Source organism: Equus caballus, chromosome 16 (assembly GCF_041296265.1).
Source record: "Equus caballus isolate H_3958 breed thoroughbred chromosome 16, TB-T2T, whole genome shotgun sequence".
NCBI lineage: Eukaryota > Metazoa > Chordata > Mammalia > Perissodactyla > Equidae > Equus > Equus caballus.
The window spans coordinates 31,375,604-31,663,961 of record NC_091699.1 but is presented as its reverse complement, the minus strand read 5'-3'; the positions used below and the strand labels follow the sequence as shown (position 1 = coordinate 31,663,961).

Below are 288,358 nucleotides of genomic sequence, written 5' to 3'. Positions count from 1 at the left end.
TTCCCATCCCCTATTTAATCTAGGAAAAACACAGTTTAATAAAAGGAATTCAGCCCCCGCTGAATTAATCAGGTTTTACTTGATGGCCGGTATTGTCCAAAGTTCTATTTCATTACTCCAGGAAAGCAAGTGTGATAGAGTGAAAAAGGCATTGACTTGGGAATCTGAAAGACTTGATTTTAAACTTCACTTCTTGGAGAGGGTCTTGGGGTAGCATCTTGGGGAATTAACAAACTCCCTAGGACTCCAATTCCTCGTCTATAACGTGGGAATTTCTAAAATTAATCTTTGGATTCTATTTTAAAAAGAAATTAATTTAATAGAAATAGCATTAGTCTTCTTCCACTTTTCTCTATACTATTTTGATAAAGATTAGAGCAAAGTGTAATTGCTGACAACTTACCTTGAAATTCTAAGTGTTTTTTCCAGAATAAAGTGTAGTAGGTAGCACTTTTAGAATATTTCAGAATAGCAAAGGTTAAATAGTATTGAGAGGATTTCTCATAAAATGGGGATTTTAACCCCTGAGTTATGAGGAGTCATTGAAAGAACCAATGCACACGGGAGTCATTCAGTAGGTGGTGACTCGATATGTGAAGTCAGAAAACGTCCCTGCCCTCCCAGCACTTACATTCCTGTGGGAGGAGATGCAGGTGTATAAATACCTGCCAGAATGTCCACCTGAAGGATAGGGAGCATTTATCACCTGGCTCTGGATTCCAGGAATGTTACCCCCTCACACTTTGGGTCTGTGCTTGGACGCTGGCTGAGGGGCCTCCCAGAGAGTCAGAGGTGGCCCCGAAGCAGAAAGAGGAAGGAGAAACTGGGAGCTCGGAGCCGATGCTGCAAGCACAAGGTGAATCTGAACTCATGGAAGTGTCCACTGAAGCTGAGGCCAAAGGCAGAGGGGGGGCCGAGAGGACAGGAAGAAGAGATGGTAGGTTTCTGCTACACTGGGGTGGCGGTATTTTATAGAGAGTGGTCAGAGATCATGTCCTGAAGGAGGCGATATTTAAAGATGATGAGGAAGGAGCACTTATGTGAGATCTTGGGGAAAGAGTTCCATGAGAAGGGAACATCAAAACGTCACGGGGCAGAAACAAATTTTGTGTTTCGGGTGCAGTGGGAAAGGAGGGGAGGGGTGGAAGACCCAGCACTTTGCACCTGCTCTTCCCTTGCCTAGAAAGCAATTCCCCTGGATCTCCGTAGCTGCTGCTGGTGTTCACTGAAGTCTTGTCCTGACCACCTTGTCTAAGACTGCCCACCTTGTGCTGGACCCCATCACTCTCTACTCCCTTCGACTGTGTAGTGAGTTGAATGGTGGCCCACAAAATTATGTCCACATCTTAATCCCTGAAATCTTTGAATGTGACTTATTTTGGAAAAAGGGATTTTGCAGATGTAATTAAGGTAAGGATCTCAAGAGGAGATCATCCTGGATTATCAAGGTGGGCCCTAAGTCCAATGACAAGTATTCTTACAAGAGACACACAGAGAGAAGGCTGTGTGAAGATGGAGGCAGAAATTGGAGTTATGTGACCACAAACCCAGGAATGCCTGGAGCCACCGGAAGCTAGAAGAGACAAGGAATGATACTCCCCTAGAGCCTTTGCAGGGAGCATGGCCTTGCCCACACCTTGATTTTGGACTACCAGCCTCCAGAACTATGAGGGAATACATTTCTGTTGTTGAAAGCCACCTGGCTTGTGGTACTTTGTTACAACGGTCCTAGGAAACTAATACTGTACGCCCTGCCAACCTTGTGACTTATTCATTACTGTCTAGCTCCTCCTACTAGATCATGAGCTCCATGGGGGCAGGGACTTTGTCTTGTTCACTGCTCTGTCCTCAGACTTGTGCTGCTACTTTCCACTGATTCTGTCTTCTTTTTTCTTTTCTTTTCTTTTTTTTTTTGAGGAAGATTAGCCCTGAGCTAACATCTGCTGCCAATCCTCCTCTTTTTGCTGAGGAAGACTGGTCCTGAGCTAACATCCATGCCCATCTTCCTCTACTTTATATGTGGAATTCCTATCACAGCATGGCTTGCTGAGCGGTGTCATGTCCGCACCCGGGATCCAAACTGGCGAACCCCAGGCCACTGAAGCGGAACATGCCAACTTAACTGGTGCGCCACTGGGCCAGCTGCATGATTCTGTCTTTAAGTCACCCTTCAAAATAGGGAAGACTCAAAGCCATTGTCTTCCCCTGCCTTGGTTGACAGGAAGAATACCTGTGCTTCTGCTTTGTGGATGAAGTTTGATTCAGAATGAAATCCTACGTCAGGCAGGGTTCAGTTAGGAAAACAGAAAACACACCAGGTATTTTAACAGAGGAGATTTAGTATAGGGTATTAGTACATTAGATGTTGGAGGGCTTAAAGAGCAAAAAAAAAGAGCATGCACTGAGAGATAATCCAGTTTTTACCCCTAGAACTGGAGAATTAAAGGGAAAGAGTTTGAGGTTATCAGAATTTGAAGAGCTCGGAGGTGGAGCCTTGGAGAGCTCTGAGAAGCACAACCTGGCTACTGTTGGCTTCTCTGGAGAACATGAGGCTGATCCTGGGAATGTGAGAAGGAACTGGAGGCTGGAACCAGGTGCTACTCTGGGCTGAAGAGCCACTGCTGGGGTGACTTTGACAAGAACAGTAACGAAATAGGGAGAAGGAAGTCCCTTCTTCAGAACCTCCTGCTTTCTTCTCACTTCCTCCTGTCTTCCAAGCTCCCTCTATACTTCTTGTTAACAGAATTTAAAGAAAGCCACCTGGCAAAGGCATCTGGGAAATGTAGTTTGTGCATAACCAGAGGCCAGAATATACAGAGAGATGGATTTGGAGCTCAGAGATATTAGCTTGATAACCAGCGTAAATGTGATGATGTGCTCTTTGGCCTGGCATCAAGAAAACATAACAAGGATTACTCCTTTGCAGCCCTATGCATATATGTAATTATTTAACTAATCATGCCTGTAATCTTTTGCCTAATGTCTGTCTTCCTTGCTAGACTTCAAACTCCCTGAAGATGTCTATTGTCTATTTTCTCCCTGCAATATCCCTGGAGTCAAGAACAATGACCGTCATGGAGCTGGCATTTCTAAAAAGTTGTTAACTGCCTGACTGTTTTCCTGGATTTTTATCTCACTTGATTTAATTTTTATGAAGGACTATGCTATCCTTTATGTCATAATGAAAAGTCTTCTTTCCTTGTATAAACATGACACCGCCCTTACTCTTCAGTGCTATTATCCCAGAGGCAGGGTGGTGAGTGAAGGGGAAAGTTGGCAGGAGGCCACTCTGGAGTCTAAATTACCTCATTGAGCTGTCTGCACCAGACCAATTATTGTCAAATCTCCAGTATCTGCTTCTATTTGTTTCATGTCGACATAATCATGGACTCTTTCAAGATGGCTTTGTTTGGGAAATTACAATTGGTCTTTATGAAAACTCAAAACTGATCATTTTCCCTCTGAATAATATGAATATGATTTAGTACATGGTTCTTAACCAGGGATGATTTTGCCCCGCAGGGGACTCTGGCACTGTCTGTAAACATCTGTGCTTACCGGAACTGGGGAATGACACCAGCATCTAGTAGGTGGAGGCCAGGGAAGCTGCGGAACATCTTACGATGCACAGGACAGCCCCCACAACAGCAAATTGTCTGGTCCAACAGGTCAATAACGTCAATCAAGAAATTCTGATCTTGTTTGAAATGTATGTTTTATTCATTACTCCATGAAAGAAAGTATAATATGGTGGGGAAAGATCAGCTTGAGAATCCCAAAGATTTGACTTTAAATCTCGTTGTTTCCTCGACTCAGCTGTGTGGTCTTAGGGAGTTAGCACGTTGCTCATCGATGAAGTGGAGGCGTCAAATATCGGTTTGTGGCTTTATTTTGAGGGCTGCTTGAGTTCACCGATGTGCAGTGTCGGCACGCAGGAATCCCTCAGTAAATAACTGCTGGAAATATGGAGAAAGCAGACGCATTCGAACACGTTTATGCTGAGACAGGCTACCCAAAAAGTACTTCTTTAACTTCTTAATTGCTTTTTCCCCCTCAAGGAATAGAAATCTGAGGAACCATGTAAAGCACACATTTCTCAGAGCAAATTTTTCGTTAATGGTATTTACTTTAACAAGACCTTGGTCTACACAGTGTACTTGTTCTAAGGGTTTTAATTGGAGTAACTGGAGTAACCACATTCTTCAAAGCGATAATCTCCTAAGAATCAGAGTTAGAAGAAGTCAAATATGAATATATGAGGACAATAAAAACAAATGTTTGAAATTGAGACCTATCAACGCCATAGCTAGGAAACACTTTCAAGGAGTTATAAATGTTAAAAAGAAAAACAAACAGCCATTAGATTTAGGCTGCACAAAACAAAACAAAAAACACTTAAAACGTTCACCCTTACTTATGAAAAATCATCTTAATATTAAAAAAAGTCCATTGGGCTATACCACAAATTAATTGGATTTTTGCTCTCTCTAGAGCTTGCCTAAGAGAATACATTTATAAAAGTTAACTTTTCTAACTATTAAAGCAATGCAAGCTCATTCGAGAAAACCTAGAAAATATAAGAGAATAAAAAGAAAGGAATGATAAAAATCACCCATAATCCAATAACCTAGAAAGAGATACTCTTAACATTTCAGCATATTTCCCTTCTTCAAGTCATTAAATGAATATTCTTGAGAGCTGGGGCTTCTGCTCCGATTTGTATTAGACTGGGTAGCTCATCTGTTTCTGTATTCTTAGCACTTTGCACCATACCTACCACATTTGGGGGGCACATCTTCCCCAAAACATTTGTTGATTGGTTGAATGGGTCCTTAATTAAATATATGTGTTTACACTGTAAAAGTACATGAAAATAGCACACCCACTAAAGACTTAAAATCGCAAGTTACCTTTTATATCTGCTTGCGGATTAAGTTGTACCATATGAAATTGCCTATATATATATATATATACCAAATTTTGACCTAAAAGGTGGCAATTTAATTACAAGCCTCTATTATATCACAAGTTTTTGAGGCCTGAAAGTGATTATTATTCCTCTTTTATACCACCTGCAAAGCTTGGGTGAGAGCTTCAAGGAAGGAAGATGTTCAAACATTAAACACTGTCCGTGCATACATGTGTATGCTCTGAGGCCCCCCCCCGAAGCCTCCACGCGAAGCCAAAATTCCACAAAGTCTTTTGTGAAATTGTGTGTTTTATTAATCTTTCCTTATATTTAAATAATAACCATGTTTCTACATTGCCGGTAGGAATGTAAAATGGTGCAGTCACTGTGGAAACAGTTTGACGGTTCTTCAGGAAGTTAAACATAGAATTGCGCTATAACACAAAAATCCCACTCCAGGGTGGATACCCAAAAGACCTGAAAACAGGTGTTCAAACAAATACGTGTACATAAATGTTCAGAGCACTATTTGCAATCGCCAAAAGGTAGAAAGAACCCAAATGTCCTTCGACTGATGACTGGTTAAACAAACTGTGGTATGTCCATACAATGGAATATTGTTCAGACATAAAAAGGAATGATTTTTTTTATCCAGAATAGCCAAATCCATAGAGACATAAAGCAAATGAGTGGTTGCCAGGGGCTGAGGGGAGGGAGGAATGGGGATTTATTTTCTAACAGATGTAGATTCCTTTTGAGCTGATGAAAATATTCTGGAACTAAATAGTGTGATGGTTGCACAATATTGTGAGGCTTCTAAATGTCACTATTATGTGTTGTGTTATGTGTATTTTTTCACAACAGAAAACAAAACTAATCTCATATTTGTTACCTGAATTCGTCAGGATTGTTTTGTTTGTAAGGGAGTGAATCTAATCAAATTGGTTTAAAAATGGGGGAGTTGTAGGGGATAGAATTAATTATATCACCAAACTCAAAAGCCCAATGGTAGAGAACTCAGACAGTCATCAGGATACGTTCTCTCTCTGTCTGTCTCTCTGTCTCTCGCTCTTTTCCTCCCTCTCTCCCCTCCGTCTTTCTCTCAGCTTTGCTCTCCTCGGAAAGCTTGCCTCACTCTCTCCTATACAGGTGGTCCTCCACTGTGTGGCAGAAGAAGGCAGCACACAGCCTCACATCGACCCAGGCTTCCACCCCAGAAGGTTTTGAAACTGGCCAGGCAGTATTGGGTACAGTAAGAAGAAAGACCTCCCAGCCCTCTGACTTTACCAGCTGGGTGATCCTGAGCAAGCCACTTAACCCCTTTGAACTTCAGTTTCCTCATCTGTACGATAGGAATAATCGTAGTATCTACCTTCTTGGCTTGTCATGAGGGTTAAATGAGTTCATATCCATAAAGTGCTTACAACTGGGCCTGGCACATAGTAAGCGCTTGTTATAAGGGTTAGCTACCAAATCCTCACTGTCATCATCTTCATCATCATCATAGCATCTATTTGTAAAATCCAAAGGAAGGACTTGATTGGCCAGGCTTGGGCTGATGACTTCCCCTGTGCCCAGGGTGCTGGGGTGGGCTGGCCAAAGGCAGTTCTCGCAAAGGATGAAGTCATTCCAAGAAAAAGGGAGTAAAGGAGCTGGGCAACATAAACACCCAGTGGTTACCTGGTAACCTACCACTGCTACAGAGTTTCAAAATCCCCACTCCCTGTGGTGTAAATATGTATGCGTTTGTTCACTATGTGCCGAGATGTGTTTTCAGTCATTTATGTTTGTTTCGTCATTTGTTCCTCCAAAGACCCTGTAAGATAAAATATCACTATCAGTACAGAGGAGGCGACCACAGGGGTGAAAGAACGTGCCCAGTGGTTGCCAGGCCAAGGCAGGATTTCAGACAGTCTGTCTCCGAAGCCTGAATGCTCAGCCATCAGGCTCTATTGCCTTCTGCTGAACAGCAGTTAGAAACAAGTTAATGAAGAGGTAAGAAAAAAGTTGGGCAATTTGCACAGGTGGCTGTTGTGTTGGCCAAAAAGAAAAGGACTTTTTTTCTTAGGAGTACAAGTATGTAACAGATTCTGCCTTAAAGACAACATCAAGAAAGCTCTGTTTGCAGTCCCGATGTGAAGAATAAATGTTTGTCAGCTTGAATAAATAGCGGTGCTTTCCTAAGTTTAGAGGCTTGGAGATGGCAATCTTTGAGGAAAGCCCAGACCATCAATTCTCTCGTATTTGTGATCCTCAAGGAGCCGTCTCTTTCTGACAGGCTTAACCCAGCGACCTCCGGTTAAGCCAACAGGTCATTTTCTCGGACGCCGGAAGGATAGACTGCAGCCTGTGGCACGAATGAGTTAATTCTGAGTCTTCCACTGCGAGTCTGGCTGAAAGCACCTCTGGGTGAGAAACAGGTCTTAGGACAAAGAAAGTGCCACAGCTGGCAGTTAAATAAAGTGAAATTTGCTTCTTTTGGCCAAACATCTCATACTATTGGATAAAGAAGGAAACGAACAATGTTTAAATAAGCAAATAAGGAGAATGTGGAGGACTGGATCCATTCCTGCATGTGACAAAAGAGAGCTCTGCTTTATATTTTGAGAACTGAGATAGATTGAAGTCAAACATATTTATTTAATAACAGAGTAAAAAAGAACAGCTGTGGAAAATATTTAGAAGATGATGATACATAGAGAATCACATACACAGATACAATTAACGTTCAGACAAAAGACTGGTGCCAGGATATCAGAGTGTTTCTTTTTAAATCTCATTTCCCCGAAACTTAAAAAAAAAACCCAAAACTTGTGATTTAAATGATGCAATTAATAAATGTAATCTATAAAAGATTCAAATAGCACAGAAATGTGGTAACTCCTATCACTTTTGGGTACCTGCTATGTCCCAAGTAATATTCTAAGCATATTAATCTATTCAGTTCTTTGAATTCTATGAAGGTGGTTATTGTCATTAATCCAGTTTTAGCAAAAGGAGTAACTGATACCCAGAGTCAGGAAATGCCTTGCGTAAGATTTCTCAGCATCTAAGCTGGACCCAGGCAGTTGGATTCAAAGCTACGTGCACGACAGCTACTGGAACTTTCTGAAGCCTATGGAGGTTGTTTAAGGAAAAAAGCAGAAGGCCACAGTTCTGCCCCCATCATCCCTCACCCACCCCACCTCCAATCCCGTCACTGCCCAGAGGCAAGTGACCAACTGGTCCCTTTTTGCCTGAGTCTTTCCCAATTTTAAGAACCAAAGTCTTATTTCCCAGGAACCAGAAAACTGGGATGGCTTTTCACCCCACCCAGCGGGCACATCCCAGAGAGCAGTCTGTTTAGTATCTTTTCTATGACTATATAAATGTACTTTCATAGCTTTGTTCACACACGCGCTCCTCTTTCGTCACGTCTCAATGTAGCAAGCAGTCCTTCCCCTTCCACTCTTTTTAACGACTGTATATGCTTTCATTGTCAAGTTGTTCAGTCGCTCATAAAGACACCCCCTCCGGATGCTCTGTTAGAGTGAGAAAAAAAGTATTATAAAAGAAGAGGAATAATGGTGATATTTGAGGAAGAAGCCAACACTTTAAGGACAAAAAAATAAAGGAGAGATAGAATAAGAAGAAACAAATCTCCAAGGAGCAGAAACAAAGAAGAAAAGTTGCATCGGAAGAGCAATGAGAATAATTTTATTTTCAGAGGAAGGAAAGTCTCAGTAGGTGAATGTCAGGAAGTCAGAAATCCAGCTCTGGCTCCACCTCTGGACAGCTGTGTGACCGTGGATGAAACTCTCTACCTCAGTTCCCACATCTGTAAAATGGGAACAGTAAGTTCTGCACAGCCAGCTGGAGAGGATGCCTGTGAGGACTGAGTATAGAGCACTTTGATGAATTGTACAAATATAAAGCATCATTGTTAGTATCCTAGGTAAAGACCTAACTGACAGGCTTTACTGTGATCCCTGAAGAATGGCTCAAAGGAAGAGATCACAGGCTGATGAAGGAGTTTAAGGTGGTGATTCTCCCACATGCAAGATTCACGCAGGGAGGTTGTTAAAAAATGAAAGTCAGGGGCCGGCCCTGTGGCCGAGTGGTTAGTTCATGCACTGCGCTTCAGCAGCCCAGGGTTTCACGGGTTCGGATCCTGGGGCGGACATGGCACCACTCGTCAGGTCATGCTAAGGCAGCATCCCACACAGCACAACCAGGGGCACTCACAACTAGAACATACAACTATACACTGGGGGGCTTTGGGGAGAAGTGGGGAAAAACGGGAAGATTGGCAAGAGGTGTTAGCACACTTGCCAATCTTTAAAAAAAAAAAGGAAAATGAAAATCAGGAGCCCTACTCCAGAATTATTGAATTAGAGTCTCCAGGAGTGGACTTGTGCATTTGTCATTTTAATGAGTTCACCCAGAGAATTCTGATGCAAACCATCCAAATTCGTGAGCTGAGGGCCAGGGTGCCACACAGAACAGGGGGTGCCATTCACTTGTCCGGCAATGTGCATGGCAGCAGCTGGAGCCATGCGGTGCCCAGCCTGGGAAGGCAAATCTGGCCTTGGGACAATCAGGTCCCATTAAAAACTATCAGAAATGGCCCTTGACCCTTTGCTAATGACAGAGAAAGGGGCATGAATTTCTGCTGAGCACCTGCTTTGCATTAGAACTTTGCATAGACATTCTTTTTTTTAATCAATTTTTTGAGTGAATTGACATAACGTAAAATCAACCATTTTAAAGTCTGCAACTCAGTGGCCTTTAGCACATCGACAGTGTTGTGCAACCAGAGCCTCTATCTAGTTCCACAAATATGTTATCTCATTTAATCCTCACAGCATTCCGAAAAGTCAAGTATTTGTTATCTGCATTTTCAAGTGGCAGAAGGAAGGCCAGAAGAACTTTAGTAATTTGTCCAAGACTGGACAATTAGTAAGGGATGAAGCTGGGGTCCAAATCCATGTCAACCATCCAAAGTCCTTTCAAAACATGAGTGGAGGCAGGGACCCCAGGATTCCCTATTTTCACAGAAAATATGGAAATTGAACTTAGGACATTGCATCTTTAATTTCATAACATTAGTCTTAAATAAATAAATAGATACAATGCTGTATCTCTCTCTACCTTTTCCCATTTCCCACCTCCAACCAGTTACCTTCCTTTCCTAAAGACATCTTCTACATGGATGTCCAATCGCAAATTTAAATTTAACCACAGGGTAAATCAACAACTTTACTCTGATATATAACCTCAGGAAAAGAAAGGCAACCTTCCCAGATTGTAGGAAACCAATGGAGAATAACATAAGATAGGATGTGTCTTCTGTCCCAGGACCCATGGGATCTGAGTATATTTGACTCAAGTCTGCTGACTAAAGTGGAGCAAACACACTTTCAGATAGGATGACCGTGTAATTTATCACCCAACCAAAACATTTTCAAAAGGATACTTGGACTGGACACCAGAACAACAGGCCAAACTGAAGCTATCCAAGACAAACGAGGACTGATAGTCACCCCACTTGCAGAACCTCTTACCAAGAGGCTGAAAAACTGTCAGTCCTCAGCAATGTCCAAAAGCAAGAGAGGAGCAAACCAAGTATAATGAGAAATAAACACTTAGAAAACAGTCAAACTCGACGAGGAAAAACCAAGCCCAGTGAAATATCCATGAAGATTTAAAGTTAGTTGATTGCAAAACAATAGGGAGGGAAAGGAGGGAAAAATAAAAAAAGTACACAGGAAAATATAGAGCTGGCCAAGGCAGATGAATGTCAAAAATTGAGCACCTATAAAACAAGCAGGAACATAAAACTTCAGTGAGAGCCTGGACCAGACCAATTAAGTCCAACTATAATGGCTGTAAAAGAAAATGCATCTTGAAGCTGGAGCAGAAGCTAAATGGAAATCAGATGACTGAGAAGAAAGCCAGCAAATGACTCATAAAAATAGCCCTTGAAAAGGAAAAGTTAACAGAAAAACAGAGCAACATCCAAATAAAATGAATTCTACTAGTTCAGGGTCTGGTCCAGCAGAAGTTTTCTTGTGGCCTCTCAAGTCACAGCCACAGGAGAAAAGGGCCAATCCTGCTTCTAGCACAGCTCACTCCATTGGGTTGGAAAGGTTAGGAGATGGCTGCTGTGTGTGTGTGTGTGTGTGCAGAGCTGAGCAAGAGAAACGAGGAGCTGCCCAAGGCTTAGCAAATGAGTTACCCAACTCCCAGCCTACCTGCCTCCCAGTTCTCAGTCATTCTGCCTGCCGGGCCCTTCCTGGGCTCCCACAGCGTAGAGGGCTTCAGGCCTGTGTGGGCCCAGAGTAAACACCACCTGCTTCTTGGCTGCAGGTGTTGCAAGTAGCAAAGGCAGACTGAGGCGCTGAGCAGGGAATTTCATAAGGAAGGAAGAAAAGGAGGGGAGGGTGGAAGTTACTGAGCACAGCCACAAGCCTTTCACTATTTTGAGGGGACTTTTTCTTGCCCTGCGCTGCAGTGTTCTGCAAATGTTGCCCTTCATGACCAGATTCTGATTATTTTCCTCATTTCATCTTGGGGGATGGAGGAGCAAGGCTTTGGCAAAGCTGAATGTTTTCATGAGTAGCTGAGTGACCTTCAGCATATCCCTTTTGCTCTCCTGGTCTTAATCTTCCTGTCTGTAGACAGAGAAAAATATCACTTCTCCTGATACTTGTGAAGATCGAGACGATCCTGGGGAACTCCCAGGGCATTTGTCTAGTGCACAGCGTATGCTCACAATGGGTCCTCCTTTCCCCTTTCCCAGAACAGAAAAGAAATGGTTAAAGGCAAGGAAGACTTAAGCTCTTACTCAAACAATATTTAGTAGCCATGTCGGGACTAGGATTCAGTGCTTTTGCTTCCCTTCAGCATAGACGCTGCTCTCAGCCGGCTCACCGCCCTGTGGCCCACCTGTGTGTGCGCCCGCAGCTGGGGTAGAGGGTCTCCAGGGTGCGCCAGCTCCCAATTCAAGTGCTGGAATGGCTCTGCTCTCTGCCTCATGACTTTCTCCAACACCACAGAAGTGACTCCACCTCCATCAAGACGAACCTGGAAGCGCAGGGTGCGAAGGGGGTTAAGATGTCCCGGAGGCAGACCTCAACCAATGAAGGTCGGGAGTCAGTGGACAAATAGCCCCCAATCTCCCCGTCCTGGTCCCCCAGTATGATTGCATCCCATTTGCCTAGAGTGGTAACCTGCTTATTCTACGCCCTTTATCTGTTTTTCTCCCTTGCCCTGTCTCGCTCTCCCCACTCCCTCCCACTGCTTCCTGGCTCCCGAATAAGCCGCTTGCACCCAAGTCTTTGTCTCAGGGCCTGCACTGAGGAAACCCAACCAAGACATCATCCATTTTCTCTGTCGTAGGTGGGGACCCAACATGGCTCTGCTTTTCGCCTTCTGCTCTGAGAACTGCAAATATCTCACCCCCAGAAGAGCATCATAATATGGCCTCCTGTTTACTGAGTATGTACTGTGTGCCTGGGAATGGGCAGAGGGGGAAAACGTTAGTATAACAAGTCAAATATAACAACAACAAAGAACCTTTCTTCTAATGACGGTAGCACGTGTTCTGTCAGTGTGGGGACAAATATTTCTACCTCCTCCTTCCTCACACAGAGAGCAAAGGGAATAATGAGCCAGACCTGAGATTTTTTAAAATTATGTTAAAGAATGGATGCATGTCATAGGTTCTGTGCTGCTTTGCCATGCCGGAGGGTGAAGGTCCTTTGTGAGGTGGCTTCTTCTAGAGCAGAGCCCCTTAATGGGCTTTCAGAGTTGCAGAGCTCGGCACAGTGTTAATTTGAGGTGGGGCTGAAGAGCTAAACACACAAAAATTTAGGAAGCAGTTATAGGCGACTATGAGAAAGAAAAAGTAGGTGAGGCCTGGGCGTGTGGCAAGGGGGAGGTCCCCAGCAGTGACACATCCACGGACAGATTTCCACAGGGGGATGTTTAAGATAAATGTTTAAGAACAGGTAAGTTTATTTGACTGCTACATTGTGCTGGGAGATAAGTCTTCTCTGCTGCCCCCAACTTTTGTTTTTTTTTGCTGAGGAAGATTCACCCTGAACTAACAGCCATTGCCAAATTTCCTCTTCTTTTGCTTGAGGGAGATTAGCCCTGAGCTAACGTCTGTGTCAGTCTTCCTCTATTTTGTATGTGGGATGCATCCACTGCATGGCTGATGAGTGGTGTAGGTCCGCGCCTGGGATCCGAACCCATGAACCTGGGCTGCCAAAGTTGAGAGCATGGAACTTTAACCACTTGGCCATGGGGCCCATCCCCTGCTGCCTCCAACTTTTATTCAGCATGGGCCACACAATTGCCTTGTGCTAAGTGACTTTTGTTGGGGACGGGTAACTATTCCACATTTCCTTCAACGTGGGGTAGAGAAAGGAAAGCGGCAAGCAAAGGTAAGTTACAATTCAGAGGGAAAAGGAAATCAGAGTAAGAGGCTACTAGGAGAAAAGTAACCAACCCCCCAAACTGAAGACTACCCAGGTACCCCTGGATTTCACAGTGCAGATGGGAAGATGGACTTGAGCCAGCATTTTTTATAAGGGAAAGTGACCCCAAGAGCTGACTATTAGGGTTTTGGAAACACCAAATGTTTGACGTATAAATTCATTTTCTCGCTTAATTCTCAGTAATTAAATGGTGATATCCACTTGATGGTGAAGACATTGAGGTTCAGGGGGGTTAAAGTGACCTGTCTGAGGTCTCAAAGGTGGGTTTGAACCCAGCTCTGACTTTGAAGCCTTACATACATACATCCTAGACTCGACTTACATTAGACCAGAAAGGGACTCAGCGCTCACTCAGAGCTGTACATTTTGGACTATGCTTTTTAAAACCCTGGTTTAAAGTGTTTTCATGTTGGCTAAAAGTATAAGATCAAGGCCTTGAAAATTCATCCAATTCTTTCTTCTCTCTTTTCACCCTCTAATCATCAGAGAAGAGATTAGTTCTTCCTTTCACCTTTTATTCATCTTCAAAATCCTGTGTGGATCACACAGGTACGCGCACACACGCTCACCACAGCCTACTTGGGATGGTGCAAATCGAAGTTGCATATGTGTCCCTGCATGTCTTTTGCTGATCAAGTACTACAGATGTCTGCTTGGGTCCTCTGTTCAGGACCCAGAGATCAAGTTGCTGAAATGATTCCTATTACAGAGTTTGAATTGTATGGAGAAGGAGCAACATCTGGCACCAAGGACTGTGGCTTTCCATGCATATATTCAGTGCAACCAAAACACCCAATATCTTCAAGGTCCCCAAGCACTTCATGTCACGTTATAGGAGAAAGCATTCATTCATTCATTCATTCAGGAAATACTTATGAGTTTCTTCTATGTGTCAGGCACTGTTTATAGGCACTTGGAATCAAATTAGACCCAAAAAAAGTAACAGAAAAAACAGAAAATAAATAATAAGTGTAAGAACAAATAAGTTATGTAGTACATTAGAAGGTGATAAATGCAGTGAAAAAGAAGAATACTGGAGCAGCATGAAAGGCATTGGGAGCAAGTGCGGTGTCAGTTGCCCTTTTAAATAGAGTAGGACTCTTTGAGAAGGAGAAAATTGTGTAAAGACTTCAATATTAATAATCCATGATTAAAATTGTTAGGGAGCTTTCTGAGAATGGCTCGGCAATGAAATTCTGGCCTGGAAGTCTCATGACCGTGTCTCTGCAATTCCACAGGGAGGCAGCAGATCCTAGTGATGACTGCAGCCCTGGGGAATTTGGACGGTGAAGGCTTTATGCTTTAATTGCAGAGGAGGGTCTCAAGGGACCAGTCCTTGGCCTGAGAGCTTATCAAGGCATTTCTTCCTTTCATTATTCAAGATGTTAGCTGGGTGCGGTGCACGGCTGTTTGTAACAATAACAGAAACAATAGCTTTCACATATTGAGACTTTACTATGTGCCATGCTCTAGATGCAGTATGGCATTTACGATCTCTGAGCTAGATCTTCTTATTGTCCCCGTGTCTCACATGAGGATGCTGAGGCTCAGAATCTCATCACAAGTGAAGGTGGGAACCAGGATTTACCAAGAAGTCTTCGGAAAATCTTCAGACCATGAGTTGATAGAGGGAAGGAACTTTTTTTCAGATTGGTTCATAAAATCCACTTGTTTCAGATGGGATGTGATTCATTTTAGAAGCTAGAAGCTTAAAGACCAGCGATATCAAGGTGATAGTAATAACGAGTGTTTACTGAGCAGCACCAAGTGCCGTGCTAAATGCTTTACATACGTTGTGACATTTAATCCTTAACCACTGTGCTGAACTGCTACGATGGTAAGAAGTCACCAGTCTGGATCACTCCACGCTAGGCACTGTGTATATTGTTAGGTCTATTTCCCTCCCCAAATAACTTTATTCATAAATGTCATACATAATCAGTGTAAATATTCAAACAAACCAAAGGCATACGAGGTGACACAGAAACAAGACAAAACTTCTTCCCCCCATATCAACCATCGTGGGAGTCTACATGTTTGCTTCCCTAATTAAAAAAGGATCTGTATCTGCAGCTATAGAAACATAACAACTGAACACTGTACATTTTTATTAAACAGGGTAGAATAATATAATATGAAAATTATGTCTTCTCTAGTCTCACTACCTAGGAAGAATTGTCTATAGCATATTTGGTTTTTTTCCCAGCAGTTACTGTTATAGCTTTATATACTTACGCCATTAGTTCTTGCTTTGGCAACTTCAGAGCATAGCTGTTTTCTCCTTGCCAGCTGGATATTACCCAACAAACTCCCAGTTTGTTGTTTTGTTTTGTTTTTGGTAAGGAAGGTTTGCCCTGAGCTAACATCCATTGCCAATGTTCCTCTTTTTGCTTGAGGAAGATTATCGCTGAGTTAACATCCATGCAAATCTTCCTCTATTTTGTATGTGGGATGCCATTAGAGCATGGCTTGATGAGCAGTGCATAGGTCTACACCTGGGATCTGAACCTGTGAACTCTGGGCCGCCAAAGCAGAGAGCGTGAACTTAACCACTATGCAACTGTGCTTGCCCCCAAACTCCCAGTTTTTGTTAACTCTATTTTTTCAGTTTTTTCGACTGATTAATTTTGTGGCTTTGAATAATATATGTAAGTTTCTACTTTAAATATATAAAGTTTAGAACATGTCTGTTAACTTTTTCATACTCAAGAGAAAATTAATGCATTGATATTTATTGTATCTCCTATGGTCCAACTTCCTCCTGTCTCTTATCACTCACCGGTCAAGGTTTGCCCACGGAAATTAATTCACCCCCAATGCTAGTTATGTCATCCATCCCTTCTAGGGGAAGCCAGAAGCCACACCACTTCCAGAAGTGGTGGGAAGAGCCAGAAACTGTGAAGTGTAACTGGTTGGCCTCAGCTGCTGCCACAGTGGGCAAGCTGAGGCTCAGCATGCTGTGTGTGTCTGTGAAACTGGTGAAGCACAGAGAATCTGAGCTGTACACTAGCTGTGTTAGTTGTATCTAATACCATCTTATTGTCCTTTTTTATGTCTTAATTTCTTGTTTCGTATATACAGTATTTTCTTGAATATTATTAAGGCTGTTTATTAAAATTCGTTAATCTCTTCTATTCCCTGACTGATTCTCTAAATGTTTCCTGGATATTCAGTTGTTCCGTTTGTTTAATGTGGGCTTTTCATTTATTGGTTTTCCTCAGATGGCTGAGGTTTAGGTACTTGTTTATTTTAATAATTGTAGAATGTTTGTGACGGCAGCAGCAATAACAACAAACACTGAATAAATGCTTACCAAGTGCTGAGAACTGTTGTGAGACTTTTTAGAATCAACTCCTGAAATCATCACATCACATAAGGAACTGGAGCTGTTCAGTGGACGATACAGGATTCAAACCCCAGCCCTCTGACTGAAAGCTTGAGCTCTACACCGCCACATAACACAAGGTGTTGTATTTGATCTGCGTTTAGATTTTACTTTGATTAAAGTGTCAGAACTTTAAAGTAGTCTGAAAGTCAAATAGTGCTTGTGGGAATGACTGCTAGTTGATCCCATATCGACTCTCCTGTTCTTCCATGGTAGGAAATCTGTTTGCTGGGCGTATGTCTGTCCCAAATCAACACTATGCTTCCAAGCTTCCTTAAAGCTAAACATGGGCATGTGATAAATTCTGGCCAATGGGATGCAAGTAGGAGCGTTGAATGGCTGTTTCAAGGAGTCTTCCTAAAGAGACCACTAGCCCCAGCCTGATAAGCTTTCTTCTTAGTCCCTTCCCATCTTCTTGCGAGGACAGTGGCTTTGGACTGTGAAGATGGCTGCTTCCTGGGGGTGGTGAGCTGGGAGGAGCTTTATTCTTCAGAGTTTTGTTCATGGAATGGCGCTGCCATCCAGAACTGGGCTACACCCTATGGACTTTCACCTGAGCAAGGAATAAAGTTTCTCATATTTAAGTGATTGTTATTTGCGTACATTTTGTTGCTGTTGTTGTTACTTGCAGCCCAATACAATCCTAACTAATACACTGCTGAAAAGCAGGTAATGAAAAAATAGCAGTTGCTTGGCCCATGGCCAGCTCCCCAGTCACATGCAACACTTCTTGCTCTTTCTCCCAATATTTGCATCTACACTTTTAAAGATATGCTTTTCCCATTTTTTCTTGATCAATTTTGGCAATATTTATTGACTGTCTTTGATGATAGATGTAAATTTTACTCTCTTAAATCTTTCCTTCTTCTTCCCCCTCACTTCCTAATAAAGATCTATTACAATATACTTAGTTAAATTTATATTCTCTAATTACATTGATATGATTAAGTGAATATTAGTCACTGATGAGGCAAATTGGTAATTTTGCTTACATCTCTTTTTTTTCTCCTTCTTCTTCTCCCCAAAGCCCCCAAGTACATAGTTGTATATTCTAGTTGTAGGTCCTTATGGTTCTGCTATGTAGGATGCCACTTCAGCATGGTTTGATGAGCGGTGCTAGGTCCGTACCCAGGAACTGAACTGGCGAAACCCTGGGCCACAGAAGTGGAGCACATTAACTTTACCACTGGGTCACAGGACCAGCCTCTGCTTACATTTCTTCTTCTTTTTTGGTATAATTTTCCTTTTGTAAGTGTAGGTTTTCTCCACAATTGTGAAGTTTTCCTTTAGTCCTCCTTTGGACAGGTTTTTAATTTCCATTTTATAGTTGAAGATTTTGAGGCCCTTTTTGTTCACTGTAGTGATAACAGCAAACATTTATTGGGCGTATACATTATACCAAATACTGAGCTCGATGCTCATTTAATGCTCCAGAGTGTCTACTATTGTTCCCCCTTTACAGAGCATGAAGTTAAGACAAAAGGACTTAAGTAACTTGCTCAACATCACAGAGCTGGGGGGACAGAGTTAGGACTCAGACCCAGGTCGTTCTGACCTCAGAGCTCACACACACCTTAACCTTCTTAATTACGGATGGGGAGGAGGAGGAGAAGGACGTTGCCAAAATATTTAAAATTCAGTCCTGTGTGAGAATGAGCAGACAGAATAGACGCTAGCTTGACCAGAAAGGAAGACAGCTATTATTAACCAGTGCATACCAGATAAATATCAGTCCTGTCGTAACTAAGAACTCCTGACTCAGAACCAAGTTGGAAGCACAGCGTTTTGTTTTTGATTTTCACTGCAGGTCTATAGATGAACCTGGAGATTTTGCTTTAAAGTAGAAGGGCAAATGACCGGGGCCCACAGACCTTCATTTTCCAAATACAAAGCTTGAATTAAGCAACTTGCCTGTGGTCCCACAGCTAGACGATAAGGGGAGGATCACCCTGGCTCCTCAGCGTCCAGAGCCCAGACTCTCCTCACACTGTGACATCGTTCACGGTTGTGCCGTCCAATTTACTGCCTCGACTCTCTGTGGGGTTTGGTGAGGACATTTTCCAAATTGGAATTCACGCACTCACGATGGAAAGATGATCTGGCCGCTTGTGCGCGCCAGCGGCGCTCTGGGAGACGATTTGGGAAGCTCTAATATTGGCACGTCCTTGAGAGAGATTTTGATGATTTCAGGGAGAACACAATAGGATCTTCAAAATTGGAGCTGTCCCAGAAAATCTGGGGACCTGTCACCAGAACAGAGATATTGGAGGTAATGAGATTCATAACGAGACATTAATGAAGTAATGGCCTAACTCCTGCCCTTTGAGTCAGCACCTTCCTGCGTGTAAATAAATAATGAATGACAGGACTAACATTACCTGAGATTCACAGAACATCTCCCAGCTGTTGGAAAAGCTGTCGCTCCGGGAGGATTAGTCATAGGAAGAGTTTTTTTTTAATTATCTTGAATTACTAAGATTATCATTTAGTAGTGAATAATCATTTCCTACTGGACTCTCAAAAGTGCTTAATTATACGTAGAGAATAATTTGCTCCAGTTTTAAAAATAAACCTGGATATTGCCTAAAAGTCCCTTTTTTAAAATCATTAGGGGAAGATGCTACTAATATAAATGAAATCAGTGTCTACACAATTCTCAGAGTAGTGTGGATCCTTACCCCAGTCTGTAAAGTTAGTATTACATTGCTTACCTCTCAGAGTTGTGGTGAAGGCTGAGTGATGATAATCAGCAACTGGCTACACACCAGCCTGTTCCAAGTGCTTACATATGTTGACTCATTATCTTCACAATAACCCTATGAGGTGGGTACCAGTGTTACCTTTATAGGTGGTGATACTGAGGCACAGAGAGGTTGAGTAACTTGCCTAAGTCACACAGCCAGTAAAGAATACATCTGGGGTTTTAACTCAGAATGTCTGACTGCAGAGCTTATGCTCCAGGAAACAAGAAGGAGGTTTGACTGAGACAGATGTAGTGATGAAATCTCATGGGAGGAAAAAACAGCCAGCTAGAGCAGGAGAGAATAGTTGGGCCACGGCTAATTGTCGATGCTAGGTGCTAGGAGTCTTTAGAAGGTGGAAAGTGAGAAGCAGCAGCGTTCTCGGCATTAGGAAAGGACTAGAGGTCTGTGCCCCACCTGTATCTTGAGGACCCACGCCCACTGGCTGACCATGCCCTAGGTGGGGAGTGTGGGGCTGGCAAGACTAGAAGGGAACGGCTTTAGTGGGCACCAAGGAGGCAGTGCCCAGATGCTTGACCATGGAGCTCTGGCCACAGCAGTGACTCCTCTGCCCTACAGCATGGCAGGGAAGCAGAAAGCCTTTGACTTCAACAGTCAATTTTTATCAATGGGAAGCTCTGTAGTAACCAGCGTGGAACAAACACTGAAGGTATCACCTCAAATATTTCACCCTGTACAAGACCCCAGGACCTTTGAACCACCAAAGGAGAGGAACTCAATTTCTGTCAGTCTCACCTGATGGGGTTAGCAGTTGGATTTCACTAATTTTTTAAAGGAAGAAATGTACTATTTCAGATGAGAGTAGAAATGAAACATGATTGGCTATTAGGTGATAATTTTTGAAGCTAGGTGAGAAGTGCAGTGAGGTTCGTTATACCATTTCATCTGCTTTTGCTTCAGTTTTAAATTCTCCATAAGAAGATTTAAAAGAATAAGTATGTTATTTCTTGCACACCTGAGATCATCATGGCTGCACATTCTTACCTGCTACTCACGGATACACCAAAACCACAAGGAACCTGTAAGCTGAGAGTCTTGTGTGTTTGATTTAAAGAGATAGAGACGCTCGGTTCACCTATAAACACACTGAGGCTAAAAATTTCTCTGCAAAGTGAAGATTTCCTCCTTTGCTCTCCTTCAATAGCTAACATTTGTGTTAGCACTTCTTAGAGCTCTAACATAACCTCATGCTATCTGATTTTCACAACTCACCTGTGACATGGGAAAAACAGATGTTATTATCCCCATTTTTCGAGATAAAAAATCCAGATTGAGAGAGATTGTGATTTTTTCCAAACCCTTATGGAAAGCAAAGGAGAACCAGGAATCAAGTCTCTAAAAGCTAAGCCACAGAGTTGCTTTCATTAGCATCTCCCAGGGCAAAATTGGGCGATATTGGGGCCATGATTGGCCCGTAAGTCTTTATTGATTAGCTGGCCCCAGTTGCCATGGAGAATTTATTTAGAAATAGGTGAGTGATAGTAGTTTCTAATAAGGATTCCATTTCATTTCTTTTTTTTCAAAATTATTTCATTTCACTTAAGGACACACCCTTCAAAGCTAAGTCCTGGTTGCAGAGGTTACAGAGAAAGGGAAAAAAACAAAAGAATTTGTTAAAAAAAAAAAAACAAAAAACAAACACCACTAGTGCTAGGTCACTGGCCTGGAAGTCACTGGGGATCTGACAGCCAGTTCCATTCATGACACGAAATTTACTGCAATGGTTTCTTCATGCTTTCAAGTGTGATGATGGAGTGAGAAAGGCCATGGCCACTCTCAGAGTCCCTTGGATGATCAGAGCAAACAGGATCTAGTGTTTAAATTTGAAATCTCATTCTTAGCTCTGCCTAATGTAAGAAGAGGAGGTTTCTGTGTGTGTGTATTTGAAAAGAGGCATAGTAGATGGTTTCCATCTTTTTAATGTTATTTTCTTTTGTCTGGGAATCTTAGGAAGTTTTCTCCTTAAACAGAGCTTTTGAAAAACAGAAGTATAGAATGTTTCTCCCCACTTCACTCTTCCATTCTTCTCCTCTTCCCCAGAAACACAGTGCCCATCAAACATCCATCTTTGCCGTATAGATGGAGGGATGAAGGGACATATTGCTTCCCGAGACCTTTCATGGGGGTTCTTTTCACAAAAGAGAAGCCCCTGGAGGCCCGGGCTTAGGATGTTCGATAACTTCTCTGTGCTCGTGGAGGAGCATTTGCATTTGGTCCGTGGTGTACCCTTTATGTGCTGCAAACTTCTGTGATGCAAAGAATGTTCCTGGGACTTTGGGCTGAAGTGGTTACCTGAGCTATGTGGTCTGGTGATGGATTGAGTTAATTTCCCTCCTCCCTCTCTTTCTCCTCCCCCTTCCTCTCTTCCTCCTCCTCCCCCTTTGTCTTCTCCTCCTTTCCCTCCTCTTCTGCCATCTTTTCCTTTATTTTTAAATAAATCCACGCAATTTTCAGAAAGAACATGGAGTTTGCTATGATCAAGTTTCTCTTTAACTTGCTCAACAGCTGGGAATTGAGTAATTACATCTACAACAGTGAATTAAAAGTGAATTGGAGTTGGTTGTCCTAAATTGTGGAGTTGACTTGACTTTTATTGGTGTCCGAAAGAGACCAATGAATAGCACTACTTACCCCCTCCCCGATTCATAACCAAATGAAAGACAGACCTACATGAGACAGAAGTAGACCAAAATACAGATTTTTTGTTGGTAAAAGTTAATGGAAGAGAGTAGCCTGATCTGCAGCTCCTTCTGCACCTCGTAAGTATTTTGCCCAAGTTTGGACCTTGGTGCATCACCCCTGAGCAGGCATTCGTATTAATGGCATCACTGCCTTCCCTCTGCCTGGAACAGAGAAAGAAAGATGAACTCCTGAACCTGATTCTTGAAGGAAGTCCTGGGTTCAACTCTTATATCCTTACTATCCTACTTCTGTAGGAACAGAGCATAAAACACTCATTTCATGTCAAGTGCAGAAAGATCCAGAACCAGAAGGACAAACAGCGTTGAGCAACATGCTGCTGCGTTCCTTCTCCCAATATTTATTGAGTGCTTTCTGAGCGCCATCAACTTTCCAAATGCTTACATAAATTAATTCGTCTAATCCTGTAATGGCTGAACGAGACAGGTATAACTGTTACTCTCTCTATTCTTGCAGCTGAGGAGACTAAGGCACAGAGAAATTACATACTTTGCTGGCAATTGAAATTTGAACCCACTCTGGCTCCGGGGCCCTCACACTTAACCGCTCCCCAAAACTGCTTCCAAAATGTTACCTGCTTCTTCGGGAGGAGGCAAGAAGGGCTGGATGCGTCACTTCAATACTGTTGCTAATAAATATGAGGAGGGAAGATTAATGTTCACATTATCAACATTGATTAATTGTGGGGCCAAGAAAGAGCTAGTCACTTCTCTCCCATTCTCAGTTTCCTCATTAGTGAAGCAAAGAATGTGGGTTGTAACAGGGTGCTGTAATTATGACACACATGCAGCCACTCTCTCCCCTCTTGTCATGAAACAACATTGATGATCAATCACAACCAAGGTTTGTGGGGCCTGAAGAGCATACAGTTTAGGGGGCTCCTTTAAGAAAAAGAATACAAAATCACAAATACAAAAATTCTGTGTGGAAGTGAATATACACATAGAATGAGAAGAGAGGGGCTGGGGACTCACATTATAATGTTTCTTTTAGGGTATGCTAGGCTTCTCTGGATGTATCTCTCCAAGCTTGTTTGATTCTTCTCCTGCAGATATGTTAGCCCTTCTAGACAATCACCATCTGGTCAGTTAGCGTCTATCTTTTACCTACTTATTAGACAAGGTGAGTGACTTCTGAGCCTCCACCTGTCATGCAACCAGGATTTAAGACAAACTCCATGGTTTAAGGAATAGCCTTTGTTGGAGAAAGGGGAAACTTACATAGGCCAAAATCAACAAGAGAAGAGAAAGCTTGAGTCCCCCATCCTCTCATTCTTCCACAAAAGTCCATACCAGATGAGGGCATTCTGGGCATTCTTTCCTGTGGATGAAATTTTAGGCTTCTTGGTACCAAGAAATCTGGATTTGGGGATCAGCTATTCAGAGAGAGCTTTCTGGCAATACCAGCTGCCCAGCACCTGGAGACCTTGGGACTGTGGGATTTTGCAACCACTCCAATAAGGGAAGGGGAGTCCCTGGTCCCGTGGGAAGCTGAGCTTGAGTTCTTCTTGTAGGGGGCACCTCTGATCTGATCCCAGCTAGCCTATTGTCCACTTAATCTGGAGACACGATCACCTCCAGACATTTTGGCTCATTGTACCACACGTCTAGGTTCACATTAACTGATGCTTTAAGGTGATTCAGTAATAGTCTATCATTTATTCAGTACTTGCTATATGCTCATCAGAAAGACTCTGTCTTATATAATCCTACTAACTCTGTGGGATGGGTACTATTATTATCTCCCTTTCCTAAGAAAGAAACAGAGGCCTAGAGAAGTTGTGCAAATCACAATTGTCATACCTAGCACATGGCGGATGTGGGAATCTGATTCTGATACCAGAGCCAATGTCCTGAAACCTTTTGCCATAATACTTCCCAGCGTGGCAGGGAGGGAAATCCCAGGGTTTAGAAAATTGAGCTCTCAGTTCTGGGACTTGCTTTGCCAGTCTTCAGTGTGCATTTGTGGGCAAGTCACCTCCAGCCTTGGAGCTGGCCTTAGAGCTAGGGGGAATGGATTAAAGAAGATAATTTTCTAAATGATAGCACTATAAAAATGTTAATAAAACAGAGTCTGTGTCTTCTTCATTTTTGGCTCTTTCGTGTTTGCTGGGTACTCAATGACAGACGTTAAATGAATTAATGAAAAGAGAAGTTTTATTGGGTCAAGACCTAGAATTTTGGCAGGAGTTGGAAAACAAATGGCATAAAGAAACAGATAAAGTGAACTCAATAATATCCTATTTTAGTTCACATGTCTTTGATAATAAGCCATCAAGGAGAACACACACAATACACACACGCCACACACACACACACACACACACACAAAGACGTCACACCACACACACCATACCTTGCAAATGATTCCAGAAGCTAAATGTGACTAGATTATCTGGCAAAGCTTTCAATGAGACTCAATGGCTTTCTTTCAAATTGCCATTGACATCACACTATCATGTTAATTGTTTAATTGATCTGTCTTGGGTGTATCTTAGAGGTAAAAATGAAGAACTATACTTCTTTCTTTCTCACCTTTCTAGTGTAACTTTCAGGTACAAATATAGATTGAAGTGTTGCTGTTGTTAAAATGACACACTTTTTCACTTAGGCTAAGATTAGAGAATTTCAGAAGAGAAATTCACAAGCCTGCGGTCTAGCCCAGGAGCCTCTCATTGTTGATTTTCCAAAGCAGTAAGAAATCACTCACCTCACCTGAGTGTACTGAACACCACTGTGGGCTGTGGATGAGTCAAAGGAATGTTGTAAAGATGTTCTTGCCTTAATGTTTTTGCAATGTGGTTGAAGAGGCAGGACATAAATATAGGCAATTTTACCCATAGTAAGTTAGTGCATAAGAATTAGGACTCATAACTAATAGAGGCTTAAATAGTAAAATAATTTAATTAAGTACATACCAAGATGTCTAGGGGTTAGCAGTCTTAGAGTTGCTTGAGTGGTTTAACCATTTCAGGGCTCTGGGTAGATGTCGTTGAGATAGTCCAGACACTTCTCTCATGGTCTCAAGACAGCTGCTATACATTTAGGTAAGACATCCTCACATGGCCGTGTCCAAAGGCAAGGGACTATCTAGTGAGAAAGAGCTCCTTGTATACTTCTCTCTTTTATCATGTAAAAGAACTTTTGCCCAGAAACCCTCCCAACAAGCCTACTCTTATATTGCATTGGCTGAGTCTGGGCCCAAAGGACAAGCCTACCTGCAAGGGAGTCTGGAAACAGAAGCATCTGGGATTCTCAGACTCTGTAGTAGGAGGCAACAAAGAAGTAAGAAACTAAGGACTTGGTTATTGAAAAGCCAACCCAAAGTGGGAAACAATGATTAACTGCCAAGTAAGTGGCGTAGACAACTTTCAATAGAATTTTCTGCAACAATGGAAATGCTCTATATCTGTGCTGTGCAATATGGCAGCCACTAGTCACTGAGGCTGCTGAGCACTAGAAATGCAGCTAGTGGGACTGAGAAACTGAATTTTAGTTTTATTTAAATTTAAATAGCCACATGAGGCTAGTAACTACCATATTGGGCAGTGTAGAATTATAAACATTATCTTCTTGAGGGTCAGAGGCAAAACAGAGACATCGCTATGAGTCAGAAAAATCTGGTAGTCTTCATGGAGGATGAGGAACTCCAAATGGATATGAGGGATATGTGGGGTTTGAAAGATTTCTAAGAGGGTGGGCTTGCCCTAAGTCAGGGAGGCAGAAAATAATAAAGCATTCTTAGAAAATGCTAAGCAGATCAGTTTGGCAGAAGTATGTTTTTGTGGAGAAGTGGGTAACCAGCTGAAAAGTAGGTTCAAGTCAGATGGCAGAAATTTGGGGATGCCATCTTGGACTGTGTGCAATAGGAAACTAATGTGGAGAGAAGAGTGAAATATGAAGTGGTTTCCAAAATGGGAAACCATTAACCTAGTGATGGTAAGAAAGATGGATAGGAGGCAGGAGATTCAGTTACAACAGTATTTTCCAAATTTTTCGTATTATGGCACATATGAAAAATGATGTATGTATCGCTCACTGAAACAAATGGACAAGACAGCTCCTGGCCAGGAGTGACCAGCCCAGAGACTCCCACAGGCATTCACCTGAAGCTTTTCAAATGATGATTACCATTTCCTCATACCTAAAACCTTTTTACAGCATGGTAGTGAGCACCAGCACACTCTGGGATCCTCTAAGTTAGCAAACTGTCCTGAACTGAACAGGTACTAGTGTACATGAAAAGGGAAGAACATGAGATCTTACAGAATGCATTGAAAAAATCAGGAACTAATTAGACGTAGTTAGAATAGATTTCAGAGTCAACAATACCTCCTAAATTTTGGGAATGATGACACCAGAAATAAAAGTACCAATGTGAGATTGTTTTGAAGACATCTGGTGATTTCAGTTTAAGATATAGTGGTGAAAACTGGGCCCTATGGTGGACTGTTCGTTGCTAGCCCCTAGTGATCCATGGCTCTATTGGTCACACTCTTGTATAGTCCCCTTCTATATTGACTCTGTATTTGGCCATGTGACTTATTTGGCCAATGAGACATTAACATGATCCAGGCTGAGACTTGATGAGTGTTTGTGCATTGAGTCTTGTCCTCTTGGAAACAGCCACCATGCCATAAGGAAGCTCAGGCTGGACTACTGAATGATGAGAGGTCATGGGCAGACAGATGCAGGACTATCAGAGTCCATCTTGCATGTTCCAGTCCCAGCCAAATTCCTATCTGATTGCAGGCATGGGAGTGACTTAAGCAGAAGAACAACTCAGCTGAGCTCAGCCAATCCAAAAATTGATAAGAAACAATAAATCATTGTTGTTTGAAGCCACTAAGCTTTGGGTATTTTGTTAGGCAGCAATAGATAATGGAAATAATATCCAAATGAAAATGTCCTCTAGGTCATTGGTGATATGGGCCTGGAGCTCAGACAAGAGATCTGGACCTTAGATGTAATTTTGCAATATATTCATGCTTCTGTCATAGCAATTATATAATAATTAAATTGACTGCTTGTCTCCCTCATTAGACAGTGAGCTCTTCAAAGACAGTGACTGGGTCTTTTGTGATTTCTCATAAACTATGCCTGTTTCAAAGTAAGTGTTCAAGAGAGCTGTGCTGAATAATACAAGAAAAGAATGAATATAGTGAAGTGTAATAGAAAGGGAATTGACCTTGGAATCAGATAGACCAGGCTTGAACTCCAACCTCTCAATTACTAGATGTGTGACCTTTAGTAAGTCACCACTCCTGACTATAAGATATAGGTAATGTCAATTACTTCTCAGAGTCATTGAGAGGAGCCAATATAGGGTAGATACTCAATAAATGGTAGCTTTTATTATAGAGAATGAATAAAGTGATCATTGGAACATGAGAATGAGTGAAATCAATAAAGGGGTAAGTGTAGAAAGAAAAGAGCTGGGAGCCTGGGGAAGACAAGAGGAGAGTAGAAGAAAGAAAATGATTCAAAGAGAGCTAGAAAGCAAGCATGAGAGCATGAGGAAGGAAGAATGGACCAAATGGAAGGACTGGAAAAGAACCAAGATAGGGTGCATTTTACTGGCCGAAAAAGGACAGAGATTTTTAAGACTCAAGTCCACATAGCTACAATGAATGGTTATAGATTATGGGGTATACTTTTGTATGTTTATTAAATCTCAGGCATTGATCCAGGCCTGTTTTTGAAAAAGAAGGTTAGGCTGTCTTGAATGATCCAACTGTATCCTAACTAAAGACAGTTGATAAAACAGCGTGCTGATGACTCTTCTACTCTTTATTATGCCAACACAGTGCCTGGTGGTTGATCAGAAAGTTTAAACTTTATGTGTTTGGGCTGTCAGCATCTAGTGGATTCATTGCAAGGAAGGAATTTGTGGAGAACAAAGAAATGATACACAAAAGGAGAGCACTATTTGCATTAGGCCTCTTGGGAGAGATTAAACCTCAGAGATCTAATTCTTGGAAGTCATTTCTCTCTGGAGAGACAAACAACATAAAGCCTGAAAAGACACAATTCTCTGAAACATTGCAAAACACCCAATAAAACCAACAGCTACAAAAACAGACTCATCGGTTATGCAAGTATCTCTCATTCCATTGCCCTGAAGTTGTAAAGAAATTGGGCCAGACTCTTAATGATATAAGATTTTGTGGGTCAGAACTCTGAAGTTTACATTTATGAGTTTTGCTGCCCACTGTCCATTCTTTCTTTATCAGATAATAGCATCCTGATTTTGTTTTGGGAGACCACCTTTTCCCACTCTTAGTTCATATCTTTGGATGGAGTTAATTTCACCTTCCCTCCATTCTCTGCTCTAAGAGTAGATGTGTAACAAAGACCTAGTCAGCAGAATATCACATCCATGCAAGCATGGTGATGGGTTCAGAGGCAAATATTTACCCTAAGCCAAGCCAATCTGGTGCAATCAGAGCTAATTCTGACATTTTGCTTGAGCACCTGAAAAAGAGATATGCCCCTTTTCTATTTAACACAAACTTGAGGTGGTGTAAGCCTGGAGCTACCGGGTGCCATCACTGGAAGAGAAGTTATCTGAGAAACTAGTCAACAAGGTGGAGGACAGCATGGAGGGATGGACAGGGATCTCTTCCAAACGATATTGCCTAAACCTCTGGATGCAGTTATGCCTGAGCTTTTTGGCTGTATAAGCTAACAAATATTCTTTATTGTTGGAGACAGTGTGAATTGTTTTTTTTTATTACTTACAACTGAGAGAATCTTAAGTAATAAAACTCTAACAAAATGTAAACATATTAGTGTACCAGGCATTTATCTTTCAATGTAATTCTCAAACAGCTCTGTTTTATGGGGTCCGGTAACCACTCCATTTTAAAGATGAGACCTCTAAAACTAAGAAAGATGAATAACTTCCTCCAATTCAAAGGGGGAGGGGGGAAAGTGTCGTTTAAACTAGATGGCAGAGGAGCAGTTGACAAATCACAGCAGGATGGCCTAATCCAGCCCACCACTTGGTTTCGTATGTCACACAAGTTAAAAATGATGTTTTACATTTTTAAACGGTAGAAAAGAAATGAAAAGATGAATATGATTTCATGATACATGAAAATTACATGAAATTGCCACTTTGAAAGACAGTTGGGTGGTTTCTTACAGAACTAAACGCGCTCTTGCCAGACGATCCAGCAATCACATTCCTTGGTATTTACCCAAAGGAGGTGAAAACTCCTGTTCACACAAAAACCTGCACACAGATGTTTATAGCAGCTTTATTCATAATTGCCAAACCTTGGAAGGAACCGAGATGTCCTTCCACAGGCGAATGGGTAAATAAACTGCGGTACATCCAGACGGTAGAATAGTATTCAACACTAAAAACAAATGAGCTTTCAAGCCATGAAAAGACATAAAGGAAACTTAAATGCATATTACTGAGTGAAAGAAGTCAATCTGAAAATGCTACATACTGTATGATTCCAACTCTATGGTATTCTGGAAAACGCAAAATTATGGAGACAGTAAAAGGATAGTGGTTGCCGGGGGTGAGGTGTGGTAAGATGAACAGCTAGATCACAGGGAATGTTTTAGGCAGAAAATACTCTGTATGAGATTGTAATGATGCATATATGTCATTATACATGTTATGCATTTGTCCAAATCCATAGAATGTACAAAACCAAGAGTGAACCCTAAGGTGAACTACAGAGTATGGGTAATTATGATGTCAATGCAGATTCATCCTTGGTAAATGTGTACCATTCCGGTGAATGATGTTGATAACGAGGGAGGTGATACATGTGTGGGGTCAGGGGGCATGTGAGAAATCTCTGTACCCTCCTCTCAATGTTGCTGTAAACCTAAAACTGCTCTAAAAAGGAAAGTCTTTTAAAAAAATGACATGACCTTCAAATTTTAGTGTCCATAAGTAAAGTTTTATAGCCATGTCCATTTATTTACATATTGTTTATAAGTGTTTTCACACCACAATGGCAAAGTTCAGTAGATGAGGCAGAGACTGTATGATCGGCAAAGCTTAACTTATTTACTCTCTTGCCCTTTATGGAAAAATTTTACTCTCTTTTGTGGTGGAGGCTATATACATGAAGAAATCTCCGTTCCTATAGCAGGATGTCTACATGTGTATATATCATCTGGTTGTATATGTGTACATATATTTATGCGTACTTATATTTGGAAGAATAAGGGTAGAAAGAAAAAATTGGCTCTTTGTCCACTATCACTTGGAAGAGATGCTATAGAAATGTTTTCCTTCAAATGGAAAAATAATTTTCAAATATTTTTATCAGCAGAATCCTCTTATCAAAAGAAATTTCCAGTAATCTCCCCAAATGTATAATAGCTGAAAGCAGGACTTTTTTGTGTGTCTCCAGCCTTGTCTTCTAATTGCTGCCCTTGGCCCTGTGTCCAATTTCCCCCAGCCACTGCCACCTCTATCAATTCCAACCATTGCTGGGCCCTAGACACCGCTGTGATACCTTAAGATATTTTGAATAGCTTAGTTTGGAAAACGCTGAGAGATTTTTGCCCTGGGCCAGTGGTTTCCAAATCTGCCTGCACATCAGAATGCAAGGATGTTACTTTTAAATGTGAATTCCTCATCTGCTCACCTTCTGCAACACACCTCCATTCCTTATCAGCAGTTGTGGGACAGGATTCCAGAATCTGTATGTATAACAAGCTCTCCAGGTGGTTCTGATAAGTGGCTAGAATTGAAGTTCCCGTTAGAGGTAATCTTAAATTTCTTGCCAACTCTGAAATTCCTCAACTCTAGGGTCTCATAGAACTTTCAGAAAGCTTCCTGAGGAGAGAGACAGAAATTCTACAAATTATCTCAGTACTCTTTTTCTCTTTTAAATAAAATATGCATGTACTTGTAAAAATTTGAACTCTACAAAAAGAAGTTTCCCTTTGGCTCGTGACTCGGAGTCCTTTGATGGCCTCCTCAGAGGTGTTCAGAGTTGCCAATTTTTGGTACATCCTTCCAGAGATAGCGTCTACAAGTATTCATGTCCATCTAGCCTTTTCTTTTTTATACTAAAACTAGAAAACCATATATACATGCTATTTTTCACTTAATATTATCTTTGAGATTATATCATATGACATCTGAATTTGCAGAATTACCTAATTAGTTTTACTGTATGCACAGTTTTATTCCTGCACAGTATTCCTTCATAGTATTATTCATATTGAAGGCTGGCTAGGTTACTAATCTATTATGTGATATGTATGTATGTGTGTGCATCACACACACACACTGGGACTTAAATATTTGCTCACATATGGAAATGTATCTGAGGGATGCCTTTCAGGGAGCTTTAAATTAATTTTTTATGATAGTGATGGGAACGTGAATTAAGCAATCACTTCAGATATTTTGTTTTCTTCAAGTTTACTTGTGTGGGTTTGGAGTAGTAACAAGGCATAGGAAAAAGAAGTGCCTGAAAATTTTATTTTTAAAAATCTATCTAAAAAAAATCTAATAAGGAGAGTTCTACTTTTTTAGTTAAAAAAATGACCAACTCCCTACTATCAGCAGCTGATGTGCCCATATGGTTTTATCTAATTTACTTGATTTAAACCTTTGTGAAGCAGATGTTCTTTTCTTTGTTTTACAGATGAGGAAACTGAGTCTCTGAGTAGGGACAGAAGCCACTCACATTCCGTGTATTCTAAGTACCACGATTGTATTTGAAACTTTGTCTTCCACTTTGAAAACCCAAATTCATTTCATAAAACATGGCCCTTGAGCCTTAAAAACTAATCTAGTGAGATTTTATCTACATGATTTCAGGTTTAGATTTTTAAAACCCTCCAGTGAGGAGTAGAAATAATATTCCACAAACTTCTCTTCTCACCAACGCACCATTGAATTAGAAGGGGGAAGGACAAAACCCCCTTTCTTCCAACATGTGAACAGAGAGATGGAAGATTTGTTATGTAAGAAGGCTATGAACAGAAACAATAGAAAATAGTCATCCTAACTGAATTCAATATCTCCTTATTATCTAGGTCTTTCTAAATTTCTCTCCTTGACAGTACCAATTAGCTACATCTCTCAAAGAGATTTATAATCTGACAAGCCTGAAACTCTGGTAATTAGGAAACTCCTCATTATCACTCATCTTTTGAATGGTGCAGACTGGCAGGCAATTGTCAGCTTTAAATTGGTCAAGCTTTAAATTGGCCAAGGATTCCTGAAGCTTCTCTCTTCTGTCAGGTGGAGAAGAGAAAAAAACTGCAGAATTTGGGGCCCCTTTCTTGAACTCCTGGAAACGGTGGATTCAAGCAAAATAATCTTACTAGCTGGGCCTAAAAATCCACTCTGACCTCTGACATCCATGGTTTTTTGATTGGTACTCTCCTTATAACAGCCCGAATTTTCCAGTTTACATCACTTGTGTCTCGTCTTAATATACCACAAATTACTCACCATATTGTAACCGTGAAGCAGAGAAGGCAGCCACACTCCTAATTAATAATAATGGCAATTAATATTTATCACACATTTATTTTTTTATTAAGCACTCTCTGAAGATTTTTTACATGGATTTCTTCACACAACGTTAGCAATGACTCTCTGAGGTAGGTTCTCTTAACTGTTCCCACTTCACAGATGGGAAGGCTGAATCACAGGAAAACTAAGTAGCTGTTCCAGGGGTACACTGTTAGGAAGTGACAGAGCTGGAATTTGAACCTATTACTAACTGACTTCACAGTCATTGGCTGTAAATGTTAAACTCTAGTGCACAGAAAAACAAATCCTGTAATGACAAATCTCCCGAATGGAGCAATTTTCTGTTTGCAGGGGATGAACACTTGATGTTGCTTTTGGGCTAAATGTCCCTTGCTTAGGGGACGACATTGATGACACAAATGTGACTGAAGACCCTTTTCTGGTGGAACTGTGGTTTGAGGAGTTTATGCTGCAGGAGAACACATAAGACTATTTTATTCAGTGAAAACCTTCATCTCTGCAGGCTACGATTCCTGTGATTTCTATATATCATTGCTTGGTTTTGGAGGGAAGGATGTGTACATGCACGTGTGTGTGTGTGTGTGTGTGTGTGTGTGTTATTATTTAAACAGTTGCCTGCTGAAGAAGAGCCAGGAACTGTCAGGATGGATGTGCAGACCTGATTGTCAAAATGGACCAGAGGAATCCCTGGGTCATCTGTGCTTTCCCCGCACTGAACTCTTGATGTCTGACAGCGGTTCATTGGAAGACTTCCTGAGATCAACCTTGGAAAAAACATGGCCCTCTTGAAGGCGACTGAGCTGTGGAGAGAATGGAAATTCGTACCACCCGTCATCCTGGAAAGAGGTCAGTCTTGGGTTAAAAAGAAGGGTTTCACTGGAAAGCCTAAGACTTTAGGGATAAAAGGAGACCTTCATTTCCTTGGTTTTTGTAGATCCAAGCAGAAGAGGTGTACTCAAGGGCCCCCAGTTGAGGAGATGTGAGCTGTTCCCTTAAATATGGGGCAAGGTTTGGATTAACTAAACACCCAACTGATGCCTCTTGAAATGAATTAGACTTGTAGACTCTGAGAAGAGTCAAATTTGACACCTAATTTAAATTTTTTCTGTGTGGTAATGCATTTCCGTTACTCTGAGGTCTTTTGTAAAGTCTTTAGTCTGGCCTCAGCTTTCACTCTGTGTGGAGTCAATTCTCTTTGATTACACTTGGAGTGGAGTGATTCAAAGAGGAACAGCTACAGCCTAAAGATAGTCTCTAACTGAGTTTCCTGGTTCAAAATGTCAAATAGACAACACGTGTTCATATATTATTCCTCCCAAAATTCCACAAAATGACACCAAAGGAGTAAGTAAGTTATTAATCCATATAGCATTTGCTGTTGGTGCCCCACTCACATCTCTTGGACTCACCACATTATTAGATGATCACAGCAAGCATACTGGAAAAGAAAGTTGAACAAACATCTCAGAATATAAATTGAAAAGATGAACAGATGGTCAGTAGAAGAATGCTAAGATTGGAAGGTCAACCCTGTGAGAACAAAATAAGATTCATAGAAAAAAGAAGAAGAAAGGAGGGAAAAGGCAGAGAGGAAATTATCAAAGAACAAACACAAGAAAATTTCCCAAAATTGGGAGGACGTAACTGTTCAGACTGAATAAGTTCGGCAAGAGCTCAGCACAATGATTAAAATGAGACCCATATGATAGTGGATTCTGTTGTGTGCCACCCAGATTTCCCTAGTGGACTGAGATACTCATTCCCCCATGTCCCAGGCATGTTGGTGGCTGATGATTCTCTGATGATTCCCTCTTGGCAATTAACATTGACTTGAGGGCACTGCCTCACGCAAGGTCATTCCCTTCTTGGGAATGGCCCACATCCATGACTGGTCAACAGAGGAAGAGAGCCACCTGGCTAAGGTCGGACAACTCTGGAGTGGTGTTCCAGTTCCAGGACTTCCCATAGGTTGGGCTGAAGTCTCTGTTGCAACTGCCTCACAGTTCAACTTCTCCTTCTGCCCACTCCTGCTTTCCTTATCTTTTACACGTGTTGTTTTCAAGAGCAGTCCCCAATAAGCTTTCTGTACAACTCTCTCTATCTCTGAACCCAAACTGAGACCATATCAAGGCATATTGTGGTGACATTTCAGAGCTCAGAGGATAAAATATAAGATTCTAAAAGTTTCCAGGGAGGAAAAACAAAAGGACAACTGAAAACAAAATGGCATTAGATTCTCAGCAGCAACGTTGGAATCTAGAAAAGTGCCTTTTAAATATGAGGGGAAAATATTTTCATCTTAGATTTTGATTTAATCCTAGACTATATATTTCATCCTAGAAATATATAACCATCTAAATAAATGCAAGGATGGCATAAAGACATTTTCATATGGACAAGTACTCAATAAATTGACATCTTTCTCTAGAAAATACTGGAGTAAAATAATACAGGGAAAAACAGCAGCAGACTGAGTATAGACAAAAGGGTAAACGAAGTTAGAGGGAGATGCGAGGTGTAGGAAAATATGGGTTGTTATCCAGAAGATTGGCAAATAGACAGCCCCAGGAATGCAGCCTTGCAGCCAGCTAAGAGAAGACTCAGCCCAGATAGGATCAGGACAGAGGACTCAGCAGGGAAGGCTCTAGGCACCAAGAAAATGAATAACAACAATAAAGAAAGGAACTACTAACTCCAGCAGAAATATATGTTTGAACACAAAAAGAGGCATAATTCTAGTGAGTTGAATAATATTTGCACAATCATAACAACGTAACATTGACTATTGATTTAGTAAAACGTAGGACTATGGCGAAGTGTTGAGAAAAAGGAAAATGCTGGGTGATGGCAATGAACTAAGTCCTTATGTAGCGAAGTCAGTGGATACCTTCTCAAACTGATGATGAAATAGCAATACATGCAAAATTTTAGAAATGTAGAAGTAAATACTAGGGGATGTAGCTAGAAGAGTTAACAGGGAAGGTTTCTTCTGGGGAGCAGACACGAAGAATAGTATAAGGAATAACTATTTTTCACTATAAACCTTTAAGTACTATGATAGACTTATTTTTTATTATTTTTTAATTTTAGCTTTTGAGTAATTGCTATTTTATTTAACCCAATACATCTAAAGTATTAACATTTTAATATGTAATCAACTTAAAAAATTACTGGGATTGTTTACATTTTTCATACTAAATCTTTTAAATCCAGTGCGTATTTTACACTTTTAAGCACTTCTCAATTCAGACTAGCCACATTTTAAGCGCTCATCAGTAATAACACGTGGTTATTAGTCACCATATTGGACAAGACAGCGCTAGCACTTTGTTACTCCAGCCGTGGTCTGCAGACCGGCAGTATCAACACCATCTGGGAGCTTGTTAGAAATGCAGAATTCTTACACCCGACCCCTGACCTACTGCATCATAGTCTGAATGTTAATAAGATTCCGCACGTGATTTGTGTGCCTGTTAATGTTTGCGAATCACTGTCTTCTAGAACAATAGTTCTCAATGTGTGACCTTTGGACCAGTACCAGTAGCACCAGCATCACTTGGGAAGTTCCTGCGACCCAACACAGACCTATGTGAATTGGAAACTCTGTGGCTAGAAATCTGAGTTCCAACAAGCTCTCCAGGGATCCTGATGCACATTCACATTTGAGAACCACTATACTAGAACATCTTTCTCTAGCAAAGATAGCATTATAGTTTTTCCCATGAGCCTTATTTTTTTTTAAAAATTATTTTATTGGGATCATATTAGCTTATAACATTGTATAAATTTCAGGTATACATTATTCATTATTATATTTCAGTTTCTGTATAGACTGCATTGTGTTCACCACCAATAGCCTAGTTTTTATCCATCATCGTACATACGTATCTCCTTACTCCTTTGCCTTGCCTCCAGATCCTTCCCCTCTACTAACCAAGAATCTGTTCTCCTTATCTATGTGCTTGTTTATCTTCCACATATTTGTCTTTCTCTGTTTGGCTTATTTCACTTAGCATAATACGCTCAAGGTCCATCCATGTTGTTGCAAATGGCATGATTTTGCCTTTTTTATGGCTGAGTAGTATTCCATTGTGTGTGTGTGTGTATGTGTGTGTGTGTGTGTGTGAATACACACATCTTCTTTATCCATCCATTTGGTGTTGGGCACTTGTGTTGCTTCCACAGTTTGGCTGTTGTGAATAATGCTGGAATGAACGTAGGGGTGCATGAATTAATGTTTTTTTGAATTATTGATTTCATGTTCTTTGGATAAACACTCAGTGGTGGAATAGCTGGATCATACGGTATTTGTATTTTTAATTTTTTGAGAAATCTCCACACTATTTTCCATAGTGGCTGTACCAGTTTGCATCCCCATCAGCAGCGTATGAGGGTTCCCTTTTCTTCACATTGTCTCCAACACTTGTTATTTCTTGTCTTGTTAATTATGTTAGACTTTTAAACTCATGTGCACGCATTTCTTTGATTAAATTCTTTTCAACTTATTTAATTAAAAAATTCAGAAATGGTAGAAAATGGACTGCAGTGTAGTGATAGTGGCAAGTGGAAGGTGGAAAGATACAAAGCTGAATGACTGGTGGGGATGGCATGCATCACCCAGCAAAGATTCACAGAACATGCAAGCATTCCCTGGGAGCTGCTAGGAAAACTTGACAGAGGAATCCCGGTAAAGGACTGAGCTTCCTAAAATCAAAGTATCATAATATACCACTTTCACATTTAGATTCTGCTGACGGGTTTGAAACATAAAGGCAAGTGCCTGGCATCCATTCTATTATAACCACTTGTACCCATGGCAGATGTGCTAACTCAGCACTGCCCTGTTTCATACATAGGTATGATCAATTAGCAATATCTATCATGGGCATAGAAAAGAGGAATGGCAACACATTTACTAAAACCCTGTGACTTCAGAATTCTTCTCAACACAAGGACCATACCATCTAAGAACCATACCATTTGGACAGTGGGACAACTCTGAGGGCTCTTGCAGTTCCAGAACACCTCATAGGATTGGCATCCCCATATACATCTTGCCCTCCTTAGTATAGAAGGCCACTTTCCATATGCTAGCTTGAGTCCTTTCAGAAACAGATGACAAGACAGGACTAAATGTTAAGAGTTTATTAGGGGAAGTGGCCATGAGAGACAATGGAGGGGCTGGGAGAGCTTTCAGACCTCATTGCAAATCTGTCCCCAGTGAAGGAGGGAGGGAACTTGTATGTGCAGTTGTAAGAAAACTTTGGCAAGGCCAACAGGGAGTCGTCAAGCCAAAGTCACCCGTCAGAGGAGTTCTGTGCCTCCCAGTCTCCCTGCCATGCTCAGCCATTGGCCAGGGGAAGTGTGGCCTCAGCCCAAGCACGGTGATGTACTTCAGAGCACAGCAGTTGGGGATTCATCAATAATTCTCCTGCAGTTGGAGCTCTCTGGTTCGCATTCCCACGACCACCACATCCCACCTTGGCAAACGAAGAGAGCTAAGCAGGTTTCATGCTGGCCTTTGGAACTAGATACTTGAAATCACAGGTGTGACCATAGAGTCACCAGGGAAGGTTGAAGAATTGGAGTGTGAGCCAGACCCGACTTGAGGAAGTAGCAGACAGACGAGGTTGTTGGTATCTGCTTCTCAACAGGCTCGTGATGGCCAGATCCGCATAGGGAGAGTAGGATAGGAATATTCTTAGCCTGAATTTGGGCAATGAGATGAGGGAAGGAATCAGAATCAAAAGCTAGGAAGACTCTGATAGGAATCCTTCTATGTATTTGTCAAGGACTGCAGAGCACTGACCCGACATATTTCTGTTCTCTTCGATGGCGCAGACAAAGCTGTTCTAATCAGTAATTACATTAGAAGTTATGATTAATTACTGTACTAACAACAAAAACCATTAATAAGTCCCACTAAGTACTTATTCCTGTGCAGTGGGAACACATTTCTTGACCTCCAGGTGCTTATGGTGGAGTTGTAGCATAAGCAAATTCAGCCAGTGTACGCTGCAAACACACACACACAGACACGCAAAAAACAAAAAAATGAGCAACACTCTTCACTTTAAAAAGAGACATTTGTTCAAAATAGCCCCTAAAAGTCTGTTACTTCATCTGCTATGCCATCAAAGTAACAGAGATTTGTTTCCAATGTTAGATAATATATTTTTAGAGTCTAGTTACTGTTTCCCCCCAAACTCATGACATAAAAAGCTTCCTATTTGGAACTCATTTGTGTCATCATGTCTACAGAACTACACAAGGCTAATCACTTAGATTATCGAAAAGTATCATTTGTTCCATTTAGGACAAAGATTGGTCATTTAGACATATCTGTTATAGTTGATTCCCACTAATGGCTAATGTCATTGACGTAATTGTCAAACACATAAGACTATAAACAGCCATCTTGGTTTGAGGTACTTAAAAAATGCTGAAGATTCTCTGTCCTCTAACTCAGTATGTGATGAGTTGTGTCTTTCCCTGCTTCCAAATCTGAATATCTGAGCAATAAACAACACCAGGATGATACCAAATTTGGTTTATGTATACTAACGAAGCTTCAATACTCTGTGAAGTATGAATTTGTTACCCATTGAACAGATAAGAAAGCCGTGTTAGAGAAGTTATTTGAGGTCGCACCATGAGTCATGAGGCCATATCAGAACATGAACACTTGGCTTGATCTGTTCTTTTGTGTCCCATCATATGCTTTATCTAGTCCAACCGCATGTTGCCAGCAGCGGTCTCCACCAAATCTAGATTCCAGTGATTAATCAAAGTACTTGGCAGAAGAGTCATCTTTGTCATCAAATTTCTAGAGCAAAGTCCAAACGACTCTGCCATTGGTTACTTAATGACACCACACGTTTTTTTCAAAATCCACCTTCTGAATCTGAAAGGAATACCGAAAGGACTTGATGACCTTTTGGATCTTTCCGCTAGCTAGCCGGGTAATTATAGTAAAATAATCTACCATTTTATCCATCTGTAGAGACACATTCTGCTTTCAAAAAGGTGGTGTGAAGACCAACTAAAAATGACAGGAAGACAGTCTCTGAAAAAGAAGTGGTCTCCAAATGATAAATACTGAAAGTGTTGATCACTCAGACGCTAATTGGCCTCCTCGAACATTCTAACACTTCAAAAGCTGCACATGTATGACGTGCTTTAGCCACCTCCCTCCCATTAGCGCTAATGAACATCTCAGGGACCTGCTTGGCCACATTCCCACCGTATATACTGAGCTAAGGGCATACACCTAATGGAAATGCAAAGTCTTTCTCTCCCCTGGGAGATGTTTCATCACGTTTCCTTTGGAATGTATTCCTAACTCTATTGTAGTAGAAAAACAATTGAGGTAATAACATTCTGCATTTAAGAAGATGATTCAAGATTTGTCTGAGAAGTGGTAATCCTTTGGAGCTTTTTGTTTAAATACTAAAAATAAGAAGGAACATTGGGCAGAAACTCAGCTCCTGAAGATATTGTATCATTCTAACCATTACATATAAGGAAGTTCAGTATATGCTTCTTAATTATTATTTTTGTCAAAGGTGTAACTCCTGAAATGTCCCCCCGTTAGCCTTAACTAATACTAATTTTAATTTTACCACAGCTGCAAAAGCAGAAAGAAAATCATGCTACAAATCCTAGTTTCCCCAAGCAGTTGTTCTTTAGTTCATCTTTAGAGTTAAGAAAAAAATATATTAAAAATTTAAAGTATTCATCTAAAGAATGTAATTTTCTTGAGGAGATAAATCAAATAATATTTTACCTTGGAGACTCTTACGAGGGAAAAGCTAGCATATTTCAGTTTTGCTTTAAAAAAATTCTATTGACAGTTTCCAGCCTGCACATACACCATCACAGGCAGCCCAGACACCCTCACGCCTGCACACCCTCACCCATACACACCCACACGTGCTCTCAGACACCACCCATACCCCCACATACATACGTTCCCTCACCGACACACCCTCACCATGTTATCTAGATTCTGCTGTATATCTTGATATAAAAATAGTGATTTGCTTTTGGATTGGTCTTAAAAAAGGGATTTTTAAACAAATGTTTTCACGAGGACTAACTCTGTGGGATTTAAACAGGTGTTCCAAAATCAGTGTGTATGTGTGTTTGTGTGTGTGCGTGCTCCCTGGTCAAACAGGTTTGAGGAATTCTGAGGTAAAGATAGTTAAGCAGATCTTCTTAGGATAGAATTTCTGAGAGCCTTTAGTGCGCTAATCTGTTTTGTGCAGCCCTAAGAGAGAGATTTTCTATATAGAGCTGTGCTGAACAATTGGTAGCCATTTATCACACGGCTTTTGAGCCCTTGGCACATGGCTGGTCTGAATTGAAATATGCTGAAAGTGTAAAATAGTGTGGTACAGAAAAAAAAGTAAAACATCTCATTAATCAGTGTTTTATATTGATTACATCTTGATACGATTTGAGATATATTGGTCTAAATGAATATATTATTAAAATTAATTTCACCTATTTCTTTTTACCTTTTCTAATGTGACTACCAGAAAACTTAAAATTACATACATGGCTTGCATTCTATTTCTATTGGACTGTGCTGGTGCAGAGCATTTTTCAAACTAATTTGACCATAAGAATGAATTTTTATATAGTATCTTATTGATGTAGTGTAGTAGACTCTGAATTCTGGGATTATATTGTTTATCATTAAAATGGAGGGGATTAACCTTTGTATCAAAAGTGAAGGTTGCTTTGCATTTGCCTGGGAGCTCTGGTGGGACTGAGGATGAACGTCATGTCTAAAAGTGTTTTCCTGAGATCCTATATGTGCCAGGCTCTGTACTAGGCACAGAGGCTAGGTCAGTGAATCATATATCTCGTGCTCAAAGCATAATAATCAAGACCAGCAAATGACTACATTGTGCTTTTCGATGCTTGCAAGGCAGATTCCTGGGCACCACCTCAGACCTACCGAACGAACTCTATGGGAGTGGGGCATCTACAGCAAGCGCTCCCAGTGATTCTGAGACACATTACCGTTTGAGAACAACTGTGCTTGCTGGATGGATAAACATGAATAAAAGATCTTCATCTGTCAGCTTCTTGGTTGCAAGCAACAAACATGGACATGAGCTATCTTAAGTACAAAGGGAAGCAATTGGAAGGATATCAAGGGCTTAGAGAGTTGAATGCAGGTTAGGAAAGCGGGCTTGAAAAAGAGAAAGCAAGGATATCTCAAAGCTTGGCAGCACGAACTGTAGCTTTGGTCTGGTTAAGACGCCACCAAATTTTCAACCTTCAAAGCTTTCTGCCATCTTTGCATCATGCATGTGAGATTCAAACCGTGAAACAGGCCTCACGGTCAAGTGTATGTTGGGGTGAGGGCAAGATCTGACCTCCTCCTCTGTTTCTGTGATAGGAAACAGAAGCGAGAGGCAGCTTCTGGGAAGCACCATCCTTTCCATCAGCCCCACGATTACAAATAATGGAGAATTCCTCCAAAAGGGAGGTCAAAATACTACTCGGAAAATGTCAACTTATTTTGTTTGGAATTCTTCTATAATGCAGATGCGTTTCTTCTCCCCCACTGATTTATCTATTCTATAATTTATTTATAAGGTATGGTCACATAAATATTTTTGGGGGAGGGGGTTATAATCCAATGCTGTCGCTACTTGTTTTCTCGCTCACATTGTTCCGCTTTAGCCACTGGGAGCTCTTTCAGATGGGCTCCTGCGTCCCCTTTCCAAACTAGTCACTCGACTACACTAGGCCTCTGGAAGGCAAGGACTGTGTGTTATTTTATTTTGCAAAATAGAAAATACTTGATCCATAGATGACACTGGACTGGAAGTTAGAAATCCAAGTTATTCTTCTGACGTAGCAAATACTCTTGAGTGTGAGGTTGCACAACAAGCAGCTTTTCTCTAGGACAGTACTTAGCATGTGTGGAGTGAATAACGATTTCTAAAGCACATCCTGTTGCATGAGGCTAATTCATCTCTGTAAAGGTGATGTTCGAAATACTTAATAACCAGTATTGGCGTGAGCGCCTGACCAGTCAGCCCACCCTGGCCTTGGCCGTGGAGCAGGGTCTCAGGGGCCCTCTGCAGGGTCACGTTTTAACTGCTTAGCTGGTAGAGAGGCTTAGGTCCAGGCCAGGGGTTTCTGAGAAATGAGCCAGGCTGGCTAGGACAGCAGTTAGAGGATAGTTATCAGGCACGAGGTCAAAGGATACAGCTCTGTACCAACCACTGCATAAATATCTAAATATTTTAACGTTTGGTACAGCCATATTGATGCATACCAGCACACACTGACTGAAAATTTAATCCTGTAAGTCAAGGATTAATATGCCCATTTTATTTATAAACCGAGATCAAATAATGTGCCCAAAGTTGCAGAGTTGGAGATAAGCCTAGATTTTTCCAAGAGTATTCTGTTCATAACACCATGAATTTTGGAAATTAAGGAAATGAATTTGAATTTTAAACTAAATCAGATTCAGATGGACTTTTGACCTTTTCTCAGAATTCCTCTTCATGGTATGAAATGGCATATTATTGCATTCAAATTCTACACAAGGGATGCTCAAATTGACCCCTGACACTTTGACAAGACTTGCTGTTTATGGGGGAAGGAGAGACACATTTTCTCATGTTTTTTGATACGCATCAAATATGAAAGCATGCTTTTCTATTTTCCAACCTTGGACCCCATCCTTCTGCAGGAATGCTCTGCTAAAGGCGCTGCCAGGACTCCGAAGGGTTAATGTCAGCAGTGGCTGCGTGGCTTCCTCCTCCTTTATCTGCTTCACTGTGCTGCCCGTAGTTCTGCACAGCTGGGGTTGACAAGAGGCTGCTGGTCTCACCGGGCTGTACTCTTTAAATTCTTCATTTCATCTTTCATTCTCCAGATCAGATCCCCATCCCTGGGTAGATGTGCAAGTTTGCATTTTCTGCCTTCCAACACGAGTCAAGTCGAGGCATATACCTGTGTAAGTGGATGAGGGGGTGGGGGGAGGGAGAGATTGTGGACTGCGGACTCAATTTTGCTTTTTGCTGACTCTTTCAAAACCCCAGAGGTCTTTACTCTGAACAGGTGCAATTAAAAAAAAACAAAAACCTTAGCAGGTATCTGCACAGGAAGACAATCTTATTCATCACTCTGTGTGAGAATTAGGTGTTTACTCTTTTTCTGCATAATATGCATTGGGCTGTGGTTAGGGCATGCAGTAAAAACTCAAATTGTTTTTCTACACATTTTATGTGGACGTGGATAGTAATGACGTTTACTTTGGGTGGGTGTGATTATTCAGTTTCAAAATCTAGCAACTCTGTTTTTTTTAAAATGACAGGAATTATAAATAGGCTTCAAATAATAGTGGTTTGGGGACTGTGAACACAATATTGATACTGTGTTCATTTTAAACAAGAGAAGGTCTTTGGATCCCCCTAGAAGCAGGCCAAGACTTTTCTTATAAAAAATTCAAACTGAATCAATTGCCACTAACTACAAAGGTTATGCTTTATATTAATATCATTCCCTTAATGGAGAATCTAATGGGTGTTTAATGGTACCTCCTGGCCCTGATTCACGAGACCTTCCATAGCCTGGCTCCCTCCTATGGCTCCTCCATTCTTCTCAATATCTACTGGAACCTTCAATCCCCAGGTATTCTAGGAGGAACAAGGCCACTGAAGATGCAATCCTCATGGAAGGTGTAGTAGTAGACAACATGTTCAGAGAGAGAATATTTAATTCCTAGGCCTTCAATCCCCCATCTTAAAAATGGAGATAATAATGGCACCTACCTTATGAAGTTGTTTTGTAAAATAAATGAGGTAACTGAGTAAAGGTTCCTTACCACAAGATTAACGTTCAGTTAACGTCAGCTATCATTGTTGGTGTGTTCAGTCCTTTCGGGGCCAAGGCTGACTGGACCATAAGCGAGGGAAACCAGTGAATAGACTAACCAGCATCCTATGTCAAAAATGGCATAGCTTAATAAGTCCTCAGAAATTTGAAGGGCCAGCCCAGTGGTGCAGCGGTTAAGTTCGCACGTTCCGCTTTGGCGGCCCGGGGTTCACCGGTTCGGATCCCGGGTGCAGACATGGCACCACTTGGCACACCATGCTGTGGTAGGTGTCCTACATAGAAAGTAGAGGAAGATGGGCATGGATGTTAGCTCAGGGCCAGCCTTCCTCAGCAAAAAAGAGGAGGATTGGAAGCAGTTAGCTCAGGTCTAATCTTCCTCAAAAAAAAAAGAAAGAGCTTTGACTGGATATCACTAAGAGGAAAAGACAATTACTTAGAGAAACTGAAGCTAAAAGGTCAAGATGTAGAAGAAAGGTCAAACTGGGAACCATGATAAACTATAGGAAAGCTCAATTTCTAGGCTTCTCTGACTTCTGCCTTCTGTAAACACTTCTTGCACTATCCAATTTACTCACTTAATCATATAATTTTGTTACTTTTGACTTCTGAATGTGCGTGTGTTGGTTTTGTATCCCTGTATCATTCAGGGTCTAGATGAGAAAACTGCAATTATTCTAGGTATCTCAAACAGAGAGGATTTAATATAGGGAATTGGTTACACAGGTGATGAAAGAGCTGAAAGTGAAACAGAGGACATGAGATTAGCAATAGAGGGAAGCTAGTACCAGCCCTAGGACTGGAGAGAGAAAGGGTGTAAGTTACCAAAGCCCAGGATTTGGGGCCATCCGCTGGAATCTGGAATCATAATAGGCTGTAGGTGGGAACTGGGATCAGGAAGAGAGAGGTTATCCTTCAGAAAGGGAGCGACAAAGGAGATAAGCCACATCAGAGGTACCCTGTGAAGCAGAGAATGGAGAAGTACTCCAGCTTCTGCCCTCCTCTTGTCCTTCAGTCTTGCACTAATGCCTCCCACTGGCTGAACCACCCGAAAGCCAGGGGGCAACAGAGCCTGAGGAAAGTAGTTCCCTGAGGAATGGAGCTGAGAGCAAAATGGCACATGAGGAGCCAAGGCCCAAGCATATAAGCTGCTCAGTGTCATCTATGGCATGCCCTGGGTGTTTACTCTCTGTAGATGGTAAAGGAGTATTCCGGTGATAGAGATGTATTATTGCCCCTGTTTGGGGTGTGATTCTCTCTCTAAAGAAAAGAGCTATGAGAAGGGGAGCACTGAAATTCCATAGTCAAATTCAAGAGAACATGCTTGAAAGTAAAAAGGATATTTTTAAACTCATAGAACTCTGAAGCTCTCGTCTAATGTTTTCCAGCTACAACCTGATGACTCAGAAGATTTTCTTTTTTGATTTTGTTTTAGCAAATCTTGATTATCAATGTGATCAGCCCTCTCTCCCGGATCTGGAGGGAATGATTAGCAGGAGGCTAGCCGTGAACTGAACCAGATAACTTTGCACTTGAAAGGGATTCTTTTTGCATTCTTAATCTCAAGGATATTTTAAATAGCATTGAAATAAATGTTTGCACATGACCTATCTTGGTGATGGATTCTGAATTTTGGAAAATATTTTATGTGTTGTTTTACTACCTTCCCATTCACTCTGATATATGATACTGCATGTGTGTGTTTTAATTGCATCTTGATTAAAATATCAAAGCTATTGAAAATCCAAAGTTGTTCTTACATTGTAAAAGCTAATTTTAGTTCATCTGTGCAGTGTCAGAAATTGTATCAACTTGTAGAATGTTACGGTGTGACACAGGTTTTGCCATTCGATTCCTCATGGCAGAGAGGTAGATCTCAACAAGACTGGCCATTAACATCCTGCTATTGCTGGACACCAATTAGTAAAGTGAGCCAGACTTCTTCAACATCTGGAAGCCCTAAGGGAACTCCTCCTGAGCCTACTATTAACTCATCCTGACACTTGTTCCTTTGTTCATGCTTTGCCTCAAGTTCACTCACGGTGTATTTATTTTTAAACCAATCCTGGCAAGAGCTATCACCTTACCGACAAACAAATAAAGGACCTACTGGATCTTAGGCTGAAAATATCCCTCAATCTCTGCGGAGACTGGAATTACATAGCCGTGAACTGTATTGTTTGTAACATAACTTGCTGCATTTCACACATTTGTCTCTGAGGTCACCCCTTGTTTGTAAAAATATTATCCTTCCTGCCATTTATAGGTGGAGTCATTACAGCCATATGGATGTAGGTGTAGCCTGTTTTGGAAGATCCTGGTGAGAGCCCCCAACTCTCCACACTTCCCATCTCACCATCAGTTCCTGAATATGGAGTCCAGTGGGAAACTCATGCCTCATCTTTTTCTCCTTTGAGTATGTCAGGTATGTAGAGTTGGATACTGGTAGGGTGTCTACCTGGCCCATGTTAACCCTCTACCTCTAAGAATTGCCCCTCTCCATACACAGAGAGGATTGGCTCTTAGGCAGCTATGTTTATACAGCTTGACTTCATCCACATTAATTGGACCAGAGTGGTCAGTTACATGACCCATTCAAGGCCATTAATTTTCTCTCTCCTTAGAATTTACAACTGAGAGACTGCTACTCAGGGTGGTCTGGTGCCTTGAACCAAGGAGATGTTACCTGGGAGGACATAAGTAGCAATTTCAGCCAAGGGCACAAAATTCAAAAGGAATTACATGTGAAGAGAGGAAAGAACAAAGCAGATTTGGAGAGAAAAGCCAAAGAAAAAGAGGTGAAATTATTGCCTAGTGAATTCATTACCTATTGCTGTACAACAAATTATCCAAAAGATATCAGCTTAAAATGTCCAACATTTATTAGCTCACACAGTTTCTGATAATCAGGAATCTGGGACCAGGTCAGCTGGGTATTTGTGGCTCAGGGTCTCTCATGAGTGTGCAGTCAAGATGTCGGCTGGGGCTGGAGAATGCGCTTCCAAACTCACTATGTGGCTGTTGGCAGGAGGTTTCTGTTCATTGCCATATCACCCTCTCCACTGGGTTGCTTACATGACATGGCAGCTGACTCCCCCCAGAGCTGAGACAGAGAGAGAGAGAGAGAGAACACCCAAGAGGATGAAGGAGCTTAGTTCTCCTCCTCTTGAATGTGTGCCAGACTTAGTGACTCTTTCAAAGAAAAAACATTGAAAGGGAAAACTAGTGACTATATAGTAGAGAAATACGGCAGATACCAGGTAACCAACAATCAAGGTTTAACATCACCGGTGATCAGTCATACTGATATTATATACTCCTGATATGATGTGATGAGAAGGGTATCTCGCCTTGTGGTATTCTTCTCCCAAACTCATGATCCCAGATTAGTTCTGAGACAAAGGCAGACAAAACCCAAACTTAGTGACATTCTACAAAATAACTGACAAAGACTCTTCAAAAGTTTTAAGGTCATTAAAAAAAAAAAAGACTTTGAAACTGTCACAGAGCATAAGAGATTAAAGATACTTGATGAATAAGTGCAATGGGGCATCCTAGATTAGATCCTGGAACAAAAAAAGGAGAAAACTGGTGAAATCTGAATGAAGTCTACGGTTTAATTAATTGTATTGTACCTATGTTGATTTCTTAGTTTTGACAAATGTACCACGGCTATGTTAACACAGGGGAAGCTGGGTGAGTGGGGTATGGAAGTTCTCTGTACTATCCTTGCAACTTTTCTGTAAATCTATAATTATCCCAAAATTAAAATAAAATTTAAACTGAAAATAAAAAACCACCCCCAAATCAACCAACCAAACAAAACCAAAAACAATATGCAAAGTGACAAGCCTTGAGTGGGACTAGACCCCTTAGGAAGGAGGTCTAGATTAGACTTGTATGTGGGTGATTGAGATAGTCCAAGAAGGCTTCTTGGAGAAAATAAGGGTCACTTGCATAGAAAAGAGAGTGAAAAATGTAGCTGTAGTATCATTAGCATCATGAAATAGTCAAGTAACTTCTAATAGAATTGTATGGGCTCAACATAATGGGGCAGAGGTGGTCGCGGTGCATGGGGTGAAAGAAAGAGTAGCACGAACAATGCTGGAGAAATTGTCCTGAGCTCTTCAGATAACATTGACACAGCTTAACTTTCTGTAGGAGATTGTATTAGTCTGCTCAGGCTGCCATAAAAAAATAGCATGGACTTGGTGGCTTAAACAACAAAAATTTATTTCTCCTAGTTCTGGAGGCTGCGAAGTCCAAGATCTGGGTGCCAGCATGGTTGGATTCTGATGAGGATTCTCTTTGTAGCTTGCAGATGGCCACCTTCTCACTGTGTCCTCACTTGGTGGAGAGAGATGAAGAGAGAGCTCTCTGGTATCTTCTCATAAGGGGACCAATTCCATCATGAGGCCCACACACTCATAACTTCATCTAAACTTAATTACCTCCCAAAAGCCCCATCTGCAAACATACAACCCATGGGGTTAGGGCATCTACATACGAAACGGGGGGGGGGGCATACAAACATCAGTTCATAACAGAGATCTTATGAGACAATGCTGTATCCTCCAGCCCTGGGGTAGATATACCCTACGGTAGAGTTGGTATGCTGAGATTACAAAAATGCACACTGTATCCCTAACTCTCAGTGGCTTACATAAAGGTTTATTTCTCACTTATGCTCCATGTCCATCACGGGTTGAAGGGTGGCTATGTTCCTGCCATCCTCACTCAGGGACCAGGTCATAAGGAAGTCTCCACTCAGTGATTGCTGTAGACAAGGGAAGAGAATGTGAGAAATCACATACTGACTCTTAAAGGCTTCTGCCTGAATGTGGCATGCATTGCTTCCATTCACGTTTCGTTGGCCAAAGCAAGACACAAAGTGAGGTCTAACTTCAAGAGTGTGGGAAATTCAATCTTACCATGTGCTTGGAAGGAGGAAAATGGAATACTGGTGAATAGTCCTACTAATTACTGTAATAAGGAGTCCACGGCACAGTATCACCAGGGGTGTCATTGCCCTTCTGACTCCTCATCCCTTTCCATTTCCTTCTTTTTACTCCCTTCCTTCTTATCTTTATACCTTTTTCATCCTTTGTTCTCTCTTTCTTTCCCTCCTTCCCATTCCTGAATTTAAATAATTACTTTCTAATCACAAAAATGATCTAAGTTGCAAAAAATTCAAATAACACTGAAACATACAAAAAATTTGTCCATTTCTTCTCCTGCCAGAGATAACTACTCTTAACAGGTAGGGTGGGGAAGATAATTCCAGATCATTTTCTAGATAGTGCAATTATGAATATCACAGTACATTTCAAAATTGCCAAAGCAGGATCACACAATACACAGTATTTTGCAACCTGCTTTTTTATTTAACAGCATATCTTGGACACCTCTGCTTGTCTTTAAGTCAGGAAACAACCACCACAACGACAAAACGTTAACAACAATCATTTATTGAACACTTCTGCTGTGGCCCTCACTGTGGACTCACCATGAAACATGACAGCGTTTCTGCCCTTAAGATTATGTTTTATTGAGGAGAGATCTTTGTCTGATTCTGCTTCTGTCGCTAATAGTTGTGAGTCCTTAGCCAGATATCTTAGCATTCTTGGGCCTGTGTGTGCTTTTGCTTTTGTTTCAACTACAAAAATCAAGAGGTGGGCTGTATGTTCTCACTGTACCAGTGGGTCTAATTCTAACTGTATTAAGATTTATTTTGTTACTGTTGCAAAAAACAGACACTGGCTCTCACTAACTGAAGCAAGAAGAAGGAATTAATTGGAAGAATATTGTGTAGCCAGGCATCAGAAGGAAAACGGGAATAATCAGGTCTGGGGGAGGGCAGGAACCAGGGGTCCTCGGTGGATCTCTGTAGCAGGAACTCCTGGGTTGATTTTGCAGGGGGCTGCTGTTGGATGACTCAGCTCCAACAGCCTTCCCTCCTAGGGTTTCTCTGTAGGAGACTTCGCTTTCTGGGAGAGAGAAGGTTATTGGTCTAGCTTGGGTCAGCAGTTGACTCCTCTGACCAGAGGGAGTTGGGTACTGTTGCTGGATAGCTGTACCAATACCACCTGCGATGGAGGTGAGGCAGTTCCCCAAAGGCAAAGGGAGGTGCCCTGAGGAGAAGGAGGAAAGAAGGAAGGAAGGCTGACTCAATCAAAACCAGATGTTCACTGCCCTAATTTCTTCCTTTTTCCTCATTCTGTCCTCTCTCTCTCTTACTTTCTATTATGAATTTTCTCAATTTTCTACCTTTCTTTTGCCTATCAGTGTCTTAGGTTTGGCAGCCAATGACAGGCTTTGTTTAATTGAGCTGGTGGGATTTCAGTGTCCACGGGCTTCTGATCTCTTCTTTGATGCCTCTAAGAGAACGCCTTTGGGACAGATGGTTGAACTGCTGCACATTCATCCATTTTTTCAACATTTGGAGACTCAATGAGATCACAGTACTTCGTGCCTTTCACGTTTTTCTTAACAGCTAAATTGAAAACTCCGTATTGAAATCTCCTAAATTTACTTGTGGCACCGTTTATAACAGTGAGAATTGGAAACAAACAAGATGTTCAAGAAGGGATGGGTTACATAATAGTTAGGTAAGCCACGCCATCTCTTCCACAGCCATATCATCCAGCGACTCAACTCTTTTTTCCTTCTTTAATTATTACTTAATCCTCAGAGAATCTGAGGAGAGATATGGGCTCCCTCTCTAGAAAAATGTACATACATTTTGCATACAATTTCTCATAAATGTTTTGTAAAAGCTTACCTATAAATCCAGGAGTGGTTCATACTCACTTTATATACTCTTGATGTGGAATACTCTGTAGACTTAATCATGATGATGAGTATATTTTTAACATGAAAAGCTATTCAAAATATATTATGTAAAGAAAAATTGGTTACAGAAGAAGAGAACATTGTGTGTGTGTGTGTTTGTGTGTGTGTGTGTGTGTATGTGTAGTAACATTAGGAATAAATTTGGGTGGTTGTCCAGGAAAATACTGAAAGCATTTCTCTCTGGTGGGTCAATTAGAGACAATTTTTTTCTTTTTGTTTATTGTAGTATTTCCAATTCTTCTAAAATTAACATATATTACTCATGAAATTTTTTAAGAGAAGAATAAACAGTGATGAAGGAAATATATGCTTTAGTCACTTACTGTTCAGTTTTTTTATGCTGTCTGGTTTTCACAGCTCTTTGATTAATGGTAGAAACAAGTGCGGAGAGTGGATAAAAGAAGGTCATATATCAAGCACTACAAAGAATTTTAAGGATTACATCTATAATTTATCATTTTTTTCTCATCATACTCATTGCCATTCTTATCATTGATCCAAATGGCAAATTAAAAAATCCCCATTTTTCCCCTTGCTTTCAAAAACTATATGTATATGTTGTAACAAAATAGAACATTGCAAAACTGTGTGATCTTTCAAAGTGAAATTTCTTTATAATTCCTCCTTCAGTCTCAATAATAGCTGTTAATGGTTTAATCTATATACACCACTACACACATATACACACACACACAGTTTGTTTCCTAAATGAAAACAGAATTCACTTACATTGTTTGCAATGTAATATTTTTTCTTTTTTTATCTTTTTTTTTTTTTTTTTGGTGAGGAAGATTGGCCCTGAGCTAACATCTGTTGCCAATCTTCCTCTTTTTTTTTCTCCCCAAAGCCCCAGTACATAGTTGTATATCCTAGTTGTAGGTCCTTCCAGTCCTTCTATGTGGGACGCTGCCTCAGCACAGCTTGATGAGCGGTGTGTAGGTCTGTGCCCAGGATCCAAACAGCGAACCCCAGGCCGCTGAAGCAGAGTGTGTGAACTGCGTCAGCCTCTGCATTTTTTTCATGTAAAATTTATTTTGGACATTTTTCTATGTCTGCTTATAGTGCTCAGAATTGTTGTTTTTAACACTTGCATAGAATTCTGCTGTAAGGATGTATCATAATTTATCTATAGCCCCCTGCCACGGACCCAGTTTTCCAAAATAATAAAAAATAATGGCAATGAAAATTCTTGTATATGCATCTTCACACCTTTGTGAGACTGTTTCTGTAGTAAAGATGCCTAGAACTGGAATCCTTATTCTTAATTTTTCACCAGGTAACTGATTTGCAGTCCGGTTTCTTAGTGAACCTGTATGTCCTCCTGAAGCAGTGGCAGCGTGCAAGTTGCTGAGCTGTCCAGCTGGCTGTGGACTGAAGGTGCTCAGGATTCCTGCTTGACTGAACAGCTTTAATGCTAAGAAAGCAGGACTTCTGGGCAGCCAGCATGTTTGCTTTGGTTTCATCGTCAGTAGGGGAAACATATCCCCGGAGAGAGTGTATGTCTCCACCCAATCTTCTCTTCTAGTCTCTATTTGAGGGGCAGAGAAGTCCAGTGACTATTTGAGGCAACAGGAAGGACTAGGAAGGTTGTCACTTAGGGTGACTAGGTTGACAGTGAAAAGAGGCAAGTGTCATTCCAGAAACTTATTTTTTATTATTCAAGATGTTTGGATTATTAAAATACTAATGGTAAATATGGCCTCAAAGCTGTCAAATGCTGTTTATCCTCCCCTCCCACATTTGCAGAGGCCTGCTCCCAAATCAACAAGCACCCCTTCTCAAGCCCCATAGGGGAATAATTTTCCCTACAGACAGAAATGTTTATAAAAATCAAGCCAAAATGTATCTGTACAATGGGATGCTAGACAGTACTAAAAATAAATAAACTAAAGCTGCACACAGGAACATAGATGAATTTTTCAAACCTGTTGAGTAATAGAGTCAAGATACAAAAGAATTCATACAATATAATTCCTGATTACTTATCTATTGTTGCATAAAAAATTACTCCAAGGTTTCTTGGTAAATGCAACAGAAATCATTTATTATTGCTCAGGGTTTCTGTGGGAGTGGCTTGGAACAATTCTGGCTCAGAGTTGCTTATGAGGTTGCCATCAAATGCCTTATTGTGGACAGTTATCTGAAAGCTTGACTTGGGCTGGGGGATCCACTTCTGAGATGGCTCAGTCCCAAGACAGGCAAGTTGGTGCTGGCTGTTGGTGGGAGGCCTCAGTTCCTGTCACCTGGGCCTCTTCACAGGACTGCTTGAGTTTCCTCAGGCTCCCCTCAGAGTGAACAATCTGAGAGAATGAGGCAGAAACGACAATAAACTTTCATGACAGCCTTACAAGTTGGTCACACAGACCAGCCCTGATTCAGTGTAGGAAGAGACCGCCAGGAGAACAGGATCATTGGGGGCCATCTTGGAGCTGGCTACCATAATATCATTTATCTAAAGTCCGAAAATAGGCAAAAATAAACTATATTGCTTAGGGAGGCATACATACGTGTTAAAATTATAGAAAAAGGAAATGATTACCACAAAAGTGGTTACCTCTTGGAAGGAAGAAAGTGTGAGTGGACAAGGATCATTATTTGTAAGAGAATACATTTATGTTGTGCACTTTTCTGCAGTGTATTATATATCATAATTGCAAGAAAAGGTTCTTTTAAAAAAAATTAAACCAAAAGAGAATTAATAAGAGAAACAGAAAGTGTCCTTTTCTCTTTTATGCCTCAAACATAGATCAATGGATTCCTACAGGCTAATTTAAAGTACGGTCAAAAGAGGAACAACAATAAAGGCGACATTAATACTAATAATAATATGACATTAGCCAACAGTCCTTCTGAGTTCCAGACGATATAAAGCAAAGTGCTTTACACTGTTTCCTTACTTGATCCTCACAACAACCAATGTGGGTCTATTACCCCATTTTTATAAAGAAGGAAATTGAATTAGAGGGATTTAGAATTTTTGCCGAAGGTCACACAGACAATAAGTGGTGGAGCCAGAGTTTGAAGCCCAGCCAGTGTGCTCTTCTGACGCAGAAAGGGAGGTCAGGCTATTGGTATACATTTTTTTTTTTTTTGAGGAAAATTAGCCCTAATCTAACTACTGCCAATCCTCCTCTTTTTGCTGAGGAAGACTGGCCCTGAGCTAACATCCATGCCCATCTTCCTCTATTTTATACGTGGGAGGCCTACCACAGCATGGCTTTTGCCAAGCAGTGCCGTGTCCATACCTGGAATCGGAACAGGCGAACCCCGGGCCCCCGAGAAGCCGAACGTGCGAACCTAACTGCTGCGCCACCAGGCCGGTCCCCATTGGTGTACATTTTAACTCTCTTTATTTTTGCCTACATTGAACAAATTTTTAAATCCCTAAGCTGGATCAGTTAATCTTTCTCAGTATGGAATTGGCACAAAGTAAGTACTAAACCGATATTTTTTAAATCAATAAAAAAAAATAAAGATAACTATTTTACAAAAATCTTGTATGGAGCATATCTTGTGTCAAGCACTGGTTTATGGTCTATGTGCTTTGCAGTATTAATTCCTTTACGGTTCTCTGACCATTCGCTGATGTCCACTCTAATTCATCTCCAAGAGGTAAGTCCCTGGAGACCTCCCCTTCTTCACTTCTCTGAGGTGGCCAGAAGTTTCCTCTTTTTCTAGCTGAACTTTGACCCTTAAGGCTTGATATTTTAGCATATCACTTTGGCAAATCAATTCAACAGTCGTACATTGAGTCCCTACTCCTACTGGGTTCTAGGGGGGAACAAAGATGAATATATTTCCATCTGTAATCTGACAAACACGTCCTTGTCTTTTAAAATTTTCTGACAACTTTTTGTGTTAACATGGATGGGAACATCAAACCCCTTGAGGTTTACCCCCGTAACCTTCACGACAGGAAATGTGTGTGCATCTTGGTTTATTTCGGTGCCTGATTTTAGTTCCTTTAATAAGTGCTAAATATAATTCATTCAGTTATTTTCCAGCATGATTTTTCTCCAAATCACCCACTAGCAAGTCTGAACATGTTAGCTCGTTGTTCTAATGAAGAGATCTCAGCCTCCTTATCAGCGATGCCACTGGGACACAGGCTAAATTCTGTTCTGATAAAACAATTCAGACTAGGACAGAGCCCTATCCTATAGATAGATGGAGAAGGTATTTTTTCAATCAATATTTGCCTAATGTACAAATGGACACTGCAGAAAACCTAGCAAAAATCTCATTTTCATTTTCATTATCATTACAGAAAGGAAGAACGTGAATTTGCTAGAAAACATATTTTCGTTTACTTGATGGCTAATTCATTCATTCATTCAACAGACAGTTATTAAATATCTATTGTAGGCATGGTCCCAGCCCTCAAGGAGCTCACAGTCTGGGCAAAGATAGAGGTGTGTTGGGGGTGTGTGTGTGGTGGTGATGGTAGTGGGGGTAGGGGTGGTGGGGATGGTGGTAGATGTGTATACAAAGGCAAGCAGATAATTACAATACAGTATATTACAGATAGTCTGTTTGGGGAACTCAGGTGTGGGGACACTAAACCAATCTGGGGACCTGGTGAAGGTTGGAAGGGTCAAGTAAGGCTTCCTGGAGAAGGTAACACTTGAGCTAAGTCTTTAAGGGTACAGAAGTGTGTTGGGCAAAAGAGGAAGAGAAAAGCACTTCAGGCAGGGAGAAACAGCCTGACATATTCCAGGAGCCTCAAGCAATTTGGAGGTTACTGGACCAACTTAACATGGAAGTCAGGGAGCGATCTGAGAGGAGGTGGAAAGAGATATGAGGATGCAGAATGTGGAGAGCTGGGTATCCACCGTTAAAGATCCTGGTCTTTACTCCGTAGCAATGGGGATCCCAAAAGGGTTCAACATAGGGAAAAGACAAGATGAAGTTTGTGTCCTAGAAAGATCCCAATTGGCAAAATTTCAAAAACATGCATGCTATTTGGCCTGGCAATTTAATTTCTAGGCAATTATTGTGGATGGGGCAAAAACTTAGCTAGCAGGATAGTAGTGAAATTATCTTTACCTACAATACTGAAAAACTGAAAACAATCTAAAGGTCCAACAGCGCAGAGATGAAAAAAATAAATTTTAGTAAATTTATATAATGGAAAGTATATTTTGAAACATTAAAATGGTGTTGTAGACAAGGAAAGCTACTCATAATACATGAACGGGAAAAGCAGATGACAAAGCAGTATATTCAGTATGATCTCTTTTTGAATATTTCTTGAGATATATATATATATGCAGAGAGAGAGAACGACATATTTAGGTGTGAATATATTATGAGTATTCAAAAATTTTTTTCCTTTTACTTATCTACATTTTCTAATTTTTAAATAACAAATGTTATTACTGCTCTAAGAAGAAGATACATCTATTTTAAATATTTTACATAAAAGCCAGTAATCTCACTTTGGTAGCTGTTTAGAAGAAGACAGAGAAGCTGGAATGCCCACTTTGGAGTGTATATTCCTTCTTTTTGCTATACTATCTCACGGAATGGTTTGTGTTTTCTTTCTTACTCCAATTCCTCTGACCTCAGATACCGTGGAACAAGAATGAAAACCATCACCTTCGCCGATAGCTCTGCATTGGGTTTGGAGTCACAAAGTCCACACAGGGTCAAACCACTCGTCCTTCATTGCCTTGGTAGCTGTGGAATGACAGCCACCTGCTGCCACTGCCCTGCCTTTGGGGTTCATGTGCTACAAAAGGTACTTCTTTGCTTTGAGTCTCTCCTTGACCAAACTTTAGTCAATCTCCTCTGAATCCTCTTCCCAACTAGGCCTTGACTTTTGCACTTCTATCTGCAATGCCCAGTTTTAGCAAAAAGCCTGTCAAGTCGGTTTAGCCAGCATCCCCCACCCTCCATATCTGACCACCTTCCTCATCCTCCACCATCCCCTAGGTAATATCTGATTACCCTAGCCTACCTTCGGCAAGAATCCTGTTAGGTCAGGGTGGCAAAGAATTACAGTACTCCTTCAGTAATTTTTTACCCACTGACCACCTTCCATCCCTTCCTGCTCCCTACCCATATTCTGCTTCTTGGCTATAAATCTTCAACTTTTCCTTGTTATATTCAGAGTTCAGCCCAATTTCTCTCCTCTATTGTAAGACCCCATTGCAGTAGTTCCTATACCTATCGCAATGGTCCCCCTGAATAAAGTTGGCCTTACCATTCTTTAACATGTCAGAATAGGTTTTTCTTTAATAGCTTTGAACAATGTAAGACCATCCTCAAACCCCCTGCTCAACTCTTAACCCTGCTGATTCTTCAATTGCTCCCCTGCAATCAACTTTTCTTGAGACTCATCAGATTTTTATTCCTAAAGTTATTTATTTATTTGTTTATTTTTTACTAGATTTTTTTTTATTGAGGTGATATTGGCTTATATCATTGTGCAAATTTCAGGTGTACATTATTATATTTCAGTTTCTGTATAGACTGCGTCGTGTTCACCACCAACAGACTGGCTTTTATCCATCACCATGCATATGTGCCCTTTTACCTCTTTCACCCTTCCCACACCCCCTTCCCCTCTGGTAACCACCAATCTGTTCTCTTTATCTATGTGTTTGTTTATCTTCCACAGATGAGTGAAATAATAAGGTATTTGTCTTTCTCTGTCTGGCTTATTTCACTTAGCATAATACCCTCAAGGTCCATCCATGTTATCGCAAATGGCATGATTTTGTCTTTTTTATGGCTGAGTAGTATTCTGTTATATATATATATACACACAACATCTTCTTTATCCATTCGTCTGCTAATGGGCACTTGGGTTGCTTCCACGTCTTGCCTATTGTGAATAATGCTGCAATGAACATGGGGATGCATAAATCTTTGAATTGTTGATTTCATGTTCTTTGGTCATTTAAATCACCCTCCAGATCACAGCCAGCTCCTTCCTAATCCCTTTACGTTGTCTCTTTTTTTTTTTTTTTAAAGATTTTATTATTTTTTTCCTTTTTCTCCCCAAAGCACCCCGGTACATAGTTGCATATTTTTTTTAGTTGTGGGTCATTTCAGTTGTGGCATGTGGGATGCCACCTCAGCATGGCTTGATGAGCAGTGCCATGTCTCTGCCCAGGATCCAAACTGGTGAAACCCTGGGCTATCGAAGCAAAGCGAGCAAACTTAACCACTTGGCTATGGGGCCAGCCCCCTATGTTGTCTCTTATATTCAGATCCAAGCTTCATAAATTTTGCATCGGATTATTTATTAATTATTTCGGTACCCTTCTTTTTGTGTGCTTCCTCTCAGCCTGGCTTGATATTGTCCCTTAAAGTAGTGGTTCTAAAATTTCCACATGCATAAGAACTAGCTGGGGAGCTTGCTAAAAATGCAGATTCTCATTCCCCACGCCGTGGATATTCTGATTTAGAAGTTCTGGTTCTGAGCTTGGAAATCTGCATTTTTGTTGGCACCCCACGTAATTCTGATGAACATGGTTCATGAACAACACACCGAGAAGAGCACACCACTTTCCTCTCCTGGTCTACACAACATAGCATTTTCCCCCCTCCCTTTACCCCTCTCCAGTGCTCTAGAAAATTGCATTATACAGCACTTGTAAGAACAATATATTTAGAAGACCAAGATCCATTGACTCCTGGAGGAGCAAGAGATGATCACAGGGTGGTCCGTGACACCTCTGAAGATGCAAATGGCATTCTGAGTATGCCCGTTTTTCTGATAAAAAGCTCTACAACTTTCATCAGATTCTCAAAGAAATCTACTACCCAAAAAGTTAAAGAACGCTACACAGCCACTAAGCAGATGCATGGCTTGAAAATTAATAACCTTCCCACTTGATATGTTTCATGTCTGAACTTTGTCTGGGTTGCTTACATTGTTTTCTTGAGGCAGGCCCATGCCTGGGAATATATTCCACTGTCTTGGTACATATAGGAAGAACATATGCTGGCAAGATGGTGCAGAGAACTTTCCTGTTGACCGGCTGCTTCTCCCACCCCATCATCCTTTTCCCTTATTATTTTTCTGTTATTTACATTGTTCTTCATCTGAGCCTGTCTCACCTTCATTTTTTTTTTAAAGTTTGGCATCTGAGCTAACATCTGTTGCCAATCTTCTTTTCTCCTTCTCCTTCTTCTTCCCTATGCCCCCCAGTACATAGTTGTATATTCTAGTTGTAGGTCCTTCTGGTTGTGCTACGTGGGACGCCGCCTCAGCATGGCCTGATGAGCCGTGCCATGTCTGTGCCCAGGATCTGAACTGGCGAAACCCTGGGCCACTGAAGCAGAGCGCATGAACCTAACCACTTGGCCATGGGGCCGGCCCTTCACCTTCTTTTTAGGTAACTGAATACCCTCATTGTTGTTCAATCCTGTGCTTATTAGAATAATTTCAAATAAGAGAAACAAAAATTAAATTAGATTATGTTTAAAAAAAGGAGCACGGGAAGCTTTGTGGGTTTCTGTAAACATAATTGAATTTATTGCTGCCAGGGAGACTACAAAATAGTTTTTATTGTAAGTCTCCACAATAGTGAGAGAAAGAGGGTACTGAATGGCTTTGGGTAGCTAGAGTTCCTTGCTGTTAGAGTTTGGGCACAAAACCTCGATCATCTATGCACCCAATAGATGGCCCCTGGGATCCCCTCTTCATTAATGAATTGTGCCCTAGGAGTAGATACCGCTTCTAAAAAAAGGTGATACAAGTCAATAGCTCCATGCATTTCAACCAAGGACAGCATCCAGTGTCCAGTGTCAGGGATGCAAGCTGTGATGTTTAGTGACACAGAGGGGGTGCTGGTGGTGCCTTCACTAGTCCAGTTCTATTGCATAGATTTTGGAGTTGTTCCTACTTGTGTAGCTTCTGTGCCAAGTTCTGCTGCCCTTCCTGAGGGTCTGTAGCTACTCAGTACACTGTCAATAAGTTCTTTTCTGTTTGAATCAATTGCAGTCAGTTTCTGTTGAGTCTTTCCTCCAAACGTCCTGTGTGCAACACTGCTTCCATATCTTCCTCACGTCCATTTTCTCTCTTGAATAACATGCCTTTTAATCTAGTTTTATCAAAACTTGTACCCCATTTAAAACAAAGCATTATGATAGTATCTCTTTTTCTCTCTCACTTTTTTTTGTTTTATTTTTCATCACGGAAATTTTCAAATATACACAAAAGCAGAGAGAGTAGTACAGTAAACTTCTATAACACATTAGCCAGTTTCAACATTTTATCATTCATGCTTCATCCTTCCTTTCCCAGACTTTTCTGAGGACAGAGACAGGAGATGGAGTATTTTATGGCAACTCCCAGACATCATATCATCTCACCCGTAAATACTTTATAGGTATGTCTAACTAACACATAGGAACTCAAAACAGGATAAGCAGAATACCACTACCACACCCAATAAAATAATTCTTTAATATCACCCAATTCTAGCCCATGTTCAAACTCTCCCAGTTTTCTCCAAAATGAATTTTCACAAGGTTTGTTTGAATTAGGTTCCAGATAGTCTACACAAGAGTGAGAGGTCTTTTTCAATTCATTTTTTAATTGAGATGTAATTAACATATCTAACGTCTCTTAAATCTTTAAAAATCTAAGCAGTTCCTCCTTCCCCTTTATTTCATGCTCTTTAGTTTTTGAAGAATTTCTCAATATCTCGTAGAATTTCTCAATTTCTGGGTTTGTCTGATTGCATCTTTGTGGTATTATTAACTTGTTCCTCTCTCGTTTTTTTTTTCTGTCAATTAGTAGTTAGATCTAGGGGCTTGGTTAGATTCAGTTTTCACATTTTACACCCTAGATTTTTCCTTTCTTTTTTAAAATTTTTTTGAAGATTAGCTTAGTCACATCTCCCCCAAGAATCCTTCATCCCTGTCCCTGGCCTCAGTCGTTGCTCCTTTCTCAGACATTTGTACCGTGTACCTCTCTGTCACTCTATTTATCCATTAAATCATTTTCATTCCTATTCCTAAAAAGGCAGGGACCATGTCCTGAGTGCAGGGAATATACATGGCTCATCACTGCTATTTCCCCCATATCTAGCACACAATGTGGCTGGCACAGACTAGTTGCTCCATAAATAGTCGCTGAGCTAAATGGATATGAAAGTACACGCATACATCAATTATCTGCTGCTTAGCATTTGCTGACTTATGTGTGGTTTCTCACTGTGTTACAAGCCTTGACTCAACTCCTGGACTGCGAGCCTCTTGAGGGCAGGAAGGAAGTCAGATACGTTCTTGTAGTCTGGGTACCTAATACAACGCCATGTTCATAACTAGACCATGTTCAATGCATATTAAAATGGGACCATTGTCCATCTATCCTTGATGGATTTTTATGAGCTCAAAAAGAGGTGCATGTGACAAGCATGTGTAAAAAAGTAAACTATTACCTAAATATAGGTCATATTATTAATGATAATAATTACAATTTTTAGCAATTGCTTTTGTGCTTTTAATAGGCATAGTCCTGGGTTGAAATGTGTGGAGCTCTTGACTTTTATTACTTTTATTTAGAAGAGGTATCTGCTCCTATGGTTCAATTCAGTAATGAAGAGGGATTACAGAGTCCATCTATCAGGGGGCCAACTTTTTGTTACGTGGATTAACAGTATGGCAGTCCATAGAAAATTGCCTGTTTAAAGGAGTGGAAGGTTCTTAGGATGATTACTCAAATCACTTTTGGTTGCAAGCGACAAAAGCCTAAACCAAAGAGTTCCAGCAAAAACCAAAAATTTTCTTTTTGGAAAGTCCAAGGATATCTGCCTTCAGGTATGGTTGGAACAGGGAACGGGAACAATGTTATGGTAGTTTTCTACTTCTCAGTTTTGCTTGTTGCTGCTTCTCTTTGACTGCTGATCTTATCTCAGTCTGTCTTGTTTTTGATCAGCTTGGTTATATGGCCACACATAGTTAGTTTTAGGTTTCCTTCCTTCTGACACTTTGCTTCCAAAAACCAGACAGTCTTCCCTAGTAGCCCTTGCAGAAAAGTCCCTAGGAAGACTTCTAGTCATGTTAGGGACCTGCATTCATCCGTAAAGGAATCACTGTGGCTAAGGAAATGGGCCCAGTGATTGGTCAGGATTAGGTCACATATCCACTCCCACTGGGTAGCTGATGGCACTGTAGTTGATAACCTTGCCATATGTAATGTAAGTTTTCCTGAGGCAAGAGTAGGATGAGACCAGAAGAAAAAATGCAGGGGAAAAAAATAGGAGCTATCTGTGTGTACTTCAGGGCATCCTCATGGCAGAGCTCTGCACCCTAGGGATACCTCTGGAAGGTGCCCTTAGTTGGAGATAAGTTCAGAGGTCGTAGCTTTCTTGATGGTTTTTTCCCCTTCAAGTTTGGTCCTTTAGGTCTAACAGGTCACTGTTTGATATAATGAATGATGAAATAGACTGTTTCATTACACTTCTAAAGAGGTTACCAACTGCAGTTCTAACATGAAGTACTTGATAGCCTTTAAAGATCAACACGCGAAAATTTTGCACAGAATCTTGTTTATATCTATGTTTTCTGGGAGAAGGTCCATCGCTTTGCTCAGATTAAAAAGCTCCTGGTAAACCAAAAGATTATGCAGATTCTAGAGTTCATAGAGATGGGGGTACCACTGATATTTGAACGAGTCTGTCCTTGCATAGCATCTCTGGCCCGTACCCCTTAAATGCCTGTAATACCCCCGAGTTATGATGATGATCAACCCCTCCTCCCATATTCCAAGCACCTACAATTGAGAACTAAGATGAGACTAGGAGTCTAGACTGAATGTTCCTGTCATGTCTTACCTTTCCTCTTCCTTCTGGCAGAAGGTAACACTTCTTTCCTTTAACGTCTGATTTCCAGCAGTCCTTTGATTGAGGAATGTGGGATCCCACATTCGTGAGCACAAATCCCTGTTTGCCTCAGGAGTGTTCAGGTTCCATCATAGTTTCATGGTATGGACCTAATGTGAAACGAAAATGTTTCATTGTGAGGAAAAAAGTGCTAACGGCCATGTCTGAGTGATGCTCAATCATTAGCCCAACCTCCTTAGAGTTTTCTCCCAGGATGATCATTTAATTGATGACTTCTGAAGGGACAAACTCATAGATGAAAAGTTGTCGGCAAGGAATATCTTCAAGATCTAATAAATAAAAGACTGACCATTGAGCAGCCTTTTTATAGATTACAAATCACTTTCTCTTGCATTTGACCTTGCAACATCTTCTAAAACAGGTTTGCCAATCTCTTCTTTTAGAGATGAGGAAATCGAGGCTTCTAGGAATCAAGTGACATGCTCACGATTACACAGCGCTTTAGAGAAGGACTCGGGATTTCAACTCTGGGTCTTGTAACTTTAAACACCACCCTCTAACTCTCTACTGCCTCCCTAATGCCTCAAGTCTCTTTTAAAAGAAGGAACACATCCTACTGGAACTAATCAGAGGGAAAGACTGGAAGTACAAATGAGCCATACCAGAGCCTGTTATTTTGGTACCTAAGTGAGTGCCGAGAAGCTCAGGCAAAGGTTGACACTTGTACAGTTTATGTACCGCACAACTCCACTCCTGAAATGTTAGGACAATCTCGTTTGAACTCCCGGCCAACTGAGAAATTAAAAGCAGACAGTGACGACGCTGTTTCGTAACTTTGTGCCTTTTTAAATTCATCAAACCTTTCATGCGCTGCTTTAGATTAGAAGTGGCTAATTGGATAAAGGGGAAAGAGCCACTCAGCTGGGTGAATAACATATTACAAGTCCAGTCTGAGTTAGTTATAGAAAAGAAACGCACAAGAACATTCTACGATAATATTCTAATGACAAAGTGAAGGAAAGTTCCTCCACTGTGTTCCAATCCGAGGACAAGCTGATATGTCGCAGCAGCGCTGGGAAGCATGCAGGCTGATAGGAAGTCCTTTTATTTTAAGGGAGCCTTGAAGGCTAAAACTTTCTAGTGCCAAAACCCTGCACTATGTTTTTTTTTTTTTTTTAAATAACGACTTGGCGCGCCCTCGCAAATGTCTGAGGTGGGAGGAGGGGTGACGATAGGAGAGCAGGGCTGAGTCCTTCTTATTAATATTAAATAGCCAAGTCCATACCCTTGAAGCAAGCGGGGAGAGAGGAGCGAGAGGAGCTGCTGACATTGACAATGAATCCGAACAGGAGTTGCACTAGCGGTGTCCACCACGTTGCTTCAACCCCCGCCTGGCCTTCTGGGAGCTGTAGTTTTCGCAGGAGCTGCTCCCCCGGCGAGCCGGGAATGCCCCGCCCGGATCGAACTACAGATCCCAGGCAGCGCGCGGCCGCCGGCCCCTCCCGCCCGGGTGCGAGTGTAAACTCACCGCGCTGGGGCTGGCGGCCGCGCGCGGGCGAGGGGCTGAGCTCGGCACTGCGCGGGGGCGCACCGCTCGGGGGACCCAGGCCTGACCACCTTCCCTCCGCCCCCGGGCTCTGTTCGCACTTTCCAGCAGTAGAAGGCCGGGAAGCGGGAGCCATGCAGTCGGAATCGGGGATCGTGCCGGATTTCGAAGTCGGGGAGGAGTTTCACGAAGAGCCCAAAACCTATTACGAACTCAAAAGTCAACCCCTGAAGAGCAGGTGAGTGGTGACAGCTGGAGGGAGGCGCGGCGGACGGCCGGGGGACCCCGCGCCTCGCACCTTGGGGCGTGGAAAGCCGGTTGGCCGGGCTCTGGGACAAGGACCCCGTGCCCTTGCCCCGGGGCAGAGGGCGAACTGCCCCCCGCAGCTGGGGGCCGCGCCCGCCCGGCTGGTGCGCCTCTGGAGGGCTCCGCCCAAGCGCGCTTCGGGGGCGCAGCGGGCAGCCCGGGACGGCCCGCCCAGGCGAGGGGACCCTCGGTTTGGGATACCAGCTGCTGAGACCGGGTGGGGGCTGGGGAGCGACCCGGCGCGGAGGTGGGGAGGAGCAGCGCCGAGCCGGGACGCTGCCCCGGTGGAAAGCAGGAAAAGAAGAGTTTCTAGTGAACCCCTTTTCTGAAGATCCCAGCGGGCTGATCACTTGGAGAGGGAGAGCTTGGGGTGGATTGAGGCGCAACGTTCAAGGGAAGCGATTAGCTTGTCTGTTGTCGCCTCTTAGGAGTCCGATCCCTCTGGGAAAACCCGCCCCTGGCCGCCTCCAGGTGAGGTTTCCCGGCGCCCCGCCTCTCACCTTCGCGAGGGCTGCACCCGGGCGCGGGCGGGGCCGGGGGCGGCGAGTGGGCGTGCCTCCTGGTGCAGGTTAAACTCCCCGGGCGATGGCGTCCCATTCAAATCCAGGCCTTCCCGGGAGGGGAAAAAGCTTTGGGACTGGAGGGTTTCGGGCGTGTCTCCTGTTTGGCAGCGACACGTGTTTAGTTCGCTGGGGACTTCAAAAACTTTTTGGGGAAGGAGTGAAGACACTCGCGGGTCTGGCGCCCCACCACCTCTAGTGCCCACTTCCTATGTTACCTTCACTCCCACTTATCTTTCGGAGTGGGTTGGGGATCTTCCTTTGTGTTCTGTGGCCACTCCGGACATTCCCAATGTTTACTAAGAGGGAGATGGTCATTTGAGGCTGTAGTAGTAGAGAAGGATGTATTTCCACCCCTCTCAGTTGTGAGATAAGATAAGGCTGTCAGTGGAAGGCTCAGCAGTGCTTCTGCACCCATCTCCAACCTTCCTGCCTGCCCCTGGCCGTGGGTAGGGCCTGGGTGAATGGGCCTGGCCGGCAGAGGGGCAGTGGGTCCAGAAATCAGGGCGAATGAAGAGGGGCAGCTGAATCAGGAGTCAGGCGGTGTGATCTTTGCTTCTGGGGGCCAGGGGCTGGTACTTGCTTCAACTGAAAGCGTGTTTCCTTCAGGCCTGTGTCAAGACTGAATCCAAGTTGGGGAAGAAAATCTGGGAACAGCACACCCACCTTTGGGGTTGCTGAAGCAGCCACTTGGCTGATGCTTCACCCAGATTGGAAGGAAACCTCCTATGCAGTTAGATGCATAAAACTCGCCTTTAGTTGGTGATTTCTCTTCATAATGGCTGTTTTGTGTGTGAGCATAGCTTGTGTGTGTTGGGGGTTGGGGGTTTTGAGTAATATTGTGTAAAGGGTATTGTTGGTTATGCTCATTGGGGCTTTATCTGCCTTCGCCTGAAGGGACCAGTGTTTTACCGAGCAGTCTCTGCTTTTGCTTCTATAAGCAAATGCTTACATGACCAGAATGAGGGAGTGAGTGTGCGTGTGTGTGTCGTCCTGAAAGAAATGAATTAACCGGACTGTTTGGAACATTTTTGATGGTAGCTGATACATAAATTAAATGACTTTAAGAGAGTGAGGAAAATACCATCTGGAAAAACCTAAACGAGTGCCATGAAACTCATGTTGAAGGATTTGGGCCTGCTCTTTTTCAGAGTCGGCACAAAATTGCTTGCAAGGGTGAACGTCCCCCGTAGCTAGCTAGCAATGTGTAAGGAAAAATGTAGGTACGTGGGAAGCAGTGGCTTCACACCTTGAAGCTGAGACAGGTGCAGGACAGAACCGGTATGGAGAGAAAGGCTAAATTAAAAAAGTTGTTGTCAAACTTGTCTGTGGAGCAGACACATGCTTTTTGAAATAAACCAGTTAAATAAAATCTGTGAATAAGTGTATGGGGTTGGCAAAATTCCCCTATACTGTTTTCCACAGTTGTCTCACGTATTGTCATCGACATCTGTTGTGTGACTTTAAAAGGGCCACCATTGTTCAGGGCCTCCTCATGGCTTTTTGTCATAAGTCTTGGCTGGGGCACCTCCCTTCTTGTAAGTTTTGGATGGAAAAAGTTGAAATTGAAAGCTTACAGCTGCTGTAGCCATTTCATCTATCAGTTGTGTTCTTGGATTGTATCTTCGAGTTGACAGTATGTCCAGAGTCTTCCTACTTCTCACCAACTCGTCTTTGGTCCAGGCCACCACCAGCCTCGCCTGGGTTATTGCAGTAGTCTCTTAACTGGTCTCCTGCCTTCCACCCTAACCATTTTTTAATGGATTTTTAATGCAGCAGCCACAATGTTCCTGTTAAAATTGGTTCTCAATCAGGGAGCAATTTTGCCCCCGAGGGGTCATTTGGCAATGTCTGGAGACATTTTTGGTTGTCACAACCGAAGGGCGTTGCTCCTGGCCTTTGCTAAACATTCTGTAATGCACAGGACAGCCCCCACAGCAAAGAATTATCTGGCCCCAAATTGTCACTGCTGAGGTTGAGAAACCCTGGGTTAAAACGTGTCACATCATGTCCTTCTCTACTGAAAACCCTCCAGTGGCTCCTAGTTTCAGTAAAACTCAAGATCCTTCAGATGGCACAAGGCAGCCTCTCTGGTCAAGCTCTCTGTCAGCTCTGATTTTCTCTCTTGCTGCCACTCTCCTAGCTCCCTCTGCTCCAGCCAGGTTGATCTCCTTGCTGTTCCTGGAACACTCCAGAACCCTCCACCTCAGGGCCTTTGTATGTTGTACTTGCTGGTCCCTCTGCCTGGATGGTCCTTTGCCCAGAGAGCCACAGTGCTCACTCCCCCTCCAACTTCAGGTCTTCCTTAAATGTGACTTCCATCAAGCCCACCCTGACCATGCTATTTACAATTGTTGTCCCTTCAAACTCTCATCTTCCTTGCCCTGCTCTGTCTTTTCTGTAGTGCTTAGATTATATAACCTACTCTATAATTTTCTAATATGTTAGGTTTATTATATCTTTCTCCACACAAGACTGCAAGCTCCAAGGGAGCAAGGATTTCTGCCTGGTCCTTGTTTATTGTGTCCTCAGAGCCTAGGACAGTTTCTCAACCTCGTGCTCTTGACTTTTTGGGCTGGATAATTCTTTGCTGTGGGCACTGACCTGGGCATTGCAGGATGTTTAGCAGCATCCCTGGCCTTTACCTACTAGAGGCCAGCAGCCCCCTTTCCCCAGTTGTGCAACCAGAAATGTCTCCAGACATGTTCAAATGTCCATGGGGGGCAGAATCACCCCTGTTTCAGAGTGACTGACCTAGAACAATGCCTGGCACAATAGTGATTTGTTATGTAAATATGTGTTGCTTTCTCCCTTCATACCCCCCTCAGCTTGAGGTTTTTGGTTTTGGTTTTTGCATTCAACATTGCCTTTCTTTAAAAATAGGTATCCGCCAGGGTCTTGCCAAAGAGGAGTTGTATATTCTTCCTTTGGGCTAAGCTCACATCTGCAAGTGTTTCATGAGGAAAGACATATTTTATTCCTAACCCAGATTCCCTTGCCTTTAGGAATGTGAAGCTGCTCAATTTAGATTATGCGAGCCCCTTTTGGTTATATTGACTGGCACAACTGTGTTGTAGGAAGACACACACTACCAGAAAAGGTTCTGTGAAGCATTGTTTGCAGATTGATTCTCCCAATAACGTTTTTGAAACCTTGGTGTGTTTTCCTGGGAGTGAGCTCTGAATGGTGGGTGCAGGGGAAAAGTGCCAAATATCAAGGGTGAACCCAGAGTTCACACGTCGGCACAGTCACGTCAGGGAAACAGATGTGGAGCTGTTGAATGAGCTCCCAGCAGTGAAGGAACTCTCTCTAGGTCTTTGGGACCGGAAAAAAACCATTTTAAAACATGGCAGCATCGTTTAGAGCCCTCGTCCTTTTGTTTAGTTTACTCTGTGCTAAATTCTGTGGCTTTGTAGTTGCTGGTGCCCTTTTCCTGGACAGACTTCAAAATTGGCTTAATCTAATTCCAGTTTCTTCTCTGCTCGAATTTTTAGTAATGTTTTACATGACTGTTATTTAACTTCCTGCAAATTAGAAATGGGAACGAAAATGAGTATTAGGTTTGTAATGGCAGGACAGGATACAGCAGTGGTTCCCAAAAGCTGATTCATAGAGAGATGTGTGAAGTTTTCACAGGTTTGTGGTGAACTGAGAAAGACAAAGATTGTCATGTCACATGCACACTCTCACGCACACTCACACACACGTATTTCGGTATAAAGCCACTGCCATTTCTTGGATTTATGCTGAGATTTTCCCTCCTGTATTCCTATTAAAAATACCATTTGTTTTATGAAATGATAATCCATTCTTGGCAAATCAAAACTCTCAATCTTTTATTGGTTTCTGCAAGTTTTCTTGATTTTTCTGTCTGTTCACTCTGCAGGGAACCACTAGTGTGGAGATGAAGAGCATTGTTCTGGCATCACTGTCTGTCCCTAACTAGCTGGGTGACCTTGGGCAGGCTGAGTGACCTCCAACTTCAGTTTCCTCTTCTGGCAAATGGGGGCCCACCTCCTACAGGTCTTAAGAACATTGACTGTGACAGTGACTTTGGAAAAGTATTAGCGTGGTGCTTGCAATATAATACGTGCTCAGTAAAAGTTAGCAGCTGTTGTTCTTGTTATTTTCTTTCTTAGCCTTTATTAGCCTGATGAGTTCAGACATTCTGGAAGGTGTTTGCATTTGGTTGACTCTGGCTTTCTTCTCTAAGGCTAGTGTTGTTATGCAATAAAATCACCCCAATTTTAGTAAATTCTTTTTTCTTTCCTCCTAATGAAGTGTTCAGATAAATTTCTTGATTTTATATTTTTGATCCAACCCATAACAGTTTCTTTATGCTTGGTGAAAAAAACCAGTTGTGGCATCAGCGTATACATAAAAATTCATTTTCAACTTGTACCTATCAAATCCTAGTATGTGCAAATTGATACCAGTAATGACAATTACCATTTATGGAGCATGGACCAGCCCCAGTTCTGAGTGTTTTCATATTTGTTAACTTAATCTTGAAAAACCTGCATGAGGTAATGATCATAAACAAAAATAGTAAGGAACCTTGGGTATTAGGGTATTTTTATCATTCTCATTTTACAGAGAAGGAAACTGAGGCAGAGTGAGCAGATGGGCCTGGATTTAAATGGAGGCCGTCTGGCTCTAGCCCCAGGCTCTTATTCACTAGTCTGTACCACCGTGTAGAAGGCACTGTGAATGGCTGGGAAATGCCAAGGTGCGTTGTGCTGTTCCTTCTTCGAAACGCACCTCAGTGGGTGAGTGAAAGGGAACACGTGGATCCAGCGAAACATACCAGACAGAGTGTGCTCCCCGTGGGGAGGTGGACATCAGCAAGGGGAATATAATAGAGGAAGGGAATTTGGGGGGCAGTTTTGTGAACAAATAGGGGTATTTGAGTTTGGCCTTGAAGTTCAAGCAATACTCAAACGTATTTCTCTACAACATTAAATAAAACGTTAGGTGACTTGGAGGTCATAATCTTAAAATAGACTTTTAGGGTTTTTGGTTGCCCTTTAAACTTCTAACCAGAGTCCCAGCTCTTCCTTGTGGTGTGCGGGCACCTGGTAGTGGCAAAGAGACTGAATGCACGTGACAGGTTCAGAGGGAGCCGTGCTTATGTGCTGTGCATAAGTGTGTGGCTTTGCCACTTAACCACTATGTCTGTGTTCAAGACACTTGGCCCCTAGGAGCCTCAGTTTCTTTATCTGTAAAATGGGATCAGTAGAACTGTCCTCTTAGGATTGGTAGAAGTGTTAAAACAGATAAAGTGTGTAAAAATGCTTTGCAGAGTGCCTAGCACGTGTTAGTAAGTAATACCGATTCTTTCTTTTCCGTTTTACCATGATTGCAGTTTTTTCCCTTCTCATAACAATAACTAAAGCCTGTATAGAATTATGTTTCTGAAGCCAAATAGACAAGATCGAGGTGCCTTAACCTGGCAGATGTTCAAATCTTATTATGCAAATTAGTGGTGTGGTATGATTAGATGGAAAACTTGATTAAAGTGGGATTCTAAGTGTTGGTTTTGTGTGTTATTGGAGATTTCCTTTTCCTGAGTACTGCTATTTATAGAATTTATTTAAGTGTATGTATGTGTATGTTTTTAATTCCCTTTGAGTTCTGCCGTGCAGTTTGCACAGGCTGATGTTTATATCTGCTCCAGTTGTGCAAGAAGTGGAAAATATCCTTTTTTTAGAACAGGTCACATGTGCTTACTGTCAGGAATAGGACCTCAGTGTAAAAAAATGTATCTTGGGACAAATCAAAGTTACTAAATTTCTCCCTCCAACTGCTTTGTTTCAGAACTGGCAGTATTAGGATAAATAATAGGAAAAAAAAATCCCTGGCTAAATTTTTTTTGTCATTTTTGAAGGACAGTAAGCAAGAGTTTCATTTGTTTTTGTGTGTGTGTTTGTGCGTGTGTTTTTAAGTATAAAATGTACTTTGCTGTTAGGTTTGTCTCATCGAAGTAAATTATAAAAATATGTTTGACTCAACTCCAAATATGCATTATTTGGAGACAGTAATCAAGAAGACGGGTCAGAGATATTACATGCAGTTGCCACAGGCTTTTGATATGGTAAAGACAAGTTTGCAGTTTGTAAGAAGGTTTTTGTGAGTCTAGTGAGCATTGTGTACTCTACAGGGCGAGGAATCGCACAAAGTCTTGAAGTCTGCCTCTTTATTGAGGCAGATGAAGACTGAGGGCAAGAAGACCCTCAAGCAAGTCTAGGATCTCTGCTGAAATTCCCACACCCTCTTTCTGTTCCTAAGGATTTGGAGAGGAAGACTAGGCTCTTCATTTCTCTAGGTTGGTTCTTAAACATGGCTTCCTTAATTCTTTGCTCCATCTTTCCCCACTGTGGCTTTCATGCATGCCATGAAGAATAAAGAAGTACACCTGTGGAGTGTTCAAGGAGACGTCTGTCCTGAGATTCAGAATGATGAAGCTCTTCTCTTCAACATCCTACATTTCTGGAGGCTTCTCAAAGTGCTGAACACTGTGCTGGGTGGGTTCCAGATGGTAACTCATTGGCTGTTTTCCTTCTGTGCTGGAAGCTGAACCAGGGCGGGTGGGAAGGGATTCGGTGCTTTGGTGGAGTGATGGGGTGATGGTGAGAGGAAGACCCACAGGGAAGTCAGTGTTACCTCAAAATCACGAGGACCCTATTGTCCTCCCCAAGGTGCATCTAAAACGTCCCTGAATCACTTTAAGCAGAGGCAGTATTACTTTGGGATCAGAAGGACCTGGATTTATTCATTTTTCTTCATTTCCTTCCCTTTTTCTTTTCTCTACCCCATTACAACAGTTGTTTATTAAGCTCCTATAGTGTGTCAGGCTCTGTGCTGGCCACAGGGAGTCAGATGTAGAACCAGACAGGCAAGGTTCTTGCTAGCATGGTGCTTCCATCTTGGAGATGGGGATGCAGTGAAATGAACAAGATCATTTTTGGTGCTATGAAAACTAAATAGGGTGTTATTGATAGAATGTGACTGGGAAAGAAGAGGGCTTTATTAGATTGGGTCATCAGGAGTGACCTCAGGCAGGAGATGATTTTGAGGCAAGACCTGAATGTCTGAAATAAATGTGCAAATCTTGGTGCTTCCCCTCACTAGCTGTGTGACTTTGGACAAGCTACCCGATCTCTCTGAACTTGAGTTCCATCTTCTGTAACATGGGGCAATGGCTACCTTGCAAGACTGCTGTGAAGATAGAAGGTAATGCAGGCAAAGCAGCTAACATTAGGCTTGACCTTATAGGTGCCCGGAAGACGCATAGGATTGGTTTAAGGTGGTAAAGGAATAGTGGAGAAAAATACAGACATTAATCTTCCCTGGAAGTGTTTATTACTTGGTCTTAAGTGTTTTCCTAATGTTGAGTGAGTCAGAGAATTATGCTTATCTTTATGAACCTAACCCTGGACTAGATGTGGAGATGGGTGTTGTTACTTTTATTACCCTTTCTTCCCTCTAGGATCATCTTACTTGAGTTGTTCCCTTGCTCTTCTCCCTGCTGTTGCACTGAGGTCATTCATTTCCGACCATCCTTCCCTTATGCTTAGCCTAGGAGTGGTTTTTGGCTGGATTTTGAATTACTTTTTGGTGTAAAGGAGAGGTCCAAGTAAGCTAGGATTCAAACCTCTAGCCTAAGATTGATTTAACAAAATATACACACACCACAAATAACCCAGCAGAACTCCTGACTCCCAGTCCTGTGTTTCAGCCCCTAGATCACACTTCCTGTCTACACTGATGTGAAAATGTCAGTGTTGATGCAGAAATGAAAAAGAAGAAGCCTCTCCTCCCACACACCACCCTGAGCTTTCATCAATGCTGACATATGCAGGCGATGGCTTGTTTTTAATTCAACTACTTAAAAAAAGCAACTTCAAAGCATTTGAATTTCAGTAGCTGTGTTCTTTGATTCAAGTACCCATGGAGTGGAACTTTCAAAAGGAAAAATCCTAGTCCTGTGAGAGAAAACATTTTAAATCCAAATGTAGGGAGTTATAGGTCTATGGAGTATACTGGTAGAATCCTGTTCTTCTAGAAGAAAATTGTGGGTTATTGAGCAATTTCAGGAAGGCATCTGTGGCCTTCACCCTCCCCACCCCTGCCCCTTCCCCAAAGTGGGATAACCTGCTGAATCATTCACACACAGTCATCTGTTTTCCTGTGTGATCAAGGGCAACGCGGGAAAAGTGCTTGTCCCCGCTGTTGGGAGTCTGTATACCTTGTATTTGTGGAGCAGGTGTTCCTTCTGGGAATCTTAACTTGCTTCAGTGGGAAGAAGATTTGACACAAAGAAGATTCATTTAGTCTCATGGCGGAGGTTATATATGAAATTATGAAATGACAGATAGATAAGAATGCTATATTTACTTTGGTGCCTTTATTGTAAAATGTTCCCAAATACTAACTGGTTCTAAGAAGGATGTTTTTCAGCATACACATTTTATTTTATTTTTATATATATATATATATATTTTTTAAGATTTTATTTTTTCCTTTTTTTCCCCAAAGTCCCCAGTACATAGTTGTTTATTCTTAGTTGTGGGTCCTTCTAGTTGTGGCATGTGGGACGCCGCCTCAGCGTGGCCTGATGAGCAGTACCATGTCTGCGCCCAGGATTCGAACCAACGAAACACTGGGCCGCCTGCAGCGGAGCGCGCAAACTTAACCACTCGGCCACGGGGCCGGCCCACATTTTATTTTTATAACTGGAGATTTGAAACTTGAAAGGAAAAGCACATAGAAATCCTAAAGATGATTTTCCTGTTTAACTTGGAACCTAGTGCGAGATCCTGGTAGAGTCTATCAGAGGACCTCAATGAGATGTGGCCATGCTGTTCCTCTTGTATGCATCTGTCCCAAGCAGCTGGAGATAGTACTCTAAAATTCGGTCCATGAACAGGCATACAGATATTGTAACAAATCCCTTCTACATCCATTTTTGCTTTATTTTTATTTCAAGTTTTTCAGCAAAATATGGAAAGGTATTATTTCAGGGTCAGCTTTGCTCTGTTGTATTACTGAGCCTGCATAACCACACCATCTAAATTTAGAACATTGGCACCTCAGCCAATAGAACCCTTTGCAATGAATTTATAATGCTTCTGGCAGAGAATGGCTGTGAATAAACATAAAATAGTATTGGCCAGTTAGGGTCATTTACTTTCAGGGGAAGAAGAAGATACCAATTATTCATTCTTGAAAATTCTATTTATTTATTTTTAAAAGAAGAGTTTACAGTAGCTTATGTAAAACAGTCCCTAAAAATATATGCAACTGGCATGATTCCTGGTGACATTCCAAATAAAAGTTTCCCCAGTTGCTGCAAGGAAGTATGCTTGGAGAGTGACTTGTGAGAGATTGGCCACTGCCTGTGGTATATTGGACAATTGGTGTGTAGACTTTTTGGAACCACACATTACTTCATCTTAGTATGGTCATTTATCTACTGGTCTTAGGTAGATAAACACTGCTAATGTTTTATCTAGATAAATACTAGATGAGTAAATGCTAAATGATGGGATCTTGGAATGCAATGCTTTAAATCTTTGCTGATTCAGAAATGAACAAGAGTTTGATGGCCCTTGCTTGGTCATAGTATCACAGTCACTAAAATGTGTGATTTAACCGTGGAGGCTGAATGGCAGGGACAATTAATTGGGGTTTGTTTTTGGAGTCAGTGATACTGCATGTCACTCTGCTGGCCTAGTGTACCCGCCTTTCTCACTCTTGGGTTCATATATCTGATATCTTCCTAATCAGTTCTCACTGGCAGCCAGCTTCCCTTTCCTTACATATTTACTCTGGTGGACACTCTTATTTTGCTGTTCCTCGTCTCTTTTCCAAATTCTTGTAACAACCCCTTCCCACACGCTCAGCCCACATGCTTCAGTTTCATGGCTCCAGGAGTGGAGAATTTGACATAGGCCCGGCCTTATTTCTTCAACACAGAGATTGCTTTCAGGGAGGTGCATGTTCATTAGTGAAAATGAATCCTAGGATTTTGCTTGGGTGCTAACAGAAAGAGATTCTCTCTTTGTTTCCATTGATCTTGAACTTGGGGGGATATTGAGCTTTAGAATAAAGCCAACCCTTGGAGGCAGAGAAAAACCATCCTTATATTAGGTTAATGTTAGTTGCTATAACAAAGTGGCATTCAATAGTCATAGACGTCATAGTTCCCGTTGGCAGGGAACTTTCCTCCATATAGCAAATCAAGAACCTAGGCTGTTTCCCTCTTCTGATTCTGCCGTTGCCTAGGACCCTGGAGTCCTTTGTGTCCAGTAGTGGAAAGGCAAAGAGAGGGGAAGGCATAACTAAGGTCCAAAAGTGACAGTCATCACTTTTGCTCAAATTTTCTTGGCAAGGATCAGTCTCGTGTCTGTATCTGGATGCAGGGGTGGGAGCTAGGAAATAGAGACTCCAGCTGGACAGTGACGCCTCTGTCCTGGAAAAGAGAATACGTTTTTGGTGGCTAGCTAGCCATCATTGCCATGGTCTTAGTAGTAGTGTTTTCACCTGTGGATCAAGTCATGCCTATCCCTGGTAGGCCTGGTTAGACCTATCCTTGAACTTTTCTGTTATTTAACCAATACATTTCTTTTCTGAGTAAACATGCTCAATTGGGATTTCCTGCCACCTGAATGAGGACTGCCTGAATTTATACATTGTCTGAATCCGGCCTCTATGCAATGCTTCTTATCCCAAGTTCATTGAGCAAAATCACCACCTGCCTTCCCAATGACAACACATCCGCCACCACCTTAGTTCAGTGGCTTTCAAAATGTGGCCCCCAGACCAGCAGCTTCAGTGTCACTTAGAAACTTGTTAGAAAGGCACATTCTCAGACCCTACCCCAGACCTGCTGAATCAGAAACTGTAGTGACGGATCCTCGTAGTCTGTGTTTTAACAAGCCCCTCAGGGGACCCTGATGCACACTCGAGTTTGAGCACCACCGCCCTAATGCTTTTACCGTAAATCCTGTATCTCTGTATTGAATTGTTCCTGTATTGCTGAACGAAAAACTCCTTGGATTAGAATATGTTTAGCAAAAAATGGAGTGCTGCTTTTTATGTTCAGGCCAGAGATGATCATTGATAATAATCACTCACTGATTAAAAAAAAAGAGTGTATCCCTTCTAGAAAGTTAGCTATCAGATCTATGTTAGTGAAACCAGGTAGGATTCTTGGTTGTCTAAATGTGATCTCTGAGTGACTTGGAGTTAACCTAGCTTTCCTACCTTAAGGAGCCCTGGCCCAAATCACAAAAGAGGGTTGTAATCTAGACTCAGAAAGTGTGAAACTTGAAGCATACTGCAGTCACTTGACTGAAAGATTTGGTTGAGAAACAGGGTGAGGGTGGTTTTGAGCGTGCCCACATGACCAAATTGTTTTTCACAAAACTTCTACTGCATAAAATTTGAAATACGACTGTCAGCCTGTTTTTCCGTCTTAATGAATTCCAGACAGTTTGTAGAGTGTGGGAGCTTCCAAAACAGAGGGGCGGAATGACTACGACCAGCCAGCATGTGTTTTGTCACATGGAAGGGTGTCCTGACATAACAGAGTTGTTCCCCTCTTCTGAATCTGCCCAGGCCGTTCACTTCTCTGAGGGAGAGGAATAGACTGCGAGAGGGAAGGGCAGGGCCAATGTCGTGTCAGACAAATAGAGCCTATGGAAAAGTTCTGGACGACTTCTCTACCGGGAAATTCAACCTACCCCTGTGTTTAATCCATTTAGACCCAAGCATTTGGATTGTTTTTTGCTTCCTGCTGACCTTCTCCGGAGGAAAAGGCCCTGATCTGCTCTTGTTGTAATCTGGTGAAGATCTAACCAGTCTAATAAGTCTAAAGTTCTGGGTTTAACCTTCAGTGTAAGAAGGATTTTTAACTTAAATTCCCATTTGACCACCTGCTAGCTTTTTTATCTTTGCACAAGTTGTTCTTGAGACCTCAGTTTCAACAGAGGGCTAAGTGGGGCTAGTGGACAATAATATGATCTAAGTTATAGGACAATTGTGTGGATTAAAAGAAATATGTGGGTAAAGTGCTCAGCCCAAAGCCTGGCTCTTAGTCAGTACTCAATAGCTGGTTCCTTCATTCTGGTTCCCTCTGTATCTACAACATCAACGAGATTTTTGACTTGAAGTAAACTTTTAGTTTTAGACGCTTTAACGCAGAGAAAACAACCCAAAGGCAATCCGTAGGAAAAGAAGAGGGTCCATTGAAGAGAAAGAGGGGGCCTAAGTAATCCCTAAGTTGGATAATCAGCATAGGATCTTAGGGAGTTGATGCAGGTCAAATAGTGGTGAACTGTGGGATGCCTGACACGGAGGTATTTAAAGACGGCACGTGCTATTTACAGGTAAGGCGTTACTTTTGTTGCCAAAACAATCTTTGTCTTTATCAGCATGTTTCCTTTAATCATAATTACAGATGATAGCTAGGTGGAGGGATAAATAATAAGATGCACTAATTGGCATTTCACAACACTGTGCAGTGTAGCAGCTGAGCTCCATTTCTGTATCCATACACACAGCTATCCTTCCTAACTGTCGTGTTTCGACTTTGCCCATAGCGAGTTCCTGCTTTATCTTTTCCCATTTAACATGATAGCCTCTGTATAGTTATCTTTATCCAATATAAACCATAATGCCCTGTATTCTTGAACCTCAAAATCTTTATATCTTTCACTCTTCTAGGATTTTTCCCTTCTAATAGCACTGTATAGCTATTTTAGAGACTAGAACCTAAGTTTTAAATGTTTTTCTTCACACCAATACAATAACTTGCTTGTCTTTTTTCCAGCTTAATTGAGGTATAATTGACAAATAAGAATTGTGTGTATTTAAGGTGTACACTTGATGTTTTGGTGTGAAATACATTGTGAACTGATCAGCACAATCACAGCTTGTTTTTCTTGCTCCTCACAAAGTTTCTCCCCCAAACCTGTGGCTTCACTGGTCACTAGAAGGCAGAAAGGGGGATTCACCTGAGTAGTAACCATCTCTCTCAGGAGAGAAGTTCCCATTATACTGCACACATAAGTGGGTGCCTTTATCAGTTACAGCTTAGGTGTGTTACCTAGATAAGGAGGCTGCCTGCCTCATCCGATTACTGCGAAGATTCAGTGAGGTAATGAGAGAACTACCTGTGGTAGGGGTGCGTAGATGCTGGCTGCTGCTGCTGTGCCCTGATTTCTGCTATGCCTGCTGCAAAACTGGCATTACTGCCCCTCTTGGCCTGCTGCTGCGTCCATGTGCCAATACCGGGGTCATTGCTATTAGAGTTTAGGGGGTTACATAAGAATTGAAGAAGTAGTTAAACTGTGCAGGTGCTATTGACTTTCCCATTGCTTTGTCGCTTAAGTAAACAGCAGTTTGATTCTCCATAGTTTAAAAAACCCCAACCATATAGTCAGTTCTCAAATGCTTCGAATATACGCAGCAAGTTTGCAAACCTGTACGTATTAGTACTCAGTTGTAGCCTGGAGGTCTGCTAGACCACTTCCCCCAACTCTCAGCTATTGTGTGTAGAGGAATGGGAACTCATTTGATTACCAGTTAATAGGAGACATCTTCCATCAGAATCCATACGTACATTCATACACACTTGTATAGGATTCTCAAGGTGGTGCTTTTCAGAGTGTTTGCAGCCTTTCTCTGGTATTGTCATGACTAATCGAAACGAGGCTCTTGGTTAAATAGTTCTGGCTGAGTTTTATAAAGAAACAGGGAAAATGAAACTATTCTTCTTTCCGTGGGATTAAAACAAACAAACAAACAAATAGACACACACGGAAGCAAAAGACATGAAGAGTTTGGTTCCTTAGGGTGCGAGCCACTATACTTAGAGAAGTAATGAGCCCAGGAGAGAATGAAGGCTGAGAAGGAAGGTCACAAATGGACCAGTTTGATGGGCTTCTGAGCTCTGCACTTTACTGAGAGAGCAGCATGAATCAGCTGTGTAGGCTAGAGTTGAGAGTTAGGACACCCATCACGAGGGGGAAGAGCCATCCATCGGAGATAGAAAAGGCAGTTTTGGAAGTTTCCAGAGTAGATTCATTTCTTGGGCATCTAAATAGTTGGCAGACGTTAACAGATCTGACTTTTATTTTCTCAGAATCATGGTTTGGGAATTATTTGCAAGATCCTTGGGCAAAGTTTCCTTGCCCTGTGAGGTAAAACAATATTCGGTGAATATTTCTTGAGCCTCCTGTGGAGTCAGAAGGTTATGGTGGGCAGTAAGGGTCAGCCCTAAACCACCGTGGCATTTGGCAAGTGAGTGGCTTCCCAGGGGCCGAGGGGTGATGTGGAACCCAGATCAGATCATCAAGGGCCAGAGATGTTCTTTCTGGGGGAGGAAAAGAGCATTCTTGGTGGTCACATCAGTTACCCTGCGAAAGAAATATATTTCATTTTATTTTTTTTTCTATTGAAGTATAGTTGACCTACAATATTGTATTATTTCAGGTGTACAACATAGTGATTTGGCATTTATTTATATAACAAAGTGATCACCCTAAGACTAGTAACTATCTGTCATCATGCAAAGTTATTACAGTATTGTTGACTACATTCCCTATGCGGTACATTGCATCCCAATGGCTTATTTATTTTATGACTCAAGAAACATATTTTGGACTGATATTCACTGAAGACAGCCTTCAGCTGTCACTATGTTTGAAGCCCTTATTTAAAAAATAATTTACATTTTAAGAAATCAAGCATCTTCTGCCTATAAATAGGCCCATAGGTAATACTTGTTTTTTTGTCTGTCAGTCTCCACTTGCAAGAGGCCCCGTGGGAACAGGGAGTTTGTTAGTTCAATGGGCATCTCCAAGATCCAGGATAGCTCATGTCCAATAAATGTTGAGTATAGAATGACCAAAATGGATGAAGTGTTTCTTGTGTGCTAGAAGGGATCAGTAACTTAGTTTAACAGAGTTCAGGCTCTTTCAGGAAAATGTGTAAGAAATTATCTTGACTCTTTCTCTTATTAGCTATGGGCCCTTGTTGAGTTTTTCTGAGTCTCAGTTTTCTCACCTAAAATATGGGGGTAATAGTATTTCCTTCTTGGAATACCTGTGAAGATTATAGAAGATAATGTTTAAAATGCCTTGTGTATGTAAATGCTCAAAACATTGAGTTAGTAGGGGCGATGATTGTTGTTACTACTATTGGTGCTAAGAGATGAAACAAAGTACAGTCAATTCTCCTTCTTTGTGGTAGGGATGTTGTAAAGTCACCATAAACATTTAATTAATGCATACTGATCCCTTGCTCCTAGGGAAATCCAGGGTTAGGTTTCTGCGACACTCTAGTTCATTACATTTTGTCAACTGATCAATACATTACCTTGTTTTATGTGTATTTCTTTTAAAGATTCTTTATTTAATGTATATTATTGATTCATTAACATTGAACTCATTGCCATCAGCGTTGTAAGTCATCCCTGAATGAAGCTTATCTAAACCGTATTTTCTCCGTATGGCCCATCACAGCCTTCTTTCTCTTAGCAACATTAGACAGCACTTCGGCTCTAGGCTTGGGGCCGTCTTAAACAGTGAGGTCAACCAAGAAAAAACACCAAAATGCAAAAAGTGTGGCACTAAATAGACCTTGTAAAGGACACTTGTTTACAGCATGAAAACTGAAACAAGAAGGCTGAGAGTCACCTTGTTTGACCTCAGTTGGGAATGTATGCGTTGGGTGACTCAAATCTTTCGACTCTCTGTATATGTTTGCAAGTGACTGCAAAAACTCTGTGAATATTGATTTTGGGGTTACAAATAAATTTTAGCGAATAGGTGAGTTCGCAGGTAGAGAATCCACAAATAGTGAGAGTTGACTGTATTAAAAATTGTTTTCTTGCATCTGTCTTTCTCTAGCAATTCTTTCTCTGAGCTGAAAAACTTACTCACTGGGGAAAACGTTTTAAAACTCTGTCTGCTCCAATGTTGTTGAGGCTTATACTTGAAGCCACATTAATAAAGCTTTTCCAGGAACGTGATCTTCCCATTTTTCCCAGTTTATTTGCCAAAAAAATGGCCCATCACTTCCAGATCTTTAAGTTGAGTGAGACTTTGCTTTTTATATTTGTTACTCTTTATTTCGATGTAATTTCTATTGTGGAGTGTGAGAGTGGGGACCCGGGAAGAGAGCACAGAGAAATTACGGGGCCATTACTGAAGAACCCAGCAGATTCTGGCATACGCAGTTTTTGAAATAATCAGGCTCAGCTTACTCAGGGCATACAGGATAAAGGTGATGATTTTGACTTCTTAGTGTATTAAAAATTAGCATATTATAATTATTGGCATAGTTATTATTGTAAACATTAATCGAGTACTTGTTGGGAGTGCTTGGGATTCTTTTAGGAAGGAGCAAAGAAAAGAATTGTTTTCAGTAGACCCAGTAGTTTCAAGTTGCATAGCAGATGGATCACACAATTTAATAACAACCAAGAAACACCAACAGCAATAATAATAACAGAAGCACCTCACAGTTTTAAAGCCCTTACTACAGGCTGTGCCTTGTGTTAGTGCTTTCATTTCTTCTACATTTAGGAAACTGAAACTTACTGGGGTTCAAGTAATGAAAATTATGTTGTTCTGCCTTGCATCTGTAGCCTGCTTTTTGTATTTTTGTACTATATCTATGTGTATTATAAAAAGAGTAGCTCGTTTGGTTTGTATGTGTGTATACAAGTGTGTATACATGTGTGAGAATGTGTCTACCTGTCTGTCTTAATCCTGAGATAAGGAAGGGACCTATGTAATTTTTGTTTCAGATTTTTCCTGTGTTAGAAAAGTCAGGAAACTGAAACAGAAATGAAGAATTTAGATCTAGTCAAATTATACATATAGTAAGGCACCTACTGTGCTAAACATTTCAAATGCTTTATGCAATTTAATGCTAATATGAGGTAGGTAGGATCCCATTTTATAGATGAAGAAACCGAGGCTTGGCCATCTTAACTCACTTGCCTAAAGTCATTCAAATAAGGGTGGAACCAAGACTTAAACTAAGGACGGTCTGACTTCAAAGCCCACCCTCTTATCCACCGTGCTGTGGTGGTGACTTTGTATATTGGGGTATAAAGGGGGAGACGGGATAGGAAGTGATCAGGAGCGACAACTCATGTTGATTTTGGAATAGAAAGAGGACTAGGTTTCTGATGAAATAAAGACAAGAGACTCTGGGTGTGGTTGAACATCTAAATCCAAGATAAATAAATCTATCTATTAAAGGTGCTCACAGCATGCTTGGCTGTATAGTCCTTTGTTTTCAAAGCTGTGTCTGAAGAAAGAAAAGAATTAGCCTGTTAGGGCTCCAAGAAAGGTGGCAAAAGATGGGATGGTGGATACTTAATCATTTATAAGGGTGTGGTGTGTAAATTGTAAATTTTCCTCATTCCTCATTAAAGATCTTTGAATCTTCCTACTTGATGACATCAAGAAGTCTGGTGTACATAACCATTCTGTGGTCTACCACTGAACATGTCGCTCCTAACATCTTGATGTTTTTCACTCATCTCTCTCTCTCTTTTCTCTCTCTAACCTGAGTTGTTAATTGCTTTTCCTGTGTGTCTTCATAAAGTTGTAGCCAGACTATTCCATTCTGGACTGTTTATCTTTGAATGCCAAAGGTCTTGAAACATCATAATGTTGTGTAATGAACATAACTTCTGCCTTGACATGTGGGTGTTAAAAGCATTAGTCATTGCAAAGTATTGAGTTAAATATTTTCAATAAAATGATATAATGATCTAATAGGAAGAAGTTATAAAAAAATAGTTGATGGCTTTAATGATGAGCATATTCTTAGTGGGTTCTATCAGTGATGGATTAGAGATTCACAAAATGAACATAAAAGCATTCTTACTCTTTATTGGTAGGAGAGGAGAAAGCCCAACAACAAAGAAACCCCACTTAGGGGCTGGTCTGGTGATGTGGTGGTTAGGTTGACACGCTCTGCTTCGGAGGCCCGGGGTTCACGGTTTTGAATCCTGGGCTTGGACCTACACACTGCTCATCAAGCCATGCTGTCGCGGCATCCTACATACAAAATAGAGGAAGATTGGCACAGATGTTAGCACACTGACACTCTTCCTCAAGCAAAACGAGGAAGATTGGCAACAGATGTTAGCTCAGGGCCAATCTTTCTCACCAAAAAAAAAAAAAAAAGCCGCTTAATTCTCATAAGTACAGAAAAGTGTAAGCCACCAGTTTCCAATGCTTCTGCTCCTGGTTAACTATGTAGCAGGTATCTATAACTGCTGTAAGAAATGTTGGAGATTTCCATGAGACATTATCAATAGGGACTCCTGGGCTGCATCTTGTCAGAAAGCCCTTAGCCTTGTAATGACCTATTTTTCGGTAAGCCATCCGCACATCCTTTGCAACACCATCAGAGAGCCAGGGATTTCCTGAGTGAATGAGATGGGTCTTTACCTGTGGAGTTGATTTTATGAAGAGTTTTGGTCAGCGTTAGTCATTGTGAAACCATGTGCCTGCTGCTCTGGTTTATCTCTGTAGACATCTCCCCGTGCCAGATGATTGAGTCCTCATCTCTGCATGTCTCTGGGCATCCAAAGATGTTAGAGGTACGTTGGTTTGCTTCTTGCCGGAGAGTGTGTAGTAGGTACTGGTCTTCTCTGATGGAATACTGTCTAGATAAGTGTTTGGTAATCAATTTAACAGGTTGATGTGTTGTCTTATTTACTGGGGTTGGAGGTTTAAACTGGAGACACTGTGTGTAACTCTCCTTTATTTTGCTGGCAATCTTCAGTTGTTCTGAGCTAAATACCTTTTCCTTCCTAGAGAGGTTGCCAACAAGGGATTGCTTTAATTTCAGAATAGAGTATAAACTGTGTCCATGCACTCTGTTAAACATTTCTCCACAGACTTTTTCAAAGGATATTTTCAAAAGATATCCAAGTCAAAATAGATCAGTTAGGAGAAAAATGTTCTTTTGCGATATGTATGACGTCTTGTGCAAATTGATAATTATTTTCATGATCAAGTTAGGAATTTATGACATTTTGGGGATTGGAGGGTGTGTCAATGGGAGATCTATTTTCACCAGATTTCCTTGCATCTGTGGCGATATTTCTGGAAGGATTAATGATCTCTAGTTCTCTTATGTATGGTTTTGAACGTATTTGTTATCGTTGTTAACTGAATCTGTAGATAAAGACATAGTTTTGAATGGGAGCCAAGTAACCTGTTGATGTAAAGTCTGTTTTACCTTTTATGATTCCCATCATTAGCACCTCCCTCCTTCCTGGCTGAATTCCCCGTCATTTTAAATAGGCAGCAATTACTGGTTTGTTAAAGCAGCTGGCTCCTGCTGCCAAGGTTCCTATTAATTATCACTCTATCTCTAATTTAGCCTTCCTAGTGTTGAGAGAAGGTGCATGTAAGCGTGTGGCAAAGCGGCTGCAATCGCTTCTTCCTAATAATCTCCTTTCTGAGACGGTTCAGTGGACTCAATGTTCAGCCAAAGGGCCGAGGCGGCCCTGGTGAGTGTTTTCAACTCTTCTGTGGGTTGTTTGGTCAGTCAAGGTTGGTGTGGTTTCCTTCTCCCTTTGACTCTGACCTGAGTAACGCTAATGGTTAGCATTTATGTTGGGAATTCAGACCTATTCCTGGTCCGTCTCTGAACTCAAATGGGACACGTTGAAAATACTTCGGTGGTGTTCCCACGAGCTATTTTCTCTACCTGGGAAAAGGAGACCATGGAATTGACTCTGTGCCTGTCTTTGAGAAGGTAATGCAAATGCTGACCAACGTAACTCAGTTTACGGGTTCTTGTATACCAGATGTGTTTTCAAGAGTGATAAATTGTCATTCAGTATAATACTGAGTCTTTGGTTCTTGTCATTCACAAATGGCTAGATTGCTTTCTGTTTGTTTTCAGACACGTTCAGCTCACTTGTTTTAGTGAACATTTTTTCAGAAGTTCCACTGGATCATTTGATTAGGTTTGGAGTGCTTATGCTTCCTTTTCCACTTTCTATGTTATTTTTGGCAATATTGGCGATTGAAGCTGTTGAAGTGATTCACTGCAAAGTGAATTAATTTTCCACGTTTTCAAATGTGTTTTCCAGTCGCCCTCAAGATCCCCCCACCATATGATTCTGCAGTGGTAGTTGTCATGCTTGCTGGATCAAATATAAATGCTGATGTCACTGAATTTCTTAAATTACAGCTGGTGGGGATTAACAGAAATTGTAAGAGAATACCACTTCCTCATTTTGCTATTTTCTTGACTAATTATTGTCCTTTCAAGTCCTGTAGGAGGATGGGGATGTGGAAGTTCTCTGTCTTGAAGTTAAAACAGCAATTTTCATTTTCCTTTTTCTGTTAATGCTATTCTTCAAAAATAATTTAGTGTTTAGGATGCTGCTCTGCTGTGACCTGTAGTAACTTCAGACAGACTTTCCCCGCCCATGGTTTTGCCCGTCGGTTGTCTTCTATCCTGGGTGAAGGGTTTTGAATGCTTCCCTTAAGTGAGTTTCCTTATATAGAATATTTTTACTCAACAGTCTTTCGCCAACTCCAGGCTGTTAGTGCTACTAGGTGAAGGGTTGTGATTCCTTTATTATTTTTTTCCGGAGCCTTTTGTTCTTTAAGGAATGCCTGGCTCTGTCCCCCATTGTTTTCTTGTTTAGAATCTGAGTGTGCTTTGTGGCAGTTCTGATGGCTCAACATCCTCAAACATTTATTCTTCTGGCTTTCCAGCCCTTGTTCTAGCAGTTGGGGTCTGGGGGTGAGGCCTTCTTGTCACTCTCTGTGCGATGGCTTTCTGAACCTTGTCTTGGGAGTTCTCTGGGCGGGACGTTGGAGGCCACCTGAAGTGTGCGTAAATGGTGGCCGAGCACTGCACGGTGGCAGTATTGATCGAACTGCAGCCCCATGGAAGCAGAAATAGAAAGGGTTCAGCATTTGCACTTTCCTCTGGTGGTGTTTTTGCTTATTTCGTGTATTTGGAAAAGGCAGCCGTATGCAAACTGCTGACTTATTATTTTCCCTGGAATGGAAACCATTTGGATTATTTCAATGAGTTTTAGCTAAGATTTGTTTGTTCACAGTATTAGTTTTGTTTTCTGGTGTCCTGTTTAGAATAAGACCAGAATGTGTCTTTTTACTTTATGGAAATAAGTGCTACTTGGTGCCTTGGGATTTTGCAAACCATGAATTTGAAAAATCATGGGTTTACTCCGGAGTCAAAATGGAAACTCTTTAGTGAAAATTATAGATACATAAATATTTCCATTTTTGGTGAATTAGTTTCTTTGAAAAAAAATGTTTTTTGGCTAAATTATTTTAAGACTTCAGAACAGTTTGTTTTCCTGGTTAATTTCCCCACTAATTAATTCTTGTAATTTTTGAAGAGAATAAGAGATTAAACAGAAGAATTGCAGACCAAAATCTACACTACACTATTTGTTGTGAGACGGTGACTGGTTCTTTTCTATTACCTTTTATGGTAGAGTGGATTTAGCTTAAATTTTAGTAGTAAAATTTGGACTAGCAATAAAAGCAGAATTTCCTTACTATAAGAACTATTAAACACTGGTTTGAGTTTCTGAGTGTAAGTTATGGTTGTTCAACCTCTGGAAAATGTGCACTATAGGATCTGTATCCACAGCCAACATTTCCTTCTACCATTGTGATGCTAAGTACTTTGAATTGAGATTTGGGAATGGGCATAGCTATCTGAAAATATTTCAAATATCACTATGGAATGTACTAGAATGAAGTGGGCGAAGATAATAGTTAGAAATTGGTTGAATTGTTTGGAATGAGATATTTTTTAAAGAAAGACTTTTTATATGTATCTAGGGAATGTCACTAAAATAAGAAAATGAGATTTCAGTAGCTGAGGGGAGGTGGAAATTGGAAACATCCTGTGAGGTGGTAAGAGGAGCTATGGATTAGGCATCGAGTAAATTGTAAATTTCACTAGGTTGACGAACATGAATGTTTTCATTTATCATTTTATCCCAACAAATGGAACCCTGTAGCACCGAATAGTTAATAAGTGTTGAATGAATATGTGTATTGGGAAGCCTGGTTCCAGGCCCAGCTTTGCTGCTAACTAATCGTGTGACCCTGAGCTAACTATTTATGAGAACTCTGTTTCGTCTTATGTACGATGGAGGGTAAGGCCTAGCTCAGGGTGACTATGTGGTACTCTGCTGCTCCCTCTCTCAGTGATACAATGGTAGATTTTGGCAACGTTTCCCTTGCTCTGTCCTGTGAACCCGGGAGGAGCCTTGGGCCATTCTGAGTTCAGTGCACCAGGCTTTCACAACTCACCATGGATACTAGAGACAAAACTTATTTGCTGTCTCAGAAGGACCTTCTCTCTGAGGTCCCTTACTGTGGTTCCTTGATTTTGGGTCATTTTATTTTTGATATCTCAAGTCCAATTACAAGTAGGCAATATTCTATGACGTTTCTTGGTTAGCAGGTGTTCACTTAAACAATAGTAATGACAACAGCACACACCATTGTCTGTCAATATATTTTTTTTTTAAAGATTTTATTTTTTTCCTTTTTCTCCCCAAAGCCCCCAGTATATAGTTGTATATTCTTTGTTGTGGGTCCTTCTAGTTGTGGCATGTGGGGCGCTGCCTCAGCGTGGTTTGATGAGCAGTGCCATGTCCGCGCCCAGGATTTGAACGAACGAAACACTGGGCCGCCTGCGGCGGGGCACGCGAACTTAGCCACTCAGCCACAGGGCCAGCCCCTCAATATTTTTTCTGGTAGATTTAGCAGATATAGATAGAACAATGAATGGGTCCAGACAATATTCCCCCAGTGGCGTAAGAGATCAAGAAATGATTATATTAGCAAAGTTTTTCACTTTTACTCTCCCAAGTCTATTTATCCATCTAGGAAGTGATTGTTCAACACCTACTACATGCCACACACTATGCTAGTGATAAAATGGCCAACCCATTATACATGAGCTCTGCCTGCTTGTAATACTCAGTGATGTAAATATGGTGCTAGGTCTGTAATTGTACCTTTGGGGACAAAATATCGAGGGGTCAGTTCTTCTGAAGGTAGAGGGGAAGAGTAAAATCTTAGGGAAGAATTCAATGAAGTTTGAGTTCATTATTGAAAGGCAACTGCTAAGCAAATGAGAGGAGGGCATTCTGGGTAGATGGCAACATGGAAGTATAGCCCAGTATGTTGTCTTTGGGAGAGTGTAAGCTTTTGAGCATGGCTGGAGCGCCAGGGAGCATGGCCGGATTTAAGCAGAGGAGTAGCACTCTGACTGCCAAATGAAGAACAGGTTGGAGGGTGGCCAGGTCTAATGTCACAGAGGCCTGTTAGGATGGTTCCAGCTGAACAGTCTTTGTGAGAAATGATGATGCACACGCACTGTTCAGCCCTGAAGAGAGGTTGTGATGCAAAAGGATACAAACCTTGGTCACAGATTTCAAGGGCAAGGAGGGTAAAAGTAAGACTGTGTGCACACTCCTTACTGGTGACAAGAATGATTGTTCATTCATTAATTCATCACACAGTTGAGTGTCTATTCTGTACCACACATCTTGGAAAGACAATGGTGAATAAAATAAACATGGTCCTTGCCCTCAGGAAGCCTGTGTTCTAGTGGGAGGCACAGTCAAGTAAATAAGCAGTTATAGATTACTGTGTATTCTTTGTAAGTTACATGAGCAAAATTCTAAGTGTCCATTCTATCTACAGACCACCCCCTGCATCACCTCTTATCCTGCAGCTAACTCATACTCTACCAACATGCTTTCTGCTTTCTATAGTAAGTTTTGAGGGTAAAGTTAGGCCATTGTATTGTATATGTGTTGTATTGCTCCTGCTTACACGCACACACACACACGCGCGCGCATGCTGATTAAAGACATCTGTCTTCATTCTAGAGGTAGACAAGCACCTAGAATTTGAGGGTTTCCATAGGTAAATCTGCTTCAGGTAAAGTTCCAGATATCTTCCGATATTTTTCTGAACTCTGATGTTTTACGTGAAATAATCCTGGCTCTTTAGTTCCAGATCCAAGGAGAAAAATCTTGGCTTTTGTGGTCCTTCCATGCGTAATTGGATCTTGAATCTGGCTTTGGTGGCTGCTTCAAATTGGCCCTCATGTCTGTGTTCCAGGTTACTGCCAGTGTTTGGAATTCATGTGCAGGAACAAGAATTTGCCTTAGGGCAGCAAGACTGGTAGACATTAGATAAGTGGCTTATTTTAAAAGAGATGTTTTGGTACAGAAATGGCAAGCAAGTTCTTCCCCTAAATAGAAATCTTCTCCATATTCTCCATCCAACCTTTGGATTTTAAGGAGTTAAAATTTAGCTGGATGGATCTGATAAAAATTCCTAGGAAGCCGTTCTGGGTTCAAGCACTGTTCTTTGAAGATGATTCATTCTAACGTGTTACAATGGTAATCGCAGCTGGCTTAGGTGGGAGGTACACTTTTCCCATTTTTGCATGACTCGGAGAGGTGGTGTATTGTTGGGGCTAAAACTCTAGAGTTGGACTGTCCTGAGTTTGAATCCCAGCCACATTGATTAGCAGCTGTGTGAGTTGGGGTAAATTACTAAGATTCTCTTTTTCCCCACCTGTAAGAGGAGGTAGTGGTTAAGCATGTAAGCCCTTTGTTAAACCAGCCTGGGTTTGACCCTCAGCTCTGCTACTCCATGACATTGGCATTGGTTCTCTTTGTATCTTGTTTTCCTTATCTGTAAAGTAATACTACTGCTACTACTAGTTCCCACCTCATAAGGATGTGGTAAGAATTAAATGAGATAATGCACATAGAGGCTTAACCCTTTACCTCTCATCCATTTTTTTACTCAGATAGATGTATATGGGTGCTTATACAAATACAGTGAATGACACCCTTGGAACATGAGTGTAGAAATAGTTACATAAATTTGATGGAATATTGTCTCCTAATTTGTTATACCTATATGTAAGCAATGGGACCATCAAATTGAGATTATGTTGACACCTGAGTAAATAATGCAAAGTTTCTTGAAAATTCTGAAATGTTCTAGTGTGGCTTCTCCCCAGAGGGAACTATTAATAATGACACATTAATGGGGAGGTATGCATTCCAGAGAATCCTGAAAAGCTCATCATCTTTGGAGGAAATTACCTCATTCCTCTTAGAGTCACCTCTCCAGGGAAGGTCGTTCCCTATGGCTGGCCTGGTTTTCCAAATAGGAAAATAAACACATCAAGTGGTTAGCTTAATAACTTAGACTGATTTCATTGTACTTACCATTTAGGTTAATTTTTAAGTAGGTTTGGTCCTTAAGCTATTAGACTAGTTGGAGACTTTGAGAGAATTAAATCCAAGACTGAGATCCTTTCAATTGAGCCCGTATTCACTGAGTATGTGCTGGGCATAAAGCAGCTGCATAGGGGTAGATAGGAATTTAAAGTATGGTTCCAGTGCTCAAAACCTCCAGTGTTAACTGGAGCAGTAAGCTAAGAAACGATTATGACAAAAGACAGAATAAATACGGTCAGAGTCGAAGGCAGGTAAAGCCAGGTCCCAGATGGTTGAATGTAGGAAGTGATTAAATCTGAAGAAGTGGAGGAGGAATGGATTATATTAGGAATGGCTTCCTGGAGGGTCATATTGGAGAGAACTCTACAAAGATGAGAATGATTTCATTTGGGAAATGACATGTTCTAGGTGTAGGCTTAGCATTAACAAAGACTTGGAGGTGGCCACAGTTTGAAATGAATATGACATTTAGACATGACAAAAATATATACAGCATGGTAACTGGTCACACTCTTTACTTTTGTGTGTGACTGTTTGTGATCTAGAATTTCCAGATCAGAAACTTGACTTTATGTAGGTGGAGCTGGATTCATTCCATGTTGGTTTCCTAAATAAGTGTCGCGCACCTGCTGTTGTTACGTATGAGGCAACCCAGAGAGACTTGGACACTGTGTAGGGACTCTTACAGTTGGTCAGTTAAAAACAACTGAAAGTCACTATTTAAATATGTTTTTCTTTTCTTCCCTGAAATGAACATTTCCAGTGATGTCTGATTTAAATTGGGCGAAATCAACAACGGAAGGATTTCATGAGAAGCTTCTTGTGAGGCACTCTTGAGTCTTTAAGAGACTTGGAAGGCCAGCTTAACTCATTTCCTGTTGGGGTGACACTTGTTTGTTAGACTTGGCCCAAATCAGGGTTAATAGCCTTAATGGTTTTGAATGATTCCAAATGATTCTCCAGCAAGTGTGCCATTAGCAAATGGGGAGGTTTTTACAGATGACAACACGCACGTACCTGCTTTAGCCATCATAGATTTAAGAGAAGAGCTGTAGATTCAGTTATGAAAATTTGTGATCTTGGAAAGTAAGAGTTACTATTGCAGTAAATACTAAAATATTTTTCAACAGCTCTTTACTAGTAGTTTTTTTTTTTTGGAAATGATTGCATGTGAAATTAATACCATTTAAATATGGCACCAGCATTCGGAACTTGTTGAGATCACCCCAACTTCTCCGGCAAATGAATTAAAATGGGACAGGGTGTTCACATTGGTGAGGAGATAATAAGGCATGTCGTGAAGAGCATTGGATTGGGTGGCATGCCCAGTAGCATGCGAGAGACTGCTAAGACTGGGAATGAAAGCTTCTTCATTTTTCAGTTTGTATGTTGGGCCATAAAGCTCTAAATTGGACTGGAAATTAGCAAGGCATTTCATGACTCTTGGTATTTCATTTTCGTAAATTAGGATTAGCATGTGTCTTTCAAGTTGGGACAGATAGTTCTTTGTGGATGTTTTTGCTATTTCAGGTGCTGGTGGGGTGAGAGAGAGCCTGGATGCAAACCTTTATTGGCTTCTTGAACATGAAAGAGCATAAACTGTTTATGTTAGTTTGGATCTGTCTAAATGTTACTTTTTTCCTTGATGGCTGGGCCAAATATTATGTAGTTTTAATATCTGCCCTTGGTTCCTGCTGCCTTGTTTTTGGCCACTCTTAATATCTTCCTTTATATATCTGTCATTAAGTTATAATTGAAGCTTCGTGTTTTATATTTAGAATGATGCATGGAGGCTCAGCCGTGCCAGCCATTCAGGCTTAGTGGCAAATATTGGTTTATGCCAGAAAGTTTTTGAAATCTGGTCTTTTTTGGGGATGTCCAATCTAAGCAAACCATCCCCTTCTACTCTTAAGCCGAAGGGCACGGGGAAGCCATTCAGAAGTGATTTCTGCATCTGTACGTGTAAGAGCGTCTTGTTTCTGATAAAAAAGATTGGCTTGCTAGTTCACTCTTCAATCCAAAGTCACATAGCCTCAAAGGGGATTGCTTTGACAAGTCTTTATGTCACTTCATTCCTTCATTTACTGACTTTCTCACAGGGTATCAGTGAATGCCAGTTCTAGAGTGGGCACATAGTGATGGTAGATGACACCCAGGCCACAAACTGCTTCGCAGGGGCTGCCAGGGACTATCAGACATTTCACAGCTCTTGAATTCTCTGGATTTGGGCCACTTTTGAACTCCATCCATCAAGCCATATAGCCAGTTATTCAACTAATATCTGCTGAGGTTTTACTGGGTGCCAGGTGCTCATCTAGGATCAAGGAATAGAGCAATGAACCAAACTATTGAAAATCCTTGTGCTCATGGAGCTTACATGAGGGAGAGGAGGGAATTGTAGAAATAAATACATAAAAATAAGTGAAATATATAATATGTTAAATGGAGGTAAGTGCTATAGAGAAGATAAAGCATGGATGGATTTGGGGTGACTTGTCACTTAAAATTGAGTGGACAAGGGAAGCCTCACTGAGAAAATGACCTTGGAGGAAAGATCTGAAGGAATTGAGAGTGTGGGTCATGCTAGTATTTGGCGGGAAAGCTCAGCAGGCAGAGGGAAGGTTAAGTCCATAGGCCCTGGACAGGAGTGTGCCCTATTCACGAACAGCACGATGGCTACAGTGGCTGGGACAGGTTGAGCTAAGGGAGGGGTTGTGGGTATGGCAGGAGAAGAAATGGGATCCCAGTGGAGGCAGACCCTGCAGGGTTTGTAAAAACTGTGCCTTTTATTCACTAAAAATGGGAAACCGTTGTGGATTCCCAGCCAGAGGAGTCACGTGATCTGATTAATTCAGGTGGCAGCCCAGTGTGGTGGGGAAAACAATGATCTAAGAATCTGGAGATCATTTAGGTCATGGTTTCATCACCAGGTAGGGGCAGATTCATTCAGCATTCTGAGCTTCCATTTTTTTCCTCCTTATAAAACAAAGCTGGTGCACTAGATACTTTTAAGTGACCTTCCAGGTTTTGATATTGCCTCTCTGCATTCATTGATTTCTTGCCCCATCTGAATGTGTTTGAGTATTTCAGATCTGTGGCTGATTACATTTCTCTTTGAGTATGCAGAGCAGGACTTAAGACGTGCAAATGATCTTACTGCCCTTCATTTAATTTCTTGAAATTTTTCATAAACATCTCATGTTGAAAAACTTGCAAAATAGGAAATAATGTTATATAAATTTTATACAAACGTTATTGCTCACAGACTAAATGGTGTGGGTAAGCACAGATTATAAACTTTATTGTGTAGCCTTAATAGTGTTTTTTTTTGTTACAGAAAATAGAGCAAATTGATCAAGTGTTATTGTGAGCTATCAGTTGGGATAGGGTGATAAATAAGAAGAGCTTCTGCCCTCAAGGAGTTGAGTAGGAGGAGACAGGCCTAGAGAGCACCCCACAAAGCAGTGTTCATGGCTGGAAAGAGAGTAGGAAGCCATGGCCAACCCGAGGCTTTTGGAAATCCCTGGTGGACTAATATTCAGGTGCACCTTCGCACCAATATTCTTTAAGGATGTTTTCACCATCCAGTTAGCCCTAGTGCCACACAGGGTGGGAGGTGCCAGAGGCCCTGCTACCTCTCTTCTACAGCCTTGAGCAATTTGGCTCTGCCCCAAACTTGCATCACACTGTTTAGCACTTCAAGGTCCTGCAGTTAACCAACTTACAAAGACAGTTTAGGGACCATCTTTTATTACCCAAGCATGTCCTTTGGGCATCTCAACCTTCTTCCTACCATCAGAGTATTTCTTCCACTCCTGTGATGTTTTACTGCTCCTTATAGACTGGTGCCCCAGGCAGGCACATGGCTGGTCAGTTTCTGTATCTCGCCTCTGGAGAAGTATTGCCCTACCCTCACCTCATCTTCAGGCCTCCAGCATGAACTGTCAGGCATCAGGTGGAGCCCCAGTCATTTTACCCACTGACATAATGTATTCCTTGTGTTCTGTTAACTGGCCTCATCTTGGGCGGCCTTGAAACGTCATAAGTTTCTAGGTTGAGGATTCTAGAAATAACTTCCCAGGAGGTGGGGGGGCTGCCGCTCACCCAGACTGGCCCTTCTGCTGAGTCTCCTGGAATGTGTTGGGGTGCTGGAGGCCTTGCTGCCCAGGGGAATTACCATGGTTACCAGCGCCATGACTCTCAGAAAGAGGAGGCCAGCCTGTTAGCACCTAAGCTGTCCCTGTGGTAATGCTTAGGAGGCAAATGACTATGCCAATGAACACTGTTAGAGCTGGAGGGGAAACTGAGGCCCAGAGAGGTGAAGGGACTTGCCAGGGCTAGTGGTAGAGCTGGAAACGGAGCCAAGAGCTCTTGATTCCCATGCCACACTTTGCCTCCTTTTAGTTCTTTTCTACCTCAGGCCTTTGCGTACATTTTTCCACCATCTTGAATACTTTTCTGCCACTCTTCTACTGTCTACTCCATCTTTCAGTCACAATTTAAAGGTTGTGTCCTGACCCACCTCCTTGCCCCCTCGTCTGAGTTAGCTTGCCGTGCCATTCCTTTACGGTTTCCTGATCTTTTCCTTCATACTACTTGCTTACATACTGAATTACTTACATAATTATCCTGTGTTCATCTGTGTGTTCAGCATCTGTCTCCCAACTCCAGGAGCCCAGGGAGCAAAGCTATTTTGTTCACTGTTGTATTCTCAGAGGTCAGCCCAGGGTCTGACACAGATAGACACTACAAATATTTGTTGATTAAATGAGTCCATAAGTGAAAGAATAAATGATTAAAAGGCAGACTCTGTGTTTTCTCTTGTCTATTTATATTAAATGTCTGTGCCTATCCCGGCTCAGGGTCACAACTGTTAGTGACTTTATATATTATGGAGGATGCTGAAGATGTGATTTTTTTTGTCTCCAGCATAACTCTGTGGCCTTCTGGAATTTTATTAAAGTTATCTCTGCAAAAACCAAAATTCAGTGACACACAAATCAGCATTCTTTAATTGGCGTGGCTTGACGTGTTGGGCTGTGACTTATCAATTTATTTTGCTGTAGTTGCATTTTATTTTTTAATTCTGTTTCCAGAAAGGAGCTTGAATTCTATTCAAGTTGTCTTCCATTCTGTTTATTAAAAATGAATAGAGAAACGATTGCTTTTTCTTAATAGGATTCATAATGCTTTTTTGGAGGGAATTGTTTTGGCTTACATGATGGAACTGTTAAATGGGGTGGAATAGAAAACTGAGAGGTGCTTTCTCTAGAAGAAAGAGCAAAGTTTCCTGCTGTGTGTAAAAAAAAAAGCAAAACAGCAGCAACAGTGGACTTGATTTCTAAAACTGAATTGTGCTAAGTGCTCATATTGGAAAGATGGGCTTTTCCCAGGCTGGGTTGACATGTTTAATTTATAGAGAAAGCGTCCATTGTTCTGCAGTGCACCTTGTGGTTGCACTGGCTCCCAGAAGATTAGCTCACAGGTATCTATGAATAGTCACACCCTAAATTACACGAACTGAACAGTTTTAAGAGATGGAAAATCTGATGTGTACTGTTTCCCAGCCACTCAGGCCTCAGGAAAACAATTGGGGAGGTGGGGAGTGAAACACAAACGTTGCTACTTTATATTCTCCAGTGTATCACTTGTTGGCTGTGTGATCCTGAGCAACTAAATTAACTTCTCTGAGCCCCAGAACTTCCTTCTGTAAAGTGGGGATAAGAATACCACCGACCTCAGAGTTACTGTGAGGATTTCATGAGATAAGGTATGGAAAGTGTCACAAGGCCCAGCACGTTATAAATGCTCTAGGGATATTATTACTTGGGCAATAGTACAGTGGATAAGGTGCTAGTTAAGGGCATAGACTCTGGAGGCCCTGGCCTGGGTTCGAATTCTGGATCTGCAGCTTAATGTCTGGGCCATCTTGACCTTGGAAGTTGACTTTTCCGTGTTTGAGTTTCCTCGTATGTAAAGTGAGAATAGTAATAATGCTTGCTACATAGGACTGTTGTGAAGATTTGTTGAGTACTTGTCAACTCCTGGGACGTGGTAAATGCTATGTAAATGTTTGCAGTTGTGATTAAGAAGCCTGGGTCCTGCAGATGGATAGTCTGGGGTCATAAGTCGGGTTCCATCATGTACCAAATGTACGATCATGAAGAAGTTACTAACTTCTTTGAGCCTCAGTTTTTTCTTTTTGTAATATGGGGATGATTCTCGTTGTAGGGCCAAGTTTTATGAGAAATCAATCAGTTAATGCATAAGTAAAGTGCGTAGCAGAGGGCCTGGAACATGGAAAATACTCAGTAAGTCATTGTTCCTGCATCACTAATATCGTTTCCATTATTTTTAATTCTACTGCTAATATGTCTCTGGCTTATACAGAACTTATATTTTAAGATGGATTCCACAAGCCATCTGTAAAAATCAACATGATTAATATGTGGAAATAATGTCCAGGTGTATCATTACTATTGGGATATTTATATAAGTGGAGCTATTTCAGCAAATTGCAAATATTCATTAAAAGTCTTATCATCATGCACTTACAGTTTTATAGGTCACAAAAGATCAAAGTTAGTCAGGGTCTGTGTTAGTTGGACAGTTTTATGTTCATGGAAAATGACTCGTAGGAAACATCAGGAACTAAAATTTCCAAAATAAAAAACAAAAAACCATCACATAAACTATGTTTAAGTCAAGTCTGTATCTACTTCATATCTTAGAGTGGAGTTTGACATTGTTTAAATTTCCGATGTTAAATCTCATTTATGACTGATAACCATGCATCATAACCCCGCATCACCAGGAATGGATGAGCACTGATTCCAGTGTTGGTAACATTTTCCACTTTAGTCATTTGGGTCACTGTTTCTACAATATCCATATTTAAACCTTTGTGTTGTTTTGCAATATATCTTTAAGGTCAACTTCCCTTTTTTTTTTAAAAAAAAAAAAGAGAGAAGATAGGGAAGAAAAAACAGCAGTTATAGTACAGAGCTATAAATGGCATTTGAGAGCAGTAGGCCTTTGACTAACATTTGACCTGGAAGTCCCCTGTGTTTTAGTGGAAGGTGGGAGCTGGCACTGAGCAGTCAGGTGTGCAGAATAGTGCAAATGGTTGGACCAGGTCTAGGCTGTCAGATACTCTCAAGTCAAGATATAGAAGTGCTGGTGAGATTCCTAGACTATATGTTCTGAAAGGATGAGTAAAGTTATTTAATAAAAAATGTATGGGAAGACTTCCTCCAGGTGTGTGCAGGTATCTGCTGAGAGTATGGAATGGTTCGAAGGCTGGAACCTGGAAAGTTAATTCAGGTTCAGTGTCACTGGAGCCATCGAATGGAGGACCTTGTAAGCCATGATTTGGAGGGTGGCTTTATTCAAAGGCTGATAGGGAGGCATGGAAAAGTTTTAAGTAGGAGTGATAGGATCCTGTTTGTGTTCCTGTAAGAACTCTGTGGCAGTGTCACCGAGAATGGATTGCAGAGGGTGGTGACAAAGAAGACCAGTGAGCAACAGTGTAGGCAGGAGATGATGCCATCCTGGACTTGCATGGTTGGTTGTGGAGATGGAGAGAAGGGGTTGGAACTGAGAGATATGGGGGATGAAGAAGACAGGCCTGGGTGGTTGGTTGGACTTAAGTGGCCAGAGAGAGTAAGGAAGGAAGAATGGCTTTTAGACTTCTCATCTGGGCAGGTGGGTAGAACAATGCTGGTATTTACAGGGATGGTGCTCTAGGGAAAGAAACAGGTTGGGGTGGATGACTGTTAGTTCTTCCTTGTACGTGGGGTGTAAGAGATGGAACAGCTGTCACTTGAGAGAACTTTACAGCAGGCGCTATTCTGGGGGCAGAGTTTGTGTTTCAGTCAGGTTTATGTTTTCATGCATGAAACTCAATAGCCAGTTAACAGTGACCTAAACAAAGAGGGATTCATTTATCTCCCATACAAGAAGCCCAGAGGTCCGTGACCACTGCCATTCTTTAAGTGGCGCCATGATGTCAGAACCATCTTCACAGTGATTTGTCATTTTTTTCCTAATGTTTTTCACCGTGTGGTTATAAGATGCCTGCTGATCCTCCAGGCATCGCCTCTGCTTTAAGAAGAGAGGAAAGGAAAAAGGGGTAACACTGTGAGCAGGAAAACACAGGTTTTCCCAGAAACCCCCTGTAGATGTCTCATTGCATCTCATTGGCCAGAACTGTGTCAACAGCAGCTCCTTGCTGGGCACGTTGCTGCCATGAACAAATTATCGTTCTGATAGTAGGAGACAAAAGAGGTGGAAGTTTTATATGTAAATAGTTGCCGTGTTTGCCTCAGCCAAGTTTCTGGTAAGGGCTGGAGGAATATAAAGTGTTTGAGGACACAGAGAAGTTTAATCACGTGGATGAGAAATTTCAACGAGCACGTTTTCTCTTAAATCTGCGATCAGCCACAAGCTATAATTTCTCATTAACATGTAAATGGTGAAGTGTGTTTAAAGTTCATCTGCATTTTTGTTAGTTACCTTCAAACACAACTCTGAATTGTCTTTAAAATATATTAAGCACATCTTTTTTCCTATCTGATTAAAATTCTCAACCTGCAAAAGACATTTTTCTCAAATTTATTCCAAATCTTCCTTATCACTAAGTTCTCAGTGGACCTCTTTGGGTTTAGAGCAAATGTGGAAAATTCCATTTGGTGTTCGCTTACTGATGTGCGAGTAAAAGCAGGGGATGCATGATGGCAAATGTCATACGCTTTGCTATGACTTTTGTCTCTGTGAAGGAAAGAATTATTCTGTGTTTAAAACTAGTGAGGGGAAATGTTTGTTCACTCTTTTAGAAGGTAACATTATTCGAGGGTGTCATAAGATGCAGATATTTGTCCTCTACTCTGGTTTAATTCAAGAGGGTCTCAGCACCTGATATATCCAGAATGCTGTTATTGACTCTGTTAGCTAACAGTGATTCTGAAGATAAATAGTTTTCCAGTCCCTGAGGGATAGCAGAAGGAGCAGAGATTTTGGAAAGAGGCATCTCAAGCCTACCATTGTGTTGTGTGATCTTGGGAATATTGTTTAACCTCTCTGAACTAGTTTATTTTATGAAATTGGGCTGAGAACAGGAGATAGTTCCAGCCACATACTTATACAAAAATACCTGTGAAACACGGGTGGCTGGGGCACACTGAAGGTGCATGTAAAATACAGTGGGATGTAAGGTAAGGAGAGATTAATTTCTGCTGGGGGACTTTAAACAGGCTTTGTGGGGGCTGGCCTGGTGGGGTAGTGGTTAAGTTCACACTCTCCGTTTCAGTGGCCTGGGGTTTGCGGGTTCAGATCCCAGGTGTGGGCATACACAGTGCTCATCAAGCCATGCTATGGTGGCGTCCCACATACAAAATAGAGGAAGATTGGCACAGATGTTAGCTCAGTGACAATCTTACTCAAGCAAAAAGAGGAAGATTGGCACAGATGTTAGCTCAAAGACAATCTTACTCAAGCAAAAAGAGGAAGATTGGCAACAGATGTTAGCTCAGGACCAATCTTCCTCACCAAAAAAAAAAAAAAGGCTTTGTGGAAGAGGAAGTTTGAACTCCATGTTTGAGAAGGCAGAGGGTTTACAGGAGGATGGAGGATGGCCTCAGGCTGAGCGAATGCACGGTGTGAGGGTGTGGTTGAGGATTTCAAGGATTTATTGTTCTCAATAAAGGACAGAATGAGGAGAGTCTTGAAAGTCTGGCTCAGTGAGTGTGGATTTTGTTCTGTAGTTGACAGGGAGCAACCAAAGACATTTAAAAAATCCATACAAATTTAATTTTGATCCAAGTGGAATTTGTGGGTCAAAGAATATGTACATTTAAATTTTTCATGGATTTTAAAAATTAAACTTTTTATTTTGAGATAATTATGGATTCCTAAAACACATGGTTTTAAGAAATAGTACCAAGAGATCCCATGTACTTGCCCAGTTTTCTCCAGTGGTAACATTTAGTACAATATCACAACCAGGAAATCAACTGAAGACTTTTGAGGAGAGTCTGTGATATGCCTGACTCTGTGTTTTAAGTGGGTGATCCTAGTAGGATTGGACTGGGGGTGCAGTATGGAGGTACGAAGACCCTTAGGAGGTTCTTGCAATGATCTAAGAGAGGATATGAAGGCAGTGGTGATAGGATTGGAAGCAAAGGGTTACCCGAGGTGTTAACAGCATCCGAGGTGGTAACAACAGGATTTGGCGATCATGTGGGAGTGACAAGAGCAGTTGATGCTGTGTGCAATTACTCGACAAGTAGATATTGAGGACCAATTGTGTGCCAATCACTCTGCTAAGCACTGTAGGAGTTAAAGGTGATTTAACAGAGATCAGGCAATGTGACTGAGGAGGGCCAGGTGGAATCTGTGTTAGACTGGACAAGACAGTGAGCCCTTTGTAGAGGGGGTAACTCTGTGTTCTTCTGCTGCTGGTTATGATCATGTGGGAATGTAGGTACAATGTGGCTGGTTGTCTGATTTCTCAGAAGCCAGAAATATATTTTATGAGAGATCTCCCAATTTTTAAATGTTTCCTAAAACTACTTAAAAAAAAAATGATGCACACCAGTTAGCTCTCGTCTGTGGGCTAGATCCACCTCATGGATTACCAGTGCCTAGTCTCTGTTTTCTCGGTGGAATGTTAAGAGCTTATTTCAGAAATGTTTAGAATTTCAGGTATCCACTGCCATGTAACAAATTACCCCAAATTTAGTGGCTTAAAACAATTACTGTTTTATTATCTCTTACTCTTTATTATCTCAGGCTTAACTGGGCTCAACTGGGAAGTTCTTCTGCTGTTCTTGCTTGGGGTCCCTCATGTAATTGTAGGTAGATGATGGCCAGTGCTGGAGAAATCTGAAGGTCCATCTTGGGCCCTGAGACAATTGGAACTTTCTCTACCCCTGTATAGTGTCAGGGCCTCTCCATGTGGTCTCTCTAGCAGGGTAACTGGATTTTTTACATGGTGCTTCAGAGCTCCCCAAAGTGAATTTTCCAAGAGGGAACAAGTGGAAGCTACCAGTCCTTAAGGCAAGATCCAGAAATGCCAAAGCGTCACTCTTGCCACCTTCCATTAGTTAACTCAAGACAGAAGCCAGCCCAGTTTCATTTGGGAGGCTACCCAAGGGTATAAATACTGGGAGACCTGGTTCTGTTCATTGATGGCCATCTTTGGAGACTGCCTACCACTGAAGTCAAGATGTCCAGCTATTGGTGACACTGTTTTTCAAGATGAGTTGGGAAGGCAGGGCAAATTCTCCTGCTTACCCACCCATGTTACTCTGAAGTTTTTGAGAAGTGCATTATACTAAGTTTTTTATGGTAATTGATTCTGGAGAAGATTTGGTTTTTAATACAATGGCTTCCTTTGGAAATAGAACTCATTTGTAGTTATTTGCTTTCTAGTCCTCTTAAAAAATAATACTATTAAGTGATAAGATAGATGACTGGTGGTTTTGGTGAATGTGTGTTTTTCAGATATGTGACCAGATGGTGAATTAATGTTGGGTTCCTAATCATGTATCCTTCTAGAAAAGAGGCCCTCAAATAAAATCTGTTGAATCAGACTGGCCCCAAGTAAGTGCAGTTGTTCATTATCATGGGACTTTTGTATTCCTAAGACCTCGAACCAGCTACGTATTTGTAGGGTCCAGTATGAAATGAAAATGTGGGATCTCTTGATTAAAAATTAAGAATTTTAAGGTGGTGACAGCAGAGCATTAAACCAAGCCTGGGCCCTGTGTAACTACATAAGTCTCATGTCCATCAAGCTGTCCCTGCTTAGACCCTTGACAATGTTTGCAAATGTTGAGGTAAAGTATATTTTTCCAGCAGAGGGCCATTGGCTCTAATCGAATTCTCATTTGATTTTGAAACCCAACAAAGTTTTAGAAGCAGTGCTTGGACAAGTCAGAAAAGGTGGAAACCTTGTGTTTGAAAAGTCCTCTGCTCCCAAACAGGCAGTATAGCTTTTGGCCACAGCAACTGGTCTTGGCGGGCATTAGGCTGAGCTTTCGGCCATTCAGCCTTCCTGAATTCCAGTGGCACAGACACAGGAGGGACAACATATGCTGTTGAGTGTTTGACAGGTCATCTCCTAAATGTATGTTGTTCTTTTTTCCTGAGCTCTGTTTCAAGCATACAGAATAGATTGCCTGTCTAATTGCTGGGCGTTTAAGTTCATTTGGAGTAGACACTAGCACAGTGCATTATGTTAGGGATTTTGGGGTCAGCCTCTCTGGTAGGTAGTCAGTGGACTCTAGACAGGGCTATCACTTCACACACCTTCACGTGGGTATTAGTTTACTAGGGCTGCTGAAACAGAGTATAACCAACTCAGTGACTTTAACAACAGGAATTGATTGTCTCACGGTTCTGGAGGCCGCAGGTCTGGGACCAAGGTGTTAGCAGGGCTGTGCTCCCTCTGAAGCCTCCAGGGGAGGTCTGTTTTAGGCTTCTCTCCTATCTTCCGTCATTCCTTAGCTTGTGGCAGTGTAACTCCAGACTTCACATGGCTTCTCCCTGTGTGTGTGTCTGTGTCCAAATTTTCCCTTTTTATAAGGACACCAGTCGTATTGGACTAGGGGTCTGTTCTGCTCCAGTATGACTTCATCTTAACTAATTATATCTGCAATGACCCTATTTCCAAATAAGGACGCATTCTGAGATACTAGGGGTTGAGACTTCAACATATGAATTTTGGGGGCACACAGTTCAGCCCATATAGGAGGCATGTTCAGATCATAATCTAGGAGTGGCAGCCCCTGGCATTATGCAGTGCACAACCCAGTTGGTTGTACACGGAGGCCCTGCCCTGTAAGAATCTCAGTCTACTGTAATAATTTAGAGAGGTGTTTGTGGAGCTGATTTTTTTTATAATACATGAGCCACTTTGAGTTACTTGTTTGGGCCCTTGATTTGTAGCGTCATAAACTCTTCAATTTTCTTTTTATCATCCCTGTCAGTCAGTGGATGCCAAGGTCAAATTACCCTCACACCCACACGCCTGACTCTTATAATAGAATAATAATAAGCTAACATTTATTGAAGGCTTATTATGTGCTTCGAACTCAACATGCATTATCTAATTTTATCTTCACAACAACTCTACTAGATAGTTACTGTTATTCTTCCATTTAACAGATGAGGACACTGAGATTAAGTGTGGTTGTGTGACTTGCCCATAGTCACATAGCAAATTAAATGACAAGCTGTGATCCGAACCCGGTTCTGTCTGATTTCCAAACCCCAGAACATTAGAGAGGGTGTGCACTATATTTTTGGAGGAATGCTTACCTATAACAATTCACCATTCAAAGCCTGTTTTGTCATGGGCCTTTTCTTTTTTCTAGATCATTCCCTGATTAAATATTTTCCATCTACATTTATGTCTCTCCAGATTCTTAACTCTTTTCGAAGTAACCACCAGGCCTTCCGTACGTTTTTTTGCTATCTACTTCAGGAAATCTAGGAATATTCCATCTGAATTAATTGAATTTACAAATGGTAAATGGTGAGTCGGATTATAGTGGAGCTGTGTGTTTTACAGATCCTTAAGAGAACATAAAAATTAACTCATTTCCTTGACACAAGAATAGAGCCCTAAACACCACCAGAGAATTTCCTACTAGTGATAAGGAAAATGACTCTCGTCTAATTTATACCGCTTTCAGTATAATGTGCTATATGATGAGAGAGGGGGGACCATTTGCCTTGATAAACACCTTTTTGCTTTGTTCCTTCTTTCCCAGGTAGCAACTAGAGTTCTCTTTCTCCATCAGAGTGATAGTCCAATTAAAATCATGCATATATATATAGGTAAGTTCTTTTCCAGGTGTCAGAACAATGCTGGTTTGGAGGCAGAGACCTGGGTATCCTCTGATGGGTTATGGGGAAGTTGAGATACCAGAAACGACATTTTGCTTGGATCCTTCTTGTCTCACTTACCCATCTGTTCAGTATTAAATTGCAAACAATATGATAGAGTCATCTTTCTAAAAATTCTGATTAGTCTTGACTATTAGTTTATGTTGGGCAAATAGAAAATAAAGGTAGGGTGGTTTATTTGACTACAGTATACTTAGTAAAATATATACACACACATACATATGTATACATGCCTACATATATATACATACATACATATATATATATCCGTATATGTGTGTGTGTGTGTGTAGCCATAGGTAAGGTGCCAAGGCAGGTTATGTTGCTTTCAGCACCACAAATATTCCCTCCTTTAATTGAAGTATTTGCCAGGGGTTATGGAATACTTTATTATACTTATTTGCATACTTCTCATAAAGGATGTTTTAAATTATCCAGAATATGTTATTTTTTTCTGTGTGTCTAAAAGCAGTATTTCAGAAAGTGTAGTTTGAGGGTCATCTATGTCAAAATCATCTGGGAACACATTAAAAATGAGTTCCTGGGTCCCAGGGCTCCAGCCCTGCTGACTCCAGGGTTCCAGGAAACTGCATTTACTCGGCTTCTCTGTGATTCTTTGCCACACCAGCGTTTGAAAACCATGGACTGAAATGTATCAACGTGAGGATAAGGATTTAATTTAATTTTCTCTTTTTTGATTCACTTTCCTCTTGCTTGTCTCTGCTCCTCCTCTCTTTTCCTCAAATATATTAAAGAGAACTATTTCAAGGGTTATTCCAATGGCTTATGTGTTTTTAGTGTTCATGAAAGGCTTTTGTTAATTTTAGCAATATCACAATTCTGTCTTTTCTTTTGTGGTGTGTATAAAAGGAGCCATTGGGGAAGAGGTGTTTTTTTTTTTTTTTATATACCCACTATTCTTTATAGCAAGTCTCTAGAAAGGAACAGCATGCTGTTTGTTCTTTTCTCAGGATGAACCATGGCTTTCTTTGCTAGTGGGTGTTGTAATCAATGCTTTTAGCAATTTATGACTCCTCCTTTTTATAAATCCAAGAATTTGGTGCAGACATTTCTAAAGTTTATAGAGGCTACTTTTTAGGGTGAAAGAAGGGAATCAGAATTTTCTGAGAAATCGTTTTGAGGGTTTTCTGGGATCTCAGAATAGGTAGTAATGACTCCCTTAGTGTTTAGTGTCAAAGATTTTGAGATCTCTAAGTATGTATAGGAAACAGTCACAAAATTAGGGATTTTAATGGATTTTTAAAAATGTGAAGTTTTTAACCAAAAGCATCCATGAGAGGTGCCTTCCGTACCCCTCCCCTGTGTTAAAGAAGTTCGTTCCTTTATGAGAAGCTGAGCCAGCAAACTAGTTTCTGCTCTCGTCCATGATAAATAGCTAATTGGATTACTAGAGATTTGGACATTTTCAGGTGACTTGGATGGATACTCCTAAAGGCATGTTGATCCAGACAAGGATTTTAGAGGCAGATTCTTCTCTATAAAAGCACTTCTTAACATAGGAAAATCATAATGTAAGTGTTGTAGAGTTAAGAAACTGTTGTGGTGATTTCTTCTGAAGTGTCAGATCCAAGGTATGTTTTCCATTGGCCCCCGACCCGGGTAAATCTCAAGGGTCCTGTATCCCAGTGGAAAGATTGGCCTGGATTGTGGGCTCGAGCACCTAGCTGTTTGCCTTTTGTTTGTGTGAGCTGGTTAACAGAAGTGAGAACCTGTTATCTTTGTCAACGTGCTGCGGTTGGAATTTTTTTTTTAATGGTACAAATACGTTATCTTCTTGCTTTGTCTTTTCCATGAAAGCTTTGTACTGGCAGAGAACCCTTGGCTGCAGCGCTGGGCTGCTGGACGTGGTGCTGAGTATAATTCAGGTTGTCCTGTGAGGGGCTTGAACATTCCTCCTGAGGGCTGAGGCAGGGCGAGCTGAGTGGAGCAGTGAGTCATGGCGTGCTGGGGCAGTCGTGTCCTGAAATAACAGCAGCAGCAGCAACAACAACAATTTAATGGCAGTAGCTAGCCTAGCATTTATTGATGCTTCCAACATGCCAGGCAAAGTGCCTGATGTGCATTATCTCATTTAAATTGGCCACAGTCCCATGAGCTAAGTACCATCTTTCATCTCCATTTTACAGATAATCATCTCAAAGTCATGTGATTAGTAAGAAGTAGAAGTGGGACTTGAATTCTGATCTCTTGGACGCCCGAATTCACACATGTAACAACAGCACTCTACTCTCTTTGACCGAAGTACACATTGTTACTGGCTTTTTTTCCGCCTTAAATTATATCATAATCAGTTTTTACTTAGTAATTTTTACTTAGTAATCCAGGGACCTGAAGACTTCTTATTTTTCATGAGTTTAGGTTTTGAGTGAGAGGGAAATACGACATGAGAAAGTTCAGCCTTGGGAATGACCTTCACCCTGAGACCATGTCCCTCTACTGAGTGGTCAAGGGAAAAAAGGAATCTTGGGGACGAAATGTTGGGAGGGTTGGGTAAGAGAGAAGGAGAGAGACAGGTGGACACATCCAGGGTGATTTCTACCTTCTTAGAGGAGAAGGAGGGATATTAAATGTAATTTGATAACTGGAGTTCAGGGATCAGCTAGGTGATAATTAATGCCATAGAAAGCTTTATTAAAAAAGGTTCTATGATCAAATACATTCTAACATCCATTTGTAGAACAACAGCAACAAAAGGACCCGTAGCACCTAATACTTACTGAGTACTTCCTTCATGCACTTTATATGTACCAGCACTGTTAGGATTTTAATCCCAGTTTCACAGATGAAGAAAGGTCATCCTGCCATTGTGTGGTAGAGCCGAGATCCTAACCAAGGCGGTCTGGTTCCGGACACTGGATCCTGTCTACTCTTGCCTCTTCTGGTGCTATCTGCTGAGCACCTGTACATGCGCCAGGCCCTATTCTAAGTTCTTACATGTATTTATGTTCATTCATTTAACCTTCTCAAGTATCACATTGTGCATCAGCATATTAAAGGCTCTGCTGATAATCTCCGTCCAGTGTTTCTCAAATTTACTTGACTACAGAATTCTCCTGCCTTTTTTGCAGGGGAAGGAGAGTTGAAGGGAAAATATCTGCCGATGTGCACTTTGGGAAATTGCAAACAAGAGAATCATTTTATTCTGACTTTGCTGCTTCTCAAACACTGGTTTGAGACATGATTTATTTTCAAAACAGAGCAGGGAGTTCCTGAGAGTCTGGCTTCATTCTGCAACTGCCCAGTACCTAGAGATCTTCATTGGGTCTCCATCTTGCTCCCCCCAGGGGCGTGAGTACCTGCTCCTGTCTACTTTATGGGAATGTTGACAGTAAATGAGTATAAAGCTCTTTGGGCTCTTTAGACAAAAGAAGTATTGAAGTCCAAGGTCTTCCTAAAGTCATATCAAATGTCCAGAGTTCTTCCATTTTGGTTAACATTGAAAAATGAATGTATATGCTAGCACGACAGATTAAATAGCCTTAGCTTACTCAGGGGAGGAAAGGAAATATATCTGGAAAATGGTTACTGCTCCCAGGAGTCAAATCTTTGAATTCTTGTAGGTGGAATTGAGATGATTGGTGACAATCACTTGAGTAATATTAATACTGAGTTTCTCATAAGACTCTGGGAGCCATATGTTTGTTTATATGGTATTACCCTTTGAATGTCCAAATGTTTGAGGCCAGCGACCCAAATATATACATCTGGGGCATACATCCTTGGAGGTGTGTGTTATTTTAAAAGTTTTGTTTTAGCATTAGAGTTTGGTCAGTGTATCAGGTAAAAATCCATTCAGTTGTAAATGACATAAAATTCAAGTCAAGTGAAAAAAGGAGATTTATTGGTTCATTTGGGTGAAGAGTCCAGGTCTTTTCTGAGTTGGTTTGAACTTCAGGGTTGGTTTGACTCGGAAGCTTAGGGTTACTACCGTAGGTCTGGTTTCTGATCTAATCCACTCTGCCTTCATGGTTTATATCACCTTTAGTCTATTGTTGATCCTACTTCCTGTCAAGATGTCTACCAAATGCTCCTGGGGCTGCTTATTCCTTCTGCCACATCCAGGGGGAGAGAGAGAAAGAGAGGGAGAAAAGGGAGAGAGAGCATGATTGAGAGAGAGAGACATATTTCTGGAAGCTCTTTCAGAATAGCAAGAAAGAAAATCAAACCTTTCTTATTTACCAGTCTTAAGTCATGTTGTCATTCAGGAGCCAGTTCTTCTGATGAGGGAATGAGGCTGATTGCTATAGACAATGGTGCCATGTTCCATTCATAGATTCTGAGATGGCATGAGGTTTGCCAAGAGAGGTAGGGATCCTAGAGGAAGATCAAGATAGTTTCCAAAGTAAGTGAGAATGCTTGCAGATTTAAACAGTTGAGACTCATGACACAATTTACCTGATAATTTTCTCTCATACACTCGTGTTAGCAGTTACACGTACAACTGGCCAGTTTATAAATAAAAGACCTAGATCAAGATTTAACTTCTAAAGGATTTTGTTTCAAGCTCCTCTCTTAGTTGTATAGACTACACCAGAGCAAATTGAGGGATTTTCTTCCTTTTAGCTTGTTGAAAAGTCTTGATGTTTTGGTTTTGAATTTGTAAAGCATCAGATTGAGTCTGTGTCTGGCCAGTGGTTTTCTATACCAAATGCCTTTTGGATGAGTACATCTGAGGTTTCATTAAGGCGGTATAAATTACCCTAACTTTATTTCTTTTTCCTTCATATGGATCTCAGCATGACTGCTCCTCCCTTCTGACATTGAACTTCATGCTTTAATAAAGAAAAGATACCTGATTCCACGTGGGTCTTCTAGGTGCCTGACATTACATTATGTTTTACAAAGATTATGCCACTGATAAAGATAAAATAGTTACTATTGAGAGGCATAAATACCAAGAATGATGGTAGTAGCGGGGCGGCGGGGGGGTGGGGTGGATCGAGTGCTGCTTGTGTGCCAGGAAAGCACTGTGCTGGGTGCTTTATCTGTATTGTTCTGTTTGTTCATCACAACAGCGCTGGCAAGGAGGTGCTGCCGTTACCTCCATTTTACAGATGGGGAAACTGAGGTTAAATAATATGCTCAAGATTGCATAGACAGGAAATGCAGGTCTCTTTGACTCTGGGCCCTGTGCTGTTACCTCTGTTCCCTCCACCTGCAAAACCAGGATACTTCAAGTCTGCTCCGTCTGTCGTAAGTTTGCTATTCCTGGGAGTTGCATTATGTCTTTAAGTCCTTCTGAAGTTCTAGTCTTTAAGTCCTTCTTTAGTCTTTGAATCCTTCTGAAGTTCTAGTATGTGCTTCTACATACTAGTATGTAGTATACTAGTATGTGCTTCTATACTAGGAGTGGTAGAGGATTGAAAGAGAGAATTTACCAGCTTGGGCCTTGGAAAAACCCGACCCAAGAGTCTTTCACAAAAAAATCTGTATTTGCCCCAATAGCCGAAAACAATTTTGAGTAAGAACAAAGTTGGAGGACTCGCACTTCCTGATTTCAAAGCATAATCCAAAGCTACAGTAATCAGAACAGTGTGGCACTGACATAAAGACACACATAGACCAAAGGAATAGAATAGAGAGCTCAGAAATAAACCCTCTCGTATATGGTTAAATGGTCTTTGACATGGGCGCCAAGATCACAAGATAGGAGGGTAAGCACAGTCTCTTCAACCAGTAATGTTGAGAAAAGTGGCTATCCACATACAAAAGAATGAAGTTGGACCCTTATCTTATGCCATATACAAAAATTAACTCAAATGGATTAAAGATCTAAACATAAGACCCAAAACTATAAAAATCTTAAAGGAAAACATGGAAAAGCTTCATGACATTGGACTTGGCGGTGGTTTATTGGATATGGCAACAAAAGGACAGGCAATAAAAGGAAAACTAGATAAGTGGGACTACATCAAACTTAAAGACTTTCATGCATCAAAGGACATAATTAACAGAGTGAAAAGGCAACCTATGGAATGATAGAAAATATTTGCAAGTCATATATCTGATAAGGGGTTAATATTCAGGATATATAAAGAACTCTTACCACTCAACAACAAGACAGCAATTAGCCCAATTAAAAAAATGGGCAAAGGACTTTAATAGACAGTTCTCCAAAGATGACATGTAAATGGCCAACAAGGATATGAACAGATGCTCAACATCACTAGTCAAAGGAGAAATGCAAATGAAAACCACAATGAGATATCACCTCACATCTATTAGGAAGGTTATTTAAAAAAACCCCAGGAAATGGCAAGTGTTGGTGAGAAGGTAGAGAAGTTGGAAACCTTGTACACTGTTAGAGGGGTTGTAAAATGGTAAAAATGCTATGGAAAACAGTATAGAGGTTCCTCAAAAAATTAAGAATAGAACTACCATATGATCCAGCAATCCTACTTCTGGGTATATCTCCAAAAGAATTGAAAGCAGGATCTTGAACACATGTTCTCACACCTATGTACATAGCAGCACTATTTACAATAGCTAAGAGGTGGAAGCAACCCAAGTGTTTATTAATGAATGAATAGATTTTAAAAAAATGTGCTAAATGCATACAATGGAATATTATTCAGCCTTAAAAAGGAGAGAAATCTGTTCCATGCTACAACATGGGTGAACCTTGAGGACACTGTAGCATGTGAAATAACCCGGTCACAAAAAAACAAATACTGTATGATTCCACTTATACGAGGTATCTAGAGTCATCAAATTCATAGAAACAGAAAGTAGAGTGGTGGCTGCCAGTGGCTACGGGGAGGGGGAAAGGGGAGTTTTTAAAATGGGTATAGAGTGCCAGTTTTGCAAGATGAAAAAGTTCTGGAGACCGGTTGCACAGCACGGTGAATGTATTTAATACCATTGAATTGTACACTTAAATGATGGTAAATTTTATGATGTGTGTTTTTTTGTCAGAATTTTTTAAAAATTGCATTTATCTCCTGGTACTAATTTAACCATTTAATGGAGTTCTTTGAACAGCTTACTTGAAGTTGCAAACCCTGAGCCTGCAGGCTGAATGTGGCCCACAGACACATTTAGATGGACCCACAATCTATTTTTGACAAAATATGAAGTAACGGTTGACATTTTAAAAAACTAGGGAATTTCACATAAAAATACTTATTTCTAGCTTCTATGGAAAACTGGGAAATCTGGAAACTGGGCCCATGTTCTGTGTAATCAGTAAATGGCTGGAGTAGAGGCGTAGCCAACCTCCTTTTAGACTGGGCATAAATTCAGACTACATTTCTCACATCCCCTAATTTCTTATACCAGGCCCAAGACCTCATATATATGTGTACTCACTTTCCTGGTCACCATATTTGTAGGTTTAACCTATTAAACTCTTCATTCCAAATGCCTCTCAAGGTAATACACTGGGTGCTCTGCTGTTCCTACACCAGCTAGTTAGCGTCCACTAATCTCTAAGTAGCCTGTTCTGTTTTAGGTCCGAGCTCTTTCTATAGGAACAAATATAGCCTCTGCTTTTTTTTTTTTCTTTTCCTGTTCTGCTTGCAGCAAATGTTGTCCTACAAGTCATGTTCTAAATATAGATGTGTTAAATTTCCAATGTGAAAGTTTTTGATGGGTCTAAAGCCAGTTTACTAATCAGGGGAAATGCTGTGATCGGCGCCAGTCTTTACAGACCCTGGGGAGATTATGAAATCCAGCCTTGCAACTGTGATTCAACTCTGGGCTTGAAAGAAAGCTCAGCCACTGCTCAAGAGTTCTCCAAGTTGTTTTTCTCCTTAACAGCGTGGTGGTTCTTAGGAGTGTCATAACTTAGAAGAGATAAATACATGTTCCTTAGTTCATTTTACTAGCACTGGATTAATAGTACGGTGATAAATCATTTTTGCAAGCAAAAACAAATCATGTTTTCTGTGCAATCTTTGAGTAAGTGTCTGTGTAGAGAAAAGAATTCAGAGACCCAGGGGCCTGCTTCCTCTTGGGAAGTTAAGAAGAATAGTGACTTGTGCTAAATATGAAAATCTTGGCTATTTGAAAGTTCAAATTGGCCCAATTTTTTTATCTTTTGAATATTATTATTATTATTATGTAGTCTTTCAAGATAGGGCTAGTGATGTTTGTTGTAAGTAGGGGCAAAATACTGGAAAAGCAGAACCGTACATTTTTTATAGTGACATTCATGTGTGCGTGTAAGTGTGTATCTACGAGGCGTTGTTAGAAATGCCTGTATGTTTCATGCGGGGTCTGTTTCATTTGTGCAGTAGAACTTGGAAAATGCAGTTTCATGCTTTGAATAATAGTGACCAGTAGTTAGAGGAGGGCTTAGTTTCCAGTACTGGTGGAGTGGAGGTATTCAGAGAACTTTCTGGTAATGAGACTCGGGTAATGAAGTTCCTGTGCCCTGAGAGTTACTCCTCAAAGGGGAGGCTGATGTGCTGAGTCCTTATCTACACTTGCCAGAATTGCGCCTGTCATCTAGCACAGTTGATGTCTCTGTTTTTGAAAAGAGATATGACAGTAGTTGATCCCATCGCTATCTGGTGCAGAGGTTTTGAAGATGAGCAGTGGGGCAGAGTAACAAAACCAAACAAGCCAGTTGAACAAAACTGTGCGTTGGAAGCTGAAGGGGCCTGATAGTGAACACAGTGGCAGATGTTTGGTGTTGCTTTCCCCAATTTTACTTCCCTGCTTTTATCCATTAAATTGGTCAACAGCAGCACTCACTGGTAAAAACAGGAACAACAGACTCCAGTTTTCCTGTTGGCTCTTACAGCGATGTTCTCTCTTCTTTCTTTGCCCTCTCTCCTCCTCCTCCTTCCTTTGTTTGCTCTTTCCCTCCCTTCCTAAGCTCAATTGACTTTATACGATTTTTCTTTAATTCCAAAAGAATAACATATAAGGAAAAATTTCTTAATTTTCCTCTTCATCGTCCCCAATCCTGCCCTTCTAAAGAAATCCATATTAACAGTTTGGTTTGTATCAACAGTCCTTCCCCTGCCCATGCAAATGATATATGTATATAGACAAATTTATTTGTTTCAACTTTTATAAAAGTGGACTCATGCTATATACAATGTCCTGAACTTTATTAACCTGACACTATTTCATGGGTGTCTCTCCAAATCAGTGCATTTAGCTAAAAATCATTATTTTTTAATGGCTGCTGAATATTTTATAATATGATTTTATTGTAATCGATCCACATAATCCTCTATTGATTGATTCGGATTGTTTATAGACCCCTCCCCTACTACCACAAATAGAGCTTATTTTAACTGCATATTTTTTTGAAAAGCCTTTTCCCTGCATGATATTTGAAGAGGAAAGTTAAAGGGCTTCTCATTTTTCATTTTGCTTTTATTTATTACTTTATGATTTTTGTCGGATTTTATGAGCTGAAGTCTTTAGCTTTTCTAATTTGCTAATTTGCTCTTGGAATCTTTGCATGTTGGCTGTCTATGCTATAATGCAGGATTTCACCACCTCGGCACTATTGTCATTTTGGGCCAGATAGTTCTTTGTTGCAGGGGCTGCCCCGTGCTCTGTGGAATATTTAACAGCATCCCTGGCCTCTACCCACTAGATTCCAGTAGCATGCCAACCCCTTCCTCAAGGTATGACCACCAAAATGTCTCCAGGCACTGCCACATGTTCCCTGGGGGGTAAAATCATCCTGATTGAGACACTGCTATAATGTAAATGTATATATATAGCATACATTTAAAAACCTGGTTGTGGCAGAAAATTATTTTTCTTTTATGTTCATCTGTACTTGACAACACGAGTCTAATGTCGTATAGTATTCGGAGTGAATCTCAACATTAGGTTCCAAATAATGAACCTCAATTAACTCAAGTTTACGAGACGGCATTGAGATCTTCTTTAGATTATGCCATTTTGGTGTCATACTGGTGCGTCGACACAGAGTCCTCATTTATAAGCCGAGCCGTCTTAATCGTAGCTTTTCTTGACTGTGGTTGGGGCAGCACCTGCTCAAATTAGAGAAGCATGAGCCTGAGATGGGAGTGCGATTTGAGTCTCAGATCATTTTATTTGAGTGGGATTCAGGCACTTCACCTGGCGAACATAGTCCTCCCTATGACGTTCCAGATAGTTCAAGTGTGTAGGAGGCAGTGGCACCCAGGTAGCCAACCACCTGCTGCCCCTCCTTGTCTCTCTTTTACAGGGTCTCCCCAACCTTTGACCTCAGGCAGAATAGCCCCACTTGGGAGGATTATTGGGGGCCTTCCCACTTTCCACATGTTCTTTATTTTTTTCTTGCAAAAGATGCATGATTTAAGTAGCTTCACATTTTACAAATGACTGTGGTTGATTTGTTTAATTAATAGGGTATGTATTATCATATCGGAGCACAGTTGGGCATCAGCTCCTTAATCAGAAATGTGGCCCCTTATCAAAGCATTGTTTTTTGTACTTTTTAAAATTTTTTTATTTTATTATTATTATTTTTTTTCTTTTTTCTCCCCAAAGCCCCCCGGTACATAGTTGTATATTCTTCGTTGTGGGTCCTTCTAGTTGTGGCATGTGGGATGCTGCCTCAGCGTGGTTTGATGAGCGGTGCCATGTCCGCGCCCAGGATTCGAACTGACGAAACACTGGGCCGCCTGCAGCGGAGCGCGCGAACTTAACCACTCGGCCACGGGGCCAGCCCCTGTTTTTTGTACTTTTACAGAAAGTCAGACGGCTTTGTGTTGGTTGGACTTCGTGCCTGTTTCAAGTAGGTGACTATAAAGATTACTGATGTTACCATGGGCTGGAGAATAAGCCCATGTGCATCTCTCTTCTTTTGCCTTAATAGTGAGCTAAGATGACTGAGACTCAGTTGACATTTTAATGATAGGTTTGTTGTCAAAATAATAGGCAAACATTAAAATTTATATACATTTAAAAAATTAGTAATGTCATTTAGGCTCCTTTACATTTGTGATTTATTGATTTATACACACACCCCCATGTAGCTACTGCCCAGACCCAGAAGTAGAACCATTGTGTCCCTCTCAGCCAGTAACCACCCCCAAAAAGAAGCCATTAATCTGACCTCTGTCACTCTGACTTAGTTTTACCTGTTCTTGAACTTTATGTAAATGGAACCATTTGTATTTGTTCCTTTGCCGCTTTTTAAGAAAGCCTGATGTAGAACACTTCCAATTAAAAAAAAAATACAGAAAACTATGTAATTACTCTTCATATTACAAAAAGCTCACGTTAGGTTTTAAAAAAATAATGAATTTTCTTACCTCATTTAAAAATCAATCTGTTCATAAAATTTAAATACATGGCTCGTATTTTAAATCAATCTTACATATTTCAAATGCATATAAAATTATAAAAATACAATACACATTTTTAGATTATCTGTGATTTCTCATTATTTTTGCTCATGTGCATACCATACCAAGTTACATAGAGCAGAGGTCCCCTCCATCATAAATCGTATAAACTCTGTTGTTAGGAAACAAGATTTTAATTTGCTGTTGTTATTTTTGAAGATTGAGTTTAGTTGTTATTCCTTTGAAGAGTATGGCAATTATTCTTTTTGGTGGAAAAAGGGGATATGATCTGACGGGATCTTTTCTTTCAGTGCCCGTGAGGAATCTTCCGCAATAGTTTTCCAGGTAGTAAAACTTTAGTGCTGTTTGGATGCCCTGTTGTTTGTGAAGCTGACAAGCAACATCTCTTTGGGATAGTTGTGAAACAAAACCTGGGACAAACTGACTTGTTACTTAGGCCTCATCTGTTGCCTTGACAACAAACTAAACATTTCAAAATACTTGGGCAAATGCCCCAACAAGTGATGCCTAGGGCTTAAGTCGTTAAAGCAGAAGCACCAAGACCACGTTTAGATGATAGAGGTTGCAGAAACCATACTCATTGACTAGGAGATTTTTCTTGTAGATTTTCTGACTCTAATATGAGCTGAATGCATTAGCAAAGAGAAAATTTTCAGCTCTAAGTGTACAAATTATTTTTAATAGCAATATACAGCAATTTGCACTGTATTTTAGTCCAAAGGATATACCTCTAATGATTTGGCTTTCGTCAAACCAATTTAATACCACATGTGAATGGAAAAGTGGATTATACCTATTGCACTAGCTGAAGGTTAGGGTGATACAGAGAAACAAATTATCAATCTTTGTGCCTAAGTATTTTTTTTAACCTGTGTTCTCACATTGTAGATATTTACAGAAGTATTTTTGTTGCCACGGTGGCAATATTGACAAATCATATAAATGAAACATTTATTATAGCATCTACTCTATCATGCTAAAGATCATTCATTAAATAATTTTTGAGAGTGAATAGATTATAGGAAAAAAAGGATTCTTTTGGCCAAACAGGAAGGATTTTCTATTTTGTTGGACTCAATGGGAGCAAAAAAAAAGATCTTTTTGCAGCATTAGCTATTTGAAGAGGGGGACAGGTTACGATAGTTGAGGAATTAGGAATCCAAGGAGCCTCTTTCACTCTTTTTTCTTGAATTCTCATGTTCTGATTTCATCCTCTTTGGTTTTAAGTGACATTTATTTTCAGTCATGATTTTGCAATGCTGATACTTTCACTATACATTTAGTGAAGCATACTATGAATCCCCACAGACGACTGGATTGTCAAAGTCATTTCTTCTGCCCATTTTGGTGGAAATCCTCGATACTTTTTATCTCTAACCTAGGTTATCTCTATGAGCTGTCAGGGGTGTGGTGACACAAGAAGTGATAGAAATCTGGAACTCCCAGTGCTGTGGGTCAGAGATTACAATAAAAATATGAATGTTGGTTTCAGGAACAGCATGCGTTTTAGATTTTACAGACGGCTTTACAGATTACAGATAAAGTGGTGACTCATAGTTTTAATTTTTTTGATTAATCAGCATCCTAGTGGAAAAGGAATAACCCTTCAGAAGTGTGTCTTCAGTGGGTCCAAATCCCAGTTCTGTGACTTTCTGAGCTGCTAACATTCGTGTACTCATTTTATGCCTGCAACTGACCTGGCCCTGCCTCAGTTTCTCCATCTGTAAAAGTCGGGCTGCTGCTGCCCAGATGACACAGTTGTTGGAAAGATTAAAAGCCCAACTGATTTTAAACATTTGGAGCACAGTTCCTGACTTGACATTCATTGATATTTTTATTATTTTTATGGTAAGGAAACTATGTTGTATTAGTGAAAGCCAGGCAGATAGACTATGAAATTCCTGTTGTATCACATGCCAGCTGCCCGGGGTCTTGGCCAGGTGATTTAAGTCACCTGATTGCTTCTGAGTCTTAGTTTCCTTGATGGCAAAAATGGGAATCCCAATGTTTACCATTCAGATTGTGAGGAAGAATATTATATTTAAAGTTCATAGAATGGGTCTTGACATGTAATATGCATTCAGCAAATGATAGCTGCTGTTGTTATTATGGTTGCTGTTATTCTTATCATTTTTATTATTATTTGGCTATATCTACATTGCAAAAGTTTTGCTGCCATTTCCATAGCCTAGCCACTGTCATTTCTCCCTGGATTATTGTGATAGCATTTTAACCCTACTCCCCGTGTTGGTATGAAGACCCTACATGATCTGGCCTTTGCCTACTTCCCCTGCCTGCCCCATTCTCCCACATTGTTTCCCCGCAGTTCTTTTTGTGCTTAAGCCACATGGACTTCATTTACTTCTTCAAATGCGTTATGCTTCTTCCCTGCACAGGACCTTTGCATATGCTGTTTTTTCTACTTGGAATAGTCCTGACCTCTTTTCATCTCCCCTTCTACCTCTTCCCTTCCCTACTCATCACCGTATTAAACATCCATTGTACTTCACCTCAACTTTGCCTCGTACTTAACTAAGTCACCTGTCATTTTACATTTTTTGTGTGCTCATTTAATGAATTCTGTATCCCATCCTAGATTGTAGGTTCTGACAGAGCAGAGATAATGTCAGATTTAGATTACCATTCTATCTTCGTTTAGTTACCTGCCACACTCATTTGTTGTGGAGGGAGTGAATAAATGGATGAATGACTGAGATGGTGATAGAAACTATCTGGGCAACATTTGAGGAAATAGAGGGGTTTGTGGGGTGTGAAGTTCATCCCTGGGAGAATCAGAGAAAGAAGGCAGGATTGGCTAATGGTCTGGCACTCCACGGAGGAAGAGTGGTGTGTTGATGCGGGAGGAAAAACTGCAAATGGAGAAATGCAGGGAGGAAGGAAGGAGCTTAGCAGGAAATAGTTTTGGAGTGTTGGAAAGAGGAAATAGCTGAGAAGTGACTTCATAGAAAATTGTGCATTTATTTCCTCTGCCATAGTTCTTATTTTGCTGGTTTACACATTTCTCACCTTTGTTCTTTTCTTTTTGAGTGTGATTTACAGTATTGCCCTTTTTCCCCTAGGATGCTGTGCCCACCTATTTACACAGACAAACATATACCAAAAATGAGCAAAGAAACAATGGCAGTTTAGCTTTTATTTGTCCTCCCTTCCTAGGACAAACGCTCACTCCCCTTTTCCAATTTCTTTCTCTGTCTTATTATTTCTTCTGTCAAAAATGCACTTTTATTTTCTTGTCGTTCTCTACTCTGAAACAGATTTAAATCCCTTTACCATGTTCCCTTTACCATTTCTAATGGTTCAAAGCTTCAGCATTGGCTTCTCTTTTCAGTTATTCCTATCAGTTAAATGAACAGGGAAATTTTTCAGGGAAGAAACCTCTGCTGAGGCCATTGTCAGGTGTGATGTGGTTCCAGGGGGTGGGGGACCGACTGTACATCTGTAAGTTTAGTATTTTTCCTTTTTAGTCTCCAGCCTTTTCTTTTAGCATTAAACTAAGATGTGATTCATATAACTTAGAATTCACTGTGTTAAAGTGTACACTCAGTGTTTTCCAGTATATTCACTATCTTATGTAACCATCACCACCATCTAATTCCAGAACATTTCCATCACCCCAAAAAGAAGCCTATTAGTAATTAGTCCCAACTTCCCTTTCCCCCATCTCCTGCAATCATTAATCTACTTTTCGTCTGTGTGGATTTACTTACTATTTCATATAAAAGGCGTTGTGCAACATGTGGCCTTTTATGTTTGGCTTCTTTCACTCAGCATAATGTGTTCAAGGTTCAGTTGTAGCATGTATCAGTACTTATTCCTTTTTATGGCCAAGTAATATTCCATTGTAGGGATATACGACATTTTGTTTATTCATTTATTCCTCAGTTGATGGACATCTTAATTATTTCCCTTTTTGGCTGTTATAAATAATGCTGCTACAGATATTGTTGCACAAATTTTTGTGTGAATATCTTTTCAGTTCTCTTGGGTCTATCCCTAGGAGCAGAATTGCTGGATCGTATGGTAACTCTATGTTCAATCTTTTGAGGAACTTTTAGACTACTTTCTGTAGCTGTTGTACCATTTTACATCCCCACTGGCAGCGTACTGGGGTTCCAGTTCCCAGTTTCCCCATATTCTTGCCAACACTTCTTCTTTTCTTTTTCTTTTTTTTTTATTATAGTCATTCTAGTGTGTGTGAGGTAGTCATTGTGTCTGACTTTTTGCTTGAGGAAGATTGTCCTTGAGTTAACATCTGTACCAGTCTTCCTCTATCTTTTGTATGTGGGATGCCGCCACAGCATGGTTTGATGAGCAGTGTGTGGGTCCGTGCCTAGGATCTGAACCCGCACACCCTCAGCTGCTAAAGTGGAGCACACGCACTTAACCACTGCACCAGTGGGCTGGCCCCACGTCTGACTATTTTAGTGATTTCTGATGGCGCTTGATTAGTTCCTTCTCTACTCCCTGCCACCTCTTTCGTTTAAAAAATGGACATCGTTCCTGTCATTTTTATTAGAACTAGATTTTGAAAAGGGCCTCTTCTTGGATTGAGGAAATCTTGAATAGTATTTGAAACATTACTTTATGATTGAGAAACAACATGCTTAGAGAAGTAACTGAACCAAAAAATAGCAGTTATGGCCTACAAATTAGGATTTATTCTACCAAACTAAGCCTCAAGTAAATGTTCTCATGTATAAATTATAGAAACCTATCATTACAGGAAAAAAAGTCAAAAAAGAAATTTGGGTAATAAAAATTTGTCTCTTTGGTTTGGTTTTTTTCCTTGTGCAGCTTTTTTTTTTTTTTTAACTTTACATGCTTGTTCTTCATATGCTGTTACCATGATAACTATTCACTTGTATACTAATCTTGTAAGATCTTTTAAATCCCTGTAGAAAAAGCTCTGTGAATATTAGCCAACCCTGTTTTGTATTCCATTATTTCAAGTGGATAAATCATCATGGCTAAGGGCCCAGCATTAAGAAGCTTAAACAATTATAGATTCTTTTTCCTCCCATTCGTTAAATGTAATTTAGTATTAAAAAAGTAAAATTACTCAACTTCAGTTGAAGTTCAGCTGTCTTAACCCCTTCTAAAATTCTGTATATGGCTTTTTCATTGTAAACCTTGACAATGTCAAATCAATAACAATATGTTTTTGTTCCTCTCTAATGTAAGATTACCACCATCACTCGTGAACATGTAACTAAGACTTCAATTATGTGAGGAAACTGGTCTTTGATCTTTTGGAACTTAGAGTTGGATACAGAGAGCATTGACGCCAGTAGATATCGTGGATGCAAAACATTGGCAGCATCTACCAGGCAGGAGGAATTCAGTAATTACAGGGATGGAAGAGGCAACAGGCAACCATGATATATTTGACATGGAGATTCTAAGACATCATATTTATTTTTCATGCAGGAGGGAAACATACCAAATTCAGATTATTCTGGGAAAAGAAAATTAGGAAAAATATTGGAAAGAGATAAATATTTGTGGAGTGCCCTCTGGGTGACAAGCTATGTTTGGAGATTGATTGTAGGGAATGGTGGGTGAGAGCTAGGAGTCTTGGAGTCAGATGACTTCAGTATGAATCTTGGCTATGACAACTCTTATTTGTGTGGTTATGGTGAAAATGAGAGTACCCACAAGCCATATGGTTGTTGTGAGGATTGGAAGGAATCAGTTTAAGTAACTCTTCCATTCGATGCCTGACATGTAACAGGCATTTGATGAATATTAGCCTTGTTGTCAGAATTGTTTGTAATTATGGTTATTTCATAATTTAATTATTACAACCATTACTTGTGGAAAGTAGCATTACACACATTTTTCATATGAGAAAATGAGGCTTAAATAATCAAGGGATTTGCCTACAGCAATGGTTCTCACCTGGACACGATTTTGACCCCCAGGAAGCATTTGGCAATGTTTGGAGAAACATTTTTGGTTGTCACGACTGGGAGTACAAGATGATTCTGACCTAGTGAGTAGAGGACAGGTGTGCTGCTGAAATTCCACAACACACAGGACAGCCTCCACAACAAAGAATCATCCAGCCCAAAAGGTCAGTCATGCCATGGTTGAGAAACCCTGGCCAAAGTCATGGACCTTGTAGTAGAGGAGTAGGATTTGAACCAACTTTTCTCAATCATACGTTATACATTCCCCATGAAACCATTTCATTCCTTCATGAGAATCCAAGAAGTGAAATAAAATAAGTTTTTGACAAGTCCCTTTAAGATAGCCTCATGGCTTGAGACTCAAATATGGCTTCGTGGGGAGGGTGACAAGCCAAGTCCAGAGAAACCAAGGTGACGTGGGAGGGCACCACTATCCATTTATTCTTTCACGATTCATTCATGTATTGGTTTTATATTCATGTGTTGATTCATGTATTGATCAGTAATTCTTCCAACACTTAGTGAGCACCAACTCTGTGCCAGTTGATGGTCCATATTCCCATAGAACTTCTATTCTGCTAGCCAAGCATCACCCAGAAATGGAAGAGCACGTTTCTGAAATGTAACACAAGAAGTGAAAAAAATGATTCAATATACAAAAATCCATTGCGTGATGTTGGAACCCTCACATTAATCTTTGTTCTTTTATTCATTGACTGCTCAAGTCCATTTATGCACTGGCATCGTCTTGCTGGGAGCTGTGTTGGATCCTGGCACTGTATACTCAAGGAAATCTGACTTCTGTTTGTCTTTCCATAAACCCTTCTACAGCCCTCAGGAAGAATTTGCAGTTCTATCATTCTCATTACCAGTAAAAACGTTTTCAGAAACAGGAGATGAATTGGTCTGTGTCTCAGACAATTTTTGGAATTGTGGTTAATGCTTGGGGAAGGAGGAATCTTCCTTGTATATTTAGTGAGCTCTGTGGTTGGCTTTTAATAATTATTTTAGTATGAGATAGTTTGCTGGGTTTTGTGGGAAGTATCATAAAATACCCAATTTCCCTCAAAAAAGATTAATGCTTGGCTTACAAAAAAGATTGGAATAAAGCACTTCTGGTTTTCTTTTTAAATGCTTCTGTTCCGATGGAAATTCTCTTAATGACAGAAAGCAAGTGTGTGGACACACACACTTCAAGAAGATCAATCGAAGGCCTTGATTCTCAGCAGTTTGTACTTTTATCCCACGAAAAAGCAAGAATTGCCACTGTTATTATTATGAACTTCATTGACCCAATAACTCCGGTTTTTTTTTATTAACCGCAAATTTTCCCATAGTGAGGAAGAGGTGAACAGTTTCCTTGGTGCTGGGAAGTCCCTGTCTTAGAAGCGTATATTCATTGTGGAGAGCTAGGCTAATTTTTTCTTGCTTGCTTGTTTCTGTTCTTATCTACACAGCAGACAGACGCCGTGAGGCAGAGGTGCTGTGCTTTACATAAGGAGGAACTGAGTCAGCAGCACAAAGCACGGTTTCACTGGTCACCCCTGTGTCGTCTGAACCGTTTAAACAGTTCAACCGTGCATGCGCGGAGCCGTTCAATTCCTTCACTGTGGAACAGCCAACTCAATGATCTTTCTGAAGTTCTAAAAATACATAACCATTTGTTATGACACATAGTATGATAATTTTTTCTTGATCATTTTTTGCCACTTTGCTTTGTCTCCCCCCCACCCCCCTGCCTCCCGTCAACGATTAATCTCTTTGAGCCCTCTGCACACTTTTGGGGTTCAGGCCTCCTTTTTATTCTGGCTTCTCCCCTCCTTTCCCCATTCTCTACCACGTACCTTTTTTTTCTGTGGTTCTTCCAACATTTAACAAATTTTTATGGTTAAATCTCTTTTGAAAATACATGCTAGCGCTTGATACTATTCTTGTGTTTATTCTTTTAACTTGAATTTTGGAAAGTATGTACACAAGTGCAGTTAAGAGTTGATAGTTTCAAAATGTGATTTTCTCTTGTGATATATGAGGGCAAGATTTTTTATTTAGCCCTAATGCATATCCTTTCAACTTCTTTTTGTTCTGCTTTTCAAGATCCTCTGAAGGCTCTCTGCCCGAAGGGCAGAGACCATCCTCAGCGAGGGAGTTCTGAGTGCAAGGAAGATGTGGGGTGTTGGCTGTGTCGTGGAAGGCCAGCATGATGCAGTCCTAAGACTTTGCCATCCAGAATCGTGGCCCTTGAGTTTGAAAAGCTGTGAAACAACTTTGTTCTGCTTATTAGAACAATGCAGCCACATTAGGGTTTACGTGGAGGTCACATCTCTAGAACACAACATCTCTAGTACACGTGTACTGCTAGTGATTCTAAATCTGCTTTTTGAATAAAGCTTGTCATTTTCTGGATATGTTGTAGAGACATTTGTTAGAGGAATCAGTCTTTGACTTTTCATGCTTGTTCTATTTAACCTAACAAGAAACTGAGTCTATAATATGACATAATTTTCCCTGGTAATTTCTTATGACCTTATGATTTTCTTTTGCCTTCTTAGCTAACCAGTTCATAGAAAAATAATTTGTCTGTTGCCGCATGTTTCTTAACCTCCTGTCCATTTCTTCCCCATTTGTAAGTTTTGGTTGTTCACTGGATAGAAACTAGAATTTTAAAGTAACTAATAATTTAACATCCATTGACTATTTTAGCTAAAATTTAATAGTAACTCCATATTTTAAAGGTATTCTCAGCTAAAAATAAGAAGCTGTATAGAGTCCACTCTGGCTTTGATTAATTAATTTCTTCTCTTTTTCTTGGGTGGAGGGAAAAAGAGTGAGACCTTCCCTGACCACCTGATGTTATATTAAATTACAGCTACCTGTTGATTTCTTTCATAGTGGTTAAGACCATCTTTGATCATGTGTTTTAATTGTTTACTTATTTGCTGGTTTATTGTCCTGTTTGCTATACCTCAATACATAAAACAGTCATGATATATAATAGATAATCCATAAACATTTGATGAGTGAATAAATGGATTTTTAGAAGAATGGCATATAGAGTTATTATAATTTAGTCCATTTAATGTAAACTAGTTGCGTGAAAATCTACCTTGCAAAGCAAATTTTGGGTGCAGGGTATCTGTTTGCAATACTAAAATTAATTTTTTTAAAGATTTTACTTTTTTCCTTTTTCTCCCTAAAGCCCCCTGGTACATAGTTGTATATTCTTTGTTGTAGGTCCTTCTAGTTGTGGCATGTGGGACGCTTCCTCAGCGTGGTTTGATGAGCAGTGCCATGTCTGCGCCCAGCGTTCAAACCAACGAAACACTGGGCCGCCTGCAGCGGAGTGCGCGAACTTAACCACTCAGCCACGAGGCCAGCCCCAATACTAAAATTAATTATTTTAAACTGAGGGATTTATTTTACTATTCCTTTAACTGAAAGATTTTTTTCTTTTAAGTGAGGAATTCATTTGATAATAAGATTCTTAACTTTGAGGATCAAGAGCCAATTTATGCTTTGAATCTAAAGTTCCTTTCCCCAGAAAAATATGTTTAGTCCATTATAAACTTGTACATATAACAATAAGATTTATAGACCTTTGTGGATGAGTCCTTGAACCCATATGCTAAGAACTCAGACTCTTTTCTCTGAGGCTTTGTATAAAGAACAAAACTCATATAGTTTAAAGATGAGGCTCTTGTACTTAAAACTCTTGAGCCTATGGACTTGTAATCAAAACCGCAATTATTGTTAGATTGGTGCCATGTGTAATTAAGACAGGAAAAAATACAAGCCAGTAAAATGAGTAATGCAAGGAAATTGTGATGCACAGCTTCCTTTTGAAGAGGATTCTACACGTTCATCTCTGTCTTGTTCTCTGTTGAAGATTGTCTTGACTGCCTAGATTGTTCTGCATCTCCAACTTAAAGGAAAACAAAGGGGTCTGCCTTTTCTTGGGGAAGCCCCCCAGGAAAGCATTTCTGGCTGGGCTAGATTCGCTCTTAATTTATGTGATGTCCCCCAGCATGTTGGTTGGTGATCTTATTGCCTGACTTCTTTTATTTAAAATTCCTGTGGTACGTTATAGCTCTCTGGAGCTGTATTAGGGATGACATAGCACACCTCAGACCTGAGGACGCTTGCATGTTATTTTATTGCCTTGGGCAGTCTTTGGATCTCTTACTTCTTCATTCTGATTAATGGGGAATGCAGTACTATAGTGAGGAGATAGTTCACCTGAACTATTATTGCTTTGATGGACTAATGATCAAATATTGGCTAGTGCCCAAAGAAGATACATGATCTCTCCTTAATTTTACACTTTCCTTTCAAAGGCAGTTGTTCAACAAAGGCCTTTTATATTGACTAAAGCCAATTAATAAATGGAAATGTAATTTAATTTCTTCTACATCTATGGCTGAATTTAATGAGCCTTGCTTGTCTACAGTGACATATAAACAGGCAACACCTTCGTTTACTAAGTGTGATAATTAAGGCAGGCCACTTTTTCTGCACTTCTGTGCTGGATAAACCACTTTGATACCTTTATTTGGGTCAAAGTATTCTTTATACAGCCTTTGAGGTAGTGACCTCATCGAAGCAGTTAATCTTCCAGTGACCCATTTTGGAATAATATGGCCACACTGGTCCTTCTCTAGAGTTCATCTAAAGTATTGTGTATTTAATAACTAAGCTTAGCTATTCTAAATGTGAGAGACTGTTAAGAGTTGGCTATATATTTGTTGGTTCTCTCTGTTTAGTGGTTTGGTACTTTCGAAAGCTACTTGGTAGATTTTTTTTTCTTGATATGAATATATAATATAAAATGTGTTTATATATTATATATAAAATTAGATTTTGTATTTGTTAATGGTTCAATCAATGTTTACTGACTACTTTCTATAGTTGTTATAGCAGTAGTTACTAGGGATTCAATGATGAACTAAAAATAGGATAACCATATAAGTTTTAATCCAGTTAGGTACCTTTGAGAGTCAAAGGTGGCACTCTTAATAATTATTCTAGGACAACAGGTATAAACTGGTCTGTTCCAGGAAAACTCGGACGCATGGTCACCATAGTTAAAGCAGGTGTGGTCTCTGTCCTCCTGGAGCTTGCAGTCAATGGAGCAGACAGAGATTAATCCAATAATCAGATAATAAATGCCAATTTACCGCTGTAAAAAAATTAGGAAAGATCATATAATAAGGGAATTTGACCTGGTCATGGGGTTAGGGAAGGCCTCCCTAAGGAGGTAAATGTTATGCTGAGATCTGGAAGAGTAGGAGTAGATTAGGGGGAGAATATTTCAGAAGGAAAAAAGAATGTACAAAAGGTGTTAGGGTGGGAAGGGAGAATGATGTGCCAGGCGACTGCGAGAAGGTCAGAGGGAGTCAAGCAGAGCGGGATGAGGCTAGGAAGCTGGGTGGACTCCACACCACACAGGGCTTTGACTGCCCTGGAAAGGATTTAGACCTTTATCCTAACTGAAATGGGAAGCCATTGTAGAAGTTAGGTGGCGGAGGGGAATAAGTAGGTGGGTAGGTCACATGATCAGATTTGCTTTTTGCAAAGATCATTTGGGCTGCCATCTGGAGAAGAGATTGAGCAGGGATGGGTCGCATGAAGCAGGGTTGGGGACAAGAGTAAATCTGGGGACAGTGGTTAGGTAGCTCTTGTGTTACTCCAACCAAGAGACTATGGTGACTTTAACTAGGGTGGTAACTAACAGTGGAGTTGGAGCAAGTGGATGGGTTTGAGAGGTATTTAGGAGCAAAACTCAAAAGGACTTGAAACACAGTGTTGTGGGGAATGAAGGGTGTTTAAAATTCTTTTGTGCCTGCTTGCAATAATAAACAGTTTATTGTGCAATGAGCAGAAGCCGCAGAACAGATAGAGCTAGCTTCACTGACTTCTGAGATAGTCCCTAAGTGGCTGGCGATAGTTTCTGAGAAATCAGAAACTCAGAAAATATCTTAACTATTTGGTATCACCAAGGTACTATGTAGTGTGTAGGGGAGGAATAGCATAAGGAATGAGTTGGGTGTTGGGGAGAGTACAGCTTTTAAATTCTTGTGCAAGAGTTGAACTGTGGTACGATCCCAACCAGTATTGCTGTGTCATTGATGTCTTACCCTGATGTCTTCTCAGCCTGTAGGGCAGCATGACTAAGGTGTCATTTAGGATGCCAGAACAATAATTTTCTAAATAATACCCTGGTGCATTGAAGGGGTTAAAGTACCGATTCCCAGTTGCTTTGTCTATGATGAGGGTGCATCTTAGACATTGGGCTCACTTGGTTTCTCACATGGTTCTTTTATAAGGCTGTTGCTCATATTAAAGCGTGATGTAATGGAGCTTACGAATTAAAAGAAAAACCCACAGGTCACGTGAGTGTGTATAAACACAGTGAACTAAGTGTATCTGTCTTTGTAGAAGATAATGTTGTGGGTAGAAAGCTTTTGCTTTTGTACATGGCATAACATCAGGCTCACATTGGTATTTAAATATTTGCCAAATGATGAAATATTATAGTTTACTTCTTTCCTAGACTCTGGATTCTTGTTTCCTTCATTCTGCCTTTATTGCTATATCAGCATGTATATATCAGCTATATCAGCTAGATCAGCAATGGTGTGCACACATTTTAGCAACAGTTGAGCCAGCCTATCTCTGGGGCTGTCTTGCAATCTTAGTTCAGATACTGTACTAAGAACATCAAAATTTATATTAACATACACAAAATTCTGTTTACCCTTGATATTAAATATCAATTTTATGGCGTTCTAAACTTCTTAAGGTGGTATCTTGAATGTTCTGCCAAAAATCTTGTTTCAATTAAATAAGAAGCAGAGGTTCTTTCACATGTTTCTCTTCACTTCTTTTGCTTAGTTCTTTAATCTTGGAAAGTTATGAGATTTCTACCCCAGTTTATACATCAAGATTCAGTTTCCATTAGCGGTCTTTTTTGCTTGACTGGAGGCGAGGAAGGCTATTGTTAGAAATTTTCATTTTCACCCGCTGTCTCTTCCCTTTTCGATTTTCTTTTATTTGTTCTAAGCTGAGTATTTTGAGCAGGCTCATCTACCTTTGGTCTTTCATCCTGAACCTGCACCTGGCATTGGCTGGCCAGAAGAATTGCATGTTATTTTTCAAAAGCTTAGTACAGATTTTGCTATCTTGTTGCAGGATTTGATCCTGAGAATAACCGAGGCCAGTGTTCAGTGATAATTCCGATGGCTTTGACTACTGCTTGCCGACTCATTCCTTTACTAAGCATTGAATCATATTTTAGATTAAATGTGGTTAATTTTTTCCATTCACTTCTTAAAACCTTGCACACTGAGTTAGCTATGTGGTTTAGGTTTAAACTGTGTTTGCCGTAAGTGGGCTTCCTAGATTATTGTCCAATATGAACTTGGACGGTCTGCAGATTATCTGACAGCAATATGCTCAGCTTTTGAAATTAAATAATAGAGCTAGTATTCATGATAACTTTTTAAAAACATACCAGTTTTGATGTTTGATCAGTTAATCAGTTTTGATTAACTCCCTGAAAAAACATGTAATTTCAACATTATTTGTATGGGAAGTGAAGCACCTTTGTTGCCTTAAGTCTGTTAGAGTCTTTCTTAGCTTAAAAATCCTCATTAGTGACAAGGAAATAAGAATGCATACCTTCAAGGGCCACAATGAGCGATAAATAAGACCATTCATTCATTTGTCCATTCAACAAGTATTTATTAAGCATCTGTAGTGTACAAGGCACTGTACTAGACATTGGAGATGTGACAGAGAACAAAACCAAGTCCTATCCTGCACAGTATATGTCTCAATAAATGGTAGCTCTAATCTTTGCTGTGCAAAATTTGTCTAAAACTTGTGATCTAAAATATGTTGTCACATTATTTGGGAACTTTCTGTATTTTGAATTCGAATTAAAGTAGAGGTGAGGAAGAATTTCTGTAGATATATTTGCACATTAATTTTAAGGTACTAGAGCAGTGATTCTCAACTCTGCTTGTACATTAGTACGACCTGGGGAGCTTTTAAAAAACTGAAATACCAGTGTCAGGAGGCTGCCCTCAGAGATTCTCATATAATTGGTCTAGGGCAGGACATGGGCACTGGCATTTTTTAAAAAGCTCTTAAGGGGATTCTAATGGGCAGCTGTGGTTGAGACTGCTTTAAACGCAGGAATGTTTTATGAGTATTTGCACATTATGGTTAATGATGGATTTACTATTATATATCAAGATACATAGCTCCATGTGAGAGAAGAACTATACCGTTAGCTATGGATTGAACAATATCGACGATGGGTTTCAGAAAAAAATATGTAGCTTCAGAGAACTAGGATATGTGGAGTGTAGGCATGACTGCCGCAGTACATCTGTGTCCCCTTAGCTAAGTCACTTTACCATGCAGACCTCAGGATTCTCATCTTTAAAGTGAGGGGTTTGGTTAAATGCAGTGAGGGTGTCTGCCAGTACTAGCTTTTTGCTGTGCTGTAATAGATTGATTTAACGCCCTACTATATGAATTACCTGTTACCAAATTGTTTCCTGGCCTGCTGTCTTATTCCTTCTCTTCCTCATAACTAATCAAACCAGTGGTAGACATCCAACCAAAGCCTGCCAAGCCATCAGCTGGCCAACAAACAGACAGCTAACTCACTCTTGAGAGAGCTGGAGTAAAGTTACAAACGTTATTGTAGTGCGCGAAGCATAGAAAGATGAGGAAGGGGTGGGGGAGCTTGATGATCACCTTGGACCATGTCTGAGCTGAGGCTGACTGGACAAAGAGAGACTAACTAGAGTAAGTGTGCAAGGCGAGGCACAGATTTCCTGGGAATGCAACTAGATGACCCATGAGATGACAAGGAGAGCTTTGTCTTTGACCTTGTCCCAGTTCCAGTCCCCAGGGCCCCAGTGTATTTGATTCCTGCCCTGCGCATCTGTGATAGTGCCTCTTGTTTCCTTATCATTTCTCCTTCCTGTACTCCCTTCAGAGGGTTTCTCTCCTTTGCAACCCCAAATGCTTTGAGTAGAACATTAGGTTAGTAGAAACTTTTGAGTAGCAAATGGGGCAATAATCAAAATAGAAATGGGGTAAGGGGAATAAGCAAAATAGTGCGATGTTGCGGAAAGAATGAGGATAGTAAGTTACAGTCTTAGCCGTGTCCCAGAATAGCTCAGTGACCTTATCCAGGGTGCTTGACACTACCAGGTTTGTCTAAAATGGGAATAGTGCAACCTCATAGGGATGGCGTAGTGAAAAATTAGATTACACTGGTAGAAGGGCTTTGAAAAGGTAAATGGGCCTGTTAGTGAGGGGATTGTCTTATGAACAGATGTTTGCAGAATGCGAGTTTTAAGAGGTTTGCTCTCAGAGACAGAGATAGTAGAGAAGAGAGGCTGAGTTATAAAATATACCTGCAGGACTGTGTTTTTAAGTGTTGATTTAACTCTAAACAGAATATTTCTTTACTTGATTTTTTTCCTAATGGTTATTATTTCATTCTCAGAATTTCTAATTATCTGATGTCTAAATTGTCAATAGAGTTCTTCCAATATATGTTTTTAGATATAGATCAATTTTTTTAATGAAAATATGAGTAACAGAGTTCTGTGTGTTGTGAATTAATGATAAAATTATTGTTTTTCTTTCTATGGGTTCAATGAAGAGCAAGCATTGGGTCGTACATTCAAACGATTTGGTTGGTTTCCTTCTTGTCCTCAGTTGGCACATCGTAAAGTCATTTTGTTGTCTCCCAGTCAGTGGGTTGAACAGACAATGGCAAAAGTTCGTGATTGGAATAGTAATGTCGAGAGTTCAGGACGGAGGGAAATTGGCCCTGCACTGAACAGGCTTAGCGTTTGGATACCAGTAAGCCTGACTCAGTCAAAATTTTCTCATCATTCTTCATTACTCTTGAAGGTAACTTTTCATTGACACGGTCGAGTAACTAAGAAAGATAAGGTAAAATAAAAGGAAGATCAAATCAGTCAGTAGGTAGAATGTACAAAATCTTTCCTATCATTTGTGCATCATTTTCACCAAGTGGAATAATTCTCCTCCTGGAAGTGCTGTTACATTTCCCAGTATATTTGGGCATTAATATCATTCTCTTTCTCAGAGCCTCTTATAAATTTAGTTTACGTCAGAGGCAAAAGTGTGAGGAGTTTTAATCGATGTTACTGCTGAAAAGACCTAGACTGTTTTTCCTTGCATTCCAAATTGGTTTCTATTGCTTTAGTGAAAAAGGAAGATCATCAAAGGCTGCTCGTAAATCTGACATTGGACTGTAAGTTTCTTGAATCATTATCAGCTTTTATGGAGTCACCTAGCTGCCAAATATTTAAGATTTCTCTAAAAGGTGTAAAGTTTATTATTTCCACTGAAGTGTGAATGGGGTATGCAATACAGTTCTTCTTTTAAACTCACTGACAAGTTGATTAGAGTTTATAGAATTAAGTTTAGTGGAAAATCAGTAATTTTCAGAGGGTGATTTTTTTTTTTTGATTGGTGTTATGAGCAAAAAGTGAAAATACTTAAAATTCTATAATAGGGCACTGAAGGAGGATTGCTAATCCGTTATTTTCTAGGGACCCATTAAGAACTACAGAAACTTAATGGAAGGCCACTAGTGTTTAATTTAAGTGTCCTTGAAAGATATTAGATGCTTATCAACCTTACGGTTGATTATTGTTTCCTCTGACCTCCTGTCCTTGGGGTAAATGGTGTGTGATTGGCTCATGGAAACTGGTAAAAGAATTACATACCATTGGTCAGGTCATTGTGTGACTGGGCAGCCTCTTGATTTCCCTCTCAAAGAATCAATTCTCCATAGACTATTGATCATCTTCCCAATGTGAGGCATTCACAGTGTCTGATGACCTAGGCTTGTGGTATGTTTTATAATATATAGCTGAAGTATTGATTCGTTGATTGATTCGTTCATTTGTTCAATAATTCTTTTCCCATTTTGCATTTTTAACCTGTCAATTTTACTGCCATTTTTTGTTTGTAGTCTTAAATTTTGATATCTTTGTATACCAAAGAGATGTGCCGGTTATTAATCTATTGGTGCATGTAGAAACAAGGTGTAAACTTACAGGTGTCCCTTCCCAGTTGAGTTACATGGGGCTTCACTTAATTCTCCCAGCAACAATGTGTGGTAACACATGCAAAGTGTTGCCAACCAGGGACGTTCACCTGAGCCTTGGTGTCCAGGATCTTTTTTGGAGGTAATGTAGTGACTGTATGACTGACCTTAGCTACTCAGACTCCACCTTACCCTCACTTCACCCCTGCCCCCTAGCAAAAACAGGTGTTTACCTTAAATCACACTTTTAGGAAAACTTTTCTAGGATAAACTTTTCTGGTAAACTGATACAATATGGCCCAAGGCCTCGAGCATACAAAAAGAGATGTTCACCATAAATACAGTGTGACCCCAGACCTCAGACATACAGAAACCCTCTTATCAAGCAGAATATTCCAGGGGCTCAGAGGTTATCTCATAGGAGCCAATGAAGGCAGTCCTGAAGACAGGCCTTTCTTTGGAATGTTCAGGGTTTCAGCAACCCAGGTCTGCTGAGTGAAGTCTTTTCTGCCCACATGTCTAGTAATTTTTTTATTGGATCCTAGTCATTGTGAATGTTATGCTGTTGGGTCTATGGATTTTGTTGTTCTTCCTTTAAGAAGTGTTGAGTTTTGTCCTAGCAGGAAGTTAATTTACTTGGAGATCAGCTTGATTCTTCTGAGATTTGTTTTAATCTTTGTGTGAGTGGATCTAGTGTAGGCCTAGTTTATCCCTGCTCCTAAGATGTGGCTTTTCTGGAGTCTCTGCTGAATGTTTTAGGTGTTCAATGACGTTTCTCCACTTTGGTGGGTTCGAACTTGAATGTCTTCCAGCCCATTGTGAGCTTTGAAAGTTGTTCAGCTCATAGTTTCTCAATAGATGTTTTTTTTCCGGGTAGTCATTCTTCCTCTGACAGTTTTTCTTTGCCCAGCCTTGTTTAATCTCACTGTCTGCATATGCATATTGCTATTTAGCTAAAGACTTAAGGAGACCGCCATGAAGATTTCTAAATCTCTTTTTTTGCATAACTCCTTCCTTTCTTGTGCTCTGACCTACATATTCCAACCACCTCATTCTCTCTAAATTCCAGCCTTTTTCTTTTTAACTCATTGAGATTGCTCTGCTCTGCCCAGGTTCCCTCTCTTTGTCTCAGAATCTGGAAAGTACTTCTAGGCAGAAAGCTTAGGTGTCACACTGCTCATCTCATTTGTTTCTCTTCCTTCAGGGATCACAGTCATGAAATGTCTGTTGTTTAATGACTGAAAACTGTTCTTTCATGTATTTTGTCTAATTTCCTAGTTAATTACAGTGGGATAGATTATCTGGTACCAGTTACTCTGCATGGATGGAAATGGAATTTTTTTTCTAACATAGTTTTTATGTAATAGTTAAGATCAGGACTTGAGAATCAGAAACATGAGGCTCATATTTAGTCTTCAGCATTTACTATCTTTTGATCTTTGGCATTTAGTTAGCATCTCTCTGACTTAGTTGCTTTATCTATAAAATGGACATAATGTCTAATTCATGGGGTTTTGTGAGCATTATTTGTGATAGTCCAAGTAAAATGCTTAGTATAGCTCCTGACAATATTAAGCCTTATTCATTGATGACAATGATGACGAATGGTGATGATGATGATGATAGTGATGGTGGTTGGTGGTGATGTCGGGCTGTATTTTTACCATTAAGTAATGATGTTACATGGAAAAAAATGATATTCTTCAGGTTGGAAAGTCAAGGTGCTTCAAGTATAGTGGCAGTTGATTGTCGCTGAAGTGTGATAGGGTCAAGAAGAACATAGACACTTCCTTTTCTCTGCTTGCAGAACTGTCAGACAAGTTACAGAAAAATGCATTGATGACTTCCAGTCATGGTAGCCAGAAGAGTTGATACTTGCTGTGAAGCTACTCATATAGACTTTAGGGACCAAAAACTCCTGAAGACTGTGTGCAAAATGCCTTTAAAAATCAACCTGATTGTATCTTTAATGTTATATTTCTTAAGCTGTGTGATGCATACAAGGGTGTGTTTATTATATTTGTCTTTATTCTTTTTGGTATGCATGAAATGTCCCATAATTTTAAAAACCTGTCTTACCCCCTCAAATGGTCCTGATATACCAGTTCAAAAAAATACTGAATTAAACATACAAGTAGCATGGGTATGATAGGTCCCATTTAGGTAAAGTTTTAAAATACATATAGAACATTACCATATATGGCAATGTATAAATAAATGTGTGTGTGTGTGTTTGTGTGTGTATGTGTGTGTATCATGAAAAACTTGGTTTAGAAAGAAACCAACTTCAGGAAAACAGTTCCTTTCTGAGGAGAGAAATGGATAGCAGGGACAACAGACAAGGGTACAAAAAGGTCTTAGGTTGGATCCATGCTATTTTATTTCTGAAAAAAAATTGGATCAGACATTTTGAATAACATCTTAAGATCTAGTCAGCGTTTATTTGGGTATTTGTTTTATTATTCTCTGGATTTTTCTGTATGTTTGATATATACTTTAAAAACAGATATAATAACTATAATGTTCAAGTTGGAGATGGAGCCAAAACTCTTTGCTGCAGTGCCTTGGTTCATGTTATATCAAGCCTTCTGGGCATGCTTCTAGGGATGTGACTACAATATTGTGCCTTATGTCTTCCTCTGGGACAATTCCAGAACACATATATTCTTAGGGGTCAAGAACACCTCTCCTTCTGTATATGTATTTGCGATAGTTATTGTTAGGATAAAACTTGGCTGGTGGTCTACTTAAGTTTGAATTTTGGGTATCGGAACGTGGGGACTTTTTACTGGGCCAGTCTATGCTCTAAATCTAAGCTCCTTTCTTCTGAGCCCTTCAAATCTTAGAACTGCAAGATGGCTTCTCATCGCCAGGACAAAGTCCATACAACTGACGGGGGACCTGTGGAGCCCCAACACGTTCTCCCCTGTTGCTCCTCCCACCATCATCCACTCTTTTGTCCTCCAGCCATACTCAGTTTTTTTCTTCTTTTTCATTTGTTTCCTCTCAGGTTTCCCGATTGTTCCCTTGCTTTTGTTCCAGACATTTGTACTTGATTTTCTCTTAGTCTATAACTCTCTCCCTCTTTCCCTCGGTTTTTCCAGCTGACTCCTATGCATCCATCAAATCTTAGCTTCAGTGTCCCTAATCAATATCCCGATCCATATATGTATATTAGTAATACATATAATAGATATGCTTTCTACAATTCTGCAATATTAATACTCATATCTGTACTGTTATTACTTCCTTATCCCTCTTTCCAGTCTGGCAGTCTAGTTTTTAAGCTCCTCTAAGGAAAGACCATGTCTGTTTCCATTTCCCCAGCACCTATGTAGCACCCATGTAGTATCTGGGATAACATAGGCACTGAATAAATATTTGTTGAGTGAATACATGAATGAAGTACAGTTTGGGCTTTTGACTTACATATTCTCACTACAGAATTTCCATTAAATTGTTTAATGGAAAATAGTGGATATAAATAAAACATTTATGAATATTTTAATAAATATTTTCATAAAATCGAGGATTTGGGGTCCAAGGTCTATTTTAAGTCAGAGAAGTAGTGTTTTCTCATAAGAGGAGAAACATTAGAGTCCATGGGCATTAATAGGTTAATTTTCTTCTTTAGATAAATTAATTAAAAATTTGGTTACAAGTGGCACATGCATATGGAAAAAAATCAAAGAGGACTGAAGTGTTAACATGAAAAGCAACAGTTGCCAGCCACACAGTTCCTCAGTCCTATCTGATTAATAGGTTAAAATTTCAACAAGATTCACCTTGAAATAAAAAATATATATATGTACATCAGAATACTGTAATGATTTAAAAAAAGCAGCTACAGTTGTTGTGTTGAGGGTAGGATGGGAATAAAAGTTTTCACTAGAGAGATATTTTGGTCACGATTTGTTTTTTTTAAAATGCCATATAAAGGGTGCAATGTCTCCTTCAGTGTTAGCTTGTGTTTCCTGTAACCATCTTTCTCAAAGGCCCATCCTACAAAGCTTCATCCTTGCTTTTTTTCCCCTCCTTCAAAGACAGAATCTCAAAAATAGTACTAATTTCAGCCCTGCTAAATGTCCAGATGCAGCACCTGGGAAAAACGAAGTTCAGACTTTGGAACTGCTTAAGCTGGGAGAATCTTCTTGCTGTGGTTGCATCTCTGGTTCTGGAAGCTGGTCACTTCTTTCTGGCGGGCATTGTTCTATTATAGCAGACGGCCTGCAGTGTGGATGTGCCAGAGAGCGAAGCCTGAGTGTGAACTTGTCGAAGAAGTTGAAACACTTCTCAGAATATCTTCTTCTCCCGATGATAGCCATGTCATTGCCACTAGAACTCTCTGGGTTGGAAGAGCAAACTCAAAGAAGAGTAAGAGAAGTCTTAGAGCTGTGTTGTACAATATGGTAACATGAGCCACATGTGGCTATTGAGCACTTGAAATGTGACTGGTTCAAATTGAGATGTATTTTAAGTGTAAAATGGCCTAAAATGGCCACCTGATTTTGTAGATTTAGTATGAGAAAAATAATATAAAACATATTGTTAATAATTTGTCTTTTTTTTACTGAGGAAGATTCTCCCTGAGCTAACATCCGTTGCCAGTCTTCCTCTTTTTTTTGGCTGAGGAAGGCTGACCCTGAGCTAACATCTATTGCCAATCATCCTCTTTTTTTTTTCTTTTTTCACTTGAGGAAGATTGGCCCTGAGCTCGTGTCTGTGCCAGTCTTCCTCTATTTTGTATGTGGGTTGCTGCCTCAGAATGGCTGATGCGAGATACAGGTCTGCACACTGGATCTGAACCCATGAACCCAGGCCACCAGAGCGGAGTGCACCAAACTTAACCAGTAGGCCATGGGGCTGACCCTTGTTAATAATCTTTAAGATTGATTAGTATTGAAATAATGTTTTGGACACGCTGGGTTAAATAAGATAAAATTAATTTCACCTGTTTCATTTTGATTTTCTCTTTAATATGACTACAAGAAAATTTAAATTTACGTATATGGCTCACTTTCTGTTTTTATTGGACAGTGTCATTTTTGGGAGAAACTTTACCAGGAATGCACATAGAACTTTGTCCACCTTACACTTTGATATGACTGTTTATTTTGAAATATGTCTAGTCAGATATGGAATTAAAGTCTTGGAATTTCTAAGTTAGTTTCCTAATAACTTGCAGTTTAAATGTAGCAATACAAGCAAGAGTAGGATTTTTTTTCAGTTGTAAAAGAAATTTCTGGAAACTAAGAGCTGTGCAGAGCTAAAAATTCATTCTCATTGTTTTATTTTTAAGCGCTATTTTAGGTTTCTGCTAGGACGAAAATGTTCATTCTCCTTTGGGTTCTGATGGCCTGGTAAAACTTCTTTGTAAACCCGGGGGATGTGATAGAATTGGCACAGGAGAAAATTAATTTGGTTGGGATCCGTGAATGGAATGGACGTAATGTGCAGGGCTTGCAGAGTCCATTGTAATCAATCACGGCAGAAGTTTTGCTGTGATGCTGGGCTGCCCAGCGCCCCACGCTTTGCGGTATAGCTTGTCAAGATACCTTTGTGAAGAACTCGACTCTTGTGCGATAAGAGAAGAACGTAAACAGAGGAAGAGAATAGGCGTGCAATTGTAGGCCACATACACACACATTCAGTAAAACTGCTTCGCATTTATTCTTGTGTGTATGTGTGTGTGTGTGTGTTTCTGGAAAGAAGTTAAATGGGGTTTTCCACAACTTTTTTTTCTTTCAGCCTAATTGTAGGATATTTTCCGACCCCACATTTTTCCAGTAACTTAAGCTCAAAACTCATAGCAGTGGGGTCCTTTCTTGTCAAAGGTGAGTCAAAAACAGGAAGCTTCTAATTCTGTCACATGATGCCAGATGTTATAAAATACTAATAGCAAGGACTTCATTTTTTTTCCTTCAATCGTCTGACTTTTGGCTGCTCGTCTTCCTCGCCATTGCTAAGCTGGGAATTGAGAAGTGTAGGTTGGATATTCTCCATAGAAAATGCATTCAGGAGCATACACATTAAACCAGTTATAAATAGTATCTGCCCTGACAATGCTGGAATTTTCTCAGCTTCTAGAGACATTGAAGTCTTTGTTTCGTGGGTCGCTGCCCTCTCCCCCACCTCCTAAGCTTGAGTCATAAAGCCTGAAAAACTAATGAGGTTGCTGAAACTTAGCATCTAATTGGTAGGATGTATGGGAAACAATGAGAGAGGGCAGAAACCATAAGCTTGGATTCAAGGCAGCGTCTTTGCTGCTGTCCTGCAACTTGCTCACTTTGCGTTTTGTTGTTTCAGGCCCTTGAATTTATTTTTTTCCTTCAATAGGATCAAAGGAGATTTAGATTGAAAAAATTAAAATAGAATGTAAGTTGATAGCCATCAAGGCTACTATTAGATCTTGAATTCTCCATTTAGAATAGAAAAAAAAAATTTATGCATGAAAGCAAAAGTACAAGTCAAATTTTCTTGATACTGCATATATATGTATATATATTAAAAATATTTTGCTCTCGTATGCTGTTTATATATGATGGAGTACAATAGGGATTAGCCAATCATAATCTGCACCCAGTCTGCCACCTGTTCATGTGTAGCCATAGAACTATGAATGGCTTTTACAATTAATAGTTGTTTTCAACCATTTAATGTTAAAAGAAAACAACAACGAAACAAGAAACGTGCAATAGGGGGATCATATGTGGCCCACCAAGCCTAAAATAATTACTGGCTCTTTATCTAAAAAGTTTGCTGACCCTTAGTTTAGAATGTGCTCGCCGTGCAACGCTTGATATTAGATATATAATCAAATGAAAAGTTCCTTTCTTGGATTTTGTTAATTCCCTCAACAGATATTTCTTGAGTATTTGTTCTGTTCCGAGGACTGTCATACATACTGGGGAAATAAAGTCAAAAGAAGAGACACATCTCTACCTTCAGCAAGCTTACCTTCCTGTGTTGAAAAAAACCAAACCTAACCAAGTCAAATAGAAATAAGAAACTGAAAAAATCAAGCCCTGGGCAGACAAAGCCACTGAGTGTGAGAGAGAGAATGACAGGGAGTTCTGTGTCTCACCCTCTGTTCTTCCTTCCTTGAACTGGCCTGTGGAATGGTGACTAAGTTATTTCCCAGATTTTGAATTCCTCCCCCTCCCACCCGCCCACACGCAAACACCAAGCACTTACTTGCTTTTCCCTATGATTTTTTAATTTTCTGTTTTATTTCTTTCCCAAAGTCTCTTTTTTGCCCTAACTGAAATTCACTATTCAACCCAGGCCTATTGAGTCCTTTAGATTGGTGTTGATAAGGTATATTTATTTTCATCCTTTTTTCATTCAGCTTTTCTGTGTCTTTTTACTTAAGATTTGTTGCTTGTATGCAGCATGTAGTTGAGTTTGGAACCTTAGTCTTCTATGCTTTTTTTCCCCCTCTCTTCTGGAAATATGGATTACGATCATTTTATTTCTTTTGGCATCAGGGTTTTGCCCTAGATCTGATGTTCTCTAAAAAGCCTGCATTTTGTGCTCTTCCCCACAATGAGTTATTGACAAATGTTTGCTTGTTTCCTTTCTTTTGGACCTTTCCTGTTGTTGGACTCCTTTGTGACACTACCTGATCATCGGTCTTACTCTCCTAAGCGGATGAGTAGTTGAGTATGATTTCTTTTCTGGTTTTCCAAATATGCCCTCTAGCCTGCATTTTGGTTAGCAGAATGACCATAACTTGGACAAAAGGCCAGGACTGACACATACACAGGCCTGAAATGATCCTGTTACAAAACAGTTACCACATTCATGTAAACGGCTAAGCAAAGGTCAGAATATGAGCAACATTATTTATGGCTCAGGGAGCGATTTGATATTCAAAGTCTGTCATCATTTGTCAGAAGACTAGTATTATTAATGTCTGTGCCAGGCTAAGGACCTTCTAAAAAGTGATTCGGTACAAACTCAGAATACAGTAAAAAGAAAACAATTTAGATGTATCCCAGGAAACAAGAACCCTTTCCTTGACTCAAAAGTAGTTCTGTTATTCGTGCTGCTTTCAGACTTGTTTGCCTCTCGACGAGAGAATTTCCTTCCCTTTAAGTCAGTTTTGTCTTCTGTGAGCAGTGTAGTACTCGTGATCAAGTTAATATCTGTGGCAGGCATGCAGGGCGTTGGCGTATTAGAACTTATTGCAATTGCTTGCTCGAGAGTCTGTGTTGGTTATCAATTTACTGCCTCTCAGGTCCACATTCACCCTCTATTGCCTGCTCTGTGACAATGGATCTGGACTCCGAATGTTTTTCCTTTGCCAGCTGGCATGACGTTGCGCTTTGTCGGGAGAGGGTGCTGGGGAGACCTTGCAGGAGGAAGGAGTTTTCCTTCCTGGGCTGGTGTGTGTGCTCACCTGGCTTCTGCAGCACTTTGCTCCTGTAGCATAGGTGCTTCTCCAGTGCCAGGCTCCTGTAGCACCTGGTGGCCAGAACTGTTTCTAGTGGCCAGCAGCTTCCCCTGACATCCTTACTTGGGCAGTTTTGGGGCAGAATGCCTCTAGTGAGCCACCTCTCTGTGAACAGCTTTCTCTGGCACCGTAGAGGATGGATTCCAGTAAATTCTGCAGGTGCAGCACCACGGTGAATTCCCTGCCCTACAGTGAGCCCACAGGACCTGCATCTCGGTCCTGGGGAGGAAGGCTCTCCCTTGGGCACTGTGTCTCAGCTCTTGGGGTAGTGGCTGCTCCCTTTATCTGCCATTCCTTTATTCTTTAGGGTTCTGTTTACTTCTCACTAGCTGATCCCCTGTTACAGTTAATAACTCCTTATATTAAACTTTCCCTGTTCAAATTACTGTGTAGTTTCTCTCTCCTGATTGGACCCTAACTAATCCAGGGTTCCATCCATAGAATTATATTCTGTGCTTGCACTGCAAGAAGCAAGTAGGTAAGAGAGTCTAACGGATTTGTACAAAGGAGCATGAAGTAAGAATGCTATTATATATTTCTCAGCATTCTCCACTTGGATGAACATATCTTAGGAAAAATCTGGAAAGTTGCAATTATCTGTAGTAAAGGAGGAAGTTAGTGGTTCTGACGATCCTAGAGTAAAAATCCACAGAAGATTTTGTCTGACAAACTGGCCCTTTTGCTTTGTGTGGGAGCTTCAGGATGAGTGAACGAGGCTGCTGATGGGACCAGTTGGTGAGTGGAAATTCAGCTTCTAGGGGCTGTCTGCAGAGCCGTAACATCTGCGTTGATAATCCAAAACTGATGAAATGTACATGTCAAGTTTGTTTCCTTCTACCCTCGTATCGTGTGATCGGGCTGCAAGCAGTTGCTCTTTTCTTCCCCTTTCTGTGTAAATGCTGCAGCAATGTGATATGAGCAAGTGTAGGACTCAGAAAAAAAGCAAAGACCAGAATGAGGCGCCTTGAAGATTGTCTGGTCTGATCCCTTCAGTTCTGAGATGTGAAAACTGACCACAGGTGAGATTCAATGCTTTGCTCTTGAGAGTATGCAGCTAGTTAGAGAACAAAAGAATACACCGAAACAGATTTTTTGGGGTTTCTGGTGGATTGTTTTTCCCTGACTCCAATATATTAACTTTTAAATCTCTGATGATTCGTTTTCTTAAACTTGCACTTAAGATTTATAAAGCTTGGGAAAATATAGTATGTGCTTCATTAAAGAATATTTGAGTCTACATACATGAAAAGGATAGAGCAGAAAATGCCTTGATGCACCTGCACCAGTTTTTAAATTTAAAGCATATTTTACTGAAGTGTAATATATGTAGAGAAAAGTACACTACTGTAGGTATGTAGCATGATAATTTTTTTAATAAATTGGACTCCTTTTACTGGCACTCAGAGCAGTTAATCCAATGTGGTCTGTACCCCAGATGCTCCCCTCCTGTGCTCTTTAGTTGCTACCCTTCCCAAGGGTAGCCACGAGCCTGACTCCTGAAAGCATGGATTAATTTCGCCTGTTTTATGCTTTATAGAAATGGAATCAGTCAAACAGTGGGTACTTGCCTGTGCTTGCCATCTCTTCATCATGATTTATCTTTGAGAAATTCATCCACGCCGCTGTGGGTAGTTGTGTTTCATTCATTTTCATTGTTATATAGTATTTCATTGCATGACTCTTGGGATTTATTTATTGATTCTACTGTTGATGGGTGTGTAGGGAGTTTTCTAGTTTGGGGCATTTACAAATAGTGCAGCCATGAACATTTGTCGTTGTTATTGTTATTTTTTAAATGTCTGGACATTGGAAGAGAGCGAAGTGTGAGGTTAAGGACACAAGCTCACAATCAGACAGACAACACATTAACTGTGTGTGCTCTTGGTCAAGTTTTTTATATCCTTGAGCCTGTCTCCTCAGTTGGCATCCCACTTCCAGTCTTGCAGCATTTTGGAAAAAAATGAAATGAAATGGTGGGTCCTCTGCACAGCGCTTCACACGTAATAAGTACTTAAAGAATGGAAGTTGCTATTATTTTGTAAATTAAACTTTTATGAATTGTAGCAAAGCATTCTCATAATTTACTGTTTGCATTCTGTTGCTTGTACACAGTGTTTCCGTTTTTCTCGGCGCTTGCCCATGCTTTGTTCGAATCTTCTTTATCTTCCCTCTCCCCATGCCATACTTACTACCTGCCTCTTAGAATCCAGGTAGAGGCGCGGGGATTGAAGAAGAGAGTTTTTACCAGACTTCATTTATTATCTTCTCATTTTTTACCATATAGGCTCACCTTTATAATACTATTTGCTTATTGTTTTTTCTCATTTTGGCTTAATCAGCTCACTTTGTTTTACTTTGCTTTGCCCAAAGAGGCAAAATCCTTGAAATAAGGGTTTTGTAGCAATATCTTTAAAGAGTTTTCTATCTGCCGTCAAAAACATTTCATATACTGCCACTGATACACGTATCACACTTTTAGAAATATTGAACTAAACATGGTCTCTACTTACTGGAACTCATGATCTATGGATAGAAGTGGACAATCAAGCAAATAGCCCACGTCTTATGATTTTGCTGGTGTCCTTCCTTATCGCCACTGTCTGAGCTCGCATCCTCCTCACCTCATAGCAGCTTCTGAATGCTAATATTTCTCCTCTTCCTCCTCTCACTGATAGAATCCATGCTACCTGGGTTGACGGGATGGTCTTTCTCCAGGGCTGTTGTTGCCAGTTGATTCTATAGTAAGAACTTAAGGAAGCTCAGCTTTACTGTCAGGTCTTCAACAAACACCGTTGTATGGGCTTTTCTCCTGAAGATGTGGATACATCGTGAGATAAGGCCATTGTATCAGTCAGTGGAGTTTTGCTGCATTAACAAAGGACTCCGGAATTTTAGTGACTTGCAAGGCACTGGGTCTGCCGCATGTTTCTTTGCTTCTGAAACTAAGGCTTAAGGAGGAGCACCTATTTGGGACATATTTGTCTTGAACAGGAGGAAAAGGAAAATGGTAGAACCACACACTGGCTCTTAGAACTTCTCCTGGGAAGTGGCTCATATCACTTGCACATGTATTTGTTCGCCACAACGTATCAATGGCCAAGCCTGGTATCACTGGGAGGGGAATATAAACCTCCCAGAGGCATCAGTCAGTAACAAGGAATTTGGCAAGGAGGGGCAGCATAGTAATGATTTTTTTCTTTTTTTTGGTGAGGAAGATTGGCCTTGAGCTAACATCTGTTGCCAATCTTCCTCCCTTTTTTTTTTCTCCTCAAAGCCCCAGTACTTAGTTGTATATCCTAGTTGTAGGTCATTATAGTTATTCTATGTGGGATGCTGCCACAGCATGGGATGACGAGTGGTGCGTATGTCCATGTGCAGGATCTGAACCAATGAACCTCGGGCCACAGAAGCAGAGCATGCAAGCTTAACCACTGGGCCATGGGGCTGGCCCCGAGTAATGTTTTAAATATTTTCATTGAGTTAGTAGTGATCTCTGGGGTTGTAATTCACAATGCGTTTTTCATTGTCAGTTTTATTCAACAGCTTCGTTGCCTTTTTTTGAATCTTCACATCAGTTTACTGCCAAACCAGCAAACAGGCAATGCACAAGATATACAGGAGACCCAGGCTACCAGTCAGTGACCCAGGTACCCTGATGACTTCCTGTTTCTCGAAAAAGTATGCCTGAGCTTCAATCACCTCAGCAGCCTGTAAGAAATGAGGAATCAACAGTTTCATTCTGTCATTCAACAAATATTTACTCCTTCTGCCAGATGATGTCGTAGAAGCTCTGTGAAGCTTGAAGGCGACAGTCTTGAGTCCTGCCTCTAGAAAATTCATGTTATAAATACCATCAAGAATATGCCCGCCTTTATTTACAGTTGGCCTAAAGCTAGGATTACTTGCCTGGGTGCCAGCTAATAAGTAAATCAGTCAATATTGACTCCATGTTCAGCCGCAGGCATGCTTTTCTCTGGAATGCATGTTTCGTTGGACTTGGAGGAAAATCATTAACTCCTCCTGACTTAAGGGAGCTTTGTGAATGACTAGAGATTTCAGGATTATGTTTATGTAGTTTCAAAGGTTGTATTTTAAGATGAAGGATAATTTAAGAAGATTAGCTAGCTGCCTCATTAATCTGGACCTATTTTAAAAAGAGAAAAAGGACAACCTGTTTTCTTCTTGGAAGAGTCATGTATCAGTTTTGCTTATAAATTATGTTTAATCTAATTTTATTTAGGTTCTGTAGGATAATTTCCCAGTAGGTAATGTTACTTAACCTAGAATAGGTGAAGGGAAACCCTTGTGGCCCAAGTGTACATCATTTTAGTAGCATTTTTTAAAACCTCAGCATAATAGTTTGCACAATAAATATATTTCTGTAAAGCTGCACGTATATAAATGTAGATGATAAATATATAAAGATTACATTTTATAAATGGATTAATATAAAATTATAATTGTATTTAAACATATAAAATGAATCTCATAATTATTCTACTAAATGTAGGATCTGTTATAAAATGAACAATCTGATCCTAATTTTTGTGTTTGAATCTTGGGATGATTTGAAGTTTGGTAAAATCTATATATTCACATATTTTTGGAGTCTGATATTATGAGCATCATGGATTGCTAATTTTATTCCTTGATAGTTGAACTAGGTATCTGACAGAAGTGTAATAGGAAGCAGAAAGTTATTTTTCTCATTGTCTGCTGGAAAGCAAAAGCATTGGCATCTGAATTGAATATTGGAATCACCAACGTGTGTGTGTGTGAGTGAGACAAAGAGAGAGAGAGAGAGATCTAAGAGTCATGCTACTCAAAGTGTGATCCACAGACTCGACTGGTTCATGAACTGTGTGTTGCTGGTCTGCAATGAGCTAAGAACAGAAATTGAGAGTGTTCAGAAACCTTTATAGCAATTGGACAGAGTAATTTTAGGTCTGTTGACTCTAATACACATTTGGGCTTGCATATTTGTGTCTGTTTCGTTTTTCATTTCACTTGTCTAGGAATTCATTGTTATTATTGTTTACAAAAGTATTGGTCTGTGATGGATTTGAAATTAAAAAAAAAAAAAGCAGAGAAACTGGTGCAAACCACAAATGGTTTGAGAAGCATTACTGAGAAAGCTATATTACTGAGGCAGAAAGGTGGTATATTCTAATATTCCACCTGCTTGAGTTATGACATGGAACACTGTGTCTCATGGTGCAGTGAGCTTTGTAATCCCTAGTTAAGCTGTATCCCCTAACCTTTCCAATATAACTATTCTGTCTGTTTAGTTGTGACATTTTGATCCACTAATTTCCTAATATGATTTGCAAAGAAGTAGTTCTTTGGATTTATTGATTCATTCAACCCTTGTTTACTGAGCATCTACTGTGTGCCAGATATTATTCTAAGCACTGGGAATTCAGCAGTAACAAACAGGAAAACAATGCCTGCTTTCTTCTAGCTTATATGAAAAGAATTAAAATATATAAATATACATACATGCACATATATGCATACACACACACAGATGAATTGCACGGTGGTAGATTGGCTCCAGTGTCATACAGTTCCACTTGGGCTACGACTGCATACATTCCTCTACCCTGTGGATGTTAAGATCACTATTGATGTGGTTTTGTGTCTGAACCCTGTGTAGGACAGTTACAAAGTAAGAGTCCTCAGGTGACAAATGTGGGTGGCTTCGCTTTGAGCCGTTGGTGCTTGAGCATGACTTCCCCAGATTGGTGGAACAGGTGAAACCTCTGAGACCAGAGGAACCTTGGTGTTCAGTGTCCTGAATTGCTGTCTCCTTTGGGATGTGAGTAAAACAAGAGTTAGATCCAGTGTGTTTCTTTGGTTCTGTAGGAGAGACTATGATCTCCTGCAGGATGATGTTCGGGTCCTGGGAGTCTAGGATGGAGGGTCGGGGAGATGTTAACCATCGGAAATTAGGGCAGCGTTTTGTGTATGTGCACTTTCTGGAGTGAGAGTCCCTAGACTTCATCAGCTTCTATAAGTAATTTGTGACCCCCAAAGCTGAAGAATCATTGGTATACAGTGGCCTAAAGAGCTTTTTGCCGTTTGGCCCCTGTTATTTAATCTGATTTTGTCTTATATTTTCTCCCTCGGGCTTCCCTGCAGTAGCTAGACTGACCTCCTTGCTGTTCCCCAGCATACCAGGCATGGCCCCACCTGGAATGCTCGACCTTCAACCCTCCATGGAACTCATCTTCTCACCTCCTTTAAGCTTGTGCTCCAATGTCACCTTCTGGGCTTACTCTGACTGCTGTATTTAAAATTGCATCCCTCTCCTGCCCCTATTGTGGCCCTTGGTGCTTTATTTTTACCCTTAGCACTTACTACCTTTAACATCTTATGTGGCTTAGTTATTTCTTGAGTTTATTGTCCATGTTCCCCTCCTCACCCTGATGTTCCACAAAAATGGGGATTTTTGTCTCTTTGTTCACTGCTGTATCCTGAGCATCTTGAACTGTGTCTGCTCAATAAGTGTTGGATGAATGAATGAATGAATGAATGAATGAATGACTATGGGAATCTGACTCCTCCTTTCAGTGTGTACAACATGGAGCTTAAATTCAGCCGGTTTAGCTGAGATTCCTCATGTTGCTCTGCGTGTATTCCACCCCATTGGTTGTGGTTTCATGAATCTCAGTTCTTATGTTGCCATAAATTGGCTTTCAGTGCATCTCTTTGTTTTTCTTTCCTTGTTTCAAATATTCCCATAAGGTGTTTTCATCTTTTTCTTATTGATTTTCACTGTTTGTTTAATCTTACTTTACCTAAGACCCTCAAAGTTTCATGGATAAGACTTCAGGCAAGTTAGCTGAGCTCTCCACCCCTCAGTTTCATTATCTGTAAAATGGAAATGACATATAACCTTGTAAGGTTTCAGTGAGGGTGAAAAGAGATGATGCTTGTAAAGTGGATGGCACAGTGCCTAGTATAAATGTTGGTTGCATTAATGCTGATGAAGATGTGAGTATCCTATGGCTCAGCATAATGTCTGCACATGGCACGCACAGAGTAAATGGCGGTTGTTAGAATTATTATGTCCCCCTTCGCTGTTGTTATCACCACTAATGATATGGTCCCAGACAGTCATCAGAGAGTAGGACATTAGCAGAAAATTCTAGAGAAGATTAAGTATTGTCTTCCCTTCTCTTCTCTTCCTTTCCCTTCCCCTTCCTCTTCCGCTTCCTCTTCTGTGGTGGGCCTAAACTGTTTCTCTCCCCTTGGCATGCAATGGAAGACCTGTCAGGTTTGAAATTCATTCTTTGCTGTGCATTGTAATATTGTTTGTCACCATCATCACAGTACTCAGTCTTTTTGCAGCATTCTGTTTGAATAGATAGCAATAGGTAACTTGTCTGGGTCCTTGAGACATAGTTCCACATATGTATTTCACAACGGTTTGTGGCAGAGGTTTCAGTTTTTTGGAGAGCATTTCAAGGGGCTACCTTGTAAATCTCTGAATGCCTGGTTTATTTGCTTTCTGTCCTTTTTTCCTTCAGTTACAGGTTAGTAAAACTCCCAAGAATTTGAATCTTACAAGTAATCAATCAGCAAATGTTTATTTCATTATTATTAGGTATATATATGGAGGACTTTTTGAATAGCAAAATGACATGGTGAAAGGTGAGCTTGAGAAAGATTAATCTGGGGGCTGTGTGCATAATTGGTGGAGGGGGTGTTACAAATGCAGCAGACAAGGGAGAGAGGGGGAATATTGTGGGAATTGGCAAGAACCAGAAATGCAACGGTGCCAGTGGGAGTGTAAAGCGGAGTGGAACTTGGGGTACCTCTGTGTCCAAGTTTGCTAGGTACTGTCAACAGTCTCCCGAAGCAACTATCCCAATTTACGCTTCTGTCAGCGGTGTCCGAGTTCTGGGTGCTCCCCATTCTTGCCATCACTTGGTTGCTATTGCTGCATAACAAATCATGCTAAAACATGGTGACTATAAACAGTAGCTACCGTTTTATTATCTGTCGTGGTTTCTGTGGGTCAGGCCTTCAGGAGGGCTGGGCTGGACAGTTCTGGCTCAGGGTGTCTCATGAGGTTGTAGACAGATGGTGGCTGCCATACTGTCTGAAGGAGGAAGCCTTTGGTGGTCAATTTATACCTCTTCTTATCATCTTTCTCTACCCTGAGGGACAGGGCCAGACAAGGGTGAGCCAAGAGAGGTGCAAGTCCTGGCCCTGGCAGGGAATGAAATGAACATTTCTTGAGCATCTACTGTGTGCTAGCCTTGTGCAAGATGCTCTACTCTTATATGAGGCTTTCGTTTCCTTCAGCATGATCTTTCCTTCAGAGTTAACTTCCTAGACAAGCCTTTTCTTAAAAACCCTGTATTTAAATACACTTTCCTCTTTATTTTTATCTTATTCCTTAACTCATCACCTTCATAGCTCTTTTCTCTATTTACACTGTGTATGCAGTTGGTTGCCTATTTATTACCTGTCCACCTGCCTTCCCCCACCCCCTAGACTGAAGGTTCATGGCAGCAAGGACCGTGCCTCTTTTGTGTACTGCTGTTTACCTAGTAGGGTTGCCAGATGAAATATAGGACACTAAGTGAAGTTTGAATTTCAGATCAAAACGAATAATATTTCACTATAAGTGTGTCCCAAATATAGACATTTTAAAAGTATATCTCAAATACTTAGAAACCAAATCCTTAAAAAAAAGTATGAGCATATGTCAAAGGTGGGACATGCTTCTACTGAAATATTCTTTGTGGTTTATTTGAAACTCAAATTTAATTTGATGTCTGGTAGTTCTGTTTACTACGTCTGGCCACTCTAGTACCTAGTAGTTAGCACAATATGTAGCACATAATAGAAACTCAGTAAAAGTTTGAATGAACAAACGAGTGCATAAATAAAAGAGCTTGTTTCTTTCTCATGAACAGTTTTGTGAAGTGGATATTGTTATTTTACAGATAGGGAAACTGATGTCCCAGTAATCGAATCAGCTTGTTCATATATCCAGAGACAGTTGGCACAGGGTGGGGATAAGAATTTTGAAAGCTGCTCTCTCTGGCTTTCAAGTTATCTTTGTATTTTTTTCACTACATCCTGCTGCCTCGCCTTATTAAAGGAAATCGCCCCTTGTAGCAGTCAAATTTCTTAGTTATTGTCAACAGAAAACTAAACTCTCTTTAGTTTAAGCAGAAAGTTTCTTAAAGGATTTTCAGGAGCCAAGGAGCCCTGGGAGGCCAGGGATGCCCACCTGAGGCTGACTAGCCAGGAGCCATGTCCCTACTACACTGTAGGCCTGGCCCAAGGGAGATATTGATGTTGCCGCCACTGGGCACAGATGCTGCAGCTTGCATCATGGATCCCACTGGCGCAGACCATTAAACTACACAGCCAAACTCCTAGCCCCAAGGCCTTCCAGATATAGCTGCTTCTTTCTTTACAGTGTACAGGTCCATGCAGTCTGGCCTAGGTGTATCCAATTGGCAGAACTGAAGGAACTTGTCTTCATCCTAGCTGCAAGGGAGTCTGGGAAAGTGAACATTTGGCTTCCAAAGTTGAAGCTATCTCTGTCTCTCTCTAAACCCACAAAAGAGGAATTCTCCAAACACAGGAAATATCTTAAAAGGTGCTCGGGAGCCTAAAAGATAATACGTGACCACCTAACACCTCCTTTGAATTTTAGTAGCATGATGCCTTCTAATTCTTTGGAACGGGTATTACTTTCTACCTACCATAAGAAATTATGTTTTCTTTAATTTTTTAATGTGCCTGCAGAGTATTGAGCCTGTCTCCTGGAGGCACTCAATACTTGAGTGAATAAAAACACTTGAATGAATAAAAACTTGAGTGACTAAAAACTGTGTGGTGGGATTTTATAGGTGACTTTAATTTTATTCTTGTATATTTTCTAAATTTCCCAACATGAACATTTGTGATAAAAACAAAGTTTTCAAAACTTGATAAGTAACTGGAAGAAAAACTGTAAGTCTGAAATCCTTTATCCATGATTCTGAAATCCAAGTCTCTGAGTGTTGAAGGGGTTTTTTTTTTAATGTCTTTTGGCAGAATTACCTGACCTGAAATGACATGAGGCTATTTATGGTCTTTATTATCTCACTTAGTTGAATATTCCTATGTTTTCTGGCAGAAATATTAATGCACTTGATTATGAGTTGTTGCCTTGATCTCACTGGGGATATTATACTGTGTAGGTACTCTGTTATCTTTATAAAATCTGGAAAAAATTCTGATCCAAGGCCCATCAGTCTCCAAGAGTTTTTTTTGAAGAGTGTGCATGTGTGAATAAATATGCATAATATATACTTAGAAATTTCTGGAATGATACATTAAAAGGTGTCAACAATGATTACCTTTAAGAGAAGGAATTGGATGGGGAGACAGTGAGAGATGAATTTATGCTTGATACTCTTCAATATTTCTAATAATTTTTTATACTAAAATGATGGCATTATTCAGTGAAAGAGAGTAAAGAGTAAAATTGCCTAGAGGATTTATTTTATTTAGGAAAATAGTGGTAATGTTAGTGTTAAATGCTACTTAGTTTATCAAGCAGGCTCTGCCTTTACAGATTAGTTCAATGTTACTGACTGCTGACAAGGACCCAGAAAAAGTTATACACACTCCAGGCAGCCTACTGCCGTTTGGACAATGTATGCATGCTCTAGAGGCAGGGAATTTGCATCAGCAAAAACACTAATTTCGTTAAAAAACATAAAATAAAGACACTCAAAAATGTGATGAGTAAATGAAACTACCGTTATTAGTGTTGGGTTTGGCATGTTTCACGGAGTCTGAACGATTACTCATCCACGGCACATTTGCAGAAGTTCTTTAACAAAAGCCAGATGCATATGTAGTAGCAGAGGTTAGTAGGTGGATGAGAAGATTAAACCCAGTGAGTTTTTGGAGCGTTGGTTTGTAGCTGTTTTTGGCTTGTCAACAGGCTACTTTTCTGAGTCAGCCTATAGGATGGCTTCCCAGGGTAAGTCTGATTTTTCTTTTCTGGGTTTACAGTAGAGGTGGTAAAAGAGATCTGACTAGATGCCTTTTGCATTGGATTGTGTAAATGACTAGTGCTTGCATTTCTTCTGTGAGAAAGACATTTATCATATTCCAGCATATTCTGCCGTTCCTGCTACTGATTTTTATAGCTTTGCCTCACCTCCCCCTAATTTTCAAAGCCGAATGCCCAAGTGCTGAAAGGATTCGTAAGGGGAATTGCAAAGGTCATCTGTGAGTTCTGTGGCTGGCGTGTGGGGAGCAGTGGGATTGAGCCATAGCCCTTTGTGACCCTGTCTTTTAAAGAGGATGTTTCCAATGAATTAGGGTAGCACACTTTATGTGTTTGTTTATGACCTTAAAAATGGTTGAAATTTTGCTGAGTGGCCATTACTGATGCTTTATGACATGTTATAATGGTTTCAACCTGCACATTTTTTGGGGACTAAAACAATGTCATGCATCAGTCAATGTGAAGCTCATTTTTCTTTTAAAGGAGCTCGGGAGAGCTTATTAGACTAAGTCCCTGGGTTCTGACTCCAGAGAATGTTGGTTCTCGAGGTCAGAAAAAGGATGAGGATTCGCCAAGCTCTTACAAATGAGCTTTGTAGTAATTGCTGATGAAATTATAAAAACACTGCTTTTCCCACTGGATATTAAATGCCGCCTTTCATTAGCTATAGTATGGGGAGCAAAATCATGTGATTTTTTTTTTTTTTTAATGTTTAACCATAGCTACTTTTAAAAGGCAGTTTTTATTTTGTGGCTGCTTTTTTTCTTCCGATGTCTAGCACAGTTGAGGACTTTATCTTCTTGTATCTTTTTAGGACTCTCTGATGAATAATGGGGTCTGAGTAGCTCTAAAGGGAAGAGAGTGCAGAGGAGCCTGGGCTGGGGGGTCTAGAGGAGCCCAGTTGAATCCCTGCCAGCCGTGGTTGGATGTACTGCTCTTTTCCCGTCCCCTCCAGCTCTCACACAGGCTGAAGGAGGTCTCTGTGATGTGAGAGCTGGGGCATGTCAGTGGCCTATAGCTTTCCGAGTGGCAGTGACATCTCTGTGAGCTCAGGAAGGAACTCGCCTCAAGTTTTCCCTTCATTAGCACTCATTATCTACAAAAGAGAAAAGTGATCTGCACTAAACGCAGTCCTACCTTGAGAAAGACTGATAGGTAAAATTGAATAAGGGAATTTCAGTTGATTCTTTTAAAAAATGAAAACATTCGCGTTAAGGCTGAAAAGAAATAAAAGCACTCACGTCCTTAGTGCCGTGTGTGTCATCTAGAAATGCTTCTACCCCTGGAGTCTGAGGCCCCGTGCCAAAGGCTGCATGAATTTGGAGGTTAATGTGGCCCATCTTTCTGGAGCATCAGTAATTCTTGAATATTTGGGGTAGGGGTAAAGTTTCAGTAATCCAACTGGTCAGTAATTTAGGAAGTTTTTCCTGCTGATATAAGCAAGAGTATATCATAGAGTTGAATGTGAGATAAAATATAAGGCTGCGAAGAGATATCTCCCTTGCTGATGGTGAATTCAGAGCACCCTTCTCGGCCTTGCTTCTGGTCCTCCCTGTGAGGGTGGTCCCCTTTCCTCTGTGATGGGACGTGCTTTGGTAGAAAAGTTATGGGGTCTACTTTCACCCCTTCTCAAACACAGCCTTTCCAGGAATGCTTCTATGGGTAAAACAAGGTGAATGACCATGAGTTTTGAGAAAAGTTACTGCCCAGAGTGAGGTGGAACACTTAATCCATCATGGCACACACACAGAAGTACTTTGAAAGGGTCAGGACTCGAGACTGAAGGCTTAACTCTCACCTGGAAATTGTTATAATAATACGACAATTGTCTTTTTCAATGAGAGACAGAAGAGTAAAATGTGGTGGGGATTGGCACCTGAAGATGTCACCCTGTGACCTTTTCCAGTGTTCCCTCCCTCTCCTGGTTTTGAACCTGAATAATGACTTAGCCAAGCAGTTTATTTATTTTTTTTTTAAAGAGAAGAGAAAAATCAATTATCAATGATTTCAGAGCAGATTATTATGTGTCTGGATTCTTTACCCTTTTGACTTTGTCCTATTGGCCTCATTTCTTAGTGTTTCTCAGCATCTCATCAAAGGGCAAGAGAGGATGAAATCCCAAATAGCTTTTTACTCCTAGTTGCTTGTTGCTAGTTAGGGATATAACTTAAGCAGATAGAATGACAGACATATTTCACATTTTGTAGGAGAGAAAATTCAAGAATTTATATATTTGAGCCCTATTATATGTGCATGCATATGTACACACACATATATACTAAACTCTTAAATCCATATTCACACAAAAAAATCAAATCTTAAAATAACTCTACTTGAAGAAATAAAGAGGGGAAATTATTAGGCAGTCTTCGTGAGACTCTAATGTGTGTATTTACTACTTAGAAATATTCAAATACAGCTTTGTTTTGCGTCGTTAATTTTGGTGGTACCATATTTGAAAAGGTGACAGAGAAAAGGATAGAATGCAGTTCTTGAAGCTGTAATTTGCAGGAGACTCATAATACAAGTCCATTTTCTTTTCCACATGTGCTATTTATATAATTTATATTTTTAACAAGAATGAAAATAGTAATTAATCCTAAGGGCAAGAAATGTTGAAACCATGCCAAATTTGGAAACTTTAAGAGATGCTCTTAAGCACAGTCTATTGAGTGTTCTGATTTGAATGTCACAGAGCATAGTGCTGAGCGGATAGTGTGTGCTCAGTTAATGTTAAATGATTGACTCAATTTGGCAACACTTTTTTTTTTCTAGAAGAATAAGCATATTTGATTTAAAGCCAAGTTAAATAGGTCAGGCGAAATAATGCACATGGCAGGAATAGTAGTGTTATATGTGCAAAGAATAAAGACAGAAAAGAAAAATATGAAAATGTTTGCATGTTAACATGGTGAGTCATTTTTATTTTCTATACATTTTTTGTTTTCCTTTAATATTTCCGAAGTGAGCAAATACATTCTTTGGAACATAGTGCTTTCATGATACATAATAGGCTTCCCATAACTGTTTGTTAAATGCTGAGTTAATTAACTTCTAATAAAAATGATACACATCAAATATGATGTGAGAGGTGTCCCCTGGAGTTGGGCAGTGTGGTAGCTTTGAGTTGAACTGACGACAGTCTAGTGAAATTCATATTTTCAAATAATATATTATATAGAGTCCCAGTATATTCAGTTCTGCTATAATACAACATATGCATTTCTAAAAAATCACCGGCCTATGCAAAATTAGCAGTAGATACAGTAGAGTCTATAGGAAAAATAGGGGTAAAGGCACAATACTCGAAAACTTCGTCAGTGACAAATTAAAAAAAGAAGATAGTAACCTAATAAAAACAGTGGACAGTTTTACACTTGTTAAGTGGTTAAGCAATATATAAATATAATAATATGCTTGGTACTCTTTTTTGAAAAGACCTGTTTGCTTGTGGAAGTGGGTGTGGGAAGGCTCGCAGCTTGTAAATTATGGTGCAGTGTGAAAGGAGGCTTATGTGAAATTGGACAGAAAGGCGTGGATGGGTGTGGCTCATAACACACGGTAAACTGAGGTAGCTGGTAGACGTTTGAGGTGTGTGCATTTTGTGTATTCTTACATGGTTTGATTCAGCTGGGTGTAGTTTTGTGTGTTCATCTAGTGTTTCTAAAATCATGCATAAACAAATGAAAATTCATTTGGGTTATGCTCAGATAGTCCCCTAATGTATCAATCGTGTTTGAACAAATTTATCTTTTCAAAAGAAGCGTTATAGCAGAACTAAGTGTATATGAGGTAAATGAAATAAAGCTACATTAGCTCGAGGTATGTCAAGAGCCCAGTATAGAATCCACCCTCCCTGTCACTACCCCAGGGCTTCCAGGGAGCATCACTGTGTGGCGTAGAACTTGCTCGTCCTTTTGTTGGTGACCTGCAACAGATACAGAACAGTGTTCTTTTTGTGGAGACATTTGGTCCTATCTGTGTATCCTTCCTTGGCTGGAGGCGTGCCAGGTTCTTCAGCAGTCACAAAGTTCAGTCCCACTGCCAGATGGACTGTCCAGTAAGGTGAGTGGCCTTGAACTTAACAGCCCCATAGAATCCCTCACCCCAGGTCCTTGTTGGGGAATCTAACCTTGAACACGGTGCTGCTCACTACTTATGAAATGCTGCTATGAAAAACCAGTATTTCTGGATTATAGTTTGAAGGATGGACGTTCACCCATTTCTCTGGATACTCTAAAACAGCGAGAAAGGCAGGGAATATTGTTTGAAATATTATTTTGCAAGGTGGCTTTTGCTTTGATTTGTGAAATAACGTTACAGAAAGATGTGAGAATTTTACTTTCATCGAAAGAGCCATTGGTTAAAAAATAGTTAAGGGAAATCTGATGTAAACTCTATACATGAAATAATTTAGACGAGCAGAAATTTCTATACCTGAGAATTTGTCCCCCCTGCCCCCCACCCCTGGCAATTAGTTTTACTAAATTACACTTAGTTTTATGCCCTTAGCCCCCGTTGAAGGTCATTACAAGATAGAGCCCTATGAATCTTGACCATATGGGGTCCCTATCTTGTGGATGATACAGCGTCCTCTTCAGGAAGGCTCTTGGGAGAAGTGTCTCTCTGGTTTCAATACCACAAATGACTGTACTTCTGCACAACTTTGGGTTTTTATTTTATGGATATAGTTAGTCATGTAACTGATCATGTCTTCTTCCTCTTTATGGCCACAGGCATGTTTTCTTTAACCCACACATTTTTTTCTTTTTAACCAAAAGAAAAATTAGTTTGCCAACACTGGATAATGAGAAGATTTCGCACAAGTATGTTTGAATTTCCAGGATCTATTGAAAAATGAGATCTAGCAACACTGGGCTTATATGTCTCCACGGTAACCGTGGGATCCGATAAACTAATGCCATTTTCCTTAAAATAGCACAGGCACTGGAGTTTGTTTTACTCCTTTACCTTAACTGTCTGGCCCTGGTAGACTTTGGACTCTGTGCCCCTTGGCTTAGAAAGCAGTTTGCAACCTACCTCTAGAAAATGTGCAGACTCTTATTTGCATTTTGAATACCGATCTTATTCCAAGGGTCATTTAATTTTTTTCTTAAATTCTCTTTCCTTCACCTACACACATTCATTTTCTGTTGTTGTTTTGTCTTGTAATGTTGTGTGTTTTTACATACACTGCTTAAAGTCCTTTTGGGAAGAAACAAGGTATAAATAAACAAAAAATAGGAGAGTGACTTTTTTCCCCTAAGATCATTTTATTTTTTATTTTTTGCCTGACGAGAGTTTAAAATGATTTCAGCTCTTTCTCTGACCTATTTTAGAGTCTACTTGATTCTAGCACCATTCAGAGCACTGTAGTCCTTTGGTGTTTTCTCGTTTATTTTTTTGGTAATTTTTCATTGGTAAAACGTTGTTTTGTACGTAAGACTGGTTGACTTTCCATGATCTTGCTTTGAGAACTGAAAAGCTGAGAAAGTTGGAATAGTTGTTCATTCAGTTCTAAGTGCGAAAATTAAGACACCACAAACCTGCGTAGAGCTTATTTGCCAACTGTAAAGACCATGAGGAGGCATCCTTCAGTGCCCTACATATGGCACTGATGTGGCTCCTGGGGAAATGATCAGAGAAGACAATAGTTGCTGTGATTTGGAGACCTGCTGTTCTGAATGTTGCTGTTAGATGTTAGTGTAGCCCAAGTAGCATTGAAAACAACTCTGAATTGATCAAAATGTGGAAACATTAATTTTTACATACTATTCACGATTTCCATATTCCTTTGAGAAATCTGAAGACCCAACGAGAATGGGCCAACACTTGCCCTTGAATGACTTTGTGTCTAGTTCGCCACATCCTCCCTTCCCTCGGTTGTCTCCATTGACACTGAGGCTGAATGCCATTTGTCCTGTGTTCCTCCATTTTCTTGATGTGTAACCCATTGTTATTTAATGCCGTGTCGGTGCACCACCGCAGCTCATCTTGCTGGTTAAGCATATCCTACACTTTGGCATATTTTCTAACTGCCACAGTAACATTCCACATGCTTCACAGCCTATCAACTTTTTGTATAACATTTGTGTTTAATGAATTGGATTTTCTTCAGTGTTCCTCTTCTCTCCAATTTCAGGGTTGTAAGCTTCCCCAACAGGAGTGTCATGGGTATCTGTATATGTAGGTAAAAAGAACAGTGGGCTCCTTCATTCAACAAGTATTTTTTGAGCACCTACTCTGTGCCAGGCGCCATTCCTGCACTGGGGATAGAGCGGTGAATAAAATAGGCAAAATGCATGCCCTGATAGAGTTTACAATCTGGTAGGTGGTAGTAAGTGCTATGGAAAATAATAAAGCCGGGAGGGGTTCCAGTTTAATTTGAGGCTAATAGATTAGATTTTGCTTCTGAGGTTCCTTTTGAACAGAGGAGCAAGCTGTGCAGCTTTCTGGGGAAAAGCATTGTTGACAGAGGTTACATGCTTAGATCTGGCATTAGCCATCGCTTTTAGTTCAGTGCTGCCTCTCCTAATGGTGTGAATTAGACTTGGTTGCTTTTGGCCTCTGGACCACGTCTGTGAACGCATCTCTAAAATGCTAAGATTCGGCATTGGAGAAGGACCATATCTTTCTCACCAGTTTGTACCCAGGGTCAAGTCTGGTCTTTGGCCCCAAGTAAGTGTTCAGTAAATATTTGTGCAATTAACAGATGGACACATAAATGGTTTTAAAAGCATATAAAACATCTCAAAAGCAGGGTCTTAGCTAAGCGTATTTCACAGTCCCGTAGATTAATGGCAATGAACATGGCCAGCTCTGAAGCATGTGTACCAGGAATTTTTCTTTAATGACGATTCCATAGTCTCTGTGCTTAGCAAGACACATCTACAAAGTACAATAAGAGACTGTTATGACCCAGGAAAGGGACCTGGGATTCTTTGAAAGTTTCTCCTTGATGGCATTAGCCTAATTAATTGGGGGGCAGTTCTCCAATTCAACTAAATATTGGTCACCCTCCAGGAGGACACTGGGAGCTAAACTGAGGGCAAGGACTGTGTCTTTGTTGTTGTATCTGTTGTTGTTCTTTGGTACGTCCCAACCTCTAGCATAGTACCTGTGGGCTCATAGTAGAAGCTTTAACAAATGTTTGTTAAAGAGTGAATAAAATCAAAACAAGTATACATTTTCAGCTCTTTCACAAAGCAGTGTTGGAGTCATACTGGAAAGATAACAGACATTCTGCCTGTTTCCTTCCCAAGAAAGACACAGTAGAACTGGAGAAGACTGAAAAGACTAAAATGGTGTCAAGGCCAGGCGTAGTGTTAATGTCTTATTTGCTTTAACTTGTTTAGATATCATCCTCATTTACAGATGGGAAATAGAGGCTTAGAGCTAGTAAGTGGCAAAGCCAGGTAGTTGAGTCCATGAGTTTTCTTCTTAACCTCCAGAGTGTACTGCTTACATGAAAGAATAGCTAGCAGGTATAGAAGCAGAAGTATGAAAAGAATTCACTTAGGCTAAATGGACTGTGTTAGTGGCATTAGTAACTGATGATCCTTTCTGTTGATATGATTTCTTTCACATATGACAGGTTTCAGTTGGAGAGAAAGGTTTACTCTGTAATTCATACTTCTCTAGTTTTCTTGGGTATGCCTCAAAGACTGCTTTGGTTCAGTTTCTTGAGAATTTATCAGGTTTTCTGAAAGGCATCTGGGAACCATTCCCAACATGAATCCTTGTTTTGATTTGGGTAAGACAAAGGTATTTTCTAAGTGCCAAAGTCACATTCCACATGTTTCACAACCTATCAGGTCTTTCCACCACATTCACATTTAACGATGTGCTAGCAACATTATCCTCATTAGCCTCAATTTGTCCCTTCTGCCCCCAACTCATGAACACATTCTTCTATTTCTTGTTGTAGGACTATTGGTTTTTTTACTGCTTATTTTCATTTTCCATGGGATGAACTCATTTGCTACTATGCTTTTGCAGGAGAGCAAATTTAAAGCTGAAAGGAAGCTTGGTGGATTTGTAACAGTCTGTTGGGTTCAGGGAGGATCGTTGGAATCCCTCCGTTTTCATTTGTGTGCTTTAAAGTGAGGGGAACGCTGTGAGTTTTGTAGATGGTGTTAGCCTAGATGGCAGAGAGAAGCAGATATCCTGGCCAGCTTTCTGGGGAAGATGAGAATGGTTGTGTTTCTCATGACTTTATTTTTCCAGTGCTGACTGTATGGCAGTATCACTCTGGCAAATATTGGCTGGCCATGGAACATTTTTAAGAGCAAGGATTTCATGAATGTTCTGTCTATTACCATGGCTGAGGAATAAAAACAAAATATTCTTCACACATTTCCTCGAGCATTCATGGATGGGTTCCAGTATATTACTTTTATGTTAGCTCCTAGATCACATAAAGAATTTAAAATAAAATATCACTAGAAACACGATGATTAAGAAGAATTGGGCAGAATATTTTGTACCGTTTTTCCCTTTCTGCATAGTAATGTCATGCCAGGAATGGTGACATAGATGAATAGGGTACAGAAAGGCTTTGCAAGAATTTTTATTTTCAGACTCTTGTTATGGACATGACAATAATGACAATAACATGTAACATTTATTTAGCTTTTGATAATCTCTATCCTCACTTAAGAAAAGAGCAGGCACTGATGATATTAAAAAACAAAACAAACCCCCCAACGATCGTCCTAATTTCTGTTTCCCCCCGCCTTCTCTAGACTATGCTTCTCACATTTTTATGTGATTAATGAGAATAAGTAATAGGGTGTGAGTTAACAAGGAATTTACAAGGAGAGTATTTTGAGAAGTGGCCTTTTGGGGTGGGGCTTCCTTTGGGCAAAGATCCTCCTGTAGTACCTCGTGTGTCTAAGAATGTAGCAGGTTGGTCCAAACATGAATCAAGGAGTTCAGTTCTGTTGCTGTTATGGAGGAGTTCCCTTTGGGAGGCCATGTCAGCATCAGGCTGGGGTGATGACGGTGGCAGTGATGATGATGTTGTTGATAATAATAGTGGCTACGATGTATCGAATGCTCACACCATTTCAAGTTCTGTGCCAAATGCATGTCATGCGTTATTCCATGGGTTACCTCACAGCAAGCCTGTGGACTTGGGGCTCTTGTCCCCATTTTACAGATGAGGAAATGGAAGCTTAGGAGGGTTTAATTTTCCCCTACATGCACAGCTAGTGAGAGAGGAAGGAATTTAGCTCATAGCTCATTCTCAGCATATCCTTTCTAGAAGTAGAGAATTCTTGCCTGAAATATTTCAGTGACCTGTTACCTATTTCTCTGCTTCGCTCCTCTTTCCTCTTTAGATCTTTTTCCTGCCACCAGCTTCCTGAAGCATGTACCTCTCCCTGGAAGTCTCCCTTCCTTCCTCCTTTGCCTGGGGAATTCCTCTTAATCTTCAGGACTTCTCCTTTGACTTCTCACAATACTTCGCTCCTCTCTTAATGAAAACCCTTTGTGGCTAATAGTCAGCTACTTAAGTATTCCAGGGATTCCAAGGCTGTGGCCCAAGCATTCAGTCGAGTTTTGCATGACTTTGCCTCGGTGAATTTTTCTGAAGAGAGTTTGTGCTTTTCGTAGGAGTCTCAGAAAAGTATTTGACCAAAAAGGTTAAGATGTCATTGTTTACAAGATTCTCCACCCTCCTCCAAGTAATGAACACCTAGAGGGGAAAAGCGTTTCTTATTCATATTTTTTCCCTTGGATGGATATAATAATGTAATATCTTTTGAGTATCTGGATAAATGAATGTATTTACTAGTAGGGCTATGGGGTGGTATAGCCTGTGCGTTAAGAACATAGGATCCAGATCCAGACTGTGTCTTGGGTTGAATTCCTTGTCTGCAGATCCTTCAGCAAGTGACATAATCTTGCAAAGCTTTCCTCTCCTCTCTGGTATAAGGGATGTCAGAATAGTATTTAAGTTAGGTTGTTGTTGAGGATGAAAACAAAGTACTGCATGTGAAGTGCTTAGCATGGGAGAACGTAGCATACATTCCATACTTAGCTGCTATTATTGTTATTATTACTTAAGAACTTTTGAAAGGGGCTGAAGGATGAGGTTCCCATGATTTTCCTAGTGACTATCATGGAAATATTAAAATCCCTAAAGCAAAAAGAGTTACTGTGCCACTCTTGAATTTCAAAGGCTTAGAACCAATATGCTTTCTCTAGCCACGGTGGCAGGTGCAGCTCAGCGTCCTCCCTTTTGTTCTTGGACATTTCCATTCCCTGTGGCCTTGACCCTGGCCATCGAGTGGCTCAGGCTCCACAGAAGGACACCCCAAAATGCCAGCTAATGGAAATTTTGTGATGTGGGCACTCTGCCCCCGAGGATTTGGACATATGCTTTTTGTGTTTAAATCAACAGAAAAAAGTGCAGCTCTAGCCACCCCTCCACATAATGGTTGAAGTAGCCCTTTCCTCGCATGTTCTTGGAGACCCTGAGTGCCAGGCCTGCCACTTGCCGTCCCCTCTGTGCATTGCAGGTGAGTCTAGTAGGTCAGATGAAAGGCAGAGGCCAGCAAGGCGTAATCACTTATTTACATAGCACTGATGAATAGCTGCCCAGACATCAAGACACACACATTATTTATAATAGTGCGGCCATAGGGTCACACTGGCAAGAAGCAGCCTTTAGAAAAGTGCTTTAGTTGGATACTTGTGAACTCTGGCCCATCAGTGTGCACTAAATATAGAAAAGGGAGCTCGAAATCTCTTTACAGAAAATATATTATGAGCTGGATTCATTGACACAGGCGAAAAATTGTCAACTCCTACTTTGCCCATAGGCAGGTCTTTTTTTTTAAGTGTATACCGTTTTCTTTTTATCACCTATGGGGTTGGGTGAGTTACTTCCGAATATCCTTTTTTTGTTTTTTAAATCTTAAAAGTGGATAGTGGCTTTATTCACAGTCACCAAAAACTGGGAACAGCCCAAATGTTCTTTCACTGGTGAAAGGATAAACAAGCCCTGGTTCGTCCATGCAGTGGAATACTAATTAGCAAGGAAAAGGAACGAGCTACTGATACCTATAGCGACGTGAGTGAGTCTCAAATGCACTTGCTGAGAGACAGGAACTGGACTCAAAAGCCTGTGTATTATATGATTCCATTTCTATGACATTCTGGAAAAGACAAAACTATAAGAACAGACCTGGGTAGTTGGAGATGGGTGGTGTTTTGATTCCAAAGGAGCAGCCCAGGGGAGTATTTTGAGGTGAGGGAACTGTAATGTATCTTGATTGTGGCGGTGGTTACGTGAATCTATGTATTTAAAAACTTACAGAACTGTACACCAAAAAAGAGAAATTTTAATATATATAAATAAAAATAAAATAATAAAGGGAATGACAGCATTTACCCAACATATTCAGAAATGTGGACTTGCTTGAAAGAGGCAATATATGTCATTTATTTTTATTTATTTCATGAGGAAGCTTAGCCCTGAGCTAACATCTGTTGCCAATCTTCCTCTTTTTGCTTGAGGAAGATTGTCCCTGAGCTAACGTCTGTTCCAGTCTTCCTCTATTTTGTGTGTGAGTTGCCGCCACAGCATGGCTTGATGAGCGGTGTGTAGGTCTGTGCCTGGGATCCAAACTGAACCCTGGGCACCAAAGTGGAGTGAGTGAACCCAACCACTGTGCCACCAGGCCTGCCCCAGCAATATATGTCACTTAAATTCTGTAAATATTTATTGATTAGCTACTATAATGCAGTGCTTTATGAGAAATCGTAAAGGAAGTGCTGGTCCATGTACTCAGTGGTGTAACAATCAACTTTGATAAACATGCACAAAAAATTAAAGTAATTTTGAGGTTATAATTATATTATGGGAATTTAGATAGAGGAGAAAGGGACATCTAGTTGGGATCATGGATTTTTTTTTTTTTTAAGAAAGTAAGGAAAGTTTATCAAGAAATAATCTTAAAGAATGGATAAATTTTTTAAATGTTTTTTAGTAAACTTTTAATGGAAGTATAACGTTCCTACAGAAAAGTATACAAATCTTACTGTTCTGCCTGATGAGTTTTTACCAAGTAATCAACACCCAGTCTATGAGACAGAACATTACTAGCACCCTCGTGCCTTCTGCTAGTCAACCCTTCCTCCAGGTATAATCGCTATCCTGACTTCTAAAATCATAGATTAATAATGTCTCAGTGTTATTTAACTTTATACAAATGGAATCATGCAGCATGTACTCTCACGTCTGGATTCTTTTGCTCAATACTATGTATGTGAGATTCATCCCTGTTGTTGTATGTGGCAATAGTTCGTTCCCATGGAATATTCCATTGTATGAATATATCGCTGTTGATCTCGTTTACTGTTAGTGGGTATTTGGGTTGCCTACAGTTTTGGTTTATTATGAGCAGTGCTGGACATTATTGCTATATGGTTTTGGTGAACATACATGTATGTTTCTGTTTGGTACGTACCAAGGAGTGGAATTATTTGGTCATAAGATGTGCATATGTTCAGCTTTGATAGGTATTACAAACTGTTTCCAAAGTCTTTGTACGAATTTACACCCTCAGCTGCTGTATCTGAGTGTTCTAGTTACTCCATTCCCTGCCAACAGTGGGTAAAGTGTCTCTATTTCATTTTATTGAAGAATGTCCAGGATTTTTTATGTAAAGGGATGGTGAATGCTTGAAGGGTACTCCAGGCAAGAGCAACAACCCAAGCAAGAATATACAGCTGGGGTTAGAGAATGAGGATGCTGTTTACATTGGTCGGAACGCTTATAATAGTTACGACTAGAAAGGTAAGTTGACCTTGATTGCCAGTCTAAATAAGATATTTGAAATTCATTTATTCTACGTTGATGAACCATTAATTTTATTAAGTAGTTGCGCGGAAACAGCAACGCCATGCTTTAGGAAGAGTTATCTAGTAGTAGGTGTAGGATGGATGAAGGGGAGTGGGGAGAAGAATTGAGCCGTCCAGGCCAGAGCTGAATCGTGGCAGAATAACTGAAGCCAGAGGAGATGCAGCTTGGTGCTTGATAGGTAAGACGTGGTAAGTGACTGAGCAGTGGAAGGTTAAGGGGAAAGAAGAATAAGAGATACCTCTGACCTGGTGGTACCTCACAACTTATGTCAAAATTCACTATTATCCTTAATGAGTGGCCTATACTTGCTATCTCTATTTGTTCACTTCCCTAACACTCCTTACTTTTTAACATTTTTTTAAATTGTTAAATATATAATACATATAGACAAGTGTCTAAAACCTATCAGTTTAGTAAAGAATAATAAAATGAATAAAGGTGTACCCACTATATCTTGAGATATAGAATACTCTAGAAACCTCATCTTTGATTATATCCTCTACCTCTCACCAAGTTAACTGCCACCTTGAATTTTGGGCTATTCTCTCCCTTGCTTTTCATTATAGTTTTACTATCTATGAATACATCTCTAAACTATACTTTGAACTTTAAACAAATGGAATCATATGGCAATATTCCATGTGGCTTTCCTTTTTTCATTCAACATTATTTTTTTGTTTTATCCGTATAGAGGCATATACTTGCAGTTCATTCATTTTCACCGTTGTTTGGTAGTCCATTGTATCCATAATCCTCAATTTATTCATCTGTTCCCCCTTAATCTATAATCCCTGGCTTTCATCACCCAAAATAATTTTTATGCATTGACCCAAATACTGTGGCATATGTGAAAGATTCAAGGAGATCAGTGTACTGTGTCCCACAGATTTAAAAGCTGTCTTATAAACGCATTGAGATTTTTGCTTAATATTTAATGCTTACAATGAGTTCCTACTTTGTCTCCTGTATGGGAGAGGTGCTTACTCTAAAATAGTCTCTCAACCTTGGCACTGTTGACATTTGGGGCTGGATATTCTCTATTGTGGGGACTATCCTGTGCATTGTAGGATGTTTAGCAGCATCCCCGGCCTCTGCTTGCTAGATGCCAGTAGCACCCACCTCCCCATTTGTAATAACCCAAAGTGTCTCCAGACGTTGTCAAATGTCCCCTGGGGACAGAATCATCCCTGGTTGGGAACCACTGCTCTGCAGTATTAGGATTCAGTGAGAAGGCATTGAGTTACCATGACTGACAGAAGAGAATTATCGCTCTAACTTGACTCTTACTGCCCTGCTGCCCCAGCCCAGCCCCAGGTTAGTGACTATGGAACAGTGGTGTATTCTCGTCTGTTCCCTGGTCCTGGAGATCAGCCATTTCCTCTTGCAAGTATGTTAGCAGTTTCCCCCCATGCTGGCAACTATTTTCTATATTTTCATACACTGCGAGTCTACATTCTACCTATCTGCGGTACCTATCTGTGGCTCTCTTTGCCCTAATCCCTTCTACCCTGGAGGTAGTCTTTACTTATGTTTCTGATGAGACGATCATGCTCATTGCATTTATAAATTACTTCCATTTCTCCCAAAGCAAAAAAAAAAAAAAAAAAGAATGTTTTGAAACCATCAGTTTAAAAAACTACAATAAATACCTATTAATAAATCAAAGTTAAAATATGCAGAATGGTAAAATGATGGGACCAGTTCATCTTTAAAATTAAAATTTAAGAAACTTAAATTAAAATATATTTAGGTGGTACACAGCTCTCCCATAACTTTATGTATGGATTTCTTTCAAGTGCAACCCAAACCTGCACATGAATCCCAAAGCATTGTCAAGTTGGCTCCATCTAGTGTATGAATGCATCATACCGCTAGGGGGAAAGTCTGTACTGGGGATCTCTGTTGGTACTTCATTATGAAATTAGAAGAAACCAAACCAAACCAAAACTGGACTATATGCTATATTTGTGCCCTGGGAGGCAGCACAGGCAGAAGTGACCTTCACAGCCTGTGTCGTTATATATTGAAACATCAACTTCAAGCGTGCCTGACATTTTGTTCTGACAGCCTTGCCTTTTTTTTCTGGACAGAGGACTTATTTACAGGCACTATCAACAAACGCACTCTGTCACTTCCATTCTGACATTCTCAGGGCTATTTGGCCAGGTCCCCACTTTTCCTGTATGGGGTCATATCTGAGAGTCATGCTCATTTTCCACAGTTAGGGAGCGATTAGGGCTGGGCTGGCTTGCTATGATTTCAAAACCCTACGTGATTTTCTTTATCAGACTGAAATTCTTTGCCGCTGTTAGCTTCTCGCTGCAATAGAGTAGGCCAGTATTTCTGGGCTGTGTTGAATCTTGTTTCTGCTGAAGGCACATTCTTCATTTCTCTCCATCAGTGCTTCCCAAATTTTAGCCCTTCTCTTCCTGACTTCATGATTTTTGCCTGCATATACTACAGTCCTGCCCCGCATAACGACATTTTGGTCAACAAGCAGACCACATATATGGTGATGGCCCCGTAAGATTAGTAACATCTAGCCCAGATGTGTAGTAGACTATACCAAATTGGTTTGTGTAAGTACACTCTATGATGTTTGCACAACAACAAAATCACCTAATGACACATCTCTCAGAACTTATTTCTGTTGTTAAGTGATGCATGACTATATATGGGGCCTAAAAAAGTTAAAAGTATATTTTAAAGGAAATGCTATAATAAATAGAAACCACATATGGAAGTACTTGTAAAATAAACATAATGAAATGGGAAGAAAATTGTTAGATTCTTGCTAGGTGTATTGTCTGGAAGCTTAGCCTGAGGTCTGAGCTTTTTTCTTGTTACAAAGGGCAAGTGTTGAGAGATTGAAGACATATTAGCATCAAACAGAGCCTTTTCCTGGGATGAAAGAAATTTGAAAGGGTCTTTCTCCCTGTGTAATTCCACGGTTATTTCATGTGGAGTCTCTGTGTCTTCATTTGAGATCATCTCACTTTGGGAAACTTTGCACAAGATTTAAACCGTGTTTGCCAGAGGAAGTTCATCATTCTCCCCGAAATTCCCAAAGGTCTCGTTTCCCTTAGAAAGCCTTTTTGAATTATTCTTTTCTTCTCCAAGTACTTTCTTCCTTGTTTTCCCATTAACAAGTATAAATCGTGCTGATATATTGGGTTACTTTTTTTTCCCTGTACTTTCACATTTTCACACTTTCTTTTCCAACTAGATTATTTGAGGACAAACATTGTGTATTTCTTTATCTTTTTTTCCACTGAATGCCATCAATTTAACACATGCTTGGTATAAATATTTAGGAAAGCCTGCTTCATTCTCAAGTTTTTTCTTTTTAAAGGTAGATCATGTTCACAAGTGGCTGGAAAAAGCACCATGGTCAATTAATTAATCATTTAACCCATTGACAAATAGTTATTGGCGCCTTCTCTTGGTCTGGAATTGTGCCTGGTTAAAGAATGAAGAGGTGAACTAAAGAGACATGGTTTATGCCTCCATGGAATTCAGAATTTAGTGTGGGCTGTGGGGTACAAACAACTAAAGAGGCAACTTGAGTGCAAGGTTCTAATTTTAGAATTAGTTTGCTTTTGTGATTGTCGGGTGGCTCACATTAACTTGGAACAGAAATCCTTAGTGAGAAGCGTGTGGGCTCTGAAGTTTCAAACCCCGGATCTACAGCTCATGAATATCTTGATTTTGGACAAGTTACTCACCCCGCTCCCTGTCCCTCAGTTTCTTTATGGAAATAAAAAGATTAAATAAACATGAGGTGTAATATGCAAATATGAGCTACAGTTATCCGTGTGACTGTAAGATGAATTCTGTCTTCTCTCCTCCCCCCCTCTTTTCTTAAAATGAGACACGATGTCATAATTTTTGAAATATTCAAAATTTTAAATTTCCTGCCTGGCACACTAGGAAATGGAAATATATTGGTCCTTGATCCAGTATTAGAAACCAGAGATCACTGTTGATGGGAATATCATTGTGGATGGTGCTTAAAGATTGCAAATCTATGCAATTTCCAAATTGTTTAAGTGAATAAATGATTTGAGCATTTAGAGTTGCTCTAAAACATTTCTGTCTTCAGAATGTAAGGTCTATGATGTATCACTGATGCATCTGAAGCCTGTTGAGCAGGGCCTGGGACACAGTAGGTGTTCAATAAATATTTGTTGAGTGAATGAATTTTAGTGAGACTATTTTGATTTTTCTATCTTTTATTCATGGTTTTGTCCATACCTCTTAAAAATGAACCTGTGTTATTTGCTATTAGGAGCCAGATAAGCTTGAATGGGAGTGGTTATTATTTTCTGCATCCTTATCACCAGTCTTGCCTGTAGCACCTAGCAGGTAGTAAATACTCAGTAAATGTTAAAGAGAGAATTAGGTAGCTTTGTTAGGCACTTTAAAAAACAAAACAAAACACACATGGCTTAATTTTTTTAAGCAAAGATTTAATTTTCCCTTTATGTCATTTCATGGCAGTATTACTTGAAATTACATAGGCTATTAATTTAATTCTTTTTTTTTTTTATTTGAGGAAGATTAGCCCTGAGCTAACTGCCGCTAATCCTCCTCTTTTTGCCCAGGAAGGCTGGCCCTGAGCTAACATTCCATGCCCATTTTCCTGTACTTTAGATGTGGGACGCTTGCCACAGCATGGCTTGCCAAGCGGTGCCATATCCGCACCCGGGATCTGAACCAGTGAACCCCGGGCTGCCGAAGCGGAACGTGCGTACTTAACCGCTGCGCCACTGGGCCGGCCCCCATAGGCTATTAATTTAAAATACTGGTTATTTTAACATTTTTCTGTCAATATAAATCTACACTTTGATTATAGGCAAGACTCCCTAGAGTGGAAATGAGATACAGAACGCTTATGCCTATTGGGTTTGTTATGATTGATTGGATTTAATCAGCAGACAGGAAGGATTTCTGTGCAAATATTATTTTTCTCGTTTTAAATCCTGTGTTTCTCAGCATAACTGAAACAGGATGTCATTAGCATATGAGTGAGTATTGAGATGCTTTAGAAGATTGAGAAATTTGACTATTAATACAAACTTAACATAAGATGATCTATTGAACAGAAAGAAGTTCGATTTGTTATAGTTTTACTTATTTAAATACATGACTTTCCTGCTTGATGTCTGGCTATATTTATACAGTAAAAATACAAATTAAAGACATAATTGACCCACTGAATCAGAGCAGAATGTTCCTTGGGCTAATATTTTTTGTCTCTAGCTAAGACACCCGTTGAAAAGGCATAATTGTCCGCTTGCGGAAGAAGTTACAGACGACCGCCATCGTAAATGAATATGTTATTGAAAAATTTCTCTAAACCTTTCCTGAGCTTACATATATTTTCAATCTGTACAGCCTCTTCAAATATCAAGTTTCCAAAGCATCTTCACTATTGTCTTCAAATAATAACTTCTTTTTGTCCTATAACTTGAAGTTCTTTGAGGCCCTAAGGGCTGGTTTGTCCTTCTTCTTTGCATAACGTTGATTGAGTGCTGTCCTTTCATGCACTGTGCTAAGTACTTTTCATGCTTTACTTCATTGAATCAACACATTAATCTATTAAATAGGTAATATTAATATCCCTATTTTATAGATGTAGATCTTGAGACTTGGGAATTAAATGACTTGACGAAGGTAAAGCTAGGATGTGAACACAGCGTGGGGGGTATACGTGTACATGTGTGTCTACATTGCACTCTCACACTCTGCTGTCTCCAGTTGAAAAATGGTGCCGAGTTTATATCCATAGGAGACACATTTGAGCTGTTCATTCCTTGATAAAATAGTAGACTTCTCAGAAGTTTGCTGCCTGCAGGTTGAAACCACTGCTCTGGATCCTTACCACATCTTACAGAAAGTAGAGTTTTCACATGTCAGTCTATCATCTTCCATATCACTTTCCACCATAGCATGATTGTCCACAAGAAACTGTCCATCTCTACCTTCAGCTCAGTGTTTGGAATACAAATATTTAATTCACATGAATGGAATAGAAAGTCTAACTGACAAAGTATCCCTTTCTTCTCCTTTCTTTGTCCCTTTTCCAGCTCCCCTTGGGGCCATAAATGTTGTAGGTGGTTCTTTGAGCTGTCGATACCCTGATATCTCATGGGGAGATGGAAGCCGAGGAAGGATGGATTCACTTTCCTTAGTAGCAAGGACCTTAGCTAAGGTGGTGTGTGGAGGCCACTTCTAAAACCTGAATATTATGTTGCTTTAAATTATTTTAATATCTGACTCCTGCTTAGAAGAAGAAAGAAACTGATGTCTTAGATGATGACGATGGTGCTCTCTCCTGATTTGGTCCTCAACACCCTTAAGATGTAGGCAGAGACATCCTGTGTGCTTGTTTGCTCTTTAGTCTTTCATTACTTAAAAAAAAAAAAAGTACAGTAAAAGAAAGTCTACATTTTTCTTTTTAAATGAGTTAGGAGTTAACTAGTAAATCGAGAGAAAAACAGCATGATTTTAAAGTCCTGAAGTGGAAGATTTTATTTATTGTAAAGTCATATTGTAACTTTGGTCTCCCACAATGGCGACAGCCTTATCTTTTCCTGTTTATTTACCTGGATAAGGAAAGTAAATTGCATGTTACTAAATTTCTTATTTGAAGAGATTATCAGAATGGCATAATCTAATTGGTGTTTCCCTCCCCAGTTTTCTGTTGTCTCATCTACTTGGTTTATATTGTAGGTTGTGGTCTGCTTATTGCAAATACCGTGTTGCCATTTATAGGTAACAAGGAGACAGCCTCTGAACCACCTTTCACGCAGGAAGAAGTATTTCTTTTGAAGTGAGCCCCAAGAGAGAATATCAGAGAGCTGAAGATAGGGAAATTAATCTGTTGTATTGATTATTCTACTAAATGAAAGGATCAAGCTATTATTTCATGTATTTCTCCCTTCATTAATTGCTTAAAAATTCACTTCAGACCGCGTTAGAGATGTCTCTTGGTAGATTGTATTTTTATTCTCAAGACAGATTTCTCTAAGCAGATGTAAAAAAAACTTTAATTTTTCTCTCTGGATGTTTGTCTAAGCATCTAAATAGCTCTTTGATAATGTTGGCATGAGCCTAGATAAAGTTTACCTGGGGTCACCTTGGTCTCATCTGTATTTTCCTTCTCACCCTTAAAGGACTTCTTTGTGTACCAGGCACAGTGAGCAGTCTTGCAGCAGATGCTGTACCGTCATTGTTACAGGGAAGTCTGTTCTTGGTAATAGAAAAAAATAGAAACAGGATGAAAGAGATAAACATGATGGAGTGGTTCTGAACAGTTATTTCTGCAGATAGGAAGTCATTAAAATTTCTGAGTTCGTGCACTCCGCTTTGGCGGCCTGGGGTTTGCCAGTTTGGATTGTGGACGTGGACCTATGTGCCGCTTATCAAGCCATGCTGTGACAGGCGTCCCACCTATAAAGTAGAGGAAGATGGGCACAGATGTTGGCTCAGGGCCAATCTTCCTCAGCAAAAAGAGGAGGATTGGTGGTGGATGTTAGCTCAGGGCTAATCTTCCTCAAAAAAAATAAAATGGAAAAATTTTTTTAAAATGAAATAAAAAAATTTCCTTCAGTTACGCTGTGAGGGTTTCAAATGAGAACTCCTGGACCACTTTCTTGTAACTTTGTATCCAGATACTTCATCCATGAAAGTGAGTTGTGTTCAGCAACGAAAAGCTTCCAAACAAAGAGTATACAATTGTGCGTCTCATTTATGCCTGTTGACTTCCTTCCTAATTAATTAAATGCCATCCTCCAATTATATTTCATAGCTCCTTCCTTACCTGGTCTTTTTTCGTTTTGTCACTCATCCATCCATTCTTACTTCCTTCTATCCATCCATCGATCCATCTAGCAAATATTGATTGAGCACTTTCTATGTGCCAGGCACTGAGAATAAAATAAATACAAAGGACCCTGCCTTCAAGGATGAAAGACAAATAAAATGATTACAAGTTGGACTAAGTGCTATAAAAGAAACAAACATTGGCTGAGAGAGCAAAAAACAGAAGTGGGTGTCTTTGCTTTAGATAGTGTGGGCAGGGGGAGAGCTCCCTGGGGAAGAAACGTAAAACCTGTAAGACCTGTAAGACCTTGCCTGAAAGATGAGGAGGAGCCGGCCATGGGATGGAGTCCCTGGAGTAGGCCTTCTGTCTAACCCCGACGCTTAACGATGGGCGTGTGTATGGGAGTTTTGCGTTTCTGTGGTGTGAGCCCTTGAGAGGCAGAGCCGCCTGCATCTTCCCTTTGGTCTTCTCACAGCACTGAGAGCAGTGTCTCTCACATGCTGGGTGAATCAGTAAATGTTTGAGTTGCAGGGCCTTTTGGTGGCATCTGACTTCTCCCAGAACGTGAGCATAAAAACATGTGGGGATAACAGAGGATGTATTTATTTCTCCTAGAGTACTGTTTGAGTTTCATAACTACTTCATGGTACTCTTTAATTACCTCATAATAAGGCTTTCACCGAACATTCAAAGCATATCCATAGTAATTTCAAGTGCACACTTTAAAGAAGTAAACGGTACAAGTAAAGACTTCTTTATTCAAATTCTTGGGTATTTCCCTGCCACTCTTAGAGAGACAGTTTACATAAAATATATTATATATAATTATATATATTATAATATGTTATATTGTATATTAGTGGTTCCCAGGCCTGACCTCACATTAGACTTTTATGAGAATCTTTTAAACAATACCCAATTCCAAACCACAGCCCTGGAGAATGTCATTCAGTCATTTGTTTGGGGAAAGATCTTTGACATTTATATTTTTAAATGCTCCTGAGTTTATTTTAAGGGAGTGGGATGGGGAGCAGGAATCCCAGGTGCTTCTGATAGGAATATAGATTTGGGAACCGTTGGTGAGGATCCTAGTGAGACATGTGAAGACTGGGTAGATACTTTCCAAATTGAATGGAGGAGGCAGTTCATGGGTCAGGAGAATACTGGGCACACGATAAGCCCTCAAATGTTAACCGTCATGGAACTGGTGAGCAGAAATGTGAGTTTACTGAAAAAAGCAATGACTATCAAAAGAAAAGATATAGGAAAACGGCATGCTTTGGGAGCAATAAAACATTTGATACCCAAATAAAATAAGAATTCTGACTGTGATAAAACAGTGGTTCTGCTTTTCTTCAGCTGAGTTTTGGACAAGATAACAAGTAAAACCTCTTATCTCTTCTCTAACCTGTTTGACATAGTGATTGAATTTTTTCCTTCGAAAAAGATTCTGAGGCCCAAATTTAGTATCCTAAGAAAAATTTGGCTGTCCCTTGGATGGTTGATAGATTTAAGTTCCATTTTAGTTAAGGTCATCCTTGAAAAGGTCAGTAAGAATTCTGATGACTCTAGTTGATTTGCTGGAATTTGGGGCAAGGAATGGTAATTAAGATTTGAAATGCATTAGAGTACATGTAATATTATTATTCTGCATTCAGCGTTTCACTCTAAAATATTATTTTTCCTTTTCCTCCGCTGCCATTTCTTAGTTTGTGTTTAAATTTAGGGTTTGTATATGTGTGTGTGCGCATCTGTATATACATATGTAATGCACTTAGGGTACTCATTTGGATAGCAGAAATGTGCACAGGAGACTTGCTTACACATTATAGATTAATTCATTTTAAAGATATTTGTTCAACATCAGCCATGGACTATTTATTCCACGAGGTTCTAGTGATGGTAAGCAATGGTAACAATGGTAAACCAAACAGACATGGTTCCTGCCACTCAGAAGACATTTGTTGAATAATTGAGTGACTGCTTGAGGACTAGTATTTTAGTATTGGGGAAAAGTATGTAACGTTTCATAAATTTTGTAGATGGTGTCAGATATGCACATTTAAGTCAAGCTTTGATCCATTTGCTGCTGGGTATTTCATTGCTGTGTCCAAGAAGATTCTCCAAGAATGCTGGTGTAGTAGAGTTTTCTAAAGTACCATGGATAAGTTGAACACATGCCTTTTAAATGTAATTTTATTTAAACACTCATATAAATGGTCAATGGATAGCTTTCTTGGGGTTATGGATTGTGCTGGATAAAAAGTCAAGCAATGTCATTGGCCGAACATGCCGGGGGAGCATTTGGCATTATATTGTATCCCCTGCTGGAATGGCTGGAATTGATACCATTGGTTTCATGTTCAACATTTGAGAGCCAACGGAGGGTACAGATTTTCCCTGTGTGTAAGCATGTAATAAATCAGGGTTTCAGTTCTACAGCTTACCCGGGTACCTTGTAACTTAATGCAGTTTCAAATAATGCCCAAGGTGGGAGAGAGGCCGGCTCAGTCTTTTAAAAAATAATCCCTTAAAGGTCCTGATATGGTAATTTCCTACCCTCTCTGTTTTCCTTGATCTTCCAATGTCTGTGTGTTTTCTTTCACTCTGTCCTATTTGCCTTGGTTCTTTAGATCAGTCAGTGTGAATCCAGGATAACAGCCCTACCCACAGTCATAATCATAAGAGCTATTTTTTAATTGAGAGCTTACTACGTGTCAGAGACTATGCCAAACACGTTATGTATATTATCTCCTTTGATTCTAACAATAGCCTATGGGATAGCTACTTATCATTTCCTCTTTCTCAGGTGAAGAAACTGGGGCGCAGAAAATTTAGTAAATTTGTACAAGGTCACAGAATTAGTAAGTGGTGGGATTTGAACCTGAGTAGGTTGACACCAGGATCTGTGTTCTTGATTTTTATGCACTACTGTGCTAGAGGCAGGAGAAGAGAGGTGGGGGAGGTTAGTAAAAGGAATAGTGTAGTGTCTTAGTCATCTGTTTACCCCAGTACCCAGCACAATACCCAGTGTGTAGAAAGTGCTCAATAACTGTTGTTAATAAATGCAATTATTGCATCAGCACCTGGATTCCCCACCTCACTCCTATTTATTAGTTTTTAGTTTTACTAGTACTCTATCCACTTTTCTCCACTTATCTCCATTCTTGCTCCTTCTCTCTGCTCTGCCCACCCCCCCCTAACCAATGAGCTATCATCACCTCCTACCAGGACCATTGCAGTAGCCAATCTTGCCCCTCCTCCAATTGGTTCTCAATATAGTAGCCAGAGGGACCTTTCCAAAAACTCACATCTGATCCCATCTCTCCCCTGCTTACAACCTCTCAATGGTTTCCTGTTCATCTTGGAACAAAATCAGGTACCCTTCCCTGGCCTACCAGATCCTGCACGGTCTGGTCCTGCTCACTGCTTTGGTCTCACAGATGCCATGCTTTTCCCTCCCTCTCTGTCCTCCAGCCACAATGGATCTTCATTCTAACGCCCCACCTCAGGGTTTTGCATTTGTTGTTACCACTGCTCAGAAGGCTCTTCTTCCATCCCTCCCCAGGTACCCCCCCACCGCTCCCCGCTCCCCCGACTCAGCTCTCAGCCAGGGGTCCCTGCCTAAGGGAAGCCTTCTCTGACCTTTACATTTTAAGCTTTTCCAGTTCCCTGTAGCAGTTATCACCTGTATCATTATTTATTTGTGTGATTATTTAATATGTGTGTCCCCCTAGACTGTAAACTCCAAGAGTTTACACAGTGCCCGGGACATAGTAGGTGTTCCATAAATATTTATTAAACAAAAGGATGAAAGATGAACACAGAATACAGAGAGGCAGAAATAGCTTGTCTGAAACTTCTGGCTGGGTATTTCCTCTTATTAAAGGGAAATTTAAAAAGATAATTTCATTACATTATGGAATTCAAGTTTGATTGTGGCTTATAGAGATTGCATTGTTTTCCAGCCATTTACTTTGGAGACAAACTCTGAGGCACAGAGAGGTGAAGTAACTTGCCCAGCGTACACAACTAATCAATGTCAGATGTCTTTGTTCTGACCTTTGAATTGTGTGTTGGGAGAAACGTACATCTTTTCCTAACTGCAGGGCCTCTTGGTGTGCTGAGTCTGTAGGAGCTGCATCAATATTTGATAATATTGATGTTGTCATGTCAGAATCTTAAAATGTCTTTCGAGAACATGTATTGTTGTTTTTTTCCTTCTTGTATACCAGTGTGTTCAGAATTTAATTGGAGAAGAATACACAGATGTATGGCCTAAAGATGTGTTTGTCCCAAAAGGTAGTGCCCACAATGAGAAGCAGCTTGTGTTTGACTCCTGCCAGGACCGGGCAAGAACAGGCTTCCTTATATTCTTGGGGTCTGAGGGTAAGGAATGCTGTCCTGACCTCTAGCCTGTCAGCAGGAGAGCATGTTCAATTATCAAGCTCCAGTTCCAGAAATGCCTGTGCACGGATGCAAAGCAGCTAGAGGTGTGTGATGAGCTGATGCCCGAGATCTCCCCAACTGAGAAGGGGCACGAGCAATCCCACAACTCTGCTAGATCCCGTGACTCTATTAAGTGTTAAAAATTCACTGGTATGTGAAATTACCTCTCCTTTCAAGTTCTCTAATAACACGCAGCCGCTGCAAGCCTCAACCGGTACCTGCGCTCGGGAAGGCTAAGTCAGCATCCCGACTCGGTGCTCGCCCGGCTGCTGGGTTGGATTTCTGGCTGTGCCTGGGTCCTTGCATAGCCCCCTTTGCAGTGTGAGGCAGCATTTTTGTCCTGCAGGTACAGTAGGTACTGGATTAAACAGGTCTGCTGTTGCAGACAGACAGCAGGCACCGTTCTAGCACGAGCTGTGTTTGGATTGGAGTTTCCAGGGCCTTATCAGGAGCCACCCCTAGTGACACAGCCAGAGCCAGAACTAAGTTTGACTTTCACTCTTCGCCAAGGGCTTGCAGAACACCTTAAAGGAAAAAAGATGGAGGCGCTTAGAGTTCAGATGTTCATGCCTTGCTCCTTTGAAAGCTTGTATCTGTAAGTGAAGTTTTATTCTGGAAATAATCCTGGGACTACTTAACAGGAGCGATTGTGTTTTTTTTTAAGGGGGAGGACAGAGAAAGGGAAGGTTTTATTGGGAGTTAAAAATACTGGAACTGTTACTTTGTGACCGTGGCTTTAATCAGCTTCAGCTGTAACCTCTAGTAGGTGGCTATGACAAGGAGAACAACTAATGGGGGGGGATCAAAATGCTAGCCCATTTTCTTTGCCTTCCCGTTGAGAATTGAATGTTGGTCTCAAATTAATAATGCCAAAAAAAAATATGACTGGTTTGAAAAATCTGAGTTAGAACGGAGTGTGATGTATGATTACAAGGTACACTGCAGCCCAGCTTTGTCATGAATAAAAGAGGATTTCTTCAGGAAAACGAGTGTACTTAACTAGTAACATTTGTCAAAACTGTCCCATTGCAAACACTTTGGATTTTTGGTTTCTCCTCCCCCCCCTCCCACCCCCCCCCCACGATGTAATAGTAACAGTTGCATTAATAAACATCTTATTTGCATTTCTGTATATTGATTTTTTTTCTCTTTGAGAGGAAAAGAAAACATGCAAACATCAGAATCATCTGCATATAAATGTAGAACAAATTTGAAATTGGCAATTTCAAAGAAATGCTGAAAAGGAGAAATATTACATAGATGGTAGCTCCCCCCACTGCCTTTAACATTTACTTTCAACGTTAAGTGATAAGATTTGAAAACAATACATAAGCCGTGTCCCTCAGTGAATAGGCATTCAAGCAAATCAACTTATGCAAAAGCCACCTCTGGAGCTTAATAATTATTTACTGAACGTTCCTGGGTCATGAGAGAGGTTCTGATTAAGTCAGAAAAGCATTATGTTCAGCAGCTTGTGAAGGTGTGTTTAAAGACGGCAAGAAAGATGGAAAAATACTAAATGTAGCAGAACTATTTTAAGAATTTGATTCTTAAAAAGACTCAAATTCCCACAAATTTGTGTGGTTAAAGTTCATAAAGTTCATCTTTAATAGGTCTTATAGGAGCTTTTAAAATGATTTCTAATTTCTTGTGCTATTTTTGCTGTATTGAATTTGCTTTTATAGATAGTTTTTCATTCTGTATGTCATTAAAACAGTTTAATTACTCATCTCTCTAAAATGATAGAGCATTTTATGAACAAAAGTATATAGTTATGTATTTAAAATGTCATTATGTTAGAGAAGTTATAAATTTCTTCTTTGTAAATCAAATAATAGGGAGATGGTGACTGCTGTTTGTGACTCATACCCCACAAGAATGTCCTCTGTAACTTACTAATTTCTTTTAAATATTAATATTAAGCAAATTAATGGATGGCACGAATGGATAAAACATGCCATTCTGATGCAGCGTAAGGACAGTAGTGATGTCCCCCTTGAATTGACACCTAAATTAATTCTCAATTTCAATTCTTTTTGCTTAATTGATTTTGAATTTATTTATTTATTTTTCTCGGTAACCAAAATACTCACCATAGGAGCATGCTTCCCTTATAAACTCTCAGAGTGAAATTCTTACCACACGTCTTTGATGAAACTGATGCTCTGGGCTCTTGCCCATTCACTTCTTTGTGCCTGTTCTTTTAGGGAGGGGGCATGCTGTGAATTGTTTCTTTTATGTTTTCCTCTAAGAAAGCGAAGAAACACCATAGCAGAAGGCAACATTCTAAATGTTTTGACTTCCTACAAAATAATTGTGAGTTTTCACTAGTTTTGAGGTATTAAGATGCTCAGAGGATACCAGTTCAGGAATTGAAACATAGTGTAGAAGAATTCCTTGCCTATCTTTTACTTATTGTCTACATGGTGTGCCGGCCACCATTCTAAGTGTCCTACCTGTATTAACACATTTAATCCTCTCATTTAATTGCTCTCATAATTGCTCTGACAAAGGTCCTTTTTTCTACCTCCATACTGCAGATGAGAAAATTGAGGCTTGGGCAGGTCAAAAATCCTGCCCAAGTCATATAGCTGAGAAATGATAGAGCCAGCATTTCAACCTAGGTCTTCTGGCTCCAGGGCTTATGCTGTTCCTAGCTATGTTCTGTGGATTTTCATTTAAGATACTGAATGAATTGATGTTTCTTCCTCTACCTTTTTTTTTTTTTTTGAGGAAGATTAGCCCTGAGCTAACATCTGCCGCCAGTCCTCCTCTTTTTGCCGAGGAAGGCTGGCCCTGAGCTAACATCCGTGCCCGTCCTCCTCTACTTTATATGTGGGACGCCTACCACAGCATGGCCTGTCAAGCGGTGCCATGTCTGCACCCGGGATCCAAACTGGCGAAGCCCGGGCCACCAAAGCGGAACATGTGCACGTAACCGCTGTGCCACGGGGCCAGTGCCCTTCCTCTACCTTTTTATTGATGGGTTCTCCAATGCCCAGATTTCTGAACTACCCAAAGTCTAACTCATTTAAGCTTTCAAGGGGCCATGATTAGTCCAATGCCACAGTATTTGTCTATCAAATGTATTTCCTTGTGTTCAGTTCACTGTTGATTATAAGGCAACTATTTAGGAGAGGAGCAAACTCTATTAGATAAGACTATAAAATTATAAGATCTATTCTGACTTGACAAGTCTTAAAATGTGGAGGGAAAGTTCATTAGAATTAAGGAAATACAGTAGGTCTCTAGAACTGAGATTTCCTTGGAAGAATGTGTTTTCTGTTAGTGGATGATTCAAGCAAATGGTTTGACCAAAGGTCTTCCAACACTAAGGTTCTAGTATTGTCTGATTTTATGAGGGAGGGTGTTTCTTAGGATAGAGACACCAAATTTACCCACTGAACAGATATTTATTTATCCTACTATGTGCCAAGTATTCTTCTAGGTGCTTGGAAATCTTTATGTGAATAAAACATATAAAAATCCCTCTCCTCATGGAGATGGCCCCATCAGGTCATGAAGGACCAAGAACATTCCAGCTTTATCCTTAAGTTTGGGCTTTATCCTTCTGGTCCAAATGGCTACTAGAACTCCAACCATTACAGCCAAATTTCAGGAGACATGATGGCAGAAGGTTCAAAGAAGGATATCTCTTTAAGGATAATTCCTGGAAGTACCTCATGACATTTCTGCTTACATCTCATTGGCAAAACTTGGGCATGAAGGCAACCTAGCTCCTGGAAAGCTGGGAAATATTGTAAGTGGCAATGTACCAACCAAAACAAGGAAGAAATAGGAGAATGGATACTGGATTGTTTGAGTTGTAGACCTTAGGTTGAAACTTTGACAATTTTTTTTCAGATTAACTGATATTTTCTAAAATGTCACAGAAACCATCAAACTGGCTTAAGCAAAAATGGAGATTGGTTGGCCCTTGTAAATCAATGTCCAACATCCAGGATTGTCAAGGGTTCAGGGATGGTTTGATCCAGATGCTTAATGCCATCCAAGTACCGACTCCTTCTTTGTTTTTCCTTCTTCTCAGTCCTTTGTTCCGTCTTCCAGTTTACATTTACTATTTCATCTACTTTGGCTTTTTTTTCCACATAGGCCCTGGAAGTCCCAGATTTACATCCTACCATCTTTTTAAACCTTAATATAAAGAGAATTCTTTTACCCCAATAGTTCTAGTCAAAGGCATGGGGCTGACTCTTATTGGACCATCTTGGCGAACAAGCCCACTCAGTGGATATGCTCTTCAAGCCTGGGGTATGTTACAAACTGAAAGTGAGGAAGCTGGTTCTTCAAAGTGAAATCAGAGTACTTTCCCAAAGAAGTGGGACAGGATGCTGGGCAGGCATAAATAGCATGTGATCACAGTAAATCATTATTACTATTTGTAAGGTTGCCCCCTAAACCGTGACAAGGCACCCATTCACTGCTCCTAAGACCGTAATTCGTACTTTTGTCTTGATTTCCAGTCAGCATTGCAAACTTTGCATCTTGGTGTATATGTCCTGGACATGCAGTGATTGTTAAGTGATGGCAGTCTAAGGCTTTGAATCTTCTCTGGCCTGTTATGATGTTGTTCAGATGAGTAGACAGAGCATTCTCTGTGCCTGGGGCAATTATTTGAGTAAGGATAGTAGGACTTTCTGTCTTTAAAAAAGATCCTTCCAATTACTTTCACACTCCTGTCTGAATTCTGTCATTAGGTTGTCATAGTTTTGGATAAACAAAGTTCTTCCTTTTAAGGTACTTTAGGTGGGGTATCATGTCATGCCACATGAATTACATACACCTTGTAGGGAGTGAGTTTTTCAGAGCCTTTTAAAACGTGGCAGGTAGACGTGAACAGGATTCCGTACTTGGACAGAGTAAAGAATTCTACACTGTGCTCTAGTGGGGAAGCTTGATATGAGAGAGAGAAAGCTGGAGTGTGGGGCACCTCAAATTTATCTGCTTTGTAACTGTTTGATGGTCTGGCTTTCAGAGGCAATTTCCTGAAGAGAATTGAATGTTAAGAGTGTGCCAGTCCATTGTGGCATCTGTGGAAAATGGAAATCAGTCGTGGTCATAAAATGAGTAAATGGCATCCTCATATCCTTGGTTGAAAATATCTTTTAGTAAGAGATTGACATTCTCCTTAGTTGGAGTCTATAGAAATGAGAAACTCTTTGGGAGTGGTGAAAATAACCAACTTCAAATTACATCTGATGATGAAAATTGCCTGGAAGAACATTGGTCGTATATTACAGAGATCTCTTAAACATTTTTGGTCATCCCTCCTAGGTGAAGAATTTTCTTTTTTAAGCAAACTCTCTCAGCATATTTGTATTTTTATTTATAAAGTATATACATGTGCCATTATACTCATATTATATTACATTATACGTGTACAAAAATAGAAAATAAAAATGATGGATAAAATATCTATAAAGTAACATTCTAATGTTTTCTTCCTACACCACAGGGTATCATTTTTTTGTGCCCTCTGTTGAAGAATGTTGATATATTGGGAGTCTCATTAGTGTTCTCTTTGCTTTTGATCTAATCAGTTATCGAGATTACTCTTACTGGTACCTGCTAAAGGTCTAGCTTAAAGAATATTAATCCTGAATAGATATGGAGAGTCCTCAATTTTTACTAACCAGTTGGGGTCTAGGTGTTGACAAGTAAAGATTTCAGATTTTAACTTATTTATAATTGGTGGCTATAATTTTTAGAATGTTTCCTCCTTTTGTACAATGAGAGGCACAGAGCTCCAGAGGACAGGAGCACTGTCCACTTTGGACACCATGACATCCCTCATGTCTAGCAGAACCTGGCCTTTGGAAAGCATTCAAATATTTGTTGCAGGGAAGGAGAGGAGAAAGACAAGCTGCCTTCGCAAGCCTTTTTATTTTCTCTGTGCCAGAAACCTAGAGTAGTTATTGTCCGAGCTGGTAATGTTACCAGAAAAAGCTGGAATTTTGGCAGGTTTTCATTTTTTTCCTTGACCACTAAAGCCCAAGGTTGGTGATGGCAGAAGTCCAGAAGATCCCAGTTTTTGAAGCCAAACTGTGAAATCTTTTCCTTTCACATTTACGTGAGTTTTACTCTCAGCTAGTTTAAGTACAAGTGACAATATATTTTCTTATTGGTACTTGCTTCCACTATACATGGTGACAACGTCATCCTTACACTTACAAAGTGATTGCTTTGGAAGGACTGGAAAGACAAAGATAATGAAAGTGCTGAGCATTCTGAAATATTAGATACCCAGACTCTCATTTAAAATATAAATCCATTGACCAACTCTTATTTCAGTGACTTGTGTACGTGGAAGCACTTTCAAAAGACTCTTGAGAATTTTTTGCTAACAGAACAAACTGGTTGGGGCAATTTCTGTAGATTCAGCCTATCAGTTCCTTTTACTTATGATAAGGTAGTTGAGTTTTAACCATGACGATCCATTGGCAGTCTCTGGACAGATGTGTTTGTTTGTTTGGTTTCTTAGCCCATTTTTCAGGAGTGAGTAGTCCTTCGTGTTACGTTCCATTCGCCATGTTGAATTCAGCATCAGAAGGACTCTTCAGAACTCACCTCAGGCTTACTGGATGGAGGTGGGGAATGGAATGTGTTTTTTCTCCAACACGGAAGAAAGTGTTCATGTCTAAGAATGAGAGATGTGGGTTCATGTCCCAGCTCTCCTACTAAATAGATGGGTGATCTTGGGTGTTTCACTATTAGTTTTCAAACATGGCCAGGCATCAGAATCAGCCGCAGAATTTTTGTAGACACATTGATTCCTGGGCCTTACCTAAACTGAAATGAGAATTTCCAGGGATGGAGGCTGAGCATTTTGATTTTAGACGGAGCCAGCTGATCGTGTGGAAGCCCCTGTAACTTGACCTATCCACGACATAGCTTTCTCACCTGTACGTGAGGTTAATATTGCCTTTCTGTGTCTCCACTGTGTATGTGAACATCAGCCATTCTGCTTTTTAAGCCATAATTACATTATACCCAAGTGCAGCCAAATGCTAGGCTTTGAGTTCTATCAACTGAATGATTATAATGAAGGTTAATTTTTCCTGGAGAAAAATGCTAGAATTTTTACTTTATTTCATGAGAGAATTGCAAGATAAATCATCTTCTCTCTCCACTCTGCAAAATTTTGTCAAGTTCTCTGAATTAAATCGGATTGCCTAAACCTTAAAAGACAGATCTACTATGGTCCAAACTTGCATATAGGCTTAGAAGAAATTACCTCCTTGCATCAAAAAAGAAGTGTCATATTCATGGTTTAATTTTTTTTTTACTACTAATTTTGAACTATGTTTTGTTTTACTGGACTGTGTTCCAGTCATTGTGCTAATAAGCTTTTTACATCGATTACAGTTTTTAACCCTCATCACAATGCTGAGAGGCAGATGTATTAAACACTCTTTATAAATAAGGAAAACCAAAGCTCAGACAGATTGACTAACTTGGCCACGGTCACAGGTTAGTAGCTGACAGACCTGGACTTTGCCTATGGAATTGAAGAGAGGAAATGCAGGAAAAAGTTTAACAGCTCCTTTAACCTAGAGACTAAGTTTCAACTGACCACTGGATTCCTGCCTTGGAGGACCATGATGTGGAGACCACAGGCTGCTGCATAAAGTCTAGGAAAGGGACACTGGCATCACTGTCAAAGGTGAGGGGTGGTCAGGCAGCTATTGCAGTATTGGATTTAATGGAATTTCTGATCTATTTTAGATGGTCGCTGAAAGCAGTGGAATAAACTATTTGAATTTAGGAATATACCAGGTAATTCAGAGCACATGTCCACATACCTCAACCATCAGAAGCTTTGAAGGTTAAAAGTAAATCCAGCCATCGAGGTAGGAACTCAGGTCACATTTAGTGGCTGCCTCTTGTCCATGTTCCAGCTGCTGTGCTGAGCACTTCAATTTAGCTAATATTAGCTCCCTCAGTTGCTGCAGTACATTTGGGAGGTGGGTTTTGGAGAGGTTCAGAGAGGCTGAATGGCTCGTTAAAGATCATGCTGCTCGGCAGTGAATGAGCTAGAACTGGTGTCCAACTGGTGGCGGTCCTCCTTGAGTCGCCAGTGGGCATTCCCCAGTTCTCAGGAACTTTGTGTGTCTGGCTTCAGTGATTTGGATAAGTGCCAGCGAAGATTTACGTCTTCTTCAGTTGGCTTTCAAAGGGTGATTTCTTACGGTGAGATGTACTCCTTCCTACGTAGAACTAGGTAAGAGTCAGGTAATCTAGATAATTGACTTAATTTTAAGGCATCTCAGAAAAATTATGTGACTGTAGCTTTAAACTCTATGAGATTAGAAACCAGGTATTCCCAGCACCTGACACAGAGGAAACACTCAATAACGATTTGTTGAATAAATGAACTTTACATAATCTGATTAAAAGGAATCAGACTCATGGAATTAGGATTATCTAACGCAGATTGGGCTTTATCGGTCCTGGATGAATTCAGTTAGTTTTTAAAATTAAATGCATTTGGACAACTCTCCTTGCTTATCATTAGTGGCTTCAGCATCAGATCCTCATTTTAAAAATGAGCTTTGTAGCCACCTATAATGTTCTCACATAAATCTTGATTTTGAGTTTCAATCATTATGCTTGTGGGTCCTGCTTACATTTTGAAGTGTTGATAGCTTCATTTTGGTCTATAAGGTGATAATTGCAGCTTCAATTATTTCTAAGAGAAAGATTTTTAAAAGATCGAGAGGAAAGCTGAGAATCTGGGAGTCGTCTTTAAAAACATGGAAATATCCCACAGGGAGTGTGTGCAGTGGGGTGACTCCACTCTTCCTTGCATGGGTTTTTTTTTTTTTTTTTGAGAAGATTTATTAGAATAATATCAATTAGTTGAACTCTGCTAGATTTTCTTTGGTGAGGTTTCCATTTATTTATACAGGTCTACTGTGTAAATACGTATTTTTTTGATAGGCTATTTCAGTCAATGTTTTAAATGATATTGTTGTCGACTTTAAAGTCTGAAGCCTTAGTGTGGTTGATAACGAGTAATTTTAATTTAAGATGTCTCAAGAATGCTTTACTGTTAATTGAAAGGATTTTTTCCCCCAGTATCACAGCCAATGGCTTGTCTTGAGCAGCTAATTAGTGCGATTATTCCACAGCTGCATTTGCTACAGCACAAAGGTTTGCTCCTGTTTTTATCAAAAGGATCAGTCTCTCTGGGAATGTTTTAACCTGACAGGCTTTGAATAGTAAGACCGTTTATTTATTTATTTAGTTTTAAATAGTGCACCCCCCCGACCCCCCTTTCTTTTCTTCGTTTAGGAAAGTATATTTGAATTTTGAACACATACTCCAAAGTGGGAAAATACATTTTCTTTTGATGCTCTTTTAGTAGAACCTTCCAGGTGAATAGATTATTTTGAGTAATGGCTGGGTCCTTTTATTGCGTGGTTGAGCACATGATATTAAAATAGTAAGCGGGGTATTCACATTGTTCCACCTGTGTGAGGCTGTAGGAAACTATAAAGGAAAAAGGGTTTAAGTCTTCTGGAATGTTGCAGACTTCCAAGAGAACCAGCGTGGTGGATACAGTCACTCCTTTCCCACCCTGTTGTCAAAATACTGTCTGTGACGGATCCAGTCTCCTTTCTTCTAGCCAAGTGGTGACTTTGATTGCTCAAATCATTTCTTTGTGTTCTTAAATTAGTTTAAGGTAGTGGCATATGTTCTGCCACTGAAAAAAATGTTATGGTTTATTATAGTTTAGGGGGAAAAACTAAAGAAAAAGAAATTTACCTGTAATTCCACTCCCTTTCTGGCAGCTATGATCACCTTTATATAGTGCCCGCTAGTCAGGTGTGTTTGTGTCCATACACTTTTGAATCCTACTTTTAAATGCACTCTTATTACATGCATTTCCTACTTTGCTCTCCGGACTTGTGCAATGAAAAAAGTAGTATGTTATCAAATTCATGTATTATAATTTACTTTTTTTAACCTATTTTATGCTTAAATCTTTTTAATGGTTTTATTTTTCCCCCGGCTTTATTGAGATATAATTGACAGAAATTGTATATATTTAAGGTGTATAATGTGATCTGATACATGTATATGTTGTGATACGTGTGTACATCGTGAAATGATTGCAGTCAAGCTAATTAACACATCCATCACCTCACATAGTTACCATTTATTTTCTTTTTTGTAGTGAGAACACTTATCTGCTCTCTTAGCAGATTTCAAGTATATAATACAGTATTATTAACTATAGTCGCCATGCTGTACATCAGATTTCCAGAACTTATTCATCTTGTAACTAAAAGTTTGTATCCTTTGATCGACTTCTCCCCTCATAATTCACTTAACCTTTCTTATGTAGGGAGCAAATTTAGGTGACTTAGAATATTTTTCAATTTGTAAATATCTTTTAATGTCAGGTTTTCCACACTTTAAATTATTTTCTTAGAAAAATTGTCCATTAATGAAATTTCTGAATGAAACTGTATGAACAATTTTACAGCTTTTTGATAATACTGTTTTCTTTAAGGATTATAATAATACAGACCAGCAATGGCTCAGAGTAACATTGCCATTATGCTTTTTCTTGTTGTGAACATTTTTTTTTGAAATATTGGATCGTACCTTCAATAGTATTTTGTAGATGTTTTTCTGAGTTTATTATACTGTGGTTTTTATTGACAACAATAAATGTATATATACCATTTTTGATGGCTGTATAGTATTACATTATGTGAGCCTATCACAATTTACTGAACCAATTTCCTGTCGTGAGTAATAGGTAAGCTGCTAGTATAATTTTTATTATGTAGTTTCTGGAACTGTGTGAGGTGAAACGTGAACATTTTTTCATCCTTTGGCATGTTTTGTTACCTGCAGAGTTTGAAGGTTCCTGTCTTTAAGGAGTTCCTAAGGATGGTCAGTGGTTTAAAGGCTGTATCTTGCCTTTTGTAAGAAGGTCAAGACAATACTGGGGTTTAGACTCAGGGAAGGAAGCACCAGGTGCAGACACTTCTCCTGAAGAGTGACTTAGGAGGGAATATTTTCTCAAATGTTACTTTTTTTCTGTTTTCAGGTGTAAAGGTTTTGTACTCTTGGCCCTAAAAAGAGATCTTTTAGAAAATTGTATTGCTGGAAATAAACAATTAGAATTTCTAGATAATGATAATAATAATAGTAACAGTGACCATTTATTGAGGCAAACTATATGGCGTTCATTGTACCAGGGGATTTTTTCCACATTATTTTATTTAATCCTCAAAAGTTCCTTAGAGGTAGGGCTTTAAAATGTAAATGATGCAACAGACATTTTAAAAAAGACACCTTGCACTTTGTTTAATGGGTGGGAGGGGTAGAAAACTCTTGTTATCCTCTTTTCCCAATATGGTAACTAAAGCAGAGAGAAGTTTGGTAACTTGTTGATGTCATAGACCTGGCAAGATACGCATCGAAACCCAGATTTAGGAAAATTAGGAAGTCTTTTCTTCTTAACTTACAGCTACTGTCTGTGCATTTTAAATAATTTTGGGTAGAGTAAGTACCAAAACCATTAGAAGTAGGCCTCATGGGAAACTCGCAGAGTGCTTGTAGGAGAGGGCATGCCAAGATGAATCAGAAGAAAAGACAGTACAAAGAAAACCAGGCGGAGAAGAATTGGGTTGTCAAACCAGCTTGTCTTCTGCCCCCTTTCCCAAAGGCTAAGGTCGAGTTCAGTGTGAACATTCTGGTCCAAATGCTTCTTTCCTTAATGATTTTTACTTCCTGCATTTTCGAAAAATTTCCTCATGACAGAGTTCACCTTTTCTTTAAACTATTCCGTGTTGGTAAACATTTTAGACATCTTCAAGGAATTTAGATACCCCGTAGAAGTAGTTATTTGGTTAGATTCAGTTATACAAAAGCAAATCAAGCAATTTATTTTTAAATGTGGAAATCTGAGTGCCATTAAGACTCATTGCTTCTTGGCACTTCATATGGCGGCACTATATTTGGTGGTGATGAGTAGTATGTGATATAAAATGTCAAAAAAAAATTAAGCCGTATGATAAAAATGCCTAGATGCAATCAAGCAGACTTATTTTAATTCAACTACTAATGACTTAAATCCTGTCACCTCCTGATTTTCAATTATGTAGAGTACTATTCTGCAACTTTGATTATATTTGCACAGGCTCATTTCATAGTTTGGTGCACTTTAGGATACCCCAAAATGCAAACGAGGAGTCTCATTAGGAAACTAAATGTTATGTGCTTTTTGGTTTTCCCACAGCAGTTCCGAGGAGCATCCTGGGGCCTCCAAGCCTCCGATAAGCTCCTCAAGTATGACATCACGCATCTTGCTACGCCAGCAACTCATGCGTGAGCAGATGCAGGAGCAGGAGCGCAGGGAGCAGCAGCAGAAGCTGCAGGCGGCCCAGTTCATGCAACAGAGAGTGCCCGTGAGTCAGACACCAGCCATAAACGTCAGCGTGCCCACCACCCTTCCGTCTGCCACCCAGGTGCCGATGGAAGTCCTTAAGGTATGTATGTCACTCTTGTTGGTTGGGCCAAACTCTCTTCCCCAACATTTTCTGTTATCTAGGTGTTTTATTTATCTGAATGTGTATTCGGTTATATTGACCCATCTGAATCATATTTGTAAATGCCAACTTTATTGATTTCTACATGACTTTGTATTTTAAAAGAAGGTTGCAAGGTAACTGTAAATTTAATAGTAACCCTCACTAAATGGGGGAAGAATGTTGATGTTCCATGAGAAATCGCAGGTAGGAATAGGTGTTGTCTTGATGTCTTTCCATCTTTCTTTGGGAAAGTTTCAAAATGTACAAGTTATCTGCAGGGAGCCTCTGCTCATAACTTGTATATATTTTTTCCTCAATAGTTTCCATGGACATTTTTAATTTTTTTCTTTATTTAGTATATAATCTTGGCTCTGGAATCTGACTCTTTTAGAAACTCTCTTCAGATATAAAACTGTACGTAGAGGAGTTTCCAAGACTTGAATAACCAGTCTGCGTAATCCTTTAACTGAAGTGAGTTGTCTGTTTTGGGTCTCTTTGATTTCTTGCTAGAGTAGAAACTGCAGGAGCTTGTTAGCATCATTCTATCAGGGACATATAGCCTCCTAATTACTAGGGAAAATTGTAACAAGTCTAAGAATAGAATTCCATCTCATACGTGTGTCCTCCACATCACATGGGGAGACACTCCTTGTTTAAAGATAAACATTCCAACTCTTAAATGTGGCTGATGTAAAGGGAGTTAAAACGAAAGCAGGGGAATTTCCTTACTTTAAAATTTTTTTTTAACCCATTCACCTAATTGATTCATTCTGAAGAGTCCCAAGTGTTACTGTTCATTAAACAATGTCGCTGGTGATTCATTCCTGGTCTTTGCATTCATTCATGTGCTTGGAAAAAACATCTCCCACTATTTACAGTTTACTAATGAAGCAAATAGAGGGGCTGATGTGTTATAATTGGGAAGCAATGTACGATCTTTACCAGGACGTAAGAAAGAGATTCTTTAAAAACAAATCTAAAGTCAGTTGTTTTTTATTTGCAAAGACTTTCAAAATATAGTGATGAAATAGTGAAACTCTTTCATAGAGAAACCAACTGTAATTCTGTTAGGGCAAAAAAGCTCCAAGAGGTTTAGCATAAAGTTTTCCTCTAATGTGATTGAAATTCTGGATCTTGCCACTTAAATTAATGGATATTTTATTCTTCCCCCACTCCTCTCAAGTAAAGGCAAAGCTTTCTCTCGGGACTAGATTATACATTAAATCTTTCTGTTTGCTTGGGTGAAAATTGACCATCACTAAGTTTCTATTTATTTAAGATTTAAGGTTTAAGTTGTCTGGTGTTCACATGAATTGTTTTGTCTATACCTTAGATTATTTAAAGTTATATGAATTAAATAATAATAAAGTGTGGAGAAATATGTCTGTTTTATTCACCTTAATAGTCTACTTTTTTAATCTGAGGGACAAATTTTAGAAGAGATGACATGGAGTTTTGCTAGTAGTGGTTTATAGTACTTGATATTATATTGAATATAATAATTAAAAGGAATATTGCTATTAAGGCGGTTACATCCAATGGTGGGAAAATTACCCAAATGCAAATTATTGAAACATCATTTCCATATCATCCTAAAAATGGACATCATTCCCAATTGTTTTTATTACTTAAAATATGTTATTTTGAAAATGGTTAAAATTAAAATCTAAGCTAAATGGTTTGAATAATGTACCCATTTTTCCTCATATGTTGCTGTGTCCTGGTAACGCTGGCTTGAGCTTCAGTCCTCAATTTAGGTATGCCAGAAAAATGTCCGAAGTTAAAGCACAAAGAAGTTATTAGAACTGGGAGACCTAATCTAACTAAAAATGAGCAATAGGTAAATTTATATTTCATGCTGAATGTAGTTGATCTCTATTTAACTTGTGTGTATGAAAGTAGTGAAGTATGTCGTAGAAATGAGAAGAAAAAATGGTTAGCGCCTCAGTGTGGATTGGTTTGATAGCTATTTAGATAGATTTTAGTGCCCTTAAGTGAAAGACTAAATAAAAATATATGATTTCTTATAAGATAACATTCTAAGAAATTCAAGTGACACTTTTAAGGAGAGGATCATATAAGTGATTGCTTCAGATACTTAAAGACTTGGTACTTTATAAAATAGTTTATATATTTTCAAAAGTTTTATGTATGAAAATATTTTTGTGAAATATTAGTATAGAAAGGTAAGAAAGAAATGTGGTCCTTTTTTCTTTCCCCTTTTATAGTTTGTAAGTCATAAGCATAATTTTACAAAGTAAATGGTTAGTAACAAAAATAATAAATTTGCTTAATTTTGGACCATTTTTCTGTAACTGCGTTTTTAAGGAATGGGTAATACCGAGTGTGTTAATTGCGTGCATTATGATACAAATTGTATCGAGTAAGTATTTTCTCATAGTGTAGCCTGAGTAAATTCTTCATTGAAGTTTTAAAGATTTAAACTATGAAAACAGAACATACCTGCTTCTCAGTGGAGGTGGGTATACGATCAGACGTGCTAGCATGTGCTAGAGAATCCTGGTTAAATCTTTCCATCTCCCACTGGTTTGCAAGAACTTGATCAAAGATGACATGCACAAATTTAAGTTACCAACATTGTACTATCAGTGGGCTGAATGACTGATTTTGAAAAGCTAAATTAGAGTTTTCAGATTAATCCTTTTCTTTGGCAGAGTTATGCTTAAAATCTGAAGCTTTATAAAGCATGTTTAAAAATTGTTGACTGCTTCTGGTAAACTTAGTACTAGTCTGTGGAATTTATACTAGGGGTTGGAAATTAATTACTTATTCCTCATGTGGTCAGTGTTCAGTCTATAAATTCATGAAGCTTTGCAAGATTGGCCTCTGGTTTCTATACTGACTCAATTAATTTATGGCTCTATTCCTGTTATTGATTTTTATGTTAGATGACATGGAATGATGTCTTATGGCTATATATTTAAAAATAAATATATTTATTGCTATATATTTAGAGGTGTCCTCTAGGATTCCAAAGAATAACCTTATTCAATTGGGTATTGTAATTTAAGGATGCTTCTTTACCATAAATTAAACAATACTTGGAATATATTGCCTAGTGCATTTTCACGGTAGTGAACACATCCTGTATTTCAAATTGTGAATTAATAAAAAAAAGTCATTAAGAACCATTAATGGAAGCAGTTTCTTCTACAGGTAGGTTTTGCTGACATGCAAGTCATACAGACCTGAGGTTGGATATTTGATCTGGCTTCTTTCAGACAGAAGCAGAGGAACCAGGGACAGACCTTGTGGGCACATGTCAGGTCTCATAGCTAAAGAAGCATCACGTGCCAACCACTGTGTTATCGTCTGCACACCGTGAAGCATCCGTTTTCACTCTCTCAGCTCTCTAACACTAATTGATTAGAGGAGCACCTGGTTGCTCTGCTCTTGGCCTGGCAAGTTCATCAAAATTTCTCTTCCCACTCCCCCCCGCAACGTGGACTCTGCCAGTTTAGAGCTTGAAAACATTAATTTATAGTTTGCAAACATTTCTGTATTCAGAAATTTGTAGGGAATTGCCAAGGGTTTCCCTCTCTACTTCCTCCTTTTCCTTCCTTTCACCTTGGAATTTGAAAATTTTAAAACAAGGTGTTCTCTCTGGAATAGATTGTACATTGAATTTTTCTGTTCTGCTTAGGAGAAAAGCTATGTGAATTTAAGGGAAAAATTTTTCTTGATAACTTTAAGATATTTTAAGTAGTTTGAAGGAATTTATTTTTTACTTTTTTCCAAGCCATCCCAGATAATCCAAAGAGTTGGGCAGATTGCTGTAGAATTAGAAATGATGCTTGCTGTTCATCAGATACAGAAACACATTTTGCCAGGGCCCTCTACATTGTCAGCTGAATTTACTTTGGCTTTATCTAGTGGTTCTCATAAATGTGGCATATCGTTTGGATAGTGATTCGAGTGAGTCGGGATGGAAGTCCTGCTTCCTTGACCCCCTGTTCTACATCCAACATTCCTTGAGTTTTCACTAGTAAGGGAAATGGTGGCTGACTGAATTGCTAGGCTTTCTCTGTAAATTATGAAATCTACCTGGTGTAGACTTTTCAAGGTGTGGCTTATTCTTTAGGTATAATACAGAAACACAGAAAAGGGTGTGTGGAGTTACAAGTGGGTTGGTGGGTCATGGATTAGCAGAAGCGTCTACTCCCATTCCCAACCATGCATTTAGATTTTGTTCCTAATTCATTTAGCTGGGCATACAGAACCTTATTAGCATCATGGTGGCTGCAAGAAGCAGGAACAGATGCAGCATGTCTCAGAGTGGCTTCCCTTGGTCCCTTATTAGGGGATCTCTTGCTAGAGGCGCTGTCCTCATAAGAAAGGACATCTGAGAATTCCTCTAATACCATAGCCTGTGGGCCATCATATATGGTGTTCTGCCATGGGCCATCATATACTTTTGTCACCAGTCAGTGTGACTTACACCAACATTCTGTGAGCCTTGATTTCAGGACTGTTTATAAACTTCAGTGTCCTTTGTTTTCGAGTCAAACTCAGTGTCTGCAAGGTCTTCAGGGAGACAAAGAGACTCAGTTTCCAGGTTCCACAAACAGCTCTTCATCCTCCCAGACCTTGTTTCCCTAAAGGGTCTTTGAATCTCCTGGTCTTATCACTTGGACGTGTTCAGTGTCACAGATAAGGTAATTTAAGTAATTTTCTCTTTAAAACTCATTTTTGTTGATTTTTAAAAAATAGTATTATTTATTGTAAGAATATATATATATTTTTTGTGAGGAAGATTGGCCCTGAGCTAACATCTGTTGCCAGTCTTCCTCTGTTTTATGTGGGATGCCGCTGCCACCTGGCTTGATGAGTTGTGCTAGGTCTGTGCCTGGGATCTGAACCTGTGAACCCTGGCCACCAAAATGGGGCACATGAACTTAACCACTATGCCACTGGGCCAACTCCCTACTGACTTTTTAAAAAATTACGGGCCACACTTGTTAACTTGGAACTGATTTAAACAGTGCTGAAGAAGGATCCAACCAGAGCCTCTCTCTCCACCCCTTCCCTCCATCGAGCTCCCGGAGGGAGTCGCTGCTAACAGTTGGGGCTGCAGCCTTTCTGACTTCTGCTGCTTTCCAGCCCTACAGTTGCCTTTGGTGGGAGCGAGGGCTGAAGAAATACACTAGGCATTTTTGATCAGGTGCACATAAACCCTGTCTTTCTCTTTGTTCACATTTGCAAATGGAACAAAAGAAATAGAATTTCTTCTCCTTCTGGGTTGTCTCTACTTTTTGAGACTATTACTTGATACTCTGCTCTTCGTTAAGCAGAATGGGGACTTCTGACTCTGTATGTGGAAAGCACTTAGATCATCCTGAGGGTACGGGTGTGCACCAGCTTGCATTGGCACTGACTCGTGGCCCTTTTGCTTCCCAGGCTGCTTTACGAACTCCCGTGGGTGAGGATTTAGTAGTCTCAGGGCTGGTGCAAGAAGGTACTCCATAGAGTTGTCTTACCTTGGTGAAATCAAACTTAACCCAGGCTAACTAGGCAAGAATCTCAGTAAATGCATATTGATTAATTTTAGACGTTGTTTTTAGTGTCTAGTAACTAGTAAGGAAATGCTGGCTGAAGAAAGTCATCTTTGCTTAGATTTTTAGGGCTTGTCCACTTGAAAGGGCAGACCCACGGGGAGCAGCTATCTAAAACAAAGTATTCAACCTTGACACAGCTAAGCCTATGATTAATTCCACTTTTCTGAAAACATTGAAACATCAGCTCTAATCACATGTTCACTTCGTAATATTGGCACAAAATGGAAAGGATTTCTCCCCCTGTGACCACAAGGCCATTTTTATGGGTGGTTTCACGTCCTCAGGTTGTGGATGGGGCAGCTGTGCTCAGTGGACACCTGAACCATGCAGATTTAGGAGGGACACCTTGTCTTCAGGCACAGGGAGCTCTGTCATCTTCTCTATGAGCTATTTTGTGATCACTGAAGTCCTCTTGTGGATTTCCGTGAGGGGGCACCTGCTCAGCTGCTTGTTTTGGGCTGTTAAAGGAAGCCATGTTGATAGGTGCAGTCTCCTTTCATTTACACACTTCTCGTAATTCTATACTACTGGAGGTTAGGGTAGCATCTTAAAGAGAATATTAAGGTCTAGGGCCTAGGAGTGAGGGCTGAAAATTGGAGTGGGCCTTTTTTATCTGGCTCTGAATGGTAATTTCTTTTTCATGTGATGTGACCTCTAGAGTATGTATCCTCAACAGGGGTGATATTGCCCCCCAAGGGGGCAAAAATTGGTTCTTGGAGAGCAAAAAGTCGTATCTACGATGTTACAATGGTTTGTGAGTTGCTAAAGGGCCATAGTATACAAACAGATGCACAATATATACGCCTGTTAAAATTTCATGGGGATAGGGAGGTGGGAGAGGCAGTTAGGAAAAAAAAAAAAGTCTGAAAAGGCTCCTTAGGGGAGTTATGATGTAAAAAAGGTTGAGAAACATTCCTGTAGTGTACTCAGCATCTTTCTCAACTCCTCTCTTTGTGTTGTGTTTAGAGAACACTTATCGAGGCTCTTATAGGTGTGACTCCTACATTCCAGCTAGTCTGTACGTCCCTTGGAGAACTGTTAGAATAGCAGTCATGGTTAGCTATGGGCAATTATTGTTAGCATCCCCATTTCACAGATGTAGGACCTGAGGCAAAGGGGTTATGTAGCTCACCCAAAGTCGCTGAAGCAAATGATAGTCAGGATTTGAACCCACTCAGTTGGACTCCATGGCACAGATTTCTTAACCATTGATGGTGATATGTCTCCTAGAGGGAATGACCTGAGAAACTTTAGGAGAGAGAGGTAGCAATGTTGTGTCTCTCAACTGACATGGTAGCCTGGGGCCTGTAGCAAATGTTTATTACAGAGCTTCAGGTCATAGCTTAAAATTTTTATAGGAATTACTTGTGTAAATGTAGTTCTGCCTGAAGTCACTTGGAGAAGGAAAGGCAGTGATTGCATGGACATTACCTATTGGCTGTATCGGGTGAGAGGCTGAACATTTTGTATCTGTTATCTCACTTATCCCTCTAGCAGCCCTATGGGATAGGTAGGATAAGTCCCATCTTCCAGATGAGGAAACTGAGGCATAGAGAGATTGTACTGTGGTCACACAGTTAGGCTCCACACCCTACCCTCTCTGCCTATAAGCACACACCCTGCTATGTCCTGTGTTTTCTACAGAGCTCAAGGATGTATTCTAAATATTTCTAAAGAATCACCAGAAACAAGATATGTTAGAGCAAAGTGGGAGGTCAAAGAGAGGAGTCTCACAGGCTTCACGGAAGGATCCATGATCTTAAGCATTTGGAATTAGTAAAGGCCATCCATATTGAATAATTACAGTGTCCCCATGCGTCTCCACGATATGCCAGATGAAAGAGCTAGGTGTGTTCTTACTGTATAAAAAGACCACCTGGCCACGTTGAGCATGATGGTAATTTATGGTTGGGTCATAGTCATCATTATTGATCAAAAAACACTATAGTGAACGTCTCTGTAACAACATCCAAAAAGGATAACTCAAGATCGCTTATGTTTCAAAGATCCTGTTGGCCCAGGCTATCATAATTCATATGCTTTATATTCTATATATTTTAATAATACATCTGTGTTGTTTTCAATGATTTCTGAAATACTCAATTTGATAGACTCACACACATCTTTTCGTATGAATTCTCTCCTGAAATCACGATTTGTTTATAGTCTTGTTCCCCTGCCTCCCTACAGTATTATAGGTTTTGCTCTATTCTGGCACTTAAAACTGCAACTTCAGTTCTGGTTGTTTTTCTCTTTGCTTTTAAGTGAATAACATCAACTGTAATAAATCTTATATTACTATGTGAAAAGGTCGGTCATGAGTCTTCTTCACGACCTTAAACCCAACAGTTAAAGAAAGGACTTGGATTTGAAAGAACACTGATGGACTACCTTCCATAGGTATGCTCTTAAACAGTCGAGATTGTGGATATGTGTAAGCAAAATCTAATTTTAACATTGCCCTACTAAAATAAAGGGTGGGATCTGTGTTTGAAAGTATGTAAATCAGGACGGCGGCTTTGCTCAAGGTTATAGCTGCAATCTGTGCTAGAATATTGGCTCTTGCCCTGAATATGCCTCTTTTTATTGACTTCTTTGAGTATCAGACTGAACTTTAAGGAAAATTTAGCTCCTGACGATACACTAGTCTTTGAGACCTTGTTTATAAAGTTAGATGTTTTTGCGTGTTAATTTATAACCGTGTGAAAATGAGATGAATCAGAATTGGAGCATATGAAGCAGATGAAGTAGGAGGCTTTTAGAGAGTGGTCCTAGGAAAAGAATTGTTTAATCTCTTTTAGAAAATAGAGAATGCCCTAGAAAAGGGTCTAGATGAAACTATACTAAACTGTTTCTTCTAGTGACCTTTGGGATGGGTTTTGGGATTGGAAGTGGTGGTGGTCAGAGGCTTTATTTCTTCTTTTTACTAGGAGAGCATATGCATATATTCTTAGTGTTATGGTGAGCATCTCTTAATGCGTTTTATTTAGGATTCTTGGCAAATATTTTTTCACCTACAACTTTTTGAGGAGCACAGTTCTTCTGTCAGTGAGTTTACTAGATTATGCATGTTATGTAACCCTAGTGGTCTTTCCTAGGAAAGATACCAAGGTGTAAGGGTCCCCAAAATTAAAAATGAATAAAAGGATTTGAATCACCAGGTTGTGAATAATGTTAAAAAGTAGTTAAGAGGCCCAACATGAAAAGCAAAATTCAGATTTCTATTACCTTACCACTAGGCATAGCTTTGTCATAATCTCCCCTGTTGGCCCTGAGTTTTGTATAATTAAAATTTAGGAGCTAGAAATTTTGTTGAGACTTAATTAGAAGCGACAAACCAGAGACATTCCTGCTGGTTAGGAAAGGCTTAAGAAATTCTTATTGGCTAAATTACAAATATGTAACATTTTTTCTGAACACTGCATGGTAGTTCAGGCTGCCTAAAGGTGACAAGATTAGCTCTGTTTTTCTAGTGAAGTAGTAAAAATTAGATTAATAAGTACCAGGCAAAGAACCTTTTCTTTTTTTCGAAAGAAATCTTACCTTGAGTACTTCTGGCTGTGGAGAGCGGTGCCTTAATTAGCCACATGTTCTTTTTACCTCCTGGGAAATAAGTATGGGATAAAATTGGGGATCAAGACGTAGACGCACATTGACTTAGCACACGCCGCTAAGTAATTCATCAAGGAATGTTGGTAATTAGTCCTGCCTCTTTCAACTCTTGGCTTATTTCATAAAACCGGTTGATTTAAAATAATGCCTGCTGATTTATTACCAACACGTTTCAAGACTGAGACTTGGCTCTTAAACAAAAGCAATATTGTGCAGCGATGGAAACGTGCCCTCTTGTTTTTGTGTTTTTACAAATTCTGAAGGGCCATCTATAGCCCCCTATTAACTTTGTTGTGTTTTCTTTTACTCCATTCAGTATTTTACTGGGCTTTCTTTTGTCTCTTGGTGAAGAGAAAGGGGGAGCAAATTAGGAAAAAAAAAAAAAATTCCAGGCTCTTGGAGGTTTTGGATGTGAGGTGCTTGTCAAAGTGTGTTGGTTCACTGTGGTTTGATGGAATTTAATTTGAATCCTTCGTCTGGTAAGACAGGCTGGAGTAATGGCCTTTGGTCCTCCTGCATTGTTAAGTGTTTGGTGATATTTATGACAGCCAGGTTAATCTTAAAAGATGGAATTTATGAGGAGCAAAGAACCTTGTGACTTTCGTCTCACAGCCTTGGTATCCAAACACTGCAGTAAATTATTATTTGGATGCCAAATTCCCATTAATACCAAGTGATGTGCTTCGTTATGCTTTGAGATGCAACCAGAATCAGCATCCCTGTTGAAAATCTAGGATTAGATTAGATGAAACAAAATTGGAGGATATGAAGCAGATAAAAGTAGGCTCCAATACTTAACGGGGTGAGCTTGGGCACGTTTCCTGTTCTCTTTGGACCTCAGTGTCCTCATCTGTGAAATGGAGGTAATAGCACCTGCTCTGAAGAGTCTTTTTGAAGATTAAATGAGATAATTCACCTGAAGTAGTGCTGCCCAATACAAATAGAATGTGAACCATATATGTAAATGTAAATTTTCTGCTAGTCATATTAAAAACAGTAAAAAGAAGCAGGTGAAATTGGTTTTAATAATGTATATATATATATATTTTTCTTTTTTGAGGAAGATTAGCCCTGAGCTAACATCTGCCGTCAATCCTCCTCTTTTTGCTGAGGAAGACTGGCCCTGAGCTAACATCCGTGGCCATCTTCCTCTACTTTATATGTGGGATGCCTACCACAGCATGGCTTGACAAGTGGCGCCATGTCTGCACCTGGGATCCGAATGGGCCAACCCTGGGCCGCCACATTGGAATGTGCGAACTTAACTGCTGTGCCACCGGGCCGACCCTGGTTTTAATAATGTATTTTATTTAACCCAATGTATCTAAAATATTATCATTTCAACATATAACCAATATAAAAATTTTTAATAAGACTTTTTTTACATTCTTTTTTTGATGTTGTCTTCATGTTAAGTCTTTTATACTAAGCCTTCAACTTGTGTATGTATTTTACACCTGGAAGAATATCTTAATTCAGAGGCTAAATTTTCATCAGAATTATTTGATCTGTGTTTAGCTTTTATAAGATTTACAGTTGAAAAAGCTGATTCATATGCCCAAGTTTTTCAAACATTTAAAAGATTTCCAAAAACTAAATTGAGTATAAGTCTTTACATTTAGATTTAAATGAAACAAAAATTAAAAATCCATTTTCTCAGTCACACTGGCCACGTTTCCAGTGCTCAGTAGCCACCTGTGGCCTGTGGCTTCTCTATTAGACAGCACAGATCTAAAGCATTTAGCACAGTGCTGGGTAGATGGAAAGTGCTCAAAAAATGATTCTGCTTTATTGTTGTTGGTAATGAATTATATAATAATTTCTAACTATTAATCACCTGAATATAGTAATTATTATCATCTCCAAGTTGGCCATCTTCATATGCTGCCCTTGTACCTAACCAATACTATTGTTTTCCTGCTGCCTACCTCCCCACCAAAGAAAACAAAAAGTTACTCATTATTGTCTTTCTCACAACCCTTTAGAGCTCAGGTTAGCAGACATATCTCATGTGTGGTTGACATTTCCTGTCAAAAACAGCCTCTTGCGGGAGAGCATAGTGAAGAGTCACCCTTGGTAACTTGGCATTTGGACCTGTCTCTGCCAACAGCCTTCCGTTCAGGCCTGAGCGAGGTGACAGTCCTTGACTCAGTCACACATCTTACTCATACTCTCAATCCAGTTTCTTTTCAAATTTATACATATCAGGCTTACAGAGCACCTGTCCAGTGTGTTGAAGATATCTAAAACCTTGGGAGTGTATAAGCATTTCATCAAAGTTCTTGGTGCAAAAAAGACATTGAAGGAAAAGGAATTAGTTAATCTTAGTTATTTAAATATACATTCAGTAGTAGCTAAACTAACGTGGGGTATTGAAAACTAGTTTTTTGGCAGAGTTCTAGATACAATTTTTTTTCATGTTGATATTGCTAAGACAATTTCTGTTCTCAGTTAACTTGCAGTATATTTTGAGGAATTTTCAGCATAGCTGATGATTCAATGAAACAGTTTTTTCTCCTTTTCTTATTCACTAGGCTCTCACATTTTCTGTTTTGATAGTAGTTTTTGACCATTTATTAAACCAGAAATAATATACCTAAAATGATAACATATCTTATTAGGTACTTTGTCATTCCTAATGCAAACATGAGTTGATTGTGTTGGGATTAGTAAACTATCTTGGAGAGATTTATTGTGTTCTTCATATAATATTAAGAGCCTATAAAGTTGCATTCTTGTTCAATTACAGCAAGCAAGAAAACCAAAAGAGCAAAAATATTAAGTGTGCTGTGACTTCCAGGGAGAAAAATCACAGCGTTGTCAGATTTGATGATTTCCTTGGTTTGGAATTGTATGTTTTCTCAGTGTTTATTACTTGTTTTATTATCGTCTTAAAATCAGTTAATAAACCTGCAGGCCATGTAAAGTTGATTTCAATTTTCCTAGTAGCTTTCCAGGTTTGCATTAAAATCATATACCATCAGAATTTTTTTAACTCATTAATTGGCATAATCTTGATAAAATTCCTAATACAGTCTTAAGATCCTGGGTTGTTGTGCCCATTTTTATTGACACTTAGGACGACTGATATTTTATAGATGGGAGAAAAACTAGAACATTGTGAAAGAGCATTTAATTTTGATGTAAAATCCTCATTCAGTTTGACATGAACCTAAGATCTGTAGAACTTAACCCTAAATGTTGTTTCTTGGAAAGTGCTCTGTAGCTTAGTTGTTCTCAAAGTGTGCCTGGGTCTGCCTGCATCACCTGGGAGCTCTGTAGAACTGAAGATTCCCTGAGTCCATCCCAAATCTTTTGAGTCAGAAACTCTCGGGTAGGGCTATTCATTTGTGTTTTAGCTGGCCCTGGATGCTCTCAATCCATGCGCATGTTTGAGAATCACTGCCGTAGAAACCTGGAAGTTAATTTGTAAGAAACGTAAGACAAATTGGGAAATGCTGGTGCAAATAAAGTCAACCAAGTTTCTTTACTGTAGGACTTCTTAGACCTACAGTAAACATGTAAAGAGCTATGGCGGATCTTCAGCGGTGGTACAAGAGGTAGGCACTTTGAGAAGAGAGGAGAGGGGGAAGACAAGCAAAGGAAATGTTGCATTTGTGTAAAACTGATCAGTAGAAGTTGCAAAATATCCAGTAGCTCTTGAGAGTCCTTTGTACTGGGGTACATTCCATTACATGCTTATACTTAGGCAAAGTTGATAAAAATAGATTAATCCTGTCAAATCTTGGGGATAAACAACAAGAAACTCTAAAATTACACAGTGGTTCCCACTTTAAGCTGCAACAACCATTGTGCTTTTGGAGGAGCTCTGAGAGGTCAATGAATCCATTTGTCCACAAATATTTGTAAACTAAATATCTACCTCACTTACATATATACCGTACATCTCTTTTTCAAATAAATTTAGATGCTGCTTTGATGGACAAAGTACAAATTGATACCTAAGCATATATTTCTCTTTTTTTTCCTCATTTTTAGACGTTTTCTTTTTTTTTTTTTTGAGGAAGGTTAGCCCTGAGCTAACATCTGCTGCCAATCCTCCTCTTTTTGCTGAGGAAGACTGGCCCTGAGCTAACATCTGTGCACATCTTCCTCTGCTTTATATGTGGGACGCCTGCCACAGCATGGCTTACCAAGCAGTGCCATGTCTGCACCCGAGATCTGAACCGGTGAACCCCGGGCCACCAAAGCGGAACATGTGCACTTAACTGCTGCGCCACCAGGCCGGCCCCTTTAGACATTTTCTTAATCAACAAAAACTAAAAGCACAACTCCTAATCAAATAGGGCCTTGAAGTATTTGACTTTTAAAAAAGGTTAAGAGCTACTTCTTTTGAGGAAACCTTTTTTTTTTTTTTAAACTATGAAGTGTTATTTAAATTCTACTTTTGGAATCTGCTCTTTTTTGCAAATTGGATTTCATTAAATGGTAACACAAAATGGCCTTTTGAGAGTCTGAGGGACCCAAACATCTATAATTTCCCAAGCAGCGGGCCCTTGATGGTCAGTCTCTGACATCAAAGGTCTTTTCTGACGTGGCCCCAGTCTTGGCTTTGCCTTTTACACTGGAGCATTGACATCAACAGAAAGTGTTTCTCTTTCTTTTTTCTTTTTTTAGTATTAGTTTTCTGCCCGAAGGCAATATATCCAGTGCATGAGGCCCCCTGGTTGGAATAAAACCAGTGTTCATTTTTGGAAGCTCCTGGGAAAGACCAACTCTTTCTGATGCTTGAGTCCTTAACTTGCACACCCAGCATGCAGACCCAACTGCCGCCTTAGAAGAGGCCTGGCTCACATAGCAGCCCTACTGTGCGCTTTTCTTCCACCGGGAGCCACGGATTTTTACCGCCCTCCTAGTAAGAGGAGAAAATCGGAAGTAACCACCCCTTGCGAACTTCTGCACTGATCCTGACCCTCGTTTCCTAGACCTGCTCTGCTTTTCTGTTAGGGTTTCTATTTTTCAATTAAAACTCATTCAAAGAACTCTTGCCCAAAGGTGTTTGATGACATGCCACACCTGCTCTCTGGTTGCAGCATACGTGTTGAGGGGCATGGGCTCCAAAGTTAGATGGGCAGTGTCCAAATCCTTTCAACCTTAATTCCCTTGCTACACAACAGGGATACTAAAGGTTTCTGGCTCACAGGGTTACTGTGAGAAATAAGTGACATGTGCTTGCAAAGCACTTAGTACTGTGCCTGGCACAATACTTATTAATGCTGATCACTGTCATCAGCATTTCAACTAAAGACACACACCTGGGCCACAGTGATTGAGCCACATAATGGGTTCTTGAGAAATGACTAAAAGATTACTGCTTTGGCAAAAGGTGAGGAAAGTTGAGTCTACATACAATCTGGAATTAATTTCTCTAGAGGTATATGGGATGTATAAAGATTCTTTTAACTGATAGCTCATGAGTTACGTTTCAACAGCAAGGAATTTTTATTCTTAAAAATCTCCTGGCTATGTAGATTGCCTTAACAGTGACTTTTTTTCAGGGGAGAGTGAGATGCTTAGCCAGTTTTTAGCTTCCTCCCAAATTACACCCACTACTTAAAATTCTTACAAGTTGTTTTGATGATTGACAACCAAATTAGGCAACTGTTAAATCCTTACTTGTAGAAAATTTTGAAGAAGGTGGTAAAAATTGGGGTTAAATTTTCAAGAAAAATTAATAGGTCTTGGGCTGTCAAAATTCTCCCTGATTCTGAAATTAAGTTTTCACTCATAAGCTAAGAAGTCAACAGGTTTGGCCCTGGAACTCTGGCTAAATATAAGTGACCATATATGATTTTGTTAAGTGTTCACTTTTTTTTTTTTTAAAGATTTTATTTCTTCCTTTTTCTCCCCAAAGCCCCCCAGTACATAGTTGTATATTCTTCGTTGTGGGTCCTTCTAGTTGTGGCATGTGGAACGCTGCCTCAGCGTCGTTTGATGAGCAGTGCCATGTCCGCAAACTTAACCACTCAGCCATGGGGCCAGCCCAAGTGTTTGCTTTTGAAAGCATTATTATTTTTAGGCAGGTAGAGATTCAAAATATATTTAAGCACAGCCTCGCATCCCGAGACCAAGGGCCCTCTTTATAGAGCCAGTCAACTGATGGAAACCAATATCTGCGTTCAGAAGGTTTTCACTGCTAATCGAGTTGTGTAATTATTTTTAATCTCATCTCCAAGTATTTTGACTTGTATGCTCCGCAAATACCTGACTTCTTCCTTACGTGATACATCCATTTTCTTTTTCTAGTCTGAGATCCTGCTGTCCCACCCCCCCATATCTTGTAATTTGTATAAAATTTTAATCTTTCCTTTTTAAAATTTTTTCCTTTTATTTTTTATCTTTTAGAAACATGTCCCCTTGAGTGTTCTGTATTCAATGCTAACTCTTTCCTGACCTTTATTTTTGCTATTAAATCATTTATTTTATTTCTGTGATACGTAATATCTTGAGATAAGACAAAAGGCCATTCCCTTCAACCGATCTTGCAACGTTCACTACTTTACAATCGATACTACAGCCCTGAAATCAAACGTAATGCATGATACCCACGTCCATGCATGGCCCTGTAATTTGACCTTGGGAAAGCTGCCCTTCTTGGCCTCAGTGTCCGCAGATTGACTAGCTGGTCTCAGACTACCTCTGACAGTCTCTCCTAGCTCTGACATTCAGTGAGCTGTCTTTTTCCTTGAGAGGTGCTTCCCTACAGATCACTGAAGTTTCATTTGTGATAAGACGAAGACAACAAAGGAGTTTCAAAGTCCTTGAAAGAAGCGTTAGGTTTGTTTTAAGTGTTAGACACACAGATGTAATGATAAAGAACCTCAGGGTATATAATGCTTACAGTTCCACTGTAGTTCAGGTGACCTTGAGGTGGCAAAAGGTGAGTTGGAAAACCTTTTATTGTTATTTAGATATTGGATTATTTTATCTGTCTTATTTATATTATATATATTATTTTATATTATTGTATCTTATTTGGTATATTATTATGTCACATTATATTATAGTTACATTATTACAACAGTAATAATTTAATACTGACTTTCACTTACTGCATTTCTGAGACATTCCTCAAGGCCTTTTAAGCAGAAACTGAGCACAGATTTATTAGGAATAGATGATGAGGGAGTTGACAAAACTGAGTTTATTGACACAAATGTCTTAAAATCCCATGTTAAATATTTAAGTCTCAGGTTTACTAAATCGCTAACATGAAAATTCATTTCTGACATAATTTGTCATCACAGAATGTTCTATAGCTTTTATTTTCTTTCCTTTATTAAGCAGAAAACGAGTTGAGGCTAAGGATGTTTGTTTACAATTGATCAGTGAGTATAAGGACAGGAAAAGGGGAATTTAAAATGTGATTCACTGCTATATATATATGTATTGTTCTTTTCCTTTGGTTTGCATATTAATACTGATTTTAATTCTCTTCTTAAGAGTGTGTGTGTGTGTATGTTGACTAGTTTTCTCTCAGAGGCTTTCCTTTTTTAGTGATCTTTCAGTTTTTCCTTTTTTTCCCCCCTTGGAGGACACCTTTATAGATGTTAATTTCCTTCCCTCCCTCCTTTCCTCCTTCCTTAAATATACAAATCTGGAATTACACAACCTGCCTTTGACTCCTAGCTCTGTCATTAAGTAATCTTGGGTAGGTGACTTAGTCCGTAGTCTAAACCTTACTTTCCTCATCTGTAAAATGGGCCTAGTATCAGTATACCCTATCTGTTGCAGTGTGTTTCTTTAATGTGAATGCCACAAATGTTATTGATAAATAAAGAACTCAGGCTGGTGTAACATGGAATTCCTTTTGGTACGTTTTCTACAGCATGTTGATGGTTAAAGCAGTCAGGACAAGCTTTATCATATTTAAAGAAATAGCCTTAGGGGCCTGCCCGGTGGTGTAGTGGTTAAGTTCACATGTTCTGCTTCTCGGCGGCCCAGGGTTCGCCAGTTTGGATCCCGGGTGTGGATATGGCACCGCTTGGCAAAGGCCATCCTGTGGTAGGCGTCCCATGTATAAAGTAGAGGAAGATGGGCACGGATGTTAGCTCAGGACCAGTCTTCCTCAGCAAAAAGAGGAGGATTGTCAGTAGTTAGCTCAGGGCTAATCTTCCTCAAAAAAAAAGAAAAAGAAGAAAAAGAAAGCCTTAGCCGTAGATGAAGACTTAGCTGAAATAAACTGTCTACAGAGCATCTGCCCCTCCTGCAGTTTAGTGCAATCCAAGCTCCTAGCACTGCGTGGCATTCCTCTGTGCTCGCTCTCTGGAGGAGCTGAGAGTGCAGAGGAAGCGGCGGCAAAAACACTTCTTTCTGCATTGACACAGTGCGCTCGTAAAGAAGGCTATATGCAGGATCGGATTTTAATTTTTCAAGAAATGATCTACATGAGAAGCACCCGCCATCCATGATCTATCTTTTGGAGGAAGGAAGCAGGAGTCTTGGGGTTTAAAACGCTCTGTGAAGCCGGCTGCAGATGCCAGTAGAAGTTTAACCAGCTGGTGTTGAATTAGGGTTTACTGATTGTTGTTATTCATGCTCTGGTTACAAAGGTCCGTAGGTTTTGAGGGGTCTGCCCCTAACCATTTTTTTTTTCCTATATGCCCTCTTATTCATAGCATGTGGTTTTACAGAACGTGACATTTCTTCAGGACCCTATAGATGGAGTTAGAGCAGAAACACCTGAATCAACTTCAGAGTTGTGGTAATTGAGTGAATTAATGTATGTAAAGTGTGGCGCACTGCTCCTGAGGTGGTTGCCTTTGAGCGGAGTCTTGAAGGACAAGTAGGAAAGCACTCAATAAACTCAATCAAGCTAGTGCTAGGAACGCCTTGTCACACTGAAACCTTTACTTCTCCAGCGATGAAGGCAATTGGTCCGCCTTGTGGGGAAGTTCTGTGGGCACACAGAGGGACTGCCATTCAGCCTCAGCAGGTGAGGGACATATTCCTGAAGGGGTTAATGTTGAGTGGAAACTTGAAGAACGAGGAGGGTCATACCAAAAGGACTAGGGAGAGGGAGCTTGGCATGAGGAGAGGAATGATCAACAAGACGTATTCTGGATTTTAAAGGAAGCAGTGAAATGCAAGATAGTAAAAGATGGGGTTGAGAGAATGTGGAGAGGCGCAGCTAAGGGTGAGCAGGTGGTGGAGCGCCCGTAGGCAACGCAGAGGAGCTTGGATCTGAGGTGGTAGGTGTCGCGAAGCCACTGATGGCGTGTGTGTGTGTTTGTTTCCATGTCTTTGTTGGTTTCTTTTCGTTTTAGAGAAGGAGAGGAATGGTCAGGTGGGTGCCTCCGGGAGCTGGTGGAGGGGGGAGGATTGGTTTTAGAGGAAGACATTTGGAGGTGGGGAGACTATCAAAATAATTTGGGGAATAAATGATGATGAAAGCATTGCCTCTGGAACTCTTAGAAGACGTAAGAAGAGAGCCCTGGTTAAAAAAAAGTTAAGGGATAAAGTGAATGGAACCTTGTTAGGTAAAAAGGAAAAAGTAGAAAGCATAATATTATATATACTTTACCTAGACGAAAACTGACCATAGTAGAGTTAAGAAACTGCTCTGTACCAGGGGTTGGCAAACAGTGTGTGCAGGCTGAGTCCTGCCTGCTGCCTGTTTTTCTGAAGTTTTATTAGAATACAGCCACGCTCATTCGTTGTCTTATGGGCTGTGGCTGCTCTTCACACTACAGTGGCAGTTGAGCAGTGCAACAGAGACCTCATGGCCCCCAAAGCTGAAAATAATTAATCTCTGGATCTTTATAGAAAAGGTTTGACCGCTGGTCTATGCACATGGCTAATAAGTGGTCGACCTGGGATTCACATCTTTGAGATTTGGGATCATATCTCTTGTCCACCTCTGATCCTGAGCGTTTTACATTGTGTGCAATATGTAGTAAACCCTCATAAACAAACTCTTATTGAATTAATGAATAAGTAAATGTGAATAAATGAATGAACAAACTAGCAAAGTCAAATCTACTTGATTTACAGCCTTTACTGTTCACAATTATTCTGTACTAGTTCTTATAAAGATGTTGAGTGGGAGTTAGTATGTAAAACAAATCTTTATTGAGTGCCAACCGTGTACAAGGCATTGTTCTTGGTTTGAAGATTTTTATGTGCCTTTGTGAAACTCCCTGCTAATTAATCAAACTCCCTGTGAATAATCAAATAATCACAGACGTGAGTGTATAGTTGCAGTGTCAACAGGTACCAGACAAGAGACGAGCCCAGTGCTGTGGTCGCCAGTGATGGGAGGATTTGATGTAAAGAGCCAGAGAAGACTTTCCTATATTCATCTGACCTACAGTATGAAGAGTGAGTAGACTTTAATTTGGAAGAGGGTGTTTTGAAGAGTATTTCAGGCAGAGGGAACTGTATGTGCAAAGGCCCTGAGGCAGGAGAGAGCAGGCAAAGAATAGAGAAGGCTGGCCATGCTGGAGGTGAGAGTCAAGAGATGGGCAGGGGTCTTGTGATCAGGATAGGGGAATCTCTCTGCTTCTAGAGCCAAGTCTGAACTTGAGCTACACGTTTAGGACTCAGTAGCATAGTGAGTATTTTAATCCAGAGGGAGTATGAGGTGACCAGAGAGAGTGTTGTGAGAGAAGATGTGCGCCTTGAGAAGAACTCCAGAACACACCAATAAAGAGAAGGACAAAGTAAGGAGGACCTATGGAGAGATACAAAAATTGGAGAATCTGGTGCAGCAGAAAAGTTTTGAGGTGGGAGAGCAGCTGATCAATTGAAGTTATGGCATGTATGTCCAAGAAGTTAAGGATTGAAAAGTGTCTGTTGGATTGTTCCACTGGGAGGTGACCGTGACCTTTGAAAGACTAGATTTGGGAGAGTGGAGGGCAAAAGATGGGGCTGCCAATTTGTTGAATGATTCGGCAGAAAGGAAGTGAACACTTGTCTATTCATCCCTTTATTCAATAAATAGTTATTGAGCGTCTATGTATTAAGGATCCATTGTTGGGCAAAGTCAGACAGAGTCCTTGTTCTCCTGGGGCTTAGTGTTACGTGGAGAAGAGGGATGTTTAGTCAGTCTCCCCAGCACCAGCAACAAAGGTAAATGGACAATTACAAACTAAGGTAAGGGCTATGAAAGAAAGAAAGAAGATTCTGTGAGAATATGTGGCAAAGGAGAGGGGAAGAGTTTGGGCAGGGAAGAATTCTCTAAGTGGCCCTGGAGCTGAAAGGAGTGTAGGTCTTAACCCTGTGAAGTCTGTGGTGAGAGAACATTTCATGTTGTGAAGAAAAGCTTGTGGCAAGGCCCAGTGGTGCCAGTGGCTTGGCAGCTCCAGGAAACAAGAAGCAGTGAAGTCTGGGTGGTTTTGTGCAGAGAATGAAGGCGAGAATTGTGTAGTACAAGGCTAAAAAGTGGGAAAGGCCAGAGCACCTGGGGCCTTGTAGACTGTCTTAAGGGTTCTTATCTTTGTTCCAAAAGCAGTGGGGAGCCATGGAAAGGTATTGGCTGGGGTAACCAGACTTAACCAGACTAACGTTTTAAGAAATGTAGTCTACTATTTGTAAAGAGAGTGAACCTGTTATGCCTTTCTGAGCCGACGCCAGCAGATGACCCTGAGGATTCTCATCTCAGGAGGACATCGTTCCATCCCCTGAGTCGGGGCACCAAGCTCTTCCGGGAAACGCTAGCTCATGTACAGCCTCTGCCTGCCTTAGCAACAACGTGAACATTTCTCCTGAAATCATTGGGGAAGCTTCTTCTGAGGGGAATAATGTCCTTGTTGACTGTGTATGGTGTTATTTCAGGAGACCCGAATTTCTGGATCAGCCAATTTCAGGCAAAAAAAAAAACCAAAACATAGACCTGAAATTTACGCAGTGCTATAAGCCAATATGACCTCAATAAAGTAATTTTTAAAAAAATGCAGACAACTTCTGACAGTAATGATTTAAAGGGGCACTGGCTTTAGGCTTGAGTTACCTCTAGGGGGTGTCTCTCCTTGGAGTCTGCCTGGGGACATGACTGCAAAGCAGACTGTTGTTTTCAGTGACTTCTCTTTTAAAAAGCCATTTATACACCTCCCTGCTTCTGCACTTCTGTTCTTAGATTTGATGAATCAAGAAAGCTGCTAAGAGTAGCTTACACACATGGTTTCCCCATGTAGTAGAAGAAGTCTTCTTATATTAAGAGGACTTGATTACTGCTGGCATGGAGGAAGAGGGAAAAATGATGGGTTTTCAGAGAAGGTAACGGTGGGCCCTAGTGAGGGCTGAAGGCAGGAAGCAGTGGCGTTCTCTGCCACACTTCTGATCACCATGGGTGAGTGGCCCTTTCCTCTGCTCCCAGTGGAGGCTCACCTCACCCAGCCCTGTTTCAGCTGGTTTATTTTTGCATCAATGATAACCTTTCTCCATGGAATTAAAAAATTGTGATACTTCCCTCTCTTGTTCTTGCCTTCGTTCTCCTGTTTCTAAACCCTCTCTCTCTCTCTCTTTTTCTAAGAGTGCCTCCTTAATTAGTTTTGTGTAATAGGTGTGGTACAATTACCTGAATTTCTTCTCTTCCTTCCTGGAGCTGTTGAACCAAACACCTCCCACATCTTTGTTCTTTGTGCTCATCCTGATTGACTCATGAGGTGACACTGGCTGACGCTTGGCAAGCCAGTGACCTTGTTTTCGAGCTAGAGTTGACAAAAGCTGATAGAAGACAGTAAAACAGTAGATGGAAGTATGCAGCTGGCCCTTTCTTCAGGAAGGAGGAAGCAGCTGAGGTGAATATGTTAACAGGAAGTTATGTTTTGAATATTTTGGGAATATTTGACTCGATAATTTGTTCAAGAAAAAAGGAACCTGATTAAGGTAACTAAAGGATGAGAGACAGTGCTCGCGAAGGGAAAATTCAATCAATGGATAGAGTAAATAATGATTGTACAATGTCTATTTTAGAGATATTACTTTGTGAAAGTCCTGAATTTGTTACCTATTAAAATTATATAAAATTAAATTATAAAAAGTAGTATCAGAGGAAAAGTCGGCTTAAAATATGTTAACGACCAGAAGCCCCTTTTTGAAATCTCCCCAGAAAAGTTATTTCAATTAGAAAGGAAAAAAAACACCAAACTTGTAAGAATGGAATGAGATATGTGTGAAGCACATTGAGCTCTTTGGATGAAAGTTGCTACAGTATAACTTTTTATATATCTATGACTTGAGTTTTGGTTGTAATTTCAAGCAGCATTCTCCTAGACCAGCTAGAGAAAAGGAATTACTCTTGAACCAAATTAGCAGTGATAGGAACCAATGTGATTTTTAAAAATCCAATATGTCTTTAGTAAGACGTGGCCTCTGTGTTAACATTAGTAGTATTTAGCTTCATTTAGAGCCTTTTTTTCTAAATGTGAATAGTATGTTATTAATAATGCAGGTGATTTGGCTCTTTTTTTTAAAAAATACTTTTTTTAAATAGTTTTTACCATTTCTATTTTGCCAAGGTTTAGGTACATTTCATGGGTTTGAGCACAGTCTTTCCAATTTAAGAATCAAATTTTTGGCCGTTATGCCACTGATACTGACACAATGATCCTTCTGCTCATCCTCCATCCGTATCCCAACCCGCAGAGTTAATTTCCTTAAGGCTGTCTTTGTCAGAGTGCTCCTAGACTGAATAGGGTGTGAGCCCATTAAAGTTAGCTATTGCCTAAATATTTTTCTCCTGATGACCCATGGTCTAATCATGTATTTGAGACAGAACAACTAGTCCTATCCTATGAGTAGCTCCTCACTTCTACATGAGTTGTAACCAGATGGAGAAACAAATTAATATTATAGTAAGTTCTGAAAACAGATATTTATAATGATACCACCTACCTAATGCAGAGATCTGCAGAAAAACCTGGGTAGTACTTTGAGCCTCTGAGATGTGGTTGGTGTAGGCTGAGTGTAGCCTCCCATCCTTTGTCGTAAGAGCTCATGAGATGTAGGCAATTAACTCACCCATTTATCTCATCAAGTGTCAACCTTGAAGGGCAAGTGTTACAAACTCAAGAGTTGCCCACTCTGTGCCTGCAGGGAGACAGTAGAGGGAGATGGAGCCCTGGCCCAGTCTGGCAAGGTGGGGGCAGGTGGTAGTAGTATGATTTGCTTTGCATTGGAGACGGAGATGTGGCCCCATTCCAGCTGGCAGTGGAGAAGAGACCTTCCTTCTAGATTGTGTCCTTCGGGTTTCATGAAAATAAAAATGGTGAGGTGGCCATCAGTGGAATTGAGACCTTTTACGTCAAAGTCGTAATAGCTCCTAAGAAGAAACACGTCCATGTTTTGTGGTTGTTCATTTCTTTAGTTTTTCTTTTGTTTCTCCAGTGATCGATCATTTCTTTTGCTTCATCCTCTTTCCATGTATATAAATTCATAGCTATTCCATATTTAATATATTTATACCTAAAGGTCAGTTTTAACTTCATGAGAACATCGATCTTATCTACTTGACTTCCTGCTGGAGCCTCAGCATGTAGAAGAGTACTGGGACATATTATGGACTCAATAATTATTTGTTGAATGAAATTCAAGTTTAATTCATGACTCACTCTGCACCCCTTGATTTATTTATTTTTTTAAAGATTGGCACCTGAGCTAACAACTGTTGCTAATCTTCTTTTTTTTTTTTCCTGCTTTTTCTCCCCAAATCCCCCCAGTACATAGTTGTATATTTTTTAGTTCTGGCTCCTTCTACTTGTGGCATGTGGGATGCTGCCTCAACGTGGCCTGACGAGCAGTACCATGTCTGCGCCCAGGATCTGAAGCAGTGAAACCCCGGGCAGCCAAAGCGGAGCGCACGAACTTAACCACTTGGCCACGAGACCGGCCCCTGCACCCCTTGGTTTTTATGTTTGAGTGACCTAGCTGTCCAGTGGCCTTGTGTGGGTGATTTATATTTTCCTTCAAATAGAGGGTTAAACAGATAGTTCATAGGTTATTCTGGTATAAAATAGACCCTTTTGAAAACCAGCCTGAGGCTTTCTTTCTTCCTTTTTTTTAAATATATGACGCTAGTTTGATCTTCTGACAAAAATACTACTTTTAATTACTGTGCAGCCTTTAGTTACACTCATAACCTCTGGAACACTGAGATGGTAACACATTCAATTCTTTGTCTTTAGCGATCTTGCCTTTTGACGTGGTATTGGCAGTTCATGATACTTAGTTAGAATTGCCTCTGAAACATTTTAATACACACTTTATTTTTTTTAGGGTAAAAAGCAAAACAAATCCAAATGGGTTTGATTTTGAATTTTAAAATAAATTACTCTGATTTTTGTTTTTATTTTATAAAAGTATAGGATAATTAAAGTAATGCAATAATGGTATTTTCTATCATGTTTCATCATTTCCAGTTTTGTTTGTAAAGTTTATAAGCTATGGTCTCTGAGTCTTCAAAGAGTTTAGGAACTAGATTTTCCTTTTAAGTTAACCACATTTTATGAGTTTTAGTTTGAATTATTATGAAGCCATAGAGATGAAAATTCAATATGTATCATAAGAACAATTTTTCCCTAAGATGTGGGTCTAGTTTGTGGTTGAGAATAATGATTTCCAAACTAACTAATAATCATTGGGATACCCTGGTGATCTTTTAAAAATAAAGATAGCTGGGCCCAGACCTAGAGTATGGAAGTGCTCTTTCAATCTTTATTTTAAAAAATCTCCCTAGTGGTTTCTGATGATAAACAAAGTCTGGTTTAGAACACTGGATCACTGGGTTCAAGGTCATGGGTGTGATTTTTCTGTTAGCCTGTTGATTGTGCTCTGTTCTGTGACCTGAGACTTGCTTCTGACCCTGACCAACTGTTGGATGATGAGGCGGTTAGGGTCATCTTCTCTAAAGGCAGCTCGCTTCATTAACCACGTTAAGCAGCAGCCTTGTCACTGGGGGCTTCTTTGTTAATTTCTTTTTTTTTTTAAATCAATGGTCAGAGGGGTGTTGTTGAGTTGCCACTAATTGAGACTCAGTGGTCCATTCCGGTATTCACTGGACATGGAATTCAGAAACTCAGGTCCCTTCTAGAAGTCATAGCTTTTCGCTCTACCTTGGTGTGGGAGATGTTTCACGAGTGTGTGAGGAGGAGGTGCTGGAATCAGATTCCCCGGGTTCTGATTCTGCCTCTTCCATGTGCTAGATGTGTAATATTAGCAGCAAAATGACTTAGCCTCTTTCCATTGGCAACAAGGCAATAATAACGCTGTAAGGTTGTTGGAGGACTACCTGAGATAACGACTATGAATGCGAAAGAGTAAGTGCTCAGTAATGTGAATGGCTGCTATTAGTGCTATTATTATTACTACAAATTTCAATAAAAACTCTAGAGACAACGTGCCATGATTGGTTTGAAGTCATGTTGCCCATGACTGTTCATTAACTATTGTCTCCTTTTGTCCTCTTTGAAATATTTATTCATTTAACAAATATTGATTTAGTACTAACTATGTAGCAAGCAAGGTGGCAGGCACTGGGGATACCGTAGCAAACAAAGAGACAAAGCATAAATGATAATTTAAAAAATGATACTTTATGGTCTTTTAACAACCCTACCATTTAACCATACTTATAACTGAGATGTTTGATAATTTTTAGATTTTGTATATTTGCCCATACCAGGCACTCACCAGCATGAAAAATAGCAGCAGAAATGCTGAGAATTTCCTCATTACGTCTTCTCTTATCCTGCCCTTCTGTCTCCGTCTATCCTTGGCCAAATCTTGTCCAGCCATAAGGCCCAGCTCAAACACTGCCTTCTATGTGAAGCATTCCTTGACTTTTCCTCTTCTCTCTACCTCCCTCTCCTCCACTCTCCACTCAAGTCTTTCATAGAATTTTACTTGTATTCTACTTATAGCATGAATCAGTTTATCTTTTCTACTACCGTCAGTTGTTTTCATCCTTATAGGCTGTAAGTAACATGACAGCAACCACATGGCTTCCACATCTTTGCATGTCCCCTGGCTCTTAGGACAGTCCCTGGTATAGACTAAGTAGTCAGTATGATGAAAGAAATCTCAGTCTACAAGTGATGTTTTCCTCTCTTCACTCCTCTATAGAATGCGAGTGAATAATACCCACCTCATAGGCTGGTAAGAATATGTGAGACTATATATACATAGGTCGAAATATTAGCACAGCATATTCACAGTACAGTTTCAATAACTAATAGTTACTGTTATTATTTTTTAAAACAGCCTTATTGAGGCATAATTGACATAAATGACCCATAAATGCTGGTATATTATACACCTGTGAAATTATCACACAAACAAGATAATGAACATATCCTTCACCCCCAAAAGTTTGCCTGTGCCTCTTTATAATGCTTCTTTCCCACCCAGCTCAACCCTTCTCGCCTTATCCCCAGGCAACCACTGACCACTCACTTGATTTCTGTCATTATAGATCAGTTTTCTTCTAGAGTTTAATAAATATTGGTTTATACAGTATGTACTCTTTTTGGGGGGGAGGGTCTGGCTTCTTTCATTCTGGCGTAATTAATTTGTGATTCAGCAGTGTTGTGGCATGTATGACTAGCTCATTCCTTTATATTGCTAAGCAATATTCCTTTCTATTGATATAGCACAGTTTGTTTATCCATTTACCTGTCGATGGACATTTAGGGTTGTTTTCAGTCTTAAAATATTACAAATAAAACTGCTATAAACATTTGTGCACAGGTCTTTGTATGAACGTTTTCCTTCTTTTCTCTTTGGTAAATACCTGGGAAAGGAACAGCTGAATCATACAGTAAGCATATATTTAACTTAAGAAACTGCCAAAGTTTTTTCCAAAGTGATTGTACCACCTTATATTCTCACCAGTGATGTATGAGAGCTCCCTTTCCTTACATCCTCTCCAACACTTGGTATGATTAGTCTTTTTATTTTCCAAGAGGTATGTATACTGATAGATGTGTAGTTCTGTCTCATTGTGTTTTTAATTGGCATTTCCCTGATGACTCATGATGTAGAGCATCTTCTTGTGTACCTATTTGCTACGTATATATCTTCTTTTGTTGAAGTGTCCATGCACATCATTTGCCCATTTTTTAATTGGGTTGTTTCTCTTACTGTATTTTGAGAGTTCTTTATTTTTTCCTGATCAAGAGGTCCTTTATCAGATGTACACTTTGCATATGTTTTCTCCTAGTTTGTGGATTGTCTTTTCATTATATTGATAGTGTCTGTTGAAGAGCAGAAGTTTTTATTTTGACAAAGCCCAATTTATCAATTTATTTGTTTATTCATTATGCTTTTGGTGTCCTGTCTGAGAACTCTGCCTAACTCAAGATCACAGAGATTTTCTTCTATGTTTCTTCTAGAAGTTTTACAGTTTTAGGTTTTATGATTCATTTTGAATTAATTTTTGTATATGTTGTAAGATGTGGGTCAAAATTAATTTTTTCACATATGGATGTCTAATTGTTCCAACATAATTTATTGAAAAGACTGTCCTTTCTCCATTGCCCTTGCACTTTTGTCAAAAAGCAGTCGCTTATATATGTGTGGGTCTGTTTCTGTCCTCTCTGTCCTGTTCCTGTGATCTCTGTGTCTCTCTTGACACTGACACCAAACTGTCTTGATTACTGTAGCATTCTAGTAGGTCTTGAAGTCAGGTAGTGTCTGCCCTCCAATTTGTTCTTCTTTGTTATTTTTTTTAGTAAAATTTGGTGGTTACTAGTTGTATATATGATGTCAGTCTTTAGGGAGGTAAAACTGAAACTTTTCTTCATTACTCTGGTTAATAAATGCCATGATTAGGTGTCTTTCTCTTAAGGTGATTTATCTAAGACATTTCAGAATTTTCCCAAATAGCAGAGGGCTGAGTTATGTACAAGTCCCTTGGTTTAATCTTTAATTATTTCTAAGTCTTATTTTACATGGTCTTTAATGATGTAGTTACTTAACATTTAGGAAGTGACTTCAAACTGCTTGTCACAAGACTAATTAAACCCTGGTACATTCTGAAGTGGATTGCAGAGTCTGTCCAGAAGACTGTGGTTGGGTTTTTGTTTGCTTAATTTATAAGATGCCCAAGTGGGGAAGTTCCAAAGTGGAGACTGGCAACCTATAGGCTGTTGGGTGTGAATTATAATAGAGGCTGTCAACACACTCCCTTCTCTGTTTCTTTGATCAAAGTACGTAATAAATTCAGCAGCTTTTATTTATTGGTTACTTAATATATGCTGGTGATTGTGTTAAGTACTTTACATAGATTGTCTAATTTTGTACTTATATTGTCAATGTGAAGTGGCTGCTGTTAATGCCTATTTAGCTTGGAGAGAGTAAGGTTAAACCACTTGTCTGAGGCCACACATTTAGAAGTGTTGGAGCTTGTATTTGATCCTGCACTTGCTTCCCTGAATAATCTTGTGTTCCTAACCACTATGCGTAAGAACTTTAGTACTAAAAGAATGAAAGGGATTCAAAACTTGAAATGTAACTTAAATAGGCCATTGATCTCTGGAATTCTTACTTCCTATGTCTAAAACTTTCCTGTATATGATCTCTTTTGAACCATTGGATGAAAAAGCCTGGTGGTTTAGAGATGGGGCCCTGTGGAGTCAAACTGCTTTAATAAATAAATGGATCGTTTATTCATTGAGTAATTCAACACAAATTATTGAGTTTCTGTGTGCCAGGTACTGTTATAGGTGCTGAGGATACAGCAGCAAAACAAACCAATACACACAAAGGTCCTTCTTTCGTGAAGGTTATATTGTATTGGAGAGAGACACATCCTGGACACTTTAAGATAATACAAATTAGTCCATGAGCTGGATGTAGTGTCCTCCTCCGTTCCCAGTCTAATGGCCTCTATCACAGTGACAAAATTTGTAGTTGAAATTATCATTGACTTCATACAGGAGACCCACAGGGCCTGGCCCAGTGGCATGGTGGTTAAGTTTGTGCACCGTGATTAAGTTTGTGCGCTCTGCTTCAGCGTCCTGCAGCACACTGGTTCGGATCCCGGGTGCAGACCTGCACACTGCTCATCAAGCCATGCTGTGGCAGGCATCCCACATATAAAGTAGAGGAAGATGGGCACAGATGTTAGCTCAGGGCCAATCTTCCTCAGCAAAAAGAGGAGGATTGGTGGCAGATGTTAGCTCAGGGCTAATTTCCCTTGAAAACAAACAAACAAACAAATCAAAACTCTTGTGCATTATGTATCACTCCTTTATTTGGCATGAGTTTTCAAATTGACTAATATTTCCCTTTATCACCCTCCTCCCATTAAAAAAAATTACTGGGTGGTAGAATTCTTAAAGATTTAACAATGAAAAAAAAATAGTTGTACTTCAACAAACATAAAATCATTTGTCTTAGAACATCACATTGGGGGCTGGCCCCATGGCTGAGTGGTTAAGTTTGCACACTCTGCTTCAGTGGCCCAGGGTTCACAGGGTCAGATGCTGGGCGCAGACCTACACACCGGTCATCAAGTCATGCTGTGGCAGCGTCCCACGTAGAAGAACTAGAATGACCTACAACTAGGATATACAACTATGTACTGGGGCTTTGGGGAGAAAAACAAATCATATTAAAGTAATAATATTAAATAACAAAATAAAGTAATAGGAGTTTTTGTTTGTTTACTACATTAATATTTGTGTATTTGTGGTTCAATCTCTTGTGAAGATGTGGGGAGGTGACACTCATACACTGCTGGTAATAATGTAAATTGGAACAATTTTTCTGAATGAAAATTTGGCAAAATGCATCAAAAGCTTCAGTGTTTTGTTTATCTTCTTTTATCTAGTAGTTCCACTTAGGGTTTATGTTTCTCCTTAGGAGAAAGGAATAAGGAACAATCTGAGAGTATTTGTTCCTACATAAGCAAGCAATTTCTGAAGATTTGTATTAGAGTTAGTTCCTTCCTACTGTCAGTTCTGCTTTTGAGACTATGTGATAAAATTTTTTAATTCTATGTAATTCTATATAAATATAGAATATGTAAAGAACTCCTGAAAATCAATAAGAAAACAATGAGGTGAGAGACACAGCAAAGAATAGAGATAGACAATTCACAAAAGCCAGCCTGACTTGTAATTTGTTGTTAGTGCTGTCGAGTTAATTCTGACTCCAGTGACCCCGTGCACAGCAGAGTGGAACCCTGCCAGGGCTTTTTGCGCCATCCTCTCACTTTCTGGTGCTATATCAGACAATGCTCCACTGCTATTCATAGGATTTTCATGGCCATTTTTTTGGAATTGGGTTGCCAGGTCCTTCTTTCTAGTCTGCCTAAGTCTGGAAGCTGTACTGAAACCTGTCCACCATGGGTGACCCTGCTGATGTTTGAAATCCTGGTGGCCTACCTTTCAGCATCACAGCCACATGCAGCCGCCACAGTATGGCAACCCACAGATGGGTGGTGTGGTTCCTTGACCAGGAAACAAACCTGGGCTGGGGCGGTGAGAGCACCAAATCTTAGCCACTGGACCACCAGGGCTGGCTGATTTGTAGAGAACTGCAAATTAAAACAATAACCATATGCTATTTTACATACAATCAGATTGGCAAAAATTAGGAAGCCTGATAATACCATGTTTGGATAGAACAGGGAAATCAGAACCCTCACACGCTGTTAGTGGGAGCAAAGTTTGTACAAATACCTTGGGAACAATTTGGCAACATTTAATAAAGTTTTCAATGTGCAGAACCTACTATCTAGCAATTTCACTTCAAGATTTGTACTCTAAAGAAACCCTAAAGGAGAGGCGCAGAGTCACCGCAGCGTTGTTTGTGATTGCAACAAATTACAGTCAACCTAAATGTCTATTAATAAGGGACTGGACTACACAAAATATCCTAATGTGGGGAAAATTAATAAATTTAGATGTGTATGTATCATCATAGCTAGATTTCAGGAATGTCATATTGAGTGACAAAAGTAAGTTGATTCAGACATACATATGGTTAATATTTATGGTTTTTTTTTTAAAGAAAATCACGCAAAATAACATAGATACTTTATAGCTGCTGTGTTGTAAATGCATAAAAACATGGATGGATCCACAACAAATTCTGAGTGATAGTTCCTCTGGGAAGGAAGGCGAACCTAATATCTCCAATATTTAATCCAAAGCACACATGGCAATATTTTAATTTTTTTTCATTCCAAGAAACAGGAAGATGGCTATTATATCATTCTGCACAAATTTTAACATAAGAAAAATTTGTAACCGTGTGGTGATGGATGTTAACTAGACTTATTGTGGTGATCATTTTGCAACATAGACAGATGTCAAATTATGCTGTACACTTGAAACTAATATGATTTCATATGTCAGTTATATCTCAATAATTTTTTTTTTTAAAGGAGGGAACACTTTAAGGGGGAAAAACAATAGTGAGGCACATCCCAATATGTGTGCCAAAGTGTTTATCACAGAAGCTCGTCATCACTGTCTTTGCTTGGTTAGCTTCTTTAAGTGCCGTCCTGGACATTTTTTAGTTGTTTTCTATGTTGCTACAACCAGTGTCATTATCTTTAGGGCAGGAAGTTTGCTTGGGATTTCTTTGAAGTCAAGCTCCATACTATTTCGTAAAGAAAGTATGACACTCATTCTGTAGGCTGCTCACAAAAATTGTTAGAACGCTTCTCAAACCTGTTGGAGTTGTCGTTGGGGAAGGTTTGGGTAAATGGACACTCGATCCTCTGTTGGTGCGAATGTCAGTGAAGAACCTTTTTGCAGGGAATTTGGGCAGCATCTATCAAAATGCGAAACAGGCTCTCTCTTTGCCCAGCTACCTTCTACTTCAAAGACCACGCCGACAATAAAAGCTCATATGATGGTGCAATATGTTCATGAATGCAGAATATCCAATTCTCCATTACTTACAATATTGGACATTGGCAAACACCTAAATGCCCTTCAATCTGAGAATAAAACATTTTATTAATAGAATGGAACACTAGGTGACTGCTTTTAAAAAGCGAAGTAAATCTAAGCATGTTGACGTGGAAAGTTGTCTACATTATATTATTATTTTTAAAAAAGCAAACTGCAGAAACATGCATCACACAACCAGATGTTTGTTTTAAATGCATATATTGCATATGTGTGATTATATTTTTATTTAATTCTTTTTGAATTCACCTAGAAATATTAAGAATACCTGTAAACCCTAAAATGGATTACTTCTAGAGCATAGAAATAAAAGAGAGGAAAGAGATGGGGCTTTTTGTTCTAGATCTATATTGTCTTTATTGTTTTAAGATTTTTTAATGAGCTTGTTTTATTGTTTAATGAACAACATAGTAGTATTACTGATGTTTGAATGACATTTCTGTCTAAATAAATGAAGAAAGCACGTCGTGTGTCACGTTTCATGTTTTACGCCGTTATTTTTCTTTAGGAGATGAATTCTTCCTTGAGGGCTCTCATTTGCCCTGCATCTGTAGAATAGGGTTTTTCTGTGGTTCCGAAGAAGAGCTAAGGTAATGGAGCCCTGACCATAGTGTGTAGTTGAATTTGCATGAAGGTGACTCAGATTTCAGCCCTTGGGATACTTGATCATCGTGCGCAGTGACGGACTGCATCTCGTTTATGATAATGCAGTGTTTTTAGATACAAATAATAGCACAGCTCATTGGACTTGGAGGGTAGAACCAGGCAGTTCCACGGGTGTCATCAGCGTGTAAACTAAGCCAGTGATTTTATATCATCCTAACAAACATGTTAATAGCATGATAAAATGAAGTCCCTTGGATTGTTTTGATGGTGGTGCCTACTCAACCTTTCCATATTCAGGGCAACATAAAGCTGCAGCTGGCTTCCGTGCATGCAGCATAGATTTGATATGGCACTTTTTATGATCTGTGACACAATGCATTATGGCACTTTAAATGAGAAGAGGAATTCTCTCTCTTTTTGAAATGCGAATTAACAAAATGCTCATTCTTGGGAGAAGTTGTTTTCATGGTCTGCCCCGTTTGTTTTTGTTGTGGTTGCCGTCCTCTCCGCTCCTTTATCAGACAGACAGACAGACACATACACTCACAATTCATACTCATCCATACTTGCTACTGGAATGGAACAATTTTGTTTTCAAAGGACAATTTCACATTTCAGAAGAGGATATTTATATTGAGCCATGTGCTGAAAACTCTCCTGCAGATAAACTTGACGCTTCCTTGTGTATCTATCATCTACCTTTGCACAAATTGTTACTCTCCCTGGCATAGGGATACTTCATCCATTTATGAGGTGGTAGTGGTAATACTCACCTGCCCCACTGGAGCATCGGGTCCCTGCCATCATTGTGCAGTGTCGGATGAGTCAGTATGTGAGAAAGGGTGATTGCTAGGGTCTGGGTAGTTCTAGAAAGGGGGGTGGGTTGTAATGGTTGGCTAGTTGTTAAAATAGGATTAAGAAGAGGAATCCTGCGCTTGACTTCTTCTGGGGAGGGCTTAACCTGTAAAAATAATGAGTAATTCAGGATACTTCATATCAGTTCAGTATTTGAACAGATGTTTATTGAACACCTGCTATGTGCAATGTATTGTACTGAGCATAGGAAGAGATATAAAGCTTGGTTTAGTGGGTTCTGGTGAAATGTAAACATCTTAAAATGTGTGCTTCTTTATATAACAAACAACTCTTTATTCTGTGGGTCAGTCATGGTGCAATACATAGATACAAGCATGGATGTTAAACATAATCAATCACTCTTTTCTCCAAAGTTAAACAGAGATACTGCGTGCTTCCACACATTACATTTAATTCTAAGATACAGCCCAGAGCGAGATGTTAGATGCCCATCTCAGTTGCTTCCAATGGGAACAAATCTAAGAGAATCCATTTGGAGGTTTTTTCCGTATCATAGGATTCTTCTCTAAACTACAGCCCGTATTCTTTTCAACATAAGAATTGTACATCATAATCAGGCATAATAAAAATGTATCATACCATATAGTTCCTTTTAGTGTAAAAAAATTCCTAATACATAAAAATTAATGAATGATAATTCCCCTTTATATATATGTAAATAGGTATATTTGTACATATACATGCATATATTCACATACATGTAAATATGTACATATTTCTGTAATAAATATATATTTATAACATGTATTTATAGAAGTAATGAAACCTTAGTCATATATCAGAGTTTTTAATAGCTAGTAATAGTTGGCAACTCTGGTTAATTTAAAAGCAAAGAAATTTATAGACAGAATATTGGGCTCCCTGCAGAGTGGCTAGGTAGTAGGAGGACCAGGCTTGGAGCTGTGCAGCCAGGAGCAAGCCCTCAAACCACACTGCAGATTTAGTCTGGTGAACAACCACTGAAGTCTGCTCTGTTGTCCCTGCTGTGCCAGGAACTCCATCTTCCCACACCATGACCATTGCCAGTGGGGCCTGCTACTTCTCTCTAACACCCGAGTCCAGGGCAGGTACCTCAGACTGGTGGATCCTAAGCCATGTGTTCCCTCCTGAGCAGCAAGGGAGGCAGGAAAAGAAACACTTATGTATTCCCACTTCTCTAGTAGGAGGCTGGCCCTGCAGCCAAAAAAATTGGCAAATTGTCACTATAATAATCATACCAGAAAGTTTGGAAGGGAGGAAAGATGAAAATATCATTGTATTCCATTTATCTGATACAAAACTATTTTAAAATATAGTTTTGTTATGGGGCTGGCCCCGTGGCCGAGTGGTTAAGTTCGCGCGCTCCGCTGCAGGCAGCCCAGTGTTTCGTTGGTTCGAATCCTGGGCGCGGACATGGCACTGCTCATCAAACCACGCTGAGGCGGCATCCCACATGCCACAACTAGAAGGACCCACAACGAAGAATATACAACTATGTACTGGGGGGCTTTGGGGAGAAAAAGGAAAAAAATAAAATAAAATCTTTAAAAAAAAATATATATAGTTTTGTTAGTCTTTTTCCAAATCCTATGTTTTTGTGTCAGTGCTTTCATAACTTTTATACTGTTATATCTGCATTTTATTTTAAATATCGTGTATTTTTTATATCACTGCATAATCCTCTTATAAATAATTCTGAATAATTTCAAAATAAATCAAATGAATGTACTTAATGTACTTTCACGTTCTTCTAAAGTTGGAGATTACTGATACATTTTCATTATTATGAAAAATAATGTAAAACAAAAGAAAAATAATGTGATGAATATGTTCATATTTAAAGGTTTGACATCTGAACATTGAATTTGGGTGTCAAGAATGCAGAAAGAGAAGGCCAGCATAGTGGGATAGTGGTTAAATTCTCATGCCCTGCTTCGGCAGGCCAGGGTTCGCAGGTTTGGATCCAGGTGATGGACCTACACACTGCCCATAAGCCATGCTGTGGTGGTATCCCACATACAAGGACTTACAACTAGGATATACAACTATGCACTGGGGCTTTGGGGAGGGAAAAAAAAGGAAGCTTGGCAACAGATGTTAGCTCAGGGACAATCTTCTAAAAAAGAAAAAGAGTGCATATGCATAGAGAAATCTATTAACTCTCCATCCTCTAATAAGAAAAATCAGTATACTTAATTTATACCTTTCATTAATTGATTTTAACATTGACACACTCTTTACTCCTTTTGGTGTTAAATTTTATAGGTTCAGAATTGAGTGAGTTAAATTTGAGGCTGTTTAAACTTTTTAAAACATTTTATGTGGGCAAGCTACGTTTGTTAAGCAAAGATTTACTAAATAGTACTACTTTTTAATTTAGTATTAGAAAAACAAATATGTGACCTAATAATAAATATCCCATATCTAGACTAGATAATTTGGTGTGCATCATAATAAGCTTATGGCTTTTGTATATCTATTCATACTTGCCTCTTAATATTTTTTAAAGTAAAACATTTCAGTTTCATCAGGATCACAAACCTTGGAATGAAATTCTTACTTTGTGGATGTTCTGAGTCAACCACTGTGTTTACAAGTGGATTCTTTTAGAATTAAATGTTATCATAAAATGAAAATAGCATAGTTTATTAGCCAGCCCCCTTGGTAAATCTGTCAATCTCCCGTTTTCAGTCTTTAGAAGAATGCTCTCTCCTGTAAGATTCTGGTATCATCACTTGTTCATTCGGTATATGTTTATTATATGTCTCATGCATGTCAAACACTGTGCTAAGCACCAGGGTACCAGAACAAGAAGGATGTCTGTCTGCTGCCAAAGAGCTTACATCAAGTAGGTGGTTTTAGAGTCTGGAAGTGTATGTGTATGGATGCTTTCGAAAAACCGCAATAGATTGTTTCTGGGAATAATGACCAAAAAAAATCTCATTTGTGCATATTTAAGTTATTGGCATTTAGGTTCGTGCGCATAGTTTGAGCACTCAGCTTTGGGAAATTCTTAGATATTCTTCACCATTCTTTGAAATATGGGGATATTTGACTTGATAGAGTTTCTGCCCTTTTTTCCTGCTATCATTAGCCCCTGAACTCAGTCTGGGTTGTAATTCTGCTCTTCGGTAAGGGTGGTTGCACTTGTGGCTTGATGTAAAAAAAGGTATTTGTGTGGGCAACGTTGGATGGGTTAGGGAAAGCATAGGATTTTTCAGCGTTAAGTCTCTCCTTATATAACATTCCTTATCATCTTCCTCCCATTGATGATTCTATTTCTACTCCCTTGATACCTAGCAAAGGGCAGTTTGTAGCTCCAAGTGTCCCCTACTACTACTTAAAGAGTCAAGTGTAGTAAAACGTAATTTAAGTTAATAATCCGCATGTGAACCCTAATCTCAGAGATTAAATTGGGTGTAATCTTGCAGGATTTGGGTGGGTAGGTTGGCAAGTGTGTTTTGTATTTTGGAGACGTCTATAGGTTTCCCTTTAGGAAAGATGGAGCCATGGTCTTTTTGAAGCTGGTGACAACGTTAAAAATCCAACTAGGGTCGATAGAAAGATGAATACCATCATGCTCTCGGGATTTGTCTCAGTGAAGGATTATTTGTGATATTTTCTCCTTCCCTTTGCTCATTTTCATTCCCTAAATTGTCTCCAACCGTGTACATTGCATATTTAATGAGAAAAGTTATAAGATTTTTGTTTTGTCCCTAGTCTTGAGAGTGATAATGAGCTCAATAAAATTCCCTCGGTGGTTTTTCTCTGGTGCATTCCTTTTCGTAGTGACAATTTTGGGGGTCTTTACATAGCATATTTGTGATATCACTTGTAGGAGAGCACGAGTCACTCCCGAGAAGTGAAGCCGCGATGCATCCTGCATGGTTTGGAGCCCAAGAAAGTAGGGCTCAGAGCTCTCACTATATGAGAGCAGGTAAGTGATGTCAGACGAGTTATTTAACCTCTCCACTCATCTGTATAATCAGACTAGTGATGGCACTTTATTGTGAGCATCAAGTAAGATGGAGGTACATAAAGGCCTGAGCATTATGCCTTATAATGAGAGATGTTCAGGAGAGGTTAATTTTCTTTCCTGTTTTTCTTTGAACAGAGAGGGTAAAAATAGTGTTAGAACTCAGTCTCATACCTTCCAATGACCACTTTGAATTAGGAAAATTGTATAGCTTGTTGTCAGGTAAATAATCATGTTCTAGCTAAAGGAAAACAAATGAAAAATGTTGCAGTACTGGCCTTTTATTACATGTTTTTCTTTAATCAGTTCTATTATTTCAAGAAAGTGCTCTCTTTCTCTCTCTGTATCACCATTTTATATCAAAAGCTAACTTCCTAAGCATATTCCATGGTAAAGGTATAACGGCATCATTCCGTATTTTAATGCCAAAGGGGGAGAAGAGAACACTCAGATTCAGGCACCACACTGTAAGCATTTCCAGAGTGCTTAAGAGACAAAGCACATAATACGAGGAAGCTCAGTTTGGCAGTTGAGACCACTGGTCATTTTGCTAAGAGTCCATTTCAGGTCATTTGGGGCTGCACTTACCTGTTATAGGCATCATTTGAGACAAAAATTTTGTAGGAAGAATATTGTTTAATTAGTGTTATTTCTATCACTTTAGGTTTTTTTTGTTTTTCCTTAATGAGTGGTTTGTAGATTTTTTTTTTTTTAATGTAGGGTATAGGGAGGGAGATAGCAAAATAAAACTAGATCTAGAATCTCTAAAACCACAAAGTATTTGCTGTTGAAATAATCAGGATTAAATTATTTTATGTAAACAGCTAAGGCAACATTGTGTGTTTGTGTGTGTGTGTGTGTCTAAGATCTAGTTACACATTTTTCTTTCTTTATAACTCTGTATCATGGAAAATCTCTAATATATACAAAAGTAGGAAGAATGACACAATGGGACTCCTCCCTCGTCATTCAGCTTTTACAGTTATCAGCATTTGCTACACTTCTGTTTATACGTTTTACAAAACAGAAATATAAGTCTGTGTGTCACATACAAAATTATAAGCTAATGACTTCTGAAAGTTCTTAAAATACGTTTTTAAAAAAATCCTTTTTTAATGTAGGCAATGCATAGATGAAAAATTACTTGTTGTTTTGTTATTAATAGTTGGGGCAAGTAAGGAGGATTTATGAGAAATATTGTAAACTAAGAATTAGCGAGCTCTGGCTTTGTTTGCAAGGAAGTAACGTTCCTTGTTTGCAAGGAATGTTTGCAAGGAAGTAAAGAAGGGACTTTTTTTTAAAAAAGATTTTTTTTTTTCCTTTTTCTCCCCAAAGCCCCCCAGTACATAGTTGTATATTCTTCATTGTGGGTCCTTCTAGTTGTGGCATGTGGGACGCCGCCTCAGCGTGGTTTGATGAGCGGTGCCATGTCCGCGCCCAGGATTCGAACTGACGAAACACTGGGCCGCCTGCAGCGGAGCACGCAAACTTAACCACTCGGCCACGGGGCCAGCCCCCAAGAGGGGACTTTTAAGTGACACTTGCTGATATTCCCAATGCACTCATAGTTGATGTTCAGAAACACCGAAGTAAATTCCCAGAGTGCTCTTTGAATCATTAGAATTGTTCACTTTCATTCTGTATAGTTTTAGGGTTAAGTTTATCATTATTTTGTTGAACTGATAATATACCAGCATAACTTTTCCTGCCTATATTGCTCTCCAGAACTCAAGTTGATATGAAGTCTTGGGTTTTGAATTCAGCTATTTAGAGTGATGCTGACATTTCCTCCTCCTTCCAGTAAACTTAAAAGGTGTCCTTTGCATGTCAAGATATAATATAACTCTTAGCTATGAAGCTCAGATACAAGCTGGAGGCACATCAGTAGTTCGTGTGGTATCCACACCATGCCTGTGATTTAGACTGGTTTTGTCACCTTTTTCTGAAATCTACCCCTAAGAGGGTTGGGGTGGGAATTGGCACACTGTCACTTAGTGTAGGACTTCTCCACTGGCAAAGTTGGGGCCAGGTAATTCTCTGCTGTGAGGGGCTGTCCTGTGCAGCGTAGGATGTTTAGCAGTATCCTTAGTCTGTACCCATTAGATGCCAGTAGCGGCCCCCCAACCCCATCCTCAAGTGTGACAACCAAAAATATCTCCAGACATTCCCAGATAGTCCTCAAGGGACAAATCGCCTGTGGTTGAGAACCAGTCTTAAAGGATAGGAGCCCTTTAAATGTATATTTGTGTGTGGGTTTCCCTTCGCTCCATCATCCCCGCTCTAACCCCCCAGTTATCAACTCTTTGAGGAGAGGAGCGAGGTCTTGTCTTTTCTGTTGAGGTCTCTCTTTCTGTTACTACACATCATGTATAGACTTTTGGGCACTGACTAAACCATCACTTTTTGCTTTTGTTTTTATCCAAACCACATAGTGCAGTGGGCCTTTTAAGAAAAGAGTAATGTGGACATTTCTCTTCTTCCCTGACTTTTTGATATTGGTTTGCAATTAGCTATAAGGCGACTGGCATTTCAGGGTACAGTGGCCTATTTTCTTTCTTATAAAAGACATTACTATATCATACAATGGTTTAACCTTTTCTTTAAAAATCCCATGATACTTAGATGCTTTTGGTTAACAAAAATTCTTATTGAGTCTGAAAGATTCTGTTTGCCTGCCGACTCTCTCCTTCCTCTCCCACCCCTGAAAAAAGAAAGAAAAAGCATCAACTCTTAAATTACTCAAAGTCCTAAGGCAGTTTTCCCATAACAAATGTTCACTTTGACTTTCTCTGTTGTAACATCCTGTCTTCATTGACCCACTGCTGGCCTGACTGCCCGCTTCTGTTCACTTAGCAATCGGATACAGCTTTGGTTTAACGCCTAGCGTTCACCCAGGTGAGGAACATATATTAAAGAGAGGCTTATTTATAATGGAAGCAAGAAGACAAGCACTCAGAAGAAGTAATTATCACAAAGGCTCTCTGTACAGTTTCAAAGCCAGAAATATTATGTTGAAATACAAATTCTACACATCAGTCATACCATGGCAGTTTTTAATAGAATGGTTAGGGTGAGCCTCAGCTTTCGCATCCCTGAAATGGAAATAATAACAGCCCCTACCTCATAGGCTTGTAGTGAAGATTATATGAGCAAATCCATTGAAAACGTTTACAAAAACTACCTGGCACATAGTTAGTGCTCAATAATTACTTCAGTTTCACTTTCTAATTCTTTCTATTCCTTATGAGGAATCCCAGTATATTCTTATTTTCCTACCTCTCTTAAATCTCCACCTACATTTTCAAAAGAAATATTCTGTCCTTTTTCTCTTTACACCCTTTATCCTTTATTTTTATCACGCAAAGAAATCCATGTGAGATTATTCCAACTACATATATTGGTCTTGTATAGGTGTGTCTGACCTTAATACATTTTTATAGATTTGTAATAAATTTTGAATCTCTCTGAGAATTTGCATTGTGCAGTGCGATAAGAGGTAGTCCTGATTTTCATCTGAACAGGTCAATATGAATTCAGTGTTGTACCCTCTGTGTTTCATTTGTGGCTAAAATATACACTCCTGATTTGATCGGTGAGAACACTCTGTGGGCAGATCCAACTTATTTTGTTAACAAAATGTTTTCTGAGAGGTGCTCAGGCTGACACCACCACAGAGGAATGGCATAGACCGTGTTGAATCCATGATCAATTCATGGAACATAAAGTCAGTTCCTTTAGAAGAAAGGTTAAGACAAAGGTCTAAGCAAGCCAAAAAGCAAAGATTTCTGCTTGTGATGGGTTGATAGATTGACCAAGTGCTTGCTTAGTAAATATGCTACCAAGAGACTTTCCTTTTTATAGAAAAATAAGCTAGAAAATGAATAAAAATAAACTATATAATACATAAATGTGTATGCTAGGAGTGAATGAAAGATGCCCGAAAGAGGCCAGAAATGTCCCCCTGCCGTTTGCCCTCTCCACTCCTTCAAGGTGGCCTTCTATTTTTTGAGATGGATGAGCTAAATGATCTAACACTGCTCTACTTGAATGTGAAAGCAAAAATTCCAGGACTAACAATAATAGAGAACATTATTTATTTATTGAGCATTTACTATGTGCTAAGCACTTTTCACACATTTCGTCACTTAGACTAATCAACAGCTCAGCAACTACCAGGTAGGTAGTATCCATGATCCCATTTGCAAATAGAAAACTGAGGTTCAAAGCATTTGAGCAAGTGCTTAGGATTTGAACTCAGATTTGTCTGAAATTCCAGCCAGATATTAACAATGCTAGACTACCTCTCTGCATTGCATCCCAACAGTTGGCCATATGCTCAGCTTGTGTTCCCCAAGTAGGTATACATGAGATACTTGACAACTGTGTGCATCATTTATAACTTCTCAATGGTGGTGTGAGACATTTCAGAGCATTGTATAAGAAGGTCCTTTAATATGTGTGCTATTTTTAAATTAGCTTTGATGTAAGCTGAGAAGAAGCCAGAGACAAGACCTGGTAGCATGTGTCTTAGATCCAACTGCATCTTAATTTTTGAGTCCAAGCCATCATTAGCCCTCATATATGTGGCTACAGGAGCCTCCTAATTGTTCCTCCACTCTCACCTCCTGTCCACAACGACCCCAGGGACATGTTTTACAAATGTTCACATTATGTCGCTTCTCTGCTTAAAACCTCCCAAGGACTTCTTATAAGTAGCAGAGAAGAAAAATCAAATTCCTTTGAGAGGCCTACAAAACTCTGTAACTTATGGCCCCCATGGCCTCTCTCAGTTCATGTGCTGACCTGGTCAGTGCCCCAGCCCCAGCCCCAGCCCTGCTGGCTTAATTGCTTTTGAGGTTGTTCTCAGTCTGCCAAGCTGCTTCCCGCCTCCGGGTTTAAGCTCTTCTGGTTCTCAACATTCCTGGCTTCATCGCATCATCTGGGTTTCAGGTGGAATGTGACCACCACAGAGTAGCCTTCTTCTCTCCCAGTGGCTTTCTTTGCTTTATTTTCTGCATCGCGCTTATGTCACTGTATGAAATTCTCCTTTCCGTGTGGATTTGTTTCCATTGTGTTTGTCTCGCTTCCCCAACTTGAATGTGGTTTTTGTGGAATCGGAGCTTTGTGTTAGCTGCTGTTCTATCCTCGGTGCCTCCATAAATCCTGGTTGAGTGAAAGACTGAGTTGTCACATGGTAGTAGTTACAGTGTGTCTGCATGTAAAGCGCTCAGCCCGGTGCCAAACTCAGTCAGAAAGCTCTCAAGCTGCTGTTGTCGTTGGGGCTGTTACTTCCATTCTGGAATTTCATCATCACATAATCTAGGTAACAAGTCTTAGGAATCGCCCAAGACAGTGCAGTTCCTCAGACACCAGGAGGACCCCACAATCTCGTGATATGGCCCTGAGGTCTGTGTTATTGTGAGGAGGCTGCTTTTTGCCAGTTTTCAGCTCGTGTGGACTTGACCTTCAAACCGGCAGCATTCAGCTCTCATTTCTGACCGACCTTTTGCTTAGGCCCAGGGCAATGTTTTCATCTCTGACAAACTTGACCACTGCCAGTTTCTTAAGAGTATCGCTCCTTATGAAAAGGAGTTACGCTGCCTGTGCCATAATGATCTCTAATACCCGATAAACTGCAAACAATGGGGGCATTTTGGGGGGAAAAATGCTAAAACAAAAAGGCATCTGCAGTTCTGAGGCAGGGCTAAACTGGGGCACATGAAAAAGTTGCAGCACGTGGAATGCTGCACTCGCAGCTCCCGTTAGGAGGGGAGAAAACCGGGCAGTCCTTACAATGGGCTATTATAAGGGCCCCGTTGAACCACGTAATCGCAGCCCTTTACAAAACCGTAAAAATGTGCCAAATTTTATACAAACTCAAACTGTCTGGGCGCCAGTGTTAGACTGAAAATTTCACAAATAACAGAGTCCTCTTAATCTGATCAAGTATTTAAAGAAAAAATTGAAACGAGGCAAATTTCACCATTAAATAACAACTTCATGGGTTTGTCTGTCTTTTACAAAATTTTTAATACAGGAATTCTGCCTGAATCTATTTTTATTTCTCCAGATGCATAGACTTTAATTTTTGTGCAATTTATAGATTTTTTAAATTATGATCTTAGTACTACAAACATTATAGAAAATATAGAAAAGAACCAATAAAATAGCAATCACCTAGAATTTCATCTCCCAGGCATTGTCATCCTTAAGACTTTGCAGAATGGTTTGTCATTAGTCATTTTTGTCTATGTATATGTGTAAACAATATTTTTAAGCCGATTTACAATCGGTGTGTTTAGTGGTTCTAACCTGCTTTGTGTCCCTACTTACATTATAAACTTCTGCCTCATTAAATAGTTTTATAAAATGTGGATTTTAGTGACTGCATTGTATCCATTTATATGCAGTGGTTCTCGACTGGGGGCGATTTTGCCCCCCTAGAGGACATTTGGAATGTCTGGAGACATTTTTGGTTGTTAGAACTGGAGGAGAATGTGCTACTGGCATGTAGAGGGTAGAGACCAAGGATGCTGCTAAACATCGTACAAGGCACAGGACAGCACCCACAACAAAGAATCATCTGGCCCCAGCATCAAATAGTGCTGAGATTGGGGAACTCTGAATTTATATGGTTACCTCATGATTAATTGAATCCATTGTCTGTTATTAGATATTTGCTTCCAATTTTTGTTATTAGAGATTAATGGTTGGCAAACTTTCTGTAAAGGGTAACGAGTAAGTATTTAGGCTTTGGGGGACGTGAGGTCTGTTACTCAGCTCTGCTCTAGCACTGCTGCAGCTTGAAAGCAGTCACAGATTACATGTAAATGAATGAGCAAGGCTGCGTCCCCATGAAACTTTATTTAGAAAACAAGGTGGTGGGCCCTAGGGTAGTAATCTGACTATTCCTGTTATAGATCAGGCTCTGATGGATACTTGTGGACTGTGCCCATCCTGTGGATTGTGACCATGGGCCACCTGCTTAGGGACCTCTGCTCTAACTGTGACTTATCGAGGGGTCTACAGCTTAGAGATGGAGATAAATCTCCAGGCTCCTGGCCATGTGTGTTAGACCCACAGGGCCCTAACCCACATAGATGAGAGCTATAAGAATTGGCAATCTTTGGGCAGACCCTGATCAAAAAGGAAGCCTTATTGCTTGGGGTAGGGAGGTGGGCTGTGAATCAACTGCCTGACCTGGAGACTTAGTTCCTCCAGAACTTTCTGAATTAGTCAGGAAGAGTGAGGGTCTGTCACTTCTCTGTTTCCTCAGGACATTTCCAGAGGCTGTCAAAATCCTAACCTCCAACTGCTACAAGGGCCTGCATAATCTAACCCCTTGTCCTTAGCTTCTGTCCCTGACCCCCCATCCATGTGCTTCAGCCACACTGGCTTATTCATTGATTGATTCACCAAATATGTACTGAGTGTCTACTGTGTGCTGGGCTGTGTTCTGGACAAAGCAGAGCAGGCTTTGGGAATCAGGAGCACTGGCAGGGCATGGGTTGGGATTTTTAACAACCCATAGGATAGTTTGAACAAACTATAAGATAGTTGTGGGAGATAAGGTCAGAGGTCATGATCCCAGGGTGCAGTGGAAAATAGGTACAGTGGGAAGGGGTCCTCAAACTTCTGTGTGCGTAAGAATCTACCTGCAGAGCTTGTTAAAACATAGATTTCTGGTCCCCACAGCCAGAGATTCTGATTCTTTAGCTCTGGGGTGGGGCCTGAGAATGTGCACTTCAAACAAACACTATGAATAGCACTGGTTTAGGGACTTGTAGCCCATTGTAGGTACTTTGTTTTTTCTCAGAGATAAATATGGAGCCGTCACAGAGAGTTTTTTTGCAGAGGAGTGACATGACCTGATGTATTTTACAAAGATCACTCTCGTCAGTGCCTTGAAAATAGACTGAGGGAAGGCAAAGACAGAAGCAAGTAGAAGAGTCAAGAGACTATCAGTAATCCAAGTGAGAAGTGATGTTTGCGTGGACCAGATGGTAGTAGTAGAGATGGTGAAAATGGGTTAAATTCTGGATATGCTCTGAAGAGGGAGCCAGTACTTCTTGATGGATTGGATATGGAGTGTCAAGGAAAGAAAGGAGTCAAAGATGACCAAGGTTTTGGGAATGAGCATCTAGGTTGAACCATGTGAAGACCGTTTTTTGACCTACAAAAAATGATAATTTCGTATGTTTTAACCTAATAGAAGGATGGAGTTGCCAACTACTAAGATGGAAAAGGCCGTGGGAGGAAGCGATTTGGAGGGGATGTTGAGCCTGTTAAGTTTGAGATGTCTGCAGTCCTCCAAGTGGTGCTGCGGAGTGGGTGGGTAGAGATGAATCTGGAGTACAGACACGTCTGGACTGGGTGTTTACCTCCATGATACTGGCTTAGGTATACAGGGCTGTGCATGTAGATACAGAAAATCAAGCTCTGAGCCTTGAGGTGTTCTGACATTTAAGAGAGAGAGAAGAGGAGAAAACTAGCAAAGAAGACTGGGAGGAAATGATGAAAGAGGCAGGAGGAAAACCAGGCACTTATGGTAAATTAGATGCCAAGTAAAGAATGTGTATAAAGAGCCTTCTTACTGTGCCCTAAACATGCGAGGCTTGTTCACACCCGAGGACTTCTGCACTTTGCTGGGATGCCCTTCCCACCAACCTGCCTGGCTCCTCTCCTCCCCAACTTCCGGTCTGTGCTTAAATGTCACCTTCTCTGTGAGGCCTTCCCTGAACAGCCTGTGTAAGATTTAGGGTGGTTGCCTGGCATTCGGTTGGTACTCGAGCAATATTTGTTGAATGAATGGTGAACGTACAACTCTTTTGATGGGAGCAGACATTCAGGTAAGAACACATTAAAGTCTTGTACTCAAGGTGTGGTGGAGTCCGTGGCCCAGCAGGGTGGGCATCCCCTGGGAGCTTATTAGAAATACAAAATCTTGGGTCCCACCCCAGATCCATGGAGTCACACTGCATTTAACAAGATCCCAGGTGATTTGCATAGACCTCAAGGTTTGCACCCAATCCTGTATTTAGTTCTTTATGTATATGGCAAGAGAGCGATTGGGTATACTCTCAGATAGCAACGACTCAGAATAAGAGGTTAAAACTATTGAAATCAGATCTCTTCTGTAGTGGCTTCCTATGATTTAAAAAAAAAAACTGTGTGTAGAGGCTTTCAAGAATATTTTATATGGTTATCCAAGTGATTTCTTAGTTTTATTTTGAATTGACCTAAGCCAGGAATAAATATAAAATGCACAGCATCTAGTACATGGTAGACAATTTTCAGTGAATTAATGCTAATTCTGTTTTCTATATTTTTAAAAAATCTTGCTAGTTAACATAACATATCCATGCATAATGACTATGATCCTGAGAGTGCAGGACCTGTAAATGCATGGTTTTCTTTAAGTTGAGTAATGGATTAGGTTTATTGGGTCTTGCTGCTTCTCTCGTAGGAATTTGATTCTGAGAGTGGCATTCTTATTCTGGGAGTATAAATACTTTGCAGGCAGACGGCTACCCCTCTTAGATCTCTCATATTTCTATTTGACTGAGATAAAAACTTGATCTTCTTTTTATACTCAGATGTTTGGCTTATTTTAGTCTGAGATGGAAAACAAGTATATATAGTAGGAGTTTTCTTATGATAATACCTTTTTTCCTGAGGCTACTAAATCTTGTTTGCCCTAAACCCAAAGCACGCCCACCTTGCATTTTATAATAAGCACACTCTTTTATGGGTCATTAGCTAAGACAAAAGACCTGCTAGGGTGTTTTGGTAGGGCTGATCTGGTTTATTCTATTACAACATCAAAATTTTAGAAAAATAGATATGCTGTCCTTTCCTTTTGTACACATTTACTACTCATTTCTCTGAATCCAGAGCCTAATGATCCTACAGAGTAATATGACAGGAAGTGCTGTGAACGTATACAGACCAATAAAAATGGGGTATAACTGCATGCACATTTGTGTGTGCGCACAGAGGGACTGTGAGCATACCTCTGGATTTACGTAGTTTTATCTTCCCTTCTTCACTCAGTTATAGTCCTAGATCAAAAGGATCAACACTGAAGGATGTTTCTGTCATTTGTCACTGGGGACAGAATGATGGGGACCTTGGTTTAATTTCTAACCCTGGCAAGTCTTTTAACTTTCTTTTCAGAGTTTCTGTTTCTTTACATGTAAACTGGGGATCATTAAGCACACCCTGTGTTAAAGTGGCTGCTTGTCCATTGGACAATATTTGGAAAAACAGTTACAAAGTTATATACACATATAGTATTCCTCTTTAGAAAAAATCACCTCATTCTTTCCTTCAAACCTTGTTAAAACTTCTGCTTAATAGGAAAGCTGAATTCTAGTTAGGTAAAACGTTCTGACAGAGCAGGGGCTGGCATTTTCTGTAAAAATCCAGATAGTAGATATTTTAGGCTTTGGGGGCCATGCCGGCTCTGTTGCAACTACTTGTAGTGCGAAAGCAGCCATGGCCAATATGCAAACAGATGGGTGTGTTCCAAGAAAACTTTATTTATGGACACTGAAATCTGGATTTCATATTATTTTCATGTGTCATGAAATATCATTCTTCTTTAGATTTTTTCCAACCATTTAAAAATGTAAAATCTATCTTGGTGGGCAGACCCCTGTGATAGAGAAAAGGCCTTGGTCTTATCAACCTTTGTCACTTCTAACCTTCCTTTATTGAAGTACTTTTTGCTTTTAGTTTGCATCTGGTTTTGATTCTTCTCTCTTAGGTTAGGATTCACATTCGTGCTGTCCTTATGTTTTATTAAGGATGCCTTTGTATGGATCGAACAGAAAATATGAGCGACTGTCCGAGAACATGTGTTCTGAACTTTCAGTTTTCTTTTGCAGTAACGTAATTGTGGGACTGAGAAGAACCTTGGCACCTAGCAGATGTGACCCTGGACAACACTGTGCTCAAGTCATTTAAGAAAGCTAGCTTTCTCTGTTTTACCACTTTTTTCAGGGATGGTGATTGCATACTTGACATTTTCTATAAATTGTCATTTAATAAACAGTGTGAAAAGAATAGTGGTTTGGGGGTTGTAGTCAAGAGCAATTGATTGAATTATAATCCTTTAATTTTCCTCAAGCTTCCTGAGCAAAAGAGCACATTCTCTCTCTAAACATAAAAAGAAATCTGAACACTTTGTTGACTTGTTAAAAAAATAAAATCAGTTATAAACTAGAAGAGTTTTGGAAATCTTCACTCAATCTTACTTATATTCTGGTTTTATAAAATAGCAGAGAGAATAGAAGAATAATGGACATCAAATGGGGATTTTTTTCCCCTCCAGTGAATTCTTTTGTGAGCCAAGGTGGTAGTATCTGTAGGCACCATCTTACCCTGATGTGCTCCGGGATCCCTTTAGAATGAAACTGATGAAAAATAGCCTGTCACTGTCGCCTGGGAAGTTGAGAAGATAAAGTGTGACAGTTAGAAGGTGATCCATTCCAATTCTCTTGCTATCAATTCAAGATCTGAATGAAGAAAGGAAAAGGGCAAAAAGATAGTAATAACAAGGAAGAAAAGTTTCAAAGTCTTTGAATTTTTGCACTTTAACCAGATAGCTAATATACTTTATATGAAATATAAATTATCTCAATAAAATACTATATTTTGGTAGAGTGTGAAGAATTCTAGCCTTATTTTGTGTTCTGTGTCTCAAGTGCTCAGCAATACCCAAGTCAAAAACCTGCAAAAATTATCAGGAAATCATGCAGATGTTTAATGTCACATATATGTTTTCATTTGCATACTTTTTTGATTGGCTATTTAAAAATCAGTAAAAGGGAAGTCACTCACTGAAAAGCTATGGTTCAGGATGGTTGAAGACAGAAAGTTATATCTATATGGCTTTTAAAATAGTCAGAGGACTGCAGAGCCTTATAATCCTGCTATGAGGAAGTTAGGACAGGGATAGTGTCTTCCTCAAGCGTCTTCTGGACGAGGGAGGCAAGACACACAGAGGTTGTGTCACGCACCACCGATACACAGTGGTGAATGACATGGCTGGGGTGGATGGTGATCATACGAGCGTATAACTGTGTTCTAGGTCAGCAGTTCTCAAGATGTGATCAGAGAGCCCTGGGGGTCTCCAAGACCCTTGCAGTTGTTCCGCCAGGTCAAAACTATTTTCATAATAATATCAAGAAATTATTTTCTTTTTTTCCCACACTCATTTCACGAGTATACACTTTTACAGAGGCTAGATGACGTGTTAAAATGTCATTGTTCTGATGGCCAGAGGAATATGTGCTAGTGTATAATCTTGTTTTAAAAATTTCTGTTTTAATTCCTAATCTGGTAAATGTTGATAGATAGACAACCCACACAAACACAGTAAATTTGAAGAGTTTAAAAGGATCCTAAGACAAAAAAAACGTTTGAGAGCTGTTGTTTCACGTACGTGGCTAAGCCTGTTAGAGGAGTGTTTTCATTTCATGCTGTAAACACCTCTCCGAGGCAGGCTCTGTTAGCATCTCCACTGAGCACAGGAGGAGATGAAGGCCTGCAAAAGTTAATGACTGGCAGAAGGTCACCTCAGTCGTAAGCTGCAAAGCCAGAATTTGAACCCAGGTTTCGAGTTCTTAACTATTCTGCTGACTGTGCTGTCAGGCATGCTGTCTCTCAGAGAAGCACCAGGAAATGCCTGGATTTTGACACTAAATTCTCAGAAGAGGAACTAACTTCCCAGAACCTAGGGCCTCCCCCAGGGAATGTAGATATGAAGATTATCCTCCTGTACAGTGTAGAGCAGAGACCACATTCTAGTGGCTTATGGGCTGAGTCCACCCCACGGTTGTGTTTGATTTGTCTTATGCAAGGTGAAAAATCAAACAATTGGATGTCATTGTTTTTAATCTGGGAGATTTCACTTAAAAAAGAAGTTCAGGGGCTGCCCCAGTGGCATAGTGGTTAAGTTCACACGCTCTGCTTCAGTGGCCTGGGGTTGACGGGTTCAGATCCTGGGCGCGAACCTACACACTGCTCATCAAGCCACACTGTGGCAACAACCCACATATAAAGTAGAGGAAGATTGGCACAGATGTTAGCTCAGGGACAATCTTCCACACCAAAAATAAAATAAAAAGGAAGAAGAAGTTCAGATTGCCAGCTAAATTGAAAAATTAGACAGTCTAGCTGGACTAGACTGATATTCCCATATGGCCACCATCAGCTGCAGTTTATGTCAGCTATTCCTTTTAGATAAGATGTGTGGGGCCAGCCCGGTGGCGCAGCGGTTAAGTTCGCACGTTCCGCTTCTTAGCGGCCTGGGGTTCGCCATTTCAGATCCTCGGTGCAGACATGGCACCGCTTGGCACACCATGCTCTGGTAGGCGTCCCACATATAAAGTAGAGGAAGATGGGCACAATGTTAGCTCAGAGCCAGGCTTCCTCAGCAAAAAGAGGAGGACTGGCAGTAGTTAGCTCAGGGCTAATCTTCTTCTTCAAAAAAAAATAGATAAGACGTGTGTCCTCTGGTTTGCCACAGACCTCACCACTCCATATTACCCTATAGTTTATGTCCCTCATTTATGTTACCTGTTTCAGGTACTTGGATTGGGACAGCTAGAGATGTTCTGTCTCCTGCATAGTGTTTATAGCCAATCTATTCTCAACTTTCTTGAAAACTAAAAAGACACTGACAGTAAAAGAGCAAAATACATCCCACTCTGATTACCCCAACCTGGGTGTAGTAAAGACCTCGCAGACAATGCCAAATAGAGAACAAGTTGCTTCTCTCCTCGCTAACACATAAAATTCTAATTCATTAAAGAATAAGGATCTGCCAGTGAATTAACATTTATTTTTAAATGTGCAGCCCTTTCTTTTTTAAGTGTAATAGTGAAATGAGCACATTACACCCATTGCCCTCATTTTATGTTTATTTTAGTAATGTCTGTTGTCCTCATCATTATCGTGTCTGGACCCTTTATGAAACTTAAAATGTCTCTGTGAACCTCTGTGTTCATGTTTGATCAGTCATTTGAAGCAATTTGAGACTGTCAGCCTAAAGGACTTCATTATCCTGGGCATTTGGACAGAATTATTGAATTTCAAATTTTAATGCTTAAAATACCTCCCATTTCAGCAGTGAATAACCATTTATCATAATTTTTAGATATATATTTGTTTGCCTTTTTTTCTTCTTTTTCCTCTCCCCAGACTATAAATTTCTGAAAGCTGGCGATCAAATGTATTTGTTTGCAATATATCTTCTGTGCCTTGCACAGTGTTTAGCACATAATAACAGTAAATAATGGAATAAATAAATGAGTAAATATATAAATGCATCAGTTGTATGATAAATCTTATTATTCTCTAGCCCTGAGAATTATATCAAAAGATTTTTAGTAAAAATTTTAATGCTTCCTAATTTGAGGGTTAAATTGGGAAGACGTTTATTTCTTATTTTCCACATAAATAAACATCTAGTCTTGTGTGTGTCTGTGTAGTTTTCCTGTTCTATTTAGGCTAACTCCCTCTCTTCCTGATGCGAGCTCAGGAGGAAAGTTACATACCTATCCAGCTAAGAATAAGATGCACTTTGAGACCACAATGCAAGATGACGGCATTGAACTTGAAAGTTCAGCCCGGAGACTCCTGCATCCTAAACGATAGTCTCCCTGCAAGTCGGTAGTGGCAGGGTTATTCGGCCATTAGAAAAGTCTTATGTGTACTAGTAGCTTTTAGGCAATGTCTTCTCCAAAGGGAGCATGGAGCTCTTAACCTATTGCTGGGAGAGAAATACCATTGTCTATTAATACTACTGGAACTAAAGATGAATAGTGAACTGGCCTTGATCTGACAGTGAGTTTGACTTTGATAGCTCATCACTTTAAAAGGTTCTTTTATATTTATGAAAAAAAGCATGACGTCAAGCCAGGGGGAAACATTGATATCAATATTTAAGACTAAACTCGTAGGGCTTCCAAAAAAAAGCCCCTTGTGTGAACATTTTTTTTTTAAATGCATAACTAATTAGCTTAGGTTATTATAAGCAGGACCGCTGTGATAAAGTTTCCGGTGGCGTCTCGGGATACCTTGTTTATAGTGCCTTCTCTGTGCCAGTCAGTCTTGGAACTGGAATTACAGAAAGTAGAGGGAGTGAATAGTCTACCATTTCTCATTGGACTGGGGCCACCTAAAACCTTGTTATGCTGGAAATGCTAGAATATAATCACTATCAGGTGAGCTTTATTCTTATTCATATTTAGTCTCTGAAATGTAATGCAATCAATTGAGTAATACACGTTTTCATGTTATTGTAATAGACACACTGTTTTCAGTAAGTACAAATCTACTATTTTAATGCTGTTTGTTGTTTGATACCATAAGAAGTAATTCAGTGTAATTTTGAACAAGGTATTCGTAGGATATATTTTTTTCCCTGGCGTGTAGCTCTGCCCTCTCTTTGAGCCGCTGTTCATAGCTTATAAGATTAAATTGTGTTTATCAAGGAAAAAGTGACTTTAAATTGAATGTTGTTGATTTAAAATTTAAAAAACGCTTTCCTAATTCTGTATTAATGTTTATAAGAAAGGCAGAAAAATATCCCGGTGGCTTAATATTCATGCTTTTAAAACCGCATACGTTTAAGTGTTATGCATTTGAAAGAAACTGCTTAATGTGGAATTGCTTTTTATGTTGCGTTCAAGCTCTTAATTAAAATGTTGAATAATCATGTCCAAATGAAAGTGGGAGGAATTAATCCACAGCTAGTTGATTGAATCATCAGAATGTTTCTGTTGATTTTCTACGACTGTTTTACAGTTGCTTCTTAAGGAGCTTTTTTTTTTTTTAACAGAAAGCTGTTCTGTTTGCCAAAGAAAGTGAAATAAATTGAGTTATGCTCCTTTTTCTTGATTGTTGTTTTGATCGTAATAAAACCTTTCAGGTGTGTTGGGGAAATTTTTGCCCTGCAGCCAGTTGCCAATTTTTAGTCATTAGACATGAGAAGAAGGGCACAAGGTTTTAAAGAGATGTACCGCTAATTAGCAGGGAAATGAAACAGGGAAAGTATTACCCCAAATCCTAAGAGTTAGACTTTAAACTTCGGTAATATCAAAATCCATTAGCACAGTGCCTGGTACATAACGAGGGCTTAATAATTTATTCTGTTCATGGACTGGCCAGTCTCATGTTCGTGCCTGAAACAAGAGCTGTCCCAAACTCACAAATAACACCGCTGTCTTCTCTTCCCTCCCTGGCTATGTTCAGGTGCAGACCCACCTCGAAAACCCCACCAAGTACCACATACAGCAAGCCCAAAGGCAGCAGGTAAAGCAGTACCTTTCTACCACTTTAGCAAATAAACATGCCAACCAAGTCCTGAGCTTGCCATGTCCAAACCAGCCTGGCGATCATGTCATGCCACCGGTGCCGGGGAGCAGCGCACCCAACAGCCCCATGGCTATGCTTACACTTAACTCCAACTGTGAAAAAGAGGTAATTCATGTCTCCTCCCCTCTCCTGTTTTCTTACACTAAGTGACTGTCTGTTGGATATCATTCCTGCACTTGACTCTGGACTCTAGTCTGTCCGTGTGGCCACTTTCCTCGGCCTTTGTCCCAGATTTGCAAGCATGGCTGTGGCACTCCAGCCTCTTGTCGCTGTCCCTGGGTTATTGGGTTGTGGCGCATGACGGGAGACCTGGCCCGCTCCGTCCCAGTGGAACGCAGAGGCGAGGACACTCTCTCCCAACCTGTTTCCACTTCGGTAGCTGAGTGCTCCCTTCTCTTCAATGCCTTTCCGTTTAGAAAGCAGTGAAAATGCAGGGAGAGGAGAAGGGAAGGTGGAAAAGGAAAAGCAAAAATAGAAAAGGTGTAGGACAGGCGGTTTAGAAGTTCTGCTTGTTGTGAATGTCTTGAATATTATTTTTATTTCTCCCTGAGTTGGGGGAAAAAAGCACAGAATGTGCATGGATAGATTTGAATAACATAGCACATGAGAATTTTACAGAGAAGCAAAGGTTTAATGGCTGGATAAATTCAGTTTCATAATAAAATTGTCGCTGCCCATTCAATCTGCTTTTGTAAAGGCTGGATTGGAGACAAGACTCAAATACCTCAAGCTAATGGTTGCATCCAAATTTGAAACATAAAAATACCTGAGAGGAGAGTTGTGACTTAATGCCCATTATTTCCAAATTATGAGATGAGAAGCCTCGTTTTAATGGAGTTTTACTGTACTCTGAAATGTTTATGTGATTTCAGAGGTGACTTTCCTGAAGTTTGCTTGACTTTAATTTCTAGAGGGACTAAGTCTTTTCCCCTTTGCCCAAGCCAATTGCCTTATTCTTCTCTGTCCATATTTGTCATCTGTCAAGCTGATTTCATGGACGCTCTTCCTTCATTATTTCGTTTCTTGGTCAGATTCCACTTTGTTTAAAAGCTTATTAGTTCATCTTGTCGCTGCACCATCAGCCTCATGTGAACATGTTATTGAAAAGTCACTTGCAAATCCAAGTCATGAGCTGATTTTGCTTGTGTTTTTGCAGGGGTTTTATAAATTTGAAGAGCAAAACAGGGCGGAGAGCGAATGCCCAAGTATGAACACACATTCGCGAGCATCGTGCATGCAGGTACTGAATGACTCAGCAGCCCAAGGATGTAACACTTTGTAATAAGAATCTATATTTGTGGCTAATCACACCTTCCTGTTGACTTAAGGGGTTTTTCCCCCCCATTGATTTTTTTTTTTTTTTTGAACAGGGAAAGCTATGAACAAGGGCATTTTCTTCATAGCGTCTCGTGATTAAATAATTACTAGGGAAATTAAACTTAAAATGTTTTCCCTACCTTACTTTAAGTCATTAAGAAGTGCTTAAAATACATAAATGTTAATAAATAAAATGTAAAATGCTGTGCCTCATTTAGATACTATCATCAGTGTATGTTATACAAATTTGTAGGGTACCAACTTTAAGGAAAACCAAGATATGTGTGTATGTATATGTGAGATCTATATATTGTTTTATAAAATGGAATCTCATGGAACATGTATTTTGAAACTTTATTAATTTAATAATATTTCATGGATATTTTCCCATGTAATTAAAGGTTCTTCTGTGATATCTTATTTAATGGATATATAAATTATCCTACATTCATTTACTAATATATTTGTGTATTTTAAAATGTATATATATATATGAGAAAGAAGAATAATAAGCAAAATTTTTTTTGCGTTTTTGTATTTCCTATTATTAACTTGCATTACTTTTTTCGTAAGAGAAAAAAATTATTTTGAAAATCACATGAAGCCCATTAATTTTATTTCCCTAAAAATAAAGTTAAAAATATACAAAGAAAGGTTGTTCATAAGTCCCCTGGCCCATTTGCCTGTCACCAACTCAATTTGAAAATCATCTCTTAAAAACAAACAGATAAAACTGGTGTGCCTAGAAACGGAAGTTAATACACAGTGTGCTGGCAAACTGACCTCCAATTATTCTTCTCAGGGGTCACTGAATAACACTCATTTTTTGAATGTTTACTATATTCCTGGTACTGTGAGCTCTTTATATGGTTTATCCTTAAATCTCACAAGAATTCAATAAGGCACTGAGTATTATTAACCCCGTTTTGCAGATTGGTACACTGAAGCTCTTACAGAGCGGGGCTTTGCCCCTAATATAGAAAGTGGGAGGATGAAGACTCCATGACATTGGAGCCTGTTCTCTTCAATTGAAAGAGGCAAGAAGACACAAAGGACCATCCCTCTGAGTTCTGAGATTTCGTTGTGTACTTACCAAGCACGATTAAGATCCAAGTGTGTGTGCATGCACACACACACGCAGACACACACACACACACATACACATACCCTGACTAGCTCACATACAGAAGGTGTTTACAAAGAAATGTTTTCACAGACTTGTCCTTGCAAGTGCTGCAATGCACGTGTAATCACTCTTGTTTATGATCATAACTGATGTTTTGGTACTTCAGGAATAAAATTGATCTAGAGGGAATGTCAGCTCCACGACCGTAATGATAACCTCGTCCTGGTGTACTCCTCGGGGAGTGCCAAGCACATTGGCAGCTGTACAAGGAGAAACTTATTTTACAAGTCACTGATAGATCAGTGCAGGAGTAGTAAGTAGCCTGGCAGTCACAGTGCCCCACGTGCCCCTGTGGGAGCAAAGGGCTAAATTACCATCTGTTTTCCTACTCCAAAGAGGGTGTGGGAAAGGTATGGGGCATAGCTCTTAGAGAAAAAAGGAAAAGGCAGCTATCCTTCGAGATGAAGTTTCCTGGTTCTTCTTTCTTGTTGAGGGTGGGCAGTTTCGCATAGCACTTGAGAGCATGGGTTCAAATTGTGTCTCTAACCCTTCTTCAGGGTGTGACTTCAGGCAAGTTGCTTCTCATTTATCTCACCTGGAAAATTAGTATAATAATAGCATCTACCCTGATAGGGCTATTGTCAGGGTAAATATCTTAGCCCCTGAAAAGCCCTGAGCTTGGTGCCTGGCATCTAATTATCACTCACTAAGTGCTGGTTGCAAATGTCATTCTTATCACCCAGTAGTGTTAATGGCCTCCAATAATATTCATATTTTGGGAGGAAGAGGACGGTTACTTCTTAGAATCTAACTAAGGAGTGTTATTGCTTTGGGTAAGAAAAGACCATGGCGGATCTCTTTTTGGTTTGCTTTGCACAGTTTTTGTTTATATCCGTCCCTCTTTCATTGCCCCTTTTTCTGCAGATGGATGATGTGATCGATGACATCATTAGCCTAGAATCAAGTTATAATGAAGAAATCCTGGGCTTGATGGATCCTGCCTTGCAAATGGCAAATACGGTATTGATGACTTTTTTTTTTCCAAAGAAAATCTTGAGATGTTTCTAGTGTTCTCTCCCTTTTCCTGAACTTTTAGTTTATCTTTGCAAGTGATTCATGGAGAAATTTATTAATAATAAAACAGAGAATTATCTCAGGATCACAAATAAGTGACTTTGACATCAGAAATTAAGAATTCCTCATGAGTTTGTCAGTAACCCCATGATTGAGCTCTACACTCCTTGGAGTCCAAGTCCACTTTCGATGGGACATCAGAATCTCCAGTTCCCTTTGACATCTAATGCCCAGCTTAGTGCACTGCCGCCAAGGGAAATACTATGGATTGTACTATTTACAGTGGTATTCTAGTTGACCCCAAAAATTAATGCAGTTTTTAAAGGCCGTCCTTTACTTTTCACGGGTGGTAGAGGGATAGTCTTCAACAGTGAAATTTATTCCAATTTTAGTTAGTAAAACAGTGGTCGTGTTTGCTCTTATGTTACTTATTTATCTTTGTAATTTGGAGCCTTGCCTGTATTGTTTATTTTTTCCATTCCTTGTATTTGTGTCTTATGTTACCGTTTTGCTGAAGTCTTTTTGCAGATCTTATGTAGTCCGGGAGATGTGTCCCACAGCAATGTGAATATACTGCACACTACTGACCTGTACACTTAAAAATAGTGAAGATAGTAAATTTTAGCTTATATATTTTTACCACAATAAAAAGATTTATTTAAAAAGACTAAATTCCAATAATAAATTCCCTCAGCCAGGGAACATCATACCCCTTACTTATTTACACCAAAATCCTTAATAAACTAAATTTTCATAGTTAGCATTTTCTTTTCTTTCTCATCTTGGTCCAATTCTTTAAGTTCTCTTATTGATGTCTTGAGGGGTAAAGGCTTCCCTTGAAACCTCAAAGCTTCTTCTAGGATCTTTGGTTTTTGTCAACTTCCTACCCATTTAAACTTACCCCCTGATTTTGAAAGAACTAAATGTTCTGTTATCCTGACAAATGTTTCCATGCCAAACTCTCCCCACCCTTTTTGAACTCTTGATTGGCTTCCATGGAACCCTTCTGCTTTCAACTATGTACATCCCATGAGGCTGACTACACTTGTCAGTAGGCAAAATCCTGGGACGAACATGAGCAAAACACTTGAGGGAGCTGGCACGAGGGAATTTATAAATATACCCAAAGACCTGGGTATATTTACAATGTGTTCACTGCCCTCGCAGCATTAATTAGCAATGGCTCAGTCATCTCAAAAGAACTTTGCTGATGAGCGTGGTCACTTTGCCAGTGGTATCAAATGGGTACCCAAGCACACTCAGGACTATAGAATTGGTATGGTTTTTTAGATCATTATTGGTTTTTTTCTCCCAATGGTGAGGACCTTTAAAATCATCTGATCCAGCCTAGAACTCAATGCATTAACCTCCTCTTACATATCCGCTGTCCCCTACAAAAAAAATCAGGCATCCAGCTTCTTGAAAGCGTCCAGTGGAGCATATGCAGTAACTCACAAGAGAAGCAGTGAAACATAGTGGTTAGGAGTAGGAGATTTGTGATCAGAGCTGGGTTCAAATCCTAAGTCAGCATTTGCTGTGTGACCTTGCATGTTACCCAGCTTCTTGAAGTCCTACATTTCCCCATCTGTAAAATGGGACTGATAATTGTTCTTGCCTCACATGGTCATCTCACTTGATAAAGTATGTGTAGCATTTAGCATTGGAAACATAAGTTGTGCTTGATAATAGCTAAAGCAATAAGTGTTTTTATTAATTATTATACCAAGTAATTTTGATAGTGTTTTATTCAGCTTATATTAATTGAGCACCTGTAATGTGTCAAGCTCTATGTTAGAATAACATCATACTTAATAATCAAAATATTCCTCGCAGTGAGTCTCTCTGTAAATTCCAGGCATGGGTCCCAGTTTGACTCATGGAGAACTTGTCCTCATGACACCCCTTCTGGCAACAGTTGTCATGATCCCCATTTGCTTCTCTCCTTTAGACTCAATACCGAAGTCTATTTAGTCAGTCTGCTTTAGAGTTGACGTCTTATTCCGTTATTATCTGATTGCTCCTGAACTAATCCTACGACAGATTTAGCATTTTTTAAATGACTAATACGTGACCAGCACTAGGTGAGCTGCTATGGAGGCAGATGAGTAAGTTATGCTTCCTCTTCTCACGGGGCTTACTGGTCTGGAAAGGGGAGACCACTTGAGCCCTTGAGTGGAGAAGGATAATTTTGAGGCAGATAGGCCATCTCAGAGGAGTTTGCAGATAGGAAAGATCCCCTGGGCAGAGTTGAATTAATCCCCAGTCAGGAGAAGAGTAACCTACAGCCACCTTCAGAAGTCACTGACTTTGTTCCTGCATCCATTTCTCTTCTATATTCCCACCCTGGAAAAGGCTAAATGTGGCCCCATTGGAACCTTCCCATGACGAACTATTTCAGCATTTTGCTATTAGGGGAAAGACAATATAACACAGATGTTAGGAACACGGACTCTGAGCCAGACATCTGAATTCAATGCATACTCTTGGGTGAGTTATTTGACCTCTCTGCCTCACTGTCCTTGTCTGTAAAATGGGGATAATAATAGCATCTAAAGCAACATAATCCATGTGAAAATCATGAGAGTTAATCCACAAAAAGCGTTTAGAACCATCCTGGTCTTCATAGGCTCTCATTAAATGTTGGTTACCAGCTATTATTCTTGATAAACTTGGGTTTTAGTTGTCAAAATTAAATAACAAAACTACTATAACTTACTAATGTTTTAATTTTTTTTTCCCCACAATAAAGGTTAAACTTAATGTTATTCCTGTTGGGCATTTTTTTCCTTTTATTTGATTCTTTGAAATGCTTTATTTCAAGTTAACTACATAAAAAACACAAAGTGGAAGGAACACTTAGAGAAGAAACTATCCTAGGGGAATTGAAGTCTAGAAATAACTATTTTGAGAACACAAGGGCCCTCTTGTACCATCACAAACAAATAATAAAAGTCCCAGTTTACTTGTGCTAACAGTGTTCAATTGATATTCAGAGAAGGGGACCATCCAAGAGAGAAAAAAAGAATAATGTTTTACAATTATCATTGACTTGGAAAAATATTCATTTTGGTGGAGCTTGAAGAACTCGATTCAGACCAAGTTTAGGGCACAGACCCATGCCTGTCTGCCTTCTCTCTATTTGTCCTGATTGGACTGTGGCTCTCATCTGTCCCTTATGTGGCTCGTGTGCTGAAATTGAAATCTTGTCCATCAGGTTAACATGCTGGATAAAAACCCGGCAGAGACACAACATATCCATGTTAACAGAAGATGCTTCTTCCTCTTCTTTAGCTGCAAAGGTGTTATTTTGAGCTAATTATGATGTTAACTGTGTTTATGAGGGAATTTTTCTAACCCAGAAGGGGAACCACAGAATCCTTTCTTAAATATGCATAGCCAGCAGACTAATTTTTAATTAGAAAGACATATTATTGTAATCAACCTTCCTTTTAGTAACTTCAACGAATAACGTCCATTAATACAAAGAACATGAGCCACAGTTATGACTGAGTCTCTCAGCCTTGGCACTATTGACATTGGAGTGGATAGTTCTTTGTTGTAGGGGCTGTTTTGTCCATTGTAGGATGTTTAGCAGCATCCCTGGCCTCTACCCACTAGGTGCCAGTAGCACCCTCCTTCTGACTTGTGACAATCAAAAATATCTCTAGACATTGACAAACGTCCCCTGGTGGGAAAAGCACCGATTTAGGATAATAAGTGAGCGCTTCAGCTCTGCAGATCCCCTGATTTAAGATTTGCCTGGCAATCTGGTACAATTGGAGTAATGGTTGACAGGGTACTTGTTAATTAGCATGGCAGATAGTTTTGTTGATCAAGGTGAAAATTAGCTCGACTGTCCAAATTGTAGACTGGGAAAACAGTATTTTCTAGAAAATTATAATATTACTAAACATAGCAGCTTATCGATCACTTAAGTAGCAGGCACTGTTTCACCTACTTTATCACATTTAATTCTTACAAAGCTCTGTGAGATGGGTGATGCGATTGCCACTTTTCAGAGGGGGACACCATGCCTCAGAGAGGCTAATAACACACAGCAGGTCAGTAAGAGAGGCAGGTTTTAACCCAGGTCTCTGACTCCTAAACCCAGGCTGTAAATCGCTGCACTATTAGTTTGTAAATTTGAGTATCCACACTTGGCTGGTGAGCAACTTTGTTCAGGTCCACATGAGATTAATTGAAAAGCGCAGTTTCTGCTTGGTTAATATCAACAGGTTGATTACCACCCAATACTGCTGTTAACATGGAACATGAACCTCCTACCAAAAACCTCCATTCAGACACAGCAAGCACCATGGCTTTTCCTTCTGTGATGTCTTGTAAGATAACACACACAAAGTGCCTTTCTAGTTCTGTGCCTGGCCCGGAGCAGGTGCCTGCAAAATTACATTTTCTCTATTAGAATCCTCTGGCAGGCTCTATGCCACCTACTCCTAATGAGCAAGTATTGGAAAAACAGCCAAAACGAGAAATCTTTCAGGGGACTAGAGGGAGGGTTACCAGCTGCTTTTTTGACTGGAAGTAATGATGTCTGACCTCGGTGGAGTGCCCGATAAGGCATCTTGTTACAGAAATTTTAATTCATCTCCCTTCTTGGTAGCCACTGCTGTCAATCCATGCCAATCACAGCCATCTTCTCTTAAAATTTTAACCCCTCCCAATCCATTTGTCTCTGAGTCTCCTGCAGTCTTGTTCTCTGTCTCCTCCACCCCTAACCTGCCTGTCTGTCCATCAATCTTTCCATCTCTCTCCTTGTTTCCACCCTGCCTCTGTCTCATTTCCAGTTTTTGATTCTTTTACCCTCTGTCTCTATCTCTGTGTCTCTCTCTCTTTCTGTGAGCCTGCGTTTATTACGTATATATATATATATGCATCTTCCTTTAGAATATGGTTAGAAAATATATTCTTGTCCTAAAGAAGCTTATAATTAAATATCTGTTCAATGTAGATCCATTGTTGACTTAGAGGTGTTTTTAAAGGTAGCTATACCTAATCACTGCCTATTACATATTTATCCCTAACAAATCATCATAATAACACGATTGTGTGTTTTACATATAATTTGCATATGAAAACATATCATTTGTATTTCTAGAGCTATGAGAATACTCTTTTTAGCTTGTTGCATTGAATTTTGAAGTTGCATTCTTGGTTTATTAATACCCGGGAGTTCTCACAAAATCTGAAACTCCTGAAAGATAGGAGGATAAAGCTTTGGAATCCAGAGGAGTTATCAGATGTCATAGCAGCTTTGTAAGTTTCGACTCTCCGACTTTTTATAGTGCTGTACTGCAACATTTTGTGCACCTTTCACTTTGCAGTGTTAAGTTGGACCAGAATAAAACTGAACATACACAAGGCAAGGTTGACTCTGAGAAAGTGACCTGTATCAAATAAAACCACTTAGCAAAATGACAGCTAATCATCAAAGTTACTTTTTATCAGTGCCTCAGCTAGAAAGCCTTGAAGTGTGGTTCAAGGGCATTTTAAATTATCACAATACATTGTTTTATGTGCATATGTAAGTGGGGTATGTGTATTACATTTTATGTACATAATATAAATGCTGTCTTCAAAAAGGAGCAGAAGACGAAGTGGAGAAGAGAGCAATGTGCTCTGCTGCTCTCTGCCGATGTGTCTGTCCTCTCTGCCCCAGCCGCAGTCATATTAACCTGTTGGGAAGTATCTTATTCTCTGTACAGCTACAGCCCTCCTGCATCTCTTTAGCTAGGGGTTTGGTTCTTAGAGTATTTATTTAGAAACCGTGATAGGAATACATGGCCAGTGGCTACCAATGAGGCGAAACGCATTTGATTCTGTCTTTATTTCATATTCTAATTTTGACCTGTATGTTAACAGTCATTTGAGAGAATAAAGGGTGCTATCTTGCAGTACAACCTTTTCTAGATACCTTGCAGTCACAAAATATTTTAATCACACTTAAATGCTGTCTAAATTTACTTTTCTCAGAGGTAGAGTAAAATTTGGAGTGTGTAATCGAGTAAGGGAAGGAATAAATGACATAAAGTCTTCCCTGGTAATAGTTATAGGAGTTGTTTGAATTAAGCTGGAAATGAGAATTTTCTACAGTGGAAGTGGTGAGGTCATGTAACAGTGTCCCTGTAGTTAACATTTAGAACTTTACTTCAGGGAGTGGGAACAGGAAATACAACAGGGTGTATCAAGCTCCCGAATGAACTCATTACAGGGAAATGCATGTATGACAAAAGGAAGTCAGTGTTGGGAAAAAATAAGTTTACTACTTTAAAATATTCAATTCATAACTAAAGAAAAATGCTCTTAAGCTGGCTTGGGAAGGCTAAATATTCTTTTTTTTTTTTTTTTTTTGAAGTGTATTTTTGGTCTTTTACTAAAGTCAGTGGGCTCCCTCTTGTGGCTTTGTGAAAAATTTCAGTTTCAAGGAAAATAGCTTTTCTTTATCAAAAGGGAAACCATTTCTTTTCCAATAAGAAAACACTTTTTATTGCTTTCCCTTTTAAAAGAACAAGAGAGAATAAGGGAGAGAGGAAGAGAGAGAAGGAAGAAAATTGACTTTAATGAAAAAACCTGATTTGGTGAGAAAGTCATCCGCATAGAACCCTATTTTACCATAATAGCCGGCATTTGCTGAACTTCTACTAAAGGCTACTAGATGGGCTGGATAATGCCTTTGGCGCATTATCCCTTGTCTCCATGCCCAAATAAACCTGTAAGCTGGGGAGTATACCCATTCTATGGGTGTGAGATTCTGCATTCTTTCCTCTCTCAGAGAACTGGCTAAGGAGACCATATATCTGTGAGTGAAGAAAAGGTAAACATCTCATGTTTTCCTACTTTAAAAATGACTGTTTACATCAAACCATTTCCCAGAACCAAACCAAGTAAAGCCTGGAATAATTGGATGCGGGTTTTATCTGAACAACTTAGGAACTGTTGAACAATCCATTTCCATTATTGTTTTTCTCTCTAGTTACCTGTCTCCGGAAACTTAATTGACCTTTACAGCAACCAAGGCCTGCCGCCCCCAGGCCTCACCATCAGCAACTCGTGTCCAGCCAACCTCCCCAACATAAAAAGGGAGCTCACAGGTAAATACCTGGCAAATGTGCCTCTTACTGGGGATTTTCTGTTAACTTTCTGACAAGCAAAGCTATCAAAATAGTGACCTCCAGACAATTTCCAACTCACACACATACTTTTTTAACTCTATGCAGTGGTTAAAATGTTGAGCAATATTTTAACATAGTGGATTTATGCTTGAAAATCCTGGTTTCCAGTATTTCTTGAGATACTAGACACTGGGACCGCCATTACTCCACAGCACCATTACTCCATGGCACCCATCATTGTGTCCAGGCTGCTGTCCCCTTTGGAGGGGAAATAGCAGGCAACACTTTCCATTGTAAGCTGTCTCCACCCAGTCGGTGGTGATGTTACTTGCCAAGCCCCTAGAGGCAGTGAGTTTCAGAACCCTGGTCTGAATTTTCCTTTGACACACATTCAAGCCCACAGTTGGGATAGGGTAAGAATATATTTTCTATACCTTCAGACGCCTCCTGTCATTTTTGCTGTATCACGTGCAAAAGATTTATTACACAGAAGAAAAAAATAAACTATAAAATGGAGCAATGGGTATTGTTCTTGAGGCAAGTGTGAAATTACTGATTTTACCATTTTTTTTAACGCTTTAGGAAAGGCATTTGGCCATTAAAACATGACAAAACTATATTAGAACTGGCATTCTACCATGCTGAATTTTATGGCCCTCACCTCTTCCCCCGTTTTATTATTTGATCCTTGCATCCTGCAGGATTGGATGAACAGACTGAGAGTATGGAATATGGATTTGGTGCAAAACATTCCTGTTCTGTTCAAGGGTATCTTTTTAAAAAAATACTTCAGAAAATTGTGACAGAAGAAAGACATTTTTTTAAAAAGTCATTGATTGTAGTTGAAAAAGATAATTAATTAATAAGTAAAAACCATTGAAAGCCAACAAATAAGTAGGTACCCTCCCAGGAAGGAAAAGTACCACGGAGTCTTAGAAACTATTGCCAAATGAGAAAAATGATGATAAAATATGGTCAGAGTGACGTGAATAAAATTCTTTCTACTTGAGTGCAAAGTGGAGTTTTGAATTATATATGTGATTGTTTCCTCAAAAGACAAAAACAGCAAAAAAATTAAGATTCTGAAGTGGAAGGTGTGTAAATAAAAGCTACCTACCATACTTTCATTTGAGGAAAAAAATAGAAAATTATTTGGATTGACCTTCCTAATGAAATAATTCAGCTTCTTGATATATATGTATATATAAATAAATAAAATATATAAATATATTTAAAAATAATATATAAAAATATATAAGCATATAAAATATATATATAAAATATATAAAAATAATATATAAAAAAATAAATATATTTGCACATATATGCTTCAGTGGCTATAAGTTATACTAAAAAAAATTCTATTTTGAGGTAAAATTCTGAATTATAGTAGTGTAATGTTTTGGATATCACTTCTGAAAAAAAAATAACAGAAGTTCCTGAATCCCAGATTCGTCAAACAAGGTGTTTTCTTCTTGTTTTGTTTTGCTCTCTGTAAGGCAAAAAGTAATCGTTATCACAGAGACCTCACAAGAGTTGCTATGCTGCAAGTAGACCTTTCCAAACGGAGTTGACACCAAATGCCTCTGTACTCTGTTCCTATTTTTGTTTTATAAACTCAGACTGGTAAATAGTTGTTCCTAAGAGTCATTAAATAATTTCATTCTAGCAGGTTCTGACAGAACCTGGCACCAAGTTCTGAAAAAATGTTTATGTCCATAAATCAGTTAGCGATTCAATTTGGGAGCCTCTCTATTTAGTTTTCATGTCGGTGTGTATCACGAGGTGTCAAAGAAAAGAAAGGAAAATTTGACTCCTGATAATAGACTATAATAACAAATTTTTATAGATTTCTAGTTATCTTTCTCTTGCTCATACGTGTTATGACTACAGTGTGTCATACGTCTTTGTTACTGGTCTTTTACCATTTTGTGGAAGCCAAGTGTTTGCATTTAGTTGATACACATTGCTTTTGAAAAAAATGCAAATTTTATAAAAGATGTAATTCTAAAAACTAGTTTTACTTAGAGTCAAGTCCGATAAGCTTCCAGATGTTTAGAAAATGAGCTGTTTTGTAGTTTACATTTTTGTGTGCCTTGAACAATTCCAATTTCTAATGACTTCATTCACGTGCACAGCGTGTATTTTTCCCACAGAGTCGGAAGCAAGAGCATTGGCTAAAGAGAGGCAGAAAAAGGACAATCACAACTTGAGTGAGTTGCTTTTATGTTCATGCTATTTGATGTTGGAGTTGATGTTCCCCCATATATCAAGATTTTTCCAGAAATTGTGGAGGGAGATTGATTTCTATAGCTGTTAAAGGTATGTTTTATGGAAGAAAATTGTTTTTCAGAGGAACCAAGGTGTATATTTTTCCCCATATTTCACCTTTGATCAAATTGAATTTTTTTGTATACTTCTTTTCAGTAACCCTGAAGAGTATTTATTTTCCCTGTTTGTAATGATGGGATGTGTGTGTGTGTGTGTGTGTGGGAGACGTGATCCCCAACTACCCAATTATAGGTGTTGCTCACACTGGAACTTATTAACAAAAGGGAGTTATGGGATCACCTTCTCAGTGAGATTTGCAAGAAAAAAATGGAGCACATCTGAGGGGGAGTAAATGAGAGAGGGAGCCTCCCAAATTTCTGACTTTACCTGTGCTTAAAAAAAAAGTCTTCTAACATTTGAAGCGATTTTTTTTTTATGTGTTAAATTAACTTTTTCTTTATAAAAATGGTAGAATAAGGTCAGAATTTTCCTCTGCTCTCCAGGAATAAGAATTATTCTTTTCAGTTTGCTGCTGGTCTTCCCAACCTCTGTGTGTTTAAGAATGTCGCACATACATGCATATGCACACAGACGACATGTTGCATTGTTTTGTGTATATTTTAACACAAACAGTGTCACATTGTCCATATTCTGTTGCTGCTTGCTTCTTTTATTCAGCAGTATGTCCTGAAGATCTGTTGCTGTTATTAATCTAGGTCTATCTACTTTTTAAAAACTGTTGCATAGTATTCCACAGTGTGATAGTGTGATACTTAGTAATCATCCTACTGCTAAGTGTTTACGTTGTTTCCAGTTTTTCTCTGTTATTTTATATACAATGCCACAGTCCACATTTGCCTACATGCCTCTTTGTGGACAGGGCAGTTTGTTTCTCCAGGTTAGGTGCTGAGAAATGGAATGGCTTGGTCCCAGTGGGAGCGAGTTTTTTCTTTTGATAGATACTGCCCTTTCAGTTCTCATTTCCAGTTCTCATCTTTTAACCAAGAGATTTGGACTAATATTCTGATGTCTTCTCTAGCTTCCAAGTCATTTTGCTCTAAGATATTTCTTCTTTTAAAATACCTTAGAAAAAAGATAATTAGGCATTATCCAAAACTTCACCTACCTGAAATCTGGGAAACTAAGTTGGATCGTGTCAAAAACAATATACACCTTTATGCAGGCACCTAAACTCTCAAGTTAAGGGTTGTCAGTAATGTGCAAATATGATTTGCTCAAACTCTGGGGGCTATAAAACCATCTTACAATCTCATCTAACCATTGGAAATAGTACTCAAGGTTAGGTTGCCTGTTGGCCTAGCTCTTTCTCTTCTATGGATTTATGTTGTAGAGTACTTGCTAGAATGTGCAAAAGAATACTTCCATTTATTCACTCATTTATTTGGCCATTAACTATTTATTGAGCCCCTGTTATCTATGAAGCACTTTTCTATGGAAATGAACCAGACAGACAGGTTTCCCACCCTTTTGAGCTTAAACTCAGGGCGGACAGAATAGATGTGTAAACAAATATATTAAGATGATGTTTTCAGCATAAGATAAGTATGATAGGAATAAAATGTACATATGAGCACCAGCGAAAATATTCATTATACCATTGAAAAAGAGGGAGATATTGGAAACAGTCTAAATATTCATCAGTAGAGGATTTGTAAATAAATTATGGTACTACATCCATATGAAGGATACTCAATGGCTTTGAAGAAGAATGGGGTTGGTCTCTCTCACCTGACTTAGATGGATGTCTACAATATATTACTCAGTGAGAAGAGCAAGTGGCAGAATAATATCGACAGTATCCCATTATGTAAAAGAATACACTGTATAGCGATGTGTGTGTGTGGTGTGGGTGTGTGTATGTGTGGGAGAAGGTCTAGGTGTCACCTTTATCATTGACAGTTTCCTCAGACATATAGATATTGGATGGTGTAAAAAGGTAGCTTTTACTTTTTCTTTTATACGTTTTTGTATTTTTTGCAAGCTTATATCACTTTTATAATGAAAAAAATTATTGAGGAGGGAAGGCACTGAAATAAAAATAAAATGTGATCCATCTAAATGTTGACAGTGAAAGGTGTCAGCAATATGCTAAGTGAGAGAAGATAGATGCAGAATTGTCTTCAGTGTAATTCTACTTTAACTATATCATTCTTTATTTAACACATAGTTATTGAGGGCCTACTGTGTGCCAGGCCCATAGGGGTGCTTGGAATACAACAAAAAATGAACACGATAAATAAATGAAATATACGGATATTAAAAGGTAGACAGTTCTATGAGGAGACAAAGGGCAGCCGAGCAGGCGGAGGTGAGACGGGCATGGGAGGTGGTGGCTCAGTTTTAAATACGGTGGTCAAGGAAGGCTTATAGGTAAATTTGAGTCACTACCTGAGGGAGGTGAGGGCAGAGCCAAGATATCTGGGGGAGTGTTCCAGGCATGGGGGACAACAGTATGAAGTCCTGAAGTGGCGAGTGTGTCCGGCTTGGTTGAGGAACTGCAGGGACCCTGCGGGGCTAAAGGCGGGGGACACAGGTGAGTCATAATAGACATGGCCAGAGGGCTGGGAGCCCGTCAGATCCTTGTAGTGTGCCTTGGGGACTTGGCCTTTCTCTGGGTGAGATGGGAAGTGATTGGAGGGTTCTAAGCAAAGGACTGACATGCTCTTACTTAGGTGTTAATAGGATCCCTCTGGCTGCTGTGTTCTAGACAGACCAAAGCAGCTGGGGAGTGGGTGAAGCAGAGATGCCAGTTAGGAGGATTGCAGTCATCCAGGCACAAGATGATGGGGGCTTCCGTCGGGCAGCAGTGGAGGTTGGAAGTGGACAGATTCTGGAAATATTGTGAAGGTAGAGCCAAGAGCTTCGATGATGGATCGTATGTAGGCTATGACAAGGACAGAGCTGCAGCACTGATTCCAAAGTTCTGGCCTAAACAACTAGAAGGATGGAGTTACATTAAGTGAGGTGGGAAGCCTGTGTGTGAAGCTGTTTGAGCAGAGAAGACCAGGAAGGCATGTTTGAAGTGGGGCTGTGCATTAGACCTCCATATGGAGACATCTAGCAGTCAGTTAGACGTGTGAGTCTGGAGTTCTGGGGAGAGGTCTGGGCTAGAAATGTAAGTATGGGAGTCATCAGTGTATACCTGGTATTGAAAACCATGAGACTAAATGAGATCACCAGGAAGTGACTGTGGATGAAAAGAATTCTAAGGACTGTGCCTGGGTGCACACCTAAGCCACCCGCATGTTTATTTTCAGAGCATACAAATAATCACAAAGGATATGTAAGAAACCTAACAGTGCTCACGTCTAGGTCTAGGGGACTTTTAATTTCACTTACAGGGGACTTTTATTTCACTTTATGTATGTCAGTATTATTTGAATTTTTATGACTATATATACTTGGAAAAAGTAAGAAAAAGTATCAGCTTCAGAGTTTTAGAGGAGGTTAGCTAGAAGATCAGAGATCCAAAAATTCCTCCTTCAGAACCATTGATATCACTCACTATTTCTATTTTATTAAAGTCTAATGATAAGGCAGTATTATATATAACTGATTTAATCATAGAAACAATCACTCAGCTAAGAAAAAAATACAATTTACAAATTGGGAAAGCAGTGAATAACATTTATGTAAGTATACAGAATATTAATGAGTCAAATAAATATATATTAGGTTATAAGGTAGTTAAAGTAAAATATTAACAACTTTAACCCAATTTATTAGACCTCAAATTATTTAGAATTTATTTGCCAGACTAGGTAAATTAGAAACATTTATTAACTCATATGCCTTATTCTTTCACCCTCCCTTAAGAAGATTACATTAATTTAGTTGAACATACAACTAGGTTTGTAATATAGGAATGCTGTTAGGGTGCATGGTATAGTTAAAGATGCTCACCTTAAGTTCTAGGATTGTCTCATCCGGTGTAGTAGCCACTCCACATGTCTGCCTATTGAATGCTTGATATGTAGCTTTAAGTGTAAAATACACATTGATTTCAAAAACTTAGTACAAAGAAAAGAAAGTAAATATCTGATTTATAAATTTTTATATTGATTACACATTGAAATGATAATATTTTGCATATATTGGGTTTAATGTAATATAAAGTTAATTTCACCACTTTTCACTTTTTTAATTGGCTGCTAGAAAATTTAAAATTACACGTGTAACTTGCATTGTATTTCTAGTGGGCAGTGCTGGGCTAGAGCAGAGGTTCTTGTATGACCCGTGAGTTAAGAATGTTTTTTTACATTCTTAAATGGTTAAAAAAAATCAAAACAAGAATAATATTTTGTGATATGTGAAAATTATATAAAATCCAACTTTTGGCATCCAATGCTTCTGATTAATAGATTTGCATTGCAAAAAACTGTACCCAGTTAATATTACCACATTTTGAACTTCGACAATTAAAAATTTGTGGAAATCTGGTTTTTTCTCTTGCCATGTAAGTAATATCCTCAATTTTTGCCATGTAGCCTGCAAAGCCAAAAGTACTCACTCACTGGCCCTTTGCAGAAAGTTTGCCGCTCGTGGTCTGGAGGATCAGGGTTGAGTTCAAGCTGTTCCCCACTTATTGATGGATGTTCTCCCCGAGTCCCTAATATCTCCAAGGCGGTTTTATCATTTGTAGCTGAAGATAGGACTCCAATTTCAGGGTTGTTATAGGATCGAATGAGAAATTGTGTATCTCAAGGCTTTGTAACTGATAAAGTTCTGTACAAAGGCAGCTCATTTTTTTAAAGTGCTTGAACCTCAGTACCAAAAACGTGGTAAAAACTGGGAAATAAAGGTTCAGGTTTACATTGTCCTGACCTGGCGAAGTTAACACCCACTGCCTTGAGTGGGATGTGCTGACTGTGTGTGGTACGTGGCGCTGTTACTGATGGCCCTTTCCTCTGCTCTTTTCTTGAAGTTGAACGAAGAAGAAGATTTAACATAAATGACCGCATTAAAGAACTAGGTACTTTGATTCCCAAGTCAAATGATCCGTGAGTACAATTGCATGTTAATCTGAATCATATCTTTTCTCGTGCCTTAATATTTTTTCATATGTTGTAAAAAGTGCACAGTTATAAAAACTAAAGGAAGGAAATGCCCCTTCTCCCTTTGGTTTCATTCCTAAATACTTCTTACAACTTTCTGTTGGTTAGTCCTATCAAACGAAAATTTCAAGAGAAATAAACTGAATCGTACAAAAGGATGAAGAAGAAGATGATGATGATGATGATGATGATGATGATGATTTGGGTGTTTGGAAGTGGCTTTCTGAAATCTTGAAAATCCTTGGCAAATAAACACCAAGCTGCCAAAAGAAGTCATTTTAGCCGTTCATGCAGTACAGAGATTTCAGTCGCTGTTAAAGCAAGATTTGTCTAGTATTTGTTCTCAGCTCTGATGCTATCGGTGGGCATTGGGAGCTGATATTGGAGATGTCAGGTTTCACAGTATTCAACAGACAAAAGGTCAATTTTTTTTTTTGAAAACTTGCGTGCTGTTTGTATGTTTTACCTGTTTATGAAAAAAAGTAATTTTTAATCCTCTTCTAAGTACAGGTCAGCTTTCAGTCTGCCTTCCCCTCGCTTTCAGAGTTAACAGTGGTAGAGAGAATTTTCCTGCCAGCCACGTCAGCAAATAGGACAACAAATACACCATTTTTATCCATTAGAAATTGGCCCATTTGAAGTAAGGGGTTAGAGGATGTATACATTTTAATGGCTCCCACAGGCATTCTAGGAAATTAGCCTTTGAATATGACCTTTGAGCTACCTAATAAAATGTAAAGATGAAATCAAGCATTATTCATGCAAGGCTTATTAAATTTGCTATTCACATTATTGTCAGGGAATTTATGACAAAATAAAATAAAACCATTGCCCATTGTAAGGTGGTTTTGATGGATGTTCAAGCACAATTTCCATCATCAACATTTTGCTTTCCCAGGTTTCTAGGAAAGCCATTTTGAAACTCAAAACATTCACATTCTCAGTTCTGCAGCACAAATTTATCCTACTAAGGGGCTGTGACCTTCATTTCCTATAGTCAGTCTTGCATGATAGTTGAAATTGAATTCCCATTTTCCTGTTCTTTATCAGCTTTTGCTTTTTAGCATATTCTTTTAAACTGTGGCGTGTGGATCCCTTTAGCAACATATTATGAAATTATGGGGCTGCAGTGAAAGCCTGTATTTGCATATCTTCTTTCTCCATTGTATTAGAATACTTAGGTGTTTATAATCTAAACTGATAATGATCTTTCATTGTAGGCATTGTTTTAAGATGAAATGGACTATAATCTATTACAGGGTTTTCCCATACCGGGGTTCTGGAGCAAGCTTTGGGGCTGCTATAGGACACAGTTGAGCTGATCAGGGTTTCAGCCCCATATGTGCTCCTTCTCTAGAGCAGATGTGCTTTTGTTGATTTATTTATTGGGGATCTGTGTACACTTCTGTGTGAAAAAAGGCTCAGTGTCATTCCAAAAAAAAAAAAGAAGTTAGAAAAACCTTTCCTTTAAGCCCCAAGGCATAATTGATTGATTGGGTCTCACAAGGAAGCAAAACAAGATATTTGGTTGAAATAGTCACTTCTGAAAAACTGGGCAGCTGCTTGCCTGTTTCAATACTGATTTCTCACCTTACTGGCCTCGTTAAGGCATCTTTCAGTATAGGTCCGTTTCTCTCTGGCTGGTAAGGTTTCTGTTACTTTGGTTTTAGCCCTGAATGTTAAGTAAATCGGCTCTGTACTCAGCCTGAGGATCTTAGAACACCTCCTGCGGGTGCCGTCTTTGGTGCCCAGACCCCGGGGATCAACCCCAGGGAATTCTCCCGGGGCTGTAGCGCTGCCTCTCAGGAGAGAACTTCTGTTTTGTTCTTCGTGGAACTCATAGGAGGATCAATTACTCGCTGGCTTGTTTTAATGGCCCTCCCTTCACATGTCCCAGCTGATACTTCCAGTCTGCATTTCGCAGCTATAGATTTTGGAGTAGGAAGTTTTCCATACATTTAATTGTTTTTGTTTTCATCCTTGCCATTGTCATCATCGTGAATATTACCTATAATAGGGCTCCATTAGTTTAAAGTGCTACAGAAATATTACTTATGTAATTATAATTTCATTCTTAATTATTTTTCTGGAGTGCTCTAAATTGTTCAACTCACTTTTGCCTACATTTTAATGGTGTTCTTAATTTTCTCATATGTGAGTACATTAGAGTTATAATGATTAAAAACTGAGAGGAGCCAAGCTCAGGCCACCTTGGTTTGAATTCCAAAACAGTCCCTTACTAAATGTCTGACCTTGGGGAAGACACTTGAATTTTGAATTCTTGTACTTCATTTTTCATATCTGTTTAAAAAAGGGGGGGGGGGTCAGAATATTTCTACCTAATTTAGTTGTTTTGGGGACTCAATCACATAAGAAGAAGAACAGTATAGTGATTTAGGGCATGGAGTCTGGAGCCAGATTCTCTAAGTTTCCTGGCTCTGCCACTTCCTAACTATGTGACTTTGGACAAATTACTTAACCTCTCTGTGCTTTAGTTTCTCAATCTGTAAAATGGGTATAATTTTAGTGGCTTTCCCCATTGAGGTTGTTATGATTAAATGAGCTGTAGAACACATTAAAAAGTACCTGGCGCATACTAAATACTTTTTAAAGATAGCTATTGTAATTGTATGTTGAGTCCTTAACACAGTACCCGCTTCATCATTCCAATTGCGTTCTAAACTTTTTACATTCATATAAAGTGCCTCTTTTGATTCCAGTAACTTGCCTATGAAGCACTCACGTAAGTGTAGTATCACCGTCTTATAGATGAGGAAACAGAGACGGAGAGAGGTTAGATCACCTGCCCATGAAAGTTGATGATAAAATCCAAGGATGCCGCTTTCCTGCTGCCCACAGTCGAGAAGTGGGATCTCACGGAATTTCTTTTACCATAGCTTATTCTGTCTGAATAAATTAACTTGAATACTCTTAGAAACCTATACCTATAAGGAGTTTTAAACATAAATATAGTATTTAAAAATATTGACTTTGTAATCGACAGAACTCAATTTAAGCCCTGACTCCACTCTGTGACCTAGGACAAGTTGAATGGTCTCTGTTTCAACACGTGCACAATGTTCCTCCCTTTCAAGGTGTTTTTCTGAGTTAAGTGAGATATTGTAGAAGAAATTGGTGGACAGTGTCCGGCGCGTGCCAAACACTCACTGAGCGATAGCTATTATCAACTTCTAATTGTTATCACATCTTTAGAAACTAAATGCTCTGAATATTACACTTTCATTGAGCCTCAAATACTGAAAAGGTCTGTTTTCTTCCATTTTCATTATAGAGACATGCGCTGGAACAAGGGAACCATTTTAAAAGCATCTGTGGACTATATCCGAAAATTGCAACGAGAACAGCAACGTGCAAAAGAACTTGAAAACCGACAGAAGAAACTGGAGCATGCCAACCGGCATTTGTTGCTCAGAATACAGGTACATGGCATGCATTGTGCAGAGTTTACTGCATGCTCCTGACTTTGAGATGGGAGAAGAAAGGATATAATGAGCCATGAGGGAGCTGACTTACACAATCCTAATATAGTTGATACTCATTATTTGTGGATTTCCTATTTGTGAACTTGCCACCTTGTAAAAATTTATATGTAACTCTCAAATCAGTATTTTTACGCTTTCCTGGTTGTTCTCGGATGTGTTCAAAGCAGCAAATTTGACTTGCCTGGTGCACTTGTTTCCAGATAAGGTTGGACAAGGCGATGCTCTGCCTTCTTGTTTCAGCTCATAAAGTCAACAGGTGTCATTTTTGTAGTCTATTTAATGGCATGTTTTTCACATTTTTGTCGTTTTTGTTGGTGACTTTGCTGTTTAAAATGGCCTCTAAGCATGGTGCTGAAGCGCTATCCAGTGTTCCTAAGCACAAAAAGGCTGTGATGGGCCTTATGGGGAGAGAAGTTTTGTTAGGCATGAGTTATAGTGCTCTTGGCTGTGAGTTCAATGTTAATGAATCAACAGTATATATTAAATAAGGTGTCTTTAAACAGAAACACACATGAAACAAGGTTGTGTGTTGATTGGCTGATGAAAATGTGGGACCAGACACTCACTGGAACCTGACCTTGTCCTTCCTCCGGGGCAGTGGTTCAGTATTCACGAATTCAGCGGTCACAGCGACTTTATAGATCATGACTGTCCATTTGTGCTGCTATAACAGAAATACCACACACTTGGTGGCTTACACGGCTGATTTATTTCTCACAGCTCTGGAGGCTGGTGTGTGGTGAGGGCCCACTTCCTGGTTCATAAACAGCTGTCTTCTCCCTGTGTCCTCACGTGGCAGAAGGGGGAGGGAGCTCTCTAGGGCCTCTTTTATAAGGGCACTAACCCCATTCGTGAGGGCTCCACTCTTAGGACCTAATAACCTCTGGAAGCCCCACCTCTAAATACCATCACATTGGGGATTAGGTTTCAACATATGAATTTTGACGGGGACACGAACGTTCAGTCTGTAGCAATAACCACCTTGAATAATGAGAATTGACCATGGTTGTTAAATCAGTCTTCCTGTATTTTGTACATGGGTCACCGCCACAGCACGGCTGCTGAATGTTGTAGGTCTGCACCCAGGCCACCAAAGTGGAGCACACCGAACTTAACTAGTAGCCATAGGGCCAGCCCCTGAAAGCCCATCTTAATAGGGAACTTGGGGATACCCAGAGCATCTTATCATCAAGATATAAATTTTAGAAATGGTTACAGATAGTGAAATTATGCCATATATATAACTTACACTGTACACTCTTAGAGAAATACTAATTTTAATAATATATGGAATTCATCCATCATTCCATTCAGTGAGTATATGGACCAGTGTAAGCATGAGATGGGGGATCCCCCTTTAGTATCAACTCCTGGTACTTTTCTTAGACAGTTGCCCTCTCAGGCTGAGTGTAAAGACACACTTTCTTTGAAGCTGTCTTGAAGAAGAGAAAGAAAGACTGACTCTCTGCTAATGACGAAAGGAGTTTGCAATGGTAATTTTAATTTACTTGCTGACTTTGAAGGCAACCTACCAGTAAGACTCAATGACACTGTGTCGTCTTCTTGAGTAGCTGGACTCACCTCTTACCAGATTTTGCTGTGGAACAATGGTTGTGCTTCAGATTTCCAATACAACTATTTTTGGAACAGCCATGCAAAGTAGGACACTTTAGAGACCAGTGTGTTTCTTCTAGTGGTGTTAATCCCGGCCACTGAACTTATTTAACAGAGTAATTCATTTATAATAATGGTCTCCAATCTTTTTAATGCCCTGCGACACTGTTGACATCTCTAGATGGCACGTCTCTCGTGTCGCTGCAGTAATCTTCAGCCGTGGTGGGGGGGATGCAGAGGTGGCTGCAGCTTAGAATCTTGGTGGTGAAGTCGAGGTCATATGTGAGTTGAAAATCCTCCTTCCCCTCTCCCCTCTTTTTCTTTGGCTTTTCTTGATTATGTTCGACCACTTCAGTAAGTAGCCATAGGTCTTTAATCTCTTGAACTTAGTGTACCTGTTTATCAAAGCAGCTTTTCCTAATGTGTTATTCCCTTCACAAGTGTTAAAATATAATAACTATTTTAAAAGAGAAGCTAGGTTTCATTTTAAAGTTCCAAACATGTCTGTTCATTTGAAGTATGAATATTGTGAAAATGCATGAACTGGAAATTCTACAGCGATGATGTCTTGGGTTTCTTCCAGTGGCAGTGTGAGGCAGCTTTTAGACTTCTGTGTATCGTGGAAAACATCATTAATTAGGAAAGCTCTGTAATGCAGTGAGCCTGGGTTCTCTAGATGAGATTTATCACATTGTTTAGAAATCTAAGTAACACTTTAATCAGCTGATAAACATTTTTAATTAAACAACAAAGGGTTAGGGTAAGATGTTTGCCTCTCTTAATCCAACTTTTTTTTTTTGAAAAGACAAACTGCATGTGCGGGGGTGCTGTTCTTACTCGCGTGTTGGCGTAGATTGACAGCAGTGTGTGTGTTCAGCTTGGGCCTAAGGGCTTCCCCTCATTTTTGCTCTAAGTGATGCGTACAAAAATTTTCACAGAAAAAGGAGCATGAAGCCTCCATATCATTGGAACTGTCTTTTTATTAAACAGCCCAGGGCTTTAAAATGATGCCGGGAGAGACGTGTGTTTCTGGAGATTGCGTACAGGAACATGCGGATACTTGTGTGACGTCTCAGGCTGCTATCTCTTACTTGTATTACATCCAGAGAAAGAGCTTGCAGATCAAACAACCTTTATCGTGGACTAACTTTTCAGGAACACATATCTCCAAGCTAGTGGGCAGAGGTTGAGAGGCCTCATCACGTTGGAGAGGACCTTTCCCTCTCTGCTGAGGCAAGGTGACTTGCTTCCGCTTTATATTCTGTTGTTATAATACTATTGAATCACACAGAAAGGACAGCGTTGGTATGTGGAAGCAGAAAGCTCACCAGGGAGTCAGTCGAGGTCTGTGTGGTTCATTTGAGGAGGGTCCAGAGATGCTCAGAAAGGGAAGAGGGAAGAGCTTGCTTGGAAGGCATTTTGAAATAAGTTATTGAGGGAGTCACTGCCACTTGGGAAGTGAATTAGGCAGCTTGGGCTGCCATAGCAAATACCACAGACGAGGCGGCTTAAACGGCAGAAATTTCTTGTCTCGCAGTTCTGGAGGCTAGAAATCTAAGATCAAGCTGTGGGCAGGTTGGTTTCTCCTGAGGCCTCTCTCCTTGCCTTGTAGATGGCGCCTTCTCCGTGTGTTCTCGTGTGGTCTTACGCATGTGCCTCTCTGTGTCCTAATCTCCTTCTTAGAAAGATGCCAGTCCTTTTGGATATTCGATTAGGGCCCACTCTAATGATCTCATTTTCACTTAATTACCTCTTTAAAGATACTGCCTCTAAATACAATCACATTCTCAGGTACTAGAGGTTAGGATTTCAACATACAAATTTTGCGGGGGACACATTTCAGCCCCTAATAAGAAGGAGGTGAAGAAAGTGTAGGAAGAATACAGATAAGAACTTTCTTGTGGAATTTAAAAAAAAAAAAAGCCCTTGCATTTGCCATGGTGAGGTGGGTCAAATGGTACTTCTCAAACTTAAGTTACTTATGTAGAACCTTCACAACTTTTGCCATTACTACCCAAACTTTCTTAGTTGACGGCATCCTTAGTGAATTAGTAACTTTTTCACCACACCCCTAGCCCAAAAGAAATACCTATCATTTCTTTGATAGGTCCAAACAACTTATTAAATACTTAGGTGCTAACAACTTAGTAACCATTTGAAACATATAAATATAAAACACATAAATTGAAAGAAAGGTGCCATTTTAATTTTATTTTTAAATAACCCCATTACTTACTAATGGGACACGTGTGCCTGTTGAGCACTGCACAACTTCTCGAACATTGGAATTAGATTGGACATTGCCACCCTGTTCTCCACACTGATTTTCATGCAATGCTTGTTTTTTTTTTATCACAGCAACCACCAAAAACCTGGCTTTGCTAAGATATGAAGTGATGGAAAAGAATGTAGCACAGTCTAATGCTGAAACTGTAACCTATCTTGAGTTTGATAGTTGTCACAGTAGCGTGCCATTTCCCTTGAAATGTTAGGATATCCTCAGTGCCCTGTGAGTTCAGTGCAGCACCCCTGGATACCTCTGCACAGTTTTAGGAACCATGGAACTATGTTATTCTATATTGAGTATTTTCATTTAATCAGCTCACATTTGAAATTTTATTTTTATTTCGTTTAACTTATCCTCATTGTGAACATTACGTCTGAGACTGTCTCTATATTTAATATGGAAAAAAATCCATATACCACCTAAAAACCATTTCATATACTACCAGTGGTACCTATACTATACTTTAAGACATACAGCACTTATTAATTTAAAAGAGCAAAAATTTTTATTTTAATAATTTATTGTTTTCCCTCTAAGTGATTTTTTAATACACTTTATTTTTTAGAGCAATTTCAGGTTTACAGCAAAGTTGAGCAGAAGGTACAGAGATTTCCCATATACCTTCTGCTCCCACACATGCACAGCCTCCCCCACTTATCAACATCCCGCACCTGAGGGTACATTTGTTACGGTTGATGAACCCACATTGACATATCATCATCACCCAAAGTCCCTACTTTCATTAGGGTTCACTCTTGGTGTTGTATATCCTGTGAGTTTGGACAGATGCATCAAGACATGTACCCATCATTTTTGTATCACATACAATAGGTTCGCTGCCCTCAAATCCTGTGCCTCACCTATTTAAGTGTCTGATCTTTACTTTTATTTTAGGAACTTGAAATGCAGGCTCGCGCTCATGGACTTTCCCTCATTCCATCCACGGGTCTCTGCTCTCCAGATTTAGTGAATCGGATCATCAAGCAAGAACCCGCCCTTGAGAACTGCAACCAAGACCTCCTTCAGCATCACGCAGACCTAACTTGTACAACCACCCTGGATCTCACAGACGGCACCATCAGCTTCAACAACAACCTCGGAACCGGGACCGAGAGCAACCAAGCCTACAGCATCCCCGCGAAAATGGGATCCAAACTGGAAGACATCCTGATGGATGATACTCTTTCTCCGGTTGGTGTAACTGATCCACTGCTTTCCTCAGTGTCCCCCGGAGCTTCCAAAACGAGCAGCCGAAGGAGCAGTATGAGCATGGAAGAAACCGAGCATGCTTGTTAGCAAATCCTTCGCACTCTGCATTCTCACAGACTGCTTCCTTTCTTGATTAGTAGATTTCATAATTTACCTGAAGGGGTTTTCTTGATAATTTTCCTTTGATATGAATTTTTTTTTCATGCTTTATCAATAGCCCAGGATATATATTATTTTTAGAATTTTGTGAAACAGACTTGTATATTCTATTTTACAACTACAAATGCCTCCAAAGTATTGTACAAAAAGTGTACAGTATCTGTGAACTGAATTCACCCTGGACTTTAGCTTTCTGAGCAAGAGGATTTTACATCTGAGAAATTTCTGTCCATTTTTATTCAGGGGGAACTTGGTTTGAGATTTTTATGCCTGTGACTTCCTTGGAAATTAAATGTAAAGTTTAATCGAAAGAATGTAAAGCAACCAAAAAAAGAGAGAGAAAGGAAAGAAGACAAGAAATCCACACTAACCCTTTTCCATTTTGTAAATGTATTGATTTATTGGTACTGCCTTAAAGATACAGTACCCTTCTAGCACCATTTAGTCTTTGTACTGCAAACTATTTAAAGAAGTACTATATTCCATACAAGAAAAAAAATGTAACTATTTTCAAGAGGATTGTCTGGTTAGAAAACATAACTGATACCTTACTTAGGTGCAGCTGAAATTGAAGGGAGATGGACAAGGCTCTGAAACATGGGGTCTGATCTTGCTCTTATTTGCTCTGTGCTCTGTTACAGTTTTCATCAATGAGTGTGATTCAGTTTTTCATAAGATATACTTTATTTTGAAATGGAAATTAATGTCCTCTCAAAGTAAACTATTAAGGAGCACTGAACGTTTTACTTTTTTGTTTTCTTTATTTTCTCTTTTGATAAGAAAACCAAACCGGGCACATTTCTAATTGGCTTTACTATTTTTATTTTTAAATTATGTTTTACTGTTTATTTGACTTGTACAGACTCTTTATTATCATCGTTCTTTTCAATATGTTTGTATTAATTTGTAAGAATATGCATCTTAAAATGGCAAGTTTTCAATATTTTTACGACTCACTGGTGGTTTTCCGCATTCTTTGTACACACATGAGAGAAAACTTTTATGCAAGACCTTGTGTTTAAAGAGAGCTTTGCAAATTTTTTGTGTATTACAGTCTCACTCGGAACTGTTTTTCGGCACATTTAAGGTATAGTATTAATAGGTTAAAATCGGCTTTCTAGAGAGAATAAACTTACGTATTTATTTTTAGTGATATAAAAATAGCAATATTCTTGGAAACCGATAACCATAGCGTTAATGCGCCCATTATGGTCATTTCAATTGGTGTTTATTTCAGCAAACTTGCTGAACTTTTTTAAAGAGAGAAATACTGTATTGGCAGATTACTGTTACTTGATAACAATGTTTTAACAAGCAGCAATGTTGTAAAGTTAGTTTCAGTGCATTATTTACTTGTGTAGTCCTATGCAATAACAGTAGTGTTACATGTATTCTATCAAGCCTAGATGTTTTATACAGATGACATATGGTGTTAAGAGCCAGGCTGCTGAATGGAATTTTTCAGTAGCAGCCTACAATTGAATAGCAAGTGGCATAAAGCATATCCATTCAGAATGAAGTGCCTTAAATATAGCAGTAGTCTTTTTTGGACTAGCACTGACTGAACTGTAATGTAGGAGAAAGTTTCAAGATGGTATCTATAGTCAAGAGGAACATGTAGCATGGTGCCTATGTAGACAATATAAGAGCTTCCAATTTTCCTTCAGATATTTTTAATATTAAATGTATTTTAGTGACAGAGTGCCAACTTCTTTCATCAGGAAACCTTATTCAGGAGGGTTTTTTTTAAAAACAGAAAATGAGTTTAAATGTCAAATGTGAATTGGTGGTGGGTATTGGAGGGTTCCGGCGAAGGAGAGATTGTCAGAGGTGTGAATGGATGGCTTCCGTGAAAATAATCAACCGCATCGTTCCCATGCACGCTGGGCAATGAGAATCTTTGGAAACATTGATGATGCTATCAGTTTTATAGCTTTATTACTTAAGGGGGTCGGGAAAATTAGTTCCCATTCTTTCAACCCCCTTAACTGTATAGCTCTTTTCCTAGAATAGTGATGCAAATCTGCATGAACAGCTAGTTGTACCATAGTGTTCATTGATACAATCATACCATTGTCTGTTTTTCTCTTCATATTTATATGGGGGAAGGGGAGCTGGGTGGGTGCAAAAGTTGAAGATCGCGATGGTATGATGCTAGTTTTCCTTAGCTGATTTTGAGGGTTCTTTAAAAATAGAGCAAGGTTGACTAACGCATGGCCCAGGGAATATGGCCGGGGTGAAGCGGCCTAATAGAAAGCTTTGTTGAGAGAAAGCATGGCATCTGGACCACTGCCCTGACTCTCGCAACTCCTGAGCTCGCCATTGCCTGCTTCTCCATCCCCTTCTTCTCAAGAGACAATTTCTGGGAGTGGCAGGTGAGCAAGCCCAGGAGAATGCTGCAACCTCAGGGGTGGATTGATTTCTTTCTTTTTTGCCAAATAGAGTGTGGATTCGTTTTAGGGACTAGTTAAGCCAAGAGGTGCTTGTTTGGGCTTGCCATTTGTGACAACGAGAGAATGATCCACACACCACTCCCCCCATCCCTGGGTACAGAATTGTGACTCAGGGTTGGTCCTCCATATGGAGTCACCGAAATGCCAAACTTGTCCACCTGCCTCTGGGTAAGGCAATTGAAATACCAAACCTTCTGACTTTGCCAAAAATCATACAACCAACCTGGTCATACATAGGATGACAAAGTTCTTTCTGGTTGTTTTTAAATAATAAAGCAATAAGAACAAATAAAATACATAGGACGTTAAAAGATGTAAAATAAAGCACAAAGGAATGCACTTAATATTTTTTAAAAATGCACTGGGGAAAAGTTGATGTTGATAACAGTATATTAAAAACCCTATTTCTTGGAAAAAAAAAAAAGACAAATGACTGTCTCTTGCGGACGCTTGGTACTGTAATGTTAATAATAGTCACCTGCTGTTGGATGCAGCAGTGATTTCTGTATGGTCCATAGCACTGTATATTATGGATCAATATTAATGTATCCGATGAAATAACTGAACTGTTGTTCTTGATAGCTTCATTAAAGCATTTGGTTTTTCACAGAATGGTGGCCAATTGTGTTTAGTTAATGCCAGTTTTGAATATCGCTTGCCTTATCAAAAATGGTAGCACACATTTTCTTCTGATTGAATGAATAACAAATTGCATGAAAAATTTAAAAATGCCAGTAAGTACTTTTTTTTTTGTTTTAAATGCCACTCTGATATTACTTTTTGCTTTTAAATATTTTTGATTACTTTATGACTTGCACTCAGATGAACTATAATTATGCAGCTTTTTTCCTCTGAATTTGGGGAGATTTTAAACTCCCAAATGCCGAGAATTCATTTTAGATAGAGAAGTTTTATTTAAAATGTTTCAGTGAGAGGTGGCTTTACAAAACGAGAAATTGTCAGAGAAACCTTTGCATATTTACAGAAAAGATATTGGGTTTTTAAAATACAAATTTACAATAATAAAGGCTTAATATACCCAGGATGCCAGCTCCTGGCTGTTTTTTTTTTTAATACAGTACTTAAAAATCATTTGATAAATGTTGGATTTGACTTGAGAAGTGTCAGGCAAAACATGTCTTTATTCCCTAGCTAGACCTTAAACTTCTGCCCTCTTAAAAAAAATATTCTGGGTTAACCTCTGGAGAAAATGAGCAAGAAACTTCCTGTAATACCTCTGATCTGACTGTCAGCTTTTTCTTAAGTTTGATTTTTTTCTCCTTAAATTGTAATATACAGTAATTAAGCTCCTTCTTTCTCAGAGTTATTTGAATTATTTATATTTCCCATAGAAATGTGATTATGTGATGTCTTAAAAACATGTAAAAATGGGAAGATTTCCTATCTGAGTAAGAGAATTTTCTAGGCAGCATTGAAGGCAGGTAAGTTGCACATTGGAGCCATTCATCTCAGGAGGTCTGCAGCAGGACTTACCCCAAATTTCTGACTGGTCATTTGCCTATTAGCATTTACTTAATGATCTATAAGGATCCTTAATCTCTAGCATCTCCCTCCTTCCCCCCAAAAAAGACCACGTAATTATGTGTTATAGCATTATTACCAGAACATAAGCATGGACTCTCAGCTAGACTTCCTGAGTTTGAATCTTATCTCTGCCCATTTCCAGCTGTGTGATTTTCAGCTAGTTACTTAGCCTCTCTGTGCTTCAATTTCCTTTCTGTTCATTGGAGATAGTAACAGTAGCTACCACTTAATGGTCTTGTGAAAATCATTCAAATCAATACACTAGAATTTTTGCTTGGCAGTACATGCAAACGCTCAGTAAGTGGCAGCTGTTTTTATATTATCATCATAATCACTTTCATTATTAAAATAGAACATACTCCCTGGACCACCTAAACTCATCGTATGTATCAATAGTAACATGCATATTTTGAGAAATGCTGCATTTTAGCATAGGGCTAATACGTGTGTATTGGCAAGGCAACAGAAGCCAAGGACTAATTTGGAGAAGAGGACCTTGCTTTCTCTAGGACCCAGCATTAGAATATTTTAGAGAATTAATAATAAATCCAATTTATCACATTTTTAAAACATCTTCAGCACAAATGACCTAAAATTTAAATTGTATTAAACCTATATACTCTGTACGTTTGCCTCTGCCGTGAGAATTATACTATATTATTTCCAGAAAATATGCCTTGCTGGAGCTGAAATCTCTATTATATTCCCTGGAGAATTAAACTTTTTAATCCTTTATGATACACACTGATGTTATGTATCTAAAAAGTGGTGTCTTGACGGATATCCTATCTGTTCACTTTCCATCAATATTTAAATGTTTTTCAGGTTTTTATTTTCAATTATACTCACATTTGATGACTTCTTTGGAACATCATCTGAGGAGTTAATCTTCGTAATCCAGCCAACATAAATGAACCTTTAGAAGCACCCTGTTTTTATTTTTTGTGTATGCCAAGATTTAATGCATAGCCAAGTAGCATGAGGAAAGCTCGATTAAGAGGAGTGTTGTGAAGTTAGATTTTCATTACATTGAGAGAGAGATGGTGATGATCTCTTAATTCTTTGCTGCCACATCTGAGGCTCAGTAGCAATGGCTTCACGTCCTCACCTATACTAACATGAATCCGTAATACACATCCTGTGCAGAATTTAAATGAAGAAGCTTCCATTCCATTCCATTCCTGGTTTTCCCAAGAGGCATGTACCAAAAAGAAAAAAGAAAAAAGAGTACAGAGTACATTTGCCATATTAAAATTGTCAAGCGCCTGTTTATACATAAAATTTAGACATGGCTAATCTTATTTGTGTTCAATATATATAGGTCTCTGGAGACTGTTACCTTTCCTAGATATCTTGGAAAGTAATGTGACTTTACCCAAATCCAAATAAATCTCAGCAACATGTCTAAATGGTAAAGGCAGTTTGCTTTTTGAAAAATTTGCATTTTAAATTTCTAATTATGGAGTCAGTTGAAGTTCCATCCAAATGGGTGCAATTGTCACTCAAAATTTCTTCCATATTATTCAGACAGCAAAATCTGTAGCTAGAAACCACTAAACTAGTGTTTCCCAAACTTTGCTTTATGGAACGAGTTCCACAAGCTGTTCCAAAAGTTGCTTTGAGGAATGGGGGTTTGGGGCTGGTTGGGGGTGGGGGGAAGGTAGGAAGCAAAATCCTATAGTTAATTTTGCAAAAGTTAATTTGGGGAAATGCTGAGTTAATCACATTTGAACAGGTATCTCTACCGTAAGACTTGTCACATTCGAAAAGATGCTAATGTTCGTTGAGAGCTTTCAAGACTGGGAGTAGTATGTAGTGTTTCCTGGTCTTACTTGACCACAGGATTGTGTGTGTGTGTGTGTGTGAGTAAAACACCTGTTAATGGTTCCAAAGAACAGAGTTGATAAAGATCATCTCTGCTTTCCTAAGGTAAGTATGCTTACGTTTGTTTATTATTCTGTAGGTAGAAACCATTGTCATTAAAAAATTATTCCTGAATAAACAAAGTAGCTTAGGTTTTCATTTCCAATGAAAATATAAAATTTTGGTCAAGGAAACGATTGCCGTTAAAATATTATTGTTCCTGAATTCAAAAAGTAATTGATGTTTTTGTGTTCAATGAAAATATAAATTCTGTTATGCTCACGTCCTGTGTACCTTCCCTATGAGTGGTTAAAAAAAACTTTGTATTGCGTGTCTCCCACCCCTTTAAATATAGACACCTGATGTTTGGGAAGTAGGGTGAAGATCTTTCTTACAGTACAATTGGTTTATGGCTTTCAGTCCTGCTCGTTGGTTTTTGGTGGAAGGATGCTAGGAAGAATTGTATGGTATTCAGAATTTACATAGCTTGTCAATGATGCCTTTTATTTTTTTTGAGGAAGATTAGCTCTGAGCTAACATCTGCCACCAATCCTCCTCTTTTTGCTGAGGAAGACTGACCCTGAGCTAACATCCATGTCCATCTTCCTCTACTTTATATGTGGGACGCCTGCCACAGCATGGCTTGCCAAGTGCTGTGTATGTCCGCACCCAGGATCCAAAGCAGCAAACTCCTGGCCACCAAAGTGGAACGTGTGAACCCAACGGCTGTGCCACCAGGCCGGCCCCAGTGATACCTTTTTTAAGACAGGCAAATCCTAACAGATAGATCAGGTTATATCTCAAAATTTCAGTTAAATTAATTGGTTGTAGGCCAACCCACAAAAGCTACATTAATCCTCAAGTACCTGAAGTATACTTGACTAATTACTTAGGTTGTTCTAGAATTGAAATACCCTGTATTACAAAGTCAGGGAAAATACATTAGCACACCTTTTCTACTCCTTACAAAGGAGATCAGAGATTTCTTTCATTCAATGTCTTTTTTAAATATTTTTTTTTCAGCTGCCACTGTCTGCCTGGAAATAAATGGTGAACAGAGGAATTTCACTCCAGTGGGATGCAGGAATTTGTTGGCTCACACTACCACAAAGTCCAAATGGTAACTAACTTCATGTATGCCTGAATTCAAAGGCTCAAACAAGGCATTTCGTCTGCCTGTCTGTAAGTTTCTTGACTCTGCCCATCTCTCTCAGGCGAGTCTTCTCCATGAGGACTCTTCTGCAGTTTCAAAGTCCAGTTGAGAGCCAGCACCTCTTTCCCAGTTGCAATGGCAAAGTCCCTCTGTTAGTTCTGATCAGGCCCACTTGAGTATGACCCTCACACCCAGCAGGTGGACCACGCCAACTGGCCAGGTCTGGCTCACGTGGTCCGCTCTGCCAGATTCACTCAGCAGCACCTAAACCAGGTGGACCAAGAGAAAGGAAGGTGGGATTAACCCAGACTCCAAAGGGTGCTACTGCTCCCAAAAGGGGGAGGAGAGGACTCTAGGTAGGCGAAACAACAGATCCTCGTTACTGTGCATTTCAAGATGATTGGGCAAGCTCCGCCTTTCCCAATCCTTTGCTCCTCCCAGATGCATCAATTTGGGATTTATTTGTCCTCTACCTTAACCACGGGATGATGGAAAGGGAGGGAAAGAAGGTAATAAATCCCTATAGCTGTAGCTCCTCCTTCTCATTCATGACTGGTTTTTCGTAAATAATTCTCCAGCTCTCACTCCCCTAACCAGTCCTTTACAGATGGAGATCCTCAGACCCAAGCTTTTTTTTTTTTTTTAAAGACTGGCACCTGAGCTATTCCCAATCTTCTTTTTTCTTTTCCTCCCCAAAAGCCCCCAGTACATAACTGTATATTCTAGCTGTAGGTCCTTCTGGTTGTGCTATGTGGGACGCCACCTCAGCATGGCCTGATGAACAGTGCTGGGTCTGCGCCCAGGATCCAACCTGGGGAAACCCTGGGCCGCCAAAGCAGAGCACATGAACTTAACCACTCAGCCTCAGGGCCAACCCCTCAAGCTTTTCAATAAGATGTACAGAGGACTCCCTAAGAACATGTCCCTCCAAATACGTGGACTCTTATTTCTGTCATTTCCAAAGCTCACTGGGTCGTCAGAATGTGTTCAGTTGTACATGACAGAAACCAAACTCCCATTTGGCTTAACTTGAAAAGGGGGTTTATTGGTTCATGTAATGAAAAACTCCCAGGGTGAAACTCAGAATGGTGACCTCAGTTACTCAAATAATGACTTCATGAATGTCATTTGCTGTCTCTCTTACTCACTTCAACTCTCCTCCATGTCAGCTTCATTCTTTTTTTTTTTTTTTAAAGATTTTATTTTTCCTTTTTTCTCCCCAAAGCCCCCCAGTACATAGTTGTATATTCTTCGTTGTGGGTCCTTCTAGTTGTGGCATGTGGGACGCTGCCTCAGCGTGGTTTGATGAGCAGTGCCATGTCCGCGCCCAGGATTCGAACCAACGAAACACTGGGCCGCCTGCAGCGGAGCGCGCGAACTTAACCACTCGGCCACGGGGCCAGCCCCGTCAGCTTCATTCTTAGACAGACTCTCCCAGTGAGGTGGCAAAGTGGCTGATGCCCCCAAACACACCCTTGCAGCTGATCCACCGGCCCGGAACAGGTGTTTCTCTTCCCAGAGTGTCCTTGGTCCAAATTGGCCAATGTGCTTATGCCTTGACCAATCACTGTTGCCAGGGGGTTGGAATAGACTGGTCGTGCCTAATCATATTTCCACCTATGGAATCAGGTGAACTCAGTCCTCTGGAGGGGAAAAGGAGCAGCCCTAAAAGCTGGGGAGGTGGTCATCCCGTGGCCCCTGTTCAGTTGTCCTTCCTGCCTTTGAGTGTCTACTTCTTGCTTTTCCAACAGTTGGCTCCTTATCGTTCAGGTTTCAGATTAAATTTTACCTCCTCAGAAAAGAGGGCACGGACCACCTTATAGAAAGGAAGCTCCACTTATATTGTCTTAACACACCATCTTGTTTATTTCCTTCATAGACTTTTCCTCTTCTTCTTCTTCTCCTCTGCACTCCCCTTTCCTTAAACCAATTTGAGCTGGTTTCCCGTCACTTGCAAATAAAATAATCATATTTGTGATCAGTAGACAAGGACTGGCAAGTTTTGCTAGAATACCATCAATAAGAATACAGTCTTTTTTCTAAAACAAAAAAGAACTTAAAACATAAGATTGGAAAAAAGTACTAGGTTAATATAATTTGTTTCCTAGGACTGTAGAAATAACTGTTTACAAGCATGTCGTCACATCTTATTTACATGAGTTCTTGGGAGAATAAAAATTTCAGATGAATTAAATAACAGATAACTTGTGTCTTTAAATGGCCAGAGTTTTCTCTTCACTATTTTGCTGATAGACTTTCTCAAGTGTATTATTCTCTACCTCTTAAAACAGAATATGATGCATATAATTTTACCTGTGCTTCACGGCACGGGGTCGTCTTTAAGCTCCTTCTTTCACTGAGCTGTAATACAGTGGTGTCCTAGGGGGCTTCAGAGGTGGAATGGAGGTTGAGGTCCCTGTATTAAGAGGCCGTGGACACAGTGCTCTTACCCTGTCTCCTTTCCTCCCCAACCCCGTCAAATTTACTGCTACAGCTCTGCTGTGGGTTTGGGCAAACTGCTAATCCAGTGGGGTCATGAAAAGTTAACAGAACTGTGTCTTGTACAAGAAAAATGTGCCCTGTGTGAGGGTCTGGCCATTCTCCTGTAAGTGCAGTGCATAAACTTTAGTGCTTTGGTTTTGGCTGTGCAGAAGCTTTTTTCTCTCCTACCTTCCTGTTTTTCCACGGGACTTTGGCTAATAGAAATTTCTGGATTTGTGACTCGGTTAAAGAAATTTTCCCATGATTAGAAACACAGGCCAGACTCCTTGAGGCCATGAGGTTCTGTTTTGCTGTGCCCATTGTAAGCCATTCTTCTTTCTCCACTTTGCAGGAATTCCACTAATTTAGTGCAGCTCACACTATGGCAGGGGTCAGCAAACTTGGCTGTACAGGGTCAGAGAGTAAATACTCAAGGCATTGAGGGCCAAGAGGCAAAATCAAGCATATTACGTCAGTATTTGTATAACAAGAAAGAAAACAAATTTCCACCAATTTTTTATTGATGAATTCAAAGTACAATAATGATTGAGGACAATTTTTGTAACAGATTTTACTCATGAAAAGAATGGAATTCTTTTTCAAGGGGAAATAACATTTTGCTTAATTGGAGTTCAAAGTTAGTGTTCCCTAGCATCAAATTGATCATAAATGTTCATCTGTAAAAGTCACTGTTAGCTCACAGGCTGTTCTCAAGCAGGTGGTGAGCCACATTTGGGCCATAGCTTCCCAACCCCTGGACTATGGCATGGATGGATAATTGTCCTCTGGCCTCTTTTTTCTCTTCTTCTTTTTAGTAATACAATGCTTTGAGTTTTAGCTCAGCACATAGCCACATTGCTGGGTTCCTTTTTGTCCAGCCTCTCTTGCAACTAGGTGGGACCATGTCATTAAATTCTGGATAATAGGATGTGAGTAGCCCTCCATTTTTTACTACCTACTGGCTAGGAGAGAGTGAGAGCTGAAAACAGGCTCCTGAAGCCCAGAGAGAGATGCTCTGCGTTGACCCTGGCAGAGCGGCCCCACCAGCCCTGGACCTCTCATTTCTAGACTGCTACGTGAAAAAGAAGAAATGTCTATCTAACTTGAGGCCTGTGTTTTGAGCCCTTTTGTTGTTATAGCTTAGCTATGCTCACAAATACTCTATACTCTTTACAACTAAAAGTAAGAAACGTTGGTGCCGGCCTGGTGGTGCAGTGGTTAAGTTCACATGTTCTGCTTCGGCAGCCTAGGGTTCACCAGTTCCAATCCCAGGTGCGGACCTATGCACTCCTTGTCAAGCTATGCTGTGGCAGGCGTCCCACATATAAAGCAGAGGAAGATGGGCACGGATGTTAGCTCAGGGCCAGCCTTCCTCAGCAAAAAGAAGAGGGTTGGCGGCAGATGTTAACTCAGGGCTAATCTTCCTCAAAAAAAAAAAAAAAAGGAAAAAAAGTAAGAAATGTTTTCTCCTCCTCCTCTTTTTCCCACTCCTCCTCTTTGTTCTTTTCTTCACTGACATTACTTAAGGACTTTTGCTATTTCCTACTGGCCTTACTACTCAAATAATCTAAATCAGTGAATTTTTTTCTGCTTACGCAAAAACAAATTAAATTCCCCTTTGTAGCTTGGATGAGAATAGTTGAGCTAGAATTTAAAAGCTATCTAAAAATTTTGTCTGTTTCTAAGGATTTTATATGAGATGCAGTTGTCCTTTTGTAAAATAGGAAGCAAAAAATCTTGAGAAGTGTATCTTACTTTGCTTAGTGAAACCTGCAGGCAGATTCTATCTGTTTATTGGGATTATTATAAAAGACTGGATAATAGCCTTGAATATTTATTTTGTTGTCAGTTGAGCTTTTTCTTTAATCACATCTAGTTTGAAATGAACTGCTGAATGTAGAGCGTTATACACACACATGTTGCACAAAATTTAAAATCATACAAGAAGCAATGAAACCAGTGCAAATTCTGTTGTCTGTGCTATGATTCACTGTAGAAAAAGAGAGCTGTAACGGCATTTTCTCTTATCATTTTGTAAGGCTATGGGATATGTGATAAGTTGCTAAGATTAGCTCTCTTCTGCCTCTTGAAGGTAGACATCTCCCCAGCAATCTGAGGAGTAAGGATCCTGCCCTAGTAATGTCTAATATCATCATAGCTTTCCTCTTTCTTCTCTTATACCCAGTTTCTACTTGTGTTTCCGAATAGGAAGTGACATGAGCCGTCTTTCTCTGCCGTTGAAAATCTATCTCAAGGATGGCAAAGATGTGATCCACACGTCACCACATCCTGAACCCTCCTCCTCTGCTGGCATTGCTAATCAGTTGCCACAGTATTTCTCTCTGAGTCTAGACGTGGCTTCACAATTCAAAAAGTGTTCTTAGCATCTCCAACCAATTGATCAGAGTTGTTTTAGAAAGTGGAGCTATTTTATAGCTCCCATCCGGTTGGTGAAAAAGGCACGCATTGGGGAGGATGTACCTGGTTCACAAACTTTCTCACCCAATAAGATGCTGCTGAGGGGCATTATTTGGTCCAGCGTCAGGATCACAGGTAAGTGGCTCCAAAAAAAATGTGTGCCACATTTTAAAACCTCATCTGAGCTAGATAGCATTCCTTCATTGAACCTACAGACACAGGAGGATTTAGTTACTTCTCAACCTGGATTCAGGATATTTCAATACCAGTGAGTCATATGTCTTTTAGTTCTATATCCCAGTATTTAACCCAGAATCTGACACGTAACAGATTTTCAATAAATATTTGAATTAAAGAGTAAATGTATGCTCGTGTGTAATTATTCAAATAATATTTGTTGAATTCCTCTTATGTTCTTAACAGAATTTCAGAATTTAAAGATTAGAAGCACCTATTGCAATAACTTACAAGACTGTGTGCGTAGTTTTAAAAAAAACTAAATAGCATAATTTTTTTTTATTTAAAAAAGGAAAAATGGCTGCTTATTAATGTAGGAAGGGAAAATCTTGTGTGTAGGGACCACTTCTTGAGTGTGAAGGCATATGCTCATAGGAGGAGAAGTAGGGTATAAGGTTCTTCTGTTTATTAAAATGGAAGTGTATTATAAAATGTTAAGAAATGCTCATCATTTTACATATAAAGAAATAGACCCAGAGAGGTTAATTGATATCCCTAGGGTCACACAGGTCTTCTGTGGCAGAGCTTGGACTAGAATCTTATTTCCTGACATTGCGTTGAATGAGGTTAGCATGAAGGATGATAACAGGGTGTTTTAAAATATAGTTTATTAATAGAAAATTTGAAGTATGGTAAGGCCAACAGATCAGGAGATGATTGCCCTTGAAAGACAGTTTGTTACTCACAGTCTCAGGTGTGGGAGGGAGCTGTCAGACCATGCCATGGGAGGCCGCATGGGGAAGCACTGGGCAGACAGAGCAAGGAACCATGGGCAAGACAAGAAGGAACTGGCGAGGCAGGGTAAGCAGGCTTAGGTGTGGCTAGTTTCACTAATTTTAGTAGGCTCTGGGGAATAGAAGCTCTCCCTGGTTGTCTGGTACCTGGTCCAAGGGTGGTTAGGGCGTGTAGATAATGACCAGGAGTGTGAATGTCTAATAAGGGGGTTGGTTGAGGGTGTGGAGACTGGATTGGTTGATTTATGTTTGAAAAGTGTGCCCCTGGGAGGAGGACCCCTCTTGAGGTAGGGCAGTGTGTGACGAGGGATGCAAGAGGCCAGGGCAAGGTGACTCAGGCATATTATTGGGTTGTCCAGAACAAACAAGGCATGTCTAGCATATGCATGCAGGGCAGATGTTAAAGCATCGAATTTACAGAAGCTAGAAACATGGTTAATACACAAAGATTCACTGTTCAGAGAACACAAGCTATTGGTTGGGGCAAGAAGGCAGGGAGAAGGGCTGGGAAGAGGACGATTGAGGACAGGATTTCTTTTGGGGCGATGGAAATGTTCTGAAATTAGATAGTCATGATGGTTGCATGACTTTGTGAATATACTAAAATCTGAATTGTAAACTTTAACAGGGTGAATTTTATGTTATGTGAATTTTATCTTAATTTAAAAATTGGGGGGAAAAGAGTAGGGAGAAACGTTGAAAAAAAAGTTGTTTTAGGCTGCATGGAGAGTAGTCATTTTAAGGGAGAAAGGATTTTGCCCCACAGACTTCTAGCTGGGAAGGGATCCTGCAGGGTGCAGCCAAAATAGGAAGCTGGGTTGAAAACAAGTGTTGAAGAGGAAGAGTGCAAAGATGGAAGGGAAATAAGGCTTGGGGTGGGGGTGCTTGGGTGAAGTTTGTTCCCAAGTCGTGGATGTGAATACTGGGGACAAAGCAAAGTTTCAATTAGGAAGCAGGATGGAAGGAAATTTTCATCTTTATCATAATTGTAATGTCATCACAATCAGGGATACTTAGTGTTTTCATGTATGTTTCTTCAAGAACAACTCTTGGCCATTACAGACTGTTTCTTCACTTGTCAAAAAGAGTAAACTTTGTCTGAAGATGAACTATTGTTATGACATCACAATGAGACTCTATTTTCTAAACACGGGGTGTGTTCACGTTTGTTTTTTGCCATGAGATGGTACTAAAATTTCATCAATAATGATGTTGGTTTTATATAATGTTTAGGCATTTGCATTAAACTAAAAATGCTAGGCTCATAGTTTAGTTATTTAGTTGAGTTTGTGGTCAATGATGGTGTATCATGAGCTATCAATTAAAGTATGAATTAGCTAGAAATCGATATCTTGTTCTGTTCTGGCAACACACCCACCCATGCACAAGCACTCACATATGCATTTGCACACACACACACACACAACACAACAAGACAAAAAGCATTTATTGACTTCAACTGAACAATCAATTCCCGAATACCATTCCATGGAATAATGCTTGTCCAAAACATGACATTCACATATTTACGGTGAAGTGAGAAAAATCAGAACAACAGATTGAGCTTTTCATAAAGCTAAATGTATTTAGTTTAAAGGACTGCTCTTTATTCTGAAACGATACACTTTATCATTGTTGTTGTTAAAATGACTTTTCCTTTATAAATTGAAAGGGATCTTTAATTTTAATTAAAGGGATCTCCGTATTGCTCTTCCAAATTTTGTTGGAAGATTCTTGGTTTATGAAACTCTCTAACTCGTTAATGCAACCCCTTAAAAATAGTTTGCAATTCTAAACAGAGCCAATCCGTGGGTTATTCTACAGAGAAGGAATTGGGAATAGAACTTTGGATCTTTAAGATTGGTTGCTTGCTGGCCTTTGCTGTTTAAGACACCAAGCGTAGATATAATACAAGGTTTTGATTTAGAAGGGTCTGTTACTTACCGTGTAATCTTGGGCAAATAAGCTTTCTGAGTCTCAGCTTCCTCATCTAAAAATGGAGGTAAAAATACCCCTCTCAGAGGGTTGGTGTGAAGACTAATGAGAGAAAAAACGAGAAACACTTATTTCCGCTCTTGGCAGCATTTGATGGCTGTTGCTGTTTTCTCCGCAATTGTGTTTATACCACAATGTTTTCTTTCAAACAATAGTCTTTTCTCCATAAAAATAACTCTGTTCTTAGCCAACATGTCTTAGTGGCTATAAAGGGATAAGATGTCGAATTTCTCTTTTTAGTTATCCTTCAAATAGAATTCCTTGAGGGAGAAGGCCACTAGTCAATTTTCTTTTGTCCAAACTGCTAATATGGGGCCATCCCGGTGGAATGAAGGGTTAAGTTCGTGCACTCTGCTTTGGTGGCCCAGGGCTCGCAAGTTTGGATCCGGGGCACAGACTTGGCATCACTTGTCAAGCCACACTGTGGCGGCATCCCACATAAAACAGAGGAAGATTGGCAGCAGAGGTTAGCTCAGGGCCAATCTTCCTCTCAAAATCCCTCCCCCCCCAAAACGAGTGCTAATAGGACCTTCTCTAGGTTTACAGATTTTTCTGCAGGACCCACACAAGTTCTAGGCCACACCAATAATGTGGTCAAGAACATGGATGCTGGAGGCAGAATGGGTTTGAACTCAGTGCCCTCCACTTATAACCTTATAATCTTGGGCAAAATATCTAACTTCTCTTTACCTCTTTGCCCTCATCTGTAAAACGTCTGTAAATCATATTTCTTACCTTAGACAGTTGTGAGGCTAGATAGATTAATACACGTCAAAGGATTTGTGATTGTCACAGACTAACATTTGATAAATATTGGCTCTTACCATGCCATAGAGGCTGATTTTTTTTTCTTGGGCTGGCCTTCCAATCGAGCAAAGGGCAGCTCCAGCCCACTGCTTTTCTGGTGTTTTTCTTGTTTCTGTTCCCCAACTGTTCCACTTACCTGTTGCTGCATAACAAACCAGCCCAAAATCATGGCCTAAAACAAAAGACAGTTTGTTGCGCTCACCGATTGTGTAGGCCAGGAATTTGGACAGGACATAGCTGGGATGACTCGTGTTTTCTCTGCTCCGTGATGTCTGCGGCCTCAGCTGGGAAGACTCCAGCAGTTGGCGGTGACTCAGGAGCTGAGGGTTAGAATCATCTGGAGCCTCCTTCACTCACAAGTCTGGCGCCTGGGCTGCGATGACTCAAAGGCTTGGCTCAGCTGGGCCTGTTGACCAAAGTGCCCACACGTGGCCTTTCCATGTGGCCTGGGTTTCTCTCAGCATGGTGGCCGGTTTCTGACAGAGAGCGAGTGTTTCAAAAAACCCAGACAGAAGCTGCGTAGTTTTTTATGACCTGGCCTCCAAAGTCAAAAAGTGTCACTTCCACTAACCTACTGCTCCGGGCAATCACAACCCTCTCTGATTCCCAGGGAGGGGCTGTAGACTGTACTCTGGTTGGGAAAAGTGTCCAAGATTTGAGGTCATTTGTCTTTTTTTAAAACTTTCCTCCTATAAATTTGGCTCGGTTCCATCTATAGCTCTTTTTACCCAACTCCTTCTGCTTACTGCCCTTGATTCCTGTGTATCTTTGACTACTCCTAACCCCTAAGATCTGGAGCCTAGAGCATCCCTCTGTTAACTTTGACATGCTCCTTCCACGGCCCAGACACCATTCCCCAGACCCTGACTCGCACCTCCTCTCTTTGCTCCAGCTCTGTGTATCTACAGAAAATTCATGGGTAGAATAATATTTTTTAATGCTAACCAAACTTCAGTATTACAACATCCTCCTTGGTCTATCCACAGCTTCATGAAACTCGACTACTCTGTGCCCATAGACTCGGAGAAGGGATGTTTCTCCAGAAAGCAGAAAACAGAGGAGGCTCCTCATAGGAAAATAGAAACAAATCACAGTGTAGGATAAATATTTGAATATAAAGATTCCCTTAACAGACCCCAAAAAGATTTCCTGGTAAGGGGCCAAGAGAAGGTCAGATGGAGAGTGATGAGAGCAGAGAGAATTGGTGGTACCAGAGAGATAGGCCCTATGTACCATTACTTGCACCAAAGCCTGGGGAGATCGCAAAAATCTCAAGTAGTTTTACGGGGTCTGAGAGCAGAGAGGACACGAGGCTCTTCCCAGGTAAGTTCTTGGAGAGGCAGCAATACTCTAGAAGAAAAAATGACTACTGGAGTATTTAGGTAGGATGGAGCCTTAGAGAGCATAACCACCCTCTGGAAAGACCTGGAATTAAAGAAGAAAACAACCAGTCATGAAAGGACATTGTAGAAGAGGATGCAAGAAGACGCATCAGTAAGCCACATGGCCCCATCACCAACGACCAAAGAGAAAGATGTAGAGGACGGGGTGCTTTGCTTCCTGTAATG

The 288,358-nt window shown here is 39.9% G+C and overlaps 1 protein-coding gene and 2 long non-coding RNA genes across 24 annotated transcripts; 1 reads left to right on the top strand and 2 right to left on the bottom strand.

Annotated features, from left to right (window-relative positions):
* Positions 1–3,698: 3,698 nt before the first annotated feature.
* LOC138918212 (uncharacterized) lies at positions 3,699–11,281 on the bottom strand. Its single transcript, XR_011427251.1, has 2 exons — positions 11,143–11,281; positions 3,699–3,956 (listed from the first exon to the last, which is right to left on the bottom strand). It is a non-coding gene; the product is annotated as an uncharacterized lncRNA (long non-coding RNA).
* A 37,525-nt stretch (positions 11,282–48,806) lies between these two features.
* On the bottom strand, positions 48,807–65,846 carry LOC106781772 (uncharacterized). Of its 6 annotated transcripts, none has more exons than XR_011427246.1 (4): positions 65,607–65,726; positions 63,246–63,403; positions 49,262–49,375; positions 48,807–48,945 (listed from the first exon to the last, which is right to left on the bottom strand). It is a non-coding gene; the product is annotated as an uncharacterized lncRNA (long non-coding RNA). The 6 variants fall into 6 exon arrangements; XR_011427247.1 differs by having other exon boundaries at positions 49,281–49,375; XR_011427249.1 differs by lacking the exon at positions 65,607–65,726 and adding an exon at positions 64,540–64,674.
* Positions 64,127–274,169, top strand: MITF (melanocyte inducing transcription factor). Of its 17 annotated transcripts, XM_070236851.1 has the most exons (11): positions 64,798–65,038; positions 72,067–72,190; positions 190,154–190,403; positions 244,217–244,444; positions 245,496–245,579; positions 247,707–247,802; positions 254,848–254,965; positions 257,143–257,199; positions 262,203–262,278; positions 265,625–265,772; positions 270,631–274,169. In XM_070236851.1, exons 3-11 carry the CDS (start codon positions 190,206–190,208, stop codon positions 271,030–271,032), a joined length of 1,407 nt encoding a protein of 468 aa, XP_070092952.1. In that variant the 5' UTR covers positions 64,798–65,038; positions 72,067–72,190; positions 190,154–190,205; the 3' UTR covers positions 271,033–274,169. The 17 variants fall into 17 exon arrangements, with proteins under 17 accessions (XP_023475504.2, XP_023475505.2, XP_070092946.1 ...); XM_023619736.2 differs by lacking the exon at positions 72,067–72,190 and having other exon boundaries at positions 64,127–65,038; positions 257,125–257,199; XM_023619737.2 differs by lacking the exon at positions 72,067–72,190 and having other exon boundaries at positions 64,137–65,038.
* The last annotated feature ends 14,189 nt before the right edge of the window (positions 274,170–288,358 follow it).

Excerpts from the sequence above, each read along its gene's own strand:
- MITF (XM_023619736.2), top strand. The coding sequence starts at position 64,590 with ATGAATCCGAACAGGAGTTGCACTAGCGGTGTCCACCACGTTGCTTCA. Across the intron at positions 245,580-247,706 it reads CGCGAGCATCGTGCATGCAG|ATGGATGATGTGATCGATGA; the intron begins GTACTGAATGAC and ends CTTTTTCTGCAG. Across the intron at positions 265,773-270,630 it reads ATTTGTTGCTCAGAATACAG|GAACTTGAAATGCAGGCTCG; the intron begins GTACATGGCATG and ends CTTTTATTTTAG.